The sequence below is a fragment of the Macaca mulatta genome, chromosome 16 (assembly GCF_049350105.2).
Source record: "Macaca mulatta isolate MMU2019108-1 chromosome 16, T2T-MMU8v2.0, whole genome shotgun sequence".
NCBI classification, from domain to species: domain Eukaryota; kingdom Metazoa; phylum Chordata; class Mammalia; order Primates; family Cercopithecidae; genus Macaca; species Macaca mulatta.
In genome coordinates this window covers 8785205-9031909 of record NC_133421.1, presented here as the reverse complement: position 1 = coordinate 9031909, position 246705 = coordinate 8785205, and the positions used below count along the sequence as shown (strand labels likewise).

Below are 246705 nucleotides of genomic sequence, written 5' to 3'. Positions count from 1 at the left end.
CAAAAAATAGCAACAACAACAAAATTCACATTCGTTTTTTTCATACACATTCTGCTTAGGTAACATTTCATGTTTTATATTAGAAAGTCAGTATTAACTAAATTTTATATATAAAGAAATAGAGGCCAGGCATAGTGGCTCACACCTATAATCCCAGCACTTTTGGAGGCTGAGGTAGGCAGATAGCTTGAGCTCAGGAGTTAGAAATCAGCAACGAGGTGGGCCGGGCACAGTGGCTCACGCCTGTAATCCCAGCACTTTGGGAGGCCAAGATGGGTGGATTATGAGGTCAGGAAATCGAGACTATCCTGGCTAACACGGTGAAACCCTGTCTCTACTAAAAATACAAAAAATTAGCTAGGTGTGGTGGCGGGCGCCTGTAGTCCCAGCTACTCCGGAGGCTGAGGCAGGAGAATGGCGTGAACCCGGGAGGCGGAGCTTGCAGTGAGCCAAGATCGCGCCACTGCACTCCAGCCTGGGCAACAGAGTGAGACTCCATCTGAAAAAAAAAAAAAAAAGAAGAAAGAAAAGAAAAGATGGAATTTCACTCTTGTCACCCAGGCTGGAGTGCAATGGCGGATCTCAGCTCACTGCAACCTCTGCCTCCTGGGTTCAAGCGACTCTCCTGTCTCAGCCTCCTGAGTAGCTGGGATTACAGGCGCCCGCCACCACGCCAGGCTAATTTTTGCATTTTTGGAAGAGATGGGGTTTCACCATGTTGGTCAGGCTGGTCTCGAACTCCCCACCTCAGATGATCCACCCGCCTCAGCTTTCCAAAGTGCTGGGATTACAGGCGTGAGCCACCGCACCCGGCCTCTACTTGATTTTTATTATCAGGTGAATGCAGCATTTTAATTTGTAAAAAGAAAAAAATTGTACAGCAGGAAGCCTGCTGAGGCGAGGGAAAGTCACTACCCACCTCGGCCAGCGTGTGATCACACCTGCTAAAGGAAAAAAACAGAGATTGGAGCCTTGGAGACAGCAGATCATCCTCAGATCCTTTAACTTTGGCTTGAAAAATTAATTCAATACACTTAACCTTTTTGTTCTTGGTTTGCGGCCAAAGTTAAAATTAACTTGCATTTTTTAGGACACTGATAGGAAGTAACTTGGGAAACATGTAGGAAAAATACTGAAAGGAAATCTGCCAATCTTTTTATTCCTGCCTTTTTACACTTTTCTTACTTTTCACATTTTTAATCATGATTCTAAAGGAAAAAAAAGGCTTTGTCATTTTGTTTTTTGTTTTTCTTTTTGGATATCCAGCTTGATTAATATCCCTTAAATGTAAGGCTGTGCATGGTGGCTCACGCCTGTAATCCTAGCACTTTGGGAGACTGAGGCAGGTGGGTCACTTGAGGTCAGGAGTTTGAGACCAGCCTGGCCAACATGGTGAAACCCCGTCTCTACTAAAACTACAAAAATTATCCGGGTGTTGTGGCTTACGCCTAATCCCACTTAGGAGGCTGAGGCAGGAGAATAGCTTGAAGCCAAGAGACGGAGGTTGCAGCGAGCCGAGATCCCAGCTACTTGGGAAACTGAGGCAGGAGAATCGCTTGAACCCAGGAGGCAGAGGTTGCAGTGATCTGAGATCGTGCAATTGCACTTTAGCCTGGGCAACAAGAGTGAAACTCCATCTCAAAAAAACATCACTTAAATGCAAATAAAGAATTTCACGTAGTCTGTAAGGGTAGGGACTGTGTATGTTTTACAGGCATTGTATTTCCAGGGCCAGCAAAAGTTTGTTGAATGAATAAATATGGCCTGGCCTCCCCAGTCTGGCGGTGACTACTGAATATGGTGATACTAGCAAACCTGAGAGTGGACAGTGACCATCCTAGTTTGCCGGGGACTGAGGAGGTTCCCAGGATGAGGGACTTTCAATGCTAAAACCAGGACAGTTCTGGAAAAAACCAGGATGAGTTGCTATGTGCCACCATCCTGGGCTCTTCCCCAGACTTTACCTACCATCTCTTCACTGATGACCCTCCTGTCCTCTTCTCCCCACTTCCTCAGTGAACATGGACTCCACGTGGTTGGCCATCACCACGGGTCTCTCTTGTACTAAATCCAGCAGACACACCTTGGCTCTCATCTTACTTATTTGCAGCCTCTACGATTGTTTCCCGCTCTCATTCCGAAACCCTCCTTCCTTGGCCTCTTCCCATTCTGGCTTCTAGTTTCCTTCGCTGGTTATTTTAAGAACATAAATGTGCTATATTTAAGCTGGTTCATTCATTCTATTACCAAGTTTGGTATCACAAATAGACTTCATATAGAAATGCTATCATCCTTCCTTCCCCTCCTTCCCTGCCTCCCTCTGTTCCTTCCGTTCCTTTCTTTCATAATAAGATATTCCAGCTGTACCTTGTACTTCCTCCGCACCAGCCCTGAGATCAGAAGCCATTTCTTCAAGGAACGGTGCCCTTTCACGGAGAAGGATATTTAGCAACTAAGATCTGGGCACCGGGTAAACTCAGCATCCCTGGAAGCGAGGCCTTTCAGCAGACAAAGATAGGATAGATACATATTGCGTAAGTTCACAAGGACAGTCTAATTTTGGTCCAACATCGCAACATTCTGCCTCCCGACCGGTGTGTGTATCCCCTGTGTTAGTCTCGATGACAGTGCTGTGTTTCCATCATTGCATTTCTCACAACTCACACTTCTGCTCTCCCTCCCTCACTCAACCGTGAAGTTCCACTGGTTCAGGGGCCAAATCTGTCTTGTAGACCGTTGTTTCTCTGGTGTCTTGCTTAGTGCCTGACACACAGTAGGCACTTTATGTATTTGTTTTTTTGTTTGTTTGTTTTGTTTTTTTTTAGACGGAGTCTTGCTCTGTCGCCCAGGCTGGAGTGCAGTGGCCGGATCTCAGCTCACTGCAAGCTCCACCTCCCGGGTTTACGCCATTCTCCTGCCTCAGCCTCCCGAGTAGCTGGGACTACAGGCACCTGCCACCTCACCCGGCTAGTTTTTTGTATTTTTTTTGTTGAGACGGGGTTTCACCGTGTTAGCCAGGATGGTCTCGATCTCCTGACCTCGCGATCCGCCCGTCTGGGCCTCCCAAAGTGCTGGGATTACAGGCGTGAGCCACCGCTCCTGGACTGTATTTGTTGAATGAATGGGTGATCCCAGGGAATTCCCCAAGAGACTCTACCTGGGCCTTCTCTCTCTGGTTAGGGGCTCCCTTTGATCCACAGACGCCTGTTTTTGCCCCAACCATACCACTATCTCATGATGTTACCATCTGTGCTCATCTGACTCTCCTACTGTCATGTCATGGGGGCGGGGACTGTGGTTTACTCATCTTTGTTCCCTAGAACCTGGCTAATGCCTTACCATAGTAGTTGCTCAATAAATATTTGTTGCACAGAAGAGTGAATTATTTTGCTTAAATGCCGCAGCCAAGATATGGAGGCAGCAGAATTCAAACCTGGGCCTCCAAAATGACCTCCTGTCTCCCAACATGTTCCATTCCCCTCTGGACGAGGGAAGAGAAGACTCAGCCTGATAACAGGGCAGGGCTTGGTGGGGTTGCAAGGCTGGGCGGGCAATTCTGAGCCTGATCTTTTTTTTTTTTTTTTGAGATGAAGTTTTGCTCTTGGGATTTTTTGTTTTGTTTGTTTTGGGTTTCTTGTTTGTTCGTTTGTTTGTTTTGAGACGGAGTTTCACCCTTGTTGCTCAGGCTGGAGTGCAGTATTGTGATCTCCACTCACTGCAAACTCTACCTCCCAGGTTCAAGCCATTCTCCTACCTCAGCCTCCCAAGTAGCTGGGATTACAGGCATGCACCACCACGCCTGGCTAATTTTGTATTATGTATTTTTAGTAGAGACAGGGTTTCACCATGTTGGTCAGGCTGGTCTCGAACTCCTGATCTCAAGTGATCCCCCCGCCTCGGCCTCCCAAGGTGCTGGGATTACAGGCGTGAGCCACTGCAACCGGCCTGAGCCTGACTTTCATCAGCTCCTTCGCCTTTGTACCTTCTCTGACTATTCCGATTGCCTGGGACACAAGTTTCCCCTACCTTTATCCTCAGCTCTCCATCCATTTCTTTTTTTTTTTTTTGAGACAGAGTCTCGCTCTGTCGCCCAGGCTGGAGTGCAGTGGCCGGATCTCAGCTCACTGCAAGCTCCGCCTCCCGGGTTTACGCCATTCTCCTGCCTCAGCCTCCCAAGTAGCTGGGACTACAGGCGCCCACCAACTCACCCGGCTAGTTTTTTTTTTTTTTGTATTTTTTTTAGTAGAGACGGGGTTTCACCATGTTAGCCAGGATGGTCTCGATCTCCTGACCTCGTGATCCACCCATCTCGGCCTCCCAAAGTGCTTGGATTACAGGCTTGAGCCACCGCACCCGGCTCATCCATTTCTTTTTGTTTGTTTATTTTTTGGAGATGGAGTATTGCTCTGTCACCTAGGCTGGACGACAGAGTGATCTCGGCTCACTGCAACCTCCGCCTCCCACATTTAAGCGATTCTCGTGCCTCAGCCTCCCTAGTGGCTGGGATTACAGGCATGCGCCATTACGCCCGGCTAATTTTTCTATTTTTAGTAGAGACGGGGTTTTGCCATGTTGGCCAGGTTGGTCTCAAACACCTGACCTCAGATGATCCACCCACCTCGGCCTCCCAAAGTGCTGGGATTACAGGCGTGAGCCACCACGCCCGGCCTCTCCATCCATTTCATATCTGCCTCCAGGTAAGATTCAGCCCAGAGCTGGGGCTGAGTATCAGAAGGGGCCATATTCTGGGGACTGGGAGGGGGGTGTGCCCTGAACACTCTCTGCTTGACCTGGCTCTTGGGCCTGTAGCTCACACCTGGCCGTGGTGGTGACTTGGTGCTTGGTCTGATGGCAAATGTGATCGATCTGGTTTGGCCCCTGGCTCTTGGTGCCTCCCTTGGCTTCGGCCCTGGGCTGCAGCTTGACTCCATTCTAGCTTGGCTGTGTTGGCTTGGACTGTCTGGCTTCCCTCCAAGCAGGAGGGAGTGTGGTAAAAGCAAATACAAGTCCTGATAGCTCAATGGCAGTTGCCTCAGACCCTTTTGGGAAGTCAAATGTAAACACACAAATCAATAAAAAACAAAAACATTGGTCTGCTAACAGCCATTAACCCTTTGGCCAGTGGTGAGTGAGAAATGGGTAATCTGGGTTCTGGTCCGCACTGGCTTCTGGCTTTTGGCAAGGCCTTGAGTGGGCACCCCAGCTCTCTGGGTCTCACATGGAAAAACGGGCTAAAAAGAAATCCAAGGCCAGGCACAGTAACTCACGCCTATAATCACAACACGTTGGGGCCGGACGCCGTGGCTCACGCCTAAAATCCCAGCACTTTAAGAGGCTGAGGCGGGCAGATCACGAGGTCAGGAGATCAAGACCATTCTGGCTAACACGGTGAAACCCCGTCTCTATTACAAAAAATTAGCCAGGTGTGGTGGCAGGTGTCTGTAGTCCCAGCTAATCAGGAGGCTGAGGCAGGAGAATGGCGTGAGCCCGGGAGGCGGAGCTTGCAGTGAGCCAAGATAGGGCCACTGCACTCCAGTTGGGGTGAGAGAGCGAGACTCCGCCTCAAAAACAAAACAAGGCCGGGCGCGGTGGCTCAAGCCTGTAATCCCAGCACTTTGGGAGGCTGAGACGGGCGGATCACGAGGTCAGGAGATCGAGACCATCCTGGCTAACACGGTGAAACCCCGTCTCTACTAAAAAAATACAAAAAACTGGCCGGGCGCGGTGGCTCAAGCCTGTAATCCCAGCACTTTGGGAGGCCGAGGCGGGCGGATCACAAGGTCAGGAGATCGAGACCACAGTGAAACCCCGTCTCTACTAAAAAAATACAAAAAATTAGCCGGGCGCGGTGGCGGGCGCCTGTAGTCCCAGCTACTCAGGAGGCTGAGGCAGGAGAATGGCGGGAACCCGGGAGGCGGAGCTTGCAGTGACCCGAGATCGCGCCACTGCACTCCAGCCTGGGCAACAGCGTGAGACTCCGTCTCAAAAAAAAAAAAAAAAAAGAAAAATACAAAAAACTAGCCGAGCGAGGTGGCGGGCGCCTGTAGTCCCAGCTACTCAGGAGGCTGAGGCAGGAGAATGGCGTAAACCTGGGAGGCAGAGCTTGCAGTGAGCTGAGATCCGGCCACTGCACTACAGCCTGGGCGACAGAGCGAGACTCTGTCTCAAAAAAAAAAAAAAGCAAAAACAAAACAAAACAAAACAAAATAAAAACAACATGTTGGGAGGCCGAGGCAGGAAGATTGCTTAAAGCCCAGGCATTCAAGACCAGCTATCTGGGCAACATAGCCAGAACATGTTTCTACAAACAATTTAAAAATTAGCCCGACACAGTGGCCTGACCCTGTAGTCCCAGCTACTTAGCAGGCTGAGGTGGGAGGATCCTGTGATCTCATGACTGCACTCTAGTCCCAGCAACAGAGCAAGACTTTGTCTCAAAAAAAAAGAAAAAGAAATAAAGGAAGGAAGGAAGGAAGGAGAGAGAAAGGAAGGAAGGACGAAAGGGAGAGGCTGGGTGCGGTGGCTCACACCTGTAATCCCAGCACTGGGAGGCCGAGGTGGGTAGATCACCTGAGGTCAGGAGTTTGAGATGAACATGACCAACATGGAGAAACCCCATCTCTACTAAATATACAAAAATTAGCTGGGCATGGTCACGCATGCCTGTAATCCCAGCTACTCAGGAGGCTGAGGTAGGAGGATCGCTGGAACCTGGGAGGCAGAGGTTGCAGTGAGCTGAGATCTAGCCATTGCACCCCAGCCTAGGCGACAGAGGGAGATTCTAAAAATATATATATATAAAATATATCATATGTATGTCACATATACAATATATGTCACATATAATATGTCATATATAACATATTATGACATATATACTATATAACATATAGTATATGATATATATGTCATATATCTGTCATATATATATATATATTTTTTTTTTTGAGACGGAGTCTCGCTCTGTCGCCCAGGCTGGAGTGCAGTGGCGCTATCTCGGCTCACTGCAAGCTCCGCCTCCTGGGTTTATGCCATTCTCCTGCCTCAGCCTCCCGAGTAGCTGGGACTACAGGCGCCCGCCACCTCGCCCGGCTAATTTTTTTTTTTGTATTTTTAGTAGAGACGGGGTTTCATTGTGTTAGCCAGGATGGTCTCGATCTCCTGACCTTGTGATCCGCCCGTCTCGGCCTCCCAAAGTGCTGGGATTACAGGCTTGAGCCACCGATCTGTCATATATTATATATTTATGTCATATATACAATATATATGACAAAACCAAATGCATACATGCAGCTATGAAAGAAACAAGCTCTGAGATATATTGTTAAGCAAATAAAGCAAGAATACAAAGATACATGTAAACATACACTCACAGAGCTCGTATTTGCACGGCCTATGTTTCTGGAAGAAGACAGAAACTGGCCTCTGTGGAAGGGAAATTGGGTATGTGGGGTCTGGTGAGAGAGAATTTTCACCAGACACTCTTATTCCCATATGTATGTCTCATCCATTGTAAATAAACAAATAATTAATGTTTTGCAAAGAAGAAGGGAATTATCAACAATTTTCAAAATGTGTGTTTTCAAAACTAACTTCAATCTAAATCTAATTGAAACCTAGGCTGGGCATGGTGGCTTACGCCTATAGTCCCAGCACTTTAGGAGGCAGAGGTGGGAGGATCACTTGAGCCCAGGAGTTCAAAACCAGGCTGGACAACACAGCGAGACCTTATTCTCCACAAAAATCATTTTTGGAACCTGGGAGGCAGAGGTTGCAGTGAGCCGAGATGGTGCCACAGCACTTCAGCCTGGGCAACAGAGCAAGACTCTGTCTCAAAAAAAATAAAAAAGAAAAGAAATCTGGCTGGGCCTAGGCCAAGCTAACTGTGGGAGGAATTTAGTTTATAGTTTAACATTGAACAAGGATGACAGCAGTCCCTTCCCAGAACTGACCCCTCTGGGGACTAAAACCACCTTTGTAAGACTAATGAAAGGCCACAATGATAGGATTATGGGAGAGGCATGAATTCTGCTAAATGTAGGCATAGTTAAATGATAACCAGCCATTCTTCTATAATTCCTTGATGTTCAGGAGTCATGTAGCCAGAGGTCACAAGATTTGTAACTTCCCTAGTTGTTTCTATAGATAACATCACTATTATCAAAACCTAAGATTGGTCTTTTTCAGATATTTTTCAGACATTTGCATGTGGACAGACCAACGGAAGCCACCTGGATTGTGACTTATACCAAGGAGCCAACTCAGCCCATCCAGATGAGATGGGATAGTTTCCTTGACCCGCCTCATAGGCAGGAACTGGAGTGGCTCCTTTAACTCAGGCTGCCGCTGGTCACTCCTCGTGGGAGGGGAGCACGTGAGCAAGTGAGTGCGGTAACTGGAACGAACAAATGCTGGAACCAGCCAGTCACTCCTTTCTGGTGGGAGCAGGCTCTGTACAGCCCCACAGCAGCATCCAAGAGTTGTTACAACCAATGCTTTTTCAGCTCTGCCATCCAGGGACAGCCAAATACCAACCAGCTCGGTGGAGGGTCAAGGTGGCAGCCGCTGCCCGCTCAGCACTCAGGTTCTGTCCATCCAGCAGCCAGGAAGAATCAGGCCACTTCCTGAAGTTAGCCGCGTCTATCTGTAGTCTCCGGTGCTCGGATGCCGCTCTGCTCGCCACTCAGCTGCTTGTATCCTCAATACTTAGTTGTTTGTGTTGCTCTGCCAGCTGAAGTCTCTTATGGGCACAGGATAGGGGCGGAGCAGGCCAAAAAGGCAACATTTGGGTGGGAAAATAGGGTCAGCTGTTTTCACTTAGGGCTAGAGTTCCAGGCTTAAGGGTGGGGTTTATCTGGGAGCCCAGCCCTTCTGTATCACTGTGACCCCCACCCAAAAACTGACTCAATGCGAAGACAGTTTGGATACTTTTATTATTTCATACCCAACCAGCAGCGCCCATTCCCTAGCTCCCAACACCACATTATTCTTAAAAACCCTAACTGCCAACTTCTTGGGGAGGTGGATTTGAGAAAAATCTCCTGCCCTTCCACTTGGCTGCCTCATGATAAACTCTCTACTGCAACACCACTGTCTCAGTGAATTGACTTAATCTGTGCAGCAAACAAGAAGAATCTGTTAGGCTGTAACACTGAGACAAGTAGGACTGAAGCCTCCACCTCTGGCCTTGTCTGTGGCTGAATTGTTAGGCTTTTCAGTTGAAATCAACAAAAAGCATCCCTAGACTTAAACAGAAAAGGAGGTTATTGAAAGGCCACAGGTGCCTCCCAGAACTATCAGGAAGGCAGGATAACCAGGCTCAGGAAACAAGCTGGGTTAAGGCAACTGCAGCATGAACAGGGGCCAAAGCTCACTGTAGAGCTGGTCTGGTGAGGACATAGCCCCTTCAGGCCCTGCAGGACAAACACTCATGCCAGGACAGCCAGCACCACTGGCCCTGCATGCTGGAGTCCGCTGCCACCCCTAGGATTGAGGATCTTCTTGTTATTTCCTTGTTGGCCTCACTTGTCCCCAAATCGAAGTCTGAGGGGGCTTGGTTCCCCAGTTTATCCTTGGTCACAGGCTCCCCATCAGCTGCAAGGAATGCTGGGAAAGTACAGTTCTGGCTTTGGGGCCCCTGCAGAGGGTGGAAGCCTCTACCTTCTGGAAACATGCATATGACAGTCTAGGGACCAAGGGAAACTTCCCCTTTGCCCTCTGAAGGTTTACTGAAAAATCGACTCACAAAAGGTAGATTAATTGGAGAAAAGGCATATAAATGTTATTAAAGTGTACATGGGGAAGGACCACAGAGTGATTGCCCACCTCCCAGGGTGGTTGTGAAGCTTACATACCGTACTGGCAAAACAGGTTATGGGAGGGGGGAGAAGAGGAGTTCTGTTGAGGGGACTACTAGGAAGAATGAATGGATCGGGGAACAGAGATGAACTTGTACATTATTTTGTGAAAGAGTTTGTTCCCGTTAGGTTACATTCTTGGTTTACAGAGAAGGGAAGAAAAAAACAATTGTTCCTTCTGGTGGGTCTGGATTTTAGGCAGATAAAGGAACTCCACTTTGGGAGAGATGGTGGCGAGCGGGGAAGGTCAGAGAGAGCTTGAGTTCTGTGTGTCAAAGCACCATATGCTGGTCTGAGTGCACTGGTGTTTATAACTAATCGATCACAACCAGTTACAGATTCATTTGTACCTTCTCCACTCCCACTGCTTCACTGACCAGCCTTAAAAAATAAAAAATAGGCCGGGCGCTGTGGCTCATGCCTGTAATCCCAGCACTTTGTGGGGCCGAGGCGGGTGGATCACCCAAGGTCAGGAGTTCGAGAGACCAGCCTGACCAACCTGGAGAGACCCCGTCTCTACTAAAATTACAAAATTAGCCGGGCGTGGTGGCACATGCCTGTAATCCCAACACTTTGAGAGGCCAAGGAGGTTGGATCGCTTGAGCTCAGGAGTTCAAGACCAGCCTCAGCAACATGGCGAAATCCAGTCTCTACAACAAATACAAAAATTAGCTGGGCATGGTGACACATGCCTGTGATCCCAGCTACTTAGGAGCTTGGGAGGTAGAGGTTGCAGTGAGGCAAGATCGCACCACTGCAGTCTAGCCTGGGCGACAGAGCGAGACCTTGTCTCAAAAAAAGAAATTTAAAAAGCCATTTAAAGTAATTGTCCTGGCCGGGCGCGGTGGCTCAAGCCTGTAATCCCAGCACTTTGGGAGGCCGAGGCGGGCGGATCACAAGGTCAGGAGATCGAGACCACAGTGAAACCCCGTCTCTACTAAAAATACAAAAAATTAGCCGGGCGCGGTGGCGGGCGCCTGTAGTCCCAGCTACTCAGGAGGCTGAGGCAGGAGAATGGCGGGAACCCGGGAGGCGGAGCTTGCAGTGAGCCGAGATCGCGCCACTGCACTCCAGCCTGGGCGACAGCGTGAGACTCCGTCTCAAAAAAAAAAAAAAAAAAAAAAAAAGTAATTGTCCTAAGAGGATACTGCAAATTAAGAAACATTTATTCAAGAAGACTGAATAAAGGCCAGGTGTGGTGGCTCACGCCTGTAATCCCAGCACTTTGGGAGGCCGAGGTGGGTGGATCACCTGAAGTCAGGAGTTCAAGACCAGCCTGGTCAATATGGTGAAACCCCGTCTCTCCAAACACACAAAAAGTAGCCGGGCATAATGGTGGACGATGCCTGTAATCATAGCTACTCAGGAAGCTGAGGCAGGAGAATTGCTTGAACTCAGGAGGCAGAGGTTGCAGTGAGCAGAGATTGCACCATTGCTCTCTAGCTTGGGTGACAAAGTAAGACTCCGTCTAAAAAATTAATTAATTAATTAAGAATAAAAATAAATTTTAAATACATTTTAAAAAATTTAAAAAGCACCACATGCTGGGGTGTTGGCATCAACAATAGGAAATTCCCTAGATATTTGGATCAGATTCAGGGCAGCCAGATGACACCGGTACCCACACTAGTGGCAGCTTTGTATTTGGGCTTCTGGTGGATGCCAAGGCTTGTTTGCACTTTGTATGTTTGTTTGTTTGTTTTTCGAGACAGAGTTTTATTCTGTTGCCCAGGCTGGAGTGTAGTGGTATGATCACAGCTCACTGCAGCCTTAGACACTCAGGCTAAGCAATCCTCCGACCTCAGCCTCCCGAATAGCTGAGATTATAGGCATGCACCACCATGCCTAGCTAACTTCACTTTTTTTTTTTTTTTTTTTTCTGAGATGGAGTCTGGCTCTGTCACCTAGGCTGGAGTGCAGTGGTGCCATCTTGGCTCACTGCAACCTCTGCCTCTTGGGTTCAGGCCATTCTCCTGCCTCAGCCTCCCGAGTAGCTGGGATTACAGGTGCATGTCACCACACCCAGCTATTTTTTTTTTTTTTTTTTGAGACAGAGTTTCACTTTTGTTGCCCAGGCTGGAGTGCAATGGCGTGATCTTGTCTCACTGCAACCTCTGCCTCCTGGATTCAAGTGATTCTCCTGCCTCAGCCTCTTGAGTAGCTGGGATTACAGGCGCCCACCACCACGCCTGGCTAATTTATGTATTTTTAGTAGAGACAGGGTTTTGCCATGTTGGCCAGGCTAGTCTCGAACTACTGACCTTAGGTTATCTGCCTGCCTCAGCCTCCAAAGTGCTGGGATTACAGGTGTCAGCCATTGCATGCGGCCTGATTTTTGTATTTTTAGTAAAGACAGGGTTTAGCCATGTTGGCCAGGCTGGTCTCAAACTCCTGACCTCAAGTGATCTGCCCACCTTGGCCTCCCAAACTGCTGGGACTATAGGCGTGAGCCACCGAGCCGGCCCTAGGCCATCTTAATTACAATAGTTTGAAAATAAATCTTGGCCGGGTGTGGTGGTTCACGCCTGTAATCCCAGCAGTTTGGCAGGCCGAGGTGGGCGGATCACCTCAGGTCAGGAGTTCAAGACCAGCCTGTCCAACATGGTGAAACCCTGTCTCTACTAAAAATACAAAAAATTAGCCGGGCGGGGTGGCAGGCGCCTGTATTCCCCGATACTCGGGAGGCTGAGGTAGGAGAATCGCTTGAACCCAGGAGGCGGAGGTTTCAGTGAGCCGAGATCACGCCACTGCACTCCAGCCTGGGCAACAAGAGCGAAACTCTGTCTCAAAAAAAAAAAAAAAAAAAAATATATATATATATATATATATATATATATATATGAAAATAAATCTTGAGGCCGGGAATGGTAGCTCACTCCTGTAATCCCAGCACTTCGGGAGGTTGAGGAAGGAGGATGACTGAGTCCAGGAGTTTGAGACCAAACTGGGCAACATAACAAAATATCAGTCTACCAAAAAAAAAAAAAAATTGCCGGATATAGTGGTGCCAGCTACTCAGGGACTGAAGTAGGAGGAATGCTTGAGCCCAGGGAGTTGAAGCTGCAGTGAGCTATGATTGTGCCAGTGAACTCTAGCCTGGGCAACAGAGCAAGACCCACTCAATAAATAAATAAATAAATAAATAAATAAATAAATAAATAAATAAAATAAAGCGACATTTGATAGGGCAATTTTCCCTTTTCCCTTTCTCACTCCCCTCTGCCTCTGCAGAAGTGTCTTGGCTATTCATGGCCCTTTACTCCTCATTACAAATTTCAGAGTTGGCATATCAAGGTCTTGGTGAAAACACCCAGATTATAGAGACAGAAAGAAAATTGGTGGTTGTTGGGGGCTGGGAAAAGGGAAATGGGAAGTGACTGCTTTGGGGTACAGGGTTTTCTTTTGAGGCATGAAAATGATTGGAACTAGAGGTGATGATTGCACAGCATTGTGAATATACTAGATGCCACCAAACTCTTCACTTTAAAACAGTTGATTTTGGCCGAACACGGTGGCTCATGCCTGTAATCCCAGCACTTTGGGAGGCCGAGGAGGGTGGATCACCTGAGGTCAGAAGTTTGAGACCAGGCCTGGCTAACATGGCGAAAACTCATCTCTACTAAAAATGCAAAAATTAGCCGGGTGTGGTGGCAGGCGCCTGTAGTCCCAGCTACGCGGGAGGCTGAGGCAGGAGAATCTCTTGAACCCGGGAGGCAGAGGTTGCAGTGAGCCGAGATCACGCCATTGCACTTCAGCCTGGGCAACAGAGCGAGACTCCATCTCAAAATAAATAAATAAATAAATAAATAAATAAATAAATAAATAACGTCAGGCTACGAAGGCATCACCAATAAGGCAATAGTTAGGCCAGGCGCGGTGGCTCACGCCTGTAATCCCAGCACTTTGGGAGGCTGAGGCGGATGAATCATGAGGTCAGGAGATTGAGACCATCCTGGCTAACACGTTGAAACCCCGTCTCTACTAAAAAAAACATACAAAAGGCCGGGCGCGGTGGCTCAAGCCTGTAATCCCAGCACTTTGGGAGGCCGAGACGGGCGGATCACGAGGTCAGGAGATTGAGACCATCCTGGCTAACACGGTGAAACCCCGTCTCTACTAAAAATACAAAAAAACTAGCCGGGCGAGGTGGCGGGCGTCTGTAGTCCCAGCTACTTGGGAGGCTGAGGCAGGAGAATGGCGTGAACCCGGGAGGTGGAGCTTGCAGTGAGCTGAGATCCGGCCACTGCACTCCAGCCTGGGTGACAGAGCAAGACTCCGTCTCAAAAAAAAAACCAAAAAAACAAAAAAACAAAAAAAAACCATACAAAAAATTAGACAGGCGTGGTGGCACGCGCCTATAGTCCCAGCTACTCGGGAGGCTGAGGCAAGAGAATTGCTTGAACCTGGGACGGTGAGGTTACAGTGAGCCGAGATCATGCCACTGCACTCCAGCCTAGGTGACAGAGCGAGACTCTGTATCAAAAAAAACAAAAGGCTGGGCGCGATGGCTCACGCTTGTAATTCCAGTACTTTGGGAGGCTGAGGCGGGGGGATCACGAGGTCAGGAGATCGAGACCATCTTGGCTAACACAGTAAAACCCCATCTCTACTAAAAATACAAAACATTAGCCGGGTGTGGTGGCGGGCGTCTGTAGTCCCAGCTACTCGGGAGGCTGAGGCAGGAGAATGGCGTGGACCCTGGAGGCGGAGCTTGCACTGAGCCAGATCGCACCACTGCACTTCAGCCTGGGTGACAGAGTGAGACTCCGTCTAAAAAAGAAAGAAAGAAAGAAAAAAATAAATAAAGAAAGAAAAACTGAATAAAATTTGTTAAGAACAATGAGAGGCTGAAACTTGCTCCATAAGTTACTCTCTATCCACACCCCACACTCCCACTAAGCTCTGTCTGATGGAAGTGCCAGTCTGCACAGGTATAAGCAAAAAGATAGGGCTGCCTCTCCCCTCAACTCCCAATCAGGGGATACAGTGGACAGAGGCTTCACCCCACCTATGGTGGGCCAAGAATACTGGAACCCTGATTGTCCTTGCCCTAGCTCACTCACTGGGCAGAGGCTCTATGCCAAGGAAGGCAAGCTGAGAAGATTGGTTACCACCCCGCCCAACATCCAGAGTAGTGGCTCAGAAATTTTGCCTAGGGGGAGAGGCAGTCCATAAGAACGTGAAGATCTGACAGTGTCTACAAACAAACTGAGTTTATTTGAAATAGAGTGGACGGAAGATCAAGTCTATGGATGCATGCTAAAATAATGGAGATTTTGGTGATAAGCAGATAAGAGAAGGCTGGTACAATTGACCCTTGAACAACATGGATTTGAACTGCACAAGTCCACTTATATGTGGATTTTTTAAATTTTTGAGACAGAGTCTCACTGTGTCGCCCAGGCTAGAGTGCAGTGGCACAATCTTGGCTCACTGCAACCTCCACCTCCCGAGTTCAAGCGATTCTCCTGCCTCAGCCTCCTGAGTAGCTGGGATTACAGGTGCGCACCACCATGCCCAGCTAATTTTTTTTTTTTTTGTACTTTTAGTAGAGACGGGGCTTCACCGTGTTGGCCATGGTGGTCTCGATGTTCTGACCTCATGATCTGCCCATCTTGGCCTCCCAAAGTGCTGGGATTACAGGTGTAAACCACTGCGCCCAGCTATATGTGGATTTTCTTCTGCCTCTGCCACCCTAAGACAGCAAGATCAACCCTTCTTCTTCCTCCTCTTCCTCCTCAGCCTACTCAACGTGAATATATGGATGAAGACCTTTGTGATGATCCACTTCCACTTGATGAATGGTAAATATATTTTTACTTTCTTATGATACCAGAAGGCTGGAGGAGATCCCCAAATGCTGGTGGGACCTTGACCCCAGCCAGTGCCCAGGCTTTTGACATCATTGAATTCAAGGATGAGCTGGAAAATAGTGAAAGTGCGGAGATGTACATGCTCAAGAAAGGGGAATACAGGTGTACTCACACAGTCTTGAGTAAACGAGTTGGGGACTGCTACCTTTATGGATTTCTTTAATCAAGGGGTACAATATTCATGAATTTTCAAAAAAAGGTGGAGATTTCTCAGAAATGTGATGCTACCCATTTTTACACCAAATATGGGTGTTCTCAAAACTGTTCCAGCGCTGGTGGGTGTGTGTTTAGTACGTTAATGAACATATAATGAGGTCCTAGGTGAAACCTAGGTTGAACCCAGCACCATGTTGGGTCCAGTCTGTCTTAGCCAGCTTGGCCCACACCCTGTTTTTTAGGTTCTTATCAGCCCATAGCCCCTAGTCATCTGAAAATGCTGCCTAGAATTTTTTTCTTTTTTTTTTTTTTGAGATGGAGTCTCACTCTGTTGCTCAGGCTGGAGTGCAGTGGCGCAATCTCAGCTCACTGCAACCTCCACCTCCCAGGTTCAAGCAATTCCCTGCCTCAGCCTCCCAAGTAGCTGGGATTACAGGCTCCCACCACCGCATCTGGCAATTTTTTTTTTTTTTAAAGTAGAGACGGGGTTTCAACATCTTGGCCAGGCTGGTCTTGAACTCCTGACCCCGTGATCCATCCACCTTGGACTCCCAAAGTGCTGGGATTACAGTGTGAGCCACCATGCCCAGCCTGCCTGAAATTTTTGTTCTCCTGTGACCACCTTGTATTATTCCTGTCTCTTATATTTTTCTTGTTTTATTTATACACACACACATACACACGCACCTGCACACACACATGCACACACACGTATATATGTTTCTGTTTGTTTGTTTCAAGAGACAGGGTCTCACTATGTTACCAAAGCTGGTCTCAAACTTCTGGGCTCAAGCAATCCTCCTGCCTTAGCCTCTTGAGTAGCTGGGATTATAAGCACATACTATTGTTCCCAGACCAAACTGAGGGTTGGGCTGCTATTTCTCGCGGCCCAGTAATGAGATGCAGATGAACTGGGGAGGAAGACAGTTTTTATTTGTGCAACCTGTTACAGGGAGAAGGCCTGGAAATGATCACCAGACAAACTCAAAATTACAAAATTTTCCAGAGCTTATATACCTTCTGACCTATATGTCTACGCGTAAGTGTGCATTCATCTAAAGACATACGTGATTAACTTCCTTATGTATATATTTTTGAGACAGAGTTTCACTGTGTTGCCCAGGCTGAAGTGCAGTGGCATGATCTCAGCTCACTGCAACCTTTACCTCCTGGGTTCAAGTGATTCTCCTGCCTCAGCCTCCTGAGTAGCTGGGACTGCAGGCATGCGCCACCATGCCCGGCTAAATTTTTTTTTTTTTTTTGTATTTTTAATAGAGACAGGGTTTCGCCATGTTAGTCAGGCTGGTCTCAAACTCCTGACCTCAAATGATTCGCCCATCTCGGCCTCCCAAAGTGCTGGGATTACACGCATGAGCCACCGTGCCGAGCCGGTTAACTTCTTTGAATCTGTAACTAAGGTCTGAGTCCTGAAGACACGCCTCTGGAGCCTCAGTAGATTTACTTAATCTAAATGGGTCCAGGTGCTGGGGCGATTACCCTTATCTTGTTTCCTGCTAAATCACGGAGGTTTGGGGTGTTCCTTCAGACCCCCTGTAAACTTTTTTGTGGAGGCCTGGAGAGTTTCTTCAGATCCACAATAAAATTTATTGAATCCTAAATGGGTCCTATTAAGAATTCCTTCGTGATTTTGTCATGCTTTAAGACCCAGGAAAGGCCTGGGCAAAACTCTTGGTGGGCTTTTGTTACATTCCAGCCTTTGTATAAAGGCACTGGCTTTTAATATTTAACTTAACCACTCAATCAGTACTGAACCAGTTGTTATGGAGGCCCGCATTAGTGAGACCTGGCCTGCCACAGTACCACCACACCCAGCCCTTATGATTTTATCTGTCACACAGGCTGCAGCTTAGTGGCACCAACATATCCTACTGCAGCCTTGAACTCCTGGACTCAAGTGGTCCTCCTGCTTCAGCCTCCAGAGTAGCTGGGACTACAGGCACATGACGCCATGCCTGGCAAATTTTTAAATTATTTGTAGAGATGGGGTCTTGCTATGTTGCCTAGGCTGGTCTCTAACTCCTAGGCTTGACCGATCCTCGAACCTTGACTTCCCACTGTTGGGATTACAGGCATGAACCGCCATGTCCACCCCATGATTTTCTTAATAGCATTTTCTTTTCTCTAGCTTAATTTTAAGAATATAGCATATATATAAAATATAAAAAATACATGTTAGTCTGCAATGTGATTGGTAAGGCTTCCAGTCAATAGGAAGCTATTAGTAGTTAAGTTTTTGGGGAGTCAAAAAACTTTTTTCTTTCTTTCTTTCTTTCTTTCTTTCTTTCTTTCTTTCTTTCTTTCTTTCTTTCTTTCTTTCTTTCTTTTTTTTTTTTTATTGAGACAGGGTCTCATCGGGCACGGTGGCTCACACCTGTAATCCCAGTACTTTGGGAGGCCAAGGCAGGTGGATCACCTGAAGTCAGGAGTTTGAGACCAGTCTGACCAACATGGAGAAACCCCACCTCTATTAAAAGTACGAAATTAGCCGGGCATGGTGGTGCATGCCTGTAATTCCAGCTACTCGGGAGGCTGAGGCAGGAGAATCACTTGAACCCAGGAGGCCGAGGTTGCCGTGAGCCGAGATCGTGCCATTGCACTCCAGCCTGGGCAATAAGAGTGAAACTCCATCTCAAAGAAAAAAAAAAAAAAGAAGACAAGGACTCTCTCTGTCACCCAGGCTGGAGTGCAGCAATGCGAACATGGCTCACTGCAGCCTTGACCACCTTGGCTCAAGCAATCTTCCTGCCTCAGCCTCCTGAGTAGTTGGGACCACAGGTGCATGCCACCATGCTGAGCTAATTTTGTATTTTTATAGAGACGGAGTCATGCCTTGTTGCCCAGGCTAGACTCAAACTCCTGAGATCAGGCAATACGCCTGCCTTAACCTCCCAAAGTGCTAGGATTATAGGCACAGGCCACTACGCACACCGTTTTTCTTTCTTTCTTTGTTTTTTGTTTGCTTTTTTTTTTTTTTTTTTTTGAGAAGGGGTCTTGCTCTGTTGCCCAGGCTGGAGTGCAGTGGTGCAATCTTGGCTCACTATAACCTCCACCTCCCGGGTTCGAGCAGTTCTCCTGCTTTAGCCTCCCGAGTAAGTGGGACTACAGGCACACACCACCATGCCTGGCTAATTTTTGTATTTTTAGTAGAGACAGGGTTTCACTATGTTGGCCAGGCTGGTCTCGAACTCCTAACCTCATGATCCACCCACCTCGGCCCCCCAAAGTGCTGGGATTACAAGCATGAGCCCAGTTCTTTGTTTTTTCATTCTGTTTTTGTTTTGTTTTGTTTTGTTTGCAGGTGGGGAGAGGGAGTCAAAAAGTATACATGGGCTTTGATTGTGCAGAGGGGTCAGTGTCTGTAACGTTTAGAGACACTGGTTCTTCAAGGGTCAACTCTAGTTTGTCTTAAGAGCAACAAGTTAAGCCATAAGCCAGCTAGTTCACCAGAGAGAACCAAGGGGGAAAGATCCTAAGAAGAGCAGTCTTGGGGTCAGAACAAACCTCAAAGATTGGCCTCAGAAACCATCCCTGCCAGAATTTAATTGAATCAGACTATGGAGGAATTTATGCCCCAGGATATTGTCAAAAATAACAGAGCAATCAGCTTGCAATTAGTGGAGCTTAACAGCTGGGTGTGGGGAAAGAGACGAAGAGAGCCCTGCTAAAACCACTATTCTCTTACTGTGACTATAGGTACACTCAAGGCTACATCCTCTGACGAATGACACCAAAGACTTCACAATATGGGGGAAATAGACTTCACTTATATAATCTAGCCAAGTCACTAAACAAACAAGCAAATAACAACAGAAACAAGCCCTACCCAGAGGAAAGAGAATTAGAGTTGCTAATATAATATTATTATTGTTATTATTTTGAGACAAAGTCTCACTCTGTTACCCAAGCTGGAGTGCAGTGATGTGATCTCAGCTCACTGCAACCTCCACCTCCCAGGTTTCAGTGATTCTCCTGCCTCAGCCTCCCAAGTAGCTGGGATTACAGGTGCGCACCACCACGCCCGGATAATTTTTGTGTTTTTAGTAGCGATGAGGTTTCCCCATGTTGGCCAGGCTGGTCTTTAACTCCTGACCTCAGGTGATCCGTCCACCGTGGCCTCCCAAAGTGCTGGGATTATAGGCGTGAGCCACTGTGCCCAGCCTAATATATTATTTTAAATGTCCAGTTTTTGACCAAAAAAATTATAAGATTTGCAAAGAAAAAAGAAAGTGCGACCCATACACAGGAGCAAAAAAATAGGCAACAAATACTGCCTGTGAGAGAGCCCAGATATTTGATTTAATGGAAAAGATTTCAAAGCACTTATTATAAATATGTTCAAGGAACTAAGGAAACCATGCTTCAAGAAGTAATGAAGACCAGGCATGGTGGCTCATGCCTATATTCCCAGCACTTTGGGAGACTGACGCAGGCAGATCACCTGAGGTCAGGAGTTTGAGACCAGCCTGGCCAACATGGCAAAACCCCATCTCTACTAAAATACAAAAATTATCCAGGCATGGTGGTGCATGCTTGTAATCCCAGCTACTAGAGAGGTTGAGGTGGGAGGACTGCTTGAACCCAGAAGATGGAGGTTGCAGTGAGCTGAGATCACACCACTGCACTCCAGCCTGGGCAACAGAGTGAGACTCTGTCTCAAAAAAACAAAAAGAAAAACAAAAAACCCCAGAAATTCTATGTGTGAACATATTGACTAAATTCAAAAGGGTATTATATGGTTTTTCTGTAAATTGAGCATTGAAATAAAAGCACAACAAGGTACTCTTAGGGCACTAATCTTGCTCTTTAACAACATTTGTAAAAGGTTATAAAAGGTGTTTGCTTTTTTAAATTTCTGAGTCATTTTGGCAAAATAAATAACTTGTGGTAATTTGGAATTCTATTTCATAACATCAAGTGTTTAAATCTCTAACACATTTAACAGGCTTCCCAAAATTAAACTTCAGTTACAAAATTGCCTTTCCTGATGCCTGGCTTTTGAATGCTACAGAGAGCACCTGGAGTATCCAAAAGAGAGGTAAACAGAATTATTTGACATGTTTAGTTACATGGGATTGCCAAAATGGTGTTCAATCTTCTTTAGGTTATATTCTGGTGAGTAATACTAATGTATGTTCCAAAATTGTGTGGGATTTCTAAAATTCTAATGTCTAAAGCATATGCTATCAGTCATAATTAAGGTTGTTATGTGAAGTTATTGTAAATATAACAGAGATAATCAAACTTCTTTGTCAATTGTGTTTCTAACTGTAACTACCCTGGACATTTTGTTATTCACAGACAATTGTCTTGTTTTGATCCTTTTCATAAGATGGTTTATATTAAGCTATAGGACTCTGCAGCCATAAAAAAGAATGGATTCATGTCCTTTGCAGGGACATGGATGAAGCTGGAAACCATCATTGTCAACAAACTAACACAGGAACAGAAAACCAAACACCACATGTTCTCACTCGTAAGTGAGAGTGGAACAATGAGAACACATGGACACAGGGAGGGAGGGGAACATCACACACTAAGTCCTGTCAGGGGGTGGAGGACAAGGAGAGGGAGAGCATTAGGACAAATACCTAATGCATGCAGGGCTTAAAACCTAGATGATGGGCTGGGCACGGTGGCTCACGCCTGTAATCCCAGCACTTTGGGAGGCCAAGGCGGGCGGATCACGAGGTCAGGAGATCGAGACCACCCTGGCTAACATGGTGAAACCCCATCTCTACTAAAAATACAAAAAATTAGCAGGGTGTGGTGGCAGGCGCCTGTAGTCCCACCTACTGGGGAGGCTGAGGAAGGAGAATGGTGTGAACCCAGGAGGCAGAGCTTGCAGTGAGCTGAGACCGTGCCAGTGCACTCCAGTCTGGGCCACAAAGCGAGACTCCGTCTCAAAAAAAAAAAAAAAAAAAAAATTGAGTAGGGTATACTCCTGTGAACAAAATTTGGAGCATGTTTGTTTCTCTCTGCCTGGTTCCTCTAGAATTTAGAAACTATCTGTGGGCCGGGCGCGGTGGCTCAAGCCTGTAATCCCAGCACTTTGGGAGGCCGAGACTGGCGGATCACGAGGTCGGGAGATCGAGACCATCCTGGCTAACACGGTGAAACCCCGTCTCTACTGAAAAAATACAAAAAACTAGCCGGGCGAGGTGGCGGGCGCCTGTAGTCCCAGCTACTCGGGAGGCTGAGGCAGGAGAATGGCGGGAACCCAGGAGGCGGAGCTTGCAGTGAGCTGAGATCCGGCCACTGCACTCCAGCCTGGGAGACAGAGCGAGACTCCGTCTCAAAAAAAAAAAGAAAAAAAAGAAACTATCTGTGAGTATTTGTAACCTATGACAATATAGTTGTTTGCATCAGTGCAATAGGAATCCATTTTCTTTTGCAACAGGATGCAATTGGAGAAACTGGTTGTTTCACCAAGGCTTTAACTGGAATGGTATGCTTCCCTTTAAGGAGTCAATCTCAACTTGCTTGAGGCACCGCACCTAGCTGTTCTTTTCTTTTTTTTTTTTTTGAGACGGAGTTGTGCTCTGTCACCCAGACGGGAGTGCAGTGGCGCGATCTCGGCTCACTGCAACCTCTGCCTCCCTGGTTCAAGCAATTCTCCTGCTGGGATTACAGGCATGCGCCACTATGCCCAGTTAATTTTTGTATTTTTAGTAGAGACGAGGTTTCTCCATGTTGACCAGGCTGGTCTTGAATTCCTGAACTCAGGTGATCCACTGGTCTCGACCTCCCAAAATGCTGGGATTACAGGCGTGAGCCACCGCTCCCAGCCAAGGCCTCAGGATTTTTGAGCTACCCTTAACCCCACCTTATTTTGCCTTGATACAAGTTTTCTAATAACCTGGTTTGTCTCTTCTCGGCTTCAGGCCATCAAACTCCAAATGTTCATGGAACCGGAGCCTCAGATGATGGTGGCTACTTTTGCTAGGGACCCTCAGATAGGCCTCTGAGGGAGCCATCTTCCCCAAACAGCGCCCCCTGTCAGCAGGAAGTAGTTAAGATCGGTCTTGGTCTTTATCCTTGTTCTAACAGCAGTCAGATGGACTTCTTTAGAGCGGGGAACAACAATGATAGATGCAGGAGGCAGATGAGGGGGTGGGTCCCCAGACAATCTCCCACCGGCCTAGGTACTGGAAGAATGTGATGGAGCCATGGAAGTTCACACCGTTTGCATCCGGGAGGAGCCTGGCCTCCAGTTCCTGTGTGGTGGCCTGGGATTAAATCTGTAAAGTGGGGGCCTCCTAGCAGGACCGCCTCTTACTTTGCTGAGAGTGTCTTTCTTTTTTTTCCTTTTCACCCCATAAACCCTGCTCTACCCACTGTTCAATGTGTCCGTGTGCGTCAATTTTCCTGGTCGTGTGATAAGAACCTGTTTTTTCTGCAACAACATCACCTAACAGAAGAATTACAGTCTAAAGAGAGGTCATAATATTATGCAATCCAAAGAATAGAAATAAAAATAATGAAGAAAAGGCCAGGCGTGGTGGCTCACGCCTGTAATCCCAGCACTTTGGGAAGTCGAGATGGGCGGATCACCTGAGGTCAGGAGTTCGAGACCAGCCTGACCGATATGATGAAACCCCATCTCTACTAAAATACAAAAAAAAAAAAAAAAAAAAAATGAGCTGGGCATGGTGGCATGCCTGGTGGCATCTGTAATCCCAGCTACACAGGAGGCTGAGACAGGAGAATTGCTTGAACCCAGGAGGCAAAGGTTGCAGTGAGCCGAGATGGCGCCACTGCACTCCAGCCTGGGCAACAGAGTTTTCTGAGGCTGAGGCAGGAGAATCACTTGAACCCAGGAGGTGGAGGCTGCAGTAAGCCAAGATCACGCCACTGTACTCCAGCCTGGGCAACAGAGCAAGACTCCATCTCAAAACAAAACAAAACAAACAAAAAAAGCCGGGTGTGGTGGTGCATGCCTGTACTCCCCAGCTACTTGGGAGGCTGAGACAGGAGAATCGATTTAACCCAGGAGGCAAAGGTTGAGGTGAGCCGAGACTGTGCCGTTGCATTCCTTGGTGACAGGAGCGAAACTCCACCCCCCAAAAATAATAATAATGAAAAAGAAAAACAAAAATGAACAACCTAGCTGGGCACAGTGACACATGCCTGTAATTCCAGCACTTTGGGAGGCCAAGGAGGGAGGATTGCTTGAGTTCAGGAGTTCAAGACCAGCCTGGGCAACATAGTGACACCTTGTCTCTACAAAAAATGAAATCAGCCAGACGTGGTGACTCACACCTGTAGTTCTGCCTACTCAGGAGCCTGAGTGGGAGGATCGCTTGAGCCTGGGAGGTTGAGGCTGCAGTGAGCTGAGATTGCACCACTGCACTCCAGCCTGGGCAACAGAGTGAAAACCTGTCTCAAAAAAATTATATATATATTCTTAGGATGAATGAAAAAATGGAGAGAGGGAGAGAAAGAGAAAAAGAGAAGATACATACATACAGCTGATTCTTATTGTTTGTGGATTTAATATTTGCAAATTCACCTACTTCCTAAAATTTATTTATAACTTTAAAATCAGTATTTGTGGCCATTTGCAGACATGAGCAAACTGGTGAAAAATTTGAGTCACCCAACGCACATGCTCACCACTGAGGATAGACAAGGCTCTGTTGAGAGCTCTACCTTCTAGTTTTCTAGTTTTCTATTTTCAATCTACTTAATGACATGTTTTTCATAGTTTTAAAGTTTTTGTTGATGATTTTGCTGATTAAAATGTGCCCCCCAGAACAGGCGCAGTGGCTCACACCTGTAATCCCAGCACTTTGGGAGGCCAAGGTGGGTGGACCACCTGAAGTCAGGAGTTCAAGACCAGCCTGACCAACATGGTGAAACCCTGTCTCTACAAAAAACAAAAAACAAAAAAACAACAACAAAAAAAAACGAAATTAGCTGGGTGTGGTGGTGCATGCCTGTAATCCCAGCTAGTCCGGAGGCTGAGGCAGGAGACCTGCTTGAACCCAGGAGGCGGAGGTCACAGTGAGCCAAGATCACGCCATCGCACTCCAGCCTGGGCAACAAAAGTGAAACTCCATCTCAAAAAAAAAAGAATGAGAGAAAAATTTGCAAAGATGATTAAGAGCCTCAAAAATCTGTGGGGGGGGGAAAATCAAAAAGCCTAGTAGGCATGCTACTGAATTCTCAGAAGGAAAGAATAGGACAGAAAAACATATTTGAAAGAATGTCTAAAAACTTCCCAAATACGCTAAAAGACAATTCTACAGAATCAAAACATCTCAGGGAAACCCAAACAGGATAACTGAGAAAACTATGCCTGGGCACACGGTGATGGTTAATGTTATGCGTCAACTTGACTGAGTTAAGGAACGCCCCGAGAGCTGGAAAAACATTGTTTCTGGGTGTGTCGGTGAGAGTGTTTCTTGAAGAGATCGGCATTTGAATCGGTAGACTGAGTAAGGTTCTCTTGCACCAGTGTAGTTGGGCATTGTCCAATCAAGTGAGGGCTTGGAAAGAACAAAAAGATAAGAGGAAGGGTGAGTCCTCTCCTTGAGTTCAGACATCCAACTTCTCCTGCCTTTGGACCTAGGAGCTCCTGATTCTTGGGTCTTTAGACTCTAGGACTTACACCAGCACCACCACTGCCACTGCCACCACTACCACCACCACCCCACCTCCAGTTCTCAGGCCTTTGGACTCAGACTGAATTACACCACCAGCTTCCTGGTTCTCCAGATTACAGATGGCAGATTGTGAAACTTCTTGGTCCCTGTAATCGTTTGAGCCAATTCCCATGACAAAACCCCTCATTTTTGCTGTGGGGAAGCTCAATAAATAGAAAAAACAAAAACATATGTATATATATAATCACATATAGAAGTAATGTGATTATTAGCACAGAAGAGACATATCTATCTCCCCCAGGGGTTCTGCTGGAGAACTCCAATACACACACCAAAGCCAAACTGTCAAAAACCAAAGAACCAGAGATAAAAAGAAAATCTTGAAAGGATTGAGAGAAAAATAACAGGAAATAATGATCCCAAAGACTGTGAACTTCTCACTAGAAACTGTGAGGGCCGGAAGATAGGACATCTTAAGGACTTCCCTTTCAGAAGCCCCTCTCCCACAAGGGAGAGAGAGAGCTGTTCTCCTTTCTCTATCTTTTGAGTACTAAACCTCTGCTCCTAAACCAAAAAAAAAAAGGGCTAAAAGAAAAAAATAAACCTGTCACACCAGAAGCCTATCTCCAGCGAACATATTCTTTAGGAATGAAGGCAAAATAGACATTTCCCGACAAAAAGAAAACTAAGATCATTTGTCACCAGCAATGCTGCTCTGTAAGAAATACTAAAAGTTCTTTAGGCGGAAGGGGAATGATGTCACGGGGAACTCACTTTCAGGAATGAGAGCAAAGGCTAAATAGGCCAAGCGCAGCGGCTCACGCCTGTAATCCCAGAACTTTGGGAGGCCGAGGTGGGCGGTTCACCTGAAATCAGGAGTTTGAGACCAGCCTGGCCAACAGGGTGAAATCTCATCTCTATTAAAAATACAAAAAGTAGCTGGGCATGGTGGTGGGCGCCTGTAATCCCAGGTACTTGGGAGGCAGAGGTTGCAGTGAGCCGAGACTGTGCCACTGCACTCCAGCCTGGGTGACAGAGCGAGACTGTCTCAAAAATAAATAAAATAAAAATACCTAAAATAAACCAGAAATGACTTGCAGAGGATGTAGAACATTGATACCCACATTAAGGTGCTAATGAAGGGGGAAAAAATGGCCAGCTAAAACCAACATATTACCCCCAAATCCTTTAACTTCAGCTTCTGTATTACAGCATCTATATCATCTTTTCATTCTTGGTTCGAGGCCAAAATAAAAGTACATTTTTGTTCATTTGTTAGTGACTCAAGAAAAGTGTAGGAAAAAAATACAAAAGAAAGTATGCCTCCTAGTGGTGGGATTAAGGGTGATCATTTCTCCCCCTCTGCATTATACCTTTCTACACTTTCCAAATTATTTATGACGATCAGTAAAACAGGTTAAAAAGCTGTTATGGCTAGTATCACCTTAATGCAGGACAAGAGATGCATCTGTTGTGACTACAACAAACTCAGCACAGAGCAGGGGCTGTGCGCGGGCTCAGTGACTGGAAGGTCCCCTCCCGCTAACAGATCAGCAGCAGCCCAGGCAGGAGGCAGGAGGCAGGAGGCAGGAGGCAGGAGGCAGAAGGCAGGAGGCAGGGCCTGTGGGTCCCCTGAATCCCAATGAAGCACTCCATGGTCACATTTTTGGTCAAAATTAGTAAACTTTATTTAAACTTCAAAAAAATAAAATAACAGACAAAAGGCAGCTTTAGCTTTGTTCTTCTCGAGGATCAGCTGTAACCACTCAGAGCAGGAACTACCCCTAAGTTAAAATGCCCTTTACCCGCCCCCACATCAAGTCACAGGCAAGGAAGGATCTTCAATTTGGGGACAGGCAAGGGGTGGGTGGGGTAGGAATGAGAACACCACTGGGCCAGTGGGTTCTGACAGCATGAGTGGAGAACGAGACAAGAATCTGCATCAGAAACGGGATCCAGAAGTTCACCAAGAGCTCTGCCACAAGGCGTTTATGTACAAGGGAGCTGGGCTGGGGGTGACACCCCACGAGGGAAGCAAGAACTGCACAGCAGCATGGGCAAGCTGCCCTGGACCCTAGCCCGCTGCCGCGCCCCACGAGCCCTCAGTTCTCCTCATCGCTGTCATCCGGGCTGATGGCCGGGCTGGTGAGGCTGTAGGTGGGGCTGGTGGGCGAGTAACCAGGGGAAGTGGGAGAGTAAGTCGAGCCTTTGGGAGAGGTGGGCGAGTAGGTGGGGCTGGTGGGTGAGTACTTTGGAGAAGTGGGCGAGTAAGTGGGACTAGTAGGTGAGTACTTGGGAGAGGTTGGGGTGTAGACTGGAGAGGTTGGGGAATAAGTAGGGGATGTTGGGGAGTATTTTGGGGTGGTGGGTGAATAGGTGGGACTGGTAGGAGAGTACTTGGGAGAGGTGGGTGAATATTTGGGACTGGTAGGTGAGTACTTGGGGGAGGTTGGGGTATACTCTGGGGAGCTGGGACTGTAGGAAGGACTGGTTGGGGTATACTTGGGTGAGGTTGGGCTGTAGCTGGGCGAGCTGGGGCTGTAGCTGGGTGAGCTTGGGGTATAGGTTGGAGACTGTGGTGTGTATCGTGGGCTGGAAGGGGAGTAACTTGGTGAGGTCGGGGAATAACTGGGTGATGTTGGAGAGTAGCTTGGAGAGGTTGGGCTGTAGTTAGGGCTGGTAGGCGTGTAGTTGGGACTAGTAGGTGAATAGCTGGGTGATGTTGGGCTGTAGCTGGGTGACGTTGGGGTATAATTGGGACTGGTTGGAGAATAGTTCGGGCTGGTGGGTGAGTAACTTGGGGAAGTGGGTGAGTAGCTGGGGGAGGTGGGTGAATAGCTTGGAGAGGTTGGTGAGTAGCTGGGGGAAGTGGGAGAATAGCTGGGTGAAGTTGGCGAGTAGCTGGGAGATGTCGGCGAGTAGCTGGGAGATGTCGGCGAGTAGCTGGGAGAGGTGGGCGAGTAGCTAGGGGAAGTGGGCGAGTAGCTGGGAGAGGTGGGTGAGTAGCTGGGAGAGGTGGGTGAGTAGCTGGGAGAGGTGGGTGAGTAGCTGGGAGAGGTGGGCGAGTAGCTGGGAGAGGTCGGTGAGTAGCTGGGTGATGTGGGACTATAGTTGGGACTGGTTGGAGAATATGATGGAGAGGTAGGGGAGTAGGAGGGTGAAGTGGGGGAATAAGAGGGACTCTGGGGTGTGTAGCCCCCAGGAGAGCGGGGCTCATAGGCAGGTGACGTTGGCGAGTAGCTGGGAGACATGGCACCACCTGTGGGGAAACAGCCAACAAAGGAGATGAGTAATGGACAGACTCACCCAGAACTGAGGAGGAAACAAACCTGGCCCGACAGATGGCGACAGCTCACCTGGTGAAGGGATGTAAGGGCTTGAGGGACCCGGGGACCCCGGGGAGCCGGGTGTGGGAGACCAGGCAGGGGAGTAACCTGGGCTGAAGCCACTGGCATCTGATGCAGCACTGGGAGAGAAGCCAGCTGCCCCTGGGGTCATTCCACTCCCTATAGAGTGAGAAAAGCAAGTTAAGGCCAGAGCTGAAGATCAAATGCCCCCAATTCTTCCTGCCCACCTTTCAATAGCCCTCTGCGGCCTTCAAGAGTTCCAACAATGGCTGCTGTTCATGATCCCAGCTCACCCACCTCTGAACCACCTGGAGGGCCCTCTTCCTGGATCAGGTTACTCACCAACACTGGGGGACCAGGCGCCGTAGGCAGGGGTTGCACCCTGGTTCCAAGGCGTCATGGCAGGAGAGATTCCACCCATGGGACTGGGTGCTGAGCCAAAGAACATGCCGGTGGCTGCAAAGAGGCACACAGGAAATCGTGAGGAGCAAGAACAGCAACAACAGACTAGTGACACCCTCCCACCCACGGCCTGCCCCACCGCCTCGCCAATGCAGGCAGGTACTGGGCAGCTAGGGCCTCATACTCACGTCCAGCAGCCCCCAGGCCGGGGATATTGGTGGGGATCTCCATGCCATACTTGCACTTCTCTGCATCAAGCAGTAGGTCAAAGCAGCCAGTGCCGGCTGGAGCCAGCTGGCCCAGCATGATATTCTCAGAGACCCCCTTCATGGGGTCGCTCTCGCCATGTGCGGCTGCTTCCATAAGCACATCCACCTGAACAGAGCAGACAGGCCCCATGAGACCCCACCACACACAGCACCTGGCTGTCCCATCACCACAGCCCAGCCGCCCAAAGTGGGCGCCCTTCTTCCCACACTGCTCCCTCCTTCTGCCCTATTCATAAATTCCACTGTTACCGTTTCCTCAAAGGAACACTTCATGAGTGGTCCTGTGTCCTGGCGGTTGACTCCGTGTCGGGTGATGGCCATCAAATGGCCACGACAGGTCATGGTATCACACAAGAGAGCCAAGTGTCGGTAATTGACATAGGAGCCATCAAACGAGATGACATGGTACAGCTCCCGCTCCAGGGCCTTCCGCACAGCTTCAATGCCCAGCACCTGGCACAGGGGAGGGAAGCAGACGGGAGGGTCAGGACTGAGCAACTCTGCTCTCTTTCCTGCTTCTGCCACCACCCAGATCCAGGGAGGGGGTCAGGAGCCAGGACATCCCACACTCAGAAATGGATTCCGGCAGAAAAAGTCTGAGCCTGAGGAAATCCTGTGAGTGGACAGCACAGAATGAGGGGCCTGAGAGCCAGAGATCCACGAAAGGCCGCTGGGCAGCACACTAGGGCTCACCGTGAAGATCTCCACGATGTCATTGGACGTGGTGCGCACGGGGTCCACATCCTTCTCACTCAGCACCCGCATCAAGCTCACGCCGTCCGTCTCCAGGATCCACTCCTGCAGGGCCTTGAATTCCCCGTCCTCTGTGATGATGATTTTCTTCTTGTTGTCTGTCTGTGGCAAGTGCATGTACACCTGTGGGAAAGACAGCGTGCTCAGGGTGGGCAGGGCGGGGAATCGGGGAGCGGGAGGAGGAAGGCGGTGGCGGAGGGGACGGCTGACCTTGCTGATCTGCTCGATGCCCTGCAGGGTCATATCTGTCAGCATGTTGGACTCAATGCAGCGCAGGAAGACATCATCATCCATCTTATCCACCACCTCTTCCTCCTGCAGCGAGAATGAGGTCAGCACTCGGCATCCTCTGGTCTCTTCCCCGGCTCTCACCTCCAACTACAGCCTCCTTGAGGGCCTAACAAGTCAGTCACCAGGCTCTGCCCCTCACACTTCCAGTGGGACAGTTTTTCTTTTTGAGACGGAATTTCGTTGTTATCAGCCTGGGCTGGAGTGCAATGGCATGATCTCGGCTCACTGCAACCTCTACGCCCCAGGTTCCAGCAACTCTCCAGTGAGACTTTTTATCCTGATTTTACAATATTAAAAGCAGCCTAAGGAAAGGTACCCAAATCTCACCAACCTATAACAACTTCCACTCTGGTGCAGTCCTGCCTAGCGAGAGGCGGGCTCCATCAAAGTGTCATGTCCTCCAACCACTGTACCCAAACACACACCATTCCCTGCTCCAGCACTTAACCGCATGTTCACCTAGGCTGCCGCTGGCATGACAGTGATCTCTTTTAATGGCCATATATTGTATTCCATCAAGACCTATCAATGCTTTTATAACTGTTTTCTGACAGCAGGTTCAGTGTGAGTTCTTCAGTTTTTTTTGTTTTTTTTGAGATGGAGTCTCACTCTTGTTGCCCAGGCTGGAGTGCAATGGCGCCATCTTGCCTCACTGCAACCTCCACCTCCCAGGTTCAAGCGGTTCTCCTGCCTCAGCCTCCCGAGTAACTGAGATTACAGGCATGCACCACCATGCCCGGCTAATTTTGTATTTTCAGTAGAGACGGGGTTTCTCCATGTTGGTCAAGCTGGTGTCCAACTCCTGACCTCAGGTAATCTGCCCGCCTCGGCCTCCCAAAGTGCTGGGATTACAAGTCTGAGCCACCACGCCCGGCCTGAGTTCTTCAGTTTTTATTACTAAAGCATCAGGCACCAACATGTGCTAAACAAATATCGCAGGAGCCATGCCCAGGAGTGAAGTCAGTGATCCAGCCTTTTCATGGGTCTTGTTATGCCTGTCACACGACTTCCCCTAGGACAGAGCAATTCCTACTATGCAACCTGCCCCCAAGTCTGGCCCCTGCCTCAGGGCTGGGGTTTGTATTCCCTAAGCAAAGCAAGCTGCAGGAGGCTCGGGGGAGGAAAGCCAGGGGACAGGGCAACAGGGAGGCACTCCTATCTCCTATTTCAACACCAGCTGTTTTATCTACTCAGCCGGTGCTGTGGGTTTTGAAAATCGTTGCTCAGGGCCGGGGGCGGTGGCTCAAGCCTGTAATCCCAGCACTTTGGGAGGCCGAGATGGGCAGATCACGAGGTCAGGAGATCGAGACCATCCTGGCGAACACGGTGAAACCCCGTCTCTACTAAAAAATACAAAAAACTAGCCGGGCGCGGTGGCGGGCGCCTGTAGTCCCAGCTACTCAGGAGGCTGAGGCAGGAGAATGGCGTGAACCCGGGAGGCGGAGCTTGCAGTGAGTTGAGATCCGGCCACTGCACTCCAGCCTGGCCGGCAGAGCGAGACTCCGTCTCAAAAAAAAAAAAAAAAAAAAAAAAAGAAAATCGTTGCTCATCACTATTCCCTATCCCGAAATTAGGTGGGTACGACCCACCCCTCAATGTTTATTGTTTGAGACGGAGTTTCACTCTTGTTGCCCACGTTGGAGTGCAATGGCATGATCTTGGCTCACCGCACCTCCGCCTCCTGGGTTCAAGCCATTCTCCTGCCTCAGTCTCCCGAGTAGCTGGGATTACAGGCACGCACCACCATGGCTGGCTAATTTTGTATTTTTAGTAACACGAGATGGGGTTTCTCCGTGTTGGTCAGGCTGACCTCAGGTGATCCACCCACCTCAGCCTCCCACAGTACTGGGATTACAGGCCCAGGGCCCCGCGCCCAGCCCCCCTCAGTGCTGGGATTACAGGCCTGGCCCCCGCGCCCGGCCCCCCTCAGTGCTGACTGCATCTTTTCTTTGGTCCCTAACATGATTCATGAGTTCTACACATGACACATCAACTTCTTCCTAGATCCCCTATTACCTCCTGCATCTTGTTCTCATCGCTGTTCATGATGCGAATACGGAGCACCAGCTTCTCTGCGTTGTCATCGTTAAAGATGCAGTTCAAGTCATCACCAAAACCTGGTGGGGCGAGGAGCCATGAGAAAGGCTGCAGCTAACAGGACTGGCCCCAGGCACTGTCCATTCGCAGCTCCCTCTGAGCAAGGCTCTTTTGGCTCCCCACTCCTCCTCACAGAAACTTCCTTTTTCATAGAAGCCCTCGGAAAGGGGAAGGGGGAACACTGAGAAGAGAAAGGGAGTGCAGAGGGGACCTGGAGAGTTGGAGGATGCCTTGGATGGGCGGAACTGGTACGTGGACGGAGTGAGGGTGGGTAGCTCTTTAGGGGCTCAAGTGCAGTGAACACGACAGGTGATGGCACAGACAGTGGGGCTCCTGAGCCAGGCCTGCCCTCCTAGGCTTACCAGCATTGATCTTTTCAGCAATCTGCTCCATGGTCAGCTTCCGATCAGTCATGTGCTTCCGATCCAGCTCCACCCGCAACAGCCAGGGGGAGATTCGGGCCACATCAAAGTCAGGCATTTCATAGTAGACATTCACCCACTCTTGGTCCTCTGCCACCACCGTGCTCTGGGGGTTGGGGTCATAGTAGATGGCTGTGTTGGCAGTCACCTTCCTCAACGTTGTATGCTCCAGGCGGCATAGAATATCCTGGGAACAGAGAGAAGTCCATGACACAGAGAACCGAGTAGCTCTAAAGGCTTTTTTTTTTTTTTTTTTGAGACGGAGTATCACTCTGTCCCCTAGGCTGGAGTGCAGTGGCGCGATCTCCACTCACTGCAAGCTCCGCCCCTCTGGGTTCACGCCATTCTCCTGCCTCAGCCTCCTGAGTAGCTGGGACTACAGGCGCCCGCCACCGCGCCCGGCTAATTTTTTGTATTTTTAGTAGAGACGGGGTTTCACTGTGTTAGCCAGGATAGTCTTGATCTCCTGACCTCGTGATCCGCCCGTCTCAGCCTCCCAAAGTGCTGGGATTACAGGCGTGAGCCACCGTGCCCGGCCTCTAAAGGCCTCTTCTAACTCTCCTTATCAAGGGAATCCAAAACCCTTTATTCAACGGGAAGAGTTCTTCTTTTGTTTTTTCTTTTTTGAGATGGAGTCTCGCTCTTGTCCAAGCTGGAGGGCAGTGGCACAATCTCAGCTCACTGCAACCTCTGCCTCCCAGGTTCAAGCGATCCTCCTGCCTCCGCCCCTACTAGTAGCTGGGATTACAGGCACGCGCCACCACGCCCAGCTAATTTTTGTATTTTTAGTAGAGACGGGGTTTCACCACGTTGGCCAGGTTGGTCTTCAACTCCTGACCTCAGGTGATCCACCCGCTTTGGCCTCCCAAAGTGCTGGGATTACAGGCGTGAGCCACCGCGCCCAGTTGAGTTGTTCTTTTCTTCCTGCCAAGAAGCCCAGCACCCCTGGATCCCTACCTTGGCTCTCTCAGCATCTCGAGCAGACTGGCCCAACAAGAAGACGGTAAGTGAAGGGGTCTTTGGCTTCTTGGAAATGTTGATGAGCTCCTTAAGTCGGGGCACACCCAGTGTCACATTCTTGGCAGACACACCAGCATAGTGGAAGGTATTCAAGGTCATCTGGGTGGCAGGTTCTCCAAGGGACTGTGCAGCCAGAGCTCCCACCATTTCCCCAGGATGGGCCTAAGGAAAAGAGGAAAAGCTAGCATCAGACAAAGCCAACGCCTCTCTTTCGGTTAATGAGAGCAGGATGCGGATCCGCATCTGGCTTATCACAGTCAGGGCCAGAACTGTAACCTTAAAGGACATGGGTAGATGAGTTTGGAAAAGGCAGACAAACTCTAAAAGAAAAAAAAAAACTCCTATTTGATCATCCCCTTCCTCACACAAGAGCTTCCATTTATAGGACACCATTTGGCACCTGGTATGCAGCACATCCAAAGAAAGCTACTATACCATCTGAGATCCAAATTTCTTTTTTTTTTTTTTTTCTGAGATGGAATCTCACCCTGTCGCCCAGGATGGAGTGCAATGGCGCAATCTTGGCCCACTGCAACTTCTGCCTCCCTGCAACTTCTGCCTCCCAGGTTCAAGCAATTCTCCTGCCTCAGCCTCCCAAGTAGCTGGTATTACAGGTGTGTGCCACCACACCCAGCTAATATTTTTTTGTATCTTTAGTAGAGACGGGGTTTCACCATGTTGGTCAGGCTGGTCTCAAACTCCCAACCTCAAGTGATCCACCCGCCTCGGCCTCCCAAAGTGCTAGGATTACAGGTGTGAGCCTCTGCACCTGGCCAAGATTCAAACTTCTAAACCTACATTAAAATTACCGGGTAAATATTCATTCTATAACAGCTAAATAGGAAGCTCCCCATATGTGTTATGAGATAGTCACATATGAAATTAAACTGTAATCACACAGCATCTAACTTTTTCAGACTAACTTCTTCCACTAAGTAAATATACATTTAAAGTTCATCACTGGTAGAGACAGGATTTCGTTAATGTTGCCCAGGCTGGTCTCCAACTCCTGGGCTCTGGTGAACCTCCTGCCTTGGCCTCCCAAAGTGTTAAGATTATAGTTACGAGCCACCGCATCTGGCTTATCACTGTCTTTCTGTGGCTTGACAGCTCATTACTTTTTTTTTTTCCTTAGAGTCTCACTGTCACCCAGGCTGAAGTACAGTAGCATGATCTCAGCTCACTAATGCAGCCTCAACCTCCTGGCCTCAGGTGATCCTCCCACCTCAGCCTCCCAAGTAGCTGTTATTACAGGGGCACTCCACCACACCCGGCTAAATTTTTTTGTAGATGGGGTTTTGCCATGTGCCCAAAGGTGGTCTTGAACTTCTGGGCTCAAGCAATCTTCCTACCTCAGCCTCCCAAAGAGCTAGGATTACAGACATCAGCCACTGTGCTTGGCTGTTACTTTTTTTTTGAGACGGTCTCCCTCTGTTGCCCAGGCTGGAGTACAGTGATGCAATCTCACTCAGCTCACTGCAACCTCTGCTGCCCAGGTTCAAGTGATCCTCCTGCCTTAACCTCCCAAGTAGCTGGGATAACAAGCGTGTGCCACCACACCTGGCTAATTTTCCTATTTTTGGTAGAGATGAGGTTTCACCATGTTGGGCAGGCTGTTCTGGAACTCCTGACCTCAAGTGATCTGCCTGCCTTGGCCTCCCAAAGTGCTGGGATTACAGGCGTGAGCCACCACGCCCAGCCTGTTCATTACTTTTTATTGCTGAATGATGTTCCCTCGAATGGATATGCGATCTACCACATTTTGCTTATACATTCATCAGTGGACACTTAAGTTGTTTTCACTGCTTAACTACAGTAACACTGATATGAACATTTGTGTATAAATGTTTGCGTGGCCATATGCTTTCTGTTCTCGTGTGTGTGTGTGTGTGTGTGTGTGTGTGTGTGTATGCTTTCTGTTCTCTTGAGAGTGTGTGTGTGTGTGTGTGTGTGTGTGTAGATCTAGGAATGAAACTGCTGGGCCATATGGTAACTCTATGTTTAACTTCCTAAAGCAGTTGTACCTTTTCTACTAGCAATGTATGAGGGTTCTAATTTTTCCACATCCTTGTCAACACTTGTTATTATCTGTGTTTGGATTACAGTCACACTAGTGGACATGAAGTGGCACATCGCTCTGGTTTCATGTGCATTATCCCTGATGGCTAATGATGTTGAGGATCTTTTCATGCACTTACTGATCATTTACATAAGTAGTACTCTTCTTCGGGGAAACATGTTTTTAAATTTTATTATTTTTTTTATATATATATATATATATATATATATATATTTTTTTTTTTTTTTTTTGAGACGGAGTCTTGCTCTGTCACCCAGGCTGGAGTGCAGTGGCCGGATCTCAGCTCACTGCAAGCTCCTCCTCCCGGGTTCACGCCATTCTCCTGCCTCAGCCTCCCGAGTAGCTGGGACTACAGGTACCCGCTACTTCGCCCGGCTAGTTTTTTGTATTGTTTAGTAGAGACGGGGTTTCACCGTATTAGCCAGGATGGTCTCGATCTCCTGACCTCATGATCCGCCCGTCTCGGCCTCCCAAAGTGCTGGGATTACAGGCTATTATGTTATTTTTTGAGACAGAGTCTCACTCTGTCGCCCAGGCTGGAGTGCAGTGGCGCGGTCTTGGCTCACTGCAACCTCCGCCTCCCAGGTTCACACCATTCTTCTGCCTCAGCCTCCCGAGTAGCTGGGACTACAGGCACCTGCCACCACGCCCGGCTAATTTTTTGTATTTTTTTTTAGTAGAGACGGGGTTTCACCATGTTAGTCAGGATGGTCTCTTATCTCCTGACCTCATGGATCCACCCCCTTTTGGCCTCCCAAAGCTGGGGTTACAGGCGTGAGCCACCGTGCCTGGCCTTTTATTATTATTTTTGAGATGGAGTCTCACTCTTGTTGCCCAGGCTGGAGTGCAATGGCACGATCTTGGCTGACTGCAACCTCCACCTCCCGGGTTCAAGTGATTGTCCTGCCTCAGCCTCCCGAGTAACTCGGATTACAGGCATGCGCCACCAAGCCCGGCTAATTTTGTATTTTTAGTAGAGATGGTGTTTCTCCATGTTGGTCAGGCTGGTCTCAAACTCCCGACCTCAGGTGATCCGCCCGCCTCAGCCTCCCAAAGTACTGGGATTACAGGCGTGAGCCACCGCACCCACCCAGGAAACAAGTATTGAAATCCATTGAGACTTTTTATTGACCTGCTATATTGTCCTTTACATATTCTATATGTATGGCCCTTATCAGATGACTTCCAAATATTTTCTCCCATTCTCTGTGTTATCTTTTTACTTTCTTGATAGTGTACTATGAACCATGAAGTTTTATATTTTGATGAAGTCCAATTCATCTATTTTTTCCTTTGGATGCTTATGCTTTTGGTATCATACCTAAGAATTCACTGCCTAAGCCAGTCATGAAGACTTATTCAAGTTTCCTTCTAAGAGTATTTTTATAGTGTCAGCTCTTGAATTTAGGCGTTTTGAGATAGTTTTTGTACATGGTATGAGGTAGGAATCCAACTTCATTCTTCTGCATGTGGGTATCTAGTTGCCCTAGCAGTATTTGCTAACAAGAGTATTCTTACCCCATTTAATTAAATTGGGACTCTTGCAAAAAATCAAGTGACCATAAATGTGAGGGTTTATTTCTGGACTCTCAATTCTACTCTATCAGTCTTTATATGTATCTTTATGATAGAAGCATACTGTCTTGCTTACTGTAGCTTTGTAGTAAGTTTTGAAATCAGGGAATGTGAGTTGTCCAACTTTTGTTACTTTTAAATATTGTCTTGGCTATACTATATCCTTTGCATTTCCATATGAATTTTAACATCAAGTTATAAATGTCTGTGAAAAAAACCAGTTGGAATTTTGATAGGGATTATATTGGATCTATACAGCTCACTTTGGGAAGTAGTGCTATTCAACAATATTAAGTCTTCCAATCCATGAACACGAGAGGTCTTTCATTTAGGGGTTTAAAAAAAAAAAAAAAAAACAAAACAGAGTCTCACTCTTGTTGCCCAGGCTAGAGTACAATGGCGCAATCTCGGGTCACTGCAACCTCCACCCCCAGGTTCAGGTGATTCTCCTGTCTCACCTCCCGAGCAGCTGGGATTACAGGCATATGCCAACCACACCCAGCTAATTTTGTATTTTTAGTAAAGGTGGGGTTTCTTCCTGTTGGTCAGGCTGTTCTCGAACTCCTGACCTCAGGTGATCTGCCCACCTCAGTCTCCCAAAGTGCTGGGATTACAGGAGTAGGCCACAGCACCCAGATTCATTTAGGTCTTTTTAAATTTCTTTCAGCCATGTTCTATGGTGTTCCCTAATACATTTTTAATTATTTAATTTATAAAAATTGACTTACAGTAAACAGGTTCAGAGGTACACCTATGACAGTGCTTTACCCTATTATCCTATAAAATCCTTAAAGCCAGTGAAAGCATATTCCACTATCTATAAATCTTTTTTTCTATTTACTCCTTTTTTTTTTTGAGACAGAGTCTCGCTCTCTTGCCCAGGCTGGAGTGCAAAGGTGTAATCTCGGCTCACCGCAACCTCCGCCTCCCGGGTTCAAGCGATTCTCCTGCTTCAGCCTCCCAAGTAGCTGGGATTACAGGCGCGCACCACCACACCTGGCTAATTTTTGTATTTCACCATGTTGGTTAGGCTGGTCTAGAACTCCTGACCCACCCACCCACCTCGGCCTCCCAAAGTGCTGGGATTATGGGTGTGAGCCATTACACCCAGCCCTAATTCCCTATCTTTATCTAAATTAGACTCTGCACACAGCAGGGAGTGCAGGGAAGAAGAAGAAAAAAAGAATTCTATGTCATATCCTAGTCATGCCACTTACTTCCTATATGACCATCATACAATCCAGTCTCTCTCTCCAAGCCTGAGTTTTTTTGTTTTTTTTTTTGACAGAGTCTCGCTCTGTCACCAGGATGGAGTGCAGTGGCATGATCTCAGCTCACTGCAACCTCCGCCTCCAAGGGTTCAAGTGATTCTCCTGCCTCAGCCTCCAGAGAGTAGCTGGGACTACAGGCGCACGCCACCACACCCAGCTAATTTTTGTATTTTTAGTAGAGACGGGGTTTCACCATGTTGGCCAGGATGGTCTCCATCTCTTGACTTTGTGATCCGACTGCCTCGGCCTCCCAAAGTGCTGGGATTACAGGCATGGGCCACTGCGCCCAGCCCAAACCTCAGTTTTTCTCTGCAACGTGGGACTAACAAACCCTCCCACGCTAGGAGTGTTTTAAAGCCATGATGGTACAAAGGGATAATGGCCCAAACACAGGACTTGGTAAGGTACACAGTAGTCTCTCCATGAATGACAACTATTATTAGGTGATTGTGGACAGAAGTGGGCTCTTCTCGGAAACCACAGAAGTCAACAGGTAAAAGGAGGAAAACAACACTCACAATAGCTTGGTTGAACTTGGACTCAATCTCCCCAAGCAGCCAGTCGAAGGCCTCCCCACTGAGCCGAAACTCCTCCGCCATGCGGCGGGAACACAACGTGGACCGCAGGTGGATGTTGAAGAGCAGCGTGGCATTTTCCTGGGCCTGCCGACTTAGTGGGTCATCCCCATTCACAATCACCAGCTTCTTGCTCAATTCCTTGACTCCTGGGGACCAATTAGAGGTGAGGAGATCATCAGACCAGGGCCCAGCAGTCTCCTATCCCCTAGCCTGGCTGGGAGACCCCTAAGCAGGTACTCACCCTCCACCACTTTGATGGGGTGCAGGTCGGAGGGAAGGCGTGGGTTGATGTGGAAGATTTTCTGAGCGTTCCAGATCATCCGCAGCAGGTTACAGGGGAGGACAACCTGAGGGAGGAGGATATGGAGGGAGGGTTGTGTCTGGGGACAGCCATCCAGGGAGGCACATCTCTAGTGTTAGCACTTCCCAGCCACACACACCTTGCTGTCTCCAGTTGGGAAGATGACCCTGAGCACCTCCCGATCCTCCCGCATCCGCTCAAATTCCCGCTCCAACTCGTTCTGTATGTGTGCGTTGCTCAGCACGTCCTTCACCAGGTCCTCCTGCAGAGTGCGCCGCAGGGCCCTCTCATTGGTATAATCAAAGCGGAACCTGGAAGTGCAAGGGGTAGCCAGTGGGCAGGTAGGCTCTGGGACCTTGGTCCCCACAAAATGCGCTCTAAGGTTCCCAAACGTGCACAGCCGACCAGGTACAGTGGTTTGGAGGCAAGAATCTTGGACAGAGAAAAATTCAGGCCCAAGGACTGCCAGTGGGACCTGAGTACAGGCCCACCCCTCTGCATCTGCTTTATAATATCGGCAGGGACAAAATGGGGACTGATCTTAAATCCACCTCCATCCACCTCCTCCCCCGTGTCACACAGCTGTTTCAGATAGGTGGGAAAAGGACGTTGAAAGGTAAGCTCTAGTGCAAGACACATACCAGGCTATCTCTCTGGAATAGGTATAGGAATCCTACTACTCAGGCCCTGAGCCCCAGGGGCGAGAACCACCCGCCTGCCCGCCTCCTCACTTCTTCTCAAAAGCCTTGTTGGAAGGTTTCAGCGTAGCCAGGTTCTGGAACTCAACGCTCTCGCCTGCCAGGCCGTCTTCGCCGTAGCGCAGCTGCACCACCTGGTTGATGGAGTTCCTCACAGTCGCGTCGTACTTCACCATCACTGACTCCATGGACTTGATCAGTCGCCGCTGGATGTATCCTGGAGGGAAGTAATCAGTTGTAGGACCCAAGGCAAAAAGGGGATGACAAAGCCCAAAGACCCAGGCTGGGGCCGTAACCTAACTGACTCTCAAAAGAGTCAGCTAGTATTCCCTTTGTCTAGGACCTTTGAATGAAAACTCAGTGTCTACCACTAGATGGACAAAAAGCCCAGCAGGCACCACCCCAATGGGACAGGCCAGCAGAGCCCTGGAAAGCTCTATCCCTGCACTGCGGAATGCTGCACAGCAATCCAAACAAGGGTGTTTGCCTACTCTTGAGTCTCTATTCTTTCCACAAGGGCCAGAATTATACCCTGGGAATAGGAGCCTGAGCATTTCCACTCCCCACCTGTCAGGGGTTTCTCAGCCTGCAGCAGTCCCTGGTAACAGCCCAAGGAAGACCCCTAAGGAAAGCCTCACCAGTCTCAGCAGTCTTGACAGCCGTGTCAATGAGCCCCTCACGACCCCCCATGGCGTGGAAAAAGAACTCGGTGGGGGTGAGGCCGGCTAGGTAGGAGTTCTCCACAAAGCCACGGCTCTCGGGCCCGTAGTCATCCTTGATGAAGTGAGGCAGAGTCCGGTGCTTGAAGCCAAATGGAATCCGTTTGCCCTCCACGTTCTGCTGCCCGACGACAGCAATGACCTGGGAAACAGAAAGGTGGGGTGTACTGAATTCCCTCTGCCTTAAGAATAACAGTTCCCAAGATTTCTTCCCAACTCCCGTGATCCTCCTGACCCTAATACATGCAAACACCTTCCTTCCTCCTCCCAAACTTCAGTGTGGCCCCGTATGTGGAAAGACAAGGCTCCTCACCTGGGAGATGTTAATCTTGGAACCTTTAGCTCCAGACACGACCATAGACTTGAAGTTGTTGTATTCAGACAGGGATTTCTGAGCAGAGGAGCCAGTCTTGTCTCGGGCATCATTAAGAATGCGGTTCACCTGATTCTCAAAGGTCTGCCGCAGAGTGTTCCCTGGGGTGGGCTCCAGCTCGTTGTTGTGTGCCTTCTCGATGACCTGGAGGCAGAGCTCTTGGTGAGACATCAATCCCTACTCCCCGCCCCTTCCCTCTAACTTTACACTCCCTTTGCTCTTGATGATGCTAACTTCAAAGTCCCTGGAAACCCCTTATTCCATCTCTGGTGGCCTTCCCTCTCACCTCTATTACATCCTGCTTGGCCTTCTTAATAGTGTTCTGAATGTCCTGGTAAGTCTTAGAATCAGCAATGGAGTCCCCAATGCCAATGGTATGACCTAGAGACAGGGAAAGGCATCAGCAAACCCCTTTGGACCTCTAAGAAACATGGAATGGAATTATAGCCAACAGTAGAAGCAGGGGGCACCAAATCCAAGGAGGAAAGAAAGGGATGGAAGGACAGTAAGAAGTTAGAGAATTCACAGAAAGGTCCTGGTACCACGCCTCCATGCTCACCCTCGATGAGGAGCCAGTTGTTAATGACGGTCTGAATGTTGGAGTAGAAGAGGCGAGTGATGTCATGGCCCATCTCTAGGTAGGATATGTGGACCAGGGAACCAGCTGACGTGCCCAGAGACTTCTTACACAGGATGCCCATGATCAGCTCCCCGTTCTCCACCACCACCTAAGGACAAAGCACCCACTCAGGTCCCCCGCTCTGGTGCTGGCTCCTATGTCCAGATTCTGTCCCCACATAACCACAAGCCAGGCCCTACCTTAGTGTCCCCAGGAGAGATGTGCTTGTAAGGGCCACTGTCTTCATCATCGGGGTGGGTGCTGTGGGTACGGATACAATTGATGTGACCAGGTATGATGAGGGAGAAGATCTGCTTGCCTGTCCACAGGGGCCGGGGCTTCAGGATGGCCGGCTGCGGCACCTTCCCGTCCCACGTTGACAGGAACATCAGGAGGTTCATCACTTCACCCTGTGAGACAAAGTAACGTAGACAGGAAGTCAGACTGCAGGCCCCACATCTCAGGGATGAGAGAGAAATGTTGGGGAGGTTTCCCTGCCCAAGGGAGAAAGCCAGATTTTGGAGGCAAAGATGACAGGAGAAGTTTTTTCCAAACTTTTATTTTTGAGACAGGGTCTTGCGCTGTTACCCAGGCTGGAGGGCAATGGTGCGATCAGGGCTCACTGCAACCTCCGCCTCCTGGGGTCACGCAATTCTCCTGCCACAGCCTCTCAAGTAGCTGGGGTTACAGGCACCTGCCACCACGTCTGGCTAATTTTTGTATTGTTGGTAGAGATGGGGTTTCTCCATGTTGGTCAGGGCTGTCTCCAACCTCTGGCCTCAAATGATGTGCCTTGCCTTGGCCTCCCAAAGTGCTAGAATTACAAGTGTGAGTCACCATGCCCAGTCGCAAAAACTTTTAGTTAAAAATTCGTTGTAATAGCGAAATTTTTTTTGTTCTTTAATAAGCATAAATTTATTTTAATAATTAGAAAATAAGTGAAGGTTAAAATACAAAAATAAAATTTTAACCAGGTCCTACTTATTTTTCTGTTTACCTTTCCTTTATTACCTTTCCTTTACAGACAATACCAGGTATTACATGAAATTTTAAGGAATTAGCCGGGCGCAGTGGCTCACGCCCGTAATCCCAGCACTTTGGGAGGCCGAGGCAGGCAGATCACGATGTCAGGAGATCGAGACCATCCTGGCTAACACAGTGAAACACCGTCTCCACTAAAAAATACAGAAAATTAGCCGGGCGTGGTGGCAAGCACCTGTAGTCCCAGCTACTCAGGAGGCTGAGGCAGGAGAATGGCAGGAACCCAGGAGATGGAGCCTGCAGTGAGCTGAGAACGCGCCACTGCACTCCAGCCTGGGCAACAGAGCAAGACTGTCTCAAAAAAAAAAAAAAAAGAAAAAAAAGAAAGAAATTTTAAGGAATTAAATGAGGAATTAATGCCTTACACCTTTCTGGCCTCTGAGTTTTCCTAACCCCCTTTTGGTTCGCCCACCAGAAAAGGCAATCTCACAGACCACTGCTGGGTAAGTCAGGAAAAAACACACAGCTCTTCCTCCCAGCCTCCACCTTGCATCCAGGAGCCCCACCGCCCACGTGAGCCAGGTTTCCATTTGGACACACACCCGCTCCAGGAAGACGTCTCTCTTGGTGAATTTGCGCACTGCTGTGAGTGTGTCCTGCACGATACCCATGACAGGCCGGTTGCTCTGGGGGGTGACAATCATGCGAGGAACCATGGCCAGCTCCTGGATCTCTGCCCGCGTCTCCAGAGACTGCGGCAGGTGCAAGTTCATCTCATCCCCATCAAAGTCTGCATTGTATGGAGTTGTCACACTACAGTGAAAGAGAAAAGTCAGGGTTGGGAAGATGTCTGCAGCGAAACCTCGAGGAGCCACCTGGCCTGGCACCCGCCACTGGCCTCCCCCCAGTTCCAACCTGCTTCCCTCAGCCAGGGACTGACCTCAGATTCAAGCGAAAGGTAGACCAGGGGAGGATGCGGACCCGATGCCCCATCATGGACATTTTGTGCAGAGTTGGCTGCCGGTTGAAGATAACAATGTCCCCATCACACATGTGCCGTTCCACCTAGGGAGGTGAGGTAAGGAAAAGGTCTCAGTGAAGGAGGTATCTAAGAATGAAAGGACAATGGACCTAAAATCCTTTGCAGGTCGGGCGCGGTGGCTCACGCCTATAATCCAAGCACTCTGGGAAGCTGAGGCGGGCACGTCATTTGTTTGAGACCAGCCTGGTCAACACGGTGACACCCCGTCTCCACTAAAAATACAAAAATTAGCTGGGCGTGGTGGCGCGTGCCTGTAATCCCAGTTACTCGGGAGGCTGGGGCAGGAGAATCGCTTGAGCCTGGGAGGTGGAGGTTGCAGTGAGCCAAGATCATAGCACTGCACTCTGCACTCCAACCTGGGTGATAGAGCAATACTGTCTTCTTCTTAAATAAATAAAGTCCTTTGCAAACTGAGAGATGATACCACGGTGCTAATTCACTTGAAACACTTAATAACACTCCTCTGGACAAGGCCCTGGGCCCTGGGCCAAACACCAGGTTATCAGGGATGAATGATACACAGCATCCATCAATCTCAAGGAACTCAGTCGGGGAAAAAAAAGAGACATTTCGAACATAAAGCCTTCTGCACTGCTGCTCCACAGATCCCTCTTCCTTGCCATGTGCATGGTGCCCCTGGGTTTATGCCACCCCCACCCTGAATGCCAGAGGCCAGCAGCTCCCTGTACACCTAGGCAGCAGTAGCCTTTAACAAGACAGTCAAGTCTGGATCCCAATGAACAAGACAGACTCAGATGGCCTATCCCAGCCTGCCCCATTTCAGAAAGCTTTCTGTTCAGGTGGCTGAGAGAGGCCCTGGCCTGCTACGTGCCTTATAGCCGGTCTGCAGGTGAAGGTCACTGGGCTTGGGGTGGAAACGCAAGTCAATGCGATCGCCATTGTCTCGGATGATGTACTTGGCCCCCGGGTACTGGCTGTTCCCCCTGCGCACTAGTTCTTGAAGTCTAGGAAGGTAAGAGGTGCAATGAACTCAATGCTTCCTAAAAAGCCCCTGCAGCCACCCTCACCCCAGAGCCCTGAGTGGAAGTTAAACTTCAGAACTTCAACTCCTCCTCGCTCCAAGCCCACACCCAAGGTAGGATGAGCAGACTCTCGAAGCCTTGCCACTGAGGCCATGTCTTCCCTAGCCATTCTGGGAAGGGCTTTCCAACGGAGACACACCTGTCAATGTTGAAAGGGGTGACAATCTCCGCAAAGGTCATATTGGCGGCAATGGAGCGGGGCACGCCGACCTGGTCAATGGAGAGGTTGGGGTCGGGGGTGATGACAGTGCGGGCCGAGAAGTCCACTCGTTTGCCCATCAGGTTCCCTCGCACCCGGCCTTCCTTGCCCTTCAACCGCTGTTTCAAGGACTTGAGGGGACGCCCAGACTTCTGCATGGCCTGTGAGGAAAAAACACAGGGTGGGGGCAACCCAGAAAGTCAGCACTGGGCCCTCTTCCAGAGCTCTGAGGCCTCATGCTAGCCCCCACCCTGGCTCCAATCCACAGAGGGGTGGGGAGCATGCTGACTCACACGGGGCAAGCCAGGCAGCTCATTGTCCACCATGGTGGCCACATGGAACTGGAGGAGCTTCACATCCTCTGCGATGACATGGGCCGCTGCGCCGTTCTGCTCATTGCGCCGCAGCTGATTGTTGATCTTCACAATGTCAGCCAGTTTGTGAGTCAGGTCATCCTGAGGCAGGAAGTCAGAATCATCATGGTCCAGCCACCACTGCCAGCGCTTGGCAGGCACGTGCCAGGCACACAGCACAGCTCTCATCCTCATACGCCCCAGGAGGCAGGACTGCCCACTATCATTTATAGACTCAGAAACACCTTTGTGGCCTTTAACCACGTAAAGGGACTCATTAAAGGCCATACAGCTAGTAAGTGGCAGGGGATTTTCAAACCCAGGTCCATCCATCCATCCCCCAGGCACACCCCAGCCTCACCTACAGCGCTTCCTCCCTTTAGACACCTCACCCTCCAGCTAACAGGCAGAGCCCTGGAGCCACTGACCTGGTTACGAGCAGAGCCCTGCATCACAACAGCAGGCCGCACGGAGAGTGGGGGCACAGGCAGCACTGTGACAATCATCCACTCTGGTCGTGCATAGCGGGGCTCCATGCCCAGCACAAAACACTCCTCATCTGAGATGCGTTTGAAGATCTCATGCACTCGCTCTGGACTCAGCAGGATCTTCTTCTCCTGAGAGTCCTCATTAACATGCTTCCATTCCGCATACAGCTCTAGGCCGGAACGCCGGATCCTGGGCTGGTACCGCCCACAGCCACCATGGCCCTTCCGAGGAAAGACAGGGACCATCAGAGTCCAGAGCTTGGGTCATTTCCCTCCACACCAGGCCAACCCCTCCTGTTACGCCGCGTCCTTCCCTTCGTTTTCTCCCTCCAGGCCTCTGACCCCTCCTTCCCAAAAGTCTCTGCCAGTCCCAGTCACCTTTTCTTTGGTCAGATCCTCGTCACCCTCAGGTTGTTCCACACCAAACTTGTTATCCATCTCCTCCCCACCCTCGCAGATGTTTTTGCCCTTGCAAAGGTCGTAGACATGTGTGAGCCGCTTCTTGGGCTGTCCCTTGGACTTAGACAGGATGTCCTTGATCTTTGGGTTGTTCTGGGGACAGGGCAGAGCAGGGTCAGTTGAAGCTGTCCCCCTACCAAGCACCCCCCCACCCAGACCAGAGCCTGTTCCCCACTCACAGAGTCCACAAGCAGTTTGGAGCAGAAGAAGCAGACACAGCGCAAAACCTTCATTGTCTTCACCAGGAAGCCCACGTGAAACACAGGCTTGGCCAGTTCAATGTGGCCAAAGTGGCCAGGACACTCTGTCATGTTTCCTGTGGGACATACACCCAGTGCTTTCCTCCCAGCTCCCACTCATCTCAGAGGCCTCCAGGTGTTGACCCTAGTTTTCTTTGAGGACCCAACCCACCTCCCTTTGGGATCCCACCCAGTCCCCAGCACTGACCTGCGCATGTCTGGCAGCGGCCAGTCCGCTCAATCACCCCCTGCCTCGGGTCCATCAGCCCCCCAAGCTTGGGGCGGCCTCCCTCAGTCGTCTCTGGGTATTTGATGCCACCCTCCGTCACAGACATTCGCTTCTGCAAACAAAGAAAGGCCAACAACTGAAGAGCGTTCCTAGTTTCTAGCCTTTGTGGCTGGGGAGCTCTGGACTAAGGTCTGGGAAAACCCTGAACTACTTACAGAAGAACTAAGTTCAGCCTGGAGTGAGGGGAATGGGGGATTGGTGTGTATACACTTCTGAAAAGGCCAAAGTTGAATATTCCAAGTCAGAGGCTTATTCTAGTCACTGAGGCAGGAAAAGCACTCACACTGGATAATGGTCGACCCAGGGTTCCATACAAATCACCTGCCACTAGGACATGAACCCCAGACTTCAATCTGGGTTGAATTCTAGGTCTCTGACATTCACAGGATTTAGCCACAAAAAGAAATAAAAGTTGTTTCAGGAAAAACAAAAAAACAAAACAATGCTTTATTTGTTCCTCCCAAGCAGAAATCAAGCTCATGAATCTGAGATCCTGGCAGGAGCCTCTCTGTACCTGTATCCTTGCCATGACAGCTCAGGTGTTCTGCACCAACACATGCCCCACCAACTCAAGCCCCTGGTAAGAAACGAGGCACTCAGAGATGCAGTCCTGTCTCTTTACCCTCATCTTCTTCATGCCCTCCTTCTCAAGGCCTGACCTGCTTGAACCTTTTCGTGTCCAGATGGAGATTTTATTTCTTGTTTTGTTTTGTTTTGAGATGCAGTCTCGCTCTGTCGCCAGGCTGGAGTGCAGTGCCTCAATCTCTGCTCACTGCAACCTCCGACTCCGGGGTTCAAGCAACTCTCCTGCCTCAGCCTCCCAAGTAGCTGGGACTACAGGTGAGCGCCACCACATCCAGCCAATTTTTGTATTTTTAGCAGAGATAGGGTTTCACCAGGTTGGCCAGGATGGTCTCTTGACTTTGTGATCCGCCTGCTTCCGCCTCCCAAAGTGCTAGGATTACAGGCGTGAGCCACCATGCCTGGCCGGAGATTTTTTTTTTTTTTTTTGAGACGGAGTCTCACGCTGTTGCCCAGGCTGGAGTGCAGTGGCGCGATCTCGGCTCACTGCAAGCTCCGCCTCCCGGGTTCCCGCCATTCTCCTGCCTCAGCCTCCTGAGTAGCTGGGACTACAGGCGCCCGCCACCGCGCCCGGCTAATTTTTTGTATTTTTAGTAGAGACAGGGTTTCACTGTGGTCTCGATCTCCTGACCTTGTGATCCGCCCGCCTCGGCCTCCCAAAGTGCTGGGATTACAGGCTTGAGCCACCGCGCCCGGCCGCCTGGCCGGAGATTTTATTAAAAGACTGCAGAAACAGGTGCTAGGAAGACAGGTTGGTGGAAATGATTTGAAGCAAAAGTGAATAGCTGGAATCCCAAGAAAGGTAGAGCCAGGACTTGATGGGGACATTTCAGTAGAGGAAACAGAAGAACTCAGAAGCAGATACGCTGCGTGTGGCAGCTCACACCCATAATCCCAGCCCTCTGGGAGGCTGAGACGGGTGGATCACCTGAGGTCAGGAGTTCAAGACCAGCCTGGCCAACATGGTGAAACCCCATCTCTACTAAAAATACAAAAAAATTAGCTGGGCGTGGTGGTGGGCACCCGTAATCCCAGCTACTCGGGAGGCTAAGGCAGGAGAATCGCTTGAACCTGGGAGGCGGAGGTTACAGTGAGCCGAGATCATGCCACTGCACTCCAGCCTGGGTGACAGAGCAAAACTCTGTCTCAAACAAACAAACAAAAAACGGTGTAATGCTATCGCACACTTACACTTAGTAAACTACAGCATAGTAGAAACATAACTTATATGCACAGGGCAACCAAAAAACTTCATGTGACTTGCTTCATTGTGGTGGGCTGGAACCAAACTCACAGTATCTCCAACGTATGCTTGGATACTCATTCTCAACTCTCTAACTCCAGCCAGGCCTCACTTTTCTTCTGGACTTTGGGTTCACATATTTAACTACCTACTGAACTCCCTGCAAACATTCCACCAAAAATCAAATTAAACATGTCTAAAAGCAAACTCCCTTTTCCACAAAAGCCTCTCTTTTAGTCTCCACCCCAGATTCAGAAACCTATGCTTACTTTTCCTTACCTTCAAGCATAAAACAGTTCAAAGAACATGGACTTAGCTCTCAGGGACCCTTGATTTGGAATTCTGACTCTACTACTTATTAACTATGTAACCATTAAGGACTTAATTAGCTAGCTTAAGTCCAGGATGTAATTGGTGCTTTTTGAATGGACATTATTATTATTATTTAATCATTCACCAGGTACTGGTCACTTTTACCTCCTTTATTTATTTACTTATTTATTTGAGAAGTCTCGCTCTGTCATCCAGGCTGGAGTACAGTGGCGGGATCTTAGCTGGGATTACACGCATATGCCACCATGCCTGGCCTCCTAAGTGTTTCTTGAATCTTGCCTCTCTTCTCCATCCCCACCACCACTACCCTAGTTCAGGCCCTTCCTTTGTAGTCTACAACAGAGCGTTCGTATAGGTCACCAGGCCTGTCTCTCTCCAGTCCTTCTACACGACAACTGGGGTGCTCATTCTAAAATGAAAATGTGTGCCAAAAATAAATAAAATAAAAATAAATAATAAAATAAAAATGTAATCATGCATACCCTTTTTTCCTCAGACTGACATCCAAACTCAGGAGGACAGCTTACCAAAGGATTTTATGATGTTCTCAACCTTCATTTCCCTGGTGCTCCACACCTTCCTGTTCACTCCTCAGTACCAATCCCTTGGAGTTCCCTATCACCCAGCACAACCTGTGCTGCACTCCTCTAGGTTTTTTTTTTTTTTTTTTTTTTTTTTGACAGAGTCTCGCTCTGTCGCCCAGGCTAGAGAGTAGTAGTGCGATCTCGGCTCACTGCAAACTCCGCCTCCTGGGTTCATGCCATTCTCCTGCCTCAGCCTCCTAAGTAACTGGGACTACAGGTGCCCGCCACCATGCCCAGCTAATTTTTTGTATTTTTTAGTAGAGACAGGGTTTCACCGTGTTAGCCAGGATGGTCTTGATCCCCTGACCTCATGATCCGCCCGTCTCGGCCTCCCAAAGTGCTGGGATTACAGGTGTGAGCCACCACGCCTGGCCTCCTCTGGGGTTTTCATATGCTAGCGCCTCTGCTTGGAATGCTTTTCCCACTGCAAAACTCCTATTTCAAGACTTGGCTCAGGCACTGCCTTCCTCCAGGAAGCCTTTTCACAGCCTCCCCAAAATAGACAGGCACCCCTCCTCTGTGCTTCCACAGCCCCTCTGTCACTGCACATACAACAATGCAATAAAACGACCTATAGGTGTCTGTCTTTCCTGTAACTATAAGCACCTCTCCGGCAGGCAGAATCCCTCAACCATCCTGAATCCCATGTGCCTGCCTGAAACGTGGCAGGCTCCTGATAAATGTCTGTTAAATTGACCTGCTGCTTACGACTCTCCACTGCAGGGAGGTACCCTCAAAAAACCTGGAAAAAGAGAGATTACCTTCTGACAGTCAAACCAGTAATCCCCTCATAATAGATCTGATTGGCCACTGCTGGGTAGAAACCAAAATGCTCTACAGATGCAAAGCTGAAGAAGTTCTGAACACCTCTCAGCCTCAGACAGGTTCAAAACTCTCATCAACATGACCTGACGAAATCTCAGGGAGACAGTCCTCGAGTATGACTACATTTGCAAAGCTGGAACCTCATCAGCTGCTTTGTGTCTGGTGAGAAACATGAAGGGGATTGTTCACCTTGAATGAGAGACCAAAAGAAAAAAAAAAAAAAAAAAAAGGCAGTACAAATCTGGCCTCCAGAACAGACACTGCAGAGGGGCCTAGGAGAGATCCCGCTCAACATTTTCAACCTCTGTCTGCTCAAAGTCTAGGCCGACCAAGCCAACCACCCTTCTAATAACTAATTCTGCTTCCAGGCTTTCTGAGACTGGGTCAGAGGGTGACAGCAGACACGCATATCCTGGTTAATGAGAAGAGCTATCCTTCCACCACCAAGTTCATGAACTCTCATTTATTTATTTATTTATTTATTTATTTATTTTTGAGAGAGGGTCTTGCTCTGTCACCCCGGCTGGAGTGCAGTGGCGCAATCTTGGCTCACTGAAACTTCTGACTCTCAGGTTAAGTGATTCTTGTGCCTCAGCCTCCCAAGTAGCTGGGATTACAGGTGCCCACCACCACGCCTGGCTAATTTTTGTATTTTTAGTAGAGATAGGGTTTCACCATGTTGGCCAGGATAGTCTCAAACTCCTGGCCTCAAGTGATCCACTCACCTTAGCCTCCCAAAGTGCTGGGATTACAGGTGTGAGCCACTGCACCTAGTCTCAAACTGGCATTTTAAATTATATATTTATATAATTTAAATTATATTTTAAATTATAACTGCTTTAGCCCCAAACCCTTCAGCCAACACTGGTTCTCACTGCCTACAGGATAAAGGTTAAACACTTGAGGGGGTGGCCAGTCAGGCTGGGTTCTCTTTGGGTTCTGCCCCTGAGGTCACAGAACAAAAGGGCTGTCATTGAATCTCAGTAAATACTCATTCTCTTTCCTCTGCCTTTAGCAAAGCTAACAAGGTCCTTATTATAACTTGGCTTCAAGTCTCTTTTACAGCTTTACTTGGTACCACATTCTCCTACCCACCTCTCACATTTATGTTCTAAATACAATAGATTTCTCAAAATTCCTTTTGCTCCACATGCCCCCTTGGGAGTAAACTTCCATTTATTCTTTAAGACCCAGTTCAGAGGTCACCTCCTTATGAGTCTTCTCTAATTCTTCCTAGCCTTATGCACACCCCAGCAAGGTTCTCAGCCCAATTTTAATTACTTGGTGACACATCTGTCTCTCCCATTGGACTGTAATCCTTGAGGGCAAGGGTCATGTTTTCTTTTCATATCCTCAGCACCTAGCACAGTAACCAACATACGGTGAGGGCTCAGCAACTATTTGCTGCATACATAGGAAATCCCTCACAAGAAATAATTTGAACACAGGGATCATCTTCTGACTCATCAATGTAGCCCACACTCTACCTAAAAGAATACATTACTGGCCAGGCGCAGTGGCTCAAGCCTATAATCCCAGCACTGTGGGAGGCCAACGCAGGCAGATCACCGGAGGTCAGGAGTTTGAGACCAGCCTGGCCAACATGGTAAAACCCTGTCTCTAATAAAAATACAAAAATCAGGCCAGGTCCAGTGGCTTACGCCTGTAATCCCAGCACTTTGGGAGGCCAAGGCAGGTGGATCACGAGGTCAGGAGTTCAAGACCAGTCTGGACAACACGGTAAAATTCCGTTTCTACTAAAAATACAAAAAAAAAAAAAAAAAAAAAATTAGCTGGGTGTGGTGGCACACTCCTGTAGTCCCTGCTACTCGGGAGGCTGAGGCAGAAGAATCGTTTGAGTCTGAGAGGCAGAGGTTGCAGTGTGCAGAGACGGTGCCACTGTACTCCAGCCTGGGCAATAGAGCTACACTCCATATCAAAAAAAAAAAAAAAAAAAGGAAAAAGAATACTGCTTTAAATCCTTATTTAAATAAGTCAGAATATAAATAAGTTATGCATTCCATGGTAGACAGCTGTTTTTATTTATTTTATTTATTTATTTTTTTGAGATGGAGTCTGGCTCTGTCACCCAGGCTGGAGTGCAGTGATGCGATCTTGGCTCACTGCAAGCTCCGCCTCCTGGGTTCACGACTTTCTCCTGCATCAGCCTCCTGAGTAGCTGGGGCTACAGGCACTCGCCACAGCACCTGGCTAATTTTTTGTATTTTTTAGTAGAGCCGGGGTTTCACCGTATTAGCCAGAATGGTCTCTATCTCCTGACCTTGTGATCCGCCCGCCTCAGCCTCCCAAAGTGCTGGGATTACAGGCGTGAGCCACCACGCCTGGCCAGACAGTTGTTTTTAATAAATAGGGGTCACTACTGCGAATGAAATCCAGCACCATCTTTTCCCAAAATTTTGTGCACATGCTATACAAAGCTCTAGTACCTCCTTGCAACCTTACCCTCACCTAGCAACATCTAAATCCATCTTCTAATAGCAAGGACAACAGCTCTATCTAGGCCGGGCGCGGTGGCTCAAGCCTGTAATCCCAGCACTTTGGGAGGCCGAGGCGGGCGGATCACAAGGTCAGGAGATCGAGACCACAGTGAAACCCCGTCTCTACTAAAAATACAAAAAATTAGCCGGGCGCGGTGGCGGGCGCCTGTAGTCCCAGCTACTCAGGAGGCTGAGGCAGGAGAATGGCGGGAACCCGGGAGGCGGAGCTTGCAGTGAGCTGAGATCGCGCCACTGCACTCCAGCCTGGGCAACAGCGTGAGACTCCGTCTCAAAAAAAAAAAAAAAAAAAAAGCTCTATCTCAAAGCCAATTCAAAGAGCCCTCTGTACCTCCACATACTCTGACCCCCAAGACTTCTGTAAAATATTTTAGCCTAAAATACCACCTATTTCACAACAGGAGGCCCCTCACTCACCCTCACCCATCCTTCTACCCAAAACTGAACCATCTGTTGGTCCCTCAAAATACAGACATCATATGAACCACAGACATACAGAGCACTACCAAAGCCCAACAATCCTACACCCCAGAAATGACTCTGGTAGACCTTTGTCAACAGTGTCTCATACTTTTGTTATTATTCAATCTCGGGTCAGTACAACCTCTGCCTACCAGGTTTAAGTGGTTCATATGCCTCAGCCTCCCAAGTAGCTGGGATTACAGGTGCCCGCCACTACACCCAGAGAATTTTTGTTATTTTTAGTAGAGATGGGGTTTCACTATGCTGGACAGGATGGTCTTGAACTCCTGACCCTCAGGGATCTGCCCACCTTGGCCTCCCGAAGATTACAGGTGTGAGCCACTGTGCTCAGTTCATTTGTTATTATTATTTGTTAACTGAGATAGGGTCTTGCTCTGTTGTCCAGGCTGGTCTTGAACTCCAGGCCTCAAGTGATCCTCCTGCCTCAGGCTCCCAAAGTGCTAGGATTACAGGCATGAGTCACAGCACCCATTTTTTTTCCATGCTTTAAAAAAATGTAAGTATGTTCCCATTTTAACATAAGGCCTTGACTCTGCACACTCTCGAGTAACTTTTTCATTTATCCACAGATTCCCTAACATTATCAGCCCACAGTGCCCTTCCATTTCAGTAACTCTCACAGCACTCACTAGGTCAAACGAGAGCCACGGCCGAGCGCGCTGGCTCACACCTGTATTCCCAGCACTTTGGGAGGCCAAGATGGGCAGATCACTTGAGGTCAGAAGTTTGAGACTGGTCTGGTCAATGTGGCGAAATCCTATCTCTACCAAAAATACAAAAATTGCCGGGTGTGGTGGCGAGTGCCTGTGATCCCAGCTGCTTGAGAGGCTGAGGCAGGAGAATAGCTTGAACCCAGGAGGCAGAGGTTATAGTGAGCTGAGATCTCACCTCTGCACTCCAGCCTAGGCAACAGAGAAAGACTCCGTCTCAAAGAAAAGACAGTGACTTATTAAGCACCTAGGCGCAAACAACTTAAGCATTTATGTCCTAGAAACTTAATTAGCCACAAAAAATTAGCCAGGCGTGGTGACAGGCGCCTGTAGTCCCAACTACTCAGGAGGCTGAAGCAGGAGAATGGCATGAAAGCAGGAGGCGGAGCTTGCAGTGAGCCGAGATCACGCCACTGCACTCCAGCCTGGGCGACAGAGCCAGACTCCATCTCAAAAACAAACAAACAAACAAACAAAAAAAGAAACTTAACTAGCCATTTGAAAAAATACTGGCCGGGCACGGTGGCTCAAGCCTGTAATCCCAGCACTTTGGGAGGCCGAGACGGGTGGATCACGAGGTCAGAAGATCGAGACCATCCTGGCTAACACGGTGAAACCCCGTCTCTACTAAGAAATACAAAAAGGCCGGGCGCGGTGGCTCAAGCCTGTAATCCCAGCACTTTGGGAGGCCGAGACGGGCGGATCACGAGGTCAGGAGATCGAGACCATCCTGGCGAACACGGTGAAACCCCGTCTCTACTAAAAAAATACAAAAAACTAGCCGGGCGAGGTGGCGGGCGCCTGTAGTCCCAGCTACACAGGAGGCTGAGGCAGGAGAATGGCGTAAACCCGGGAGGCGGAGCTTGCAGTGAGCTGAGATCCGGCCACTGCGCTCCAGCCCCGGCGACAGAGCGAGACTCCGTCTCAAAAAAAAAAAAAAAAAAAAAAAAAAAAAAAAAAAAAAACCTAGCCGGGCGAGGTGGCGGGCGCCTGTAGTCCCAGCTACTTGGGAGGCTGAGGCCGGAGAATGGCGTGAACCCGGGAGGCGGAGCTCGCAGTGAGCTGAGATCCGGCCACTGCACTCCAGCCTGGGCTACAGAGTGAGACTCCGTCTCAAAAAAAAAAAAAAAAAAAAAAAAAAAGAAAAAATACACATAAGTTGAAAATACTATTTTAATATATTAAAACAAAATAACATTCTTCTTTCTTTCCCAAATAACCATCTCACTCACTTATGGCGACCGTTAGGCAGTGCACCTCTCAAACCTTGGAAATCAGACTAAACAGCACCACCTTTATTTCTTCTACAAACTGATTTTTGCCTGTACTTAGCAACTGCTAAAAACCCAGCTTCACAAAAATATGACATCATAGAAAGGGATTTGGCACCATCTAATGTTGAAATGGAACTACCAGGAACTAGGAGTTCCAGGGTATCTGACAAATGTACCTGTGCTTCTCTTGGAAACTTAAAATACCTCACTGTACCCACTGTGAACGTGTGCCACAGTGTCTCAGGGCAACAGCACCGTGTGGGACCCTATTGGGAAGTTCTTCTCTTACATGGTAATAATACACCCTAAGTTATTCACCAAGATTCCTATTAGTAAATACTGATTTATAATCGTCACTTTCAAACAATGTTGCAATAAAAGTCCTTCTACATTATCTATGCATATTTGTCCCATTATTTCATTCACTTGTTTATTCAACTCATTTTTATTACATGTCTATCATGTGCCAGGCACTACTTGAGATACTGAGGGAACATGAATAACACAGACAAGGTCCCTCATGAAATCCATTCTCTAGCAAGGAAGCAAAAGACAGAAAAACTAATCCTTTCTGGAGTGACAGGCTGTGAAGGAAAATATAGCAGAGAATGATCAGAGAAAGCAAGGGCAGGACAGGGGATGCTATTTAAACAGAGTGGTCAGGGAAGCGCTCCTAAAGATATGACATCAGCCAGGCGCAGTGGCTCATGCTTGGAATCCCAGCACTTTGGGAGGCCAAGCAAGGGGATCGCTTGAGCCCAGTTCACCAGCCTGGGTAACACAGTGAGAACCCATCTCTACAACAAATTTAAAAATTAGACAGGCATGGGGGTACAAGCCTATAGTCCCAGCTACTGAGATGGGGCTTGGGGGTCTGAGGTGGGAGCATCTTTTTTTTTTTTTGAGACCAAGTCTCACTCTGTCGCCCAGGCTGGAGTGCAATGGCACGGCCTCGGCTCACTGCAACCTCCACCTCCCAGGTTAAAGCGATTCTCCTGCCTCAGCCTCCTGAGTAGCTGGGATTACAGGGGTGTGCCAACACACCCAGCTAATTTTTGTATTTTTAGTAAAGACAGAGTTTCACTATTTTGGCCAGGCTGGTCTCAAACTCCTGACCTCGTGATCTGCCCACCTCGGCCTCCCAAAGTGCTGGGATCACAGACGTGAGCCACTGTACCTGGCCTGGGAGCATCTATTGAGCCCAAGAGGCTGCAGTGAGCTGTGATCGAGCCACTGCACTGCAGCCTGGGGGACAGAGGGAGACCCTGTGTCAAAAAAAAAAAAAAAATTCAATTTCAACAGAGAACAGATATAAAGGAACAGGCATGCAGAGAAGCGGTCTGAGCAATGTTGTTCCAAGCAGGAGGAATAGTGAATAATAAAGTCCTTGAGATGGGAATAAGCTTGCAGTGTTAGAGGAGCAAGCAGTCAGCATGGTTCAAGAAAAGCAAAGAAGAGACTAGTAATGAGATGGAGAGGCAAGCAGGAGCCAGATAAAACAGCACTTTATAGGTCAGAATAAGGAGTCCTGAAACCTCTGGAGAGGATTCCATGCAGGGAAGGGAAGGGATGAAGAGCTCTCTCTAGCCTGCTCTAGCTGTTCTTGGAAACTGTAGGAAGACCAACTAGGGCTACTATAGCACTCCACAGGAAAGATGACAGTAAGGTGGAATATGGTGGGACACGGTGGTGGTGATGGTCATAAATGGCTGGATTCCAGGCATACTTTGAAAAGTAGAACTGACACTCTGGCAGATGGACTAAGTGGAGATTGTGAGAAAGAGAATCAAAGATGGCTTTTAGGTTTTTGGCCTGAGCAAATGGATGGAGAAACATTTACTAAACCATGCAAAACTGGGAAAGGGAGAATTAAGCTTTTTTAAACTAAGGATGAATTTTTGTAAGTGGTAATGCTTGATCAAATGATTCACATATTAAAAGTTGATAAAATTGTCAGACCAGAGGCCAGGCATGGCGGCTCATGCCTGTAATCCCAGCACTTTGGGAGGCCAAGGTAGGCGGGTCCCCTGAGGTCAGGAGTTCAAGACCAGCCTGGGTAACATGATTTCCCACTCCAGAGTTACCGATGTTAAAGGCAATCAGACGAATCCTAGGGAGTCTTTACAAGTTTGGTTAAGAAGCCAAACCCCGGATAGCTACTAAATACAAAAATACTAAATACAAAATACAAAATACTAAATACAAAATACAAAAAATAGACAGACGTTGTGGCACACACCTGTAATCCCAGCTAATCGGGAAGCTGAGGCAGAAGGCTCTCTTGAACCCGGGAGGTGGAGGTTGCAGTGAGCCAAGATTGTGCCACTGCACTCCAGCCTGGGTGACAAGAGTGAGATTCCGTCTCAAAAAAAAACAAAAGGCCGGGCGCGGTGGCTCAAGCCTGTAATCCCAGCACTTTGGGAGGCCGAGACGGGCGGATCACGAGGTCAGGAGATCGAGACCATCCTGGCGAACACGGTGAAACCCCGTCTCTACTAAAAAATACAAAAAAAAAAACTAGCCGGGCGAGGTGGCGGGCGCCTGTAGTCCCAGCTACTCGGGAGGCTGAGGCAGGAGAATGGCGTAAACCCAGGAGGCGGAGCTTGCAGTGAGCTGAGATCTGGCCACTGCACTCCAGCCTGGGCGACAGAGCCAGACTCCATCTCAAAAAAACAAAAAAAAAACAAAAAAAACAAAAAAAACAAAAAAACAAAAAAAAAAACTGTCAGACCATCCTCCAAAAAGGTTTTACCAATCTATCTTTCTACCAAAAATGTATAAGCATGTCTATTTCCCAATATTTTTGCAGCAGGGAAAAAAAGTTGGATAAGAGAAATAATTTTATTTTAATCTGGATCTTTTTAATTAGAAAGCCAACTCTTTGTTGGCCATTTGCACTACTTCTGTGAACTGCCTATTCATCTCCTTTACCCATTTTTCTAGTAGATAGGTACTTTACTGATTTGTAAGTGTTCCTTGTACATCGATAAATTTAACCTTGTCTGCATAATTGCAAGTATTGTTTCCTGATCTGTTTTTCAGCTTTGCCACAGTGCCTCTGCAAACAGAAGTGGCTCTTATTTTTACGTAGTGAAATCTGCCTTGGTCTTCCTTATATATAACGTTTAGCTCATTTTAGGCATTCCATAAAACTTACCTGTAATTAACTACTATTAAGGACTTCTGTCTCTGGTATGAGCCCTGCAAAAGCCTTCTATTTTTTTCTAGTATTTTATGGGTTTTTTTAGATTTAAGTCTTAACTTCATCTGGAACTGATTCTGTGGTATGGTGTGAGGTCAGGACGTTCTGACTCCTCACATAGCTGAATTTTCTTCCAGCAAAATGGTCTCTATCCACAAACAGCCACTTAACTCCATTCTTTCCAGCCAGTGGGCTCCCTCTACTTAGCTCCACAAGGGAAGAAGTCCAAGTCACCAATAGCTCTCCCCTAGGACTGCCCTCCTCTCTCTGGTCTCTCCTCCTCCCGCATCAGTTCTTCATAGAGCAACTACAGCAGTATTTTTTCCAATGCGAGTTTGCTGTCACTCTCCTGTTTATAACTGTCCAAGGACTACCTACTGAAAATAGAATTAAGTCCTGACTCCTTAACATAATATACAATATCCCATGCTTCTCCAGCCAATTTCTGTAACACTCTTCTTCTCTCATCCACTAAACCTCAGCCACACCGGCCGCCTTTCACCCTCTAGGACAAGCCCAAGTTCATTTCTCCCTCAGGCCCTTTGCACTTGCTATTTCCTCTGCCGGAAAAGCTCTCGCCATAGAAACTACGGCTTCGATGACTGGCTGCCTCTCATCATTCGGGTAAAGTCTTCTCAGACAGGCCTTCCCAGACCCTAACACCATCCCATCAAAAGTAGCCCCACCTCGGCTGGGCGCGGTGGCTCACGCCTGTAATCCCAGCACTTTGAGAGGCCGAGGTGGGTGGTTCACCTGAAGTCAGGAGTTCAGCCACTGCACTCCGGCCTGGGAAACAAGAGCGAAACTCCGTCTCAAAAAGACAAAAAACCAAAAACCAAAAAAAAAAGGGGGGGGGGGATCACCTGAGGGCAGGCGTTCGAGACCAGCCTGGCCAACATGGCGAAACCCCTCCTCTACTAAAAACACAACAATTAACGGGGCATGGTGGCGCATGCCTGTAATCCCAGCTAGTCAGGAGGCTGAGGCAGGAGAACCGCTTGAACCCGGGAGGCGGAGGTTGCAGTGAGCCGAGATCCTGCCATTGCACTCCAGCCTGGGCGACAGAGCAAGACCCAGTCTCAAAAAAATAAAATAAGATAAAAACAAAAAAATAAAGTAGCCCCAGCTCAGTGACCCTCCGTGGCATTACCCCGTTTCACTCTACTCGAGACAATTGCCATTAACTGAATTATCTTGTTCATTTATTGTATTCGTGTTTACCGCCTGCCCTTTCCCACAGACAGTGCTCTTTAAGGTCCTGGTCTGTCGTGTTCACCTCTGTAACCCCAGAGTCTCTTCTGTCTACAATACAGCAGGCACTCAATTAATATTTGTATTACAGAAGAGGAGGAAGCTACCTGGGGTTTGGCTTCTTAACCAAACTTGTAAACACTCCCTAGGATTCGTCTGATCGCCTTTAACGTCGGTAACTCTGGAGTGGGAAATCAGTCACCCTTCTCTCTCTCCTTCTTACCCTCCAGCCAGCCCCCTGTCTCGGACAAAGCGCTAAGTTTGCTCAACTCTTTGCAAAATACAACTCTGGGAGGCCCGAGACTGGCGCCTGCACAGCCTTGGCGCTGCTGAGCCATGCTCCTGGCCCGTCACCCATAGGCAGCGAGAAAGCGCCAAGTTTCCGCAGCCCCCGTCCGGCCCCGCCCGCCAGGGAAGGAGGGAGGAAGGGGAGGGCAGAGCCTCTTACCAGTTCATCCGGACTCAAGACTCCGAACTGGACTCTCTTGATGGTGCGCAGCGGGCATGCGCTGTCCCCCGAAGGGGGGCCACCCCCGTGCATGGCGGAGGCAGGCGCGTTGCGCAGGCGCAAACCTCACTACAAAAAGCCTGCGCCGCCTCCGCCTAGGTGCTCAGACCTCGTCAGGGCGGCCACCGGGAAGGACCTCCCCGAGTTGGGAGGAAAAAGCCGGAGGAGGGGAAGGTGGGGGAGGGAAAGAGGCGGGGAAATAAGGAGCGAAAGGAGCCCTTCTTTCCCTTACCGGAAATTGTTCAGCTCCCAAAAAGGAAAAAAAAAAGAAGGGGAAAAGGAAAAGGTTTTTGGGGGAGGAAGAAGAAAAAGGGTAACGAATAAATAAGTAACCGGGCTCCTGAACGGCAGAGGTTACGGCAGTTTGTCTCTCCCCCTTCCGGGAGCCGCCTTCTTCTCCAACCGTCCCGGCCGCGCTCTCGGCGCTTCTGAGCAGCGAACTCGCCGAACGACGCCTCTTATAGATTCGCCCTCGCGTCCCCGCCCCTTCCTTTCCCGCCCTCCCTTGCGCTACGGGGCCGCCTGCGCAGGCCCGCACGGGGTGCGAGCCAGAGTCGTAGGTCCTCCCCCCGCTCGCTGATTGGGCGACATTTTGAAGTGACTGGGAGAGAGGAATTTTTTTCTTTAATCCCACCGCCTCTCCTCGCTGCTCCCTTCTGCACTGAGATTTAAGGTTTGAAGACTCGAGGGTAAAATTGGGCCGCTTTCATTCTAGTTTGGACAACGGTTTCATCTTCAGCAAAAGCCTCTCATTCGTAGCACCCCCCCAGCTGGAAAATGGTCTGCTCTGCGAATCGGTAATGGAGGCGGGGTGGGGCGGGTCCTCCCGAGTGGGCTCCCGGGGGAGGGCGGTTGCTCATGAATATGCAGTTCTCTTGCTGAATATGCATGAACAAGCCAAGATGGCGGGACCAGTGGCTTGTCCGGAAGTAGCCGATGTTGGTCAAACGGCCCCCAGAGACGGGTGGGCATCTCCTGGCCTCTAGTGCCGCGCCGTACCGAGCCATGGTCCTAGATCCATGGCCTGAGCCGCTCGAAGAGACTTCAGCTCGGAGGCCTGCTCTGGAAGGAGCCTGGCCACTGTCCGGGAGAGATCACGGGACCGTGACAATCCGAGAAAAGCAGATTAGCCATGGGGCGGGCCACGAAAGTCCTGAGGGATTTGGGGTCAAGGCATCTGAACATTAGGAAATCCTTCACACTGTAAAATATTTCAGGAATAAAATGGAGGGCGGGGATCCCAAGGGATTCTCCAATGAGAACGGTCGTAGGACTTCCACTCTCCCTCCAAAGCAGAGACGACACCACTGCACAGCCACATTCAGAGTAATCCTTGTTTGATGTCAATGTCACGTCACCACCCCAAGGGGGGGGCACAAGCACGAGAAAAGGAAACCTTCGCCGTGAGGGGAGGGGTGGGGAGGCACGCTCCCCTCCCCCAGCGCAGCTGCTGGCTCTGTCTTTGCCGGAACACTCCAGCCCCAATGCTCTTCTCTTTGCTGCTGAGTGAAGTCCTCCCCGTGGCCCACAGCCTGCCTGCCGTGGATCTGCTCCTCAGACTTTACCCCTTAGTTATGCCCTGATTCCCAGGACCCAGCCTGGACTCCGCATCTCTTGGTCCCAGGCTGGCTCCAGGTCTTCCAGGTAGTCACTCTCCACCAAGTCCCCAAGTCACCCTTGACTCTGAGAGGTACCCTCTCCCACACCAGTTCTTTTCCAGTCACTTGTCCTCCCATGTTCGTCTTCAGTCTTTGCCTCTATTTACCCCTGCCCCTCCCAACCCCCGGGCTCCCAAGTTCTATCTCACTCCTCCACCTTCCCTTCCCTCTCACAGCTGAGGTTCCGGGCTGTGATGATGGCAATGCTGCCCAGCACAACCCCTGCCCCCATGATGTCAGAAGGTGCCACAGTCTCATAGAGCATATAATACTGCAGTATAAGGGCCACCACCACCTCAGAATGCAGGACAGCGCACACCAGGGCAGGGTGGGCCTTGGTGACCGCATAGCTCACACATGTGAAGGAGACCAAGGCGAGGATCCCCACTGCCCCCACACAACTCCAGCTCAGAAGGTCACTGGGCAGCACGGGGGTCTGCAGCACAAAGAGGCCTGGCACAGAGCCCAGCAGCCCCACCAAGCCAAATAGGAAGGCCACTGTTGGGAGGCAGGAGGGAAAGTGCAGAGAACGATAGACCAGAAGCCCCAGGGACAGCGTCAGGCCTCCCAGGAAAGCGAGCACATAACCCAGGGCAGTGTAGAGACCCGTGGTCCCCTCCTGCAGTGTCCCTAGTCCAGGTCCCACAATGATGATTAGTCCTAGAATGCTGCCCAACAGTCCACACCAGTCGTAGCCACTGAGACCCTGGCTCTCAAGGCAGAGGGCGAGGAGGGCGGAGCAGACGGTGGAAGAACCTTTGCGAACAGTGGCAGCGTTGCCAGCGGGCACCACCTGAACCGCACTGTAGGCACATCCAATGCTGAGGACGTTGAGCAGGGCATGGAGGCAGGCCCGGCCTCGGATGTCAGGAGGTCCCAGAAGTGGGTCGCCACGCAGTTTAAGTAGCAGGGCAATAGGGAGGTGAAAGAGACACCGACAGACGAGCAGCTCCAGCGAGGGCAGGTTGGAAGCCTGGTAAGCCATACGAGAAAGGGGGCCCACGAAGCCAGCAGGCAGGCCCCCACCCAACAGGGCCACCAGCAGACCCTTGGTGGCATCAGAGGGCTGGCAGCGCTGGTGCGAGGGGAGGCTGGGTGGAGTGGAGGGCGGCGATGGCTGCGTGAAGTCGGGCAGGTTGAAGTAGGGGTGACTGCCAGCCTGTTAGGGAGAAAGGAGCTCAGGGTAGACAGTAGCCACAGCCCGGGTGACCTGGGGCAGGGCAGATGCGAGGATGGGGTCTGGGAGGAACTCTTGGGAGCTAGAAAGGGCCTAAAAGATGGGTGAGATGGTATAATGTGGGTCTGCAGCAGGAAGCAAGGAGTGAGCAGTCCTGGAGTATCATTTCCTAGGTAAGATGTTCCTGGGAGGAGAAAAAGGAACCAGGATGCCCTCTTGGATTGAGGAAGGGGAGGAAGCCTCAGATGCTATGCATCTGTGTGATGCCACAAGTTCCAGAGACACCTGGGTACACCATTATGAATTCTATTTGTGGGTATCTCTGAGACAGCTAAGTTTTAGGAAAGGAGGGGAAATGGAGCAACCAGGAGCTATAGGGAGGGAGTATTGGGCCCCTGGCCCCCACACTCACCATCTTTCCTTGGACTTTCTCCTCTCTCCTCCTGGCTCAGGGAGCCTGGGCCCCTCAGAGCTCCAGCCATTGTGACCTGGTTGGAGTGGGGGTGGGGTTCTTCCCTGGAACCCTCCTGAGGTGGTAGTGCGCCTATTTTCCCACTGAGTCTAACTCTGCTTCTTTTCTTTCTTTTTATGTTTGAAATGAAGTTTCCACTCTTGTTGTCCAGGCTGGAGTGCAATGGTGTGATCTCATCTCACTGCAACCTCCACCTCTCAGATTCAAGCGATTCTCCTGCCTCAGCCTCCCAAGTAGCTGGGATTACAAGCGTGCGCCACCACACCTGGCTAATTTTTCTTTTTTTTTTTTTGAGATGGAGTTTCACTCTTGATGCCCAGGCTGGGGTGCAGTGGTGCGATCTCAGCTCACCGCAGCTTCCGCCTCCCAGGTTCAAGCAATTCTACTTCATCCTCCCAAGTAGCTGGGATTACAGGCATGCAGCACCACACCCAGCTAATTTTTTATTTTTAGTAGAGATGTTGTTTCTCCATGTTGGCCAGGCTGGTCTTGAACTCCTGACATCAAGTGATCCACCCCACCTCAGCCTCCCGAAGTGATGGGATTACAGGCATGACCCACCCTGCCCAGCCCAGGCTGGAGTGCAGTGGCACCATCTAGCCATCTCGGCTCACTGCAAGCTCCGCCTCCCGGGTTCACGCCATTCTCCTGCCTCAGCCTCCCAAGTAGCTGGGATTACAGGCGCCCGCCACCACACCCGGCTAATTTTTTTGTGTTTTTAGTAGAGACGGGTTTCACCGTGTTAGCCAGGATGGTCTCGATTTCCTGACCTCATGATCCGTCCGCCTCTGCCTCCCAAAGTGCTGGGATTACAGGCGTGAGCCACCGCACCCGGCCTCAGAGAAGTTTTAAGGCAAGGAGCTCTGAAGCCTGGCTCCTCTATCTCCTTAGTTTTTAATTTTCCAGCACCAGGGAGGAGTTCTTGGGATTGTCCCTGTGGAGTTTCAGGAATGTGTTTTTTTCTGTGTGTGCTTCCACCTGGTGTTTTGTTGATGCTGTCCCCAGAGGCCGACAACAAGGCTTCTGCATTTATGTTCAAGGATACAGGTGTGGATCTATCTGCTGGTGGGGACAAAGTACCCAGCCAGCTTCGTGTGTTCATTTGCGCTGGTGGTCGTTAATGTGTGCCCCGTGTGCATGGCCAGGGCCTTCCTTTTCCGCGGCCTGCTGAGCGTTCCTGCGCATTCCTGGAGAGGGTGTGTGTGTGTGTGTCCAGGGCTGGCCCTCTTTGAGTGTGCTGACCCTGAGTCTGTGGGTCCCACTGGGCCTGATTATGAGTCTGCCATGTCATGTCTGCACCCTGAGAGCCTGTGTGTTAAATGCTTTCAGGCAGTGTGCACCGCTGAGTGAAGGGCGTGCAGGGGGAAGGGCGGAGGGAGCCCTTTCCCTGGGGGGTCGGTGGTCTTGCGCCCCTGCCGGGGTGCTGCAATCCGGCCCGCGCCCGGCTCGGTGTCCACCCGCCCGGTGGCCCAGCGCGGCGCGGTGTCCTGCCGCGGGGATCAGTCCCGGGGAAGGCCGTCGGGCGCTCGGAGCTTTGTGTCGGTGTCGGCTGCGCTGCGCCGGCCTCCTCTCGGCGGCGACGGCGGCGGCGCTGGGGGGGGACTGTTTCCGGGGGTGGGGGTGGGGGTAGGACCGGGGCGGGGGGAGCCGATGATGTCAGCGGCGGCGGCGGCGGCGGCGGCAGCGGGGCCGGGCCGGGGCCAGGCGCTGGGGGGGCCGGGGCCGGAGCCGGAGCCGGAGCGGGAGCTGGAGGCGGGCGAAACCGGAGCGGCCGGGGGCGGCCACGGTGATGAGCCGGGCCTGGCGGACGCGGCGCCATCACAGTCAGGTGGGCCCCGGGGCGAACTGGGCAGGGCCAGGGCGGACCGGAGCCAACTGCCGGGCCCCCTCTCCGCTGCCCGGCGCCGCGGAGCCCCGGCCGCGCCCCGCGCCCAGACCGCTCTCCTTTGGGGTTGACCTGGGGGCGCAGGGGTCGGGGGCTGAGCCTGGCCCCGCCCCCGGGCGCACACGACGCTGGGGGGCGACTAAGGGGGCCCTGGTATGGCGTCCGAGCGAGCGGCGGCCGGGGGACGCGATCGCCTGGGGCCGTGGAAGGGGCGGCGCTCACTCCCCCTTTGAAGGGTTAATTCTGCAGCCTAATGTCCCCCTCCCCCCGTGGGGCAGGTTGGGGGTGGGGTGGGGCGGGTGTGAGCCCGGGCAAGCGCTGCAAGCTGCTGGGAGGGCGATGGCGTAGGAGCCAGGCAGAGAGGGGGAGGGGTGGGCCGCCGAGCGCCCCAGAGTTGGGGTGTGCGGGGTGCGCAGGGCGAGCTGGGGCCCCGGAACCACCGCGCCGTCGGGGCAGGGTTGTGGCTGTGAGTCTTGGAGATCGTGTGTCTCGTGCTGTGTGGTGGGGCAAGGTAAACCTCTCCTGGGCACCACCGTTTGCTGGCAGCCAGGGGTCTGGGTAGGGCCCTCCCTGGGCCACGGAGGTAGAAAGCCAGAAGGGGTGTCCAGTGTTGTGGGGCAGAGTTACAAGACGAGCCCTGTGGCTCTGGGTGACAGATGGGCATTCTGAGCAGGGCACAGCATGCTGGTGCAGAGTTTGTTCGATGTGGGGCTCTGTGTTTTCTACAGCATGTGTTTTCTCGCATGTGCGTCTTGTGCTGCACCTATGACCTGTTTATGAACTGTTTTCTGCAGAGCTGGCATGCTGTATGTGTTGCGGAGGGTGCCAGGATGCAGTGTATGTGCCCTTTTGGAGGGGGCGGTTGTGGGCCTTTTAGTCAGAAGGCGTCACGTCTGGGTCCCATTTCTGTTGCTCTGCTGAGGTGTGGTCCAGTGGTAAAGAGGGCGATGGATGGGTTTGCGTGTCCGTCATGAGCGCGTTGCATGGGGGCTGCGCGTCTAGAACTCAGATCCGGAAGATCTGGAGTGAGGAACCCCAGGGTGTGTCTCGGGCCTGTGGGTCAGCTGGCATTGGTGTGAGGGGTTCGGGGTGGAATGCGCCACTTGTGTTTGTGGGATCATGGGCAGCCAAGCAAGGGGAAGGTTCTGCGTTTGCAACATTCTCCACAGGATTCTTTTGTGACGTTGTTTGTAGGAGCCTGTCCGGGCTGCTGGGCTGGGAGGCAAGCTGGTCAGAAAACACATGTGGGGAGGGAGGTGGCGTGACAAGGGTAGTGTGGGCCTCAGACCCAAGAGGCCAGCCGCAAGCAGGCTGTGTATGCGTGCCTGCCGTCTGTGTGCTTAAGTGGTGGTGGGGCTGCGGAGGGGATTTGGTATGAGGAAGGCGGGAGATAAATGCAGGGTAGCGCATGGCGGCCGGCGGGAGGCATGGGTGTTGTCAGGCGGCCCAGCTAATCTTTGCAGGGTCTGTTTGCCCCTCATCAGCCTGCCCAGCATGTCAGGGTCACCCGGAGGAGAGGCTGGGCGGCCACAAGGGAAGTAAGCTTAGACAGAGCGGCTCCTTGGCCATGTTTATGTAAAGGCTGGGTGTGACTCTTGTCACTAAAATGGAAAAAAGAAACGTGAAGTTTTCAGCCTCCTCCTGCTTCACCCTCTCCCTCTCTCTGCCCCCCTTGTGGGTATCTCTGACGCACACTGGGCCCCACTCCTGCGACGGTGGAAGGGCCTCGGAACGGAATTCGCTCACTAGGCAGATTCCTCAGAACAGGTTTTCCTCACCTTTGGGGCCTGGGCCCTTCTAGGGGTGTGTGTGCGAGTGCATTCCAAGCCTGCACACCACTGTCTACTGTGCCTGGCCCCACTGGAAGGATGTGTGTATGTAGGGGAAGGGAGGGTGCTGTGGACAGGCCCTCCGGCATGGGGGGCTGGGAGGGGGTGGCCGCCTGGGGGAGCCTGCACAACAGGTGCACAGTGACAGCCTGGTGAAGAGAAAGGAGCCATGGCCCAGGGCTGAGGAGCTCTGGCGTCTTTACCATTCCCTCACTGGCACTTGATCTGAAGGAAGCTCAGTTCCTCATCTGCGGAATGGGGCTGATTGCCTGCCCTGCATATCTTCCGAAAGCACGTGGGAAACGGACCTGAAAGTGGCTGCAGTCTGGGGGCTGGCACAGCACCTGTCAGCCCTCCGTCAGGACTGGGAATTCCCTTCTCGGGGCTTGGCTGATAATAATGGCAGCACACACTTGCTTAGCACTGACCGTGCACCAGCCACTGTCTTCAGGGCGCTTACGTGTGGCCACTCAGTCCTCCGACCAACACCATGAAGTAGGCACTGTAATTACCTCCCTTTTTCAAGTGAGGCAGCTGAGGGCCAGAGAAGTTAAGTAATTTGTCCCAAGTCACTTAGCTAGTGAGAGGTGAAGCTGTATTTGAACCTGGGCAATCAGGTTGCAGATCTTGTGCTCTTAACTACTGTACTCTGCTACCTTCTGGAACATTCAGTGGATGGTCCTTTCTGTGCAATTGCCTCCAACACTCTTCTCCCCAGTTACTGCAAAACTTAGCATCTGTGCAGCAGTCCATTTCAGAAGACCCAGATGCTCAGGGAGCCCCAGCTGAGGCCATGAGAACCTGAGTCTCTGCTGCTGCATAAGGTGGATGGTGGCCATAGGGGCACAAAAGGTTGATGAGTCAGAGGAAGGAGAGATTGTCCTCATCTTGTCAGTCAGGGAGGGCCAAGAAGGAGGTGGCCTTGGAGTTAGATCTTAATGTTTTGGAGGGATTTTGACAAGCTTGGGGAAAGAGCATTTCTGACAGGACAAGCCAGCACAGGCAAAGGTGTGCAGGTGTGGGTCATGTAGAAGCTGGAGGGCACACTGGGTGTCTGGGGTTTCATTCATTTGTTTAGAGATGAGGTCTCACTATGTTGCCCAGGCTGGACTCAAACTCCTGGGCTCAGGCAATCCTCTAGCCTCAGCCTGCTGAGTAGCTGGGACTATGGGTACGTGCCACCACGCCCGGCTCACACTGATTACTGTGTGTTTGAAGAGGATAACACAAGGCAAGATTAAAAAGGAAGATTGGAGCTAGACTAGAGCCCTTGACTGCCTGGTAGAAGAATCTGGATTTTATTCTAGAGTCAGTGGGGACCAGTGGAGGTTTTGAGCCCAGGAGTGATATTCCTGAACTGTGGTTAGGGACGTTGACCCTCGGTGGGAGGAGGGCTAGGTGGAGGAAGGTAAGCCTGGAGGCCAGGGGATAGCTGGGAGGCTATAGCCTTGGACCATGTGAATGTTAACAAGGACCTGAGCTATCGAAGGGAAGATTTCCAGAGCCATTCCCAAGCTCCGCCGCGGTTTCAGCCACACTTGATGACTGCTGGATGTGGGAGCGAGGGAAAGGGTGGAGTCAGACATGACACATTTAGCACTTAGCACGTGAGACCTTGTGCGGTGGTTTATGTAACCAGCTGGCGGGCCATAGGCCCCTTCAGGGCCAGGTCTAGCAGTATGGCAGAGGGAAAGATTGAGCATCTGGGGTCAGCCGGGCCTGGATTCGAATCTTGACTGCTATTTACAAGCTGTGCGATCTCGAGCAAGGTATATCCCTCTCTGAGCCTTGGTTTCCTCTTCTGTAAAATTAGAATAATATGACCGGGCGTGGTGGCACATGCCTGTAATCCCAGCACTTTGGGAAGCCAAGGCAGGGGGATCACCTGAGGTCAAGAGTTCAAGACCAGCCTGGCCAACATGGAGAACCCCTGTCTCTACTAAAAATACAAAAACTAGCTGGGCATGGAATCCCAGCTACTCTGGAGGCTGAGGTGGAGAATTGCTTAAACCTGGGAGACGGAGGTTGCAGTGAGCCGAGATCATGCCACTGCACTCTAACCTGGGCAACGGGATAATATAAATACCTACTGGGGGTGGCTGTACTGAGAATATCATTAAATGAGGCAGTGTGTGTGAGGTCCCAAGAAGAGTATGGGGCAAATTGTGAGGACTCCAGAGTGGTCAACTTATTTATGGTTTTTTAAATTTTTTTTTTTTATTGAGACGGAATTTCGCTCTTGTTGCCCAGGCTGGAGTGTAATGGCATGATCTCGGCTCACTGCAACCTCCGCCTTCCAGGTTCAGGTGATTCTCCTGCTTCAGCCTCCCAGGTAGCTGAGATTACAAGCGTCCAACACCACGCCCAGCTAATTTTTTATTTTTGGTAGAGACCGAGTTTCACCATGTTGGCCAGGCTGGTGGTCAGTCCCTGATCTCAGGTGATCCACCTGCCTTGGCCTCCCAAAGTGCTGGGATTACAGGCGTGACCTGGCCATACCCGGCCTATTTTTTTTTTTTTTTTTTTTTTTTTTTTTTTTTTAGGCAGAGTCTCACTCTGTCACCCAGGCTGGAATGCAGTGGCGCAATCTCTGGCTCACTGCAACCACCACCTCCCCAGCTCAAGCAATTCTCCTGCCTCAGCCACCTGAGTAGCTGGGATTACAGGCGTGTACCACCACACCCGGCTAATTTTTGTATTTTTAGTACAGACAGGGTTTCATCATGTTGGCCAGGCTGGTCTGGAACTCCTGACCTCAAGTGATCTGCCCGCTTCAGCCTCCCAAAGTACTGGGATTACAGGCGTGCGCCACTGTGCCCGGCCCAGAAGTGGTCAAGTTCATAATGGTCATCCCTATCTCTGGGCCAACTTAGTCCGTCATGGATAATGGCTTCATTCCTGGAGGATGGACTTTGAGGACAGGTTCATTCATTTACCTGTTTTTTTGTTTTGTTTTTAACCACCCATTATGTGCTAGGCCCTATTCTAAGGACTTGAGATACTGCAGTGAACAAAGCAGACAAAATTCCCTACCCCTGGCTGGGTGCTGTGGCTCACACCTGTAATTCCAACACTTTGGGTGTCCAAGGCGGTGAATTGCTTGATCCCAGGAGTTCAAGACCAACCTAGGAAACATGGTGAAACACTATCTCTACTAAAAATATAAAAAATTCACTGGGTGGTGCTACTTGAGAGGCTGAAATTTGAGAATCACCTGAGCCTGGGGGAGGTCGAGGCTGCAGGGAGCTGTGGTAACACCACTGTACTCCAGCCTGGGTAACAAAGCAAGACCTCATGTCAAAAAAAAAAAAAAAAAAAAGGCTGACCACGGTGACTCACACCTGTAATTCCAGCACTTTGGGAGGCCGAGGCAGGTGGATCACCTGAGGTCAGGAGTTCGAGACCAGCCTGGCTAACATGGTATTTGTCTCTACTAAAAATACGAAAATTAGCCGGGTGTGGTAGCATATGCCTAGAGTTCCAGGTTTTTGGGAGGCTGAGGTAGGACAATTGCTTGAACCCAGGAGGTGGAGGTTGCAGTGAGCCGAGAGAAATCACGCCACTGCACTCCAGCTTGGGCAACAGAGCGAGACGCCATCTCAAAAACAAAACAAAACCCCAAAAAGTCCTACCTTTTACCCCTTGGAGCTTACATTCCGGAGATAAATAAGAAATAGGAGCTGGGCGCAGTGGCTCTCCACTATAATCCCAGCACTTTGGGAGGCTGAGCTGGGTGGATTGCTTGAGCCCAGGAATTCAAGACCAGCCCTGGGGAACATGGTGAAACCTCATCTCTACAAAAAATACAAAAAGTAGCTGGGCATGGTGGCAGGTACCTGTAGTCCCAGCTACTCAGAAGGCTGAGAGGTAAAGGATCACTGGAGCCCAGGAGGTCAAGGCTGCAGTGAGCCTCAATCCCACCACTGTACTCCAGCCTGGGCAACAGAGCAAGATCCAGTCTCAAAAAAAGATAAACAGTTGACCGGGCTCTGTAATCCCAGCACTTTGGGAGGCCAAGGCAGACAGATCACCTGAGGTCAGGAGTTCAAGACCAGTCAGGCCAACATGGTGAAACCCCATCTCTACTAAAAATACAAAAATTAGCCGGGCCTGGCTGGGCACGGTGGCTCACGCCTGTAATCCCAGCTCTTTGGGAGGCCGAAACGGGAGGATCACAAGGTCAGGAGATCTAGACCATCCTGGCTAACACAGTGAAACCCCGTCTCTACTAAAAATACAAAAAAAAAATTAGCTGGGAGTGGTGGCGGGCGCCTGTAGTCCCAGTTACTCAGTTGGCTGAAGCAGAATGGCGTGAACCCAGGAGGTACAGCTTGCGGTGAGCTGAGATCGTGCCACTGCACTCCAGCCTGGGTGACAGAGCAAGACTCCGTCTCAAAAAAAAAAAAACAAAACGTGGTGGCGGGCACCTGTAGTCCCAGTGACTCGGGAGGTTGAAGTAGGAGAATCGCTTGAACCCGGGAAGCGGAGGTTGCAGTGAGCCGAGATCGTGCCACTGCACTCCAGCCTGGGCAACAGAGCTAGACTGTGTCCCCCCTGAAAAAAAAAAGGGAGAGAAACAGTTGGGCCAGTTTCAGTGGCTCATGCATGTCATCCCAGCACTTTGGGAGGCTGAGGCAGAAGGATCACTTGAGCCCAGGAGTTCAAGAAAAGCCTGGCCAACATAGGGAGATCCAGTCTCTACTAAAAATAAAAAATAAATTAACTGCGCATTGTGGTGTGCACCTGTGGTGCCAGCTACTAGGGACACTGAGGTGGGCGGTCACGAGAGCCTGGGAGGTTGAGGCTGCAATGAACCGTGATTGTGCCACTGCGCTCCAACGTGGACAACGGAGTGAGACCTCGTCTCAAAAAAAAAAAATAAATAAAAGAATGGCCAGGTGCAGTGGCTCATGCCTGTAATCCTAGCACTTGGAGAGGCAGAAGAGGCGGGCAGATCACTTGAGGTCAGGAGTTCAAAATCAGCCTGACCAACATGGTGAAATCCCACCTCTACTAAAAATACGAAAAAATTAGGCAGGCTGGGCGCAGTGGCTCACGCCTGTAATCCCAGAACTTTGGGAGGCCAAGGCAGGTGGATCACGAGGTCAGGAGTTCAAGACCAGCCTGGCCAAGATGGTGAAACCCCGTCTCTACTAAAAATATAAAAATTAGCCGGGTATGGTGGTGGGTGCCTGTAATCCTAGCTACTCAGAAGCTGAGGCAAAGAATTGGTTGAACTGGGGAGGCAGAGGCTGCAGTGAGCGGAGATTGTGCCGCTGCACTCCAGCCTGGGCGACAGCGTGAGACTGTGTCTCAAAAAAAAAAGAAGAAAAAAAAATTAGCCAGGTGTGGTGTTGGGCGCCTGTAATCCCAGCTACTCGGGAGACTGAGGCAGGAGAATTGCTGGAACCTGGGAGGAGGAGGTTGCAGTGAGCCCAGATCACACCACTGCACTCCAGCCTGGGTGACAGAACTGGACTCTGTCTCAAAAAAAAAAAAAAAAAAAAAATGGGTTACTAAGTGCTAAGGAGTAAAATAAAGTAGGGTAGGGAGATAGGAAGTTTTAGGAAGTGGGGAGTGGCCGGGGAAGGCCTCAGTGGAAGGTGGCTTCTAAGTCAAGGCTTAAAGGAAGTTGGGCTTCACTGCATGAGGTTATCTGGAGGAAAGAACATTCCAGCCAGAGGGAACCACAAGACGTAGGGCGTGTCTGGTGTCCATGCTCAGATCCCCACCTCAGTGGCACCTCTGAGGTCACACAGGCATTGAAGAGTAGAAATGGTAAGAACAAACAAAAAACTTGAAAACCACAGAGCCACCAAACCTACCATGAAGCCCAATTTATGCCTTTTTTTCTTCACCGCTTCTCTCCACCATTTTCCAGGACTGAGTTCTACGAACTAGATATTGCCACTTGTTGGCTCACTTAATTTTTATAACAACCCCACAAGGTAGGAACTATTAATCGTCCCCACCGTACGGACAAGGAAACAGATACAGAGAGGTTAAGTAACCTGCCTGGGGTCACATAGCTGGTCTTCTCCACTTCCTGTAAGGCCTTGCAGGGCAGTAGCCAGTCACAGGGCAGTTGAACTTAAGCTTCGTCCAAACGCTGGGTTGGCTAGCAACAAAATCTGAGGCAGATAACCCCATCACTACCTTCCCTCTACCTCAAAGGGAGGAGTTTAGAGTATTTGATTTCTCTAAGCCTGTTGCCTCACTGTGGCCATTTTGAGTGTTGAAATGAGATGATACAGATAAAATGCTTAGCATTATACTTTGCACATGGTAAGTATTTCAAGCCTGGGCAACACGGCAAGACCCCATCTCTACAAAAGTAAATAAATAAATTAGCCAGGCATTATGTCATATGCCTATGGTCCCAGATACTCAGGAGGCTGAGGCAGGAGGATCATTTTATTCCAGGAGGTTGAGGCTGCAGTGAGCCATGTTCACACCACTGCACTCCAGCTTGGGCAACAGAATAAGACCCTGTCTAAAAAAAAAAAAAAAAAAAAAAAAAAAAAAAAATTCACAAATGGCAGCTACAGAGACCATGATGACGATGATTGTGTGTGATCCCTAAGGGCCAGTCCAGCATTGGGTGTCTCTGGTTCTTAGAAGCCCTGACAGGTCTCGTCCAAGTACGGTGGCAGTTAGCACACAGTCACACATGCATAGGCACCAAGTCCACCAATATGGTTGTGCAGGTTGGCAGGCCCAGCCAATGCGGTGAATGGGGACTGGAGGCAAACCTTGACTTTGCTCACCTACACAGGGCTGCTGCCTCCTGGAAGAAAGAACCTTGCTTCTAATTTTCAGAAAGGCACCCAGGTAGGCTATTTGAGCCCTGGTGGGTGCCATAAACACGTCCTTCATTAATGTAAGGTGAAGTCGTGAAGTCATCAGGAACATAGGCTTTGGAGCCAAACTTCCTGGGATCAGATCCCAGCCCTGCTACTAGCTGCTCCTATGTCCTCGGGCCAGCTACCTAGCATCTGTAAGCCGTAATCTGACATTTATTTTATTTGTTTATTTATTTTGAGATGAAGTTTCATTCTTGTTGCCCAAGCTGGAGTGCAATGGCGCGATCTCGGCTCACTGCAACCTTTGCCTCCTGGGTTCAAGTGATTCTCCTGCCTCAGCCTCCTGAGTAGCTGGGATTACAGGTGCCTGCCTCCATGCCCTGCTAATTTTTTATATTTTAAGTAGAGATGGGGTTTCACCATGTTGGCCAGGCTGGTCTCGAGCTTCTGAACTTCAGGTGATCCACCCACCTAGGCCTCCCAAAGTGCTGGGATTCCAGGCATGAGCCACCACGCCCAGCCTATTTTATTTTTTTGAGACAGGGTGTGGTTCTGTCACTCAGGCTGGAGTACAGTGGCACAATCATAGCTCACTGCAGCTTTGAACTGCTGGGCTTAAGGGATGCTCCCACCTCAGCCTTCTGAGTAGCTGGGACTGCAGGTGCACGCCACCACACTTGGCTACTTTTTGTATTTTTTGTAGAGACCAGGTTTTTCCATCTTGCCCAAGCTGGTCTCGAACTCCTGAGCTCAAGAGATCCACCTGCCTCAGCCTTCCAAAGTGCTGAGATTACAAGTGTGAGCCACTGCACATAGTCTGTCATTTTATTTATTTATTTATTTATTGAGACAAAGTCTCGCTCTGTCACCAGACTGGAATGCAGTGACTCAATCTCGGCTCACTGCAACCTCCGCCTCCTGGATTCAAGTGATTCTCCTGTCTCAGCCTCCCGAGTAGCTGGGACTACAGGTGCCCGCCACCGTGTCTGGCTAATTTTTGTATTTTTAGTGGAGATGGGGTTTCACCATGTTGGCCAGGATGGTCTCAATCTCTTGACCTCGTGATCCACCCGCCTCGGCCTCCGAAACTGCTAGGATTACAGGCGTGAGCCACCGTGCCCGGCCTATTTTTTATTTATTTTTATTTTTATTTTTTGAGACAGTCTCACTCTGTCACCCAGGCTGGATCAATCTCCATCCAGAGCTATCTCGGCTCACTGCAGCCTCTACTTCCTGGGTTCAAGCGATTCTCCTGCCTCAGCCTCCCAAGTATCTGGGATTACAGGCACCCACCACCATGCCTGGCTAATTTTTTTTATTTTTATTTTTAGTAGAGATGGGGTTTCTCCACATTGGCCAGGCTGGTCTGGAACTCCTGACCTCAGATGATCCACCGACCTCGGCCTCCCAAAGTATTGGGATTACAGGTGTGAGCCACAGTGTCTGGCCTTAAGGAGGGATAGTGGCCGGGTGTGGTGGCTCATGCCCGTAATCCCAACACTTTGGGAGGCCTAGGCGAGCGGGTCACAAGATCAGGAGATCGAGATTACCCTGGCTAACAGGGTGAAACCCCATCTCTACTAAAAATACAAAAAATTAGCCAGGTGTGGCGGTGGGTGCCTGTAATCCCAGCTACTCAGGAGGCTGAGGCTGGAGAATCACTTGAACCCGGGAGGCAGAGTTTGCAGTGAGCTGAGATTGCGTTACTGCATTCCAGCCTAGGTGCAGAGCGAGATTCCATCTCAAAATAAATAAATAAATACAAATTTAAAAAGCGGGAAAGCTAACTGCTACCTTTCAGGGTAGTAATAAGGAACAAATGAGGACTTGGGGTCCCAGTGGGCCAGTGGTTATCATGGAAGTGAGTAGCAGGCCTGAGCACCAGCCCACGAATGCAGTGAGGCCCCTTCCTCAGGATGCCTGACCTATCTGAAATTCACCAATTGACAGGGTAACACCTGATCGGTCCCTGGCAGACAGGGTTGTTAAAACTTTGGAATATCATCACTGTTTACCATCTTCCTTCTTCCCATCCAGGAAAGGTGTCAGGAAAATATTTTGGGGAATGCGAAATGGGGTATATGTGGGGAAAAGGCCTTTGAGTCCAGATAGTATGAGTGATAAATGGGAAAGAATATTTTTCAGGGGATGGGAATTGTATGAGGAACTCCTGATTCCGAACGCCTCTGAAGACACGTGTGGCCCATGGGATATGGAAGGACACCCTCAAAGATGGGTGACGGCTCCCAGGCTTTGTGGAGGGCAGAGGAGAGGGTCCGGAGAGCTCTGCTCTCAATTCTGCAGGCCTGGATCTCTAAATAGGTGCCACCTGTCATTATCAACGCTGTGTGACTCCGGATAAGTCTGGCTTTCAAACTCAAACCTTCAACTGAAAAGAGTCCTCGAGGCCCTGATGGTGCCTGCAGGAGAAAGTGGCCGTGCGGTACTTTCTGTGCTGCTGACTGCCTGAGCTTGCCTTTGAGTTGCCTGCTCTTCCCTTTGTTTTTTGGGTTTTTTTGTTTGTTTGTTTGTTTGTTTTTGAGATGGAGTTTCGCTTTGTGGCCCATGCTGAAGTGCAGTGGCGTGACCTCGTCTCACTGCAACCTCCACTTTCCGGGTTCAAGCGATTCTCCTGCCTCAGCCTCCCAAGCAGCTGGGATTACAGGCGTGCGCCACCACGCCTGGCTAATTTTTTGTATTTTTAGTGGAGATGGGGTTTCACCATGTTAGCCAGGGGTTTCATCGTGTTAGCCAGGATGGTCTCGATCTCCTGAACTCGTGATCTGCCCACCTCTACCTCCCAAAGTGCTGGGATTACAGGCATGAGCCACCGCACCCGGCCTTGATTATGCTGCTTTTTCAGCCCAAATCCCTAGGGCATCAGGTCTCTGAGGGAGGTGTGGGACCAGGCCTCCTGGTCTTGTGGCCTTTCCAGTGCCCTCCAGAGACTGGAGCAAGCTGGCAGTTGTGTAGGGGTCAGTGGGCTTCAATGGTTGCCTGGCAGCTGGGCCAGAAACCCCCTCTAAGATTTATGGGGCTGGGAGGATATGAGGAGGTCCTCTCCTCATTTGAATATCTGCCAGTTTAGGTCCCATTTTTAAAAACTCACAAATTATTTTGATATGTAAATGAGACCATTGTGATGAATGACAACATGCAAATCTTTGACTTTCTCTGAGCCCTGGAGATTGGGCCAAAGGGACTTGAGAGTGCTGTGACAGGCTTCCCTGAACCTATGGGCTGGACCTGTGCTACTATATTGTTTGGAGGTGAATTGAGAATATGCAAATTATCTTGTCACTGTACTTCTCTGGGCCTGCAGAACAAGGCTCTGTAATAATCTGCGTGGCCTCCCAGGTTTGACCGGACGCAGCTAAACAAATAACCTGGCAGAGGCTCCGGGGAGGGGTCCGGGCTCACCCGGATGTCCTCTCTGGCCACAGTCCTGCACCTCTCCCTACTTCCTGGGGGCCTTTCCTCCCACTTCCCTCCCTGATGACCCTCTCCTGCTCCTCCTCTAGGTTCCCCTGACATGGTTTCTGTTTCTCCACAGAAGGAAGAGGCCCAGCAGAAGGGACTCGCTGAGCCACCCCCCGCCCCACTCCATGTTGGCTGTGCTCTCAGGTGAGAAGGTACCCAGAGGTCTACAGTGAGGGAAAAGTAGACGCAAGGCAGCAGGCCAGCAGGGGCGGCCATTTTGTCTAGGCTGGGGAGTTCTGTGAAATGGCTATCAGGAGTTGTAGCGCTTCCTCCTCCTTCCCATGAGAGAGGTTTCCCTCGCTTACCTCTCTAGTCTGTGACTCCAGAGGTCATGACCCCTTGACCTTCACCATGACCTGAGGTATCTCTGGCCTCTTCCAGCCACAGAAGTGAGTTAGACATACTGGTCTTGGATGCTGGCCAGACTTGGGTGGCTAAGGGCCAAGTCCTGGCTTCTGTGGCCTGAAGTGATCAGCCTTCCACTGGCTTCTGACCAGCAGCTCCTAACCCGCTCTTTGCCTGGCCTTAGAAGCCTCTGCCCTCTGCCCAGCCTCCGAGACTCTACCTGGCCTCTTCTCCCACTGTCTAGGCTGGCACCATGCCCCCCCCTGCAGAGGTGACGGACCCATCTCATGCCCCCGCCGTCCTGCGCCAGCTCAATGAACAGCGGCTCCGTGGCCTCTTCTGTGACGTCACCCTCATAGCCGGAGACACCAAGTTCCCTGCTCACCGCAGCGTCCTGGCTGCTTCGAGTCCCTTCTTCAGAGAGGCCCTGCTCACTTCAGCTCCACTGCCCCTCCCACCAGCTACAGGGGGCTCCGCACCCAACCCTGCCACCACCACAGCTGCCTCTTCCTCCTCCTCGTCTTCCTCGTCGTCTTCCTCTTCCTCCTCCTCTGCTTCCTCTTCTTCCTCCTCTTCCTCTTCCTCTCCCCCTCCAGCCTCTCCCCCTGCTTCTTCCCCGCCCCGGGTCCTGGAGTTGCCAGGGGTCCCAGCAGCTGCGTTTTCTGATGTCCTCAACTTCATCTATAGCGCCCGGCTCGCACTGCCCGGTGGTGGAGGGGACGGTGCAGCTGTAGCAGAGATTGGAGCTTTGGGGCGCCGTCTGGGCATCTCCCGTCTTCAGGGCCTAGGGGAGGGAGGTGATGCCTGGGTACCTCCTACCCCAGCCCCCATGGCCACCTCGCAGCCTGAAGAGGACAGCTTCGGGCCCCGGCCCAGGCCAGCTGGGGAGTGGGAGGGTGACAGGGCTGAGGCCCAGGCCCCTGACTTGCAGTGCTCCCTACCCCGGCGGCCCCTCCCCTGCCCCCAATGTGGAAAAAGCTTCATCCATCCCAAACGGCTGCAGACCCATGAGGCCCAGTGCCGACGAGGGGCTAGCACTCGGGGGTCTACAGGGCTGGGAGCCGGGGGCGCTGGCCCTGGTGGTCCTGCAGGGGTGGACGCCTCAGCCCTGCCTCCACCGGCGGGCTTCCGAGGAGGCCCCGAGCACGTGGTGAAGGTGGTGGGAGGCCACGTGTTGTATGTGTGCGCAGCTTGTGAGCGTTCCTATGTGACCCTGTCCAGTCTGAAGAGACACAGCAATGTACACTCGTGGCGGAGGAAGTACCCCTGCCGCTATTGCGAGAAAGTGTTCGCCCTGGCGGAGTACCGCACGAAGCATGAGGTGTGGCACACGGGGGAGCGCAGGTGAGTGGTCCAGGCTGGCGGGGGGAGCGGCTGGAGGCCAGCACTCAGAGATCACAGGGACAAGGGCAGCAATGGGTGGGGCTTGGGGCCTAGAAAGTTATCCTGAGACTAGGCTAGCTGCAGTAATCCCAGCACTTTGTGGAGCTGAGGTGGGAGGATCGCTTGAGGCCAGGAGTTTGAGACAAGCCTGGACAACATAGAGACCCCATCTCTACAATTTTTTTTTCTTTTCTTTTCTTTTTTTTTTTTCTGAGACAGAGTCTCCCTCTGTAGCCCAGGCTGGAGTGCAGTGGTGCCATGTCGGCTCACTGCCACCTCTGCCTCTCAGGTCCCAGTTTAAGCAATTCTGCCTCAGCCTCCCGAGTAGCTGGGATTACAGGCATGCGTCACCATGCCCAGATAATTTTTGTTTATTGTATTTTTAGTAGAGTTGGGGTTTCACCATGTTGGTCAGGATGGTCTTGAACTCCTGACCTCGTGATCTGCCTGCCTTGGCCTCCCAAAGTTCTGGGATACAGGCGTGAGCCACCACACCTGGCTTTTTTTTATTTTTATTTTTTAAGACTGAGTCTCGCTCTGTCCCCCAGGCTGGAGTGCAGTGGTTCAATCTCAGCTCACTGCAACCTCTGCCTCCTGGGTTCAAGTGATTCTCCTGCCTCAGCTTCGTGAGTATCTGGGATTACAGGTGCGCACCACCATGCCCAGCTAATTTTTGTATTTTTAGTAGAGACAAGGTTTCACCATGTTGGCCAGGCTGTTCTCGAACTCCTGACCTCAGGTGATCCACCAACCTCGGCCTCCCAAAGTGCTGGGAGTACAGGGATGAGCCACTGCACCCAGCCTCTACAAACAATTTGAAAAGAAAAAAAAAAGCCATCCTGAGGCCCCTGCTCACCACCACTCACCTGTCTGCCTCCCTCCAGCCCGAGTTCCTTCAGCTGAGGTTTTTTTTTTTCTTTTCTTTTTCTGAGATGGAGTCTTGCTCTGTTGCCCAGGCAAGAGTGCAGTGGAGCAATCTTGGCTCACTGCAACCTCGCCTCCAGAGTTCATCAGCTGAGGTTTATTAAGTGTCTTTGTTCCATGTCCTGGCTTGCTGCCGTGGGGAAGGGCTAGAGGGAAAGAGAAAGCTCCCCTCACCGGAAAGGACTGCGGCGGAACAGGCATGTCCAGGAATCATTACACTATTCTGAGCAGGGCCTTGTGTTTCCACGCGGTGTCCCTGTTCGTAAGTCGTTTCCCCATTCTGTCATCTGGGCTTGAGAAGAAGGCTCTGTGAGTTAGGCTGGGTCCCAAGTGGAACAGCCGAGGCCTAGAGTCTCACAGCCGGTGGGGGCACTGAGCTCAGATGGGCACCCCGCACTGAGGCTGGCTGGGTGAGGGAGGCAGCACAAGGCTGCGGGAGTCACAGATTTGAGTGCAGGGTGCAGGAGGACCTGGGAGGCTTCAGGGCCCTTGACTCAAGTGGCTGTGTTCCTGCCCTATTCCCTGCTGTGCTGACCCAGGTACCAGTGCATCTTCTGTTGGGAGACCTTTGTCACTTATTATAACCTGAAGACCCACCAGCGAGCCTTCCATGGCATTAGCCCGGGCCTCCTCGCCAGTGAGAAGACACCCAATGGAGGCTACAAGCCCAAGCTCAATACACTCAAGCTCTACCGCCTGCTCCCCATGCGGGCAGCCAAGCGGCCCTACAAGACCTACAGCCAGGGAGCCCCGGAGGCCCCTCTTTCTCCAAGCCTCAACACACCGGCCCCTGTGGCAATGCCAGCCAGCCCGCCGCCTGGGCCCCCACCTGCCCCAGAGCCTGGCCCTCCACCCTCTGTCATCACTTTTGCCCACCCAGCCCCCTCTGTCATTGTCCATGGGGGCAGTAGCAGTGGTGGAGGGGGGAGTGGGACGGCCAGCACAGGAGGGTCCCAAGCCGCCTCGGTTATCACTTACACTGCTCCCCCGAGGCCACCCAAGAAACGAGAATACCCACCTCCTCCCCCTGAGCCTGCAGCCACACCCACCAGCCCAGCCACAGCAGCCAGCCCAGCCACCGCTGCAGGGCCAGCCACGGCCACCGCCACGGAGGAGGCCAAGGGCCGGAATCCACGGGCCGGAAGGACTCTGACTTACACAGCCAAGCCAGTGGGCGGGATTGGTGGAGGTGGGGGAGCCCCCGCAGGGCCTGGCCGGGGCCCCTCTCAGCTGCAGGCTCCACCTCCACTGTGTCAGATCACTGTGCGAATCGGGGAGGAGGCCATTGTCAAGCGCCGCATCTCAGAGACTGATCTGCGTCCTGGGGAGCTGAGCGGAGAGGAGATGGAGGAGACTGAAGATGATGAAGAGGAGGAGGACGAAGAGGAGGAGGAGGATGAGGAGGAATCAAAGGCTGGTGGGGAGGACCAGCTCTGGAGGCCCTACTACTCCTACAAGCCTAAGCGCAAGGCTGGAGCTGCTGGAGGTGCCAGTGTGGGGGGTAGTGGGCCGCCCCGAGGCCGCCGGCCACCACGCTGGAGGCAGAAGCTAGAACGGAGGAGCTGGGAGGAAACCCCAGCAGCCGAGAGCCCAGCGGGACGTGCCCGCACAGAGCGGAGGCACCGCTGTGGGGACTGTGCCCAGACCTTTGCCACCCTGAGAAAGCTGCGAAAGCACCAAGAGGCCCACGGTGGGGGCTCCCACAGCTCCCGGGCCGGACGGAGGCCCTCCACCCGCTTTACCTGCCCCCACTGCGCCAAGGTGTGCAAGACCGCAGCTGCCCTGAGCCGCCACGGGCAGAGGCATGCTGCTGAGCGGCCCGGGGGCACCCCAACACCTGTCATTGCCTATTCCAAGGGCAGCGCTGGCACCCGGCCCGGGGATGTCAAGGAGGAAGCCCCCCAAGAGATGCAAGTCTCCTCATCCAGCGGTGAGGCAGGTGGCGGGAGCACTGCTGCTGAGGAAGCTTCCGAGACCGCCTCACTCCAGGACCCTGTCATCTCAGGGGGTGAGGAGCCCCCAGTGGTGGCAGGCGGGGGCAGCTATGCATACCCACCTGTGCAGGAATTTCCACTGGCCCTGATTGGGGGCGGCCGGGAACCTGGTGGTGGCAGGGGAAAATCTGGGAGTGAAGGGCCAGTGGGAGCTGGTGAGGGGGACCGGATGGAGGGGATAGGGGCTGCCAAAGTCACTTTCTACCCTGAGCCCTACCCGCTCGTCTACGGCCCCCAGCTCCTTGCCGCTTACCCTTACAACTTCAGTAACTTGGCCGCTCTCCCAGTTGCTCTCAACATGGTCCTACCTGATGAGAAGGGTGGGGGGGCCCTTCCCTTCCTACCAGGGGTCTTTGGCTACGCAGTGAATCCTCAAGCAGCACCCCCTACCCCGCCAACACCACCTCCCCCAACTCTTCCTCCACCAGTTCCCCCTAAGGGAGAAGGGGAAAGGGCAGGGGTTGAGAGAACCCAGAAGGGTGATGTGGGGTGAACCTTGGGGCTCAATCCCCCTTTCACCAGATGCCACCCTCCCTGAACCCCCCACCACTACCAGCTCCCTGGCCTCCCTGCCCCTTGGGAGCCCCTCCACACTCTTGTGCAGGGACTTGGGGGCCCCTGGAGCTCAGGGGTCAGGCTGCTTTGTGTGAGATTGTAGTTTTCCCATCTCCTGGGAAGGGATCTTTCGAGGTTCCCCTCTCAATCTTCCTCCAGGGAATGGCCTCCATGAGGGGCAGGGCCAGCTTCCATCCCTTCTCCAGCCCTTGGGGCAACTGAGCAATATACTTAACCTGAATCTCTACTCACGGCCCCCACCAGCTCTGAATGTCTAACCTGCTCCCCTGATTCGTAAACCTAGGGGGAAACCATCTCTCTCTCCTAATGACCCCCCCTTGTTCTGAAGCTTTCTCTAAGCCCTTCCCAGATGCTTCCTAGCACATTCCATTCTTTGTGGCCCAGGGCCTGGACCAGACCATTGTGATACCTGACCCCACCCGCCTGGGAGTGTGGCTTTGGGTTCCATCCTTCCCAAGCGTGGGTCTCTACGTCCCTGTTTCCCTTGCATCAAGACGCCTTCCTCGGCTTCCATGCCTTTGGATCTTCCATGTTCCTCCCCATATTCCTGGACTTCGGAGATGGCCTCTCCCAAGCCAGGTCAAGGAGGTTTGGGGGAGGGCTGCCCTTCTGTTCCGTGGCTGAGCACTTTCCCAGTCCAGGGCAGGGAAGTATTGGCCCCATCTTGACCCCCAAATCCAGTGAGCTCCAGATTCTTCCAAGGCAAAAGAGGTGAGCAGATCATACCTCTTTCTGCCTCTACATATGGCCTATTCTGGGCTAAACCAGATTTGGGGGCCAGGAGGGAAGAACTCCAAATGGGATGGAGAAGGGAATCTACTTTCTCCCTGTTTTTTTTCCTGATGGTTTCTCCCAGACTAGACCAAATAGCCAGAAAAATGATAGGGGTGGGATGGGTGGGTAAGCCCAGGATTTGCACATGACCTTCCATCCTTACCTGTATTCCCATCTCCCCAGTATCACTCCCCTCACCAATCACTCCAGATGGTTTTGGGGGAACCATTCTCTTCTGGTGGGCTTTGGGGTATCCCCACCAGCTTTCCCTTCAAAATAGCACCTTACACCCCATCTTTGACTCAGTTCCCCTCACCCAAAGATCCCAGCCTAGGGATGGGGTACAGGGACTTTAAATAGTCCCTAATCCCTAATTTGCACTAGTTAACCCTGGTCAGGGGTCCCTGTATTTCCTTCCAGTGGGGGAGATGAAGAAATGTTTGCTCCTAATTCTCTGAAAACTGGGCCTCCCTGCTCTGTGATTGGATAAACATTTCCCATCCCACCCACCTCCCCCCAGAAAATAGCTCACAAGGGGAGAGCCAGTTTGGGGGAGCAAATTTGACAAATGGGAATTAGAGGAGTGCAGTTTTAAAAGGAAAAGTTGCTGTCATCAAAATGCCAGCCTTTTCCCCAGCTACTGTTTTTGGGGCCAAGATGGCTGCCCTAGCAGCAATCACTGCCAAGGGCAAGATCATGGCTTTTGGAGGGAGGTGAGTTTAGGGAGGGCCAGGACCATCCTCCTACCCCTCATACCCTCCCAGCATATACAAAGGGGGAGGTTTTAGACAGGCTCCCTGAATGTTCACCACAGAGGAGTCACTCCTTCATTCCTCCTCTGTCTCTTTGCACTTTTCTTGGTCTTGGCCACAGCCTGAGTGATGAATTTCCTACTGAATGTACCAAGTTCCAATTTTTAAGGGGGGGAAGTTTCAAATGGGGAAAAATGCAAAAAAAAAAAAAAAAATCACTAAAATTTCCCACAAATCTTGTTTCTGGCACTTTAGAAAAACTGCAAAAAAATACGTAATAAAGAATACATATATATATATCTACACACAAATTATATATCTATCTATCTATACAGCGGAACCACAAGAGAGACTGAGGAAGGCCTGGAGGCAAGGGCAGAGGTTATGACAGTGCCCCTATATCCTTAACCCGTACTCCTCTGAGGCAAACAGGCATGGGAAAATGGAAGGGTTGAGGATGGACCGGAGAATTGGAACTTCAGAATAGGTCAAAATTCCAAAACCATGGACATTTTTTTGGGAGAATTGAGATTGTAGACATTTATTTTTTTTAAAATATGATTAAGGAAAATAGCTTCCAGAATGTGGTGGTTCTGGGCAACAAATGAGATTGTGGCGACGTGGAGATTAAAATATATGTATTTGAACTGGGGAATTTGAATATTGTGAGTTTCAGATGTTGGAAATTTGGGATTTTGCAGTTTTGTCTTTTGAAAATGATCGAGTCTTGTTAGTTCGTGCCCTCTTTCCCCATGTTCCCTGGGAAGAAGGGTGGTGGCAGAGTGGGAAGGCCACTGGTTCTGTGCCACAGCACGCAAGATTTAGAATTCTACAGACTCTAGCTCTATACGTAGTGAGGACCCAGATTTAGAGAAACTGACCAATATTTATCTCCGCATTTGTGTGTGTGTCCAACTCTGTAGGCCAATAAACCAACAAGACAAATGAACTGTGCTCCACAGTGGGATGCCAGGTGCAATTATTTGTGTGGCTGGTGGGTCTGGGGAAAAGGAACATGCTAACTTTGTCCCACAGGGATCCCTGCGAGTTGTGGCCCAGTGCTCTCTCTTTGGACAACAACTTCCAGCAATTGAGTAGTTGAGTGAGGGCTTGTTGACTGTCAGCTCAAGCTGACTTTGGCCCAACCTCCAGCCAGAAATGTTAACAGTCTAGTTCATACAACCTGCTGAGCGCAAGATCTCTATGTCCAAAATGGCCCTGAATTAAACCAGGTCTAACCTTCCTTCCAAATTGAAAGAAGACTGAGGCACAAAATGTGTGATGCCCCTAAGAGACACAACCTTTCTTTTTCCACTTGTAGCTGCCCCGCTCCAACTCCTTGCCCCCTATATCTTTTCTAGTGTTATGGAAGAATGGGCAGCTAAACTAAGTGACGTGGGTCAGGCGTATAGGGGCTTTGAGGAACTGTGGTATGAATAACTTGACCAGACAGAGTGGGCGGCCACTAAGCTCTAGCCAAGTTGTTGCCAACAGGGGAATCAGGCCTGGTGTTACTGTATTTATTTATTTATTTTTGAGACAGAGTCTTGCTCTGTTGGCCAGGCTGGAGTGCAGTGGCGCAATCTCGGTTCACTGCAACCTCCAACTCCCGGGTTCAAGCGATTCTCCTGCCTCAGGCTCCTGAGTAGCTGGGATTACAGGTGCATGCCACCAAGTCCAGCTGATTTTTGTATTTTTAGTAGGGACGAGGTTTCAGTATGTTGGTCAGGCTGGTCTCAAACTCCTGACTTCATGATCCGCCCGCCTCAGCCTCCCAAAGTGCTGGGATTACAGGAGTGAGCCACCGTGCCTGGCCTACTATAGTTTTTAAAATTATTTTTGGGGCCAGGCGCGGTGGCTCACACCTGTAATCCCAGCACTTTGGGAGGCCGAGGTGGGCGGATCACAAGGTCAGGAGATCGAGACCACGGTGAAACCCCGTCTCTACTGAAAATATAAAAAATTAGCCGGGCGCGGTGGTGGGTGCCTGTAGTCCCACCTACTCGGGAGGCTGAGGCAGGAGAATGGCGTGAACCCGGGAGGCGGAGCTTGCAGTGAGCCAAGATCGCACCACTGCACTCCAGCCTGGGCGACAGAGCGAGACTCCATCTCAAAAAAAAAAAAAAAAAAAGATTAAAAATAAATAAATAAATAAATAAATAAATTATTTTTGGGCCTGGGTGTGATGGCTCACACCTGTAATCCCAGCATTTTGGGAGGCCGAGGCAGGTGGATCACTTGAGCTCCAGACCAGCCTGGGCAACATAGTGAGATCCTGTCTCTATAGTTTTTTTTTCATAAAATTATCTTCAAGAGAAGACAGGAAGTCAAATTTCTCATGAAATAGCCACATTTTAAAAGCTGCCGGGCGTGGTGGTTCACACTTTTAATCCCAGCACTTTGGGAGGCTGAGGCAGGCAGATCACCTGAGGTTGGGAGTTCCAGACCAGCCTGACCAACATGGAGAAACCCTGTGTCTACTAAAAATACAAAATTAGCTGGGCGTGGTGGCGCATGCCTGTAATCCCAGCTACTCGAAGGCTGAGGCAGGAGAATTGCTTGAACCCGGGCGGGGGCGGAGGTTGGAGGTTGCAGTGAGCGGAGGTCGCGCCATTGCACTCCAGCCTGGGCAATGAGCAAAACTCCATCTCCAATAAATAAATAAATAAATAAATAAATAAATGGTGGTGAACTAGTGGCTGGGCGTGGTGGCTCACGCTTGTAATCCCAGCACTTTGGGAGGCCAAGGCGGGCAGATCATGAGGTCAGGAGTTCGAGACCAGCCTGGCCAACATAGTGAAACCCCATCTCTACTAAAAATACAAAAATTAGCTGGGCATGGTGGTATGTGTCTGTAGTCCCAGGTACACGGGAGGCTGAGCCAGAAGAATCACTTGAACCCAGGAGGCGGAGGTTGTGGTGAGCTGAGATCACACCACTGCACTCAGCCTGGGCAACAGAGCGAGACTCTGTCTCAAAAAAATAAATAAATAAAATTAGTGAACTAGTGCAAATTTAAAACTCTGCAGGCCAAACAAAAAACACACCGTTGCAACCTCTGATACACACCGCATAGTGCTTTTTTCCCATGTTCTCATGTGATCCCCAGACAGTCCTATAGGGCACATGCTATCACTAGTTTCACTTTACAGATGTGGAAACAAGTACAGAGCAGTCTAGTGGCTTGTGTGAGCACCAAGGCTGGAACTTGAATGAAGGTCTTGAAAATGCTGCTTTTTCTCATTACCAATGCATGCTTGTAGAAATAACTTTTTTTTTTATCCTAAAGATAGTACACATTACAAAACATAATTACAAAAAGTTAAAAAGAAAATGACCACAAGACCTGACATGCAAACAATAAGCTACTTTATTTCTATTTTTATTTTTTTAGAGACAGAGTCTCACTATGTTGCCCAGGCTGGTCTCAAACTGTGGGGTTCAAGTAATCCTCCCACCTCAGCCCCCCAAGTCACTGGGATTACTGGCCTGAGCGACCATGCCCAGCTTATAAACATTATTAATTGCTGTATTTACTTCCAGAAATTTATTTCCCCTATTCAACAAATGTTAAGCACTTACTATAGGTCAGGACCTGTGCATGGCACTGGGGATGTTACAGTGAACAAGACACATTTCTTGACCTCATAAGGCTTACAATCTAGTTCCTGTTCTTTGTTCTATTTCACTGGCAACCTAGGTGTTGATACCCAAAAGAGCTTCTTCAAGATCCCAAAGAGGAAATCAGATGATAGTGCATTTCAGGTGGGTCCAAGACACCTGCCTACCCAGCCCTCAGTCCAATGCAGTCCCCAGAAACGAAATAAGAGGGCCGGATTCCTAGTGAAGGAGTTAAGAGGCAGAGAAGGATATGGCTTGACAGTATCACCAAACTCTCACTTCAACTGGTAGAGGGCCTGGGTCTCGACCTTCCAGTCTTCAAGGAAAGGGGTCTGGAGGGGGCAAGTGGTACGTGGCGTCCAGGAAAATGACTAGGGTTCCAACGCTGGTGAAGATGATGAAAGTCCACAGGAAGAGGCGGTCCACTACCATGGCCACAAACTGCCAGTCCTCCTTCAGCTGTGGGTAGGCAAAGGAAACTTCCTGAGCTCTGGGCCCAGACCCCCAGGGAAACCCTCCCATTTCCCCAACCTGTACCCGCCTGGGTCCTCCTACCACCGGTTTGAGGCAAGAGCCAGCAGCGCAATAGGAGAGCAAGACTGCAGGCAATGCATGGGCATAAAGAACCAGTAGGTAAGCAGGGGGTGGGACCAAATTAGGAAGATGTCCAATCAGAAACGAAAGCAAGGCCGGGCGCGGTGGCTCACACCTGTAATCCCAGCACTTTCGGAGGCCTAGGCGGGCGGATCCTGAGGTCAGGAGATGGAGACCATCCCGGCTAATACAGTGAAACCCCGCCTCTACTAAAAATAGCAAAAAAACCACCCCAAAACAAACAAACAAACAAACAAAAAAAACCAGCCAGGCGTGGTGGCGGGCGCCTGTAGTCCCAGCTACTCGGGAGGCTGAAGCAGGAGAATGGCGTGAACCCGGCAGGAGGAGCTTGCGGTAAGCCGAGATCGCACCACTGCACTCCAGCCTGGATGACAGAGCGAGACTGTCTAAAAAAAAAAAAATAAATAAATTAGCCGGGCGTGGTGGCGCGCGCCTGTGTCCCAGCTATTCGGGAGGCTGAGGCAGGACAATCAGCTTGAACCCGAAAGGCGGAGGTTGCAGTGAGCCGAGACCACGCCACTGCACTCCAGTCTGGGCGACAGAGTGAGAGTGTCTCAAAAAAAAAAAAAAAAAAAAAAAAAACGAAAGAAACGAAAGCGAGTGCTGGTGCGGAATTTGGGGGGTGGGGCCAAGGTCGCCTACGCCTGGCCTTGTTCCACTCCCGTTGGACATACCGCATCGTGGTCCTCCTGTTCCTGCAGCTGTCGAGCGATGTAGCTGATAGAGGAGACGACCTCCCGTAACTCCGGAGGCAGGGCCACAGCCCGGTTTGGACCATCGATAAATCGCCGCAGATCAGGGGCAGACAGTTCAGGCTGGAACCTGGAAGAGGAGTGACTGGCCACGCCCAGACGCAAAGACAGCCAATGCCAGCGACCCAGGCCCCGCTCCAGCTGCCTCCAACAACTTGCCAGTTCTCAAAACCCGAGAGTGCCCTTCACGCTCTCCCCGACAGCAGTGATCTCTCTAACCTTGTACAACTTCTTCCACCGCCTCTGTTTTAGTTCCCACCTCCCCTCAATGTGAGCAGCAGGGGTACTACAACTCCCATGATGCTCAACCACAGCATCTTCCGGGAGCATGGGCCGCTTCTTCCGCACATTCTTCTGGGAACTGTAGTTCTCCCTCTCCCTTTTATGTGGGTAATGGGCGTGGTCCTACCTGTTGGGTTTGGGGAAGAGAAAATCACTTGGCGGCTTCCGGATGAAATATTCATCTGTTCCCCGACCCCAGCCACTTCCTGGAGAAGAACAGTGAGGGGGCTCCGGCATCAGTTCTCTCTCGGGCTTGGGCCTTTTTAAACCCAGGTACGGCGGCAGTTTGTGAATGAAGATCTGCAGAGTAGAAGAGGCGTATTGGTGGGGGCTTTCATGCTTTCAGACCAGAAGGGAAACAGCCAACCACCCCACTCCACATGCCCATTCCCGCGCGTATGTGCGTGCACATTCTTCCACAAACGAGCTACGCCAGGAAATGCAGCCACACAGACCTAAGAGCTCTTTAGTGGGTTGGCCCAGTCGCGGTGGCTCTCGCCTGCAATCCCAGCACTTTGGGACGCTGAGGCGGGAGGATCACCTGAGGTCAGGAGTTCGAGACCAGCCTGGCCAACATGGTGCCACCCTCTCTCTACTAAAAATACAAAAATTAGCTTGGCGTGGTGGCGGGTGCCTATAATTCCAGCTACTCGTGAAGCTCAGAAGCTCAGGCAGGAGAATCGCTTGAACCTGGGAGATGAAGGTTGCAGTGAGCTGAGATTGTGCCATTGCGTTCCAGCCTGGGCAACAACAGCAAAACTCCGTCTCAAAAAAAAAAAAAAAAAAAAAAAAAAGCCGGGCGCGGTGGCTCAAGCCTGTAATCCCAGCACTTTGGGAGGCCGAGACGGGCGGATCACGAGGTCAGGAGATCGAGACCATCCTGGCTAACACGGTGAAACCCCGTCTCTACTAAAAAATACAAAAAACTAGCCGGGCGAGGTGGCGGGTGCCTGTAGTCCCAGCTACTCGGGAGGCTGAGGCAGGAGAATGACGTAAACCCGGGAGGCGGAGCTTGCAGTGAGCTGAGATCCGGCCACTGCACTCCAGCCTGGGCGACAGAGCGAGACTCCCTCTCAAAAAAAAAAAAAAAAAACCTCTTCAGTGGGTTGGGAGGTATCCCAACTGGAAAGAGTGGGCTTCCAATCTGATAGTACCTAACCCTAAGAATATTTCCCTGGGACCCGAGATGAGCAGTACTGATGAAGAGAGGAAGGGATCTGTGAAATGATAATGATAGGGGCCAGCTTAACTGCAACATTTCAACACCTAACAGGCTTGGGCACTTCAACACTCTACCACATAGCTGTAGTTTTCCCTATGGTCTGTAAAAGGAAAGTTGGGGTTGGAGGAGGAGATCTTTCTCACCTGACGGACCCAAAGGGGCATTTGGTGGGTGTGGGGTGAGCGGTGGTGCAGGTTGAGAACCACGACACTAAGGATGACTGAGAAGGTGACGAGGACCATGGTAAACATGAGGTACTTGATAATAATGGGTACCGATAGGGAGGTCTCAGGTACTTTGTCGGCCAGTAGCAGCAGGAACACAGTAAGGGTCAGCAGGGCAAAGATTGAGAGCCCCATCTTCTCTCCTTGGAGGGCAGAGAGAAAGAGAGAAGGATTAGACTTTGCCAGAAGGAAAGCTCTATGGCATAATCAGTGACCATGTTTCCAGGCCATTCAAAGACAGGTTTCTGCAGCCAGGCACAGTGGTTCACACCTGTAGTCCTGGCACTTTGGGAGGCCAAGGTGGGAGGAGGGATTGCTTGAGCCCAGGAGTTTCAGACCAGCCTGAGCAACATAGGGAGACCTCATCTCTGCAAAAACAAATTTGAGTCTGGGTCTTGCTCTGTCACCCAGGCTGGAGTGCAGTGGCCTGATAATGGCTCATCAAAACCTCCACCTCCCAGGCTCAAGTGGTCTTCCCACCTCAGCCTCCTGAGTAGCTGGGACTACAGGTGCATGCCACCATGCCCAGCTAATTTTTGTACTTTTTGTAGAGACAGGATTTCACCATGTTGCCCAGGCTGGTCTCGAACTCCTGAGCTCAAGTGACCCACCCACCTTGGCCTCCCAAAGTGTTGGGATTACAGACGTGAGCCACTGTGCCCAGTCTCTACAAAAAGAAAAAAAAAAAATTAGTCAGGCACAATGGCACATGCTTGTGGTCCCAACTGTTTGGGAGGCTGAGTTGGGAGGACTGTTTGAGCATGGAAGATGGAGGTTGCAGTGAGCTGTGATTGCACCACTGCATTCCAGCCTGAGCAACAGAGCAAAACTCCGTCTGAAAAAAAAAAAAAGAAAGAAACAAGCTTTTGAAAGGGCCATCTGCATGCAAATCATTCCTACATTTGTATGTCCACCCTGGACTTCTCCCCTGAATGCCAGATATATATCCATCTGCCTACTCAACCTCTCTTGGATACTTGGATGTCTAATAAATATTTCAAGCTTAACATGTCCAAAACTGAGCCGGGCGCAGTGGCTCACACCTGTAAGCCCAGCGCTTTGGGAGTCCGAAGCGGTTGGATCACCTGAGGTCAGGGGTTCGAGACCAGCCTGGCCAACATAGTGAAACCCTGTCTCTACTAAAAATACAAAAAATACAAAAAATCAGCTGGGCGTAGTCGTGGGCACCTGTAATCCCAGCTACTAGGGAGGGTGAGGCAGGAGAATCACTTGAACCTGGCAGGCAGAGGTTGCAGTGAGTCGAGATTGTACCATTGCACCCCAGCCTGGGCATCAAGAGTGAAACTCCATCTCAAAAAACAAAACTAAAAACAAAATAAAACAAAATGACCAAAACTAAATTCTCTTACTACCAAAGCTACTCCTCCCATAGTCTTCCCTATCTATTTTTAGACAGAGTCTCACTCTGTCACCCAGGCTGGAGTGCAGTGGCGTGATCGCGGCTCACTGCAACCTCTGCCTCTTGGGTTCAAACAATTCTCCTGTCTCAGCCTCCCGAGTAGCTGGTATTACAGGTGCATGCCACCACGCCTGCCTAATTTTTTGTATTTTTAGTAGAGACAGTTTCACCATGTTGGCCAAGTTGGTCTCGAACTCCTGACCTTAAGGGATCTGCCCGCCTAAGCCTCCCAAAGTGCTGGGATTACAGGCGTGAACCACCACGCCTGGCCTATACCTACTTTTAATTGCATGCAGATTAAGCAATGGATTAGGCAGAACTTTCTAGGGAAAGGGTAGTAACTTCTGTGTCATCGGGTGATTGCCATGGAAAGGGGTGGTAACTCCCAGGTGTTCCCATGGCAATGGTAAACTGACATGGCACACTTGTGGGTATGTCTTATGGAAAGCTGCATCTTCCCTGTTCCTGTTCTAGCTAGTCCTCAGTTTGATCTGGAGTCGAGTCCCACCTCCTACATCACCACCTTGCTCCAAAGCACATTACCTTAGGTCTGAATATTGTAAAGCCCTCCTAACTGATCTCTTTGCTTCATCCTTTTCTCCCATGCTGACTGTTCTCAACCGAGCAGCCCGACTGATTTTGTTAAAATATAAATCAAGATGGCCGGGCGCGGTGGCTCAAGCCTGTAATCCCAGCACTTTGGGAGGCTGAGACGGGCGGATCACGAGGTCAGGAGATCGAGACCATCCTGGCTAACACGGTGAAACCCCGTCTCTACTAAAAAATACAAAAAACTAGCCGGGCGAGGTGGCGGGCGCCTGTAGTCCCAGCTACTCGGGAGGCTGAGGCAGGAGAATGGTCTAAACCCGGGAGGTGGAGCTTGCAGTGAGCTGAGATCCGGCCACTGCACCCCAGCCTGGGCGACAGAGCAAGACTCTGTCTCAAAAAAAAAAAAAAAAAAAAAAAAAAAAATATATATATATATATATATATATATATATATATAAATCAAGCTGGACGTGGTGGTTCACGCCTGTAATCCTAGCACTTGGAGAGACCGAGGCGGGCAGATCACCTGAGGTCAGAAGTTCGAGACCAGTCCAGTCAACATGGCAAAACCCCATCTCTACTTAAAGTACAAAAATTTAGCAGGGCATGGTGGTGTGTGACTGGAATCCCAGCTACTCAGGAGGCTGAGGCAGAAGAATCACTTGAACCCAGGAGGCGGAGGCTGCAGCGAGCCGAGATCACGCCACTGCACTCCAGACTGGGCAACAAATCGGGACTACGTCTAAAAAAAGAAAGAAAGAAATATAATCAGATCATATTATTCCTCTTTCCAGAATCTTCCATTGGCTCCCCATCTCCTGCATGAAAGCAAAGGCCTTATTATGGTCTATAGGTCCTTCCCATGAGCTCCTGGACTTCATCTCCTACTGCTTTCCCCTCTGCTTACTTCATTCAGTTCCACTGGCCTCCTCTCTGTTTCTTGAGTACTCCTGACCTCAAGTGATCCGCCAGCCCCAGCCTCCCAAAGTGCTGGGATTACAGGTGTGAGCCACTGCGCCCGGCCCACTCTCCTTCTTTAGACAAAGGATTTGATGGCAGAGAGGAGGAAAACATGTTTTGAATACTAGAGTTAAGGATATCAGGTCTCTGAATCAGACTGCCACTGACCCAGGTTGGAACTGCAACATTTTCCCTCTCTAACTGTGTAATGATTTCAGGCAAATGACTTAAACTCTTTCAGCCTCTTTATCCTCCACTGTAAAATGAGAATGACAATCCGTTACTTACCTCACAGGATTGTTGTAAAGATTAGAATTAGTACATGTACCACATTAAATGAATTACCTTATAGCAAGTGTTCAAAAAAGAAAAACAAAAAACAACCCAAAACACAATGCTTACATAGAACTTACTGGGTGCCAGGCATAGTTCTACTAACTCAGTCAATCCTCAAATAATTCTATGCAGTAGGGACAATGGTTGGCCCACTTCCAGATCAGGAAACTGAGACACAGAGAGATTAAGGAATTTGGCCAGGTGTGGTGGCTCACGCCTATATCCCAGTACTTTGGGAGGCCGAGGCAGGTGGATCACCTGAGGTCAGGAGTTCGAGACAAGCCTGGCCAATATGGTGAAACCCTGTCTCTACTAAAACTACAAAAATTAGGCGGGCATGGTGGTGGGCACCTGTAATCCCAGCGACTCAGGAGGCTGAAGCAGGAGAATCGCTTGAACCCAGGAGGTGGAGGTTGCAGTGAGCCAAGATCATGCCACTGCACTCCAGCCTGGGCAACAGGGCGAAACTCTGTCTCAAAAAAAAAAAACAGATTAAGGAATTTGCCAAAAGTTATCCTATTATGCTGCCTCCTAAAGAAACGTTGGCTATTACTATTATATATTTCCCAGGGAGATAGGAGGTTAAAGGACTAGTGGGAGCCAGGCACGGTGGCTCATGCCTATAAGCCCAGTACATTGGGAGGCTGAGGAGGACAGATCGCTTGAGTTCAGGAGTTGCAGACCAGGCTGGGCAACATGGTGAAACCCCTTCTCTACCAAAAATACAAAAAAATCAGCTGGGTATGATTGTGGGTGCCTGTGGTCTCAGCTACACAGGAGGCTGAGGTGGGAGGATTGTTTGAGCCCAAGAGTTTGAGGCTGTAGCAAGCTATGATCACCCCACTGCACTCCAACCTGGGCAACAGAGCAAGACCCTGTCTCAAAAAAAAAAAAAAAAAAAAAAAGGTCAAGCACACGCCTATAATCCCAGCACTTTGGGAGGCCGAGGCGGGTGGATCATGAGGTCAAGAGATTGAGACCATCCTGGCTAACATGATGAAACCCCGTCTCTACTAAAAATACAAAAAATTAGCCAGGCGTGGTGGCGGGTGCCTGTAGTCCCAGCTACTCGGGAGGCTGAGGCAGAAGAATGGCGTGAACCTGGGAGGCGGAGCTTCCAGTGAGCCAAGATGGCACCACTGCACTCCAGCCTGGGCGACAGAGCGAGACTCCATCTCAAAAAAAAGCGGAAAAAAAATAAAGGAGTATTGGGGTTCTGACAGTGGGCAGGGGATGTTAGGAATAGGAAAAGGCAATGGGAGAGTTATCTAAGCCTGGAGGTTTGTGGTTCAGAGGAGTAAAAGCTTTATGGATTAGAGGCTAGGACTCCTATTGGGAAAGAGTCCCAGTTTCACTGAGCGGAGGAAAGGTGGCAGTCAATGGGAGGCAGAGCCTGGGTGGGATTGCTGAAGCCCAATCTATGATGCTTTGGATTGGCAGGAAAATCCTGCCTGGATTAAGGGTGACAAGGAAGAAGCTGAGCCAATGACAAAAGGGTGGGAGCCCCTTCCCCCATTACCTGCATCTGGTGGCAGGTAGAAGACGAAGATGGCCAGAAGAGTGATGAGGATGCATGGGGCGATGACGTTGACCAGGTAGAAGAGAGGCTTCCGGCGGATGATGAGGTAGAAGACGACTTCCTGGCGCTGTCCTTCCCTCCCTTCCCTAGGATCACCTGGAGGCTGGATTAGCCGAGAGGGCTTGTGGATAATCTCCCACTGGCCATTCTCTGGGGAGGAGGAGAAGGAGGGGGACACAGATATGGGAGCTGTCCTCGTTAGTGCCAAGTATGGCTTGCTCTGCCACAGCCTAGATCTGAGAGGGTTGACTTGATGAGACTAGCTGTGGACACTGGGCTGAGTAGCCCATCTCAAATAAACTTGGGCAAGTCTCAATTTCCATGTTTTTATTTATTTATTTTGAGACGGAGTTTCGCTCTTGTTGCCCAGGTTGGAGTGCAGTGACGCAATCTTGGCTCACTGCAACCTCCGCCTCCCAGGTTCAAGTGATTCTCCTGCCTCAGCCTCCCAAGTAGCTGGGATTACAGGCGTCCGCCACCACACCCGGCTAATTTTTTGTATTTTTAGTAGCGGCGGGGTTTCACCATATTGACCAGGGTTGTCTCGAACTCCTGACCTCAGGTGATCCACCCACCTTAGCCTCCCAAAATACTGAGATTAAGACGTGAGCCACTGTGCCAAGCCTATTTTGTTTTTCAAATTTTTTTTTTTTTTTTGAGATGGAGTCTCTCTCTGTTGCCCAGGCTGGAGTGCAGTGGCACCATCTTGGCTCACTGCAAGCTCCACCTCCCAGATTCACGCCATTCTCCTGCCTCAGCCTCCCGAGTAGCTGAGACTACGGGTGCCCACCACCACACTCGGCTAATTTTTTGTATTTTTAGTAGAGATGGGGTTTCACCATGTTAGCCAGGATGGTCTCAATCTCTTGACCTCATGATCCACCCACCTCGGCCTCCCAAAGTGCTGGGATTACAGGCGCGAGCCACCACACCCTGCCTTTTAAATTTTTTTTTTATTTTTTGAGACGGAGTCTCGCTCTGTCACCCAGGCTGGAGTGCAGTGGCCGGATCTCAGCTCACTGCAAGCTCCGCCTCCCGGGTTCCTGCCATTCTTCTGCCTCAGCCTCCCGAGTAGCTGGGACTACAGGCGCCCGCCACCTCGCCCGGCTAGTTTTTTGTATTTTTTAGTAGAGACGGGGTTTCACCGTGTTAGCCAGGATGGTCTCGATCTCCTGACCTTGTGATCCGCCCGTCTCGGCCTCCCAAAGTGCTGAGATTACAGGCTTGAGCCACCGCGCCCGGCCCACACCCTGCCTTTTAAAAATATTTTTGAGATGAATTTCACTCTGTCACCCAAGCTGGAGTGTGCTGGTGCCATCTCAGCTCACTGCAGCCTCCGCCTCCCCAGTTCAAGCGATTCTCCTGCCTCAGCCTCCCAAGTAACTGGGATTACAGGCGTCCGCCACCATGCACGGCTAATTTTTTGTGTTTTTAGTAGAGACGGGGTTTCACCATGTTAGTCAGGGTGGTCTCGAACTCCAGACCTCAAATGATCCGCCTGCCTCGGCTTCCCGAAGTACTGGGATTACAGGCGTGAGTCATTGCCCCCGGCAATTCCCATACTTTTAAAATGTAGATAGCCATACCCATCCTGCTGACCCCACAGGGCTGTATTGGTCATCCCTGACAGGATATTTATGAGCCTCTTAGAAGCTGGAAATCATAGAGCCCATGGATGTAGGAGCCATGCCCACTCACCAATGAAAGTCCCTTCATGAATGTGGATTTCCTGCTGCTCTTGCCCGTCAGGACCCAGGCCTGTCTGCAGGCTGACCTCCGAGCTGTCATAGGTGTAGGAACTGAACACCATAGTACAGTTCTGCCAGTCGAAGGGGAAGTAGGTGACCTGGATGGAGGGGAGAGTCACTAGAGCTGCCAGAGAATCAGTCAGCGCTGATGGAGTTTGGGAGGCTTTTGGGGAGGGCACAGGGAAGGGGAATCACGGAGGAATTGGAGGGTTATGAAGGGAAGCCATGGAGAAAATGGGGGTGGGGAGAGAGGTCACTGAGTAAGACTAGAAGCCAAAGAAAGTGTACAGAACACTCAATGGAAAATCAGGAGGGTAGACAAGAGGTGAAGGTCATGGGGATTAGATAATGGGGGAAGAATGAAGGATGGGAGTCGCTGGAGAGCCAGGATGTCTATGGAAAGGGAGGGTTTCTAAGAGCTCCTTCAGCTTCCAATGTAGAGCCGGGAAACCTGGATGCTGCAGCTGCTGCGATAGATGCCCGGGGGTTGCCAACGCACGGAGCCGTCGGAGGACGCCACGACGTTAATGTCCAGAGCCACGTCAAAATTCCCATCATTGCTGCAGAGAAGGGATCTCATCTGCAATCAGGCCCCGCGCCCGGAGGCCCCGCCCCGCGAGGCCCCGCGCCACCTCCCGGGCTTTGGAAGGTCTCCTACTTGTTCAGTAGCACCACGTCAGGGAGCCACACGGATTCCGCCGTGATGCGGAGCAAATCGATGCCGTCGTGCTCCGCAGGGTCCCAGCTCAGCCTGTAGTCAGTCCACTCCTAGTGAAGCAGAAGCTGAGGGGCTGTCCCGGGTTGGAGGCCGGGAGGGGACGAGGGATTTCCAAAGCAAGCCCAGGAAGGGAGTGCAAGGAAGGGGAGCAGGGCAGGCATAAACTGTGGGTCAAGGGGCCGGGGTTCTGGCTCTGGCTCCGCCTTCACTCGCTGGGATCCACATCAGCTAATTTCCCTTCCCCCGCACCGGGTTTCAATTTTTTACTCTGTAAAAATGAGGAGGCTGCACTAGTTAGCCTCTAAAACAGTGGTTTTCGAACTGCAGTTCGCAATCCTTTAGTGGATGGGGAATCAAATTAGTGGCCCCAAACCAGTGTTTCAAAAATTAGAATGGGCCAGGTGCAGTGGCTCATGCCTGTAATCTCAGCACTTGGGGAGATTCCCCCCCGAGGCTAGTGGATAGCTCAGGCTCCCGCGTTCAAGACCAGCCTGTGCAACATAGTGAGACCACGTCACATACACACACACACGCACACACACACACACAATTAGAATAAAAAACGCATGGGGTGCAACTCCTGTAGTAAAGTTAGGTGTTGTTTCCTCGAACTTGGCTTCAGTTGTACACGTGTTATCTAAAGTCGTGATGTAAAAAATATTCTTACTGGGCTGGATATTCAAGAAAATTGTCAAGGCAGCGGGATGCCCTTTCCCACCCTGCGGGGTCTCCATACCAGGTCTAAGTACACTTTTGTGCTCATCTCTTCATCCTTCTCGTTCTAGAAAGGAAAAATTTAAGGGGTAAAGGTGAAGTAGGGTGGAGAAAAATGAGGGGGCTGGAAGGCCAACCTCTCCTGGGAACCCCACCCCCTTTTTCTGAGCCCCATCCTCCTGAGTCCAAGTCCACATCCCAGAAGGAGCGTTAGTTTAAGACCTGCCTGTATCTCAGAAACACCCTTTCCAGCCGTCTACACTCCCAGCCTATCAACCTACCAGATTCGCTCCTGCCTAGCCCTCCGCCTTGCTCTGTCCCGGGCCCTGCCCTCAGCTCATAATCCACCCAGCCATGAATCTCCACCTGCTGCCATTTATTGACCCCTGAGCACCAAGCACCCTGGGCACTCAGGACCCATATGGCCCTACCTCGAGGTCCATCCCCCAGCCCCTGCCTCGTCCCCAGCTCCACTTTAAGGTCCGGTCACAGGTCCGTCCATCACCCTACCTGGCTCTACTCCAGGCCCGTCCACCAGCCACGGCCAGAGCTTGTCCATTTGTCTGATTTCGACCCAGTCTTCACTGAAGGCTGGTCCCTCTCAGCCTGGTCTCGTCCCAGGCCCCGCCCCCAGTTTGTCCCCGGTCCGGCCTTTCCTAAAGTCACGCCCCGCGGCTGGTCGGCTGGCCTGACCTCTTCCCCCACCCCCGCCGTGCGCCCTCACCAGGCTGATGAGTTGTGCCAGGATGAGACCAACGCTGACCCTGACACGGTCTCCCACCTCCCGCGCTGGCCGCACGGAGCTATCATAGCCAGAGAAAAGTTTCTCCCGGAGTCGGCCCTCTGCCTCCGAGCCGCGGACGCCTGGGGAAGGAGAGACTAAGTGCAGCCCTGGTGTCTGGCCACAACCGCTGGACCTGTCACTGCTCCTTCAGGGCCTACACTTACCTGGGGCGAGCGGCGCTCCCAGCGCCCCCAGCAGCATCAGCAGAGCCCCTGGGGTCATAGCCTGGCGGCTCGCTCAGTGACTTCGCTCCGAGAGCCACTGGGACCGCCAGCACAGGGGAAGTGACGAGGAGCCCGGGAATGTGCACCTGTTGCTGGGGGCAGCCGCCAGCCCACCCGCCCCGCCCCTGGGACTTGATCCTGCCTCGAGCAACTGCCAAGCCCGCCACCAACAGATGACAGACAGCACTTTAGTTGTATACATCGTCTTTAATTGAGAAAGCGTGGAGTGGAGACCCGATCCCCTGGGAGCAGTCCCAGGAGTTGGGTGGAGCCTGAGCGGGGTTTGTGTGGGTGAGGGGACATCTACTCCTCTTGCAACAAGCCGGAAGTAGAACAGCCTAAGGAAAAGTGACCTGCCTTGGAGCCCTAGTCCCTCCCTTAGGGCCCCCTCAGCCTACCCTATCCAAATCTGAGGCTATGGGAGTCTCCCTCCTAGTTCACTAGCAGGTTCCCAGTTTTTTCCAGGCTGCCCCTAGCGCTCCATGTTTTTCTGAAAAAATCTAGACGGGCCCTTTTTGGGTATCTAAAGCTCAGCTAAGGTTCTAAGCTGTAAGGTAAAGCAAGTTCTATCCCATTAGAAGCTGTCGGGGCATATGAGGTCTGGAGTGCAAGAGGCCTTCACCCTCCTTGGCCTGACCTATAGGGGAGAAGGGTGAGACTTATTGCTGAATTGGGGTCTCCTCACTGGGAGGGTCGAGGCTGTATCCATTTGTCCTTCTTATTCAGGACACATTACTTTAAGGACCTCAGCTTTAAAGGGGGCCTGGAAGGAATTCCTGCTGAGGTAGCTAAGTGTTCGTATCCACCCCACACAGATGCAGGTTCAATCATGTCATCACTTTGACCCCTCCCCCATCCCAGCTTCCCTACTACGAGCCAGGGATCTTTCCAAAATTCCTCAGCCCTTCTCCAGACTCTGTCTCCCTGGCACGACCTCAGCTGGGTTGAAGTAGCTAGAAATTGCATGTAAAAATAAGCTTAGCATTCTATATGGAAGAATCATATTTTTAGAGAATTATCTAGGAAAAACAAGAAGTGGTTCTTGATTCATCCAGAACTGTTTTTATGAATCATAGCTGGGTCTTTTCCAGAACTCATCCGTAATAGGTATCACTCAAGAAGGGGGGAGGGTGGGGCTAGAACTTACTGAGAGCAATAATACGGCTATACAGGCCCCAGCTCCATCCTGGGTAAAAGGGCTGAGAGTCATGTTCTGTGTCCTAGATCTGGGATTCAGGAGGAAGTATGGCTCCATAAAGCTCTAGAATTGGGTGTCTCTGGGATAAGAAGGTTAAACCCGTGGTCATCTGAGACTGGTTCCAGTTCAGGCCAAGGCCAACAGCTAGACAAGGCTCAAATCTAGCCTCTTTCTACTTAGAAACCAGGGATCCATCTGAGTCACGGACAGAAGCCTGATGGATCCAGAGCAAAGGCTGGCAGCATGCCTGGGTTCCAGCACAGAGCCCTGGTGCAGAAGTGGCCCTGGCTAGGGTGTCCGGTGTTCCAGAATGTGTCCAGACCAAGGCAGAATGTAGAGTAGGGAAAGAAGGACACATGAATCCTGAGCTTCAGTAAATCTAGAAATGGCTCAGTGGCAACGAAAATGGGCACGGGACTCCAGGAACTGGCTGAGCCGGGGTGGGAAATGTTTATGCCCTGGCTGTCCATTTGGGAACTCCCAGTGCCATCTCAGGAAAAGGCATGGGGTTGTGTGAGTGTGGAAAGAAAGAAGTGATCAGCCAGGACCATCTTCAGACATCCCCCTCTCTGACTCCCTCCTAGGCCCAAGGATCTAAGGGTCGCAGCAGCCTCGGAAGTCACAGCCAGCCCCTAGGCTCCCTCACGGTAGAGCACCTGGTGGGACCTGGCTGCTCAGGGCATGTGTGTGGCAGCAAGGGTGACAGCAGGACTGGGAGACAGGTTGTGGTGGTGGCTGGCTCACTGGGAGTGCAGGGAACCTCCAGTCCAGGGACTACATTTCAGGGGGCAGGGGGACTGGAAGGGGAGGCCTCAGGGACACTGTGGAGAGAAGGCTCCCGGTACATGGCCACTGTGAAGGGGAGAAAAAGAGGAGCAGGGAAGGAGAGTTAGGCACAGAGGGACCAGGCAGAATCAGTGCTCTGAAAGGGCTCCCTTCCCGTACATTCACCCTCCCAGAACCCCAACCCACAGGAGGAGAGCACCCCAAACCCCCAAAGGGCAAAGCTTTCCTGGCTTGATCTGTCATAACAGGGTCCTCTTATCACTTGTAGCCTGAGCTGTCGGCCCCTAAATGTCCATATCAAGGTCAATACCCTCTCCTGTGGTCCTCATTTTCTTGAGTCTATACCCACCCTCCATGAGCTTAGGCAGAAAGTGGGCGGCTGCCTTGGTCTTCTTAACTCGGTTTCCCTTCATGACCTGGCCCTCCTTGTCCAGGCCGAGGTACCAGGCCCGGCCAGAACGACGCTGGCGGTAGAGAGCAGAGGCGTACAGGACGTAGTAATTCTCAAAGACACACTCCTTAAAGCGACACTCAGCTGTGAAATGCGGCTAAGGAGACAAAGACCCAGAAAGGCACACAAAGACAGAGAGATAAAAAGACACATCACTGGGCAGGAGGGAGCTCATGGAAAGCACAAGCCAGGATAGATAGATATAATCCATATGCTTTTTGGGGGAGGGGGAGGGCAACTTCTGAGTCCTTGTAGGACCTGGGAGCAAAGGGAGGACAAGGAAGAGGCCTGGTGGGCCCTTGAGGGCTAAGAACTAGGCTCTGGGCCAAGCGCAGTGGCTCATGCCTGTAATCCCAACACTTTGGCAGGCTGAGGCGGGTGGATCAGCTGAGGTCAGGAGTTCGAGACCAGCCTGGCCAATATAGCAAGACCCTGTTACTATTTAAAAAAAAAAAAAAAAGAACTAGACTTTTAGGGGTCTTGGAATAAGATTCCTTCTCTCCACTGTATTCCCAATTTCTCACTATCCCCTATCCTGGATGACTCTAGGGAAGTGAGTAATGACAAAATCTGGAGGAGATGGGATGAGTAGGGGCCCTAAAAGGCAGAAAGAGTTGGACATTCAAAGAGCCTGGGGCTGTGTTGGGGGTGTGCAAGGAGTGGGCATTGGAGAGACCCTAGAGGAGTTGGTCCGGAATGGGCAGTGATGACAGGCCATCAGCAAAAGCTGGAGGGAGGAGTCCCAGGCAAAATGTCTGTAGTTGAGGAAGACTGTCATTCCCTCAAGGGATAAATTGAGGAAGGGGAGTTCCCGGTATTCCCCAGCCACTCAGCCTCATTGTCTCACCGAACTATAGAGCAGTCCCTCAGCATTCATGGCCATGTAGTGACCCAGCTTGGCGCTCTGGATGGTGACCACACGGAGGCCTACAGGGATCAGGTTGAAGTGGGCTGGGGGTGGAGAGAGGGAACATCAATACCCAGGCCTCTGACCCTCACCTGAGCTCCCCTCATCCCAGCTCCGCATTTTCCCTTAGGGGTCAGGAAGACGGACCAATGGCAACAGAAGCTGAAGAGGGAATAGGATTGTCATCTGCTGTCCCCATTCTCCCCCTTCCCACCCGGCGGCCAGCTTCCCCTCTCACTGAAGGAGCTGGTATCCTCTGGGGTGCCCTGGATACTTCCGTCGGGATTCGCCTGGAGGTAGAAACCCTGGCGGCAGAACAGTTTGGTGACGATGCCTTTGAGCTGAGGCTCTGGAGAGAGAGACATTCATCTTTGAAAATGACATCTCTGTTCCCAGAAACATTCCTACACTTGGCAGGATCAGAGGATGAAAGGAGAATGACAGGAAGGAAGAGGGTCCCAGGGCCCCAGCTCTCTTACCCTCCAAGCACGCTCTCTCCCACCTCCCTTTCACTCCTGGGAAAGCTGATGTGGGTCCCTTCTGCTTCCTATAACCAGGAGCTTTCAGTGTAATTTATTGAAATTTATTTAAATGGCTTAATTCCTACCCTACAGCTTAACCAGAAGCGGGGAGGAGTGGGGGAGGAGGGAGGGGAGAGATATATCAAAAGGCAGGGACAGAGGGAGACCAGCAGGGGTACCGAAGGGGCAGTGTGTTTGCGAAGGTGGGGGACAGTGGCAGCAGCAAATTGACCACAGGGTAGGGGCTCTCCCTCAGGGGTGGGGGTGGGACTGGGCCTGACGCTGACTCAGCACCTGCTGCGGCTGCCGCTAGCTTGGCGAGAGCCTTGCCTTGGCCCGGTGCCGGTCTGTCTGACACTGACCCGTCTGTCTGTCTGTCTGTCTGCTGGCTCGCGGGGGCCCAGCTCTCCCTGAGGCTCAGCCTCTCCCCTTCGGCCAGGTAACCCGCCTGGGGTAAGGGGGACATCACCAAGGATATGGGGGGTGGGAGCTGAGGAGATGGAAAGGCAGGCTGAGTCACGTGGGGGCCCGGTCCCACTCAGAGGGTGGGCTGCGGATTGTACCACTATGGGCAGCCGGTGGCGCGGGGAGGAGGGCGCGAGGGGGCTACCCTTAAGGGAGTTGGGAGCGGGCGGGAGCAGGGCCAGAGGGACTCCCTGACTGTCGCACCTGGACGGGGACCACACTCTAACTCTCAGAACTCTCCTCCCCCATCGCTTGCTCTCTGCCGACTTCCCTGTCCCCCCTTGTAGGTGGTACGACCCCCAAGAGTCTGCGCCCATCTCTAGCCGTGAACTGTGTCTGAGTTCCTCCCAGCGTAGGGTCCCCTGAGCCTACGGGACCCGATTTCGGAGTGGCGCGGGGGTTATGGGAGGGGGTGCCCAGCTCCGTTCTTGAAGCGCAGGTCACGGGAGGAGGGCGCATAGAGGGCTGGCTGGCGAGGTAGCTGCAAGGACACCCGAGGGAGAGCTGGGGAGATTGGCTCGGAGCCAGAAGAGCTCGACCAGGAGGAACCGAGCCCAGGCGTGGAGGAGCGGGAGAACCGGGGCGGGCAGGGGCTGGGGGGGCGTGCTGCTGGAGCTGCAGAAACCCTTGGGGTGACCCAGGCATCTGGAAACCCCCAGGCCTCTCCGCTCCAGATTGAAAGAATCGCGAGAACCTGCACGTAGGCGGAGGACGATGGGGGTGGGGACTGCTGTGTTGGGAAGGGGGGACAAGCAGGAACTGCGAGGCTTTCGGGGATACAGACTTAGCCCCTCAAGCCTTCCCCTTGACCTCGAAAATAAGGAGACTCCGGGTTATGGACTAAAGAGAAGGGAAACTGAGGCACAGTCTGGCAGGGACTTTGTAGTCCTGGCCCACCCCCTTCCACTTTCGAGGAGCCCCTCAGCCGGGCCCTATCCTTCAGAGTCCCTGGCCTCAATCTCCCAGGCAGAGAAACCTCTGGCCGGGAGACCCCGCCCCAGCCGCACTCACCCGGGCCGCGGTCCGGCCGCGCGGGCCGCCCCCCGCACAGTCGCACCTTGGACAGCAGGATGAGGAGCTGCTTCTGGCAAAGGGACTTGGTGCCGCGGGGACACACCCGCCGCTGTGCCGACACCGGCCGGCTGCCCCCGGGCTCGCGGACCTCCCGCTTCTGCCGGATCAGGCTACTGGCCAGCGCCGCCATGGCGCCCCGGGAGGAGACACCCCCAAACCGGCCAGCGCCAGGAGCGCGCTGGGCTCCAGCCCGCTCACTAGGGCATGCTCTTGACGCTCAGGCCCCGACTCGCTGCCCCACCCACAGGACCTGAGGATAAGCCCCAGAACCCCCCACCCCACGTACACCCCTCCACAGCAGCCAGTTGCCACCCGTGGGCCCAGTGCTGGCTCCACCGGATCCAGCAGCCTATGTACTCCTCAGTGGATCCCACCCTCGAGTTTTGCCTCCTACTGAAAATGTCCCCTTTCCCTCCTCTCCAGTGTCTGTCCCCACTTCACCTATCCCAAAACCAAGACCCCCCAAATTTCCAAGACGTGGTTAAAATATCTCCAGGCACCTTTCCACTGTATTTGGGGGCACACTTCTACCAAATCCACTCTTGTAATCTACAGGGTGTGGGACTTTAGCTTTGGGGATATTCGCTCATCCCACCCCTACCGGGGCACTGCCAATGTCAGGAAGGAACCCAACCTTGGTGTTTTTTCCTTTGCTACACTCTAAATGGAGGGGATCCCCCACTTTTTTCACTGAAATCTCCCCAAAATATGTCTCAGAGTATCCAGGTTGCCCAGATTCAGTAAGACGGGGCTCCCAGACCCTCTGGCTGGATAACAGCTTTTTCACCAAGTCACCCCCATGTCTAGTAGCATAGAATTCTAGCGGCCAAGACCGTTTCTTCACCTTCACACCCTCCGCTCCTTTTGAAGTCACCTCCAAATCCACCCTTCCTAGTGGATACACCACGTAGTTGTCTGGAGGGCCTTCCACCACCTCAAAATGAGGAGCATCCGTGTTTGCTTTTTTTTTCTCCCCTGGCTGCCCCTTAAATTTTCTTGGGGACAGCTGGTGCTGTTTAGATCCCACGCCCTCCAATCTAACCAGCCCCCCGAGAGAGGAGTGCACCCACGTTGTCACCAGTCCCCAAATGTGAACAGGCCCCCCACAAGTCAGAGCGGATCACAGCTTCCTGCGACAGGGCTTCCTCGTCCTCCCCGGGATTGCCTATAGCACCCCCTCTTCCTTTCCCCGACGCCCCTCAACCTGTCCTGTCCTGTTGATCCGGCGACGGGTGGCGCTGGCTTCGGCTCCAGGCTCCTCCCTCCCTGTCCCCCGCAAACGGAGCTTCCCCCCACGCCCGGCTAGGCGTCCCGGACCCTGGGGAAGGAGTGAGGGTGTCTCTGCAGAGCTCCCCGGTCCGGCGAAGTCAGAGCACTGGGCCGGTGGCTGGACCAGGCAGAGCGGCGGCAGCGGCGGCAGCGGCAGCGGCTGTGGGAAGCTGAGGCGGCGGCGGCGGCGACAGCAGTTCCCCCTCCTCGGAGAGCCGGCCCGGGGGCGGGGCAGGGGGCGGAGACGCTGGGAAATAGGAGGGTGAAGCCGGGCAGGAGGAACCCCGGGGTTCCTTGGAGGTAGAGAGCGCGGACTGTGTCTTACAAGCAGGCAAAGCCGAGGCAAGGCCGCACGTCTCAGCCTTCAGAGAAGGAGGGACAAGAAGGCCTCCCGAACGCACCTCTGGATAGGAAGGAGAGGTTGGGCCCAAGGGAGATGGAATGGCGGACGCTGGGAGAATGGAAAGGGACCCTACTAGCCGGGATGTTAGCGAGGACAGAACAGCACGAGGAAAGTGGGGGAAGAACTGGAGAGATGGAGGAGGGGTAGTGGTGAGATCCAGCCTCGGGCGAAATCCGGCCTCCTTCATATCTCTGCCTTTGTGTGTGAGCCAAATTGATCAGACCCTGGTCTCCATAACTCCTTTCCGCGTTTGGTCAGCAAACATGTTTCTCCCATTTCTATTGACCCTTAAGAGAAATGACCAAAAGAACTGGGGACAGACGGTTTCTGGAAGCTGCCCCTGGGCGGAGTGCTGGCCACAGAAGTGTAGAGTAGCGAGGCTGGAATGGGGCAACTTGTGCCGGGGCAGGCGGGTGGTCCTAGAGGAGGAACCAACAGGGAGGCCTTCCAGAAGGGGGGCTTCAGGCCCAGGGCACACAGTCAGTCCCCCAGGCGAGGGGCGAGCTGTGCCCCCCACGTCTCGCTCGCCCACAGAGGCACTTTCCACTGGTAGGAACAGCATCTTTAATGGGCCCCGCCCCCCACGCCGGCCAAACCGCCCCCTTTGCGGGCCACCTTGGCCTCCTCCACCGCGGCACGGAGGGCCCGGGCAGGGTCCCCGCGGAGCCGGACCAATTCTCCGAGCAGCGCAGCGGAGCCGTCCCCGGTACGGAGCTCTCGGCCGTTCAGAAAATAGTGAGGCAAAGTCCCAGCCTCGAGCACTCGGCCCAGCTCGTCTAGCAGCCCGAGGCAGCAGGCGCCCGCATTTTCTGGCCGCGCCAGGTAGAGCGCGGGCAGCCGCTCGCACGCCCAGTACAGCAGCGTCCGCAGGAGGTAGGGCGCCGCTGCCCGGGTCCCGGCCACCAGCGGGCGCAGTAGCGCCTGGGCCGCCGCGTGCGCCTGTAGCAGCGGCGCTGGTATGCGCGCTTTGAGCGCCAGCTCCTGGCGGGCGAAACAGAGCTGCCAGGCGGAGGCGCACGGTCGCTCGGTGCCGCCACCGGGCACCAGGTAGAAGGAAGCTGACTCAGAGGCCAGAGGACCAGCCCATGAGTGGCTCCGAGCCCCCTCGGGCCAGCCGGCCACGGATACCACTGGGATCAGGTCGAAGAGCAGGAGGCGGCGAGGGGGATCAGGAGTAGCCAGAAGGACGGTGGTGAAACCCGCGTGGCGAGCTGCGTGCACCAGACGCGGAGCACCCGGGACAGGGATCAGAGACTCGGCGACGGCCGCCAGCGTAGCAAAGAACCAGGTAGCCACCTGGGAGGGACATAATGTGGGCCACGCTTCCCGAGCCTCCGACGGCTTTGGGACTGGGCTTTCGACGTCTGCCTTGGTGACGTCACTACTCAGTGTTTTCAAAGGCGCGCTAGAGCCAAGGTCGACGACGTCATACTGAGGCAACTCGGACGATGAAACGTCACTAGGTGATTTTTCCAAAGACACTGGCGCCTCGTGCTCAGTGACGTAGCTGTGCGGCTGGTCTACAGAGCTTTGCCAGTCCTTGGAACTTTCTTCGATCTCCGTTCGGTGGATCGAATCACGTGCTCCTGGGACTGGGGGTCCTAAGCAATCCTGCCACATCTCCCGGATAGGGGTTCCGCACACCAGCTCTGGGAGGCAGACCTGTGCGTAACAGGATTCCAGGTCCAGTTGCACTTCAGTGCCGTCCAGTGAAAACATGGGCACTAGGAGTGTGAAGCCGGCATCGTAGTGAGGTCCTCGGGCGTAGGGACCCAGGGGTGCATGCCCCAGATCCAGGGAGCCCTCGCGAATCCCACCACGAAGCAGCAAGAGCTCTGCCTGGGGAGGAAAGCGAGGGTCCCGGCGGTGAACTAGACCTAAAAAATGGAACGGATCGTGAGGGTGTCGCCCAAAGCCGGGGCGGGGGCGGGGGCGTAGTGAGGCTGAGAGCTGTGAGCTCCCAAAGGCAAGTAGGGTTACTTACCAAGCAAAGAGAAGACAAAGTCCTTGGCCCGGAGGAGATCGGCTCCGGGCTTGGGCCCGTCACTCCAGCTCTCCTGCACACCCAGCTCCTGGATCAGCTGCGTCAATTCCTGCAGCTGTGCCCCGGAGCAGAAGTCGATGTCCGTGAGCGGCCGAGCTGGGGCCGGGGGCGGCGGGCCCCACCAGGGGGCACTCCCCCAGACCGCGGAAGCCATGCGGTTCTATCGTTTCGGGCTAGGGAAAGCACGGAAGGGAGGTGGCCTAGACGGGCCTTTCCTTTGCTGCCAAAAAGTCGTCCCCGTTCTTCCCTCTTTCTGAAGCAGAGCGAGTGCCCCAGACACAAGCTACAAATGGGTCTGTAGATGATGGATTCCAAATTTAGTCCTCAAAATGAACAAATAAATACCTCCTCTATCCTGGCCCTTTTCTCATATGCAGTTCCCCGCCCGCATGAACTGGTTCACCGAACTCAGCAGGTAGAAAGTAACTGTTGCGCCTCCCACGGAATGCAGTAGCCAGGCTCCGCCGCCGCCCCTTGTCTACCTCCCTTTACCTCTTTTGGAAGAGGCTTATTGGTCAGCGGCTTCCCCCTTATGGGAAGCAGTAAGGGTGGGGAGGAGAAATAGATTCAACAGGTTACTTCTTCCTGATGCCCACGTGGCCACGCCCCTACATTTTCGGCCACGCCCCTTTCTGGAGGCTGTCGGGGTGGTTTCTGCCAGGTCGGGTCGCCAGTCAGAGCTCAGTCACTCCTTTAGCCCTGCTGAGATCCCGCGTTATCCTGGGAGTTGTAGTTTCCCGCTCTACTAGGGCGTAGGAGCCACGCCCCCACATCCTTTCCTGTTGGGCTGAAGTAGTGCCTGATGGAAGTTGTAGTTCCTTTGGAGATAGATTATTCTGTCTCTTTTCATGCCCATGTCAACCCCACTCAAACATTCCTTGGGGTTTGAGACCGGTAATAGGATGGCTCTGAGTCGCAAACAATAATGAAGGATGGGCCGGGTGTGGTGGTTCACACCTGTAATCCCAGCACTTTGGCAGACTGAGGCAGGTGGATCACCTGAGGTCAGGAGTTCAAGGCCAGCCTGGCCAACGTGGCGAAACTCTGTCTCTACTAAAAATACAAAAAAGCCGGGCGTGGTGGTGGATGCCTGTAATCCCAGCTACTCGGGAGGCTGAGGCAGGAGAATCACTTGAACCCAGGAGGCAGAGGGTGCAGTGAGCTGAGATCGTGCCATTGCACTCCGGCCTGGGTGATAAGAGCAAAACTCCATCTCAAAAAAAAAAAAAAGTAATGAAGGACATACCCTAGGGCCTGGGGAGAGATAGGGACCCCTGCATCCCTGTGTGACACAGGAACCCTGGTCACTTAGATCTACTAGAGTTCTTCCATGTAATTATAACTTCCTCATTTTGGGGATGAGGAGAGTACCGCCTAGAAAGGTTGCACAGCTGAGCCAGGGAGGTGCTGGAAAGGGGTTCCCTGACTGGGTGGGGTGGGGGGTGCATCTTGGAATCCCAAAGGTGGTAGTGTTAGGCAGGAGCACACAGATCGTGACCCAGAAATGGACCTTTGACTCATAGAAGAGACATACATGTTAGTGATGCCCACCTCAGGTCACTGCTACCTGAGTCATGGCAGGGATCTCAAAGTCTTGTTTTGTTTTGTTTTTGAGACAGAGTCTCACACTGTCACCCAGACTGGAGTGCTGTGGCGTGATCTCCACTCACTGCAACCTCTGCCTCCCGGGTTCAAGCGATTCTCCTGCCTCAGCTTCCTGAGTAGCTGGGACTACAGGTGCTTGCCACCACACCTGGCTAATTTTTTGTATTTTTAGTAGAGACAGAGTTTCACCATGTTGGCCAGGCTGGTCTTGAACTCCTGACCTCAGATGATCCTCCCGCCTCAGCCTCCCAAAGTGCTAGGATAACAGGCATGAGCCACCGTGCCCAGCCTGGGCCACGACTTCTTACATCCCTTCTGCCCTTGGTCGGTCTCCAGGATGGGATAGGCCTAAGTCCATGGATAAGAAAATTAAGGAGGAGGGACACCTAGGAAAATTAGAGGCCTGTAAAAGAAGAGACTCCCCAACTCTAGAGATCAGTTTGGGAAGCCCAGACCTCAGGGGTTCCTAGCCACTGACAGAGAGCTTTTCTCCCTCAGCAACCAGAGCTGGGGTCCCTGGGAGAACTGAGAGCAGCAAAGCAGCCCAGAACTGCGCAAGTAGGTTCCCATACACACACATCTGGTTGTGACCCAAGAGGCCAGATCAGGAGAACTGGAGACTGGGCTTTTTCTCACAGTCTGGAGTAACCAGGCATTAGACATCCCTGCATCTCACCTCCTCCCCAGAGGGTGGCTTCCGAGGCACTCTAAAAAGAACTAAGTTCTCTGGACTCTGTGGAAGCTTTGAAGATATTAAGAATGGGTGACAAGGAATAGTTCCTCTAGACTCTAAAGCATGGCTCTCCAATATAATTTTCTGTGATGATGGCAAGGTCCTCAGTTGGTCCTATCTGATACAGTAGCCACCAGCCACCTGTGGCTGTTGAGTACTTGAAACATAGATAATGTGGCCGGGCGCGGTGGCTCACACCTGTAATCCCAGCACTTTGGGAGGCCGAGGCGGGCAGATCACTTGAGGTCGGGAGTTTGAGACCAGCCTGGCCAACATGGTGAAACCCCATCTCTACTAAAAATACAAAAATTAGCCGGGTGTGGTGGTGCACACATGTAATCCCAGCTACTCAGGAGGCCGAGGCAGGAGAATCACTTGCTTGAACCTGGGAGGTGGAGGTTGCAGTGAGCCGAGATCACGCCACTGCACTCCAGTCTGGGTGACAGAGCAAGACTCTGTCTCAAAAAAAAAAGAAAAAAAAAGGAAATGTAAATTAAAATTAAACGAAATTTAAAAATCTGTTGTGCAGAAACATCTACTTTTTTTTTTTTCTTTTTTTTTTTTGAGACAGAGTCTTGCTGTGTCACAAAGGCTGGAGTGCAATGGCACGATCTCGGCTCACCACAACCTCCGCCTCCCAGGTTCAAGCGATTCTCCCTGCCTCGGCCTCCCGAGTAGCTGGGATTACATGCGTGCACCACCACGCCCGGCTAATTTTTGTATTTTTGATAGAGACGGGGTTTCACCATGTTGGCCAAGCTGGTCTCGAACTCCTGACCTTGTGATCCGCCCACCTCGGCCTCCCAAAGTGCTAGGATTACAGGTGTGAGCCACTGCACCAGGCCTAATATATATTTTAATAGCCACATTTGGCTAAAGGCTAGTGTATGGGACAGAGCAGCTCTAGGGCCTTGAGGATAATGGGCTTAGCTATGCAGCTACGGAGAAACAGGGACCTGTCCTCATCAGCTCTGTGAGTGGCCAGCATCAGGGATGGGCTGGGGTGGATGTCCTCAAACAAACACAGAACATTTCTCTCGCCTCTTTATTCCTGATGCACTTTTGTCCCCTCTTTGTCCAAGGTTCTCATCACATTCTGATATCCCCACTCCTTGATGGTTTCCCCTGAGTTGCTGGGTGCCTCTTGACGAAGGCGCCTAGGAGACAGAGCTTCACACTTGTCATTGCCCACTGCCAACTGTCTCTGACGGGCATCAAAAACCACATGCCCTGCCCGGGTGCCTGGTCCAGGGCAGTGGGACTTCCAGTTGATTTGGGAAGGCATAGACATCTGACGATAGTTCTGGTAGCCTGAAGGAACTGTATCCACAGGACGGTACACCCTGTGCTGGCTGCCTGCCTGCCGGGAGGATGACTGCAGCTCAATTAATACAGGTACCTCTGAGAAGGTCTGCAGGTCACTGGAGACCACTTGGACCTTGGAAGAGAAGGAGTTCTGATTGAGTTGGACAGGAGCCCAGAGGACGTGCCGCTGTGCGTCCTCCTTCTGAGCAGCCTTCTCAGGCACAAATGACTTCATCGGGGACAGTGTGGACTTTGGGGTCTGAAGTGGGGATAAAAGCTGGACAGAATCAGAACCTAGGGCAGGGCTTGGGTTCTTGTGGAGGCCAGGATCTGGGATGAGGCATGAGTTCTTGTAGGGGCCAGATTCCTGGGTAAGGCCTGAAATCTTGGGGAGGCCAGAGTCTTGGACAAGGGCTGGGTCTTTATGAGGGCCAGGATCTTGATTAATTCCTGGGCACTTGTGGAGATTAGAGTCTTGTCTATGTTCTGAGCTCCTGTAAACTCCAACATCTTGGGGAGGGCTAAATCTTCTTTCATCTTTAGTGGCTTGGGTAAGGCTTGGGAGGTTGGAATCTTGAGTAAGGCCTTTAACTTTGTGGCCACCCCAATCTTGGATAAGTCCTGGATTCTTGTAGTCTCCTGAGTCTTGGGTAAGGCCTGAGCACTTTGGGAGGCCAGAGGTTTGGACAAGACCTGGGCTCTTGCGGAGACAAGATTCCTGGATAACTCCTGAGCTCTTGTTGACTTCAGAGTCTTGGGCAACATATGGACCCTTCCGTGATCCAGAATCTTCAGTAAGGCCTAGGGTACTACAGACTCCTGAATCTTGGACATTGCTTGTATCCTTGTGACCTCCAGAATCTTTAGAAGAGCCTAGGTTCTTTTGGTGATCAGTTGCTTGGGAGAGATCTTGATTTTTATAGACCACAGTCTCTTGGTTTGGTTCAGAATTCCTATAGACTCCAGAGTCTTGTGTAAAGCCTGAACTCCTCTGAAGATCAGAAGTTTGGGTAAATGGTGTTTTCTTGTGGAGGCCAGGGTGTTGGGTGAGACATGGGCTCCTAAGGATACCCCCTTCTTGAGTCAGACCTGTGTTCTTTTGGGGGTGGGTATCTTGAGTAATGCCTGAATTCTTGTGGAGGCCAAAGTCTTGAGAAGGGCTTGGATTCTGGCATAGATAAGAATCTTGGAGAAGGCCTGGGAAATCATGTAGGCCTTGATTTTGAGCAAGACCTGGGTTCTTGTGGAGGCCTGGATCTGGGGTAAGGCCTGGGTTCTTGTGGAGGTCTGGGTTTTGGGCAAGGTCCAGATTCCTGGGAACTCTGGAGTCTTTTGAAGGGCACGGGGTCCTTTGAAGGCCAGAATGTTGGGTAAGGCCTAGACTCTCACGACATTCAGGGCATTGGGGTTGGATCAGGGGTTGGGAAATGGTGGCGAACAGGGAAGGGATGGGGAAGTGGGAAGTGGGGATGGACTGAGGAGACTTGGAGGTTGCAAGAACAGTAGGGGTTTGTATTAAGGTGGAGGGCCTCTGATGGTTGGTGGGTTGAGGAGGAACAAAGGATCTGGGAGGAACGAGAGGCAGGGAAAGAGTGCACGGTGGAGAAAGGGTGCATACTGAGCTCTGGGCAGTGGTTGTAGAATGAAAGCAAGGCTTGACACATGCAGTATCCCGGGAGTAGACAAGGAATTTGGGGTAGACTGGAGCCTGGGAGTCTGTCTTCTTCTCAGAACTGCAAGGATGGAAGCTGCAGTAAGGGGAATTCTTGGTCTGGGGGAACTTATCTTTGGCGTCATCTGAGATCTTCCATTCCATATTCCCTAACTCCAGGTAGCCCAGTATGGATCCTGCAGGAAGCTTGGCACTATCCCCACTGCGTTGCTTTGTTTGCTCAGATATACCAGAACTCCCCAGGTCCTGACCCTCCTGGGGCCTGAAGAGGGTAGCCAAGTCTTTTCTTGAATACTCAGGGTTCTGGGGGCTGGACATATGGAAGAAGTTCTGCTTTGCCCTGCGGGCATCATAGACCACATGGCCAGTGGAGAGGTCATGGCTGAAGGCAGGTCGGGGAGAGGGTATAGGAGTTATGATAGGGGCAGGGGTGGTGGCAGGGACAGGATCAGGGACAGGAGTGGTAGTCAGGGCCATGACCAGTGCTGGGGCAGGGGCGGGGGCAGAGGCTGGGACAGGGGCTGGTGTAGGAGCTAGGACAGGAGTACTGTGTGGGGCAAGAGTTCCGGGAGGAGCTGGGGCAGAGGCTGGGACAGGAACCGAGCTACAGACTAGATGAGAGTGGTCTGGGATATACGCTGGGGCATGGGCTGAGGTGTACTCAGGGGCATGGGCCTGGGGGTGGGCTGGGGCAGGCATAGGAGCCTGGGCTGGGGAGTGGGCTGGGGCAAGGGATGAGGTGTGCTCAAGGGCATGGGCCTGGGGGTGGGCTGGGGCATGCATAGGAGCCTGGGCTGGGGAGTGGGCTGGGGCAAGGGATGAGGTGTGCTCAAGGGCATGGGCCTGGGGGTGGGCTGGGGCACGCATAGGAGCCTGGGCTGGGGCATGGGCTGAGGTGTGTTCAGGGCTGTGGGCCTGGGAGTGAGTATGCTCAGGGGTGTGGAGCGGAGCGTGGGTTTGGGCCTGGGCTGATGTATGGGCTTCAGTGTGAGCTGAGGCCTGGGCTGGGGTAGGGGCCGAGGTGTGGGCTTGGATGTGGGCTGGAGTCTGAGCTGGGGTAGGGGCCGAGGTATGGGCTTGGATGTGGGCTGGAGTCTGAGCTGGGGTAGGGGCCGAGGTGTGGGCTTGGGCCTGGGCTGAGGTGTCCTGGGCCTGGGAGTGGGTGCCCTCGGGGGTGCAGGCTTTGGAGTGGGTCCAGGAGTGGGCAGGGGTGTGCACAGAGGTGTGGGCCGTGGCATGGATCCAGGAGTGGGTGAGGGTGTGCACAGGAGTGTGGGTTGGGGAGTGGACCTGGGCCTGAGGTGGAGCCTGGGCTGGGGCACAGTCTGGGGTCTTAGCCTGGCTGTCCTGGGGCAGGCGGCATGGACCCATGTCCAACTTGCTCATCTTTGGGAACTGGGAAGACGTCTGTGGCGTGGAGAGCGAGGAGGCTTGAGCCTTTAAGGCTGTGACCTGAGGGGCCTCCCCCACTCCCATCATCTCCTCCTTGTTCAGTCCCCATGGAGACTCCCTGGGAACCCTGGCACGTCCACATTTAGGTGGCATCCAGCAGCATGCAGAAACCTTCTCATCATTCGTGTCTGGCATCCAGGAGTCAAGATGGTTAACGTGCCTGGGCAGGAAGCCTGGGCGATGACGGACGCGGGAAGAGACTTTTGAGCACAGGTTCTTGGGATCCACGGAGGAGCGAATACATACGGGATGGCTGCCGCTGCGTTGCTTGTCTGCAGGGAGAGGTAGGATGGGACAATGCTCTGGTTCCCTAGGGACTGAGAACTGGGCCAGGGATAGGAGAAAGGGGACAGGCCCATATCCCTGGGAGCCCACACAGGGGCCCACTCACCTTTGGGAAAAAAATGATGGAACAGAATCCGCAAGGAGCTCTTCAGATGCTTCCAGAGCTGAGGGGAGCGGGAGGGCGGGTGAGTCCGGAAGCAGAGTGAGCCCCTAGGTCCAACTCTTGTCTGGCCACACCCCAACAGCCCTCCCACCTCAGCCCCTTCAAGACCCCAGGGCTCCCCCAACCCTGCTACCCAGATCCTGCCCTGACCAGAGTCACCACATTGATCCACACGTTGAGCAAGATGAAGCTGCCCAGAAGAAGAAGAATCGAGTCTCCTAAGTCTTGGCACTTCCTGGGGTTGTTGCCAGAGCACACCTGGGCCCCATGATAGGCTCGCTCACCCATGGCCTGGGGTCCCAGGACTGCCTGGGCCCCCGGTCCTCACACAGTCACTAGGAGGAAGACTCCTGTTGTTGGGGAGGGGGTGGACTGAGTCATAATGAGGCAGGTGGTCAGGATCACAATGAGGAAGGTCGAGGAAGAGGAGGGCCCAGGGTGGAACTCTCTGGTAACCAGGTTTGGGTAACCAGGTATGGACAGTCAAACAGGGTCTGGAGGCCAGTGACCCTCTCCTGTTTCTCCATCGTTCCCTACTGCTGGGTGACTCACTCACTCACTCACTTATTCCATCACTCCCTCCCTCCCTCCCTTCCTTTCTTTTTTTTTCTTTTTTTTTTGAGATGGAGTCTCGATCTGTCGTCCAGGCTGGAGCGCAGTGGTGCGATTTCGGCTCACTGCAATCTCCACTTTCCAGGTTCAAGCGATTCTCTGGCTCAGCCTCCTGAGTGGCTATAGCTGGGACTACAGGCATGCACCACGACATCCGGCTAATTTTTGTATTTTTCGTAGAGATGGGTTTCTTTCTTTTTTTTTTGAGGTGGAGTCTCACTCTGTCACCCAGGCTGGAGTGCAGTGGCGTGATCTCGGCTCACTGCAAGCTCCACCTCCTGGGTTGATGTCATTCTCCTGCCTCAGCCTCCTGAGTAGCTGCGACTACAGGCGCCCGCCACCACGCCTGGCTAATTTTTTTGTATTTTTTAGTAGAGACGGGGTTTCACTGTGTTAGCCAGGATGGTCTCGATCTCCTGACCTCGTGATCTGCCCGCCTCGGCCTCCCAGAGTGCTGGGATTACAAGCGTGAGTCACTGCGCCTGGCTGAGATGGGGTTTCTTTCTTTTTTTTTGAAATGGATTCTCTCTCTGTCACCCAGGTTGGAGTGCAGTGGTGTGACCTCAGTTCACTGCAACCTCTGCCTCCTGGGCAAGCGATTCTCTTGCCTCAGCCTCCCGAGTAGCTGTGACTACAGGTGCGTGCCACCACACTAGGCTAATTTTTTGTATTTTTTTAGTAGAGATGGGGTTTCACCGTGTTAGCCAGGATGGTCTCAATCTCCTGACCTCATAATCTGCCCGTCTCAGCCTCCCAAAGTGCTGGGATTATAGGCATGCACCACTGCACCCAACCAAGACGGGGTTTCATCATGTTGGCCAGGCTGGTCCTGAACTCCTGGCCTCAAGTGATCTGCCTCCTCGGCCTTCCAAAGTGCTGTACAGGTGTGAGCCATTGTGCCCGGCCACTCCGGCAGTTTCATTTCAGAATCCTGAACCCTTCACCCCTTGACTACACCAGAGACTGGGAAGACCTCCGCCTCAGAGCCCTGGGGGAGGCCTGGCTGGAATCCAGAGCCTCGGCCTGGTCCTGTACTATGAGCTAAGTAAATGCCAAAGAGCCCCACCTGAGACATTGACTTCAGAATCCAGACCTGATCCTTTCTGGGAACAGGGAGAATAGAGAGCCCGGGTGGTTGTCGTCAGCCAGTGCAGGATCTATGTAGTGCATGGTGCGGACCAGGAGGGCCTGCTGGCAGCCGCATGGCCACTAAACCAAGGGGTGCCTCGCACCAAGAAGGGGACACTGGTTTCTCATTTCAGGAAGCCAAGGGCAGGGACCCAGGCTGGCCGAAGGAGTGGCACTCCTACGCAACAGACCACCACAGTGTTTCTTGGACTCTGTTTCCCTTTATTCTTCTCTCTCCATGCCCTGCCCCGCGCCCCATATCCCCCTGCTGGTCAGTTGAGTTTCCCGGTCTGGCTCCTGTGCAGAGAGGGCCTTGAGGAGGTGGTGGAAGCCGGTGGCAGTGAGCTGGACCTGGCTCCGCTCTCCTGCACCTGCCGCTTCAGCTCCAGGCTGTCGTACACCTGATAGTTGGCATTGCCCCCTGGATTCCGGCTGAGTGGGACGAACATGGTCGGGGGTGGGGCAGGATCTGCAACCTGGACTTTGGGCCGGGGCTTGGAGGAATGAGGAACCCGTACTGAGCCTGGGGCTGGGGTCCGTTGGTGGGAGGCCTCGCCCAACACCGTGAGGGAGGCAGAGGTAGTCAGAGGACGCCGGGCGGGCAGAGCCTCAGCCCAGTCGGCTGCCCAGCGCTGCACTTCATGGGGGTCCCGGGAGCTGTAGCCCAAGGGTTCCGTGGATGGCTGGGGGCTGCGGTGGGACTGGCCGTGAGTGTGACCAAGCAGACTCCGCCGGTGGGACTGTGGGGAGTGGTGCTCCCGGCAGCCCTGGGCCTCGGGCCGGGCGTTCCGGGACACCAAGTTAGGGGGGCGCTCAAAGCCCTCCATGCCACGCCGCCGCTGATCCCAGGAGTCATACAGTGTCCGGCCCACTGAGGGGTAAGGGCTGTGCCCCCTGGGGACCCAAGCGGGGTTAGGGGGCAGCCGGCGGGGAGGTGGTGGAGACGAGACCCACTGCTCAGCCTCCACATTGCCCCACAGTCGGGACTGGGAACCGTGGGGCCCATAGGACTGCAGCCTCAGCTCAGACTTGGCCTCTACACGCTTGGGCATGCAGCGCAGCTCAGGTGACAGGTAGAGAGAGGGTGGTGGCAGACTGGCCAGGATACCACCCTGGTGGCCCCACAGTCCTACATTGGAGGGCAGACCGGCTCTCTGATAAAACCCACCCCAGCCGCGACGTGGGTACTTGGGATACGGGAAGGGCAGGTTGTCCTGCTCCTCCAGGTAGGAATCCAGGTCCTCCTGATCAAAGAAGGGCACTCGGCGTCGTCGTGACATCTTTTGGCTGCGATGTGGGTGATGGAAGACTGAGCGGCTACGGGGGATTTGTCTGTAGTTCTGCGACTGCTGCTGGTGGTTGCAGCAGCGACGGCGACCACGGCGGGCGTGGGGGCGGCGGCGGCGGCGGCGATGATGAAGACAGCAAAGACTGCTGCTGTGATGGCTGGAGAAACGGTGGCAGGAGAAAGAGGAGTACCGTGTGGGTCGGGCCATCTTCACCTGCACAGGGTCCAGGATGCAGTGGATGTGGACGTCCTGAGCCTTGTCTGGGGGACCACTGGGGGGACTTTCGCTGGCCTGAATTTCATCTGGGGAAGGCAAGAATCTATGAAGTCAGGGCAATTGTCAGAAGAGCTCAAGGTTGGGAACACTGGGGCCTGGGTTGCTAGGGCCATTGTCAGGGGCGGGGATGGGGGTCCCCTACCTCTCCAGCAGCCACACTTACTTTTCCGAGTAGTCCAATCAATCATCTTGTCTAAGGCGTTCTGGAGTCCATGCCACATCTGGGGCAGAGTGGCAGAGAGTGAAGGCCAGGCCCTCCACGCCCAGCACCACCACCCCTGCCCCTGCCCCAGTCTAGACCGCACCTGCAGGTGGAGATGTAGGCTGCAGCTGGCTCCCACCCTCAGCCCTCTTCACCCCCAGAGATGGTCCACAATCATCACTGACCATAGTTGTCACGTTGATGCCAATGTTGACAAGAACGATGAGGCCCAGCAGCAGGAATAAGATGTCCTCGGCATCGTGGGGGCTTTCTTGGTATTGATTGCAACATCCCAGGGTGTTATGCCATAGCTGGTTTTCCATGGAGGGGGGGGTCCTAGGGCCACCTGGGCCACCCCCCTCCACCCCCACCCCCAGCCCCAACCCACACTGCACTCATGCCAATCCCCGGAGATCACTACAAGCTGGTAAGGGAGCCAGGTCACAATGAGGCGAGCTAGCGAGAGTCACAATGTAGAGGTGGCAGCTTTTATCCATTCTGCTGGTCCCTTCTACCACCATCTCCAGCCGTGGCTCCTACTTGGTAGAGCCCGGTCCCCAGATATCCCAGATCTTAGTCTGTTCCTCTGTCTCCATGAGGCTTGCTTAACCCCACACCTGGTTCCTGAGCTGAAGACAAGGTAGTTAGAGAATGACAGTCATCACAGGGGTTGAAGCATGCATAAGATATGTCCTGTTTCATTGTTCTTTTGAGACATTATGGCAACTTACATAGCCTGTTGGTGTGCCTTCCCCCATGGTTACTTTGGGGCCAGCAGCTAGGGTGACTAGATGGGCGGGTGACACTAAGAGTCCCCTCAGGCATCACCCTGCTGTACTAGTCCCTCCCTACTCTGTCCATTTCCCTGTCAAAATTCCTCTAGCTCCCATCTCTGCCCAACTCTTCCTGGCCAGAGACTCCAGCCCTAGGTGTTGGTGGTCCGTGAGCCCACCAGCCCCTTCGTCACACTGACGTCTGCCTCACTGAGGTTGCTGCCTCTGCCAGGAACCAACCCCAGCCGTGGTTTCTCCATCCTAACCACCTGCACTCCCACCAACCCACCCTTACATGGTGAAAAATAGTTAAGCTACTACCTTAGGAAAACCCGGGCTGGGCACAGTGGCTCATGCCTGTAATCCCAGCACTTTGGGAGGCCGAGGCGGGTGGATCACCTGAGGTCAGGAGTTCCAAACTGGCCAACATAGTGAAACCCCGTCTCTATTAAAAACACAAAAATTAGCTGGGCGTGGTGGTGCATGTCTGTAGTCCCAGCTACTCGGGAGGCTGAGGCAGGAGAATCACTTGAACCCAGGAGGTGGAGGCTGCAGCAAACTGAGATCTCGCCATTGCACTCCAGCCTGGGTGGCACATCGAAACTCTGTCTCCCGAAAGAAAGAAAGAAAGAAAGAGAGAGAGAGAAAACCCGCCATGGCTCACGCCTGTAATCCCAGGCAGGTGGATCACCTGAGGTCAGGAGTTGGAGACCAGCCTGGCCAACATGGAGAAACCTCTACTAAAAATACAAAAATTAGCTGGGCGTGGTGACGGGTGCCTGTAATCCCAGCTACTTGGGAGGCTGAGTCAGGAGAATCACTTGAACCTGGGAGGTGGAGGTTGCAGTGAGCCGAGATTGTGCCATTGCACTCCAGCCTGGGTGACAGAGCTTGACAGTCTCAAAACAAACAAACAAACAACCCAACAACAACAACAACAAACACATGCAATAAACAAAGCACAAAATAGATGTAATTGTTAATATGCCAAAAAGAGTGTTTGACTTAAAACAGGTCCATCACTGGGGTCTGTGGCACCCTGGAGACTGCAAGCCATTTGTTCACACAGTGAACCACTCAGCAGAAAGGCCAGTGAGTATTTCCCATCCAGCCTCCAAACACATAGTAGATGTTCAATATATATCCACTGAATGCAATCCATTGAAAATGATCAGTAACATTAGTTGAATGAGAGAAGCAGGGCCATTTGCAAACGGTCCATCTGCTCACATTCCAGGAATCTGTCTAGAGTGGAAGGTGAAGTCCAGTTCCCTCAGCCCGGGCTCATGCACCTGGTTGCTTGTTCCCAAGTGGTGTGTGTGTGCATGTGCTTGTGATCCCAGTTGTCTAGGAGAAGGGCAGGGCCTGAGTTTGAGTTTCTGAGTTCACACGGCGAACTGGGGAAGGTGGGAGATTCTGGTGGGTCACGCTGGCTCTGCAGCAATGGGATGGAGCATCTGAAGCCATGAGCTTGATCCTCAGTGTCTGTGTAACCATGTGCAAGACGCTTAGCTTCTTTGAACTTAGTCTCCTCACTGGTGACATAGTGAATTAATCAAAGGAGTGAGGTCACAGAGGGCTGTGATGTTACAGTGAGGTATCTCTTGAGGGAGTCCCCAATACTTCTTTTATTATTTTGAGATGGAGTCTTGCTCTGTCACTCAGGTTGGAGTGCAGTGGTGCCATCTCAGCTCACTGCAAGCTCCACCTCCCGGGTTCACGCCATTCTCTTGCCTCAGCCTCCCTAGTAGCTGGGACTACAGGCGCCTGCCACTGTGCCCGGCTAATTTTTTTTTTTTTTTTTGTATTCTTTAGTAGAGACAGGGTTTCACCATGTTAGCCAGGATGGTCTTGATCTCCAGACCTCATGATCCACCTGCCTCGGCTTCCCAAAGTGCTGGGATTACAGGTGTTAGCCACCGTGCCCAGCCAAGGGTCCTCCCAATATTTCATCCTCTGCTCCAGTCCTTCTTGAGTATAGGATCTTCAGGGTAAATAGGGAACTGTGAGGGACTAGACGCCCTCTCAGCCATCCCTCCCTAAATAAATAGGGCTTACGTGGGAACCAGGCCTCACCTGTGGCTGCAGCCTAACCCTGGGCTCTGGCAGGCACCAGCCTTCTAAGGAGCTAGGGCCATGGAGATGGAGATCTCTCCTGTAGCACAGGACTGCACTACAGGCCCTGGAGTAGAATTTAGGGGCTTCTCCGTGCACTAAAGAAAACAAGGTATTAACGGGGCATGGTGGTGCCTGTTGTCCCAGCTACTCAGGAGGCTGAGGCAGGAAGATTGCTTGAACTCAGGAGGTTGAGTCTCCAGTGAGCCATGATTGCACCACAGCCTGGGTGACAGAGCAAGACCCTGTCTCAGAAGAGGGGTAGGAAACAGGCCTGGCACAGCGGCTCACGCCTGTAATCCCAGCACTTTCAGAGGTTGAGGTAGGCGGATCGATTGAGCCCACGAGTTTGAGACCAGCCTAGGCAAAGCAGTGAAACCCAATCTCTACAAAAACTAGTGGCGCAGCCAGGGAGGGGTGGCCTACACCTATTATCCCAGCGCTTTGGGAGGCCGAGGAAGGCAGATCACCTGAGGTCAGGAGTTCAAGACCAGCCTGGCCAGCACATGATGAAACCCCGTTTGCACTAAAAATACAAAAATTAACCGGGCGTGGTGGTTCACTCCTGTATTCCTAGCTACTTGGGAGGCTGAAGGCAGGAGAATTGGTTGAACCTGGGAGGCAGAGGTTGCAGTGAGCCAAGATTATGTCATTGCAGTCCAGCCTGGGTGACAAGAATAGGACTCTGTCTTAAAAACAAAAACAACCACACACACACAAAAAAACCAACCAAACAAAAAACAACAACAAAAACAAACAACTAGTGGCCCATGCCTGTAGTCCTAGCTACTCAGGAGGCTGAGGTGGGAGGCAGTTGGGACTGCAGTGAGCTGTGATTGCACCACTGCACTCCAGCCTGGGCAACAGAGCAAGACCCTGTCTCAAAAAAAAAAAAAAAAAAAAGAAAAGGAAAGAAAACAAGGTAGAGGCAGGTGAGAGCCTTGGAACCCAGAGGGCCTGGGAAAGGCTGAGGACAGGGATAGGCCTTTGAGGCAAAAGGTTGATGAGGGTCCTTAGGGCTCAGGGCCCTGTGGCCAGGGACAGCATTCTCTTCACAGCCACAGCTTCTAGGTGTTGTGTGGGCCCTGGCACCCCAACACCACCACAGATCACCTCCTCTCTCCTTTTTATTTTTTTCCAGTCACCTCCCAGTCAGGGAACGGTACACCCAATTCTTGCTTGTCCCCTCGGCAGTGCTGGATCCGGAGGCCAGAGGGTAGCAGCGGGACAGGGCCTCCACCTCCCGGGTCAGCTCCCGTAGCCGCCGCCTCACGTCCCGGGCATCATACACTATTCGGCCTGAGGAGCGGCACTGGGAAAATTCAGGGACGACTGCTGGGCCCAGGATGGGAGCTGGGACAGGCTGGTACTGAGCCGCCTCTGCCTCTGGCACCGCCCCCTCCCCACTGTTCTTGTGGCTAGGAGCCTCAGGGCTGGGAGGTGGGGGGTTCACAGAATACACATAGGCCCTTAGGCCCAGCTGGGACCGCATGTCTGTTTTGAGGGGCCTTTCCTCTATGGTAGGCTGGAAGCGGATGGTCTGGGGAGGGGGCTCCTGGGGGTCCTGAGTCCAGGGAACCCAGGTCCCCTGAGTGCATTGGAAGCCTTCCCAGTCCTCAGGGCCATCCCAGTGGTAGGAGCATATGGCTGGGTACTGATAGGGCTTCTCGTCATCAGTGTCAGGAGCCCAAGCTACTGGGCAGTGAGCACAGTGTGTGGGAGAGCCTCGACGGCGATGGCGGCGAGCTGGGGGCGGGGTCACAGTCATCTTCACGGGGTCCATGGTGCACCGAAGATGGACTGCAGGGGAACTCTGCTTCTTAGAGGGCTGGGTCTGCTTTCCGAGTGAGGATGACTTAGGAGCTTCTGTGGATGGGGAGAGGTGAGACTAGTGGGGAGGCCAGCTCCTACAGGCATGGAGAGGCAGGGCCCAGGGAGGGCAGCCGCACAGCTATGGTGTCTGAGAGGGGCGAGCAAGAAGGGAAGGGGCTAATTTAGGGCTGAGGCTAGAGCGCCTGATTTCTGCCCCTCCTGTGCCCCAGTCCCCACACCTGCTTACCTTTCTCACAAATGGTATCATGGAACACTTGGTATAAGACGCCACGGAATCGGCTCCAGAGCTAGGTGGGGGAAGACACAGTGATCCCAGGCAGGCCCTGGCCGGCAGGCCTGCCCCCACCATCCCACCAGCTCCCTCCCACCCAGCCCCACCCTGACCAGGGTCACTATATTGATGCTAATGTTAATGCAGATGATGAGGCCCAGCAGCAACAGTACAGAGTTGCCCAGGTCCTGGCAGCTGTTGGTGTTGCAGTTGTGATACGAGGCCCAATCGGGCCTCGGCCGCTCAGCCATGGCCATGGGGTCCCTAGGACCACCAGGGCCCTTACGCCCCCAGCCCACTGTGCCCACAGTGTCCACTGACTGCCTGCCTGTCCCTGAGGGTCTTGGGAGTGAACGGGTCACAATGGTGCCAGGCCACTCCCCTACAGTGTGCCAAGGGACTACCCTGAGTCCTGGACCTGTGGCTGACCCTCTTGCCTGAGCCCAGGCCTTGGCAGAGAACATACCTCTCACCTCACATGCCTCTGCTGAGTTAGCTGCCTACACCAGCCCACTGGGCCTCCGGCCTGTTTGACATCTGCCCCCATCAGCCCTTGTCCTTCCATTACAGAACCACACCAGGCTCCAGTCTCGGCATAGACACGGGTCCTGACGTTCATTTGCCAGACATATTACCGTGGCAACCAGACCCCAGCACCCACTCCCCCTTCCTCTCAGACCTCAGAGCTGGTCACTGAAAAGAAGGGCTGGGGGTCAGGACCCCTCCTCCCTCGTCATTTCCCCAGGGCTTGTTTCTTCAGAGACTGCCCTCCCCACAACAGAGCAGGCACAACCAACAGTTAAACTTTTATATTTACAATATTCTCTTCATCTTTTGCCAGGTTTAAAAATGTGTACAGAGCCGCAAAGGGTTGGGGTAGGGATAAGGGATTGTTGGGATTGTTTTGGGGAGAGGAGCTGGGCATTGGAGTCCGTGGCTGAATCATGGGGTCCCCCAGCCCCCCTCCCATGCCCCAATTTGGGGGGCATCTGTCTACAGGGTTCAGGGCCCAGGTCTCTAGCATTTGGAGGGCATGGCTGTTTGGAGAGGAGCTAGACCAGGCAGGGGAAAGGATCAGAAAAGAACTAATTTTCCATGGATGGAGGTAGGAGGAGAAGGGATAGTCAGGAGGCAAAGTTCTGGGGACTCAAGACCAGGGATTCTGGATTTGGGTGTCAGTGGAAGACAGCACCCCAGCCCCTATTCAAGTTTGGCACTAACACCCCACAAAATGCCAGCAGATGAGGACTCTCCCCTCATCCACTGTGTCCCTTAAGCCCTTCCAGACATCATTCTTTTCCCAGAGGCCCTCTGGGGAGTCACCTCACACATTTCAAATTCTTCCTGCTGGTGTCTGCCCAAGCCCCATCCCCACTGCCCCCTCCATCTGTTCCTCAGCACCGCTGACCTCATTCTCCCCAACCTGTCCGGTGAGACCTTCCTCCCCGCTACCTCCCCTCCACCCTTCAAGACTCCTTTCTTTCAGCCAAGGAGGGGGCACGGGTCAGAGAAGGGTGGTGAGCTGAGGAGAGGGCTGGTCTGACACTGAGGTGGGGACAGCTTCAAAGAGAATGACGGAGGTGAAGGGGAACGGGGAACTGAGGCAGGGCAGGGGAGACATGGTGAGGAGAAGGGGCACAGGCGGGAGCCCCCTCACGTGCCACATCCCTCACCCTGTATCCTGCTTGCCCTTAGTTTCCCCTGCCCTGCCTGGGACTGGGAAATTCTTGGCACATTTTGGGGGTCTTTCCGCTCAAATCCACCTACACAGTTTGGCACGGATGAGCAACGCTCTGAGGCCTGAGGGAAAGGCTGTCCTCGGACCCCAGTGAGGGCTTTGGTCAAACATGCATGGCCTCTGCGGTCGGTACGTTGCCACGCCCCCTACCCCCAGCTCGGGAGCAAGGGCTGGGCCTCCTCCAGGTTTGTTCACCCTCCTCAGCTCCTGCCAACTAGAAGTCTGTGCTCACCTGCCATGTGAGGGGAAACTGAGTGCTGGGCCTGAGGCCTGGGGGAGGCAGGGAAGTGCTGGGAAGAGAGGGGCCAGCTGCCACATGCAAGAACATGTTTCCACTCAGAGAAATGCGTCCTGGACCACGGGAAAAGAAGATTCCAGGCAACACCGGGATGCGTGGACTCCTCCCTCCCCCGGCAGGAAATCTGTGTCTGTCCTCTCTGGAAGGTGAGGGCCTCCCTGGCAGAACGTGCTTCATCTGACTTGTGCCAAGGCGGGTGCGGGGGGAACATGCTTTGCCGGGGTGGGGGCAGGGGAGGCAGGGGCGAGGGGACTGTGATTTCCTCGCTGCTTCCCAGGCTCCATCCTCTGTGGTCTGGTGGCCAAGGGTCACTGTTTGTGAACACACCACTTCCAGGGTCTCCAGGGGGAGGGAGAGGGGAGGAGGTGGGAGAAGGGATGAGGGAACAGGATTCTGGGGTACAAATCCCCACAGAAATTCTTTGAGGGGGCCAACATGTGTCCAGGGCGGCAAAAAAAACCTCACCCTGCACATGGGAAAACACACCCCGTTGTGAGAAAGCACACCTCCACGCGGGAAAATACCACATTCCACACCCCGAAGACGGGTGTCCCAATGGAGGGGAGAAAACGCCCCCCAGTTGTTCAAAGGCCCAGGTCCAGAGAAGAGACGGGGCTTCTCTGCATGGGAGAGACACGCACCCCAGGGAGGAATCCCATGTCCACCTCAGTGCTGCTGGATGGCGTGACGACTCCACAGGAGAAAAGCCAGTTGCCAAGTTCTCCTCCCTGCCTTCGGAGTGGCGGGGCCAGGGAGGGCCGGGGAGGAGGGCCTCCCCACGCCGCCCCCTATACCCGAGTGGTGGAGTGGGGGTGGGGTAGCGTGTTGTTGTGGCTGGTAGCAGTGGGAGGGGGCGGGGGGAAGGGCCCGAAGGGATGAAGGGAGGGGGGCGGTGGGGGTGGCGGTGGCCCCAGGCCACTGGGCAGCAGGGTCAGGGCCCCGGGGGCCAATAGAGGCACATCGTCCGGTGCCCGGCGCAGGGCCAGGGTGTAGTCGGGCGGGCAGGCAGGGCGCAGAGCCTCTGCAGGGTCCGCCCCGACGCCACCACCCCGCTTCAGCTGCAGTGACACCAGCTCCTCCTCTGGTGGCAGCTCACGGCCCGCAGCGGGGAGCAAGGGGCCCCCACCGGGCACGCCAGAGCCTGAGCCGCCAGGTGGGCTAAGCCGCCTGCACCGCAGCTCCTGCCGCCGGTCCCGCTTGTAGTAGAGGGCAGCAAAGGCCAGGATGTTGAGGAAGAGGAGGGAGGCACCCACGGCCACGGTGACGCTCAACTCCGTGGAGTAGTCCCGCGAGTCCCCGGGGAAGCGGTCATAGGCCCTCGGGCCGGGCTCGGGCTCAGGCTCGGGAGGCAGGGTGGCGGGCGGCGGGGGCCGACGTGTGCCCGGGGCGCCAGCAGGGGGACGAGGCGGCCAGCGTGTGGCGTAGGGAGGCAGGCGCGTGGTGGTGGTGAAGAGCTCCGTGTGCAGGTTGTGCAGGTGGGGCACGAGCTCCAGCCAGAAGGCCACCTTGTTGGCGCGGTAGTTGTCACGTACACGTGGCTTCAGGCCTATGTGCAGATACTGCTTCTCCTTGCTGTTGAATTTGCTCCATACCACCTCCTCGAAGCGATTGGGCTTAGTGTGAATGAACTTGGTATCCTGCGGCACTGGCTGGTTGGGGTCCCTGTGGGCACAGGAGGGCAGGGAAAGGAGGAGTGAGGGCAAGGCTCTGAAGGAGGGTGGGTGGCAGTGGGAAGGGAGCCAGACAGAGATGCAGAGAGACAGGGGGACAGCAAGAAAGCCAGAGAGAAAGTCACAGAGGCAGAGAGACATAGATGGAGATGAAGAGACAGAGAAACTGCAGGAGACAACGCCAGAGAGACAAATAGGGATGGAGCCAGCCAGCCAGAGACAGCCAGCAATGCGGGCAGAGGGGCAGGGACAGACACAGAGATAGTCCCGGAGAAGCAGAAGCTGAGCCTGAATGAAACAGAGACAGGGTCAAAGACGTGGGAGGGACAGCCAGAGACAGAGACACAGCGAGGCCGAAATCAGCCGGCAGCCGGAGACAGCGAAAAGTAAACAGACGTAAGAGAGCAGCAGAGGGAAGGGGAGAAGAGCTGTCAGTGGATTTCCAGAGAGAGACAGAGAGAGAAGTGAAGAGACAGACACAAACTCTTGCACACACTCAGACACACACACCTGAGCAGTCAGCCAGAGGTGCAGAGCTCTAGGGAGGTTGGGCAGGGGGGATCAGGCAAGGAGGGAGAGATGGACGCCAAGCCAAAACCACCGAATGGGCCCCCTACTCCCCAGAAAGAACAGGGGCCTCTCTGTCTGATACTGCTGAGTCTCCAACACTCAACTCAGTGCCTAGCACAGAGGTGTCTGGGTTGCTTTCACTCGATCAACAGAGCGGGCCAGAGTGAGTGCCTTAACAGAGGAATGGTGGCCACGTGAAGGAAGGAGGGCCCGCCAAGCCCCACCCAGCCCCACCCAGCCCCTCTGGCCCTCACCCAGTCTTGGCAAAGTTGGTCCAGTAGGTCATGACCACGGCACTGAGCATGACGTCATTCTTGGAGAAGTTGCAGGGGAAGAGGTCGGTGGCACCCACCATGGGCACGCCAAAGACATAGGGCAGTTCATCCCCGTGAGCCGCATCTGCCCACTCAGGCCGGCCCTCCGCCTGGCAGTGGTGGTAGAAGGTGTAAAAGTAGACAGGAGACTGGTAGTCGGCGTGCAGCTTGGCGGTGGCCACAGCTGGTGCCACCCATTGGTGGTCAGTAAAGAGCGCCAGCAGGGTTTTGCGGCGCATTTCGCCATTGTCCCGGTCGGCCCAGTCTGTGTACATAAACTTGATGGTCTCCCGAAGCACATCCTTGCCTTCCGGGTAGCCATACAGGTTGTCCACAAAGTTGGAGACAGTGAAGTCGAAGGCGCTGGCAGACACCCCGTCCTCGCTCTCTGCAGAGTCCTCCACGAACTTGAGGCCCTCTCCCTGGTTGACGCCGATGAGCATGTCATAGTTGAGGAATTCTCCCTGCTGCATGAGGATCTCAGGGTCATCAGGGACCACGTCGCCATCCACCACGGGCCCAAAAGCGATGTGGTAGCTGGGGAGAAGCGGTCAGGGTCTCACCACCTGCTCACTGGCCTCCTCTTGGCCCGTGGCCTGCTAAGCCCACATACAGATGCTTCCCTCTACTTGCAAGACCCTTCTTCCCTACTTGAAATCCTCCAATGGGTCCTTTGGGGGATCTGGCCTCTCCGAAGTCTTCCCAAAGCACTTCACGGCACCCTGTGCTCACCTGCTCTGTCTGAGCACCTCCACTGAAGGAAGGCTTGAGAGAGGAGGCCACCTACTGGGCGCCTGAAGCCCATTTCTCCTTGCCAAAGGGGATGCCCACAGGCACTTCTCACCTCAGCCTCCTTGGAACCAGCAAGGAGAGTGAAGGCCTGGACCCAGCCCTCTCCCATCCCATACCGGGCAGGCTGCACGTCCTGGTCCACCAGCTCCCGGGAGGGCTTCCGGCGTAGACACTCCACAGCTTCAGCGCTGTCCTCTCGGTCACAGCCCACCTTGGCTGCCAGCAGCCGCGTGTACTTGAGCGGCTGGTAGTTGACAGACCAGCTGGAAATGGCGGTGCCACTCTGGGCGATGGCCTTCTGGAACAGCCCTGGTGGGACAGGCAGACCTCAGGCCAGGTTGTGAGGACTAGCCTGAAGGAGAAGGGGGAGCTGGCAGGGTCGGGAAGGGTGGGACAGGCTGGGACACTGCTGGTACCTTCTGAATGGTGGGAGAGGATCAGAAGGTTGACGCAGGAGGCCCCTGCCCCAGACCCAAAGATGGTGATACGCTCGGGGTCGCCCCCAAAGTGGGCAATGTTTTCACTGAGCCAGCGCAGGGCCTGGATCTGGTCCAGGAGCCCATAGTTGCCTTTTGCAGCCTGGTCCCCGGTGCTGAGAAAACCTGGGAGTAGAGAAGAAGAGGGGCTCCCTGGAGGTGCCACAGCGCCCCTGCCCTCTTTCTGGGCAGCTCAGTCCAGCCCAGAAGCCATTCTACTGGATGTGGACGAACCCTGCCCACCAGGCACACCTCCCAGACTCCCCCGATCCCCGGAGTTGGCTGCCCACCCTCACCGAGCACCCCAAGACGGTAGTTGAGCGTGGCTACAATGACGTTGCCGTAGGCGGCCAGGACTGAGCCATCGAACATGTTTCCGGTCCCCTCCATGTAGGAGCCGCCGTGGAGAAACAGCATCACAGGCTTCTTCCCAGGGTCACGGATATCTGCGTGGGGAGGGGGTGGGCAGGCGGGCCAGGGGGTCAGGGACAAGGACACAGTCAGACCGGAAGCAGCACCGCCGGCTCCCAGGCCTGCTGAGGACTGGCCTGGAGCTCAGGGGACATGTCACTCCCATCCCTGGGGGGCAAGACCGGATTCCCCTCCTCCCTCCCCAGCTAGCCCTGGCAGACGGTCCCTCCCCACCCTCTGCCAGCCTTCCCCGAGGCACTTCTCCAATGCAGACCTTCCAAGAAACCCCATAGAGGCTGGGGGTGGGCAGTGGCCCTCCTTAGGGCATCTGCTGGATCCAGGGAACCCCCAACGCCCCCCCACATAGGACATCTCCTTCCTGTCCCTGGGACGAGCAAGCTCCCAAGGCTAGAACTGGAGCTGGAGCTGCTGGGAGGGTCCTGGCATCTCCTCTGACTCAGGCCTTGGGCCTCCACTCCACATGGTACCCTGGTCGGTGGGTGAGGGGTGTCAGGCCTAGGGTCCCTGGTCTGTGGGTGAGGGGTGCCGGGCCCAGGGTCCCTGGGGCTTGGTCTCCTCCCCGCCCTAATTCCTTTCTAGGTCACCTCCCCAGTCACCATGGCAACCCCCAGCCTAATTACTGTGGCAGGAGGAGGAAGAGCCTGCTTAATGAAGCCAGGGTGCAGCTGAGTCTTGGATACCCCCAAACTGGCCTGAGCCCTGGGTTCTGCACTGGACTCCTTCCCGCCATACCCCCAGAGGATCCCCTGATCACTGCCACATGTGATCAGGTACTTGGGTCGCTCCAGATTGGACTGAAGGGTGACTAATTCCAGAGGAGGTGGGAGTCTGAGAGTGCTTGCCAGGGTCCCCGAGGCTACAGTACCCTCCTCTGCCCCTGAGGCTCCCCATGATTCAGCCATAGTGCTAGGGCTGGGGTCACCCCGGCCCACAGGTCCTCCTCGTTCTTGACACCAGCCCTCCCTGCTAGCCTGGACACTCAGCAAACCAAAGCCAGGCCTGGGCCTCCACAGCTGGTCCCAGCGCCTCTGCCCACTTCCCTCATCCTGCTAGAAACATCCCTCCTGCCAGAAGGTCAGCCTGCAGGTCACTAAGACATTCTCCTTGACCTCACAGACAGCTTCCTGCCTCCCATCCCTAAGACCCCCTCTGCAGCCCCCATGCTCCTGACTGCTTCCACCAGAGCTCCCAGGTGGGCAGCACCCTCGCTGTGTTCTCCCCAAATCCTGTCCTCGCCTTTGCTCCTGAACCACAAGTGACCTCCCAGCACTTTCAGGCTGGAATCTCCTTCCTTCCAAGGTCCTGTCCTAATTGTCCTCAGTTCTCCCATCCTCACCCCACCCCTCTCCCAGTGTGGGGGGAGGAGGGGTCAGAAAGGGAAGGAGCAGGAAGAGGGGCTGGGGCAACAAGAATTCAAAACCAACAACAAAAACAGGATCAAGAAAGAAGAAAGAAAGAAAGAAAAAAAAAAAACAACCAAAAAGCAAGAAGCTCTCGGGGCAGATTCAACAAGAAAAGAAAAAACAAAAAGATCCATTTTGGAAAAAAAGAAAAAAAGAAAAAAATTCTTTGCATTTTTTTTTTTCAAAATTTTGTGGTGAAACTTCAAGATATTGGGCCCTGCTTTCAAAAATTGTCAAATTCTTTCATTCACTTCAAATGTTTGCGTTTTCTGTGTCTGACAGGCTTTTGGAAATTGCAACAGGCTTCTGATGTTTCAATGGTGTCATCAATTTGCCAACTTTTAAATTTTTTTTGAACTGTTGTTTTGCTCCAATTTCAAATTGTTTTTTTCAAATGTTACGTTTCACAAGTTTCAAAACCGTCCAGATTTCTTTCAAATTCTAAACATTTTATCCAAATCTTTTGAATTTTTTTTTCTGACATTCCAATTTCTTTTTGTTTTTCAGCTTATTTTCACCATGTTTAGCTTTTCTGGCAGGTTTTCTAGTGGGTCCAACATTGTTCAAATTTCGTTTGAAGTTTTCGTAATTCTTTTTTCCAATTATTAAAAATTTTTCTTTTCTTTTTCATTTTAGTTGGGAGAACGACTGAGGGGCCTTGAGGGCTGTGGGGACATTTAGTGAGGGGCAGGGCCATGAACTTCCTCTTATAAGCAACCACATGCAGCAGCGGGATTTTTAAATCTACCTGTGTCTGGCGGATTGAGCGTCGCCTCGTCACGTTTTTTTGTGAGCGGACCTAAGACCGGGAACACAAAACAGAGAAAAAAGGACAATTTTGTGGGGAAAGATGGGGGTCGGGGGGAGGTGGTGGATGGGGAGGGGAGGAGAGAAAGCAGAAAAGGGGAGGGTGGGGGAGGCAGAAAAAATAAGCCAAAAAAAGCAAAATTTGTTTGCAAGAAAAAGAAACCAAGAAAAGAGAAAAACGTTTCTACAACCCAATTTTGTTCCCCTCCCCGGAAAAAGTCATGCCCCAAAGAAAAGGCTGGTTTTGGGGGGGTGGGGTGCCTGAGTGGGCTGAGGCCTGTCTTAAGACATATCCACTTGGCTGGAAAGGTTTTGGCTTGTCGATGTGTTTGCTAATGGCTGGAAACGAAACAGTGTTAGAGGTGGGGTGGGAGGGGAGAGGAAGCCCACCCAGAGCCGCTGGGAGACCAAGGCCAGCTTGCCACCCAGGCCACCTCTCAGAAGGCCCCGTTCAGGGCCAGCGAAGCACCTGCCTGCCCCCACAAGGCTGTAGGGAGGAGAGACTGCAGCAGAAAAGACTGCTTCCCTCTGGACCACTCTGCAGGGCAGCGGGCAGGACAGGGTTGGGGGGCAGCCTGCCCCACAGCTCAGCCCCAGAAGCCTTCCGCTCCCCACTGTGGGGCTATGGGAAGGTCAGCTGGGGCTGCCTGCCCGCTACCCAGCCTCACCGCCAGTACTTCTCATCTATCCGTACTCACAGGCCTGGCTTCTCACCCCAGTCCCCAGTATGGGCAAAGCAGGGAAGGGGGTCATCAGGTCTTGCCCTCCGCTCCAGCTCAACCCTCCGCACTCCCCACAACCTCGTCCCTCACCCAGGCTTCCTCTCCTCCCCGCAAAATGGTGACTTTCCTACCAGGGCCACCAGCCACCGCCTCCCCTGCCCCTGCTCCACTGCCAAAAAGCACCCCCTTCCCCAACGGCCGAGTGGGTGGTTCAGTCCACAAACAGGGAACTAGAAACACAGTGCCCTGAGCCAGCCTGGCACACAGGTGCCAGCAGGTACCGGGAGCACCAGGTTCACCCAGTGTCAGGGCTTCCTCCAGATTACGGGATTGGTCAGGGGCGAGCTGGAGCCCAGAGGCCTGGGGGTTCCCCAAGGCTGACTGGTTTTTCCTCTGTGACACAGGGACTGGTACATGGGTCAAAGTCGAGGATGGGTCAAGGCCAAGGCAAGCTCTGGAAGGCGTCTCCTAAGTGGCAGTCATCGCCCCATGGGGACCCGCTGGGAACAGGACCTCTTCTTTGTGAGAGGATGGGGTGGGGACCAAGTCAGCAGGGCATGTGTGCACATGAGTCTATGAAGCGCGTGTGTGAGCGCGCCTGAGTCAACCTCTTCCTCCCAGAGCTGGTGTGAAGATTCAGTGAGATCACCTGAATGTGTCAGGCCCCAAGCAGGTCTGCAATAAGCAGTGGCTAAAAATACAGAAGGTGTGGGCAAGGGTGGTGTGGAGGCAGGGGCGGACAACTGTGTAGAGGTGTTGGGGTGGACAGTCCATTGGTGGCAAGTTCAGGGTGGATGTTTCACATGGGGGGTGACGAGACAGCACCCATGAGGGGGCTCTGGGGTGTGCAGAGCCTGTGTGAGAGTGGGGAGTGCTGGGATGGGCAGCCCACGTGGAGGTGCTGAGGTGAAGGACTCACAATGGGGCAGGCGCTGGGATGGCAGGGGAGTGTGGCGTGCACGGCTCTCCTGTGGAGGGTGTTGTACTGGGGGGCAGGTGGGGCATGTACTGGGATAAATGGCTTATGGGGAACTAGGGTGCTTCAAATTCGAATAGGATTAGAGTAGATGACGCTCTGTGCATTGTGTGTATGGGTTGTTGGGAGCAGTGGTTTATACGGAGATGGGTATGGCTAGGATGGGGGATACAGGGTGAATGGTCCATTTGGGAGGTATTGGGACAGACATGGGTGGGTGGAGGTGCATGAGATGTTCCGTGCTTGGCAGGAGCGGATTGTGGGTGCAGGGGGCATGGTGTTGGAGTACTTGTTCAGTGAGTAGGATGCAGGGTTGCCGGATATGTTTTCACCACCTGAGGTCGGGTGCGGATGATCCCTAGGTAGGAGTGGGGTAAACAATGATTGAGGAGTGTTGGGGGTGTTGGGGACTATGGTGTGAGGGGCCTGCTGAATACACAGCCCAGGCGTGCAGGGTTACTGGGGTATAAGGTGTACATGTGGATGTTCTTAAGGCACATGATCTGTATCCAGGGATGCTGAGGAGCACGGGTGTGTGTGGGTGACACGGTACGCAGTTTCAGAGATGTGCTGGGGGTGTGTGTGATATGAAAGTATTGGGAATTGTGACTGTGGGGTGCTGGAGCACAAGGTCAGTGTATAAGTTGGTTGGGTGATGATTTAAGTGTGGAGTAGCTGGGATCTGCAGTCTGTTTCGGGACTTGAGCACGTGCCGTGGAGGTGCTGGGTGTGTACAGGGTACATTAGGGGCTCCTGGGTACCAGGCCTATGTGTAAGGTTGCTGGAAACATGGCCTGTGGGAAGCGTGGTGGCAGCGGATGGTCTCTATGCAGATGCTGCCATGTTTTGGAGCAGTGAGATGGGTGTCAGAAGAGCCATGGGGCAGGGGGGCGGAGCGGTGTTTGTGAAGCTGGTCTGCTGTGATGGCTGGAATCCACCTATTGCACCCTGTTCAGACTGCGGAAGGTGTTCTGATTAGTCTTGGAGTGCTGAGCATGGAGGGTGGAGAGCTGCACAGAGGGAGTGTGCCAGGGGCTATGAGCAGTCCTGTAGTGAACAAGAGTTCATTAAGAACAGAAGTTTGAGAGCCCCAGGGAAGATGGGTGGGCTGTGCTGTGAGCGGAGGGGCCCTCGACAAGGAGCTTCCCTGATCCTTCAGGGGAGTACAGGGCTCAAGGGAGAAGAGAAGGACATCGGTACCACTGCCAAGGCGCTCAGCTCAGGCAAGGGGCTCTGGACATGATGTGATAGGTGGAAGGCAGCCCTCGCTGGCCAGGGGGAGAGGCAGAGCCTGCGTCGTCCTGAAGTACAGATGTAGCTAACCTGGGTATTCTGCCAGGAGCAAGCTCAGGTCTGGCAGCGGGAGGTGGGGCAAGGTTGGAGTGGGTGTCTGAGCAGAGGGTGGATCACCTGATTCCCCCTCCGTGTCCAGGTTGAGATTAGCTGGCAGACTGTGCCTCTTTGGGGAGAGAGTGGGTGAGCCTAGACCAGTGCCTGCTATCCCTACCATGACCCCCTGTGGGTCTTATGGGGCAGCTGTCTGCAGGGTGTGTGCCTGGGACTGCCTGGAGGCACCCTTACAATCCTCAGGGGGCACGTAGAGGCTGCAGGGACACTCCGTCCCTCACTGCCCCCACAAAGGCCCAGCTCTGAGCCCGAGAGCGGTGCCAGTGCCTGAGGGTCTGCATGTGCGTTTGTGGGCCGTGTCCACGGGGTGCCCGGCTTTGTGCCCGCGCCCTTACCGTCCTCGGTGGGCACGTAGAGGTTGAGGTACAGGCAGTCCTCGCTCTGGTTCTGCACGTAGGTGGCGGCCGCCTCCAAGTTGTCGGTGAACCACACAGGCAGCATGATGGCGGGCAGCGCCCCGTGCAGGTTCTGCGGGCAGGCGGGCGGCAGGGTGGTGGCGTTGCGCACGCCGGGCCACGAGGCGGGCGCCTCAGGCGGCTGGAAGCGGCGGGCGCCCAGGGGCGGTGTGGCGTAGGGCACGCCCAAGAACTGCACGACGGGGCCCAGGATCTCGTTGTTGAGCTCGCGCCGCACACCGCGCACTCGCCCGTAGGCCGTGTTCACCACCGGGAAGCGCTCCTCCCCGAGGCTGCCGAGGCCCAGGCCGGGGCCGCCCGGGGCGCCGCCGCCGCCGGGACCCCCTCCCCCCCGTTGAGCCCCCGCCAGCCCCACCAGACACAGCGCCAGGAGCCACATGCTGATCGGGGGACCCCCCCTCCCTCCCCGGGACCCCCCCCTCGGAGAGAGAGAGAAGGGGGGGGAGAGGGAGGGAGGCCCCCCTCGCCCCAGGAGGGAGGAGGGGGTGGGGGAAAGGAGGGAGGAGGGGGGTGGGGAGGGACCTGGGTTAGACTGGACAGAGAAGGGGTCTGTTCCTCTCCATGGAGGGGGCACGGGGTGGGGAAGGGGAAGGAGGTGGGAGAAGGTGAAGGCAGGCCCGACCTGCGGGAGGTGGAGCGAGAAGGGCAGGGCGGCAGGAGACAGACAGACACAGACAGACAGACACAGACGGACAGACAGAAACAGAGGTGGCCGAGGGGAAGGGAAATTGGATGGGGCAGACAGAAAGGAACGGGGAAACAGAAGAGAGAAGTGGTTAGTGACCTGGAATTCAGACCAAGTTGCCCCCTTCTCCCACCCACAGGCCCCCTGACACCTCCCCACTCCCACCCAGCAGCCCTTCTCCCCTCAGCAGGCGCCAAGGCTGGGGGTGGGGCCCAGATGTGGTTCAAGTCCAGGGCCCAGCCAGAGGAGAGGCGGGTCAGCTCCCCAGACCCAGCATGCACCCTTCCAGCTGATGTATCCCTCCCAGGCAGGCTCTTCTCAGGGACTCAGGAGTCCCAGATCCCACCTCCCTGGGAGGGAATGAGGTAGACAAGGAAGAGAAAATAAAAATACCAAGTCATTAATTAGCAGGAAGTGGCAGGTTTGTTTATACGTGTTAATTACTCCTGAGCTGTAATTTCATGGTGCTGAACCCCCACCCCAGGCCAGACTCAGGCCTTTCTTGGGACTGCACAAACCCAGCACCTTATCCCCATTTCAACACACCATTCGTTAAGGATTTGTGCTGCCCAGGATCCCTCTCTCCCCAGACTCTCTCCATTTCCTCCCTCAGAAGTTGGGGTACCTTGAGACTGGGGTTAGAGTAGGGAGGGGACGCTGGAGGGGCAAATCCAGGGACAGATGCGTGATCCTGCAGCCGGTTGCCGGGTGACGGGATGCTGCCCCGCAATGTTACCTCGGCAACGGGCTGCAGCTTTAACCCTGGAGGGGGGGTCTGGAGGAAGACTGGAAGGGGCTGGCTTGGTTTGGGGGTCCATTCAGGGCATGAAGGGGAGGGCAGAGGCATAAGTCAGAATGCAAGAGTTCCCCCCAACCTTAGCATAGAGGAAGAAGTACATATGTTGAGAGGAAGGGGAGATTGGGGGCACTAAGAACGCTAAAAGCCCTGCCTGTTGGCCAATCAGAGCCTAGCATTAGTGACCAGGCCTCTGGCTGGGGAGAGGCGGTGCTGAGGTGGGCTCCAGAAGACATCACAGGAGCCTACTGACTGCCCCCTCCAGCAATTTCAAGCAACCTTGGACCCCACCACCTCTTCATCTTTGCAAGCCATTGTGACCCATGTCCTGGGGGCAACCCTTAGCTTTCTTCTCTTCCCATCCCAACCCATTCATTCACTTACCCTTCCCCTTGCCCGCCCCCTCCCCCCCCACAGTTGCTGCTCTGATGCCTCGGTGCTCAGGGCAGCAGGGGCCAGCCAAGGGAAAAGATCAGACCGGAGGGGCAGACACCCAGGTCATTTCGGCAAGACCCCCCCTCCGTCCCGTCCCCCCACCAGCCGCCAGAGCTGTTTGCTGACGCGGGGTTTTCAGAGCCAGGCGCCAGCCCGCGGGTGGCTCTCTGCAGGTGTCAATTTATTCCAGAGATGAGGACACAGGAATCCTTACCACACACACCCAGTCATGCCCCCTGCCTTTCAGCTTCTCTAAGGCTCCTATTCCCCCATCACCTGGAGGTGGCTCAGGGCTGATTCCCCCAGGATCTCCTTTTCCTGTGTCAGACTGGGCCAGTTACCATGGCCTTGCTGCCCCCTCCCCCTCCCCACAACAAGATCTGCCTCAGTCACCCTCTCCTCCTGAAGGTACTCTGGGCCCCTGGCCTCCTCCCACCAGCCAGCTCCGCTCCCTCCTTCCCTCCCACTGGAGGCCCCCCCATCTCTCTCCTCTCCGTAGTGCTCCCTGGGAGCATCTTTCCTGGGCCTCTTCCAGCTTGCTCCAGCTCTTGCCTTCAGTCTCTCACCCTCGGTCGTTTTACATCTTTCTCTTCTGTATCTCTCTCCTTGGTGTTTCTCATTTCTTTCTCTCTCCTCCAAATACCTTCCCCAAATTTCCCCCTCAAGCCTTCTGTCTCTCTCTCCTGTTTTTCCCCATCTCTGTCTCCCCCATTTTCTCTCCCCATCTCTGTCTGCCACATCTTGCTCCCTCCTCCTTCTCCCCATCCCTCTGCCTTCTCTCTCCATTCCTGCCCAGGCCTGACTCCCCCAGCCGGGGAGAGTTGAGGGACGGGGGCTCAGGCCGCAGGCCCCCCCTTCCTGCAGTGGTGAAAATGGCTTGGCCGGGAAGGGGAGAAGGAGGGGGAGGGGGAGATGGGAACACACGGGGTCTGTGGGCCCATTCAAAGGATCATTCATGGACTGGAGAGAGGCAGAGACAAAGAGACCAAGACGCAGAGACACGGCGAGAGCATCCCTAGGCGGAGACACGCAGACAGAGCAGGCTGAGGGAAACCAGGCGCAGGGAGGGAGATGGGGAGAGGGAGACCCCAGTGGACCGCCACGCAGCCCCCTCCACCGGCCCGGCTTAGGTCCTACCTGGCTCAGCCCTGGGGCCGTGGTGCCTCCATCCAGGGCTCCGAGTGGGGGGCGAACGGCCTTCGGGAGGGGGCGGCGGCCTCTGAGCCCCCGCGGCCCCGCAGGCCCAGCCCCCGCCCGCAGCGCCTCACCCGGCGGGGGAGGGGGATCGCCCCAGCCCCGGGGGGCGGGGCCGGGATCCAGTCGATCCCCGGGAAAAGGAGAGCTAGGGGATGGGATCAGGGGGAGCCCGAGAACAGGGAACCCCGCAGTAGGGACGACAGAGAAAGGAGGGGACAACGGGACAGGACTAGACTGAGGATCCACTGGTTCCGTGGGCCGGCTTCGAGGGACCAGAAGGCGGTCCAGGCGGAGGATCCTAAGGATCGGGTGCTGGAGGAGGAGTCCACGGCAATCCCCAGGGGCCCGGGGCCCGGGAGCGCAGGATCCTTGGTGCAGGGGCAGGGATCCAGCCGGAATCCTCGGGGAGGGGGAGGGATCTAGTCGATCCCGAGGGCGGGCGGGAGGGGGAGGTCCGGGGAGTCAGAGGAGGGCGGGAGCCGAGTCCAGAGCCCCGGGGTGGGGGGTCAGCGCGGCTCCTAGGAGGGAAAGCGGGGGTGAGGGGAGGCTTCGAGGGATGCTCAGCAGCCGGGAGGCCCGGACTCCTGGCTCCGCGCGCCAGGGCCCGCCCGCCCCGCGTCCATCCCAGCCCGAGAGTGATGATCCGCCGGCGGAGCAGCCGCAGCAGCCCCGCGCGTCACCGCGCGGCCGCCTCCCCCGCCCCCTGCCGAGAGAGCGGCGCACACCCCCCGCTCGCACCCGCCTGCCCGCCCGCCCTCCGGAGAGTGGGGGGATTGGAGATGGTGGGAGGGGGCGAGAGTGGACAGACGGACAGATGGACGTAGCGGGCCAAGGCAGGGTGGAGACATTCCCCAGGATCTTCCACCCTCGGGGCTCTCGCGGTCTCGGGGGGGTGGGGGGGAGAAAAACCTTAACTACAGGGGGCGGGGCATCATACAAAGAAGGCGGAGCCTTCAGGCATGGGGAGGGGCCATCTGTGCAGTGGGCGTGGTTTACTGGCAATAGGCGGGGCTTTGCTATCTTTGGGGCCGCCTCTTTTTGGGAGTGGGTTTGATTTGAAGCTGAACAGGAGGAGCCTGTGGGAAAGGGGGCGGAACTTTGAGAGAAGACCGGGATCTTTGGAAATTGGCCGGAGCGGGGGGGTGGGGGGGTTCGAAGACGCGATCAACTTGGAAAGTGGGCCAATCCGTGACGCAAATCCCCTAGTCCCGCCCTCAACCCCGCCCCCCACTGCTTAGCTCCCCCGCTCCTAATTGGTGCTGGTTTCTCCGCCCGCCAGACGTCTTCGCCACTCTGCAGCGGTTTTACAAAGGCGGGTGAAGAGCTCAATGCTGAAATGAACTCGGCCCGGATTGGGCGCCTGTGAACCTTATTTGCATGGGCGGCCGGGATTGGCTGGCCTCTTGGGTGGCCTAGGCGGTGTTGGTGTGGTGCGTCCTGTTCTACAGCTATGGCCGGGCCAGCTGCAGCTTTCCGCCGCTTGGGCGCCTTGTCCGGAGCTGCGGCCTTAGGCTTGGCCTCCTACGGGGCGCACGGTCAGGGGGCTGGGGACGAAGCTGGGACTGTGCTTGGGGCGTCCTCCGGGGTCTGCTGCAAGGGCGGAACCTATAGGAAGTGCCCAGCCTCCCGGTTATCAGGCTGCCCGCGGAGCCCTAAACCTTTTAAAGTCCCCCAGCTGGGTCCAATTGGTTTCCAGTACTGCCCGAGCGTGTTCCTACCAATCGGAAGCTTCCTGGGAGGGGGTGGTGCCGTTTCTCGCCAATGTCCACCTGGGTCCCCCCTGATTGGGGGCGGTCAGGGCTGGCACTAGGACTGGTAACCTTTGCTGCTTTTCTCCACAGGCGCCCAATTCCCAGATGCCTACGGGAAGGAGGTGAAGTAACTGCGCTGGGGCTCCCTGACTCGCGGGTCTACGAAGGCATAAAGTCTGGGGTCCCTGGGGGAAATGGGCGGGGAGGGCGGGGGCGAGCCGCGGATCTCTGGAGCAGCAAAGGCCAAAGGCTCTGTAAGCCAAAGGCCTGAAGTCAAGCTGGGACTTTAAGGGTGGGGCGGGGGAATGTACTTTGGTCCCTTGTATCATCAGGGGATTTCAGACACCCGTATTGCCTACGATATCCCTTCGTTTCTCTTTTTCTTACAGCTGTTTGAAAAGGCCAACAAACACCACTTCTTACATAGCCTGGCCCTGTTAGGGGTGCCCCACTGCAGAAAGCCCCTCTGGGTAATCTTTCCCTGTGCCTAACCCTGACCAAGCCCCACACACTCCCTCTCAGCCTGCCCTGTTCTTACAATCCTGTTTTCTGTGCTGTGTCTCCTTCAGGCCGGGTTATTGCTAGCTTCCGGAACGACCTTATTCTGCACCAGCTTTTACTACCAGGCTCTGAGTGGAGACCCCAGCATCCAGACTTTGGCCCCTGCGGGAGGGACCCTGCTGCTCTTGGGCTGGCTTGCCTTGGCTCTTTGAGCTCCCTTTTGCTTAATTACTGGGTTTTCTGGGCAGTTTTTTAAAACAGCTGGAGTACGAAGAGGATTAAAAAGGAAAGGCAAATAAACTTTGGAGTCTTTGTTCATCTAACCTCTTGGAGGAGGAAGGGTAGGGATTTAACCTCTGAACTCCCTCCATTTCCTAAGATTTAATCAGTGAGGCTTAGGTCTGGGGATTCTGTTCACTTCAAGTTAACTTATAATGTTCTTACCCTGGTGGGCATCAAAGTCATAAAGAATGCTTGAAATAATGCAGATTCCTACTGAAGCACTCTTTTGGGCCTGAGAATCTGTATTTTAATAAGCTCATCTTGTGGTTCTGATGCATACTAGGTTTTTAATTTTATTATTATTATTATTTTGAGATGGAGTCTTGCTCTGTCACCCAGGCTGGAGTGCAGTGGTGCAACCTCGGCTCACGGCAACCTCTGCCTCCTGGGTTAAAGCGATTCTCCTGCCTCAGCCTCCTGAATAGCTGGGATTACAGGTGCCCGTCACCATGCCCAACTAATTTTTTGTAGTTTTAGTAGACATGGGGTTTTGCCATGTTGGCCAGGCTGGTTTCAAACTCCTGACCTCAGGTGATCCGCCTGCCTTGGCCTCCCAAAGTGCTGTGATTACAGGTATGAGCCACCACGCCTGGCCTGTTTTTAGTTTTTTGTTTTTGTTTTTTTTTGAGACAGAGTTTCACTCTGTTACCCAGGCTGGAGTGCAGTGGTGCAATTTTGGCTCACTGCAACCTCCACCTCCTGGGTTCAAGTGATTCTCCTGCCTCAACCTCCCAAGTAGCTGAGATTATAGGCACATGCCACCACGCCTTATTTTTGTATTTTTAGTAGAGATGGGGTTTCACCATATTGGCGAAGCTGGTCTTGAACTCCTGACCTCAAGCAATCCACCCGCCTCGGCTTCCCAAAGTACTGAGATTTTTAAAAAATTACTATAGGGTCGTGGTTTTCAGCCCTGTTGTTATCAGCACCCTCTTACTCTGGAAGTGAGGATTAAGGCAAGGCAGGATAGGAGTATCATTAGTTACAAAATACTTTGGGGTTCAAAGCAAGGAGAGATCGTGTATTGGGGATCAGAAAATGTGTCACAATGCTTGAGATGATCCTTAAAGGAGCTCTATTGTGTGGAAGAAACAATGAACAAAGAACAAGATGGAGAGGGGAGGGGTTTGGAGAAGCGGGAGTCTTCAGTGTGGGCTGAGTTTAAGTTAGGCAGGAAAGGAATGAGAAAAGGTGGCAGGGCAGGCTGGAGTGGCAGTCACAGCATGTAGAGAACTGGAAGACATTGAGTGGGGACAGTGTGTATTTATTTATTGTGACGGAGTCTTGCTCTGTTACCCAGGCAGGAGTGCAGTGGCACCATCTCAGCTCACTGCAACTTCCGCCTCCTGGGCTCAAGTGATTCTCCTGTTTCAGCCTCCTGAGTAGCTGGGATTACAGGTGCCTGCCACCACACCCGGCTAATTTTTGTATTTTTAGTAGAGACAGGGTTTCGCCATGTTGGCCAGGCTGGTCTCAAACTCCTGACCTCAAGTGATCCACCTGCCTCAGCCTCCCAAAGTGCTGGGATTACAGGTGCGAGCCACTGCTCCTGGCAGGGACGGTATTTATTAAACCAGTGTTGATCGTGTGTCAGACACATTACAAAGAAGATCAACCATGAGTGAGACAGATACCATCCCGCCCTCATGGAGTTTCCCATCTAGTAGTGGAAATAGACCTGAAATAACTAAACATATATCATTGCAAGTTGTGCTGTATGCTTAAAGGAAACGAACAGAGAGGACCCTGTGCAATGGCTCAAGCCTGTGATCTGAACATCTTGGAAGGCGGAGGTGGGAACATTGTTTGAGCCCAGGAGTTTGAGACCAGCCTGGATAACATAGGGAGACCCCTGTCTTTACAAAAAAAAAAAAAAAAAAAGCCATGGCCAGGCGCGGTGGCTCACACCTGTAATCCTAGGACTTTGGGAGGTGGAGGCGGGTGGATCATGAGGTCAGGAGATCAAGAACATCCTGGCTAACACAGTGAAACCCCGTCTCTACTAAAAATACCAAAAACTTAGCCGGGTGAGGTGGTGGGCACCTGTAGTCCCAGCTACTTGGCAGGCTGAGGCAGGAGAATGGCGTGAACCCGGGAGGCGGAGCTTGCAGCGAGCCAAGATAGCACCATTGCACTCCAGCCTGGGCGACAGAGCGAGACTCTGTCTCAAGAAAAAAAAAAAAAAGCCAAGTGTAGTGGCCTGTGCCTGTAGCCTGTAGTCCCAGCTACTTGGGAGGCTGAGTTGGGAGGAACACGTGTCTGGTTCCTGACTCATATTTTTTTTTTTTTTTGAGTCGGAGTTTCGCTCTTGTTGCCCAGGCTGGAGTGCAATGGCGCAATCTCAGCTCATCACAACCTCCGCCTCCTGGGTTCAAGCGATTCTCCTGCCTCAGCCTTCCCAGTAGCTGGAATTACAGGCATGCGCCACCACACCCGGCAAATTTTGTATTTTTAGTAGAGACAGGGTTTCTTCATGTTGGTCAGGCTAATCTCAAATTCCCGACCTCAGGTGATCCGCCCACCTCAGCCTCCCAAAATGCTGGGATTACAGGCCTGAGCTGCTGTGCCCGGCCTCTGACTCATCTTTAAAATGAAGAAATATTGTGATCTATGAGTGTACCTCAAGTTATGCCACCTCCCTGGATATACATGATTCAGTGGCTCCCCATTGCCCTCAGAAGACAGTCCAACATCTCAGCACAAGGCCCTTCACCATTTGGCCCTGTCATCCTTATCTCTTTGCTGACCTTCTCGCAATCCTCAGGCCAGCCCCTAGGAATTCCTTCAGGTCTCTAACACGCTGTCTTGCTTCAGGGAAGCCTTGAAAACTGCTGTTACAGGAGTTGGGAGCTCAGTAGAGACTAGTGTTGGTGATAGAAATTCTGGAATTAAAAGTATGCAGATTATAACTAGAGACACGGAATGAGATGGAATTACCTAAAATCTTCTCATTAGAGAAAGAATCTGCACACTTTTAAAAATGCATACTGGCATGCCTGGTGCAATGGCTCACACCTGTAATCCCAGCACTTTGGGAGGCTGAGGCGGGCAAATCAAGACAACAGGAGTTTGAGACCAGCCTGGGCAACATGGTGAAACCCTATCTCTACTAAAAATATAAAAAATTGGCCGGGCGCGGTGGCTCAAGCCTGTAATCCCAGCACTTTGGGAGGCCGAGACGGGCGGATCACGAGGTCAGGAGATCGAGACCATCCTGGCTGACACAGTGAAACCCCGTCTTTACTAAAAAATACAAAAAAAACTAGCCGGGCGAGGTGGCGGGCGCCTGTAGTCCCAGCTACTCGGGAGGCTGAGGCAGGAGAATGGCGTGAACCTGGGAGGCGGAGCTTGCAGTGAGCCAAGATCACGCCACTGCACTCCAGCCTGGGCGGCAGAGCGAGACTCTGTCTCAAAAAAAAAAAAAAAAAAAAAAAAAAAAAATATATATATATATATATATATATATATATATATATATATATATATAAAATTAGCTGGGCATAGTGGTGGGTGCCTGTAATCCTAGCTACTCGGGAGGCTGAGGCAGGAGAATCGCTTGAATCCGGGAGGCGGAGGTTGCAGTGAGCCGAGATCACACCATTGCACTCCAGCCCAGATGACAGAGTGAGACTCTGTCTCAAAAAAAAAAAAAAAAAAAAAAAAAAAAAAAAAAAAAGGCATACCTTCAGGCCAGTCGCAGCAGCTCACGCCTGTAGTCTCAGCACCTATAATCCTGGGAGGCTGAGACAGGCAGATAACATGAGTTCAGGAGTTTGAGACGAGCCTGCCCAACATGGTGAAACACTGTCTCTACTAAAAATACAAAAATTAACTGGTGTGGTGGTGCGTGGTGCTTGTAATCCCAACTACTTGGGTGCCTGAGGCACGAAGATTGCTTGAACCCAGGAGGCGGAGGTTGCAGTGAGCCAAGATCATGTCACTGCCCTCCAGCCTGGGCAACAAAGCAAGACCCTGTCTCAAAAAAGAAAAAAATGCATACCTTCAGAAAAATTAAGTATGCCCTCAATATATTATACAGATTGTACTATATAAAACATACACAAAAATAGAAATTAAAAATGATGACACCTGGGTGTGGTGGTGTGCGCCTGTAGTCTCACCTACTCAGGAGGCTGAGGCAGAAGGATTGCTTGAGGTTAGGGGTTTGAGACTAGTCTAAGATCAAGCCTGTGAATAGCCACTGTACTCCAGCCTGGGCAACATAGCAAGACCCCATCTCAAAAAAAAAAGAGTGACTTAAATTTTTCAGTGACTTACTATTGCATTGCAAATAGATTCCGAGTGCCATACCACTGTCTCCAAGGCCTGCACTGGCCATCCGGGCCTTGTGACTCTTTGTCACTACATGGCATCCACATTGCCAACCCACCACATTTTCTTCTGCCTCAAGATTTTGAGCTGCTCTTTTCAGCCTGTTTTGCAGTTATTCTTTGTGCCTAGAAAACACTTCTACACTTTGTGCATGCTTAGTTTAGCTTCAATAGGATTGCCTTGGTGAAGCCTTCCAAATCTGAAGGGGCACACCCTCCACCCTCCAGCTCTTCCGCTGCCTCTCTGTGCTTTTTCATTTTGTTTGAGACAGGGTCTCGCTTTGTCATCCAGTTGTAATTCAGTGGTGCCATAAGGAGTCACTGTAGTCTCCATCTCCCAGGCTCAAGCAGTTCTCTCACCTTGGCCTCCCGAGTAGCTGGGACTACAGGTGTACGCTACCATGCCTGGCTAATTATTACTTTTTTTGTAGAGATGGGGTCTCGCCGGGCGCGGTGGCTCATGCCTGTAATCCCAGCATTTGGGGAGGCTAAGGCCGGCAGATCACAAGGTCAGAAGTTCGAGACCAGCCTGGCCAGCATGGTGAAACCCCATCTCTACTAAAATTACAAAAATTATCTAGGCATGGTGGTGTGCCCCTGTAGTCCCAGCTACTCGGAATGCTGAGGGAGGAGAATTGCTTGAACCCAGGAGGTTCAAGAAAGAGATGAGATGGGGTCTCACCATGTTGGTTGCCTAGGCTAGTCTCAAACTGCTAGGCTCAAGCAATCCTCCTCCTTCAGCCCCCTACCTAGTTACTTGGAAGGCTACAGTGGGAGAATAGCTACAGTTCCGGCATTCAAGAGCAGCCTGGGCAACATAGTGAGATGCTGTCTCTAAAAAAAAATAAAAATATCCCAGCACTTTGGGAGGCCGAGGCGGGTGGATGACCTGAGGTCAGGAGTTCAAGAACAGTCTGGCCAAAGTGGTGAAACCCCATCTCTACTAATAATACAAAAATTAGCCAGGTGTGGTGGCAGGCACCTGTAATCCCAGCTACTCAGGAGGCTGAGGCAGGAGAATCGCTTAAACCTGGGAGGCCATTGCACTCCAGCCTGGTGAACGAGAGCAAAACTCCATCAAAAATAATAATAATAATAATAATAATATAATAATAATGTGGTGGTATATGCCTGTAGTCCCAGGTACTTGAGAGGCTGAGGCATGAGGATAGCTTGAGCCTAATAATTTTTTTTTTTTCTTTTTTTTGAGATGGAGTCTTGCTCTGTCCCCCAGGCTGGAGTGCAGTGGCGCAATCTCGGCTCACTGCAAGCTCCACCTCCCGGGTTCACGCCATTCTCCTGCCTCAGCCTCCTGAGTAGCTGGGACTACAGGCGCCCGCCACCGTGCCCGGCTGATTTTTTGTATTTTTAGTAGAGACGGAGTTTCACCGTGGTCTCGATCTCCTGACCTTGTGATCCGCCCGCCTCGGCCTCCCAAAGAGCTGGGATTACAGGTGTGCGCCACCGCGCCCGGCCTTTGTTTTTGTTTGAGACGTAATCTTGCTCTGTTGCCCAGGCTGGAATGCGGTGATGCGATCTCAGCTTGCTGCAGCCTCCACCTCTTGGGTTCAAGCGATTCTCATGCCTCAGCCTCCTGAGTAGCTGGAATTATAGGAATGTGCCATCACGCCTGGATAACTTTTTTGTATTTTTAGTGGAGACAGGGTTTCACTGTGTTGGCCAGGCTGGTCTCAAACTCCTGATCTTCAGTGCTCTGCCTGCCTGGGCAGAGTGGGATTAGAGATGTGAAGTGCTGGAATTAGAGATGTGAGCCACTGTGCCCGTCTGAGCCTAGGAGTTTGAGGCTGCAGTGATCTCTGATGGTGCCACTACACTTTATCCTGGGTGACAAGAGCTAGACCTCAGTCTCATAAATAAATAAATAGGCTGGGTGTGATGGCCCACACCTGTAATCTCAGCAATTTGGGAGGCTGAGGCAGGTGCACTGCTGGAGCCCAGGAGTTCAAGACCAGCCTAGGCAACATGGCAAAACCCCGTCTCTACAAAAAGTACAAAAATTAGCTGGACATTTGAAGGGGTGGCTTGCCCCTCCACACCTGTGGGTGTTTCTCGTTAGGTGGAACGAGAGACTTGAGAAAAGAAATAAGACACAGAGACAAAGTATAGAGAAAGAAAAGCGGGGGCCCAGGGGACCGGCGCTCAGCTTACAGAGGACCCATGCCGGCACCGGTCTCTGAGTTCCCTTAGTATTTATTGATAATTATCTTTGCCATCTTAAAGATAAGGGAGTGGCAGGACAATAGGATCATTGTAGGGAGGAAATCGGCAGTAAGACATATGAACAAAAACCTCTGTGACATGAGTAAGTTTAAAGGAAAATGCTGTGCCTTGAGATGCATATGCAAATATCTCCATAAACCTCTTAGCATTATTGTTTCAGTCTATCACATGGGGAGAAACCTTGGACAACACCTAGCTTTCCTAGGCAGAGGTCCCTGCGACCTTTGGCCGTGTATGTGTCCCTGGGTAGTTGAAATTAAGAGAATGGTGATGACTTTTAACCAGCAAGCTGCCTTCAGGCACTTGTTTAACAAAGACACATCCTGCACAGCCCAAAATCCATTAAACCTTGAGTCACCCCAGCACATGTCTCTTGCAAGGACAAGGTTGGGGGTAGGGTCACAGATTAACAGCATCTCAAATACAGAACAAAATGGAGTCTCTTACATGTACTTCTTTCTATATAGACACAGTAACAGGCTGATCTCTTTCTTTTCCCACAGACATTGTGGCACACGCCTGTAGTCCCAGCTACTCGGGAGGCTGAGGTGGGAGGATGCCTTGATCCTGGGAAGCAGAAGTTGTAATGAGTGGAGATCATGCCACTGCATTCCAGCCTGGGCAACAGAGCAAGACGCTGTCTCAATAAACAAATAAATAAATAAACAAACCAACCCTCAGAGGGGACCTCCAGAGTGGCCTAAAGGGGCTGGGTACGGTGGCTCAGGCCTGTAATCCCAGCACTTTGGGAGGCCAAGGTGTAAGGATCACTTGAGGCCAAGAGTTTGAGACCAGCCTGGCCAACATGGTGAAACCCTGTCTCTACTAAAAATACAAAAATTAGCCGGGTGTAGTGGCTGTAGTCCTGGCTGCTTGGGAGGCTGAGGCAGAAGAATTGCTTGAGCCTGGGAGGTGGAGGTTGCAGTGAGCCAAGATCGTGCCACTGCACTCTGGGCTGGGCGACAGAGCGAGACTCTCAAAAAAACAGAAAAACCAGAGTGACCCAAAGGTCCAGTGGCAGAGCCAAGGCTGGGTCTGCAGGCTCCTTCCTCCCAGTCCACTGCTCTCACTGCATTTCCATCCTTCATCTCAGGTGGCATCTAGGGCCCAGGGGGAACCTCCACATGGAGAACCACTGTTGCAGTACTCTCACATCTCTTCTCCCTCCAGACCCTCCAACACTTACCATCTCAGGGTATAATTCAGTGAACTAAAAGGCCATGTGTGCTCTGGCCCCCTGTGACCTCTCTGACCTTCCCCTTGTTAACTCCATTCCAGTCTCACTGGTCTTCTGCCTCAGGACCTTTGCCCTTGCTGTTCCCTCTGCCTGAAACACTTACCCAGTAATCTGCACAGCTCAGTCCCTCACCTCCTTTAGGTTCTGGGTCAACTATTGCCTTTTTTTTTTTTTGAGACGGAGTCTTGCTCTGTCCCCAGGCTGGAGTGCAGTAGCAAGATCTCGGCTCACTGCAACCTCCGTCTCCCAGGTTCAAGCGATTCCCCTGCCTCAGCCTCCGGAGTAGCTGGGACTACAAGCACCCGCCACCACACCTGGCTAATTTTTTTTTTGTATTTTAGTAGAGACCTGGTTTCACCATGTTGGCCAGGATGGTCTCCATCTCCTGACCTCCTGATTCACCCGCCTCGGCCTCCCAAAGTGCTGGGCTTACAGGCGTGAGCCACCGCGCCTGGCCTAACTATTGCCTTATTGGTGATGCCTTCGTAGCCTGACTTTATTTATTTATTTATTTATTTATTTATTTATTTAGAGATGGAGTCTCGCTCTGTTGCCCAGGCTGAAGTGCAATGGCGCGATCTCGGCTCACTGCAACCTCTGCCTCCCGGGTTCAAGAGATTCTCCTGCCTCAGCCTCCCGCGTAGCTGGGACTACAGGCGCCTGCCACCACGCCCGGCTAATTTTTGCATTTTTAGTAGAGATGAGTTTTCGCCATGTTAGCCAGGCCTGGTCTCAAACTTCTGACCTCAGGTGATCCGCCCACCTCTGCCTCCCAAAGTGCTGGGATTACAGGCATGAGCCACCGCTACCCGCCACGATCTTTCTAAAACACACATTTGAACTTCTTTGTTCTAAAAATGTCTCGGTGGACTCCTTGCTGCCCGTGGGGCCAAATCCCAGCTTCCGCACAACCCGCCGTGTATGTGGACTGCACTCCGTCTCTAAACTCATCTCTTGCGCCACTGAGCCAGTGCTCTCCAAGGCCAGGACTGGTCCTGGCTTAGGATCCAGTCGAAGAGACTCGTCTAGGGGGTCTTTTCTGACCGCGCGTCCTCCTCTGGCCCTCTAGGCGGCCTGAGCACGCTCACTGACACCGTTTGGCGGCTTGTCACCTGCGTGGCTTGGGGACCTGCAGAAACTGCTGTTGCTGCGAGGTGCCCGTGTGGGTCACCGCTGCGCCAGTGAGAGAAGACGGCGAGGTCGCCCCTGGGAGGCAGAAGGCGAGCCAGGAGCCAGTCCTGGAAGCCAATGAGTGAGTGTGAAGGGTGTTCCGCTGCGTCAGCGAGGCCCGACCGCCCTTGGGAGGAGGAGCCCAGGGGCCAGCGCGGCGCTGGCCGCCCTCGCCTCCCACCAAGGGCGCTGAGCACTCAAGCCGCCGACCTGGCGGGGTTCGCGGGGCCCGGGCCCAGCCGCCGCCTCCCCCAGGCGCTCCTACTCTCCGGGCATCTGCAGTCCGAGCGGAAGGGGCGGGAACGCCGGCGACGCTGAGGAGCAAAGCACACGCTCGGCCTCCCGGGGCAGCTGACCGCCTCCTTCTTCCCCGCACAGACGCACCGCCCAGGAGGGGGCGGGCCCGGCGGGTCGGGGGGGCGGGGCCGGGGTCGGGGGGCGGGGCCGGGGTCCGAGCTCCGGCCCGCCTCTGCCTCCGCCAGCTCCTGTGAGCCGCCGAGTGCTAGGCACCCGGGCTGTTCTGAGGGCTCCAGGTGAGCGGGGGCACAGAGGGGTCAGGGAGACCGCCCTCGAGGTGGGGCTGTCGGTCTGACCGCGGGTCCATCTGTCCTGCTGTCCGCCCACAACCTCCTCCGCAGGATGGGAGAACAAAGGGAGGGGGCGGTTCTGGGGCCCCCGAGGGAATCCTGGGTCCCAGGTACCCAGCCCCGCCCGCTGACACTTTGGTTTCTCCCCGAGTCAGAGGCGCCGCCCAAGAGACCCTGGGCCCGCGCCGGGCGCAGCTGCCTCTCCGCATTTGCCTGTCCGTCTTTGTGTCTGTCTCTGTGTCTGTCTGGCTATCTCCGAGTTTGCCTCCGCTTCCAGAACTAAGCCATCCAGACACCATCATCCCGAAACCTCAAGCCCTTCTCCCATGGCAGGTAAGTGTGCGCGCAAGTCCGGGGGTCTCCGTTATCCCCCCACGGACTTGAGAGCCGGGTGCGAACACATCCTCCCGGAATGTGCTCGGACTGGCTGGGTGGGGCCCCTCCCTTCCTTCCGGGGAACCTCCACCCTGCTCCCCTGCCCCATCTTTCTCTGCGTCTTGCCACCACGTTTCCCCCGAAGCCTTGCGGCCCATGGGCTGAAGAATAAGGGGATGAGGCCTTGGGTCCCTTTCTAATCCATCCTGCCCCCACCGCTTTACAGGCTACTTGCCCCCCAAAGGCTACGCCCCTTCGCCCCCACCTCCCTACCCTGTCACCCCTGGTTACCCGGAGCCGGCGCTACATCCTGCGCCCGGGCAGGCGCCAGTGCCTGCCCAGGTACCTGCCCCAGCTCCCGGCTTCGCCCTCTTCCCCTCGCCCGGTCCCGTGGCCTCGGGGTCTGCTGCCCCCTTCTTGCCACTGCCTGGGGTGCCTTCCGGCCTCGAATTCCTGGTGCAGGTGAGTGGGAAGGAGTGAGGGAGGATGACTGGGAGGGGACCTGGGCGTCCAGATGGGCCAGCTGATGTGCGCGCCGCCCCTCTTTCCAGATTGATCAGATTTTGATTCACCAGAAGGCTGAGCGAGTGGAAAGTGAGTAGAAGGAGTGGGAGGTTGGACCTCATGATGGTGGCCCGGATGGTGGGCTCCTGGGCGCGCGAGGCTCTATAAGTCTCCTTGTGTCACCCCGGGCAGCGTTCCTAGGCTGGGAGACCTGTAACCGCTATGAACTGCGCTCTGGGGCCGGGCAGCCCCTGGGTCAGGCGGCCGAGGAGAGCAACTGCTGCGCCCGTCTGTGCTGTGGCGCCCGCCGGCCGCTGCGTGTCCGCCTGGCCGACCCCGGGGACCGCGAGGTGCTCCGTTTGCTCCGCCCGCTGCACTGTGGCTGCAGCTGCTGCCCCTGTGGCCTCCAGGAGGTGGGAGGAGGAATGGGTCCAGGAGGGCGGGCCTTGGTGGGGCGGGACAATGATGAGGTCCACCTGAGATGAGGCCTGGATCAGGTGGGAGTGGGCAGGTGGGAATGGGAGGTTTAGTGAGGGCCAAGTAGACACATGATAGAGCTGGGACCCCTGCCTCCGCAGTGACCCTGTCTGCTTCCCACTCCAGATGGAAGTACAGGCTCCCCCAGGCACCACTATCGGCCACGTGCTACAGACCTGGCATCCCTTCCTCCCCAAGTTCTCCATCCAGGATGCCGATCGCCAGACAGTCCTGCGAGTGGTGGGGCCCTGCTGGACCTGTGGCTGTGGCACAGACACCAACTTTGAGGTATCAGGAATACTAGAGGTTCTTGGGACCTTCGTAAACCTAGATGATGCTTCCATGAGGCAGGATAGTTAACACTAAGGTCAAGACCCTGAGCTCATCAATCCAAATCCACTGTGACTCCGACCACATTTGCAGCATTCCTCCATTTGGAAATAGAATGGCCCCGTGGTCTTATAAAAGTGTAACAACGAGGATTTCATCTTCAGGAGCAATGTTGATTATTACACGTGGCCCTGAGATGGGCAGAAAAAAAAAAATCTAAGGCCAGCCTGGATTTGGGGTGAAGGATGCTTAAGTCTGTGTGGGCTGGGCCCATGTGGCTGCTGTGTATGAGTTTGTGAGCCCAGGCCCTGGAGCAAGCACGATTTTAACATGTTAACATCCTGTGGCCTGCCCTGCTACAGTAGAATCCACATGCCCCTGCCATTCTGATATCCAATATATCCTTCTCACATTCCTGTCACCAACCTGGAAGCTGGAGATCCCAAGTGGTGAGAATTTCAGAGAAAGGTGAGGCCTGGGAAGCACCTTGGTTTCTAGAAGACAAAGGCACTCCACAGACCCTTGAGTTCTTTTTTTTGTTTTGTTTTTTTTGTTTGTTTGTTTTGAGACGGAGTCTTGCTCTTGTTGCCCAGGTGGGAGTGCAATGGCATGATCTCGGCTCACTGCAATCTTCGCCTCCCAGGTTCAAGCAATTCTCCTGCCTCAACCTCCCGAGTAGCTGGCATTACAGGCATGTGCCGCCATGTCCGGCTAATTTTGTATTTTTAGTAGACATGAGGTTTCTCCATGTTGGTCAGGCTGGCCTCAAACTCCTGACCTCAGGTGATCCACCCGCCTCAGCCTCCCAAAGTGCTGGGATTACAGGCATGAGCCACCACACCTGGCCGACCCTTGAGTTGTTTAAGGGATAATTCCTTGTGCATATAAGGGAGAAACAACTGGTATAATCCAGTAGACTTTCCAACGCTTCTAATGAGGTACCTACCTAAGGTTACTTTGCAAAAATGAGTCACCTTGGTAGCCAGAGGGAGATTCCGTGATGGGAACCAGTTGGGAATAAGATGTAATAACTGTGTGATCTCCGGATGGGAATGTATAGGCTGTGGGGTTCTCATAGGGCCAGTGTCCCTTTTACATAATTATAAATGATCCATACTTGAGGCTGCACCCTTAGGACCACGGCAGGAAGTGCCCCAGAGCTGTAGGACAGTGCAGGAAGGGGATGGGAATGACACAAAAGGAAATCACTCCAGTTCTAATCCCAGAGAATGAGCACAGGAAAAGGACCAGGAAGTCACGGGGAGTAACTACCCACATCGGCATGGCCTGTTGCTGTGTGGCTCAGAGAAGCCAGTGGAAATTGTGGTTCTCAAAGGCTACTGACTGCTGCCCCTCCCCACAGTAGATAGGTGTGTATCCCCTCTAGATGAGGCTCTCATGCAGTGCTGGGCAAGACCCTCCCCTACTTTGCAGATTAGAGAAAAGGTATTCTTTGGGGTAGACAGCCTTCTAGGAGCCTTCTTGGCTGGTGAAGTACAGCCAGGATTCTGGTAGCTTTCCTTGCCCTTTTGGCCAGGTTACTTTGTGCAGGGCATAAACTGTGCCAGTTGTGGGTGGCAGGGGCATTGGGAACCAGAGCAAACCTAGCAAACAGCCATACCCTAAGGGGGTTGGATGATATCATGCTTCCATTTCTCCCACCACTGATGTTCAGTTATGTCATGCATCGCCTTTGGATAGCAGCAGATCTGAGTCTGAATCCTAATTTTGGGTACAGACTCACAGCGTGATCTAGGGTGCCTCAGTTTCCCCAGCTGTCATACTCTGTGATGGGAACCTGTTGGGAAAGCAATCACTGGGTGACCTCTAGAGGGGAAGATTCACTAGTGGAGACCCTGCAAATCCATACATGCGACTGTGGGAGTGAGACTGGAGCAGGTGAGACTGGCTGCCTCCTCCTTAGTTGGGTCCTTCCTCCCTCCCGGCTAACAGGTGAAGACTCGGGATGAATCCCGCAGTGTGGGCCGCATCAGCAAGCAGTGGGGGGGCCTGGTCCGAGAAGCCTTCACGGATGCAGATGACTTTGGCCTACAGTTCCCGCTGGACCTGGATGTGAGGGTGAAGGCTGTGCTGCTGGGAGCCACGTTCCTCATTGTGAGTTGGCTGCCCCTGCCCCTACCTCCTGCCTGTCCTTTGCTGTCATTCGAAGCTTTATGCATTTCCTGGCCTCTTGCTAGGGGAAAGTCAGGGATAGGTGTTGTGGGGGTTGAGGTTCCAGAGCTGGCCTGTGACAGCTGAGCTGGCTGGCCCAGCCGAATCTCCCGTTGACAGTGGCCTCCTCTTAGGACTACATGTTCTTTGAGAAGCGAGGAGGCGCGGGGCCTTCTGCTGTCACCAGTTAGAGGCCACCATGGTGTGAGGAGACCATCACCTCGACGAGAACTCCAGATGGTCGCCTGCCCTGGCCCCTCCTCCGGGCAGCCCCTTTCCTCCATGTACACTGCAGGGGACAGAAGGGGGCCCCCATCCCTACCCTGCTCCCTGGCCTCCTGCCCCTGTGGTACCCAAGGAGGGGTATGTATGAAAGCCCCTCTCCTGCTACCTCCCACCATTGTCCCAGCAGTCCCTTGGCACACAGGCATATCAGCTTTCACACTTTCCCCATGCACTCCCTCCCACCCCCTTCCAGGGCCTCTGCTCCAAAGGAGGCCTCTGGAACCCAGGACTCTGGGGTTTTACAAGAGGGTTGGGGTGGGGAAGGGCAAGCTGCACCAAAGACGGTGGACGTAGCCACTCCCCCAGCATCTGCTTGGCCAATTAGTTCAGCCTCAGACCATGGCACTTCAACGGGGTCTCCACCTCCCCATCAACAGCTGCAGGGGGACCCCAGTGCCAACTTCCTCTCCCACTAGGGCCCTGCCCTCAGCTGGTGCTTGCTGCGATTCCTGTGCCTTATGTAACCGCCCTTCCTTCCCTTGCCCTAGGAAAAAGGCTGCATCTTTATATGTTACATTCATATAAACTTTGTAACTTTTTGGACATTGAAAGATGTATGTAATAGGGGAGGGTAGAAGGAGTTGATATGGGAAAAAACAAAGGGGAATGTGAGAGCTGGGCTGGGGCAGGGGCTAGCCCATCTCATAATCCATACTACCCGCATCAAATGTCCTTGAGTGCAAGAGAGCAATCGTCATCACCCACGATGGCCCTGGACCAAATGAAGGCAGTTTGGGCCTATACCTCAAGTCAATATGGCGGCTTCCATCATCCAGGATGGCTGCCCCACAGAGTCCAGTGTGGTAGCTGATGGCAGTTCAGGATGGCTGTTCGCATGGTCCAGTGTGACCCCTTGATCCTCTGTAGTGAGTAGAAGCTTCCTCTGGATATGATGTATAGCAGCTCTTTTCCTCCAAGTCCTCTTGTTTGAGAATGTAGTGGGCAGACTAGATCCTTCTTGGCCGAGCCAAAGGAGCTTCAGCCTTCAGAAGCCAAGGAGCATAGGAGGGAGGAGACATTTGCCAGTGCCCAACCCTGGGCTCCTCCTCCACATGCCTATAGCAGGTAGGATCTCCCCAGGTGGAAAGTCTACCCCCGTCAAGACCTTGTTCTGGTTCTGCTTAGTCCCATGTGGCCAGGCCCTCAGGGGCCTAGGTGTTTCATGCTGGTGTCCAGGCTCGCAGAAGCTGAGCTCAGGGCCTGGCTAGGACATAGCGGCTGGCAGCTGAGAGGTCCCACTGGTAATGCTCCAGGATGCGCCGGCAGTCAGCTCTGGACCGGCTACTCAGGTGGAAGAGCTGGTCTACCTGTGGAAGCAGGAGGGTGGGCTGCAGCTGACTGCCAGGTTGCAGGGGCAGGAGAGGAGGGACCCCAAGAGAAGGGACTGGCTTTACCTTGAGGTTCCGGATGGCAGAAACCACATCTCCGCCAGTGGCTCCTAGTGCTGTCTGGCACTCCTGGTGGGTGACCCCATGTACACTCAGCTCCACCTGTAACAGACAAAGCCCCACTCAGGCCCCTGCCCCTGCCTGTAGCCCCTTGTGGCCACCAGGCCATTTCAGTGAGACCTCACCTCCATAATCTTCCTCTGCAACTCAGGATCAGGCAAGAGGCCTCCAGAGAGGGCGGCGGCTTTACTGGCTCCAGGCGCTCCCATGGGGTGATTGTGTGGGGGTTTTCTTTTGGGCCAGGGAAGCCTCTCCCTAGGGGGCTGGCTGGGCTGAGGAGAGCTAGAGGATAAAGGTGGGCGTGGAGGCAGGCCAGGGGGTCCCTGGGGCACAGCTCTGGCTTGTCGAATTTCGGGGGGGCTTGAACCACCCCCTGTGGGGCGAGGACCCAGGGACAGAACTGACTCCAGACTCCTGGAAATGCCTGCACAGTTGAGAAAGAAACAACTTGATCTCGGCTCGCTGCAGCCTCCACCTCCTGGGCTCAAGCGATCCTCCCACCTCAGCCTCCCGAGTAGCTGTGACTACAGGTGCATGCCACTACGACTGGCTAATTTTTGTATTTTTGTAGAGACGGGGTTTCAGCACATTGCCCAGACTGGTCTCAAACTCCCGGACTCAAGCCATCCGCCCACCTTGGGCTCCCAAAGTGCTGGGATTGCAGGCGTGAGCCACCATGCCTGGCCCCACTCTCTGTCTTTGTCTGCGCGGAGCTGGATGGTTTTGCAAGCATTTGCAGATGAGCTAGCCAGCCCTGTCCCTGGGTGGTTCATGTGTCAGGTGGGACAATGAGACAGATGTGCAAATGGACACCAAGGCCTAGGCAGAGGGCCCAGAGAACTCAGAGCTCAGGGCCCAGAGTGTGGAGGTGCTCTACAGTAGGGAAGGCAGGAGGGCTTCCTATTTTTTAAGATTCCACAGTAGGCCGGGCGCAGTGGCTCACACCTGTAATCCCAGCACTTTAGGAGGCCGAGGTGGGTGGATCACGAGGTCAGGAGATCGAGACCATCCTGAAAAACCAGTGAAACCCCGTCTCTCCTAAAAATACAAAAAATTAGCCGGGCGTGGTGGCGGGCGCCTGTAGTCCCAGCTACTCAGGAGGCTGAGGCAGGAGAATGGCACAAACCTGGGAGGCAGAGCTTGCAATGAGCTGAGATCACGCCACTGCACTCCAGCCTGGGCAACAGAGCGAGACTCCGTCTCAAGACAAAAAAAAAAAGATTCCGTAGTATAGGGCTGGGTGCAGTGGCTCACGCCTGTAATCCCAGCACTTTGGGAGGCCAGGGTGGGCAGATCACCTGAGGTCGGCAGTTCAAGGCCAACCTGGGCAACATGGTGAAACCTCATCTCTACTAAAAATACAAAATTAGCCGGGCGTGGTAGCGCATGCCTGTAGTCCCAGCTAGTCGGGAGGCCGAGCCAGGAGAATCACTTGAACCCGGGAGGTGGAGGTTGTGGTGAGCCAAGATCACGCCATTGCACTCCAGCCTGGGCAAAAAGAGTGAAACTCTGTCTCAAAAAAACAAAAACAAAAAAAGATTTCACAGTATAGCTAGGATGCCAGGAGACAGAATTCAGAGGAAGGCAATAATAGATGCAAGGGCATGGATCAGGGCAGGGGGTCGGAATTGAAGGGCTGGTCTTGATCTCCTCAGGGACTCTGGAGTCCGCCACACTCACCTTTCATCCTCTCCAGGGGCACGTTTCTCCTCTGGCCCCGTGCTGGGGGCACATCCCAAACATTTGCCTTCTTTCTGTCTCTGTCAGAGAGGGATCCAGTTCGTCCTCCACACCAACCCTCCCCACCCCACAGATCAATACACCCTCCCAAAAAAACTCACGGGGGAACCTAGGAGACCCAGCGCCCAGGGTGGAGGCTGCAGCTTCATTCTGGTCCTGTCCCCAAGCTTCCTTTCCAGAGAATCTCCTGGACTTCATCAGTTCTCCCAGCCCACCCCTGTCCCCCACCCTTTCAGGTCCTCACCCATCTATGTTTCCTGGGTGTTGATCTCCCCGGGCAGGGGTGCCTCTGTGAACTGGACGGGTGACTGGCAAGCCCCCCGCATCTGCCAGCGTCACCGCTGAGGCTGGGAAGCTGCCCACTTTGAAGGTGCGACCATTCTGGCCCTTCCAGATTGTAGAGTCAGGGCTGTGGAAAGAGGAGCTGGTAAATGGGATAGGAATAAGAGCAAGAGTTAGGGCTGGGCCCTGGCCCACAGTCAGCTCACTAGGCTATGTGCCTTGGAGCTGCATCTGCCTAGAGGAAGGGAAGCATTTTTCCTAATGCAATAAGGCTCTATGGGCCAGCAGTGGCTCCAGCAGGGAGGCCAGGACCATACTGGAGCTTTCAGGACCCAGTGGGGAGAGGAGATGAGACAGAAGATCCGGGTTAAGGAGCTGGAGAGAAGCAGAGAAGGAAGGGATCAGGAATTAGGTTGGGAGGGTATCCTCCTCCTGAGGATGCTTGGGAGGTACAGGACTGTCACCTGCCCTCGATGACTGTGATGGGGTCACCAGTCTCCATCCTCAGGGCACCTGGCTCTGTGACGTCCCTCACACAGCATCCTTCCGAAGGCCAGGCCTGTGGAGACAGGAGGAAAGGGTGGCTGGGCTTGTGGCCTGAGTCAGAAAGGTAATATGGGAGCAGGAATAAAGAAAAACCCCGGCCGGGCGCGGTGGCTCAAGCCTGTAATCCCAGCACTTTGGGAGGCCGAGACGGGCGGATCACGAGGTCAGGAGATCGAGACCATCCTGGCTAACACGGTGAAACCCCGTCTCTACTAAAAAATACAAAAAACTAGCCGGGCGAGGTGGCGGGCGCCTGTAGTCCCAGCTACTCGGGAGGCTGAGGCAGGAGAATGGCGTAAACCCGGGAGGCGGAGCTTGCAGTGAGCCGAGATCGCGCCACTGCACTCCAGCCTGGGTGACAGAGCCAGACTCCGTCTCAAAAAAAAAAAAAAAGAAAAACCCCGTTCTGTATGTCATCTGTGCTGGGCCCAGGGTGGGACTCTCCCTGTCCCCCAGTTGTAATTCAGTGAGGGAGGCAGACCTGGATCTCATGACAAACAGGTCAGGGCTCAAGGAGCAAGCGAGGGCCCTAACTACCTAGGGGGACTAACAGGAGTGTCATCCTGTACACGGCTTTCACTCCTCATCCAGGCCCATCAGATCAGCCTCCCAAGCCCCTCTGGGAAATTTCCACTGCCTCTACCCTCACCCAGACCTCCTCATCTCCCTTCTGCTTCACAGCCACTGTTGCCTACCTGGTCTCCCAGCCTCAGCATCATCCCTCTAATCCATTCTTGCGCCACACCAGAGTGCCGTCACGGGCAGAGTGGCTTGTAACTCCCCTGTTTAGTAGGCTTCCCTGGCTCCCAAATGCCTTCAGAGTAAAGACTAAACTTTAGTGGTAGAGTGTAGCAGCTTAGGGAACAGCTCTGAAGTCAAATTGACTGGCTCAAATCCCAACTCCTCCACTTACCATGTGACTTTAGGTAACTCTCAGTGCCTCAACTGCCCATCAGTAACATGGAGATAATAATAATTACCTCATCCAGGCCGGGCATGGTGGCTCATGCCTGTAATCCCAGCATTTTGGGAGGCTGAGGCGGGTGGATCATTCGAGGTCAGGAGTTTGAGACCAGCCTGGCCAACATGGTGAAACCTCATCTCTACTAAAAATACAAAAATTAGCCAGGCATGGTGGCAGGCAACTGTAGTTCCAGCTACTCAGGAAGCTGAAACAGGAGAATTGCTTGAACCCGGGAAGTGGAGGTTGCAGTGAGCCAAGATCCCACCATTGCACTCCAGCTAGGGTGACAGAGCAAGACTCTGTCTCAAAAGAAAATAATAATAATAATAATTACCTCATCCAATGGTTGAGAGCATTAAATGAGCGAATCTGCATATGCGCCCATGTGAAGCTCACAATGCAGTGTCCTGCACAGGTTAAGTGCTCTACGTGTTAGCTTAACACGCTTTGCAAAGCCCTCCATGACACAGCTCCTGCTCACTCTGCTGCCTCATTATTATTATTATTATTATTATTATTTGAGATGGAGTTTCACTCTTTTTGCCCAGGCTGGAGTGCAACGGCGCGATCTCGGCCCACCACAACCTCTGCCTCCCGGGTTCAAGCAAATTCTCCTGCCTCAGCCTCCCAAGTAGCTGGGATTACAGGCATGCACCACCACGCCCAGCTGATTTTGTATTTTTTAGTAGAGACAGGGTTTCTCCATGTTGGGCAGGCTGGTCTTGAACTCCCAACCTCAGGTGATCTGCCCACCTTTGCCTCCCAAAGTGCTGGGATTACAGAGGTGAGCCACTGCGCCCTGGCCTGCGGCTTCATTACTTCTATTTCCCCCTCCCACACTGAGTCCTTCTCTTCCTCTGCCTGTCAACATGACTGTAACTGAGTGCTGTCTCCTCTATGCCCCTTTTCTGGCCCAGACACAGACCCCAGCCTTTCAGTCTGGGGTCTGTGTATCCCCAAGTTGCCTCCTTAGGGCCCTGATCTCCCTGCAAGTAGGGACTGCATCTGTTTCGCTCAGAGCTGAATCCCAGAGCCCAGCACAGGCATCTGGATATGTTAGTCCTTGCATGGAACCCTGGGAGAGCGAATGGAGGGAAGAGGGACTGTGTATCTAGTGCGGTAGGGGGTTCCCACCTCTTGCAGCAGCCCCTCCAGGTGGGAAAAGCTAGGCCGGTCAGCCGGGTGGGGGGCCCAGCAGCGCAAGGCGAGGGAGTAGAGGGCCCTGGAGCAGATGGGAGGCCTAGGCAGCCTGGCTCTGTCCTCCAGCCGCTGCAGGATGAGGTAGGGTGGGACCCCGGCCCAGGGTTCCTCGCCCCCGGAGAACATCTCCCACAACGTCACCCCAAACATCCACACGTCCGAGGCAGACGAGAAGGCTCCGTGGCGCAGGCTCTCTGGGGCACACCTGCGGAAGGAAGCGGAGCTGAAAGGGGGCCGGACACGTGCTCCTCGGCGGCTCACCTTCCACGGAGCACCCCCGAGTGCTCCCATCTTTCACAAAAGTCCTCTTTTCCTAGGAGGATAACCCTTCTGGTCCCAGCTTCCCTCAGAAGCCCGGCCCCCTCCGATCTCCCTCGGCTGCTGCCCTCCGGATTCGCCCGGCTCAGAGCCCGATGCCCCCGCGGGCCCGCGCTCACCATGCGTAGGGGATGGGGCGGGGCCCGCCCATGACGTAGCGGCCCCGAGTGCCGCCCAGAGGCCGCACCAGCCCGAAGTCAGCCACCTTGATGGTGCGGGGCGACGCCAGCAGCAGGTTGCGCGTAGCGAGGTCTCGGTGCACCATCCCGCGGGACCCCAGGTACGCCATGGCTCCCGCCAATTGCCGCAGGAAGAGGCAGAGCAGGGACACGGGCAGCGGGGGCGTCGGGGCCGAGGCCGTTAGGCGCGCGTGCAGGGAGCCCAGTGGCGCCAGCTCCATCACCTGCAGGAGGGAGCACCGCACCGCGTGAGCCGGACCCACTGGTCCCAGCTTCCCTCCTGCCGCACTCTCCTGCTGCACGGCTGTCCCGGGAACCAGCGGCTGGATCTGCTCACCATCTGCAGGGGCTGGCCCAGTACAAGGCCGTGCAGACGCAGCACGTGTGGGTGCTCCAAGTTCATCATGACCGATACCTCTCGCAGGAAGTCCCCCAGTTCTGTGCCCATCGGGCCTTCGGGACCTACCCGGAGGGACTTGACAGCCACTGGGACCTGGAGGTAGGGGGAAGCAACTTTAGGCATTGTGGGCATGAAGAACAGAGGGGACAGCCGGCCTGGATGAAGTGGGCTCCCTGGACACTCACACTCTTGCCATTGGGCAGCGTCCACAGCCCTCGGTGCACCACACCGAAGCAGCCCGAACCCAGCAGCTCCCCTCTGCAAACAGCACCCTCTGGGATCAGACACTTGAGGCCCCCCTCTGGCTCAGGGAGGTGCGCTGGGCTGTCGGAGGGCAGGGTGGGCTCCTTGTGCTCAGGAGCAAAACCTCCAAGGATCTGAAACAGGGATGGGAAATCCGGTATGCAGAGCCCTGCACCCCCCTCCCTGCCCCTCAAGCCACCTCATTCCCAGGCCCAAGCTGCCCACTCACAACACACACCTTGTAGACCCAGTTCTTAGACTTAGGCCCGGAACGTAGCCTTTTCAGAGCTTCGGACAGTCTGCGCTGGGCTGTGGGAGGCCAGAATCAGGGCTGGGGTGGAGGTGGGGGTGGGGAAGAGTGCGGAGAGACTTACAGGGAAGAAAAGGGCTGGAAGAGGGTTGTGGTGGGGGAAGGCAACTGATAGGCTGTGGACAGAGACACCAGGGCCTCGGGGCAGGGGTCTCTCACCAGGCCGGCCCATGCCAATGCCGTCCAGGTCCTCGGGCTTTACAAAGTCAAAGTGCTCTGGCCGAGTGACATTAAGCTCCTGAAGGATGGGCCAGTAAAACTGGGCCAGCTGGATGTCCCGGAGCAGCTTCAGTAGCCACAGGGAGCCGGCCTCAGGAAGCATGTCCGGAGAAGGAGTCCCGAAGGATGAGGGCACTCTCCTTCAGATGTTCGGCCCAGGGTAGGCCCTAGAGAGACCGGGTCTCCAGCTCCACCTGCACGTCATCAGAAACACTCAGGTACAGAGGGAGGCACACAGCAGAGACAGCCAGGATCCCTGCCACCCACACACACAAATACCAGGTAGAATATTCCCCGTGCCCACGGCATCTGGGTACTCTGTCCCTTCACCTCTGAGTAACCTGCTCTGCTCACACCTGCAATTTTAGCATGCTGCCTGCTCCTACTACAGACTCCAGGTATGTTACCATCCTGACTCTGAAATATCATGGCACATCATACACCCGGACACCCAGAAACACTGCCCTTTTAGACCTGAGCTACACGGTGGCACACACTCACTCATACACACCTGAGACATCTCCCTTCCTCCAACATGAGACATGTTTGCCTACCACACACACTAGAGATGCCCAGATATGACAACCACACCATACCTCAGGCATGTAGGTAGAGCACACACACACACGAAGGTACACTGCCTCCCACACACTGCCCCACACACACTGAAACCTACAGATATACTGCAAAACATGGCCGAGGCTCCCAAATACATGTCCTCCTTTTTTTTTTTTTGAGACGGAGTCTCGCTCTGTCGCCCAGGCTGGAGTGCCATGGCGCTATCTCAGCTCACTGCAAGCTCCGCCTCCTGGGTTCATGCCATTCTCCTGCCTCAGCCTCCCATGTAGCTGGGACTACAGGTGCCTGCCATCACTTACGGCTAATTTTTTGTATTTTTAGTAGAGACGGGGTTTCACTGTGTGAGCTGGGGTAGTCTCGATCTCCTGACCTCGTGATCCGCCTGCCTCGGCCTCCCAAAGTGTGTCCTGTTTTTTTTTTTTTTTTTTGAGCCAAGTCTCGCTCTCTCATCTAGGCTGGAGTGCAGTGGCATGTTCTCGGCTCACTGCAACCTCTGCCTCCCGGGTTCAAGCAATTCTTCTGCCTCAGTCTCCTGAGTAGCTGGGACTACAGGCGCGTGCCACCATGCCCAGCTATTTTTTGTATTTTTAGTAGAGACAGGGTTTCACCATATTGGCCAGGCTGGTCTTGAACTCCTGACCTTGTGATCCGCCCACCTCGGCCACCTAAAGTGCTGGGATTACAGGCGTGAGCCACCGCGCCTGGTCGATATATGTCCTCTTAACGCTGAGACATTCCAGCATGTGGCCACAAAACGCCCAGGCTCATCCATGTCCTTCCATGAGATGTTCCTTGTACATACATGTCACATCCATGGGGCACAGCAGTTCACTGCCTCCAAACACCTAGATACACTGCCCCACACGACTGAGACACAAAAGTCCACATGAACACAACACAGAGACATGGAGGTACAGTGTGCACACAGCATACCTGAGCTATAGGGGCATACATAGGGCCACCTTAAGCCAAAAGAGGTCCAGGGGTCCTTGCCTCTACTCCACCGGAGGCAGCAACATTTGAAATCAAATCAGGCACTTGTGATGGCCGCTAGGCTTAGGTGCTGCCTATGGAGTCACGGAGGCTGTCAGGTACACAGTCCCACACCTACCTGAACTCAGCCCCAGGCACAGATGCCTGCCGGCAGCCTGAGTCACTAGGTCTAACTTGGCTTCAAAGCAACTCCACCAACCTTTGTTAAATAAGGCTCTGGGCCTCTGGATACTGGCAGCCTGCTCACACTTTCCCTAATACACACCTGGACCCGTCCTTTCCCCTACAATATAAGCAAGGAGGAAGAGGATCGAGGCTGGGCCTAGCTGGAAACGCGCAGGTGGGCTCAGAACCGGGCGCGAGCGGGGGTTGGGTTGGGAAGGAGAAAGCCCTGGACCCTGGGGAACCCGGCCCTGCGCGCTCGGTGGGAAGTAGGGAGCGCAGGAGAAGGGAGACAGGAGGAAGCGCGGCTGCGGGAGGGAAGGACGTAGGAGAAGGGGACAGGCCCAGAGCCTCCGGGACGCGCCCCCAGCGACGGCTGCTCCGTCGGCCCGCCCCAGCCCGGGCCCCCTGCTCGGTCCGGACCCTCACCTGGTCAAGGCGGAAGCGGCGACTGCGGAACCTCCCAGGCTGCCTGGGCTAAATCCGAGAAGGCGGGACAGGAGTAAATCCCGCGGAGGGCGGGGACCTGGCGGCTGGCCCGGGGCTGGCGAGAGCCGCACCCCGAGTTCCCTGGTGGGACAAGGTGACGGTCGCCAGGGCGGCTGGCAGCCCCTCCCTCCTCTAGACCAGATCGCCCCGACTGTGAGAAGACCCTTTCCCTTCTCCTCTGCTCAACTTCCTTCACGTCTTTCCAGCCTCCTCCGAATAGCTTCCCAGCCCTCCCCAGACTTCACTCCTCTGTTTCTGTTCCCCGTGCCCTCTCGCCAAATCCTTCACCTCTCAGCCAGGACCCCACTGCTTACCTGAATAAGCGCCCGGTAGAGCTATCCTGTTCATGCACAGAGAATATAAGGCTAAATAGGACACAGTTCCTGCCCCATGGCAGGGGGTTCAGTTTCCTAGCATGCTTTTCTTAATGAACCCTGGAATGGGGCCAGGGCAGAGTTGTTGGTGTTGGTAGGGAGAGTTGGCCCTGGCCTAGACAGAGTCTACAGTTGAAGCTGTTGTTGATCACGGGCAGCATTCCATGCCTCAGGGCACGCTTCCCCATTACTGACACTCCTGGGCTTCATTCCAGCATAATGCCCGCCCTCCATGTAAGCTCTGCAGAACCCAGGGCCCTGTACACTTCTACCTAGCCTGTGGCCACCGGGACTCAGTCCAAACCTTGAAGAAGGCTCTGAGAAGGAGCATTTGTCCCCGCGTCTCTCAGGGGTCCCAGAGAGGAAGCTGCCAGTCTTAGGACATCTAATCTGCCCCCTGTCCCAAGGAAGGATGCGGGAACATAGCAGCTGCTGTCCCAAGGGTCCCTTGGAGTGAAAAGCCCTCCGGGTCTTGGTAAACATGTAGGATGTTTGATCCCAACTACCACCTCCGTGTTTCCCAGCCTGGGGTCCTCTTCTTCCTCCTTGCTTATAATGAGGGGTAAGGGAGGGGTCCAGATGTCTGTAAGGGAAAGTGCGAGCAGGCAGCCAGCACCCCGAGACCCAGAGTCTTATTTAATAAAGGTTGGTGGAGTTGCCTTGAAACCAAGTTAAACCGAGTGACTCTCAGGCTGCCAGGAAGGATCTGTGCCTAGGGCCAATCCCTGTGTGGATCCTAGGTGGGATAGGAAAATCTTCATAATGCTGTTCTATGGTATTGTTTTCTTGCTGATTCTTTTGCCCTCCAACCAGGATCGCTCATCACACTATAATTGTTCCTGCACATCTGCGATCCCTGATAGAGGTTCTGTAGCTCCACAGGGTAGGGGCTTGTTCATGCTTGTGTTCTAAGTACCTAGGACACATGTTGGTTGTAAAGTCTCCTCAGTCTAATCCTCATTGTTGTGTAGATGATCTCTCTTTACTCCTTGCTTTTAAGATGTCATTAGTGTTTTGCAGTTTTATTACAATGTATCTAGATATTTATTTATTCTATTTGTTCTGCTCAGTATGTTGTATTTCCTGTATGTATGAATTCACATATTTTATCATATTGGAAAGTTCTCAGAAACCATCCAGATATTATTTTTCCTCCATCCTCTGTGCTCTCCCCTTTGCCAACTCTGATTAGGAGTGTTCTAGACCTTTTCATTCTGTCCTCCGTGTCTTTTAACCTGTCTTCTGTAGTTTTTCATCTCTTTGTGTCTTGGTGATACATTCAGGTAATCTCTTCCAGTCTGTCCCAGTTCACTGATTCTCTCTTAGGTTACATCTGATGTGCTGTTTAATCCTCACATGGAAGGTTTTTTAATTTTATTTTTTGATTATTGTTATATGCATATGAAAATTACTCTACTTGGCCGGGCGTGGTGGCTCACTCCTGTAATCCTAACACTTTGGGAGGCTGAGGCAGGTGGATCACGAGGTTAGGAGATCGAGACTATCCTGGCTAACATGGTGAAACCCTGTCTCTACTTAAAAAAAAAAAAAATGAGCTGGGCGTGGTGGCGGGCACCTGTAGTCCCAGCTACTTGGGAGGCTGAGGCAGGAGAATGGTGTGAACCCAGGAGGCAGAGATTATAGTGAGCTGAGATCGTGCCACTGCACTCCAGCCTGGGCGACAGAGCGAGACTTTTTTTTTGAGAAAAGGTGGCATGAGCCACTGCGCTCGGCCCCTACTCTACTTTAATTACACTATTTTACTGAGCTATAATCTATAGTCAGTAACATGTACACATTTAACTGTACGATATGATGAATTTCAACAAATGTACACATCTATTAATGTGGCTAAAGATCCAGAACATTTCTTTCATCCCATAAAGTTCCCTTGTATCTATTTTTAGTCAATTTCATCCCCCAGAGGGAACTACTACTCTGATTTTTAAGACCCAGTGATCTAGCCAGGCACAGTGGCTCACGCCTGTATTCCCAGCACTTTGGGAGGCCGAGGCAGGTGGATCACTTGAGGCCAGGAGTGCAAGACCAGCCTGGCCAACATGGTGAAACCCCATCTCTATTAAAAATACAAAAATTAGCCAGGCGTGGTGGCAGACACCTGTAATCCCAGCTACTTGGGAGGCTGGGGCAGGAGAATTGCTCCAACCTGGGAGGCAGAGCTTGCAGTAAGCTGAGATCATGCCACTGCACTCCAGCCTGGGCAACAGAGTGAGGCTTTGTCTCAAAACAAAAACAAAAACAAAAAAACACTGGGCACAGTGGCTCAAGCCTATAATCCCAGCATTTTGGGAGGCTGGGCGGATCATGAGGTAAAGAGATCGAGATCATCTTGGCCAACATGGTAAAAACCTGTCTCTACTAAAAATACAAAAATTAGCTGGCTATGGTGGCGTGTGCCTGTAATCCCAGCTACTTGGGAGGCTGAGGCAGGAGAATTGCTTGAACCCGGGAGGTGGAGGCTGAAGTGAGCCAAGATTGCACCACTGCACTCCAGCCTGGGCAACAGAGTGAGACTCTATCAAGAACGAAGGGAGGGGCTGGGCGCGGTGGCTCAAGCCTGTAATCCCAGCACTTTGGGAGGCCGAGACGGGTGGATCACGAGGTCAGGAGATCGAGACCATCCTGGCTAACACGGTGAAACCCCGTCTCTACTAAAAAATACAAAAAACTAGCCGGGCGAGGTGGTGGGCGCCTGTAGTCCCAGCTACTTGGGAGGCTGAGGCAGGAGAATGGCGTGAACCCGGGAGGCGGAGCTTGCAGTGAGCTGAGATCCGGCCACTGCACTCCAGCCTGGGCGACAGAGTGAGACTCCGTCTCAAAAAAAAAAAAAAAAAAAAAAAAAAAAAGAACGAAGGGAGGGAGGGAGGAAGGAAGGGAGGGAGGGAGGGAGGGAGGGAGGGAGGAAGGAAGGAAATTACATCACAAAGGATACAGATGAGTAACCAGGTGGATGAGATGCTTCCAGCAAGGTTTGCGGGAGGGGTATGGAGCTTCCATGCCCTCTCTGGGCATGACATCCTCCCAGCACCTCCAAGCCTTCTCCAACCTGTAAGTTCTCTGAACTCCATTGTTAAGGGTTTTTATGGAGGCTCCATTATGTAGCATGATTGATTAAATCATTGGCCTTGGTAATTGAACTCACTGTCAGCTCCTCTCCTCTACCTGGAGGCTGGGGAGGGGGTTGAAAGTTCCAACCCTCTAATCACATGGTTGGTTCCTCCGGCAACCAGCCCCCATCCTCCAAGAGTCACTCCATCAGCATCAGCTCAGGTGTGGTTGAAAGGGACTTAGAAATAACAGCAGATGCTCCTGGCACCACTATCACTCGGGAAATTCCAAGGGTTTCAGGAGCTCCGTGCCAGAGACCAGGGTAAAGATTAACCATATATTTCCATCACAGACAGAGGGGAGGCCGAGGAGACAGGGCACCGTGGGATGGACTCCAGGCTCAGGTCCTCTTCACCCTATCTTGCCTCAGCGGGGAACCGGAGGCAGAGACTCAAGCCTGCTTTAAGTTTGGGCTTGGAAAAAAAAAAACAAAAAACCCAGGGAATTAGAACCCTTTTTTTTTTTTTTTTTTGAGATAGAGTCTCGCTCCTGTCACATTCAGCTCACTGCAACCTCTACCTCCCGGGTTCAAGCGATTCTCCTTCCTCAGCCTCTTGAGTAGCTGGGATTACAGGCATTGCACCACCATACCTGGCTAATGTTTTTTGTATTTTTAGTAGAGACAGGGTTTCACCATGTTGGCCAGGCTGGTCTTGAACTACTGACTTCAGGTGAGCCACCCACCTCGGCCTCCCAAAGTGCTAGGATTACAGGCGTGAGCCACTGCACCTGGCCTAGAAGCGTTTTTATTTCTCCCCTTCTCCTTATTTATTTCTTACTTTTTTTTTTTTTTTTTTTTTTGAGATAGAGTCTCACTCTGTCGCCCAGGCTAGAGTGCAGTGGCACGATCTCAGCTTACTGCAACCTCTACTTCCCAGGTTCAAGTGATTCTCCTGCCTCAGCCTCCCAGGTAGCTGGGACTACAGGCACCTGCCACCACACCAGACTAATTTTTGTATTTTTAGTAGAGACGGGGTTTCACCATGTTGGCCAGGCTGGTCTCGAACTCTTGACCTTACCTGCCTCAGCTTCCCAAAGTGTTGGGATTACAGGCGTGAGCCACTGCGCCGGCCTATTTTTTTTTTTTTTTCAATTCTTCAGCTAAAAGAGTGGAAGAGGTGATTTATTATAGGGTTGTTACACTCGGCCACAAATAAACACAGATATAGTCCAGAATGTCACAAGTCCAGGGCAGAGGACCAACATGGGCAGTTTTGTTTATGAGCAAGGTGGGTCTCAGAGGTGATCGGCGATCAGAGGGCGATGAAGTTCTAGATCCATTGAGACAAGCTCTAGACAGTAGCATGGAGTCCCACAGCTTGTACCAGCATCCCCAGCGCCCGGCATTCCCTGTTTCTTTTCCTGTGGCCTCCACGGTGCAAAAAGCTAGCGGTTTACTTGGACCTCTGCCTCATCTTTCTTCTTTTGCGCTTCAGCCTGCGCATTCGCTTCTTCCTCCACTTGGCTCTCATGGCACAGAGGTTTCCAAGAAAACGACGCTGAGGCCGCGAGGCCGGCCTATTTTTTAACTTTTGGATTTAAGTTTCTCCCATTGCCACCTTTGCCCATAAAGAGGGTGGGATGTGGGGGAAGCACAGCCTGGTCATCCTAATCGCCATTAGGGAGCATCTCCTTCAGGCTGGGATGCAGCACCCATTAACACTCACACCTGGAGACCCAGATGGGCACCGCCCACTCCGACTGCCCTTCCCTAACCTCTGCCCCGCCCTGCAGGCTCTGCATCCGGGACTGAGGACCACATTCACAGCAGGAGGGCCAATTCTTCCCCCACGGGGAAAACAAGCAGAGAGGGTACTAAGCTGCTTGGTGGCCCTCACCGCCTTGGATGGGGGTGAGATGGGGGTGAGATGGGAGAGGCACAGATTGAGGGAGGCCCATTCCTGTGCAGAGGCCTCTCCATGCCAGTGAGGAACCACATTAGTACCTCCTTAGCTTCTCCTTCCCTGCTCTGATCCTGAGATCACCGAACTCTCCTCCTTCCACCTCCCACAAGCCAGGCTCTCAACAGGGGAAAGCACTTCGGCATCTTGGCCCGCTCTCCCCTGAGCCTCTGCTGGGAAAAGTCTTCCCAATCTGGCCTACCCTTGTCTCACTTTCTAAATGGGAAACACCTATCCCTGGCCAGGCGCGGTGGCTCATGCCTGTAATCCCAGCACTTTGGGAAGCCGAGGCAGGTGGATCACCTGAGGTCAGGAGTTCGAGACCAGTCTGGCCAAGATAGTGAAACCCCGTCTCTACTAAAAATACAAAAATTAGTCAGGCATGGTGGCAGGTGCCTGTAATCCCAGCTACTTGGGGGCTAAGGCAGAAGAATCGCTTGAACACAGGAGGTAGAGGTTGCAGTAAGCTGAGATCGCGCCACTGCACTCCAGCTTGAGTAACAGAGCGAGACTCCATCTCAAAAAAAAAAAAAAAAAAAAAAAAGGAGAAGATTCAAGAAGCCCTATGGAGAGCTCCACGTGTCAAGGAACTGAGGCATCCTGCTCACAGCCAACACCAACTTGCCAGGCATACAAGTGTGCCCATCTTGGAACCTGATCCTCCAGCCCTAGTCAAACCTTACATTTCTGCAGCCCTGACTGACATCTTGGATACAGCATCATGGGAGACCCTGAGCCAGAACCATGCTCCCAAATTTTTCTTTTCTGTTCTTTTTTTTTTTTTTTTTTGAGACAGAGTCTCGCTCTGTCGCCCAGGCTGGAGTGCAGTGGCGAGATCTCAGCTCACTGCAAGCTCCGCCTCCCAGGTTCACACCATTCTCCTGCCTCAGCCTCCCGAGTAGCTGGGACTACAGGTGCCCGCCACCACGCCTGGCTAATTTTGTGTATTTTTGGTAGAGATGGGATTTCACCATGTTAGCCAGGATGGTCTTGATCTCCTGACCTCGTGATCCGCCCACCTCGGCCTCCCAAAGTGCTGGGATTACAGGCGTGAGCCACCACGCCCTGCTCTTTTTTCTTTTCTTTTCTTTCTTTCTTTCTTTCTTTTTTTTTTGAGACAGAATTTCACTCTGTTGCCTAGGCTAGAGTGCAGTGGTGCGATCTTGGCTGACTGCCACTTCTGCCTCCCGGGTTCAAGCAATTCTCCTGCCTCAGCCTCCCGAATAGCTGGAATTATAGGCGCCCACCACCATGGCCGGTTGTTTTTGTATTTTTAATAGAGACAGGGTTTCACCATGTTAGACAGGCTGTTCTCGAACTCCTGATTTCAGGTGATCTGCCCGCCTCAGCCTCCCAAAGTGCTGGGATTACAGGCGTGAGTCACTGTGCCCGGCCTTTTTTGTTCTTTTTTTAGACCCGGCGTCTTACTCTGTCACTCAGGCTAAAGTGCAATGGCACAATCATGGTTCACTGAGGCCTCGACCTCCCAGGCTCAAGCGATCTTTCTGCCTCACTCCCAGGTAGCTGGGACTATAAGCACACACCACCATGCCTGGCTAATATATATATATGTATATTAGAGATGCAGTCTTGCTCTGTTGTCCAGACTTGCCTTGAACTCCTGGCCTCAAGCAATCCTCCCACCTTGACCTCTCAAAGTGCTGAGATTTATAGATGTGAGCCACCCCACTCAGCCCCAAATTTCTAATCCACAGGCACTGTGAGAAAATAGTTATTCCTTTAGGCCCCTGAGTTTTAGAAAAACATGTTACATAGCTACAGATAACTAATACAGTGCATAAACTGCTTAGAATGGGCCAGGTATGGTGGCTCACGGCTGTAATCCCGGCATTTTGAGAGGCCAAGGTGGGTGGATCACCTGAGATTAGGAGTTCAAGACCAGACTGGCCAACATGGTGAAACTCCATCTCTACAAAAATACAAAGTTAGCCGGGCATGGTGGCACACGCCTGTAATCCCAGCTATTTGGGAGGCTGAGGCAGGAGAATTGTTTGAACCCGGGAGACGGAGGCTGCAGTGAGCTAAGATCGTGCCACTGCACTCCAGCCTGGGCAACAGAGCGAGACTCCATCTCAAAAAAAAAAAAATGCTTAGACTGTCTGACACGCTGTCTCCGTACACATTAGCCATCATTAACTCCATTTTGCAGGCAGTAGGACTGAGGCTCAGCTTGCTGAAGTAATGTGCCCCGTGCACATGGCTAGGATGCACCTGGCCAGCCATGTCATAAACCCAAGACATTTAGTGCCACGTCCTAGGCTCCTTTTTCTGTCCCACTGAACCAGTTATCTGTTTTGAAGGAATAATACCTAGTGGCATAAAAATCACTGTTTGATCATTCTCCTGGACTTTGTGAGTCAGGAATTCCAGCAGGACACTGTGCGGATGGTTAATCTCTGCTTTACAATATCTGGGGTCTTAGTAGGAAAATAAAAGTCTGGAGGTAACTGGACATCTGAGCGCTGCAATATCACTCGTATGTGTTTCAGGAGATGCTGGCGTTTGGTTGGGACCCCTCATAGGGACCCTTCCTGAAACCTGGGCCTCCTCAGAGATGGTGACTAGGTTCCAGACTGAGTACCCCAAGAGACAGCGGAAGCTGCCAGTTCCTTAAGGGGTGGGCCCAGAAAGTGGCATAGTGTCACTTCTCCCACATTCTATTGGTCAGCCAGACACAGACCCCAGATTCAAGGGAAGGATCCGTAGAACCTGCCTCTCCATGGAAGGCAGGTCAGAGAGGATTTGGGGGCCATTTAAAAACGTTTCTGCACCCACAGCAGCCTCCCTTGTTTGGGAGGTGTTCAGAAAAACCAGCCCTGCAGACCATACTCCAGTAGACTGGCTTTATGTGCACAGAAAGAAACACAGGCCCGGTGCTGTGGCTCTTGCCTGTAATCCCAACACTTTGGAAGGCCGAGGTGGGCGGATCACCTGAGCTCAGGAGTTCAAGACCAGAATGAGCAACATAGTGAGATAGTCTCTACCAAAAATTTCAAAATAGCCGGGTGTGGTGACATGTGCCTATAGACCAGCTACTTGGGAGGCTGAGGTAGGAGGATTGCTTGAGCCGGGGAGGCCAAGGCTGCAGTGAGCTGTGACTGCACCAGTACACTCCAGCCTGGACTACAGAGTGAGGCCCTGTCTCAATAAATAAATAAATAGGCTGGGCGCAGTGGCTCACGCCTGTAATCCCAACACTTTGGGAGGCCGAGGCAGGCGGATCACAAGGTTAGGAGATCGAGACCATCCTGGCTAACTTGGTGAAACCCTGTCTCCACTAAAAATACAAAAAAAATTAGCCGGGCGTGGTGGCGGGCACCTGTAGTCCCAGCTACTCCGGAGGCTGAGGCAGGAGAATGGCGTGAACCCAGGAGGTGGAGCTTGCAGTGAGCCAAGATCGCGCCACTGCACTCCAGCCTGGGCGACAAAGCGAGACTCTGTCTCAAAAAATAATAATAATAAAATAAATAAATAAATAAATAAACAAAATGCTTGAGACTGTGCCCCACGTATACTGTCACTCATTCAGCATTAGCTGTTATCTCTTATTTAAAGACATGCCTGCGCCACCATGCCTGGCTAATTTTTTGTATTTTTAGTAGAGACAGGGTTTCACTGTGTTAGCCAGGATGGTCTTGATCTCTTGACCTGGTGATCCGCCCGCCTCGGCCTCCCAAAGTGCTGGGATTACGGAGGTAAGCCACCGCGCCTGGCCTGGCCTCTATTTACCCTGACATTCAGGGCTCTCCATCAGTAGCTCCCACTTGTTCTATCTGCTCCTCAGGCCAGAGCTGTTCAAAGGTAGCCCTACCTGGAATCTCCACTTGAATGCCCCTGCCCGGGCATCTCAGATTCTGTATGTTCAAGCTCACCTTCCTCCCTGAGCCCGTCACCCCTCTGAGAACTCTATGGAGCTTCATGGCAGTGCCAACTGTATCCTGGCCATTCTCTTCCTTCTCTTCCTGCCATGCCCACATGCCTGCTTCTCATCGGTTAGCAAGTGACCTACCTGTATAATACTTCCTGGAATCTGGCCCCCACACGTCCCTGTGGCTTTCTCTCTCAGCACTGCCCACCCAACGCATCCCCCACGGCCACACTGAATCACCTGTAGCTGCCCAAACACCTCCTGCTTTTTCATCTCTCATTGCCCAGGCTTGTCCTTATACCTGGGGTGTCTTTCTCCTTTGGCTCAGGCACAACCTCTTCTGAGAATCCTTCTCTGAGCCCCTGGGGGTGTCCCTTCTCTAGATGTCCCTCAGCTGTGTCACATCAAGGTGGTGCTGTTTCTTTACCAATCCATCTTCCCTCTGAACCATGCCCTGCCCTATTAAACCCCCAGCTAACAGGTTTTTTGTTTGTTTGTTTTCGAGACCGAGTCTCGCTCCATCACCCAGGCTAGAGTGCAGTGGCGCAATCTTGGCTCACTGTAACCCCCTCCTCCTGGGTTCAATAGATTCTCCTGCCTCAGCCTTCCGAGTAGCTGGGATTACAGGTACCTGCCACCACACCCGGCTAATTTTTGTATTTTTAGTAGATACGTGGTTTCACCATGTTGGCCAGGCTGATCTCGAACTCCTGACCTCAGGTGATCCAACTGCCCTGGCCTCCCAAAGTCTGGGATTACAGGCATGAGCCACTGTGCCTGGCCACCTAATGGTTTATCTTTGTTTCCACAGTGTTTAGCACATGGCAGCCTCCAAGTTGTGTCCCTGACAACCCCAGTCCCTTCTCTGAACCCTTGTGATATACATTCCCCTAGTAAGCTCTTCATAAGCATGTGGCACAAGAGATTGTTGGAGTTTGTGTTTCTTTCTTTCTTTCTTTCTTTTTTTAAGACAGGGTCTCACTCTGTCCTAACCTGGAGTGCAGTGGTGTGATCTCAGCTCACTTCAGCTTCGACTTCCTAGGCTCAAGTGATCTTCCCACCTCAGCCTCCTGAGTAGCTGGGACCACAGGCATGTGCCATCACACCCAGCTATATATTTTTTGTTTTTTTTGAGACGGAGTCTTGCTCTATCCCCTAGGCTGGAGTGCAGTGGCGCCGTCTCTGCTCACTGCAACCTCCGCCTCCCAGGTTCAAGCAATTCTCCTGCCTCAGCCTCCCAAGTAGCTGGGATTATAGGCATGTGCCACCATGCCCAGTTAATTTTTGTATTGTTAGTAGAGACAGGGTTTCACCATGTTGGTCAGGCTGGTCTTGAACTCCTGACTTCATGATCTACCCACCTTGGCCTCCCAAAGTGCTCGGATTACAGGCATGAGCCACCGTGCCCAGCCAACACACCCCACTAATTTTTAATTTCTTTTGTAGAGATGGGGTCTCACTATGTTGCCTAGGCTGGTCTCAAACCCCTGGGCTCAAGCGATCCTCCTGCCTTGGCTTCCCAACATGCCGGGATTACAGGTGTGAGCCACTGTGCCTGGCCCCAAGCATTTTATATTAGCTTATTTAGACTTCACAGCAATCCCATAAAGTAACTACTACTGAATTTCATTGAATTTATCATGAATTGTAATATATCATCAATTGTAATATATACCATTATTTTATTTAATTTTTTAATATTTAAATTTATTTATTTATTTATTTATTTTTGAGACGGAATCTCGCTCTATTGCCCAGGCTGGAGTACGGTGGCATAATCTCAGCTCACTGCAACCTCTGCCTCTCAGGTTCAAGCGATTCCTCTGCCTCAGCCTCCTGAGTAGCTGGGATTACAGGCACCTGCTACCACGTCTGGCTAATTTTTGTATTTTTAGGAGAGATGGAGGTTTATCATGTTTTTCAGCTGGTCTTGAATTCCTGACCTCAAGTAATCCACCTGCCTTGGCCTCCCAAAATGCTGGTTTTACAGTTGTGAGCCACCGTGCCCTGCTGATATACCATTATTTTATATACTAAGAAAAAAATACTATCCATTAAGCCATGGCATACCTTCAGTTTAAGATGCATTCTGACTTCAGAGATGTTCAAATGTAAACAGATTTAAAACGTTATATAGAGTCAATAAAATACATTTACTGCATTTAAAAGATGAGGCGGCCAGGTGCGGTGGCTCACACCTGTAATCCCAGCACTTTGGGAGGCTGAGGCAGGCGGATCACCTGAGGTCAGGAGTTCGAGACCATGCCAGCTAACATAGTAAAACCCCGTCTCTACTAAAAACATAAAAAATTAGCCCAGGGGGACTGTAGTCCCGGCTACTCTGGAGGCTGAGGCAGGAGAATCGCTTGAACCCAGGAGGCAGAGGTTGCAGTGAGTGGAGATCGCGCCACTGCACTCCAGACTGGGCGACAGAGTGAGACTCCAACTCAAAAAATAAATATATAGATAAAATATGAGAAAACAGGCACAGAGAGGTTAAATAACTTGCCCATGATCCAGTAAGAGACAAAGCCAGGATTTGATTGAAACCAGGTAGCCAAACTCCAAAGCCCAAATTCTTGATCATCATTTGATGCAGGGCTGGGGGTTGTGAGCAGTGTGGAAGTTTTCAGGGAGGCCAGCGTGGCCGCTGAGGGTAAAGTGCATTCCACGGGAGCAGGCAGTCTGGTGGCGCCTCTGGGAGACTGGGGTCCACTGTGAGAGGGTTCTGGGTGGGCTGGGGCTATGGAAGGATGGGACAGACAGGACAGAGATCCTTGAAAACTGGGCAGGACTGACTACGCATGGTGGCTCATGCCTGTAATCCCAGCACTTTGGGAGGCCAAGGCAGGCGGATCACTCGAGGTCAGGAGTTCCTGACCAGCCTGGCCAACACGGTAAAACCCCGTCTCCATTAAAAATACTAAAAAAATTACCCAGGTTCATGCCTGTAATCCCAGCACTTTGGGAGGCCGAGGCAGGAGGATCACCTGAGGTCAGGAGTTTGAGACCAGCCTGGCCAACATGGCGAAACCACATCTCTACTAAAATACAAAAGTTAGCCAGGCGTGGTGGTGCATGCCTGTAATCCCAGGAGGCTGAGGCAGGAGAATCGATTGAACCCAGGAGGCAGAGGTTGCAGTGAGCTGAGATCGAACCACTGCACTCCAGCCTGAGCAACGGAGTGAGACTCTGTCTCAAAATAATGATAATAATAATAATAATAATTTGTGAAAAAAAAATATTGGAAAAAAGGGAGAGGTACGGCCAGGTGCAGCGGCTCACGCCTTAATCCCAGCACTTTAGGAGGCCGAGGTGGGTGGATCACCTGAGGTCAGGAGTTTGCCACCAGCCTGGCCAACATGGTGAAACCCTGTCTCTACTAAAAATACAAAAATTAGCCGGGCGTGGTGGCAGGCACCTGTAATCCCAGCTACTTGTGAGGCTGAGGCAGGAGAATCGTTTGAACCTGGGAGGTGGAGGTGGCAGTGAGCCAAGATCGTGCTATTGCATTCCAGCCTGGGCAACAAGAGCGAAATTCCGTCTCAAAAAAAAAAAAAAAAGAGAGAGGGAGAGGTACTACTGTGGAAGGGGTACGAGTTCTTCTTCCTATCATTAGGGCCTTTCTGGGCACCCCGGAACAATGATTCTAACCCTGGCTGTGGGTTACACTAACCAAGGCCCCATATAGGACCATTTATTCCAGAATCTCTGGAGATGGGGCCAAAGCACAGCAAGTTTTAAGGCTGCCCAGGTGGCTCTGATACACAGCTAGCTGAGAACGCTTACCCTGGAGCCTCGAGGTATCCAGTTTGAAAACCCCTGGGCTGGGATCCCTGCCAGGCCTAGGCACTCAGACTGTGCCTTGTGGTTGGCAACAGACCTCTCTTCTCATGTTCCATGTCCCATGTCCCACTCCCAAACCAAAAACTCCTGATAGGAAAGGGACCAAACACCAGGGTTTCTCAACCATGCTCTGACATTTTGTGTCTTTCTTTTCTTTCTTTCCTTTCTTTCTTCTTCTTCTTCTTCTTTTTTTTTTTTTTCCTGTCTCCCTTTCCTGGTAAACACTGACATTTTGGACGGGATAATTCTTTGCTGTGGGGACTTTCCTATGCATTGCAGGATGGTTAGCAGCATCTCTGGTCTCTACCCACCAGAGACCAGTAGTTCATCTCCCCATTTAAAACAAAACGACTCCAGATGTTGCAAAATGTCTACCGGGGTGCAAAATCACCCCCATCTGAGAACCACTGTGGTACTCTGAGAGCCTCCCATCCTTCCCCTGCTCTCCCCAGTTGCAGACAGAGGCTAGGCAAAGGCAGAGGCCACGAACAGCAAGTTTAGTTAGGCGGCAGGACGGAGGCCTCTGAGGGAGGTCAGGGTTTGAAACTGTTAACACGATGGAGGGAGGGCATGCCCGCGAACCCACCGACGTGATCTCACTCTAGCGGGGTGAGTTTTCCAGAACACGCATTCCCGGATTCCTAATCAGTCACAGGAGGGCCTGGAATAGCTTCTGGGGCAGATGCCCCCGCTTTCCCGGAACAGGCAGAAGGGGGTGTGGGTGTGGTGGGAGTGGCGTAGGGGATTCTTTCCTTCTGTAGATATTTTCCTGGCATTGTTGACAGCTGTGTGATTGGTTGAGGGCTGGAGGGGAGGAACTTTCCAGCTGTGGGTGCCTGGGTTCCTGGGAAGCCGTCTGACACTGGGATTGTGGGGGGTCTGGGTTTTTGGGGATTTTCTTGTTTTTCATTATCTCACCAACCAGAAGCAGGGATGTCTGGGTTTTAGGGTCCGGAGACTGTTTTTGGAGCTGGGACTAAGGGGCTGGCTGGTTCTCCTCCAAGGGATGTAGAAGTTGTGAGTGCATACTCCTTAGAGCTGGAGGCTGGGAGGCTTTCAGCGTCTTCACAAGCCACTTTTTGCTTGGAGGTGGTGGGACCTGAGGGAAGACGGAGAATGGGAAGCCTATGGGAGGGGCCTGGGAGGGACAGAGGGAGGGAGGGTGGGCGGTGGAAGGCACTGGGTAGGGTAGGATTCCTGTCCTTATCCCAAAACTCACTCCACCAGGAGACTCAGAACACCCAGAAGCAGGACAGCTCCAAAGACGGAGAGGAGCAGAATCTTGGCTTCCCAAAGATCTTGACTTCCTGCAGGGAACCCAGGAGGCAGTGAATGATTGTGGAACGCACACTCACCGACGGGGGCGCCCAAGGGCTCAGGGATCTGGGCAAGGTGGGGCGGGGCCAGGGTGGGCGTGAGGACCTGGGAAGCAGCGCTTTCGGGGCCAGCAGGACACCTCCATCCCCTTGCAGGTGGAGCAGTTGTACAGCGTGGTGCTGCCCCCTGCAGGAGACAGCAGAGGCAACGCTGGGGAGGGGAGGCCGGGCCTCCACCCTGCCTGGTACCCAGCTTCTTCCTGCAGCTGCCAGGCCCTCCTCTGACACCCTGCAGGCCCCTTACTACCCCTTTCCTTTCCTACTCACGGCAGGCAGGGGGACAGAGAGCTGAAATGAAAGACAAGGAAGGGGTGAGGGTGTGTGTGGATGAGCTGCTCACCACACATCCCTTTGGCTGAGACGCTAGGCTCCCCTTGAGGCCCATCCCGCGTCGGTACCTTCCCTGGTGTACTTGGGGAGCTTGATCTTTCGAAGCCAACTCCAATATGAAGGGAGTGAGGAGAGAGCCTCTTTGATCTCTGGGGAGGCAGAGAGCAGCTCCATTGCCCTGGGCCTCGATGGGGCCAGTGCCCCCTCCCTTCACCCAGCCCCCTCCCTGATCAGCCCTCCTGTCTCTGCCCTTCCACCCTTCCCCTCCCACCCCAGCCCCTGTCACCCACCCCTCTCCTTGGTGTCCTCCCAAGCCCCTAGGTCACTCTTTCCCCTTGACCTCACCCATGACCCTCAGGACTCTGTGAGTCTTCTCTGTGACTTTGTTCATGGACACCTCATCTGTGGAGATGGGCAAGGACCAGCAACTCCCTCACCAACTCAGGTTCTGGGGTCTCTTCTGACTTTCCCGGATATGGAGCTCTCTCAGAGAGAGAGGCCAGCATGTCCAGAAAGGGCCACAGATGGAGGGCACAGCTGGGAGGTCACATGCTACCCTCTGGGGGTATGGGGGTGAGTGCTTGCCGGACCCATCCCTGGATGTCTGATCCTACCTAAGGCAAAGGCCGAGAAGTCCGGGGAGGCCCCACATTCCTTCTGCCCGGCCTCCATCCGGCTGCAGAGCCGAGCCAGGCGGCCTGACAAGTCGTGGGCTGGGAGGCGGCAGAAGACACAAGCCTGGGCGGCTGCCAGGAAAACCCCGCCTAGTGCCAGCCTCCACATGAGGACCACTGGGGGATGGGGCGGGGCTGCCCCAGCTGGGCCGAGGAATGCTCTGCAGCCCTGGCTCCAGCCCTTGCCTGGAGGTTCTAGAGTGTTCCAGAACAATGGCACTGCCCATCCTCAGCTAGGGTAAAGCTGGGGCTCAAGGAACTGGGGTCCAGAAGACATCTCCAGCAGGCGATGGGCAGAGAAAACAGGGCTTCTGTTGTGAGGGGACAGCACCCCCAACCTGGCCCTCAACAGCCTTCACAAGTTTGTGGTTCCAAAAGCAGTTTTATTTTTCTCTCGTAAATCATGACCAGTGAGAAATAATGCATGCCCCCCCCAGTGAAGAAGCTGTGCATGAGTATCCCACCCGCTCTGGGACCCAGAAATCCCATCCTTTCCCATCTCCTCCCCCACTGTCCCAAACTCTTCATCTCCTCTCTCTGCCCTGGGCAGCCTTGGGCCTTCCCCAGCTATCTCCTAGCAACAGGCCCATGGTTGCCTCAGCAACCAAGAGTTCCATACAGGCCTCAGAGGCCCAGCTAAGCCCAGTGACTTCTCTTACCTCTCACCGGGAAGATCCCAGTGACTCAAACCCCAACAGGCCCCTCCTGGCTACGTGGTGATGCATATACATGCGTGCACATAAACACACACACACACCCTGTGATTAAACTACTAATTGTCAGCCACCTCACAGGTATACCACAGACACACCCTGTGCCAGAAGAGTCGACTAGGCAACCCCAAACAGGCCTGGACATGCAGACATCACAGACACTGTAGGCAGCAACACAGATAGGAACCAGGATGCCATGGACCTATACATCAGTCAGACACACGGGCTGATATGCACGCACACATGAGGGAAGGCCAGGACCCAACAAATACTGCCCTCTTCCCCCTGGCCAGCCCTGCCATCAATAGAGGATTCTTCCAGATGAGGGATGCTCCAGCCCCATTGCCGTGGGGACTCTCCTAGCTCCCGTGCATCAACCTAGGGTGGGTTGTGGCCTTTCCACCTCCCTCAGTAGGTGGCTTGGAACACAGCAAAGAATTCCTCTTCCCATGTTCCAGAGTGCTCTGGCCTCTCATTGGTCAGGCCAGGCCAGGCCACCCAGCTTCAGGAGGAAAAGCCATGGTCCGAGAGACCGCACTGGGGAAATGCAAAGTCCTCCCTTTTCCCCAGACCTCAATATCCTTCCAGGGTTTTGCCAGGTCTGGTCTGGGTAAAGAGATGTTCCCCCCTTTTCCAGGCCCTTAAACACTGAGATCCAGATCAAGGAGAGACTGGAAGTCCCCAGCCTTAGGTGAGAACAAGCCGAGAGAACCTCCCCTACCCTCCCAGGGTCAGCACAGGTCGAGACCTTCTGGATCCTTTGTGAGTCCTTGCTGGGCCAGGTTTGGGAATTCCTGCCCACATCTGAGCTCCAGTCAGGTGCAGGAGGACCCCGACTCTCATAGCTCCTGAAGCAGAGCTGGAAAGAGGCTTCAGAGGTGCCAGTACCCCATTCTCTCTCCTCCCCACAATCAAACTGAGAAGAGTCCTCAGTGCCGGACAAAGCGCAGAGACCGGGAGTTGAGCAGGTCTTCGGGGTCGGGGAAGACAGAGTCTAGGCGGAAGCCGTGCTCGAGAGCCACCCGCAGCACCTCCTCCAGGAAGCTCGGCGTGCCCACCACCTCCCGCCGCGCTCCTGGCCCCCCAGTCCACAGCGGCTGCAGCCCCAGTCTCCCATACTCCACCTCGGGGAGTTCCACGGGGCGGGGGGCCCACTCCAGATGAAAATGTGGGCTCCCCTCTGCCCTGTCCCCACTGGCCACACCAAATCGGGCCCGCAAAGCACCTAGACACTCCGGGTCGGTGCAGAAGAGGTTGGCTCGGAAGGTGTCCACCTGGGCGGAGCTCAGCTCATAGTGATGGGGTCCCCGGCGAGCAGAGAAGTGCACCAGGCGGGGGCTGGCATCGACATCTGCGTGGAGCAGGGCAGCTGTGGGTGCGGGGGTCCCCCGAGAGGCCTCCAGTTCCCGCAGCGCGTCCAGGAGGGGCCGGATCTGGTAGAAGTCAGCCTCTGCCCTGAGCAGCGCTGTCTCTCCGTACCCGCGGGGGAGGTCCAGGCGGCCCAGCCTCAGGAAATTGAGGATGTGCCGGAAGGCCTTGCCATCCCGGTCGATGAAGTAGTGGCCGCCTCCTTGCGGATTGAGGTTAGGAGGCATGGGGGTGCCGGCCCTAAACATGGCCCCCAGCATGGAGTCTGGGAAGCGGGTCAGGGTCTCCAAAGTGGTGGAATATAGCGTGCCCCCCACATTCAGGGTCACGGGGCCCCCAAAGGAGGGGGGCGAAGAGGGCACAGGAGGAGGAGAAATTTTGGGAAGCACAGGAGACACCGAAAGAACAGAAAAGGCACAACTTCCTGGGTGTGTGCAGAATTGGGTCGAAGCTGTCAGATTCGCTGGGTTGGAGGCACAGGTGGAGCACACGCAGTAAGGTTTGGGGCTCACCCCAGCTACTTTGGTGGTGGATGGGGAGCTCGTCTCAGGACACAGAAATCCCCAAAGGGTTGAGAGAAGAGATTGAAAGAGCAGAGGGCAGCCAGAAAGGGGAAAGGAGCTTGAGGTTTGGACGTATCCGATTTGAGGTGGTCAGCGACACCCCTCTGTGATCTTCAGACAGTGGGTTTCCGGAATCCAACCAGCAGATGACGGTGGCGAGCACAGGGCCGACTCCGAAGAGCTGGTTTCCGAGACCCCGGGCAGATCGCTGCCGCCGTGGACGAGGTCCCCAGGGTTCTGGGGCCACTCAGAGGCCTGGCCTGGCTGCCGGCGCGGGTCCCAGGAGATGGATAGGGAACTGACGGGAGCTGATGGCGGAGCCCCCTTATATCCGCCGGGGAGCGACGATGCGTGTGCTCAGCCCGGGCTGGGAGTGTCCGAGGGCTCTGATGGAAACAGCCAGGAGTCTCGGGACCCGGCCGCGCCGCCTTCCCTGGGTGTCGCCGCAGCCGCTGAGGCCCTCTCCGCCCCCAGGAAGTGGCCTAAGGGCAGCGGCCCGGGGCCCTTTAAGAGACAGCCCCGCCCCTTGGCGCCCCGCCCCCGCCCCCTCGAGGCTCGCGCTGCTCTGGCGGAGGCGGGAGGCTGGAGGCGAGTCTCGGACGCGAGAGACTGGGCGGACTGGCTGGACTGGCAGACGCTGGCGGGACGGGGTGACTCAGGCACGTCGCCCCGGATGTGGCCGCGACCTCCCCGCCGCCCCTACAGGTGTGCTCGACCTCACGTCTGCAACTCGGCGGGGCTGGAGCCTCTAACCCCACCGCTCAGAGCCCGAGGCCCGGCCGGCCCGGCCCGGCCCGGGAGCAGCGTCCCTCCCAGCGGCTCCCCCGGGGAATTCCCGAGGGGGCGGGTGCTGAGCCGCCGCATTCCGGGGATGCCTTCCAGCCGGGGTGGCCCGGGCGCGCTCTCTCCGCGGCGGCGGCGGGGCCAGAGAGCCCCAGGGCCGGCCCCACCTCTCGGCAGGACTGGGCTGGCCACGTCGCCCAAGCCCAAGAGCCCCCGCCCCGCAACGCCCGGCGCTCGGGTCGCGGCCGAAGCTGCCGCCTCGCTCCCTGGAGTCGCCCCTTGCTGGACTCGAGGTCGCAAACCCCCAGCTGCTCCCCGCACCCCGGGAGCCTCAGCGCCCAACACCCTACGGGTCCAAAGGTGGCGCCCAAGGAGTGAACCAAAAGGGAAGAGCGAAGCACGGAAGCTTTAATGGCAGAGGGCCCGGTGACGGGGAGGGGAGGGAGGCGCAGACCCTTAGGGCCTGGGGTCACAGCGTGTGGAGGTCGTGACTGCGCCGGCTCAGCTTCTCCGGGTCGTCTGACGCCATGAGGGAGAAGTCGCGGAAGATGTCAAGATACGTCTCATCTCCTAGGGGAGGGAGGAAAGGCCGGGAGGCGGCTGGGCCCCAGTGCAGAAGGGCAGGGTCCCGCGTTTGGGTCCCGCCTGGGGACCTCGCGCTCCGGGCCTGGATGGGAACGTGCGCGCCGCGAGCACCGCGCCAGCGCCCATGCCTTGCCAGGGCCTGGCACGTCTCTTGCGCCCAATACGCGTTTGTTAAATAACGGAATGAATGCAGTTGGGCACTAGGGAGAGAGGTCACCGTGGACCAGAAGCCCAGAGTTCAGGTGTTGGGCCTGGGGGATGGGGTGGGTGTATTCTTTACCTGCCTGCCCCTGGGCCGCTTCAGCTTCCCTCATCTTTGCCAGTCGTAGCCTGAAGGGAAGGGAATTAAGACATGAACGACACTATCCTTGGCCGGGCGGGGTGGCTCACGCCTGTAATCCCAACACTTTGGGAGGCCGAGGCAGGTGGATCACGAAGTCAGGAGATCGAGACCGTCCTGGCCAACATGGTGAAACCCTGACTCTACTAAAAATACAAAAAATTAGCCGGGTGTGGTGGCGGGCGCCTGTAGTCCCAGCTACTCGGGAGGCTGAGGCAGGAGAATCGCTTGAACCCGGGAGGCGGAGGTTGCAGTGAGCCGAGATCGTAACACTGCACTCTAAAGTGGGCGACAGAGTGAGACTCCGTCTCAAAAAAAAAAGTTGTCTCAAAAAAAAAAAAAAAACACTATCCTCACCTCCCCCGCCAACTTCCCATTCTTTGAGCTGGGTTGCGTTCGTTCATCTGCCCACCCGGGGTCACGTCTAGTGCTAAAAAGATGCCTGACGGCAATGTTGATGGGCGAATGACGCCTCTCAGGGTGGGCCAAGCGTCCTCGCACCCTGCCCGCCCTCCCGCCTGCCTTCTACTCCACGCCCCAATGCACACTTGGCGCAGCCTTTCTTGAGCCTGGCCCAGGCGCTGGCCCAGCCCTTCCCCAGGCCCCACCGGGCAGGCTCCTGTTTCTGCATCAGCCCACCCGCCCGAAAGTGGGCGGGGGGTGGTGGGGCTCCAGCGCCAGGCAGCCCCTCCCCTTCAGGCATTCTCACAGGGTGACGATGTCAGCGTTGGCTGTTTCCATGGCGATGGTCAGAGGGTCCCTGCCTTCAGAGTCTCGAGCCCCCAGATCAGCCCCCCGTTTCAGGAACAGGCAGGCGAGCCTGGAGAGAAGAGCCAGGGTCAGCCGGCCACCCAACTCCTCCCAGCCTTCCTCCCCATGGCTGTCATCCCTACCCTGTGTGGCCAAGAATGGTTGCATGGTGCAGCGGGCCCCGGCCCGTACTGTCTGCTTGGTTCACATTCGCCCCGTTCTGGAGGAGAAACTCACAGGCCAGAAGAGAATTCTGCATGGAGAAATCGAGAGGGGGGGGTTGAGGGTGGCATCCCTAGTGGTGGATTTCAAGATGTCTTAGGATGGCGCCAGTTCAGAGAATGGGAGGGTGGGGTGTGTTAATCAGGAGTGTAGAAGGGGTTATAGCTAACTCAGGCTTGACTCTAGCTCTTTGCATGTATTCACATATAAATCTGTAGTACAAGCTTATGAGGCATGTTACTATTTTACAGATGAGACTGAGATTGTTAAAAGTCTCCTGTAAGGGGTGAGAGCCTGGGTTCAAACTCAGGTTCTCTGCCTCCAAATCACACACTCTTAGCAGCCAGTCTCTGTTGCTGGTGTCTCTCTATGGGTGGAGGCCCTAGGGAACAGGTGGTGGGAAGAGGAGGTAAGGGCAGGGCCTAGAGTCAGGAGTACGTGTCAGAGCCCTAGGGTGGGGTGGGGAGGTCGGCAGGGCTCTCACAGCAGCTGTGGCCTGGATCAGCGGCGTGGCATTCTCTTGGCCCCCATTGACCCAGTTGACATCAGCTCCGTGGGCAAGGGCATCGGCCATGGTGGGAAGAGATGGAGGATGCCCAGACGCTCGAAACAGCAAGGCCCCGGGGTGCAGGCTTCCCAGGTCCTCAGAGGGGGGCTCTGTTCGGGGGATTTGGTTCTTTTAGGGGGAAGCAGCTCTGAGTCTGGGAAGAAAACCCTCAGCACAGTGCCCGGATGCTATAACGGGACATGTCTCTTCTAAATGGTGGGGAGCTTGGGACTGTGGAGGGAATAGAGTGTGCAGGCGTGGGTATGTGTAAGTGTGAGTATGCATGTGTACGAGTCCCTAGGGTGCTGGGGAGAGACGGCATCACCACCTCATCCAGTCCAACCACCCCAACTGCTGGGATGACACAGGTGAGCTGACTGCCTGACACTCGGCCTCAGCTCTCAACCCCTGCCGCTCCAGCCTAACCCACACCCCCTTTCCTCATGCTGCTGGCACCTCTTACCCTACCTGCCCACACCCAGCCCCACATTCCTTCCCATTCTTCATGTCACACTCCACTGTAATCCCTGAAGACGGCAGTCCGGTCCCTCCGACATTCTCCAGGGGAGGGCCTGGGCTTCACACACTGTGCCTCCCTGCGGGACCCAGCACGGTGCCAAGTACACAGCAGGTGCTCAATGAATGCCCAACCAACCCTATACCTGGCTTGGTTCTCAAGCTCCCTGGCCGGGGCCTGATGGAAGGCTTTGGGGGCACAGGAGGCTGGCCCCTTGGGGGCCCCCGGCCACCTCTTCGCCCTCGAATCTCAGGCAGCTTGGTCAGGAACTTCTTCTCCACATATTTAGCATGAATCCAGGCCTCCTTCTCCTGCCTGTGGGAGGGGAGAAGCACGCAGTCTTCCCTCCTCTTGCTCCAGGTATCCCCCATTCCCCTGGGAGGCTAAACCCCAAGATTACCGGGAGCAGCTGGGCCCTGGTTTCTTCACTGCCATGGCCTCCACGCGGGCCTCATAGATCTGGTTGATGACGACATTTCCCAGCTCACACATGAGCTTCGGGAGGCCCAGGCAGAGGCAGAGACAGGTAAGGTGGGGGTGAGTGATTCTTCAGGGGTCACGCCCCTGCACCCCCATGTCCTTGCCCTGCCCCAAGTTCTTGCCCCCAATCTTCACAATACCCCAAGTTACCTTCACTAGTTCTGGCTCCCATGAGTCAAGGGTCAGAGACCGGACTTTGGAGAAGTGAACACCAAGGCTCCTGGAGGGCCAGAGGGGAGGGTTAGGCCCTGTGCGGGGCAGTGGCCTGGGCAGCTGCTGCTGCTCCTGAAGACACTGGAAGGCAAGGCTGGCATAGGGGCCCATGCGGAGGTGCTGGCCCAGGAAGCAGGGCAGCTGCGGCCATGTAGCCTTGACCTGGCCCTGGCAGGACCCTGCCTCGTCACTGATTCCTTCTTCCTTAGGTTTCATTTCAAGGCTTCAGCCACCTCCCTTCTCTAGTGACACTTTGGCCTGGACAACCTCTCCCATGTCACCTCTCTTCCACCACACTGAGGCGGGGGCAAGGGCCTTAGACATTTGCTAAGGCCTCATGACTGTTTCTCTGCCTAGTCTTCATTGGCTCCCCCACCCTCAGCAGCCTTGACCCCACACTTCTTCCAACCAAGCCAACAAATTCTGGGTATCCCCCAATTCTGGCCAGACTAGGACACAGAGGGGCCAGGCCCACCTGGGTCCAACTGGCACCCCACAGGCTTGGGCCCAGGCCTGGTACCCAGTGACAAAGCCAGAAGCTAAGAGAGGAAGCCAGGACAGGGAAGGAAGAGGGGCCGGTGTGATGAGCTCTCTATTGGAGCCGCACTGCGGCCCGAAGGAGTGGGGCTCCCGCCTGGGCCTCATGGAGTAACCTGTGGATGCCGGAACACTGAATGCAGAGGGTGACACCAAGGTTGATGCTGGCCCACTCCGGGGCTGGCTCCCGGCAGTCGCAGCACTGGGCATTGCCATCCACACTCTGGACCTGTGCCACCACGTGCCCAGCTCCCCCAGGCTCCCTTCCCCTGGCCATTCCACCGCAGCCCAGGGTGGCAGCAGAGCCTATGGCCAGGTGTCCCGAGCCCTGGAGAAGAGAAGAGAAGAAAGGGTGGCCTAGGGTAAGGGGTGCCCCATCTCCATGGGCAGCCTGGCTCCACACCCCCAGGTTAATTTACCTGGCCTGGACCCCGGGGGCTGTCATCAAGGCGAGCCTGACTGAAGGCAGAAGCGATGCTGCTCTGCACAGCACTGACCCACAGCTGCAGGAGGCGCTCTGAGTCAGCCTGGAGGAGGCAGGACCTAGGTAGGAGGGTGAGGGAGATGGCAGAGGGGTCTGAGGCCTGGGAAGCAAAGTGGCAGGATGAGCAGGATTCAGCCAGTGTTCAACCAGTTCCAGTTGCATTGAAAGACTTCTGTACCAGTTGGTAATAGTCTCCTGAATATCCCCCATCACCCTGTACCCTCCTCCACAATGGCCCCCCAGTACAGCCACCAAAGGATTAAATTAAGGTCTGGAGCTGCATGGGGGGGCCTCCATTGTCATGGGCCCTGCCTTTCAGATTGGCAACTGTTTAGATATATCAGAGTATCACCCCTGGGGATTGCACTCACTTGCTGGTGGACACCACTTCAAAGCAGAACCGCCTTTCTGAGTCAGGACAGAGTTTCACTGTGCAAAGACGAAGGTCATCCACCACCACAGTCACAGGGTCCTGGCAGATAAGGTGATAAGGGGGCAGATGTCCAGCTGCAGGCAAGGGCTGAGTCTCCCTGGGGCCCAGGCATCCAGGACCCAGGCCCACTCACCTTGTACTTCTTCTGGTAAACCAGTTGGTTGCTCTGAATGGTGAACCAGCGTCTGTAAGAGAAGGAAATCATTATAGATATGGGCAGCTTTAGGATGAGGGACGGAAGAGAGGCTGTGCTCTTTGCCCATGAGGATCTTACTGAGAGGAGAGACACCTGGGCTGACTGTTCCACGAGACATTCCAGAGAAGGGTGGACAGTTGTGCAGCCTAGAACATCTAAAGGATGCTATTTAGTCATATCTTGGACAATCTAGATTTCATATAGTTATGAAGACAACTTTCCAGCAGATGGCAGTAAAATTATTTTTCTAATAAAATGTCTATTGCTACAATTTAAAAAATACTATTTAGGCTGGGCTCACACCTGTAGTCCTAGCACTTTGGGAGGCCGATGAGGGCGGTGGATCACCCAAGGTCAGGAGTTTGAGACCACCCTGACCAATATGGTGGAACTCCGTCTCTACTAAAAATACAAAAATTAGCCGGGCATGGTGGCAGGCACCTGTAATCCCACCTACTTGGGAGGCTGAGGCAGGAGAATTGCTTGAACCCAGGAAGCGTAGGTTGCAGTGAGCCGAGATCGCACCACTGCACTCCAGGCTGGGCAACAGAGCGAGGCTCTGTCAAAAAGAAAAGAGAAAAGAGGCCGGGCGTGGTGGCTCACGCCTGTAATCCCAGCAATTTGGGAGGCCAAGGCGGGCGCATTGCTTGATGTCAGGAGTTTGTGACCAGCCTGGGCAACATGCTGAAACCCTGTCTCTATCAAAAATACAAAAATTAGCCAGGCATGGTGGCGCACACCTGTGGTCCCAGCTATTTAGGATGCTGAGGAGGGAGGATCACTTGAACTCAGGGGGCGGAGGTTGCAGTGAGCCAAGACTGCACCACTGCACTCCAGTCTGGGCAACAGAGTGACACCCCATCTCAAAAAACAGAAAACAAAAAAAAAAGTATCTTGGGGAAGCGGCTCCATTCTCTAATTTGCACAGAGATCCCATATGGGCTAGCAGTGGCCCTCGAAGGGGAAGGAGTCAAGTCACAGCATGCTGCCATCCTGTTCCAAACCCTATAGCGGCTCCCAATTGCCCTCAGAGTAGACCCCAAATCCCTACAAAAATCTACATGGCCCTATAATGACTCGTGCCCCCATTAGCTCCGGTTTCATCTCCTACACATCCTCCTCCCTCACTCTGTCCAGACCCAGGGCCACCACCCTGCTCTTCCAACTCCCCAGCTGTCTCAGGGCCTTGGCACTGGCTCTTCCTTCTGTCTAGAACTTTCTTCCCCCAGATATCCTTCAAGTCTTTGTTCAAAAGTTACCTTCTCATGAAGCCCACACTGCCCAGCTATTTAGAACTGCAACCCCTACCCAGCTCCCCACATTCCTTGCTTTATTATCTTTCTCCTATAGCACTATCACTTTCTAACATAGCCCATGATTTACTGACTAGGTTTATCATCTGCCTTTGCTGATGGAATGTAAACTCTACTAAGGCAGGGGGGTTCGTCCGTTTTTTCCTTGCAGTGCTTAGCGTGCTATTACCACTCAAAAATACATAATTGGGTGGGGTAGGCTGATTGGGGTGTCCTCTCCTCACCTGCTCCAGGTCTTAAATGCGTTGCTGGCCCGTTTGAAGAGATGTCCTTCCATCACCAGGCCACCGGGCCCCTCTCTTAAGCTTGGTTCTGGCTCCTCCCCACCCAGCTCCTGGAGGCACAAGAGGATCGAAGGGCAACTGAGATGGGCAGAGACCAAGGCCATAGGCATCTGCCTCCTGCCCACAGCCCTAGCCCTCACTTTTTGCTTGTTGAAATATTTTTTAAAATTTATTTTTAGAGACAGGGTCTTGTTCTTTCACCCAGGCTTAAGTGCAGTCGTGTGATCATAGCTACTGCAGTCTTGAACTCTTGGGCTCAAGTGATCCTCCCGCCTCAGCCTCCTGAGTAGCTAGGACTACAGGTGCATGCCACCACACCAGCTAATTTAAAATTTTTCTGTAGAAAAATTCACTATGATGCCTAGGCTAATCTTGAACTCCAGGCCTCAAGCGATCCTCCCACCTCAGCCTCCCAACATGTTGGGATGACGGTCGTGGGCCACCGCACCTGGCCCCTCACCTTCTGTTTCAGCAGCACGTGTCTCTGCTCCATGTCCCTCTTCTCTCGTGCGGAATTCAAGACCAGCTGGTGCAACTGGGCACAGGAAGGGCATCTCAGATGCCCAAGGCCCCCCAGTTAGGAGTCCCTAAGCTCCCTCCACCACCTGCTGTGCCCTGGGGGCCCCACCTGGGCGCCCAGCTCCTTTCGATACTGGGACAGCCGGCTCAGCTCCTCGTGGCCCTGCTGGAAATGGGTAGCCTGGGCTTCCACCAAACGCAGCACCTGGGGGACAAGGTGGGCAGTGGGTGGGCTGAGGAAGAACCCCTCTCCCCTTTCCCTTGTGCTGGCAGCAGGCTCCTCTCCACCCTGCCCTCACCCCCGCCACAACTCACAAACTCCATGATGTCAAACTTCCTCTTGTCCTCAATCACATTGATCTGAGGACGTAAAAAGACCCCAGGTTAGTCTTGAAAACACAGCACCCCTTCCCACTGCACAGTGGGGACCCCCCAGCCTCAAGGTGACACCTGAGGCTCTGGTACCCCAGGAAGACAGATTGGGGCAGGCACCTGCAGGGCATAATCCAGTGCCCGTCCCCGGTAGCCAGCTCGCGCCGTCCTCAAAGCAGCTCCTGCCTCTTCTGCCTCCTGGGCCCGGCGCCTGGGAACCTCCGCGTTGTGGGTCAGGGCAGCCTCCAGGCTCTCAGCCCCCCGCCAGAAATCCCGGCGAGCCTCTCGGAAACCCCGAAGACCTCTGAGGATGGGAAGATGACACAGAATCGCAGCTAACACCCACCTGCCCCAGCAGAGCATTCCCAGGGTAAAGCCCTCATGTCCTTTCAGTTAGTCTCTGCATGTGGGAAACCCAAGGAGATCCCTGGGATGGAAGTCAGGACGCCAGAAACCCCCAATCTCACAACTCCACCACTGGGGTGGAGCCACCGCGCCCAGCCTAATTTTTGTATTTATTGTGGAGACAGAGTGTCACCATGTTGGCTAGGTTGGTGTCGAACTCCTGGGCTCAAGCAATCCTCCCAAAGTGTTGGGATTACAGGCGTGAGCCACTGCGCCCGGCCCCATCTCACTCTTTGACCAGGGTCTGGATCTGCTGCTGCAGTGTGTGTTGGGTGGCATCTAGAAGCTCCTGAGGGAAGAAGTTGGTAGGTTGGGGTCAGGACCACAGGCGACCTGGCCACCACCCCCGCAATCCCTACACCTTCCCCTACTTACCGCATGGCTGTCCAGCTTGTGGTTCAGGCTCACGGTGAATTTTTCCAGACACTCCTAGGCAAGCAGAGGCATAGAAAGAGTACCAGGCGTGGGGTGGCAGCGCCCTCCCGACTCGAGACCCAGCCTGCTATGGCTATCTAGGATGACAGCCCAGCCCCGCTCTGGCCTGGAACCTGCAGACCCCAGGCCAGCCCTCCTCTTCCACGGCATCACCTCCTCACCCCAGACCCCTTCCCACCCAGATGCAGACCCTCCGTATACCGCCATCATGGGTTCTGGTGGACCCAGGTGGGCCAGGTCACAAATGCCGACAATGAAGGCACGGCTGGCAGCAAGGTAATGGCGTCCACTTTCCAGGAGACCAGTGCCCAGTTTCAGGAGCTGGGAAAGAAGGAGAGTAACAGGGAGCTGTGCAGTCATCCCCACACCAGGTGACGCCCCCACACCTGCCCCAATTCCTCTCCCCTTGCCCAGAGTGGCGCTCCCCCATTCCTGTCTGGCCTCACCGTCCTCCAGGCTCATCCAGCTCTCCCTGTATCTAACACACACCTGCTGTGTTCTCATCGCTGCCTCTGCTCCCACTGCCTTGGGCCTGAAACCAAATTCCTGCCCATTCCCCTCAGCCTGTCGCCAACACATCTGTCAGCCTTACCTCCAAAACATCTTTCCCTGTCCCCTCGCACACATCTCTTCCTGCCCTGCCTACCTGCTTAGATCCAGAGCTCCCTGGAGATTCCAGCCTCCTGCATGGTCTGGATGCTCTAAGTGGTTGCTATTAAATTCTACAGTATTGGCCGGGCATGGTGGCTCACACTTGTAATCCCAGCCCTTTGTGGGGCCACGGCAGACCAGTCGCTTGAGCTCAGGAATTCAAGACCAGCCTGGGCAACATGGTGAAACCCCATCTCTACTAAAAATACAAAAATTAGCCAGCCCTGGTGGCACGTGCCTGTAATCCCACGTGCCTGTAATCCCAGCTACTTGGGAGGCTAAGGCAGGAGGACTGCTTGAACCCAGGAAGCTGAGGCTGTAGTGAGCCAAGATGGCACCACGTGCCTGTAATCCCAGTTACCTGGGGAGCTAAGGCAGGAGGACTGCCTGAATCTGGGAGGTCAAGGCTGCAGTGAGCCGAGATGGCACCACTGCACTCCAGCCTGGGTGACAGAGCAAGACTCTGTCTCTAAATAAATAAATAAATAAATAAATAAATAAATAAAATCTATAGTATTTACTGCTAGGAGTTGTCCCATTCTGTGCTCACTGCACGTTCCCTCATAAATATTAATCCGTCATGCAGACCACAGGTCAGGACCAAGAGGAAATGCTGGGGTACTCCTGGGGCCCATCCTGTCTGGTCCCTTTGACTGACAAACAAAGAAACCTGATAGTCCAAGTGAGGTGGCTCAGACCTGTAATCCCAACACTTTGGAAGGTTGAGGTGGGTGGATTACCTGAGGTCAGGAGTTGGACATCAGCCTGACCAACATAGTGAACCCCATCTCTTTTTATTTTTCTATTTTTGAGACGGAGTTTCACTCTTGTTGCCCAAGCTGGAGTGCAGTGGCACGATCTCAGCTCACCACAACCTCCGCCTCCTGGGTTCAAGCAATTCTCCTGCCTCGGCCTCCCGAGTAGCTGGGATTACAGGCACCTGCCACCACACCCGGCTAATTTTTTGTATTTTTAGTAGAGATGTGGTTTCACCATGTTGACCAGGCTGGTCTCCAACTCCTGACTTCAGGTGATCCACCTGCCTTGGCCTCCCAAAGTGCTGGGATTACAGGTGTGAGTCACCGTACCTGGACTGACCAAGATCAAATCTTACCATATATCACCATGGGTTGTCTGTGACAAGGGACAAGGATGTTCGCAAATCACTGTGTGAATCTGAGGACTCTGTCTAGTTTTTTCCTTACCGTCTCAGCCCCTCCCCCTTAGATGAGTAAGAAACTTTCATAAGACTGGACTAGTGACAAACTGGGACATCTGTACAATAGAACAGTGCTCAGCAATAAAAAGGAATGAACTGTTGATACGTGCAACAACTTGGATAAACTTCAAGAGCATTAATCTTTTAAAAAATTTGTATTATTTTTAGAGTTGGGATCTCTGTCGCCCAGGCTGGAGTACAGTGGTGGGATCACAGCTCACTGCAGCCTTGAACTCCTGGGTTCAAGGGATCCTCCAACCTTAGCTTCCTGAGTAGCTGAGACTACAGGCACACACCACCACACCTGGCTAATTTAAAAACAAAACAAAGCATTTTTTAGAGACAAGGATCTTGCTATGTTGCCCAGGCTGGTCTCAAGCTTCTGGCCTCAAACAACCCTCCTACCTTGACCTCCTGAGTAGTTGGGATGACAGGCATGAGCCACCACACCCGGCAGGAGCATTATTCTGAGTGGGAGAAAAAAGCCAAATCTCAAAGGGTCACATACTGTATGATTCTATTTATGGAACATTCTGGAAATTACAAAAGTAGAGAGATGGAGAACAAATCAGTGGTTGCTACAGATTAAAGCAGTGTGGGAAGGGTATCGGGTATCACTGTAAAGGAATTCTTTGTGTCCATTTGTATGTGGTGATGGTTAAAGGAATCCATACACGTGATAAAGTGCCATAGAATTATACACAAAAACGCAAAAAAAGAGCATATGCAAAATGTAAAATCGAAGTAGGATCTATAGAGTTTATTTATTTATTTAGAGATAGAGTCTCGCTCTATCGCCCAGGCTGGAGTGCAGTGGCGCGATCTCGGCTCACGGCAACCTCCACCTCCTGGGTTCAAGCAATTCTCCTGCCTCAGCCTCCTAAATTGCTGGGATTACAAGTGCGTGCCACCACACCCGGCTAATTTTTGTATTTTTTTTTTTTTTTTTTTTTTTTGAGACGGAGTCTCACTCTGTCGCCCAGGCTGGAGTGCAGTGGCCGGATCTCAGCTCACTGCAAGCTCCGCCTCCTGGGTTCACGCCATTCTCCTGCCTCAGCCTCCCGAGTAGCTGGGACTACAGGCGCCCGCCACCTCGCCCGGCTAGTTTTTTGTACTTTTTAGTAGAGACGGGGTTTCACCGTGTTAGCCAGGATGGTCTCGATCTCCCGACCTCGTGATCCGCCCGTCTCGGCCTCCCAAAGTGCTGGGATTACAGGCTTGAGCCACCGCGCCCGGCCGCTAATTTTTGTATTTTTAGTAGAGATGGGATTTCACCATGTTGGTCAGGCTGGTCTGGAACTACTCCTGACCTCGTGATCCTCCTGCCTCAGCCTCCCAAAGTGCTGGGATTACAGGCGTGAGCCACTGCGCTTGGCTAGAGTTTACTGGGCTTTTTTGTTTGTTTTTGTTTTTTGAGACGTAGTCTCACTCTGTAGCCCAGGTTGGAGTGTACGATCTCAGCTCACTGCAAGCTCCGCCTCCCAGGTACATGCCATTCTCCCACTTCAGCCTCCCGAGTAGCTGGGACTACAGGCGCCTACTACCACACCTGGATTATTTTTTGTATTTATAGTAGAGACGGGATTTCACGGCGTTAGCCAGGATAGTCTCGATCTCCTGACCTCGTGATCCGCCTGCCTCAGCCTCCCAAAGTGCTGGGATTACAGGCATGAGCCACCGCGCCTGGCAGAGTTTATTGTTAATTGTAATGTGACAATATTAATTTCCTGGTTTTAATAATGTACTAAAGATGTCACCACTGGGGAAACTGGGTGATGAGTACATGAGACCTCTCCTTACTAGTCTCCTGAGTCGATGATTTACTCACAATAAAAAATTCAGGCCAGGTGTGGTGGCTCACACGTGTAATTCTAGCACTTTGGGAGGCTGAGGTGGGAGGATTACTTGAGTCCAGGAGTTCCAGACCAGCCTAGGTAACATAGGGAGACACCATCTCTACAAAAAAATAAAATTAAAAAAAAGCCAGGCATGGTGGCATGTGCTTGTAGCACAGCTACTGGGGAGGTTGAGGAGGGAGGATCACTTGAGCCCAGGAGTTCAAGCATCTGGGACTACAGCTGTGGCCACCCCATCCAGTCCGTTGTTTAATATCATTATTTGTAGACCGGGTGTGGTGGCTCACGCCTGTAATCCCAGCACTTTGGGAGGCTGAGACAGGTAGATCATTTGAGGTCAGGAGTTCAAGACCAGCTTAGCCAACATGGTGAGACCCCATCTCTACTAAAAATTAAAAAAAAAAAAAAAAAAAATTAGCAGGGTGTGGTGGTGCATGCCTGTAATCCCGGCTGCTTGGGAGGCTGAGGTGGGAGAATCGCTTGAACCTGGAAGGCGGAGGTTCCAGTGAGCTGAGATCGCCCCACTGCACTCCAGCCTGGGCAACAGAGCAAGACTCCGTCTCAAATAAATAAAAATAAAAGTATTATTTGTAGAGATGAGGTTTCACCATGTTGTCCATAAAACAATGTTGCCCACCAAATTTGTGACAATTTGGTACACAGCAATAGCCAACTAACACATAGCATGCAAATACATAATGTGTCAGAGGTAAATGTTGCAGAGAAAAGTAAAGCGAAGTAAGGGGAATGAGAGAGCATTTGTGCGTGTATCTGTGTGAACATGCTATTTGATAGAGTGCTCAGGGGACACCTTACTGTCTTGAATGGAAACATTTCACTGGTTTGTCTTCCAGTCAGCCTTTGGGCTCATGGGAGCAGAAATGATCTTGCCCTCCCTGAATGCCCAGGGCCTGGCACAATGCAGGAGGAGCTCAAAAGCTGAACAAGGAAGTCCAAAAGTAAGTCTTTTTTTGTTAAGACAGAGTCTCGCTCTGTCGCCTAGCCTGAAGTGCAGTGGTGCGATCTTGGCTCACTGCAACCTCCGCCTCCCAGGTTCAAGCGATTCCTCTGCCTCAGCCTCCTGAGTAGCTGGAACTACAGATGGGCGCCACCACGCCTGGCTGATTTTTGCATTTTTAGTAGAGATGGGGCTTCACCATGTTGGCCAGGCTGGTCTCGAACTCCTGACCTCAGGCGATCCATTCGCCTTGGCCTCCCAAAGTGCTGGGATTACAGGCATGAGCTACCACGCCCGGCCCAGAAGTAAGTCTTGTTTTCCAAGATCCTGAGCTTCTTGAGGGTACAGAACCACCTTTTTTTGCTTCTCTGGAGTCTCCAAAATATTTCCCCTACACAGTATTCAATAATCCCTGGAACGCATTCTCTGTCTCCAGCTTTCTCCCTGGCCCTACCCCTCTCAACCTAATCCACTCCAGGGTCACCTCTCCATGTCAGGGTCACCTTTTCCAGACGGATCTCCAATTCTGACACGTCGGCTTCCACCATTTCAATAGAGGCTCTGGGAAAGAGGGGGTCATGGGAACAGAGCTTGGGTCGGTCTGGTCTGTCTGCCTCATCAGGCGGGATGGAGCCGCAGGGCGGTGGGTATGGAGGAGAAAGCTGCAGAGTTGAGAGGCTCGCCCCCCACCCGCCCACTTGTGCTCTGCCCGCTCTGCAGACTGGGAGCTACCACAGCCCAGGCCAGAGCAGGAAGGGTAGAAGGAGGGTGGATGTGGCCAGGGCAGGAAGTTGCTAACCGCCCCAGAGCAGGTGCTGGGGGAAGGGCAGGGGTCCCACTGAGAGGCCAGAGGGAATGCCAGCTCTAGGGCTGAGGGAAACTGCAGAAGCCAGAAGGAGCATGCAGGGCCGGAGAGCATTGGAGTACCCTGCTTTGATAGCTGGGGTACCACTTTGGCCCACAGGCTCGCTCCTGCCTCTTGGAGGCCTGCTCCCTGGAAGGAGATCTGGCCTGGGGAAAGGTGTGTGTGTGCTGGGGGTGTTAGACTTTTCCCTCCTTAGCCCCCAGACCAGTTCACACTTACCGGAAACGGGGTGAGTCCTTGAGACACTCCTCGAAATCCAGCTTGACCGTCATCTCAGCTTGCCTGCTGTGGGGCCAGCGGGCCCTGGAGGCCGGACGCCTGGGGATGCAGGTGGAGGCACTTTCTGTCCCAGGAGGTGGAGATGATGGGGAAGGAGAAGAGGGACCTCCACGGGGAAGGGCCTGGGGGGCACAATTCTTTCCCCAAGGGGAAAGGGGTGTCCTAGGAGGAGCTCTCGCCCCACACTTCCAGGCAGTGCTGGGAGGGGCAGGGGTGGGGCCTGGGCGGAGGATGGGGGCCTGAGATCAGAGAAGCCACAGCCCCGCCCTCAGAGGCGATCTGCCAGCTCCTTCCTCTTGGGGCCCTAGCCTCTGTTTCTTTCTCTCTTCTTGGTTGAGTCTTGGGGGCCTGGCAGATCTAGGTTCAAATCCTGGCTCTGTCACTTAGAGGTTGTGTGCCCCTGGACGAGCTCTCCGATTCCTCAGTTTTCTCATCTGGAAGATGGGAATGATAGCCCCTTCCTCCAGGGCTGTATGAAGTGAGGAAAGTGATAGCAGTAAATTCATGCTGGCCGGGCGCGGTGGCTCAAGCCTGTAATCCCAGCACTTTGGGAGGCCGAGACGGGCGGATCACGAGGTCAGGAGATCGAGACCATCCTGGCTAACACGGTGAAACCCCGTCTCTACTAAAAAATACAAAAAACTAGCCGGGCGAGGTGGCGGGCGCCTGTAGTCCCAGCAACCCGGGAGGCTGAGCCAGGAGAATGGCGGGAACCCGGGAGGCGGAGCTTGTAGTGAGCCGAGATCTGGCCACTGCACTCCAGCCTGGGCGACAGAGCCAGACTCCGTCTCAAAAAAAAAAAAAAAAAAATTCATGCTTCACTAGATTGATTGATTGATTAATTAATTATTGAGACGGAGTCTCCCTCCGTCACCCAGGCTGGAGTGCAGTGGCGCGATCTCGGCTCACTGCAACCTCCACCTCCTGGGTTCAAGCAATTCTCCTGTCTCAGCCTCCCGAGGAGCTGGGACTACAGGTGCCTGCCACGGCGCCCCACTAATTTTTCATATTTTTAGTAGAGACGGGGTTTCACCTCGTTGGTCAGACTGGTCTTGAACTCCTGACCTCAGGTGATCCACCCACCTCGGCCTCCCAAAGTGCTGGGTTTACTGGCGCGAGCCACTGTAATCCGCTGGTTCACTAAATTAATTGCATCACTCATTGTCATCCTGCAGCAGCTTGGGCCTTCTCGTGATGCTAGGCTCCTGTGGAGTCCAGTGCCCCGGACTGCTCCCAGCTTTCTTCGCTCTGCCCTCATATTCATAGCTCCTGTGTGTGAACTCCCCTTCCTCCTCCCCTCTCCTCAACGACTGAGCAGGCCCAGCCTGAGCACCCGATTCACAGCTCCCAGACCCTTGCTCTTCTGCTCTTGATCGTCCACTCATAGGGTGGCCAGGAAGGGAAGGTTGCCCCCACTCTGCCCCCAACCAGCCCGTTTCCATTGTTTGCTTTCCTTTTCTTGAGTCCATCGAAGTCCCAGGGTTTCATCTGGAGAGAAGAGTTTGAGTTCATGGCTTTCTTGCAGCAGGCATGGGATCTTGTTCATGTGACCCTGAATCCCCTAGAACCTCCCCACTCAGCTCCTCTACCTCCCTGGCCAGTGCGAGCATCCCCTTGCCTCTGCCCAGGCTTAGTCTGTCAGGCTGTGCTTGTTCTGGCTTGAGGGGTTGGGGTTGCTCCACTCTCCCTTTCTGAACTCCCTGGGCTTTGCCAGCTCAGCCCCCTAGCCACCAGCTGGATACCATTTGAGACTCACTGTCTTGGAAGGACAGAGAAATACTTGGAGTGGGGTGGCGTGGCAGAGAGGAGTTAAGGAGGAGGCGTGGAGCCAGTGGGTGGTGCCAAGCTGGAGGGGGTCTCAACCCCTTCTGAGTCTCCCTGGTTCCTCTCCTGTCCAATGTGGACCTTGGACTCGAGGCTGTTCAGGGCCTCTCCTTCCACCTGTTGCCGATGTACTGGCCTGAAATAATTGGAGGGCTGGGAGATGGGAGCTGGCCAAGAGACAGTCCCACAGAGATAACGGCCTGGTGCCCTCAACAGGCTGCAATGGTGTCACTGTCACCATCAGGGAGCTCTCTGTGGCCTTGTGATCCCTAAAGGGGCCTCCCATGTGGTCCAGTAGGTGGACCTCAGTGCTTACAGCCTTCTCAATCACCTAGGTCAAGCTTGTGGAGCCTAGAATCAGGGATCAGGGCCAGGGTACCTATCAGGCTGTGGGTTCCCAGCCCTTCTGCCCCCTAGGCTGGCCTGCCCAGGCTCTCACCATCCTGATGCTCATCTTCCATGTCCTCCACAAGCTCTGGGTGGGAGCAGGACCTCAGGTATAGTCCTTTGCCATAGTACTCCTTGTGCTGCAGAGCAATCTCCTGCCCCGATATGATGGTGGCCACAGCTGGTGGGGGGAGGCACTGATTTCTGTAGGTGGAGGAATCTGAGGAGTCAACCAAATGAATCCAAGTCTTCCGGCCATCTGGTATATCCGTGCCTCACAGGTGTCTGTCATGGGCCCTCACCAGAGGGGGAGAAGCTCAGGCCCCAGATCCTCGTCTCACTGACTTCTCTTACCCTTCCCATTTGAGAAAAACTTCAGTGACCGCTCCACCTCCCCCCATGGTTGTCTCGGACTTTTGTTTATTTTTTATTTATTTATTTATTTATTTATTTATTTTTTTTTTTGAGACGGAGTCTCACGCTGTTGCCCAGGCTGGAGTGCAGTGGCGCGATCTCGGCTCACTGCAAGCTCCGCCTCCCGGGTTCCCGCCATTCTCCTGCCTCAGCCTCCTGAGTAGCTGGGACTACAGGCGCCCGCCACCGCGCCCGGCTAATTTTTTGTATTTTTAGTAGAGACGGGGTTTCACTGTGGTCTCGATCTCCTGACCTTGTGATCCGCCCGCCTCGGCCTCCCAAAGTGCTGGGATTACAGGCTTGAGCCACCGCGCCCGGCCTATTTTTTATTTATTTTTTGAGACAAGATCTTGCTATGTTACTCAGGCTGGAGGGTGGTAGTGCCACCATCGCTCATGGCAGCCTCAAACTCCTGGGCTCAGACTATATTCTCCCACCTTAGCCTCCCCGGTAGTCTGGACTACAGGTGCACGCCACCACGCCTGGCTAGTTAAAAACAATTTTTTTTTTTTTTTTTTTTTGTAGAGATGAGGTCTCCCTATGTTGCCCAGGCTGGTTTTTGAATTGCTGGCCTCAAGCAATCCTCCCAAAGTGCTGGGATTATGGAAGCGAACCACCTGGCCTGGCCAACAAACCAGCCCCCAGTCAGACTTTCTGTTCCTCAACAGCCAATAATCTCGGGGGGCTATCCTGAATGGGGTCCTTTCTCCAGCTGCCGTCTTTCTTCCCTGGGGTCACTTCCCAGCATTACCTCCCTGTCAGGCAGCAGAGTCTTGGGCTGATGGCCACTGAGGAAGACAGACTGTGGTAGAGAAGTGAGGAACGGGCTCTGGAATACACCCCCCTCTAGTCCCTGGAGCCCTCCCGTCGCTAACCCTGGGCTTCAAGGATGTGCTTCTGGGTGACCAGGCCTGGCTCATCTTTGGCTCCTCTGGCTGGTTCTCCTGCCCAGCCTCTCTGCACAGGCCTGGGCTCTGGGACCAGCATCACACCTTGACTGCCACCGCTGATACTGATACCACCATTGCTGTCCTCTTCATCCTCCAAGGGCCAGTTTTTCTCAGCCTTGAGAAACTTCCCTTTGTCACAGTGTGCCTTGCGGCACTTGTCAAAGTCATTGGAGTCTGTGACCGTGGTGAGAGCCTGGCTTTCCCACCGCACTCTTGCCAAAGACTTGCTCCACCTCCCCCTTTCCATTCAATCCCCAACCCTTCATCTCATGTTGTGGGAGAAGGATTACCTAGGTGCCGAGGCAAGAGGCTGAAGGCACAAACTGTTTCAGTATAATAAAGAAAATAGTTAGAATAAGAATAGTCATAACACAAATTAGATATAGAGATGATCATGGACAATTATCAGTCATTATTATAAACATTATTAATCATTAGCTTTTAATATTACTCTCTGTTGCATTACTAATATAACCTAGGAATAACCGGCGGGTGTAGGGTCAGGAGCTAAAGGGACATTGTGAGAAATGACCTAGAAGGCAAGAGGTGAGCCTTCTGTCACGCCCACATAAGGGCCGCTTGAGGGCTCCTTGGTCAAGCGCTAATGCCAGTGCCTGGGAAGACACCCATTACTTAGCAGACTGCGAAAGGGAGTGTCCTTTCCTTGGAGGAGTCAGGGAACACTCTGCTCCACCAGCTTCTTGTGGAAGGCTGGATATTATCCAGGCCTGCCCGCAGTCATCCGGAGGCCTAAACCCCTCCCTGTGGTGCTGTGCTTCAATGGTCACCGCTCCTTGTCCGCTTTCATGTTCCTCCCGTACTCCTGGTTCCTCTTTGAAGTTTGTAGTAGATAGTGGTAGAAGAAATAGTGGAAGTCTTAAAGTCTTTGATCTTATAAGTGCATAGAAGAAAACGCTGACGTATGTTGCCTTCTCTGTCTCTACTTCGGCTACCTAAAAGGAAGGGACCCCGTCCTGTGATCACGTGACTTGCTTCACCTTGTCAATCACTTAGAAGATTCACCCTCCTTACCCTGCCTGTAATAAATATCAGCGCGCCCAGCCATTCGGGGCCACTGTTGGTCTCTGCGTCTTGATGGTAGTGGTCCCCCAGGCCCAGCTGCTTTCTCTTTATCTCTTTGTCTTGTGTCTTAATTTATTACAATCTCTCGTCTTCGCACACAGGGAGAACACTTGCTAAGCTCCGTAGGGCTGGACCCTACATCATGTGTCTTGGAAAAGTTGTCTACAGGCCCCGAGCTCCTGTCAGCACAGTCCTGGCGGAACCTGGGGCAGATACTGTCCGTCATGGCAATCCTGAAGGGGTAGGAGACTAGTGGGGGCATCGAGAGAAGAAAATAGCAATGGGGACAGGTGGTAAACGAGGCCAAATTGGCGGACCCCCGCCCCCATCCAGGCCTGATGGAAATTGTAGCAACTCCCATTGTGGGTGTCAAAAAGCAGACCAGCTGCAGACCTGAATTCAGGGCTGAAGGGAGGAAAGAGGCCCCACACCCCGGCTGCTCTCTGGCAGGACTCTCACCTCTCTGCCAGCACTCCAGGATTCACTGAGCAGAAGGAACCAGCAGAGAGGTCCTCAAAACTGTCCTGCAGCCTGCAGAGGAGGGGGAAGCAGCGCTGGGAGGTGGGGGGTCAGGCAGTATCCAGTCCCTAAAGCTCTCTCTGCCTCCTCCACCTGTCCCCTCCTTTAAACAGAGAAGAATCTCTGGACTGAAGGGTTGGGGCTGAGGGCTTAGCCCCTGTGGTAAGGACTGTTGGGCTCATCCACTGTCATAAATCCATAGTCCTTGTCAGCAGGGAGGTAGGTGGCCAGGATATTCATCTAATCCCAATGCTGAGGCTTCCTTCTGGGGCTGGACCTTCTAGTGACCCCCCTCCTTATAGGCCTCCCTCATTTTCCCAGTCATTCAAAACAGTTGTTTGTTTTTTGTTTTTGTTTTTGAGACGGAGTCTCACTCTGTTGACCAGGCTGGAGTGCAGTGGCACAATCACTGCTCACTACAACCTCGGCCTTGTGGGTTCAAGTGATTCTCCTGTCTCAGCCTCCTGAGTAGCTGGGATTACAGGCACACACCACCACGCCTGGCTAATTTTTGTATTTTTAGTAGAAATGGGGTTTCACTATTTGGTCAGGCTGGTCTCGAACTCCTGAGCTTGTGATCTGCCTGCCTCGGCCTCCCAAAGTGCTAGGATTACAAGCGTGAGCTACCGTGCGTGGCCTTCAAAAGAGTTTTTGTTGTTGTTTGCTTTTTGAGATGGAGTCTTGCTCTGTCTCCCAGGCTGGAGTGCAATGGTGTGATCTCAGCTCATTGCAACCTCCGCCTCCCCGGTTCAACCCATTCTCCTGCTTTAGCCTTCCAGGTAGCTGGGATTACAGGCGCCTGCCACCATGCCCGGCTAATTTTTGTATTTTTAGTAGGGATGGGGTTTCACCACGTTGGCCAGGCTGGTCTCAAACTCCTGACCTCAGATGATCTGCCCGCCTTGGTCTCCCAAAGTGCTAGGATTACAGGCGTGAGTCACCACACCGGGCCTCAAAACAGTTTTCTTATACCCTCTTGTTGAGGCTGGGGATGGGGTCAGACTTAATGATAATCACAGTCCTGTGCAGCCAGGGTTTATGGGGCACCTGCTCTTCTCCCAAAGGCCTGGAACCTCGGACTTCCGACTCAATTGCCCTCACCTACTCTAACTCTTCGTTCTTAAGGCTCTGCCCCTTTCCTTCTGGCTCTGATCCTCCAGTGTCCTGAACCCTCCCGACTCTGGGCTGCCTGCCCACAGAGCTGGGCTCCTTACTTCTCCACATTGGGGGATTTTTGCATCAAGTTGGAGCTGTTCTTTCGTAGGATGCTCCGGGGCCGGTCCTGTTGGGAGTTTTGGGGGTTCAAGCAAGTTGATCCAGAGGGCGGACTGCACCCGGGGCTGTTTACCTCTTGCCCTATAGGCCCCCCAGGCCCAGGGCTGGAAGCCCTGGATACACTGGTTCGAGGCTCGGGGATGTTGAATCCACCAGGACCCAAGGCTGTGGCTCGCAACCTCCCCTAGGTGCTGACTGGGCCTGGAACCAAGGACCAGTATCCCCTCGGAGGGCCAGCTTGAACCAGTACCGCGAGATACGGAGACCCTGGAGTGCACGCGGGGCCCAGAACCGTGAAACAGGACTACTCCGGAGGGCTGCCCAGCGCCTGCCTCGGCTCCTGTGACCGCTGCGGGAACTCCTGTGGCTACCCCTCCAGGGGCAATCCCGGTTGAGACCGCCACCCGCCCCTAGGGACTCCAGTTTCTCCATAGCCCCACCTGGGGGCCGCTCTCAGCGATCCTGCCCCGCCTACCGGCTCCACGTAGCCCCGCCCCTGGCCCCGCCCCCACCGCTGCCAGCGGGGGATGCTGGGGCTCAGTCCCGGGTCCACCTCTCCCCTGCTCCCGAGCTGCGGCGAGCGGAATCAAGGCTATATAGAGACTCGGGCTGGGGGTCCCTCCGCTCGCCCCTTTCTTTTGTGTCCCACCCAAAGACTTTCTTTGTCTGGGCAATTTGTTCCCGCCCTTCTCCATCACCACCCTCATCCAAACCAGCCAATCCCAGTCAGGGGACCAGGCCAGGGGGCAAGAAGCCTCGATTGTGACGTCACGGTCCTCAAGCCTGAGCGTGAGCGTCGGGGAGGTGGGCTGGGGGCTTGTGACTAGCTCTAGGGGAGATCTTTTGGGGTCGTCAGCGCTGTCGCTTGAAACTGCCTGTCGGGGCTTCTCTAGACTCTTTGTGGCCTTAACATGGAATAGTTTGGTTGAGTTGGAGTTAAGGCTTGGCTTGACTTAATCATCAACGAGCTTCCCCCATCCCCGCCAGTCGGCTCGCTCAGCCAATCAGGAGAGGTGTGAGGCAAAGTGGAAGGATTGCGGCGCTGTCACAAGACACTTCGGTCTCAGTGGGGTGGCGGGCAGAGACTTTCACTTAGACTTTCACTACCGCTTCTCTGGGTCCTCCAGACTCGGCTCACGCTGCTTTGGAGCGTGCATCCCGAGGGGAGATAACCCCCCCCTCTTGCCGTAAAATGAGTGCTTCAAGGTGCCACCTCCCCCTAGCGAGGGCAGGGTGGTCGGTGCCGCTGTCGCAAAGCAGAAAGTGTTTGGGCTCCTGTACCCCACCGTCGTAAAGATGCCTGCGGTGGGCGTGTCTTCTTCCCACTGTCGCAAAAGCTCCCTGCCCAAGTCTTCGTACCCCTCGGAGCCAGTCCATCACCTCGCTATGCCGTAAAGCGAGGCTCCCGACCCCGTCGTCCTTCTCACCGTGGTCGTCCCCAGCTCCTAGCACGGGCTGCTTCATTGCCCGGCAGTGCCGTAAAGCATACCTGGCCTCAGCCCGTGGTCGTATCCCTCAGAGTGTCTGCCCGCCGCGGTTGCCACGGTGCCGCCAAGCGCGGCTGTCGCGCTGCCCCGGTGTCAGCGGAGATGGCGGCGGGGTCGGGTGGGAGTGGGGGCTCTGGGGGAGGCCCCGGACCGGGGCCGGGCGGGGGTGGGGGACCCAGCGGGAGCGGCTCAGGACCGGGGTCCAACGGGGGTCTGGGCAGCGGCGGGGAGCTGCACCCGCGCACTGGGCGCTTGGTGAGCCTGTCGGCCTGTGGGCGTACAGCGCGGCGGCAGCAGCCGGGCCAGGAGTTTAACCACGGGCTGGTGTTGAGCCGAGAACCCTTGCGCGATGGACGCATCTTCACCGTCCGCATCGACCGCAAGGTGCAGCGCTGGTACCGCGGAACCGAGATGTGGAGGGTGGTGGGAGGGGACTAGAGGGAGACGGGGTAGGACAGCCAGGGTAGCCCACATCGCCGGGCACCGAGAGGGAACAGAAAGAACACAGAGCACCAGGGGGCGGACAGGAAGACAGCGTGAAGCAGAAACATTCAGTTTGAAGAAGACATTAAGAGCTTGAGTGTTTTCAAGATCCAGAACCAGGGAAGGGACACGAGGGCTAACCCACTAGAATGGCTGGGAACAGACCTCCTGGTACAATTTCTTGGGCATGGAGGATGGAGAGATGTCAGAGATGTGATGACAAGTGAAGAAAGATACCAAGGAACGAACAAACCTAATCCCAGCTCTTTGGGAGTCCGAGGCGGGCGGATCACTAGAGTCAGGGGTTCGAGACCAGCCTGGCGAACGTGGTGAAACCCCGTCTTTACTAAAAATACAAAAATTAGCCAGGCATGGTGGCGCGCGCCTGTAATCCCAGCTACTCAGGAGTCTGAGGCAGGAGAATGGCTTGAACCCGAGGGGCAGAGGTTGCAGTGAGCCGAGATCATGCCACTGCACTCCAGCCTGGGCAACAGAGTGAGTGAGACTGTCTAAAAAAAAAAAAAGAACAAACCACTGAATGACACACTCACAGGCTGTGCCAGAAAGATAGGTGAGGAGAAGTAATCCAGGGTGAGAGAGGTGTGTGTGATTCGGTGAAGAGGTCAGGCTCACAGAAAAAGAACTTGGGAGGAGGTTAAATCTGGGTAGAGCCTGATCCTTGGAGAGAATTAGGCCAGGGGAAGGGAATGAATGATACACAAGAGCAAGAGGTGTGGGTATAGGAAGTAGGTGAATTTGGATGGTTGGAGAGCCATAGAGACTAGGGAAGTTAGAGGAGGCAGGAGACTGGAACCAAGGAATTCGTGCTTGGCTTGGAAAGGAGTGGTGTAGTAAACACTGAGTAGAGAGCAGAGTTGCTAAAGGAAAGCCCAAATAATTTCCGAGACAGAGTCCAGAAAATCACTGTCTGCATCTGTGGATTAGTGTGTGGATTAGTGTTCCAAGAGACAAAAAGCCAGCTAGCTGTCTTGAGAGGTGGGAAGATAGGGTGGCCTGTGGAATGGAGGGTGGCCCATTCTAAGTCTCTGTCCAATACCCCTATCCCAGGTCAACTCCTGGAGTGGCTCCATTGAGATTGGGGTGACAGCGCTGGACCCCAGTGTGCTGGACTTTCCAAGCAGTGCCACGGGGCTGAAGGGGGGCTCGTGGGTAGTGTCGGGCTGCTCTGTGCTGAGAGATGGACGCTCTGTGTTGGAGGAGTATGGTCAGGACCTGGACCAGCTTGGCGAAGGGGACCGCGTGGGTGTGGAGCGCACAGTTGCTGGGGAGCTTCGGCTCTGGGTGAATGGGCGGGATTGCGGTGTGGCCGCCACAGGCCTGCCCCCTCGTGTCTGGGCCGTTGTGGACCTTTATGGCAAGTGCACCCAGATCACCGTGCTACCCCCTGAGCCAGGTTTCAGCCCCCCTACTCCCATCCCCACACCTCCCCTTGAGCCCTTGGCCCCCACTGAAGACTCTGCCTTGGCTGAACAGGGTACCTCTGCTGATGAAGGTAAGAACATGGCTAGGGCAGTGGTGGTGGGGTGGGGACAGAATGGGGGAAATACAGTGACAAGACAGGCTGGGTGTGGGCAGGGCCACCCTGATCCCCAAGTCTGTTGAATGGGAAAGCAGGAGCTAGAGGATGGGGGGGTCTCCTGGCTATGGGCCCTGAAGCAGGGACTGAACCCTTATTCCCCTCCCATCCCACCTGGTCCCCAGCCTTCATGGTGTCCCCAGCGCAGGCCCGGCCGGAGACGTTTCCTAACAGCCTTGAGTCGCATAATGGTGAGGGCTTTGGGGAGGCCCTGGGAAGGGGAGTGGGAAGTGAGGTGGACAAGGGAGGGCCCTCAGGAGAAGGGGCAGGGAGAGAGGCACCTGGTCTGGGGGTATAGAGCCTCATCCCAGCTTCCCAGCTTTCTTCTTCCATCCTGCTGCTGTAGACTTTGCCAGCATGGAGCTGTCTGAGGTGGTGAGCAACACCATCCTGTCTACCTACAATGGAGGGCTTCTGAATGTGAACCTGAGCTCCCCGCCAGCAGGGGAAGGCCTGGGGTCTAGCGGTGCTGCCACCTCGCCCATTCTCACTTCCAACGACGCCCTGCTCTTTCATGAAAAGTGCGGAACCCTCATCAAACTCAGCAACAATAATAAGACGGCTGAGCGCCGGCGGCCCCTGGACGAATTCAACAATGGGGTTGTCATGACCAACCGCCCACTTCGGGACAATGAGATGTTTGAGGTGTGCAAAGTCCTGTGGTCTGGTTGGCGCCTTACCCCTGGGAGCTAAAGATGGGGCTCGACCATTGGCGCTAGGAGGGTGGGCCCTAGGGAAGAACCAAGGGCTGAAGGTCTCTTTCTGCATTTACATTCCCTGCTTCTCCCTTCTGTCCCTCAATGCCAGATCCGTATCGATAAGCTTGTTGATAAGTGGTCAGGCTCCATTGAGATTGGGGTCACCACCCACAACCCCAACAGTTTGGAGTACCCAGCCACCATGACCAACCTCCAGTCAGGTACCAGCCCTGGGCAGGGGCGGGGGTGCAGGCCTGGTGTTGCTGAGGGGAAGGAAGCCCCGTACTTGAACCCGCGTGTCCACCATCACCCAGGCACCATCATGATGAGCGGCTGTGGGATCCTGACCAATGGCAAGGGCACCCGCCGGGAGTACTGCGAATTCAGTCTGGATGAGCTGCAGGTGAGGGTGGCACACAGATCCTTGGACCACTTTCCAGCAGAGCCACAGGTACTCTGTGACCCTGCCAGGGCACCAAGCAGGGTCTCCTGTGTGACCTAGAGCCAGTCCCTGTATCTTCTACCTAAAGGTTCCTTCCGAGAAGGCAGAGTTGCCCAAGAGTTCAGCACTCAGATTTTGGAGTCAGATGGTTGAATTCCTCTTACTGTTTTCCCATTTGTAGTGGCGAACCGAGGCAAGAAGCTTATCCTCTTTCATTGCTCCCCCAGCCCCTGCAATCTCTAAAATGAGCCTACAAGTAGTACTCATTCCATAGGCTGAGACTTGTAGAAGCTGATGTCTGTGAGGTGGTTTAACTCAGTGCCTGACTCACGTGGAGCATTGAGGAAATGTAGAAACTGTCATGTCTGGAAAACAAGGACCCAGGACCCGTCCTCCAGGATGGTCTGAGACTGGCGAATGCCTTCTGGAGTTGTTCCTGTGTGGAGTGGGGTGCTCGGCAGGCCTCGGGACTCCTCTGAACTATTCGTCTTCTTTGAGTAGGAGGGTGACCACATTGGCCTCACAAGGAAGTCCAACTCTGCCCTGCACTTCTTCATTAATGGTATCGATCAGGGTAAGGGTCGCTCAGAGAGGGCCTCTGGGCTGGGGCTTTCGGTGAGGCTGGGACTGGGGGCTGTACTTCATCCTCCTGCTTCTCTTTGGTGCTTGGTCTCCGTGTTTGACTTTCTCCCCTCATTCTCCCTGCCCACTCCCACACCCCCGAACCTTCCTGCAACAGGAGTGGCAACCCCCTTGACGCCCCCAGTGGTGTATGGCGTGGTGGACTTGTACGGGATGGCTGTGAAGGTGACCATCGTCCACAATAACAACCACAGTGACCGTCTCCGCCGCAACAACGCCATCCTGCGGGCGCTGTCCCCCGAGGGCGCTCTCCGCCGTGCTGCCCCTGCCGCTCAGGCAGAACCTGAGCGCCTGCTCTTCCACCCCAACTGTGGGCAGAAGGCAGCCATCACCCACGAGGGACGCACTGCCCTGAGGCCCCAGTATGGCCCATGGGGTGGGGAGAAGCCTGAAGAAGGGGTTCTAATGGGAGGGGGCCAGGGCACGGAAGTAGAAGGCAGAGGGAGCCTGGCGGGGGCAGCCTGGCGGGGTGGAGGTTGAGGTTGAGTTCTTTGGCTTGGGGCCGTGAATGTTGGCAGGCATTGCTGGGCTAAGCCTTGGCACGTTGAGAGCGTGTGTTGGGGATCTGACTCTCCACTTTCTGTTCCCTCAGTGCCACCGATGACTTCAATCATGGCGTGGTGCTGAGCAGCAGAGCCCTGCGGGATGGAGAGGTGTTCCAGGTGCGCATCGACAAGATGGTGGACAAATGGGCTGGCTCCATTGAAATTGGTGTCACCACCCACAACCCTGCCTACCTCCAGTTGCCCTCCACCATGACCAACTTGCGCTCTGGTGAGCTCCCAGCAAGGGCAGGGCCAGGACAGGGTTTTGGGGGGAAGCTGTCCCCAAAGCCCTGGCACTTGTTCTCCAGCTTCTTTTTCACTTGTCACTCTTGTGACCACTCATTCAGTGGCTAGAGAGTGCCCCGTGGGCAGGGCTGTGGCTGTCTTGGAAGCTGCAGAGTTTTGTTGTCCTGCTCAGGGAAGAAAGCTAGTCGTCAAAGAAAAGGCAAGATGGGCTGTGGGCTCAGGAGTTCTGTGGGGGCTGCTATGGAAAGGAGAGGAGCCCTTCCTTTCCCTTCATGTCCTCTACTGCTCCTTGTCCTCCCAGGGACCTGGATGATGACTGGGAATGGGGTGATGCACAATGGGACGACCATCCTGGATGAATACGGGCACAACCTGGACCGCCTCAAGGTGGGAAAGTGGGTGTGCTGCCTGGCGGCCGCAGCGGGCATCACAAACACCACAGGGCTGATGCAGGACCAGCCCCGGCAGGAACTCTGCCTGACTCCTCACTCCAGCACCCCCTTCTTCCAAGGCAGGGGACACGGTGGGCGTGGTACGGCGGGAGGACGGGACTCTCCACTTCTTTGTCAATGGGATGACTCAGGGCCCTGCTGCCTGGAACGTGCCCCCGGGCGTCTATGCTGTCGTCGATCTCTATGGCCAGGCGGCCCAGGCCACCATTGTGGACGACGTGGGTGAGGGCCGGGCTAGGCTGGGGCCGGGGGTTAGGGTGGCCTTGGGAGGTCTGAGAGACACTTAGAGATCTAATGGGTGATGATGTCCACTTTTACAGAGGTGTCTCCAGTTCCTGAATCACTTCCTGAGGGGAATAACCAGGTGTCTCCAAGCTCTCCATCCTCAGGGGCAGGGGGCTCTGACCTGCGTTTCCACCAGCTGCACGGCAGTAACGCAGTCATCACCAATGGGGGCCGCACTGCCCTCCGCCACAACTGTCGCAGCGAGTTTAATGACGCCATCGTCATCTCCAACCGGTCAGTCTCTCAACTTTCATGTCCCCACCTTCCTCCTGCCCAGCCTCAGCCACCCAAGTGGAGCCTCTCTGATCACCAGTCTCCCTGGCAGGGCCCTGCGGGATGGAGAGCTGTTTGAAATTGTCATTCAGAAGATGGTGGACCGCTGGTCAGGCTCCATTGAGGCTGGTGAGGGGCGTCTGTGTGTGTTGGGGGCCGTTGGATGTCTGTGCCTTGGGGGATCGGCCTTGACTTACCTCTGCCTCCTACCAGGAGTGACTGCTATTCGGCCTGAAGACCTGGAATTCCCTAACACCATGACAGACATTGACTATGACACATGGATGCTGAGGTTGGGCTTCCTGCTTTGGGGGCCAGCTTGGGGCTGAGTGGAGCTGGCTGGCATCAGGGAAGCAAGGTTTCGGCCTATGGTGGCTGTGGGCAGTGACAGACCTAGGGGATCTGCCTGTCCCCTCTCTTGGATTCTGGGAAGCCCTGCTCAGGCCCACAGGGGCTCAGTCCTCCTTCATCTTAGGTAGTTCTTGCTTTTCCCTGAGGGGATCCCAGGGACAAACGAGATAGGACTGGGCCTTACACCCAGATCAAGACCCCAGCCCAAGGCATTGGAAGGTTCTGACAGGCAGGGAGTGGGCGGGGGCCAATGTGAAGTTGAAGCTGGCAGGCTGACTCACCCCTTCTGCCATCCCCCCAGTGGTACAGCCATCATGCAAGATGGTAACACGATGCGCAACAATTACGGGTGTGACCTGGATGCGCTGGGCACAGGTGCACGCATTGGCATGATGCGAACTGCCAAGGGCGATCTGCACTACTTCATCAACGGCCAGGACCAAGGCGCTGCCTGCTCGGGCCTGCCTCCGGGTAAAGGTGACTATGTGGCTTTCAGCCTGCCACCCTCAGCCCAGACCACCTGGCTGTCAGGCTTCTGACCTTCCCTCTCCTCCCCAGAGGTGTATGCAGTAGTCGATCTCTATGGCCAGTGTGTCCAAGTGTCCATCACCAATGCCACCGGCCCCATGGACAACAGCCTGGCGACCAGCAACACTGCCACCGAGAAGTCCTTCCCACTGCACTCCCCAGGTGCGGCAGCCGGGCGGGGGCTGGATGGGCTCTGCTTGCCTGCTGTGCGCCTGAGGAGTAGGGCTTCCAGGTTACAGCAGCTGTGCAAAGACGGTTGGCTGGGGTAGCTGCCGGCTCAAGGGAAGGGACAGCCCACGGTGGCAAGCAGCCAGTAAGGGGGAGGTTACACCTGGTACTTAGAGCCTGGACACTTCCCTGCCACCAAGGGGCCAGGACACCATCAACTGAGCATGCCAGGTTTGGAAATGAGTCTTGCTGTGGTGAAAAGAGGTATCAGGGCTGGGCGCAGTAGCTGATGCCTGTAATCCCAGCACTTTGGGAGATCAAGGCGGGTGGATCGCTCCAGCACAAGAGTTTGAAACCAGCCTGGGAAACACGGCGAAACCCCGTCTGTACCAAAAATACAAAATTTAGGCAGTTGTGGTGGCGTGCACCTGTGGTCCCAGCTACTTGGGAGGCTGAGGTGGGAGGATCGCTGAATCCCAGGAAGTTGAGGCTGCACTGAGCCATGATTGTGCCACTGCACTCCAGCCTGAGTGACAGAGCGAGACCGTGCCTCAAAAAAAAAAAAAAAAAAAATACAATAAAGAGGTGTCAGGAGGCCCTGAGGAGTAATGGCAGATGGCAGATGGGGCGTTGGTGTCCCCATCTCGTTTCATCTGAAAGCTTTGCTCTGTTCCATCTGAAGCTTGCTGCTCCAGTCCTACCCCTTCCTCTGGTGCCATCTTTTCACAGTGGCTGGCGTGGCTCACCGATTCCACAGTACTTGCGGCAAGAATGTCACTCTAGAGGAGGATGGCACGAGGGCGGTGCGTGCCGCTGGCTATGCTCATGGTCTTGTCTTCAGTACCAAGGAGCTGAGGGCTGAGGAAGTCTTTGAGGTAGGCCGTAGCGATGTGACAGAGGGGCTGCCAGGCCCATCGCCACAGGGCCAGCTCATCTTGTCTCTGTCTCATAGGTGAAAGTGGAAGAGCTAGATGAGAAGTGGGCAGGTTCCCTGCGGCTGGGACTGACCACACTAGCCCCGGGGGAGATGGGACCCGGAGCAGGTGGCAGTGGCCCAGGGCTGCCTCCTTCCCTGCCAGAGCTCCGGACGAAGACCACTTGGATGGTATCCAGCTGTGAAGTGAGGCGTGATGGGCAGCTCCAGAGGATGAACTATGGCCGGAACCTAGAGAGGCTGGGGGTGAAGTGGCTGGCTCCAGGGACAGGGGAGGGGTTGGGAGTGGCGGTGGCAGGGAGGGGTGGGCTGAGCATCATCTGTCCTTGTCCTGCCTTGGTCCTAGGTGGGGAGCCGTGTGGGTGTTCGTCGGGGGGCAGATGACACGATGCACATCCTGGTGGATGGAGAGGATATGGGGCCTGCAGCCACTGGCATTGCCAAGGTAGACCTGAATGCTTCCTTGGGTTTTGGGAGGATGGTTGAGGTCTTCCGCTGATCTCTGATTTTTCTGGGTCTTGTGTGCCTCCCAGAACGTGTGGGCTGTGTTGGATCTCTACGGGCCAGTCCGCAGTGTGTCGATTGTCAGTTCCACAAGGCTGGAGGAGTCAGAAGGCACCCAGCCTCCTTCCCCCAGTTCAGACACCGGCAGTGAGGGCGAGGAGGATGACGAGGGCGAGGAGCATGGCCTGGGAGTAAGAGGCTGCAGCATGGCCTGCTGTGCACGTGGATGGGCAGTTGCTGGGCCGTTGGATGCCAGGCCTTTTTTGGGTTCTCTGATCGTTGGGTGGAGGCTCACACTCAGGGTCTGTGCAAACTCCAGTGGGGTGGGTCGGTCCTGGCATTGGCAACCCATGCAGCTTAGTCTCTTCCTCCACACCAGGGCCAGAATGAAGTGGGTATTATACCCACCACCCTCGAGTTCCTGGAGAACCACGGGAAGAATATCCTCTTGTCTAATGGGAACCGTACAGCCACACGGGTGGCCAGCTACAATCAGGGCATCGTTGTCATCAACCAGCCTCTGGTGCCCCAGCTGCTGGTCCAGGTGGGCTCTCCCTCCCTGTCCCCAGCTCCTCTCGCTCCACAGTGACCCATGGCCAACCCTCCTGAAGAAAGGCCTTTTTGGGTGGAGAAAAAGAAAGCAAGCCACTTGGATGAGCTTTCTGGGCTTTTATTCATAGCCTGTAATGGGGTTTGTCAGTCAGTTACCACGAAGTCCCTACCTGGCGATCGGTGAGGGAAGCAGTAGGGACAGGCTGGAGGAGTCCAAGGGAAATGCCTGATCCTATATGTGGGAGCAGAGAGGGCTTTCCAGAAGAAGGTGCCTTTTTGCTACAAACTGAAAGATATATCAAAGTTAGCCAGATGAGCCCAGGTACAGTGGCTCATACCTGTAATCCCAGAACTTTTGGAGGCCAAAGCAGGCGGATCGCTTGAGTTCACGAGTTTGCGACCAGCCTGGGCAATATAGCGAAACTCTGTCTCTGCAAAAAAATACAAAAATTCGCCAGGCATGGTGGCACGAGCCTATAATCCCAGCTACTCAGGAGGCTGAGGTGGGAAGATCACTTGAACCTGGGAGGCAGAGGTTACAGTGAGCCGAGATCACGCCACCGCACTCTAGCCTGGGAGACAGGGCAAGATCTTGTCTCTAAAAAAAAAGAAAAAAAAAAAAAAAGCTAGCTAGATGAAGGAGGTCCTACGAATAAGAATCCTGACAGATCGTTACAGAGGCAACAGCAAGGTCACGGCTCAAACAGGGTTTGGTTTTGTTTTGTTTTTGAGATGGAGTTGTGCTCTTGTTGCCCAGGCTAGAATGCAGTGGCACGACCTCGTCTCACTGCAACCTCCACCTTCCGGGTTCAAGCGATTCTCCTGCCTCAGCCTCCCGAGTAGCTGCGATTACAGGCATGTGCCACGACACCTGGCTAATTTTGTATTTTTAGTAGAGACAGGGTTTTGCCATGTTGCTCAGGCTGGTCTCAAACTCCTGACCTCAGGTGATCCACCCGCCTCAGCCTCCCAAAGTGCTGGGATTACAGGTGTGGGCCACCATGCCGGCTGATGGTTCTTTTTTTTATTATTATTAAAAAAAAAAAAAGGGAAAGAAACAACTAAATTTGCATTTTCTGGTCCTTCCATGCATAAGAAAAGGCAGCATCCCAGGCCACATTCTGGGAGGTGCAGTATTCCCTCCCTGGCGGGGGGGTGGGGGGGGGGTGGGTAGCGAGCCTGGTTCTTCCCAGGAGGCTGTGATTATGGAGTAGTTCCTTCTTCCCCAGGTGCGGATAGATTTCCTAAACCGACAGTGGACATCTTCCCTTGTCCTGGGAGTCATCACCTGCGCGCCTGAGAGGCTCAACTTCCCTGCTTCTGCCTGTGCCCTCAAACGGGCAGCCTGGCTGCTGCGGGGCCGCGGGGTCTTCCACAACGGTCTCAAGGTGAGTAGGAGCCATAGAGAAGGGGCGGGACCAGGCTTGTGTGTAGGGAAGGGCTGGCCAGAAGGGAGAAGTGGGCCCCTAGCCTTGGAGGTAGGACCACAGGTGTAAAAGGGGGACAGTAATGGGCAGGCAAGGGTGAGTGGCGTTGCCTGGTCAGTTTTAGGCCTGCTGCTTCCTGCGGTGTCCCTGCCGTTGAGAATGTGCCAGTTTTGGGGAAGAGGAGGGGCTCTAGGTAACTGCAGCGGGAGGAGAGTCTCGGCAGCAGGCAAGCGTGGAGGCAAAGCCAAGGCGCTGGCAGCAGGAAGCAGAGCAAAGGGCAGGACGGCTGCTGTGGTGGAGTGTGACCTCTGGAAGACAGCCGGTCTCCCCTCCCAGATCTGTGAGAAGTTTGGGCCGAATCTGGACACGTGCCCTGAAGGCACCATCCTGGGACTGCGGCTGGACAGCTCTGGGGGGCTGCATCTCCACGTTAATGGGGTGGACCAGGGGGTAGCTGTACCAGATGTGCCCCAGCCCTGCCACGCGCTTGTGGACCTCTATGGGCAGTGTGAGCAGGTTAGTGGCAGTGGGGGCAGGGAGGAGGGGTGCCTAAGAGTCTGGGCCATCCAGGACGGGGAAGTCTCTGTTCCAGAATCATCAGGCCCTGGGGTCTGACCAAGCTGTCTGACTACCCTCTCCCCTGCAGGTGACAATCGTGAACCCTGAGCCAGGGGCTGCCAGTGGGAAAAGTGCTGGAACCCAAGGGGACATGGAGAAAGCAGACATGGTGGACGGTGTGCCAGCCCAAAGGGACCCCGCTCCTGCCCCTACTCCCCTGCCCCTACCCTTCTAGCCTAACTCCTGTGACCTGTGCCCCTCTGCTCCCTCAGGTATCAAAGAGAGTGTGTGCTGGGGCCCACCACCCGCCGCTAGTCCTCTAAAGAGCTGCGAGTACCATGCCCTTTGCTCTCGCTTCCGAGAACTCCTGCTGCTTCCTGGTGAGTCCCGGTCCCCAGAACCGACTTCATCCCCAGGGCCAGGCCCAGAGCCGTGGAGAGCAGCTGAAGGGTGCCAGTGTGGCTGAGATCAAGGGTGGGAGCCACAGCACCAAGCCTGCTACTTACTGTCCCGCAGAAGATTATTTCATGCCTCCGCCAAAGCGAAGCCTGTGCTACTGTGAGTCTTGCCGGAAGCTGCGAGGAGACGAGGCCCACAGGCGCAGAGGGGAGCCTCCCCGGGAATACGCACTGCCCTTTGGCTGGTGCAGGTTCAACCTCAGGTACATACGGGCAGGGTCATGCCTTTCCCCTACTGTTTTCCCCCTGGAGAAATGGAGATCCCAAGAAGGTGCATGGAAGAAGTGATAGAACTTCCTGCCTAAGGAAGAGCCTCGTGAAGCTCCTCCACTGGGGAGCCAGTGTCCTTCGTTCTATCTGCCCTGCTTGTCCACCTCGTAGAGTGAATCCCCGCCTGGAGGCTGGGACACTAACCAAGAAGTGGCACATGGCCTATCATGGGAGCAATGTTGCAGCTGTACGGAGAGTGCTGGACCGAGGGGAGCTGGGAGCAGGTACTGGGGAGCAGGCCCATGCAAGGTGGGCTGAGCCTGGGGGGCTGTGGAGGAATAAAAAGGGCTATCTTGACCCAGTTCTCCTCCCAGGTACTGCTTCCATCCTGAGCTGCCGTCCTTTGAAGGGAGAGCCTGGGGTAGGGTTCGAGGAGCCTGGCGAGAACTGTGCACCTCCTCGGGAGGAGCAGCCCCCTCCTGTGCTGCTTTCCCCCTCCCTTCAATATGCTGGGGCCGAGACCCTGGCCTCCAAAGTGCAGTGAGTACTGGGAGGGGTGGGGAGAGATCTCCAGGGGCTCGGATGAAGAGGGCCTGAGCGCAGCCACTGGGGTCTTCATGATTTGCCCTCCCCTTTTCTCACCTCCTCTTGCTAGCTGCCAGTCTCCAACTCAGCCCTTTTTTCATTCATTGAACAAATACCACTTATATACTCTTCTAGTGGGCAAGAAAAGGAACCTTGCTCTTGTGGAACCTCTGCCTTTTCTCTCTATAATGTTCATACATAATAAGTATTTATTATTTATTTATTTATTTTTGAGACGGAGTCCTGCTCTGTCATCCAGGCTGGAGTGCAGTGGCATGATCTCGGCTCATTGCAACCTCCACCTCCCGGGTTCAAGCGATTCTCCTGCCTCATTCTCCTGAGTAGCTGGGACTACAGGCGTGTGCCACCAAGCCCGGCTAATTTTTCTAGTAGAGATAGGGTTTTGCCATGTTGGCCAGGCTGGTCTCGATCTCCTGACCTCGTGAGCCACCCGCCTCAGCCTCCCAAAGCGCTGGGATTACAGGCGTGAGCCACCGTGCCCGGCCAGTATTTAGTATTTTTAAAGGTAATAAGTAAGGACTATGGAAACAAAGAGTGGGGCGAAGGAGACAGCAGTGTGGCTGGTGTGGGCATCGTAAGAAAGAGTGGGGCGAAGGAGACAGCAGTGTGGCTGGTGTGGGCATCATAAGAAAGAGTGGGGCGAAGGAGACAGAAGTGTGGCTGGTGTGGGCATCATAAGAAAGAGTGGGGCGAAGGAGACAGCAGTGTGGCTGGTGTGGGCATCGTAGGAAAGAGTGGGGCGAAGGAGACAGCAGTGTGGCTGGTGTGGGCATCGTAGGAAAGAGTGGGGCGAAGGAGACAGCAGTGTGGTTGGTGTGGGCATCGTAGGAAAGAGGGGGGCGAAGGAGACAGCAGTGTGGCTGGTGTGGGCATCGTAGGAAAGAGGGGGGCGAAGGAGACAGCAGTGTGGCTGGTGTGGGCATCGTAGGAAAGAGTGGGGCGAAGGAGACAGCAGTGTGGCTGGTGTGGGCATCGTAGGAAAGAGTGGGGCGAAGGAGACAGCAGTGTGGTTGGTGTGGGCATCGTAGGAAAGAGGGGGGCGAAGGAGACAGCAGTGTGGCTGGTGTGGGCATCGTAGGAAAGAGTGGGGCGAAGGAGACAGCAGTGTGGTTGGTGTGGGCATCGTAGGAAAGAGTGGGGCGAAGGAGACAGCAGTGTGGCTGGTGTGGGCATCGTAGGAAAGAGGGGGGCGAAGGAGACAGCAGTGTGGCTGGTGTGGGCATCGTAGGAAAGAGGGGGGCGAAGGAGACAGCAGTGTGGCTGGTGTGGGCATCGTAAGAAGGTGGGAGAGATTCGAGCAAAGGCTTGAAGAAGGAAGTGAAGGGTGTAGCTGAGCAGGCTTTGGGAGGAAGAACATTTCAGGTAGAAAGAACAGCTAGAGTGAAGCTCCTATAAGGCGGGAGTATTTCCTAGGTACAGCAAGGCTTGTGTGGTTGGAACAGACTTTGCAAGGGGGAGGTGATGGGGAGAGAAGCTTCACTCCCTTATTTTTTCCTGTTTGACAGATTCCGGGACCCCAAATCCCAGCGGACGCACCAGGCTCAGGTGGCGTTCCAGGTGTGTGTGCGCCCTGGCTCCTACACCCCGGGACCCCCTTCCGCTGCCCTTGGAGAACCTCCTGACCCTCACTTCAGTCCAGCCGAACTTGAGTGGGTCACTAAGGAGAAGGGGGCCACACTCCTCTATGCCCTGCTGGTACGGGTGGAATGAGGGGTGACACACAAATACTACAAGCACAGTCGGGCCTCGGGCCCATGGACTCTGGCGACTGCCTCCACCTCATTCCCGTGACTCGTGGCATGCGCAGGTGCTGGAGCTTGGCAGCCGCGCAGGAGCATGTAGGCAGGCTCTCAGATGTAGGTGGCAAGTGGCACAGCTCCATGTCTGGAGGCCCAGCACTCCGTCTGATGGGAGGAGCCGTGGGAGCCCAGCTCCAGGCCCTGGTACCCCTCTTCATGCACTGATTTGGGGAACATGACTCCCTTTTACTCCCCTTCCCCACATCACTTAATTTATTTCCGTTTTTGTTTCTGGTTACTGTGAATCCCAGAGGAGTCTCTCCCTGTGCCCACATGAAGCTGCTTTTTCCGGGGCCACCGGGCAGGAGTGGGGAAGGGTGGGCGCACGGAAGATGGGGGCCTCTGTACAGTTGTTACTGACTCTGATTTCTAAGGAGCCAATAAACACCGTCTCAGAGCCTCCGCCTCGGCCTCTCTCTCGCGCGCCCCTCCCCGGAGCCCGCGTCCCCTGGGGTGCCACCAGGTGGGCCCGCGAAATTAAAGAGAGCTGAGGATGCCAAGACCAGTTTACAGCCCTCGTCGCCCGCGTTCCCGGCTACGGGGTTTGGACGCCGCGGGCACCCGTCGCAGCGCGCTTCCGCTTTCTTTCACCCAACCCGTGAGGTCGGCCGCAGCCGTGACTCCGGAAGGACTTGGCCGGGCCGCCGGATGTGACGTACGGGCCAGGGCGCGCCGGAGCTGCTGAGAAAGCGCAGAGAAGGCGGGTAGGGAGGGCTGGCGTCCGGGCTGGCTGGGCAGGGAGCGGCAGCACCGAGTCGGGGATCCCGGCGCCGCCCGTGCGCGCGGTGGAGCGGGGGCTGCGGGCCCGGCCGGGTGGCGGGCTCCTGGGACACGTGACCGGGGCGGCTAGCGGGTCGGGCGGACGGGCTTCCGCCTGGGCCGGGCGCGGTCCCCTCTGAGCGCCCGCCTCCCCGCAGGCGCCGTCTGAGGTCTGGCAGTCAGAGACAGAGCCGGGCGCCCACGGCCCGAGCGCCCACGGCAGCACCATGCCCGCACTCCTGGAGCGCCCCAAGCTTTCCAACGCCATGGCCAGGGCGCTGCACCGGCACATTATGATGGAGCGGGAGCGCAAGCGGCAGGGTGAGCCGGGGCCATAGCGGGGGGACACACGGCCCAGAATGGCTCCTGTACCTCAGGGTTGGCCTCAACCCAGCGGCCAACCAGTGAGCCCGCTGCCGAGCGCAGAGGAGGGAAGGAATAGCCCCGTTGTGGTGGGATTTAAGCGTCCTGGTCCACGCTCCAGAACCCTTGAGACGGGAAGGACCTTGGAGAGCACCTGATAAAGCCTCTCCGTTCCCTATTGCAGCGATGGGGGAGCTTGTCCCCTCGAGGCAAAGAGCGCACAGGCGTGTTGGGATGACTGGGTTTTGCTGGTCTTCAATCTAACGTTGGAACTGTTTTCACTACCCTGCCTCTTCTTCATTCTGCCTGATTCTCCAGAGGAAGAAGAGGTGGATAAGATGATGGAACAGAAGATGAAGGAAGAACAGGAGAGAAGGAAGAAAAAGGAGATGGAAGAGAGAATGTCACTAGAGGAGACCAAGGAACAAGTAAGCAGTCCCTTGAACTCTCCCAGCTTTGATTTCTTCCCTTGACTCTCCCTGCCTTCATCTTCTCTTCCCACTCCCTCCCAGATTCTGAAGTTGGAGGAGAAGCTTTTGGCCCTACAGGAAGAGAAGCATCAGCTTTTCCTGCAGCTCAAGAAAGTTTTACATGAGGAAGAAAAACGGAGGCGAAAGGAACAGAGGTGGGATCAGAGTGCTAAAAACTGAAATGGGGGCCAAGTGGAACTGGGATCAAGTAATAAAAGAACTAGTGTTTAATGGCGAAAGAGAAGGCATCTGTCCTTAGCTTTGACCTGCCTTCCTCTCACTCCAGTGACCTGACCACCCTGACATCAGCTGCATACCAGCAGAGCCTGACTGTCCACACAGGAACTCATCTCCTCAGCATGCAGGGTGAGGACTAAAGAGACCACCTGATGGAACCGGCCTTCTTACAGGTTGCAGCCTCCCATTTCAGCATCATGAAGCCCTTCTCCCTTTCTAGGGAGCCCTGGAGGACACAATCGCCCAGGCACCCTCATGGCAGCTGACAGAGCCAAACAAATGTTTGGACCCCAAGTGCTTACGGTGAGAGTAGGATTGGATGCCCAGCCCCTACTGCTTCCATCCATGCATCCTTGCCACCAGTATTCAAGTCACAAACATATCAAGCACTTAAGTTTAGGGGGAAATGCGGCATACAGATATACACAAGTCACTGGGTTTCAGCTTTCAAGTTTATAGGCGAATTCTCATTCTCCCTCCTTAGACCCGGCACTATGTGGGCTCAGCAGCTGCTTTTGCGGGGACACCAGAGCATGGACAATTCCAAGGCAGTCCTGGTGGTGCCTATGGGACTGCTCAGCCCCCACCTCACTATGGGCCCACACAGCCAGCTTATAGTCCTAGTCAGCAGCTCAGAGGTGAGTAATAGGAGGGATGGGGCTTGGCCTTCCTCAACGTCAAAGGAGGAATGCCATTGAGTAAAAGGTTTTAATGGCTCTGTCTTTTCCTTTCTCAGCTCCTTCAGCATTCCCTACAGTGCAGTACCTATCTCAGCCACAGCCACAGCCCTATGCCGTGCACGGCCACTTTCAGCCCACTCAGACAGGTGATAACATCCCATGCAGGAGCTCTAGCTCTCTGGGTCCTCCCCTCCCTGTTTCATTCTCATCTCACATGCCCCTCTTCCCCACGTAGGTTTCCTCCAGCCTGGTGGTGCCCTGTCCTTGCAAAAGCAGATGGAACATGCTAACCAGCAGACTGGCTTCTCCGACTCAGTGAGTATGGCACCTTGGGAGGTCAGGGTTAGGGATATGTTAAGGGGAGCTTCAGTATGCCTCAGGCCCTGACTCTGTTCTCTGCAGTCCTCTCTGCGCCCCATGCACCCCCAGGCTCTGCATCCAGCCCCTGGACTCCTTGCTTCCCCACAGCTCCCTGTGCAGATGCAACCAGCAGGAAAGGTAAGAATGATAATAAAGTTTACCTGTCAGAATCCTTACACTAGGGATCCAGAAAAGCAGGATTAGGTAGGACCGGTGGCCCACATCACCTGGTTTTTCTTCCTCTCTGGGGGTGGTTACCAGTAGGGCATTAAGTGGGAGAGTACGCCCAGTGACAAAGCCCTCTTTTCATCACCACCGCCAGTCGGGCTTTGCAGCTACCAGCCAACCTGGCCCTCGGCTCCCCTTCATCCAACACAGCCAGAACCCGCGATTCTACCACAAGTGACGATCAGATTATATCTTCAACATCATGCCCCCTGCCCCACTGTGGGTGAGGATACCCCCCGTGTGTCCCAGGCCAATAAAATCTACCTGCCACTGACCCTGGCTGCTGCTGTTTGTGTTGCCTCCCACCCAACTGTCTGGAATAGGTCAAGGCTGCTTGGGGGGTGGGGGGATGACTGGCAGGTCCACAGCAAGTCAGTGATAGACAGCGGGTTCCATGAACTCAGTGGCAGAGTTCAGTCTTTTTGTAGCTTCCAAATATACCCATTTAATTCAAATAAGCAGCTGAGTTGGGGGCTTCATATTAAACTTGTAGTTTTATTCAGGTTTGATTTTAACAAATGTGTCGGGGAGAGAGCCCGCAGGGAAGGGTAAAGCCCACGGGGGCAGGGCCCTCCCAGATGCCTGAGGAGGGGGCAGGTCCCCTCCCCTCTCCTCCTCTTCCCTCCCCATCTAAAGGGGTTTGGGGAGAGACACAGGCAGGGGAGGGGGCTGGTCCCCAGTCTGTTGGGGTGGTGCTCAGGGTAAAGGGCTATGGGCAACAGGGGACCAGACCAGGGCTGAGTGGGGAGGGCACAAGGACCATTTGCCAGAATCCACCACTTTGATTCCAGATTGAATTTAAAAAAAAAAAAAAAAAAAAAAAAAAAAAAAAAAAAAAAGACTAAACCACAAGCAGCACCCACCCCCTTCTCCCCCACCAGGGCTGTAGTGTGAGGGGAGAAGAGGAGGGCAGCTTCACCAAGGCCACGGCTTCGCTTGCTCCTGGCCAAGGGAGCTAGGTGAAGGGGAGGGGCTCCCCGACAGATTGAAGGGGTGGGGAAAACCAAAATAAAACGTCAAATAAATTTGTGTAGGAGGAGTCCAGCCTACAACCAGGCCAGAGCCGGGCCAGGCTGGGGGAGGGGGCCTCTGCAGGTTCAGAGGATCACTGCTGCCACCATCGCCACCCTAGGTAGGAGAGAGAAATTAGTAAGATAGGATAATACCTTCAACGGGAAGGATAGGGAGGACAAGGCCAGGCTAGGGGCACAAAGTAAGCCTGGAACAATTAAGACTAGAGCAGATCTGCTGAGGACAACAAAATGTGAAGGGGACAGTGAGGGATTTGTCACACTCACCTGGGAGCCAGTTATTTTGCCATGGCCTTGATTGCAACAGCTGCCTCCTCTGTCATGGCAGACAGCACCGTGATCTGGAGGAGCAAGAGAGAGAGCCAGGAGATGTCTGAGCTCAGGAAGAAACGTACAGAACAAAGCTGAGCACAAAAGCAGGGAGGGGGCCGGGCGTGGTGGCTCACGCCTGTAATCCCAGCACTTTGGGAGGCCAAGGTGGACAGATCACGAGGTCAGAAAATCAAGACCATCCTGGCTAACATGGTGAAACCCTGTCTCTACTAAAAATACAAAAAATTAGCCGGGTGTGGTGGCGGGCTCCTGTAGTCCCAGCTACTCAGAAGGCTGAGGCAGGAGAACGGCGAGAACCCGGGAGGCAGAGCTTGCAGTGAGTCGAGATCGCGCCACTGCACTCTAGCCTGGGCAACAGAACAAGACTCCATCTCCAAAAAAAAAAAAGAAAAGAAAAAGCAGGGAGGCACCATACCAGGATCTCTTCTCCACAGTCGTACTTCTGCTCAATCTCCTTGCCAAGGTCTCCCTCAGGGAGACGAAGGTCCTCTCGTACCTCCCCACTGTCCTGGAGCAGTGATAGGTACCCATCCTGGATGCCAATCAGCTGGGGGCAGATAGGGAAGGAAGCTGAAGGTAGTAGGCCCAGGGAGGCTGAGAGTAAAGGCTCTGATAGACAAACTGGAGTGATAGCAAACTAATACCAAATACCCTCTCCTGCCATTTCCTTCCTCTCCCAGCACAAGCTCTCCTGGTCAGTCCCTATCCCCCAACTTCTCCCTCCACCATGAACGGCTAACCCATCCTCATCCAAACCATCTACATACCTGGAAGTCATTCCTTTTGATGTTGGGGACATCCATGTTATGAGTTGACGGGCAGATATCTTCATATTTTTTCCCAGTGAAGATGTCAATGCCAACCAGGTGGACCTGTATGTAAGCATCACAAAGAGAAACCCAACCAAACTCTTAAGACGGAGGAAACAAAGGCGCCAAGTGACCTTGCCTGATGAGGGAAGTCAGACTACATTGTTGGGGCAAAGACTGGAGTATTGGAATTGAACCAGTCAACTCAAGAAACAGTAGAGCCTCTTAAAGAAAACAAAACAACAGAGGCTAAAAAAACCACCGCTGAGATTGGGGTTGACAGCACAAGAGAAAACTGCATGGCAGGCTTAGGGAAGACAGTTACCTTGATAAAAGATAAGATGCTAGGAGTCTAGGGTAGTGGGAGGAGTCTGGGTAAAAGTTTGGAAGAGTTTTCTGGACACCAGGAGAAGGAGCTGAGAAGTTGGGAAATAAGGTAGAAGGGGAAAGATAAGAAAATAAGAAATGTGAAAGAGCTGAAGAGAAAAAAGGACTTGCAGGGAGATCAGAAATAACTATGTAGCTAGAAAATAAGGAAGCCAGAAGAGCACAGAGAAGGATCTAGACACTAGGGAATAACCCAAGATCAGTGTCAAGTCAAAAGATGGAAAAACTGATTAAGGAAAAACACCACAAGAAACTCAACAAGAACGAACCAAGTTGAAGTTCTAAAGAGACAGGAAAAATCTGAGGTGATGAGGGAAGTGCTAGCAAGAATGTTAAAACCCATGACAGCATGGAGGCTCAAGGAACCCAAGGAGAGTGGGATGGGGCAGGTAGGGGCAGTTTGATTCTGCATCAGAGTTCCAAAGGGAAAGCTAGAACTGGGGAACGAAGCAGCAAGGTGATCTGAAAGCTCAGAATTAACGCAGGAGTCCCTCCAGGGGAAGGTCACATTCTGGTAGAATTGGAGAAACCCTGGGCAACGTGATGGAAACAACCAGCTACAATGGCTCAAGGGAAGAAAAAGTGAAAACCAAGAATAAGGAAGGAGCAACTGAATAGCTAGAGCATAAAGGCCTATGAATTGAAGTTAAGAGACTGGCACAAAGCTGGAGAAACGGAGGGACTACCAGATAATGATGGGGGGACAGAAGGGTAACCACAGAAGAGGCTGAAGACTGGGGAGCAGGTGTAGTTGTCTGAATGGGTATGAAGGCTGAGTGCTAAACAAAAAGAATCAGACAGTAAAAGCAGAGTTAAAGGAAAGTCAGCACTGTTGGCAGCTTGCTGCTGGGAGCGCCAAGGATACTGGAGGCACGGGGAAGGCAAGATGTGGAGGTGAAATTCTAACCTTGGCGTGGCCGTGCTTGCCAGTCTTCGAAGTAGACATCTCGACGATCTTACATGGCCGGCCTTTGAGCACCACAAAGCCATTCTTACGTAATGCTGAGCACTGCATTGGGAAGGTGGCTGAGGCCCCTGCATCTCCTGTCTCGAAGTCCAAATCATCTGCCATTTTAAGAGGCTTCGATTCCAACTAGAGCCAAGAAGAGAACTGAAGTGAATAAGCATGGAGGTTAACAGGACCTCCAATCTATCCCATTTTTCTCTAGAAACATTTTCCCAACTCTTTATTCCATTACCCACCTAAAATAAAGTCAAAGTTCCTGAACTTAAAATACTGACTGGGCTCAAATATACTCAAGAACTGGTGTGTGTATGGGAGGGTGGAATAGCTGGTTTCTCCCGCATAAATCAAAGTTAGAGTGGTGGCTTGGGAAAGGAAGGCTCTAGGGAGCTGGAATGTCAAATCTCAGAGATGAGAAAAGGCCTACTTCCTGGGAGGGGGGAGGACTCAGGTGTTACTTGCCACTGAAACCAACCACCCCTCTTCCCCACACACAGCCAGGGCTATAATTAGGTGAGCAGCTATGATCCAGCAAAAGGGCAGGGCTAATGTGGGGGGGAGGGTGGAGACCGGAGGACAAGGCCCCACCCATCTGTTACACCGCCCCCCCTCCATCCACACACAAACCAGTCACTGCTACAGGAAACCACAAGGCCTCTTTGGGGGATTCCCGCCTCGCCAACATGCACTTGCAACAAGCCAAGGGGGAGAAAGCAAAGTTGTTTCCGAAATGATCCCCCTGCCAAACACCTCGATCTTGGTTCCCAAAGAGAACCCAGGAACCCAGCCTCTCCTGGAAGGCCCTCCCACTTTTCCCAGGATGCATCTGTCCTGTCGGCTTTTCAGGCCGGGCCAGTACAGTCAGTAGAAAGTGGGAGAGGTGGGGGGTGGCGAATGACAATAAAATGAAAGCAAAAGGTTGGTAGTAGTGAGTAGTAGAAAATCATACTAGGCTAGTAGAGTTAAGGACTTCGAAACCGTGGAACTCCCAAACCAGTTACAACGGGAAGACAGTGACAAGGTGAAGAATGCCTATCACGGTGGGAAACTCATCTGCCGGAGACTTTAAGGCGCTGTCCACCCGGGCCAACAGAAGAGATGGGCTCCTGTCCAAACGCCCTCAGTTTCCCCATTTCTCCGGCCTCCCAGCTCGAAGGAGTGCCACTTACACCTGGCTGGCCGCCACACTTCACAGGAGGGTTTTGCAGGAAAGCTCCAGGGGCCCTTGAGGTTGGGAAGCGCTAACATATGCCAGCAGCATGCCCTCCGGGGTGATCAGGACCCGAGCCTCCGGCTTCTCCCACTTCTCAAAATCCCAGGCCCCCTAGGACACCCCGCGAGGGCTAGCTCTCCCCGCGCTAGGGGTTGCCGGCTCCTGCAGACCATGTGGCCGTTCTGGGCTTCCGGTGGCCGGGACCTGGGGGGGAGGGGTCCCCGCGCTGCCATGCGGCCCCGGTCCAAGCTCGGCCATGCGGCCTGCGACCCCGAGGGCAGCCTCCCGTGGGGGGCACTTCCGGTGCCGCGGCCGCCCCCTCCTCAGAGACTGCGCCAGGCCGGAGCCACGCCGCCTCCCCTCCCCCCGGCCGTCCGCCAAACCCCCCATCATGCCCTCTCACCGAATAGCCCCCTCCCCCACCTCACGTGGCCTCGCTGCGCCGGGTCCTCAACGGCCCAGGTACCCTTGCCCCGGTGGGCCGATCTGGCCCCTGGCCCTCTCCCCGGCGTGGCCGCCTGGCGGCCTCTCCCGCGTGGCTGCCTCGCGGCTCGCCGTCCCCCGCCCTGCGTCGCTCCAACGTCACCGGGCCAGCCCCAACCGTCACCCCGCGCGCCAACCGGGGCGCGCGCCCGCGCCTCTCCGCACCTCGCGCAGCTCTCCGGCCGAACCCGTGCGGCGGCGGCCGCCGCTCCCCTCTGCCCCCTCCCCGACCCCCGCGCCGTTCCATCTTCTCCCGGGCCCAAACCAAGGTACCGCGCACGCGCGCCCTGCCCGCTCTCACCTCGCGCGAACGCACTGACTCGACCCCGTCCGCTCGCCGCGAGCCCAACCGCTGCCTCCGAGCCCGCTGCCGCCGCCGCCGCCGCCTCTACCGCCGCCGCCGCTGCTGCACACGGGTCTTAGTACGCAGGCGCCGACTCCCCACTGACCAACCAAGCAGCCCTATGACAGCCGCGCAAGCGTGCTATCTCTCTCCTCCGCCCTCCACCCCCGCACTGCGCAAGCGCACACACCCTCCCCATCTCCACCCTCCCTCCCACCTACCCGGCCAATGACGCGCATACGTGACCCCGCCCCTCACAAACCCTGAGCGTTTTCAACTAATCTGCAACGCGCAGGCGCCCCCGGTTTTTTAATCTCTTCAACCTCCTCTTCCCTCCCCTTGATAGACCGCTTGTCCTACCGGACAGTCCTTGCGCCTGCGCAATACGGAGCCCTGCACTCCACACCCTCTAAAGGAAACGCCTGGGTCTCAGAACGCATGCGTGTTCGGAATCCTAAACGCCCCTTCCACCTCAGACGTCGTGTGTACGCCGGGCGTTGAAAAGACCACGCCGCTAGATCACTTGTCTCGTCTAGAACGCATGCGTCTCAGGATACGCCCCACTTCGGCTTTAACTGAACTTAAACGACTCACACGTTTCAGAAAACTTGCTCCGGGGGGTGGGCCCCTTGTCTTGGAATCAGTCCCCCCAGTTCCACACATGCGCGGAAGATGTCTTTCCGCCCCACTCTTCCTAGCGCGGTAGTGTGGTCGGGTTCCCACCCATCTCGGCTTCACTTCTCTAAATCGAACGCCTATGTTCTGCCATAGAGTTCACCCGGGAAGATAGAGCGGTGCTGCGGCGGACACCATCTTGTTTAAACCCGCAGTCCGTATTGGTCTCTATGGCATCGGTAGAGGCCATTCCGCTTTGAGGTCCTCAGTAAAGAGACTTAGATGGTATTACTGTGTTTTCCCCAACTGTGCTCTGCGGTTCCCAAAAGAATTGTCTACGAGAGCCTTCAGAAAAAATTGTCTATAAAAAAAGAGTGGTGGGCTGGGCGCGGTGGTTGACACCTGTAATCCCAGCACTTTGGGAGGCCGAGGCGGGCGGAACACCTGAGGTCGAGAGTTCGAGACCAGCCTGACCAACGTGGAGAAACCCTATCTCTACTAAAAATACAAAATTAGCCAGGCGTGGCGGCGCATACCTATAATCCCAGCTACTCGGGAGGCTGGGGCAGGAGAATCGCTTGAACCCGGGAGGTGGAGGTTGCCGTGAGCCGAGATAGCGCCATTGCACTCCAACCTGGGCAACAAGAGCGAAACTCAGTCTCAAAAACATAAATAAATAATACATAAGTAAAATAGTGGTAGGCCGGGCGCGGTGGCTCAGGCCTGTAATCTCAGGACTTTGGGAGGCCCAGGCGGGCGGATCACAAGTTCAGGAGTTCAAGACCAGCCTGGCCAACGTAGTGAAACCCCCGTCTCTACTGAAAATACAAAAAAATTAGCCAGGCGTGGTGGCGGGCGCCTGTAATCCCAGCTACTCGGGAGGCAGAGGCAGGAGAATCGCTTGAACCCAGGAGGTGGAGGTTGTAGTGAGCTGAGATCACCCCACTGCACTCCAGCCTGGGCGACACAGCGAGAGTGGTATGTTAAATTACATTGACATTGTCTTAATCATAGGAGACCGTGAGGCTGGAGACGATCTATTTTCTCAACTTTATTTTCTTTGCCCTCCCCCACTCCGCCCCCCATTTCGCTTTTCCCAACACTTAGCAGTCTTCTTCCAATTCCTGGGTTTCTTGTACTACTTTCTTTCTTTCTTTTTTTTTTTTTTTTTTTGAGACGGAGTCTTGCTGTGTCGCCCAGGCTGGAGTGCAGTGGCGCGATCTCGGCTCACTGCAAGCTCCGCCTCCTGCTCTCGGGTTCACGCCATTCTCCTGCCTCAGCCTCCGAGTAGCTGGGACTACAGTCTTGCACTACTTTCATGGCTGCCTTGTTGGATAACAAGACTGAAACAAGTGGTCGGGCGCGGTGACTCACACCTGTAATCCCAGCACTTTGGGATGCCAAGGCGGGCGGATCACTTGAGGTCAGGAGTTCCAGATCAGCCTGACCAACATGGTGAAACCCCATCCCCACTAAAAATACAAACATTAGCCGGGCGTGGTGGCGGGCGCCTGTAATCCCAGCTACTCAGGAGGCTGAGGCAGGAGAATCGCTTGAACCCAGAAGGCGGAGATTGCAGTGAGCCGAGATCTCGCCAATGCACTCCAGCCTGGGCGACAGAGCAATACTCCATCTCAAAAAAAAAAAAAAAAAAAAAAAAAAAAGGACGGAAACCCATCCTTCTTTTGTGTCTTTAAGGAATTACTTCAGATAGCTCTGCCTTAATTATTTTCCCATAAAATGAGAATAATTATGCCTGAACTTCCCAATTTTTCAGGACGTTGCAAAAATTCTGCAGCGTGGGCTGGGCATAGTGGCTCATACCTGTAGTCTTAGCTTTTTTCGAGGCGGGGATGGGAGGCTCCCGTGAGGCTAGCAGTCACAGATGAGACTGGGCAACATAACAAGGGTCCATCTCTACAAATAAAAAATTAAAAAAACAAAAACAAGAAAAGCTCAGCTCAGTGGCTGGTGCCTGTAGACCTAGCTACTCTTCTTTCTTGAGAGGCTGAGGTAGAGGGATAGCTTGAGTCTAGGAGTTCGAGGCTTCGGTGAGCTGTAATCCCCACCACTGCACTTGAGCCTGGGCAGCAGCCTTGTTTCTAAAAAAAAAAAAAAAGTCTTGTGACATGATACATGTGAACTGCAAACACTAGATTGAATTATTACATTTGTGTAGCCTGTTACACTAACCCCTAGCTACTTGCCCTCAATTTTCTGAAATTCATGCCCTTTCCTTTGTAAAAAAAAAAAAAAGAAAAAAAACTTTGTAAGTACATTGTTCAAAAGTCCAACACCTGCTTTTCTCAAAGTATTTATTGTTCCCGTGACCACTCCAATGTTCCACTCCAACGTATATATACTCCCCAATGAATTAAAAACAGGTACTCAGAGCAAATCTGGGCATGTGAGCATTCATAGCAGTAGTTATTCACAGTAGCAAAAAAGGTGGAGAGAACCCAAATGTCTTCAATAGATGAATGGTTTTTTAAATGTGGTAGATCTATACAGTGGAATATTATTTAGCCTTAAAAAGAGATGAAGTACATACTATATATAACTGGATGAATATTGGAAAACATTATGCTAAGTGAAAAAAGCCAAGATGCAAAAGGCCGCATATTCTATGATTCCACTGTTAGAAAATATCTAGACTAGCTGGGCGCGGTGGCTCACGCTTGTAATCCCAGCACTTTGGGAGGCTGAGACAGGTGGATCACCTGAGGTCAGGAGTTCGACACCAGCCTGACCAAAATGGAGAAACCTCATTTCTACTACAAATACAAAATTAACCTGGTGTGGTGGCGCATGCCTGTAATCCCAGCTAATCGGGAGGCTGAGGCAGGAGAATCGCTTGAAGCAGAGGTTGCGATGAGCTGAGATCATGCCATTGCACTCCAGCCTGGGCAACAAGAGCAAAACTCCATCACAAAAAAAATTAAAAAATTAAAAAATTAAAAAATTAAAAATTAGCCAGGCGTGGTCATATGTATATGTAGTCCCAGCTACTGGGGAGGCTGAAGCGGGAGGATTGCCCGAGCTTAGGAGTTCAAGGCTGTAGTGAGCTGTGATCACACCACTGCACTCCAGCCTGGGTAACAGAGTAAAACCCTGTCTCAGAAAAAAAAAAAAAGAAAGAAAGAAATGTTGTACATAAATGTTCAAAGCAGCATTATTACTTTTTTTTTGAGATAGATTCTCGCCCTATCACTCCAGCTAGAGTGCAGTGGCGCGATCTCTGCACACTGCAACCTCCGCCTCCCGGGTTCAAGCAATTCTCCTGCCTCAGCCTCCTGAGTAGCTGGGATTACAGGCACCTGCCACCATGCCCAGCTAATTTTTTATACTTTTAGTAGAGACAAAGTTTCACCATGTTGGCCACACTGGTCTTGAACTCCTGACCTCCTGATTCGCCCGCCTCAGCCTCCCAAACTGCTGGATTTACAGGTGTGAGCCACGGTGCCTGGTCACTTTTATTTATTTATTTTTTGAGACGGAGTCTCACTCTGGAGTGCAATGGTGAGATCTTGGCTCACTGCAACCTCCGCCTCCTGGGTTCAAGCGATTCTCCCACCTCAGCCTCCTGAGTAGCTGGGATTACAGGCACGTGCCACCATGCCCGGCTGATTTTTTGTATTTTTAGTAGAGTCGAGGTTTCACCATGTTGACCAGGCTGGTCTCAAACTCCTGACCTCAGGTGATCCATCTGCCTCCGCCTCCCAAATTGTTGGGATTACAGGCATGAGCCACCACACCCAGCCACTTTTTTTTTTTTTTTCTTTTTGAGACAGGGTCTCACTCTGTCATTCAGACTGGAGTGCAGTGTCACCATCATGACTCACTGCAGCCTCTGCCTCCCAGAGTCCGGTGATCCGCCCACCTCAGCCTCCTGAGTAGCTGGAACTATAGGTGCACACCACTGCCTCCGGCTAATTTTTGTAATTTTTGTGGAGATGAGGTTTCATCATGTTGCTCAGGCTGGTCTTGAACTCCTGGGCTCCAGTGATCAAACTGCTGGGATTATAGGCATAAGCCACGGTGCCTGGCCAACAGGCTTTTTTTTTTTTTTTTTAGACAAGAGTTTTCACTCTAGTGGCACAATCTCAGCTCACTGCAACCTCTGCTTCCTGGGTTCAAGCGATTCTCCTGCCTCAGCCTCCCAAGTGGCTGGGACTACAGGTGTGTGCCACTACACCTGGCTAATCTTTTTTTTTTTTTTTTGTATTTTTAGTAGAGATGGGGTTTCACCATGTTGGCCAGGCTGTCCTCAAACTCCTGACCTCACGTGATCTGCCTGCCTCCGCCTCCCAAAGTGTTGGAATTACAGGCGTTAGCCGCTGTGCTCAGCCTGACAGTCTTAACCAGTTCATTTCTCTGAGACATTGACTAAGTGTCTTGACCAAGCTAAGGGTAAGGCAGAAGCTCCATGATATCAAAAAGGGGTTGGGTATTCACAGCCCCCAGGAGCGTCCATTCAATCTAGAAGCATAGATAATCTGGACAGAAGACTGAGGCATACACAGAGAAAAACAAGGGCAAAATATCATGTAGAATTGTGGCATGACAAGATAAGCCCTGGGAAGGCCACCAGTGGTGTTGTGTCTATGGAATCACCGCAGTCCACGGTACAGTCTTCAGCTTTGAAAGGTCCACATTTCTTTGGCCAACTCAAGTGACTTCCTCAGGGAATCCTTTCTTGACCTAGCATACTAAGTCAGCTTCCTGTGTTACATGCTGTCACAGCAAACATAGCATTTATTGTTGATATTCATATATTTATATAATTATTTTATTAATGTCTAGTTTTCCTCATTAGAATAAATCTGTATAAGGGATGGGAACCTGTTTGTTTTGTTCACTACCATGTACTCAGCTCCTAGAATTGTGCCTGGCAAATACTTGGTATGTTACAAATATCAATTTAATGTTGAATAAAGATACACCTGACTTAAGCTAACCAGATTCATAATAGACTGACAAAGATATGGCAGTATCAGATTATTTACAAATGAATTGAAATTACCTAAGACAATGGAATATCCATATTGGTTGGTCCATCTGTTCATTCTCTCTCTATAAAAAAAAAAAAAAAAAAAAATGAGACCAGGTGCAGTGACTCACGCCTGTAATCCCAGCACTTTGGGAGGCTGAGGTGGGCAGATCACCTGAGATCAGGAGTTTGAGACCAGCATGACCAATGTGGAGAAACACCGTCTCTACTAAAAAGAAAAAAAAAGAAAAAGAAAATGAGCCGGATATGGTAGCGCATGCCTGTAATCCCAGCTACTCGGGAGGCTGAGGCAGGAGAATCACTTGAACCCGGGAGGTGGAGGTTGCTGTGAGCCGAGATTGCGACATTGCCTCTAGCCTGGGCAACAAGAGCAAAAATTCATCTCGGGGGGCGGAGGAGGGGGAGTGAAAAGACAAAGCTCAAAGAGCCTTGAAATCAAGGCAAGGTAATTAGCTGCACCTCCTTCAGGACTAGTACCATACAACTCTAAGAGCTTAGTACATTTGTCTTTAGTGTAAAAAAGGCCTGTCTCCTCTTCAAGAAGAATCCTGGAATATTAATAACCATGGATCAGGGCTTCTCTGAAAACTGTTGGAGAGCCTCTCTTTGACCTTCTTTTTTTTCTTTTTTTTTTTTTGTTTGAGATGGAGTCTCGCTACTGGTGCGTGCCACCACCATGCCCGGCTAATTTGTGTATTTTTAGTAGAGATGGGGTTTCATCATCTTGGTTAGGCTGGTCTTAAACTCCTGACCTCATGATGCACCTGTCTCGGCCTCCCAAAGTGCTGGGATTATAGGTGTGAGCCACTGCGCCCAACCTGACCTTCTGTCTAATTTACATATTAAGCATTTGTCTTCTGTTCACATAGAAGTTTCCTTCTTGAGCCGGGTGCGGTGGCTCACGCCTGTAATCCCAGCACTTTGGGAGGCCGAGGCAGGCGGATCAGAGGTCAGGAGATCGAGACCATCCTGGCTAACACGGTGAAACCCCCTCTCTACTAAAAATACAAAAAATAAGCCGGGTGTGGTGGCACGCACCAGTAGTTCCAGCTACTCGGGAGGCTGAGGCAGGAGAATTACTTGAACCCAGGAGGCAGAGGTTGCAGCGAGCTGAGATCGCACCACTGCACTCCAGCCTGGGCGACAGAGTGAGACTCTGTCTCAAGAAAAAAAAAAAAAAAAAAAAAAAAAGTTTCCTCCTTGAGAAATGATTCGGCCAGGCACGGTGGCTCACGCCTATAATCCCAGCACTTTGGGACACCGAGGCAGGTGGATCACGAGGTCAGGAGTTCGAGACCAGCCTGGCCAATATGGTGAAACACTGTCTCTACTTAAAAAAAAAAAAAATACACAAGCGGGCATGGTGGCTCAAGCTTGTAATCCTAGCACTTTGGGAGGCCGAGGCAGGCAAATCACTTGAGGTCAGGAGTTCGAGACCAGCCTGGCCAACATGGTGAAACCCCCATCTCTACTAAAAATACAACAATTAGCTGGGTGTGGTGGTGCTCACCTGTAGTCCCAGCTACTCGGGAGGCTGAAGCAGGAGAATGGCTTGAACCCAGGAGGTGGAGGTTGCAGTGAGCTGAGATTGAGCCACTGCACTCCAGCCTAGGTGACACAGCGAGACTCCATCTCCTAAAAAAATTAAAAAAATAAAAATCCAAAAAAATTAGCCAGGTGTGGTGGCACATGCCTGTAATCTCAGCTACTCAGGAGGCTCAAAAAAAAAAAAAAAAAAAAAAAAAAGAGAGAGAAATGATTTGGCTGGGCGCGGTGGCTAACCCCTATAATCCTAGCACTTTGGGAGGTTGAGGTGGGCAGATCACCTGAGGTCAGGAGTTTGAGACCAGCCTGGTCAACGTGGCAAAACCCCGTCTCTACTAAAAGTACAAAAATTAGCCAGGCACGGTGGCACATGCCTGTAATCCCAGCTACTCAGGAAGCTGAGGCAGGAGAATTGCTTGAACCGAGGAGGTGGAGGTTGCAGTAAGCTGAGATTGTGCCATTGCACTCCAGACTGGGTAACAAGAGAGAAACTCTGTCTCACAAAAAAAAAAAAAAAAAAAAAAAAAAAAAAAAAAAAAAGAAAAGAAACAAAGAAAGAAATGGCCTGGTGCTGTGGCTCACTCCTATAATCCCAGCACTTTGGGAGGCTGAGGCAGGCGGATCACCTGAGGTCAGAAGTTTGAAACCAGCCTGGCCAACATGGAGAAACCCCGTCTCTACTAGAAATACAAAATTAGCTGGGCATGGTGGTGCATGCCTGTAATCCCAACTACTTGGGAGGCTGAGGCAGGAGAATCAACCTGGTAGGTGGAAGTTGCGGTGAGCCAAGATTGCACTCCAACCTGGGCAACAAGAGCGAAACTCCATCAAAAAAAAGAAAGAAAGAAAGAGAAAGAAAGAAGAAAAGATTCAAATACAATTGTTTGGGTTCTAGCTTGTCTTAATGACATACACATTTATTTCCTACTTCCTTGTGGTTACACCCACTCACCATGATTAGAATTCAGATATTCTTGAAAACTGCCAGGTGTAGTTGCGCATGCCTATAATCTCAGCTACTCTGGAGGCTGAGGCAGGAGGATTGCTTCAGGCCATAAATTCAAGACCAGCCTGGCAACAGGACTTTTGCTCTGTTACCCAGGCTGGAGTGCAGTGGTGCAATCTCGGCTCACTTGTAACCTCCGCCTCCCAGGTTCAAATGATTCTCCTGCCTCAGCCTCCTGAGTAGCTGGGATTTACAGGTGCATGCCACCAAGCCCAGCTAATTTTTGTATTTTTAGTAGTGACAGGGTTTCAACGTGTTAGTTAGGCTGGTCTCAAACTCCTGACCTCAGATGATCCACCTGCCTCGGCCTCCCAAAATGCTGGGATTACAGGCGTGAGTCAGTGCTCCCAGCCTGCCACAGGGATCTTGTATGTCTAATTCACTACTGTACCTTAACACATTTTAGCACCTGGCACACAATAGGTGCTCAATAAATGTTTGTTGAAGAAATAAAGGAATATGTATATTTTATTGTAAACTATGTGAAACATTTTTAGAAGGTGACCCACAGAGTTGCTAACCAGCGCTGAGATATGATAGTTACTGGTGCACTTGTCTCCCAGTCCAGATGGTCAGAGGAAAGCACTCAAGAAATCTCAGTGAAATTAATTCAAATAGGAAACTATCTCTGAAACTTTTAGAACAGAAGAATTAGTATCCTGAATACTGAGATTCACAGAGATGGTTGAAGCCAGGCATGATGGCTCATGCCTATAATCCTAACATTTTGGGAGGCCAAGGGTGAGGGCATCAGTTGAGCCCGAGAGCTAGACACCAGCCTGGGCAACATGGCGAAATCTGTCTCTACCAAAACTACAAAAATTAACCGGGGGTGGTGATGTGAACCTGTAGTCCCAGCTACTCCAGAGGCTGAGGTGAGAGGATCGTGTGAGCCTGGGAAGGTCAGGGCTGCAGTGAGCCGTGATTGTGCCACTGCACTCTAGCCTGGGCGACAGAATGAGACCCTGTCTCAAAAAAATAAAAGTAAAAAATAGAGTTGGTTGAACAGCAGTGCTGTCTGCTAGGCCTTTCTCTGAGGGTGGACGTGTTCTCTATCCGTGCTAATACAGTATCCATGAGCCTCATATGGCTATTGAGCTTGCGAAATGTGGCTGGTGAGACTTAGGAACTGAATTTTAAGTCTTATTTTAGTTAAACTGAAATAGCCACTTGTAGCAATGTCAGGAAGACTGGTCAGGAGGCCGTGCTTGAGACCTGGGTGGGCAGGGTGGTAGTGGATTAGATCTTGGGCCTTTAGAATTAAGCTAAAGGGCTTGAGCTTTACCTATGAGTTTTCAATGAGAAGTCACTGGAGAGTTTTAAGCAGGACAGAACATTTCATTCATTCCTCCATTGGCTTGATTTTTTTTCTTTTATAACACCCCCAACCCCATTTACTTCCCTGCTCCTCCGCAAGCAATTACAATGTTGCATACGTTTTGTTTTTGATATACTCTGAGAGACATGGTTTGTTGTTTGTGGGAATGATTCTTTTTATGTGTGTCATGTCATTGTGTGTGTGTGTGTGTGTGTATATATTTTTTTTTTCTTTTTTTTTTTTTTTTTTACTTTTTATTGAGACAGGGTCTCGCTGTGTCACCCAGGCTGGAGTGCAGTGGCAGGATCATAGCTCACTGTAGCCTTTACCTCCTAGGCCCAAGCAATCTTCCCACCTTAGCCCCTCCCAAGTAGCTGGGACTGCAGGTGTGTGCCACCATGCCTGGCTAATTTTTTAAATTATTTGTTGAGACGGAGTTTCCCTATGTGGCCCAGGCTGGTCTCAAACTCCTGGCTGCAAACAATCATCCCACCTCAGCCTCTCAAAGTGCTGGGATTATAGGCGTGAGCCACCGCCCCCCACCTGTTGTATATGTTTCATCTTATTTCTCACCCTTTTTCTCTAAGCAATGTGTTTTTAGGATGCATCCTGGCGGCTAGGCGCACTGGCTCACGCCTGTAATCCCAGCATTTTGGGAGGCAAAGGCAGGTGGATCACGAGGTCAGGAGTTCAAGACCAGCCTACCCAACACGGTGAAACCCCATCTCTACTAAAAACATACAAAAAAATTAGCCAGGCGTGGTGGTGGGTGCCTGTAATCCCAGCTACTCAGGAGGCTGAGGCAGGAGAATCACTTGAACCCGGGAGGTGGAGGTTGCAGTGAGCCGAGATCACGTCATTGCACTCCAGCCTGGGCAACAAGAGCAAGACTCTGTCTTAAGAAAAAAAAAAAAAAATCCATCCATGTTATCATGTGTACACCTAACCTGGTACTTCTGATTGCTGCATGACACTCCACAGTATATACCCACATTTCACCCTCACACTCTCAGAGACGGATGCCCAGGTCGCCTCTAACTTCCCAGCTTCATTCTCATGGAGGTCTTTTTTTTTGAGACAGAGTCTCGCTCCATTGCCCAGGTTGGAGTGCAGTGGGATGATCTTGGCTCCCCGCAACCTCCACCTTCCGAGTTCAAGCGATTCTCCTCCCTCAGCCTCCCCAGTAGCCGGGATTACAGGCGCCTGCCACCACGTCCTGCTAATTTTTTTGTATTTTTAGTAGAGACGGGGTTTCACCATGTTGGCCATGCTGGTCTTGAACTCCTGACCTCAGGTGATCCGCCCACCTCGGCCTCCCAAAGTACAGGGATTACAGGCATGAGCCACTGCACCCAGCCTCATGTATGTCTTCTGTAAAAGAATCTCGGCCGGGCGCAGTGGCTCACGCCTGTAATCCCAGCACTTTGGAAGGCCGAGGCGGGCGGATCACAAGGTCAGGAGATCGAGACCATGGTGAAACCCCGTCTCTACTAAAAATAGAAAAAAATTAGCCGGGCGCAGTGGCGGGCGCCTGTAGTCCCAGCTACTCGGGAGGCTGAGGCAGGAGAATGGCATGAACCCGGGAGGCGGAGCTTGCAGTGAGCCGAGATTGCGCCACTGCACTCCAGCCTGGGTGACAGAGCGAGACTCCGTCTCAAAAAAAAAAAAAAAAAAAAAAAAAAAAAAAAAAAAAAAAAGAATCTCTTCAGGTCACGTGCCCAGAGGATGAATTGCCTGATCATAGGGAATGTAAATATTTAACGTGAGGAAGTATTGCTAGAAAAAGAAATGCATTTTAGACAAACCTTTCTGCCTTCATTCATTCAGCCATATATTCACTGGTCACTTACTAGGTGCCAGGTACTGTTTCAGGAGCTGATAATATAGCAGTGAACAAGACAGATAAGATTCCAAGCTTACAAATTATAAACAAGAAAATACAAACAAGAAAATATCAAGTAATAGCTGGGCACAGTGGCATGTGCCTGTAATCCCAGTTGCTTGGGAGGTTGAGATAGGAGGATCACTTGAGCCCAGCCTGGGCAACATAGCAAGATCGTGTCTCTGCAAATAAAAAATTAAAAAATTAGGCTGGCCACGTTGGTTCACACCTGTAATCCCAGCACTTTGGGAAGGTGAGGCGGACGGATCATGAGGTCAGGAGATTAAGACCATCCTGGCTAACACAGTGAAACCCCGTCTCTACTAAAAACACAAAATAATTAGCCGGGCGAGGTGGCGGGCGCCTGTAGTCCCAGCTACTCGGGAGGCTGAGGCAGGAGAATGGCGTAAACCCGGGAGGCGGAGCTTGCAGTGAGCCGAGATAGCGCCACTGCACTCCAGCCTGGGCGACAGAGCGAGACTCCGTCTCAAAAAAAAAAAAAAAAAACAAAAAAAAAAAACACAAAAAATTAGCCGGGTGTGGTGGTGGACACCTGTAGTCCCAGCTACTCGGGAGGCTGAGGCAAGAGAATTGCTTGAACCCAGGAGGCAGAGGTTGCAGTGAGCCAAGATGTGCCACTGTACTGCAGCCTGGGCAACAAGAGCAAAACTCTGCCTCAATCAGTCAATGGGAGAGGATAAGATGGACACTGTGGGTATGAAACACTGTAGCTGTTGGGAAATAAGAGAGCAGTTATTAGGAGAGAGAAGAGGTAAACTCTGATTGGGCTGCAACAAAAAAGTTGGAGTGAAAAGTTTCTGGGAGTAGATGGCACCAGGGGCTAGAGGTGACATCATCTTTTCTTTTCTTTTTTTTTTTGAGCCAGGGTCTCACTCTGTTGCCCAGACTACAGTGCAGTGGTGTGAACACGGCCCACCACAGCTTGGACTTCCCAGGCTCAAGTGATCCTCCTAACTCAGCCTCCTGAGTAGCTAGAGTGCACCACCATGTCCAGCTAATTTTTTTTTTTAAGTTTTTGTAAAGACAGGGTCTTGCTATGTTGCCCAGGCTAATCTCAAACTCCTGGGCTCACGCATTCCTCCCACCTGGGCCTCCAAAAGTCTTGGGATTACAGGCATGAGCCACCACGCTCAGCTGACACCATTTTTTCAATCGTTCAAATATTATCTCAATTTGATCACACAAATCTTCACCTTTATTGTGCTAAACCTGGGCCTCCAGGAAGACTGTTCTACACAAAACGACTGTGGATAAGTGGTGATGACCTAAACTCAGTGAGGTGGGAGAATGCAGGGAGGAAAAAGAGGAGCTTAGACTTGGACTCATCAAGTTTCCAGAAGCCTTAGGAGCTGTTGGCTAGAGACTACCTGACGTGGGGGTCTGGTAGCAGGTGGGAGGGACTCAGGAGCGGAGACACAAGTTTGAGAGCCATCAGAAAGTGGTCACTGAAGCCAGGGAAATGGATAGAACAACCTAAAGAAGGGCTGTCCGGGCGCAGTGGCTCACGTCTGTAATCCCAGCACTTTGGGAGGCCGAAGTAAGTGATCACTTGAGGTCAGGAGTTCGAGACCACCCTGGCCATCATAGTGAAACTCTATCTCTACTAAAAATACAAAAACTAGTTGGACGTGCCTGAAATCCCAGCTACTCTACTCAGCAGGCTGAGGCAGGAAATTCACTTGAACCCGGGAGGCAGAGGTTGCAGTGGGCTGAGATCATGCTACTGCACTCCAGCCTGGGTGACAGAATGAGACTCCATCTCAAAAAAAAAAAAAAAAAAAAAAAAAGAAGAAGAAGGAGATGACAGGAAAACACAGCCTAGGAAACACTGGGGTTGGAGAAGGAGAAAACAAGCGTAACAGGAGAGGTGTGAGGTGACAGGGAAGGTTGGGTTGTGGAAGCTGTGGCAGGAATACTTCATTTGACGGTGTCCAAAGGGAACCAAAGCCATCCACTGCATGTCTCAACTGAGAAGGGACAGCAGGGCATTGCTGAAGCTGTCGCAGTGCAGTGATGGGGCAGAAACCAGGTTTGGGTTGGTGGGGTGTGAAAGAAAGTTGAAGTAAACACAGCAAAGACTGGTTTCAGGAAATTTGGTGTTCAAATAATGGAGATGTACAGGGCAATAGTCGAGAAAGCAGGAGTTTGTTTTGTTTTGCTTTTTGAGACGCAATTTCGCTCTCATTACCCAGGCTAGTGCAATGGCACGATCTCGGCTCACTGCAACCTCTGCCTCCCGGGTTCAAGCAATTCTCCTGCCTCAGCCTCTGGAGTAGCTGGGATTACAGGCATGTGTCACCATGCCCAGCTACATTTGTATATTTTTATTAGAGACAGGGTTTCACCATGTTGGTCAGGCTGGTTTTGAACTCCTGACCTCAAGTGATCCTCCCACCTTGGCCTCCCAAAATGCTGGGATTACAGGTGTGAGCCACCATGCCCAGCCTGTTTTACATTTTGTTTTACTTTTTGAGATAGGGTCTCACTCTGTCACTCAGCTAAACTGCAGGGGCACAGTCACCACTCACTGCAGCCCTGACCTCCTAGGCTCAAGCAATCCTCCCACCTCAGCCTCCCAGGTAGCTGGGGCTACAGGTGTGTGTCATGAACTTTGGTTAATTTTTGTATTTTTTGTAGAGACGGGGTCTCATTATGTTGCCCAGGTTGGTCTTGAGCTCATGAGCTCAAGCAATTCTCCTGCCTTGGCCTCCCAAAGTGCTGGGATTAAAAACATGAGCCACTGCACCCAGCCTGTTTTTGTTTTTAAGTAATGAATAAAACAGGTAGAGGACACTTCAGGTGAGCAGCAACTAATGGAAAGGAAGTGACAGAAAAAGAAGGAAGCCTTTTCACTAGAATGCCTGGAGTCCTTGTTATCTATAGTACTTAAAAATATTTAAATAACCAGAAAATTATGGCCAGGCTTGGTGGCTCTCACCTGTAATCCAAGCACTTTGGAAGGCCAAGGTGGGCAATGGCTTGAGCCCAGGAGTTCACCCAGGGTGAAACCCCCTCTCTATAAAAAGTCCAAAAAAATTATCTGGGCGTGGTGGCACATGCCTGTAGTTCCAGCTCAGGAGTGGGCCAGTTAACTATAGGGGGGAGGTTGAGATGGGAGGATCACTTGAGCTTTCAAGGTGGAGGCTGTAATGAACTGAGATGGTGCCACTGCACTCCAGCCTGGGTGACAGAGTGAGACCCTGTCTCAAAAAAGAAAAAGGCTAGGTGCGGTGGCTCACGCCTGTAATCCCAGCACTTTGGGAGGCCGAGGCAGGCAGATCACACGTCAGGAGATCGAGACCGTCCTGTCTAGCACGGTGAAACCCTGTCTCTACTAAAAATACAAAAAATTAGCTGGGCATGGTGGCAGTGGGCGCCTGTAGTCCCAGCTACTCGGGAGGTTGAGGCAGGAGAATGGCGTGAACTCGGGAGTCGGAGCTTGCAGTGAGATGAGATCGTGCCATTGCATTCCAGCCTGGGCAACAGGGCGAGACGCCATCTCAAAAAAAAAAAAAAAAAAAAAAAAAAAAAAGAAAAGAAAAGAAAAAGAAAATTACATGCACAAATCCTTCAACTGAAGAGGACAATGAGCTGCATCTCTCCGTGGTATCTGCGAATTCTCCTTCATGGGGATGGAGAGCACACAGCTGTTGAGCTGTTGCCAGTGTAGCTGTTGTTACAGCCAGGAGTACATTTCCCTGCAACGCTCCCACCTCTGGTCTTCTCACATCCTCACATTTTCTTTTCTTTTCTTTTTCTTTCTTTATTTTTTTTTCAGACGGAGTCTCACCTTGTTGCTCAGGCTGGAGTGCAGTGGTGTGATCTCGGCTCACTGCAAGCTCCGCCTCCTGGGTTCACGCCATTCTCCTGCCTCAGCCTCCTGAGTAGCTGGGACTCCAGGCACCCGCCACTAAGCCTGGCTAATTTTTTGTATTTTTAGTAGACACGGAGATTCACCATGTTAGTCAGGATGGCCTCGACCTCCTGACCTGGTGAGTCACACACCTCGGCCTCTGAAAGTGCTGGGATTACAGGCGTGAGCCACCGCGCCCGGCCACTTTTTTTTTTTTTTGACAGAGTCTCACTCTGTCGCCCAGCCTGGAGTGCAGTGGCGTGATCTCAGATCACTGAAATCACTGCAACCTTTGCCTCCCGGGCTCAAGAGATTCTCCTGCCTCAGCCTCCCGAGTAGCTGGGATTACAGGCGCACACCACCATGCTGGGTTTTTTTGTTGTTGTTGTTGTTGTTGTTGTTGTTTTTGACACAGTCTCCCTCTGTCACCCAGGCTGGAGTGCAGTGGCGGGATCTCGGCTCACTGCAAGCTCCACCTCCCGGGTTCATGCCATTCTCCCGCCTCAGCCTCCCAAGTAGCTGGGACTACAGTCACCCGCCACAACACCAGGCTAATTTTTTGGGTTTTTTGTTTGTCTGTTTGTTTGTTTGTTTTTAGTAGAGACAGGATTTCACCGTGTTAGTCAGGCTGGTCTCGATCTCCTGACCTCGTGATCCGCCCGTCTCGGCCTCCCAAAGT

General features: G+C 53.2%; 19 protein-coding genes and 3 long non-coding RNA genes across 81 annotated transcripts; 5 read left to right on the top strand and 17 right to left on the bottom strand.

Moving 5' to 3' along the window:
* Positions 1-27175: 27175 nt before the first annotated feature.
* Positions 27176-61365, bottom strand: POLR2A (RNA polymerase II subunit A). Of its 2 annotated transcripts, none has more exons than XM_077970203.1 (29): positions 60872-61365; positions 47340-47472; positions 47072-47208; positions 46812-46985; positions 46374-46655; positions 45886-46047; positions 45533-45753; positions 45183-45315; positions 44249-44373; positions 43911-44121; positions 42528-42737; positions 42268-42436; positions 41995-42089; positions 41649-41852; positions 41255-41477; positions 40650-40833; positions 40058-40229; positions 39859-39964; positions 39558-39763; positions 34051-34275; positions 33034-33280; positions 32591-32691; positions 30494-30598; positions 30192-30406; positions 29780-30020; positions 29450-29636; positions 29202-29315; positions 28869-29018; positions 27176-28771 (listed from the first exon to the last, which is right to left on the bottom strand). In XM_077970203.1, the coding sequence occupies exons 1-29, from the start codon at positions 60962-60964 to the stop codon at positions 27615-27617; spliced, it is 5982 nt and encodes a 1993-aa protein (XP_077826329.1). In that variant the 5' UTR covers positions 60965-61365; the 3' UTR covers positions 27176-27614. The 2 variants fall into 2 exon arrangements, with proteins under 2 accessions (XP_077826329.1, XP_014973999.1); XM_015118513.3 differs by having other exon boundaries at positions 29780-29983; positions 30224-30406.
* Positions 61366-61401: 36 nt separating this feature from the next.
* ZBTB4 (zinc finger and BTB domain containing 4) lies at positions 61402-85936 on the top strand. Of its 6 annotated transcripts, none has more exons than XM_015118482.3 (4): positions 61402-61728; positions 78309-78379; positions 78825-79924; positions 81427-85936. In XM_015118482.3, the coding sequence occupies exons 3-4, from the start codon at positions 78834-78836 to the stop codon at positions 83372-83374; spliced, it is 3039 nt and encodes a 1012-aa protein (XP_014973968.3). In that variant the 5' UTR covers positions 61402-61728; positions 78309-78379; positions 78825-78833; the 3' UTR covers positions 83375-85936. The 6 variants fall into 6 exon arrangements, with proteins under 6 accessions (XP_014973968.3, XP_028691796.2, XP_077826375.1 ...); XM_028835963.2 differs by lacking the exon at positions 61402-61728 and adding an exon at positions 65958-66066; XM_077970249.1 differs by lacking the exon at positions 61402-61728 and adding an exon at positions 65958-66276.
* On the bottom strand, positions 61800-64278 carry SLC35G6 (solute carrier family 35 member G6). The gene is made up of 2 exons (XM_001108989.5): positions 64179-64278; positions 61800-63748 (listed from the first exon to the last, which is right to left on the bottom strand). Exons 1-2 carry the CDS (start codon positions 64179-64181, stop codon positions 62735-62737), a joined length of 1017 nt encoding a protein of 338 aa, XP_001108989.1. The 5' UTR covers positions 64182-64278; the 3' UTR covers positions 61800-62734.
* On the bottom strand, positions 66056-72364 carry LOC144335309 (uncharacterized). The gene is made up of 2 exons (XR_013406083.1): positions 71521-72364; positions 66056-68486 (listed from the first exon to the last, which is right to left on the bottom strand). It is a non-coding gene; the product is annotated as an uncharacterized LOC144335309 (long non-coding RNA).
* A 2399-nt stretch (positions 85937-88335) lies between the features above and the next one.
* CHRNB1 (cholinergic receptor nicotinic beta 1 subunit) lies at positions 88336-100852 on the bottom strand. 3 transcript variants are annotated; one of them, XM_015118481.3, is made up of 11 exons: positions 100672-100852; positions 100448-100587; positions 99746-99790; positions 98950-99059; positions 98743-98851; positions 98242-98389; positions 96484-96693; positions 91619-91842; positions 90381-90553; positions 89894-90041; positions 88336-89063 (listed from the first exon to the last, which is right to left on the bottom strand). In XM_015118481.3, exons 1-11 carry the CDS (start codon positions 100727-100729, stop codon positions 88923-88925), a joined length of 1506 nt encoding a protein of 501 aa, XP_014973967.3. In that variant the 5' UTR covers positions 100730-100852; the 3' UTR covers positions 88336-88922. The 3 variants fall into 3 exon arrangements, with proteins under 3 accessions (XP_014973967.3, XP_077826389.1, XP_028691795.2); XM_077970263.1 differs by having other exon boundaries at positions 91751-91842; positions 100672-100816; XM_028835962.2 differs by lacking the exons at positions 100448-100587; positions 100672-100852 and adding an exon at positions 100234-100303.
* Positions 100853-100918: 66 nt separating this feature from the next.
* On the bottom strand, positions 100919-107630 carry FGF11 (fibroblast growth factor 11). Of its 4 annotated transcripts, none has more exons than XM_001108934.5 (5): positions 106071-107630; positions 104312-104422; positions 104014-104117; positions 103065-103263; positions 100919-102781 (listed from the first exon to the last, which is right to left on the bottom strand). In XM_001108934.5, the coding sequence occupies exons 1-5, from the start codon at positions 106261-106263 to the stop codon at positions 102711-102713; spliced, it is 678 nt and encodes a 225-aa protein (XP_001108934.1). In that variant the 5' UTR covers positions 106264-107630; the 3' UTR covers positions 100919-102710. The 4 variants fall into 4 exon arrangements, with proteins under 4 accessions (XP_001108934.1, XP_077826322.1, XP_077826323.1 ...); XM_077970196.1 differs by having other exon boundaries at positions 104312-104841; positions 106508-107593; XM_077970197.1 differs by lacking the exon at positions 106071-107630 and adding an exon at positions 105064-105112 and having other exon boundaries at positions 104312-104442.
* Positions 107631-108352: 722 nt separating this feature from the next.
* Positions 108353-110468, bottom strand: TMEM102 (transmembrane protein 102). Its single transcript, XM_077970193.1, has 3 exons — positions 110195-110468; positions 109790-110022; positions 108353-109682 (listed from the first exon to the last, which is right to left on the bottom strand). The coding sequence occupies exons 2-3, from the start codon at positions 110001-110003 to the stop codon at positions 108370-108372; spliced, it is 1527 nt and encodes a 508-aa protein (XP_077826319.1). The 5' UTR covers positions 110004-110022; positions 110195-110468; the 3' UTR covers positions 108353-108369.
* Positions 110469-113276: 2808 nt separating this feature from the next.
* On the bottom strand, positions 113277-117352 carry SPEM3 (SPEM family member 3). The gene is given in 6 exon segments (XM_077970185.1): positions 113277-113312; positions 113314-115869; positions 116038-116199; positions 116248-116888; positions 117008-117065; positions 117215-117352. Coding segments are annotated over 6 exon segments (3591 nt in total).
* Positions 117353-119005: 1653 nt separating this feature from the next.
* Positions 119006-120967, bottom strand: SPEM2 (SPEM family member 2). Its single transcript, XM_015118474.3, has 3 exons — positions 120757-120967; positions 120533-120590; positions 119006-120395 (listed from the first exon to the last, which is right to left on the bottom strand). The coding sequence occupies exons 1-3, from the start codon at positions 120892-120894 to the stop codon at positions 119077-119079; spliced, it is 1515 nt and encodes a 504-aa protein (XP_014973960.3). The 5' UTR covers positions 120895-120967; the 3' UTR covers positions 119006-119076.
* A 3633-nt stretch (positions 120968-124600) lies between these two features.
* On the bottom strand, positions 124601-125820 carry SPEM1 (spermatid maturation 1). Its single transcript, NM_001194417.2, is given in 3 exon segments — positions 124601-125325; positions 125519-125579; positions 125677-125820. Coding segments are annotated over 3 exon segments (930 nt in total).
* A 537-nt stretch (positions 125821-126357) lies between these two features.
* On the bottom strand, positions 126358-140804 carry NLGN2 (neuroligin 2). Of its 7 annotated transcripts, XM_015118450.3 has the most exons (8): positions 140638-140804; positions 137504-138206; positions 134005-134055; positions 131718-131867; positions 131362-131547; positions 131062-131254; positions 130094-130690; positions 126358-129261 (listed from the first exon to the last, which is right to left on the bottom strand). In XM_015118450.3, exons 2-8 carry the CDS (start codon positions 137961-137963, stop codon positions 128388-128390), a joined length of 2511 nt encoding a protein of 836 aa, XP_014973936.1. In that variant the 5' UTR covers positions 137964-138206; positions 140638-140804; the 3' UTR covers positions 126358-128387.
* A 1290-nt stretch (positions 140805-142094) lies between these two features.
* Positions 142095-143250, top strand: TMEM256 (transmembrane protein 256). The gene is given in 4 exon segments (NM_001194393.1): positions 142095-142232; positions 142539-142570; positions 142838-142918; positions 143018-143250. Coding segments are annotated over 4 exon segments (342 nt in total). The 5' UTR covers positions 142095-142147; the 3' UTR covers positions 143162-143250.
* LOC144335304 (uncharacterized) lies at positions 142132-145259 on the bottom strand. The gene is made up of 2 exons (XR_013406059.1): positions 143819-145259; positions 142132-142971 (listed from the first exon to the last, which is right to left on the bottom strand). It is a non-coding gene; the product is annotated as an uncharacterized LOC144335304 (long non-coding RNA).
* On the top strand, positions 142135-157491 carry PLSCR3 (phospholipid scramblase 3). 16 transcript variants are annotated; one of them, XM_077969636.1, is made up of 9 exons: positions 142135-142252; positions 152110-152292; positions 152953-153130; positions 153399-153634; positions 153724-153766; positions 153869-154089; positions 154280-154441; positions 156437-156598; positions 156790-157491. In XM_077969636.1, exons 3-9 carry the CDS (start codon positions 153124-153126, stop codon positions 156844-156846), a joined length of 888 nt encoding a protein of 295 aa, XP_077825762.1. In that variant the 5' UTR covers positions 142135-142252; positions 152110-152292; positions 152953-153123; the 3' UTR covers positions 156847-157491.
* LOC144335303 (uncharacterized) lies at positions 149685-152533 on the bottom strand. The gene is made up of 2 exons (XR_013406058.1): positions 152153-152533; positions 149685-150420 (listed from the first exon to the last, which is right to left on the bottom strand). It is a non-coding gene; the product is annotated as an uncharacterized LOC144335303 (long non-coding RNA).
* On the bottom strand, positions 157476-167408 carry TNK1 (tyrosine kinase non receptor 1). 6 transcript variants are annotated; one of them, XM_077970191.1, is made up of 14 exons: positions 167327-167408; positions 166953-167093; positions 164730-164983; positions 164499-164569; positions 164203-164394; positions 163955-164110; positions 163558-163841; positions 163055-163325; positions 160875-160969; positions 160373-160537; positions 160069-160148; positions 158514-158812; positions 158335-158430; positions 157476-158247 (listed from the first exon to the last, which is right to left on the bottom strand). In XM_077970191.1, the coding sequence occupies exons 3-14, from the start codon at positions 164890-164892 to the stop codon at positions 158134-158136; spliced, it is 1986 nt and encodes a 661-aa protein (XP_077826317.1). In that variant the 5' UTR covers positions 164893-164983; positions 166953-167093; positions 167327-167408; the 3' UTR covers positions 157476-158133. The 6 variants fall into 6 exon arrangements, 4 of the variants coding, with proteins under 4 accessions (XP_077826317.1, XP_077826318.1, XP_077826316.1 ...); XM_077970192.1 differs by lacking the exons at positions 166953-167093; positions 167327-167408 and adding exons at positions 166302-166435; positions 166561-166920; XR_013406056.1 differs by lacking the exon at positions 167327-167408 and having other exon boundaries at positions 158514-158670; positions 160373-160552; positions 166953-167248.
* A 13225-nt stretch (positions 167409-180633) lies between these two features.
* On the bottom strand, positions 180634-182750 carry TMEM95 (transmembrane protein 95). 4 transcript variants are annotated; one of them, XM_077969438.1, is made up of 7 exons: positions 182472-182750; positions 182203-182259; positions 181926-182006; positions 181795-181815; positions 181574-181678; positions 181371-181458; positions 180634-181250 (listed from the first exon to the last, which is right to left on the bottom strand). In XM_077969438.1, exons 1-7 carry the CDS (start codon positions 182638-182640, stop codon positions 181217-181219), a joined length of 555 nt encoding a protein of 184 aa, XP_077825564.1. In that variant the 5' UTR covers positions 182641-182750; the 3' UTR covers positions 180634-181216.
* Positions 182751-182893: 143 nt separating this feature from the next.
* On the bottom strand, positions 182894-185654 carry KCTD11 (potassium channel tetramerization domain containing 11). Its single transcript, NM_001194377.3, is given in 1 exon segment — positions 182894-185654. A coding segment is annotated over 1 exon segment (816 nt). The 5' UTR covers positions 184990-185654; the 3' UTR covers positions 182894-184173.
* Positions 185655-186345: 691 nt separating this feature from the next.
* Positions 186346-200652, bottom strand: ACAP1 (ArfGAP with coiled-coil, ankyrin repeat and PH domains 1). Of its 4 annotated transcripts, XM_077970186.1 has the most exons (23): positions 200359-200613; positions 199778-199835; positions 196866-196927; positions 194792-194911; positions 194531-194584; positions 194386-194444; positions 193871-194054; positions 193694-193738; positions 193488-193583; positions 193320-193394; positions 192800-192909; positions 191200-191251; positions 191005-191105; positions 190569-190692; positions 190266-190477; positions 189550-189619; positions 189320-189414; positions 189065-189234; positions 188340-188512; positions 187777-187886; positions 187593-187703; positions 186824-186873; positions 186346-186528 (listed from the first exon to the last, which is right to left on the bottom strand). In XM_077970186.1, the coding sequence occupies exons 3-23, from the start codon at positions 196896-196898 to the stop codon at positions 186428-186430; spliced, it is 2145 nt and encodes a 714-aa protein (XP_077826312.1). In that variant the 5' UTR covers positions 196899-196927; positions 199778-199835; positions 200359-200613; the 3' UTR covers positions 186346-186427. The 4 variants fall into 4 exon arrangements, with proteins under 4 accessions (XP_077826312.1, XP_014973957.1, XP_077826313.1 ...); XM_015118471.3 differs by lacking the exon at positions 196866-196927 and having other exon boundaries at positions 200359-200652; XM_077970187.1 differs by lacking the exon at positions 199778-199835 and having other exon boundaries at positions 200359-200634.
* A 7613-nt stretch (positions 200653-208265) lies between these two features.
* On the top strand, positions 208266-222517 carry NEURL4 (neuralized E3 ubiquitin protein ligase 4). Of its 10 annotated transcripts, none has more exons than XM_077970184.1 (30): positions 208266-208449; positions 208641-208741; positions 209909-210353; positions 210563-210628; positions 210784-211082; positions 211245-211356; positions 211450-211538; positions 212079-212151; positions 212317-212581; positions 212812-212993; positions 213312-213397; positions 213522-213684; positions 213783-213981; positions 214073-214149; positions 214234-214312; positions 214673-214842; positions 214930-215061; positions 215797-215942; positions 216020-216247; positions 216348-216446; positions 216535-216696; positions 216885-217049; positions 218287-218445; positions 218821-219000; positions 219131-219218; positions 219315-219422; positions 219559-219703; positions 219882-219994; positions 220085-220250; positions 221822-222517. In XM_077970184.1, exons 4-30 carry the CDS (start codon positions 210568-210570, stop codon positions 222024-222026), a joined length of 3951 nt encoding a protein of 1316 aa, XP_077826310.1. In that variant the 5' UTR covers positions 208266-208449; positions 208641-208741; positions 209909-210353; positions 210563-210567; the 3' UTR covers positions 222027-222517. The 10 variants fall into 10 exon arrangements, 7 of the variants coding, with proteins under 7 accessions (XP_077826310.1, XP_077826309.1, XP_077826307.1 ...); XM_077970183.1 differs by having other exon boundaries at positions 208267-208449; positions 214673-214848; XR_013406054.1 differs by having other exon boundaries at positions 208424-208741; positions 218804-219000.
* Positions 222518-222784: 267 nt separating this feature from the next.
* GPS2 (G protein pathway suppressor 2) lies at positions 222785-225486 on the top strand. Of its 3 annotated transcripts, none has more exons than XM_028835957.2 (11): positions 222785-222815; positions 223033-223195; positions 223556-223665; positions 223750-223862; positions 223994-224073; positions 224165-224247; positions 224429-224582; positions 224681-224770; positions 224860-224939; positions 225027-225122; positions 225307-225486. In XM_028835957.2, exons 2-11 carry the CDS (start codon positions 223102-223104, stop codon positions 225388-225390), a joined length of 984 nt encoding a protein of 327 aa, XP_028691790.1. In that variant the 5' UTR covers positions 222785-222815; positions 223033-223101; the 3' UTR covers positions 225391-225486. The 3 variants fall into 3 exon arrangements, with proteins under 3 accessions (XP_028691790.1, XP_014973948.1, XP_028691791.1); XM_015118462.3 differs by having other exon boundaries at positions 222785-222819; XM_028835958.2 differs by having other exon boundaries at positions 222785-222891.
* A 201-nt stretch (positions 225487-225687) lies between these two features.
* EIF5A (eukaryotic translation initiation factor 5A) lies at positions 225688-231487 on the bottom strand. 6 transcript variants are annotated; one of them, XM_015118463.3, is made up of 6 exons: positions 231370-231487; positions 228680-228865; positions 227344-227448; positions 226992-227123; positions 226511-226584; positions 225688-226340 (listed from the first exon to the last, which is right to left on the bottom strand). In XM_015118463.3, the coding sequence occupies exons 1-5, from the start codon at positions 231436-231438 to the stop codon at positions 226522-226524; spliced, it is 555 nt and encodes a 184-aa protein (XP_014973949.2). In that variant the 5' UTR covers positions 231439-231487; the 3' UTR covers positions 225688-226340; positions 226511-226521. The 6 variants fall into 6 exon arrangements, with proteins under 6 accessions (XP_014973949.2, XP_077826325.1, XP_014973951.1 ...); XM_077970199.1 differs by lacking the exon at positions 231370-231487 and adding an exon at positions 231136-231280; XM_015118465.3 differs by lacking the exon at positions 231370-231487 and adding an exon at positions 230734-230901.
* Positions 231488-246705: the final 15218 nt, after the last annotated feature.

What these genes read in the sequence shown, in the direction of transcription:
- POLR2A (XM_077970203.1), bottom strand. Translation starts at nt 60,964, where the DNA reads ATGCACGGGGGTGGCCCCCCTTCGGGGGACAGCGCATGCCCGCTGCGC. An exon ending in CCAAGATTAACATCTCCCAG is followed by an intron (nt 41,478 to 41,648) that starts GTGAGGAGCCTT and finishes TCTGTTTCCCAG; the next exon opens with GTCATTGCTGTCGTCGGGCA. An exon ending in ATGAGAACAAGATGCAGGAG is followed by an intron (nt 30,599 to 32,590) that starts GTAATAGGGGAT and finishes TTCTCGCTGCAG; the next exon opens with GAGGAAGAGGTGGTGGATAA.
- ZBTB4 (XM_015118482.3), top strand. Translation starts at nt 78,834, where the DNA reads ATGCCCCCCCCTGCAGAGGTGACGGACCCATCTCATGCCCCCGCCGTC. An exon ending in TGGCACACGGGGGAGCGCAG is followed by an intron (nt 79,925 to 81,426) that starts GTGAGTGGTCCA and finishes GTGCTGACCCAG; the next exon opens with GTACCAGTGCATCTTCTGTT.
- CHRNB1 (XM_015118481.3), bottom strand. Translation starts at nt 100,729, where the DNA reads ATGACCCCAGGGGCTCTGCTGATGCTGCTGGGGGCGCTGGGAGCGCCG. An exon ending in CAAAAGTGTACTTAGACCTG is followed by an intron (nt 99,060 to 99,745) that starts GTATGGAGACCC and finishes CTGCTTCACTAG; the next exon opens with GAGTGGACTGACTACAGGCT. An exon ending in TCATGAAGGGACTTTCATTG is followed by an intron (nt 96,694 to 98,241) that starts GTGAGTGGGCAT and finishes CCTCCTCCCCAG; the next exon opens with AGAATGGCCAGTGGGAGATT.
- FGF11 (XM_001108934.5), bottom strand. Translation starts at nt 106,263, where the DNA reads ATGGCGGCGCTGGCCAGTAGCCTGATCCGGCAGAAGCGGGAGGTCCGC. An exon ending in AGAGGATACCAGCTCCTTCA is followed by an intron (nt 104,118 to 104,311) that starts GTGAGAGGGGAA and finishes CTCCACCCCCAG; the next exon opens with CCCACTTCAACCTGATCCCT. An exon ending in TCTGCCTAAGCTCATGGAGG is followed by an intron (nt 102,782 to 103,064) that starts GTGGGTATAGAC and finishes TCCCCTTCACAG; the next exon opens with TGGCCATGTACCGGGAGCCT.
- TMEM102 (XM_077970193.1), bottom strand. Translation starts at nt 110,003, where the DNA reads ATGGCTTCCGCGGTCTGGGGGAGTGCCCCCTGGTGGGGCCCGCCGCCC. An exon ending in CTTTGTCTTCTCTTTGCTTG is followed by an intron (nt 109,683 to 109,789) that starts GTAAGTAACCCT and finishes TCCATTTTTTAG; the next exon opens with GTCTAGTTCACCGCCGGGAC.
- SPEM2 (XM_015118474.3), bottom strand. Translation starts at nt 120,894, where the DNA reads ATGGAAAACCAGCTATGGCATAACACCCTGGGATGTTGCAATCAATAC. An exon ending in GCATCAACGTGACAACTATG is followed by an intron (nt 120,591 to 120,756) that starts GTCAGTGATGAT and finishes ACTCTGCCCCAG; the next exon opens with ATGTGGCATGGACTCCAGAA. An exon ending in TGATTGGACTACTCGGAAAA is followed by an intron (nt 120,396 to 120,532) that starts GTAAGTGTGGCT and finishes TGCCTTCCCCAG; the next exon opens with ATGAAATTCAGGCCAGCGAA.
- NLGN2 (XM_015118450.3), bottom strand. Translation starts at nt 137,963, where the DNA reads ATGTGGCTCCTGGCGCTGTGTCTGGTGGGGCTGGCGGGGGCTCAACGG. An exon ending in CTACGTGCCCACCGAGGACG is followed by an intron (nt 134,056 to 137,503) that starts GTAAGGGCGCGG and finishes TCCCGGTCTTAG; the next exon opens with GTCCGCTCACAAAAAAACGT. An exon ending in GCTCAATCCGCCAGACACAG is followed by an intron (nt 131,868 to 134,004) that starts GTAGATTTAAAA and finishes CTCCCCACGCAG; the next exon opens with ATATCCGTGACCCTGGGAAG.
- PLSCR3 (XM_077969636.1), top strand. An exon ending in GCCTCGAATTCCTGGTGCAG is followed by an intron (nt 153,635 to 153,723) that starts GTGAGTGGGAAG and finishes CCCTCTTTCCAG; the next exon opens with ATTGATCAGATTTTGATTCA. An exon ending in GCCCCTGTGGCCTCCAGGAG is followed by an intron (nt 154,090 to 154,279) that starts GTGGGAGGAGGA and finishes TTCCCACTCCAG; the next exon opens with ATGGAAGTACAGGCTCCCCC.
- TNK1 (XM_077970190.1), bottom strand. Translation starts at nt 164,892, where the DNA reads ATGCTTCCTGAGGCCGGCTCCCTGTGGCTACTGAAGCTGCTCCGGGAC. An exon ending in TGCAGAGGAAGATTATGGAG is followed by an intron (nt 158,431 to 158,513) that starts GTGAGGTCTCAC and finishes TGTCTGTTACAG; the next exon opens with GTGGAGCTGAGTGTACATGG. An exon ending in CTGCCATCCGGAACCTCAAG is followed by an intron (nt 158,248 to 158,334) that starts GTAAAGCCAGTC and finishes CTGCTTCCACAG; the next exon opens with GTAGACCAGCTCTTCCACCT.
- TMEM95 (XM_028835691.2), bottom strand. Translation starts at nt 182,640, where the DNA reads ATGTGGAGGCTGGCACTAGGCGGGGTTTTCCTGGCAGCCGCCCAGGCT. An exon ending in TCTCTGTCCCCCTGCCTGCC is followed by an intron (nt 181,655 to 181,794) that starts GTGAGTAGGAAA and finishes TGTCTCCTGCAG; the next exon opens with GGGGCAGCACCACGCTGTAC. An exon ending in GTTCTGAGTCTCCTGGTGGA is followed by an intron (nt 181,251 to 181,370) that starts GTGAGTTTTGGG and finishes GTCTTCCCTCAG; the next exon opens with GTCCCACCACCTCCAAGCAA.
- ACAP1 (XM_015118471.3), bottom strand. Translation starts at nt 200,411, where the DNA reads ATGACGGTCAAGCTGGATTTCGAGGAGTGTCTCAAGGACTCACCCCGT. An exon ending in CACTGGATTATGCCCTGCAG is followed by an intron (nt 193,739 to 193,870) that starts GTGCCTGCCCCA and finishes TTACGTCCTCAG; the next exon opens with ATCAATGTGATTGAGGACAA. An exon ending in CAGTGTTCCGGCATCCACAG is followed by an intron (nt 189,620 to 190,265) that starts GTTACTCCATGA and finishes CTGGCCCTCCAG; the next exon opens with GAGCCTTGGTGTTCACTTCT.
- NEURL4 (XM_015118459.3), top strand. Translation starts at nt 208,460, where the DNA reads ATGGCGGCGGGGTCGGGTGGGAGTGGGGGCTCTGGGGGAGGCCCCGGA. An exon ending in CTTCCCACTGCACTCCCCAG is followed by an intron (nt 215,062 to 215,796) that starts GTGCGGCAGCCG and finishes ATCTTTTCACAG; the next exon opens with TGGCTGGCGTGGCTCACCGA. An exon ending in CAGCCACTGGCATTGCCAAG is followed by an intron (nt 216,447 to 216,534) that starts GTAGACCTGAAT and finishes TGTGCCTCCCAG; the next exon opens with AACGTGTGGGCTGTGTTGGA.
- GPS2 (XM_028835957.2), top strand. Translation starts at nt 223,102, where the DNA reads ATGCCCGCACTCCTGGAGCGCCCCAAGCTTTCCAACGCCATGGCCAGG. An exon ending in GCGGGAGCGCAAGCGGCAGG is followed by an intron (nt 223,196 to 223,555) that starts GTGAGCCGGGGC and finishes CTGATTCTCCAG; the next exon opens with AGGAAGAAGAGGTGGATAAG. An exon ending in TCCTAGTCAGCAGCTCAGAG is followed by an intron (nt 224,583 to 224,680) that starts GTGAGTAATAGG and finishes TTCCTTTCTCAG; the next exon opens with CTCCTTCAGCATTCCCTACA.
- EIF5A (XM_015118463.3), bottom strand. Translation starts at nt 231,438, where the DNA reads ATGTGTGGAACTGGGGGGACTGATTCCAAGACAAGGGGCCCACCCCCC. An exon ending in GCAAGCACGGCCACGCCAAG is followed by an intron (nt 227,449 to 228,679) that starts GTTAGAATTTCA and finishes GCTTACATACAG; the next exon opens with GTCCACCTGGTTGGCATTGA. An exon ending in ACTGTGGAGAAGAGATCCTG is followed by an intron (nt 226,585 to 226,991) that starts GTATGGTGCCTC and finishes TTGCTCCTCCAG; the next exon opens with ATCACGGTGCTGTCTGCCAT.